The sequence below is a fragment of the Xiphophorus maculatus genome, chromosome 11 (assembly GCF_002775205.1).
Source record: "Xiphophorus maculatus strain JP 163 A chromosome 11, X_maculatus-5.0-male, whole genome shotgun sequence".
NCBI lineage: Eukaryota > Metazoa > Chordata > Actinopteri > Cyprinodontiformes > Poeciliidae > Xiphophorus > Xiphophorus maculatus.
Window position 1 is genome coordinate 8698976 of NC_036453.1, and position 288358 is coordinate 8987333.

The 288358-nt window shown below is 39.6% G+C and overlaps 3 protein-coding genes across 7 annotated transcripts; 2 read left to right on the forward strand and 1 right to left on the reverse strand.

Moving 5' to 3' along the window:
• The first annotated feature begins 6230 nt into the window (after positions 1–6230).
• On the forward strand, positions 6231–31226 carry LOC102232655 (magnesium transporter NIPA2-like). Its single transcript, XM_023342655.1, has 11 exons — positions 6231–6335; positions 6427–6526; positions 16297–16398; positions 25537–25674; positions 27098–27154; positions 28236–28326; positions 28411–28571; positions 29003–29170; positions 29315–29394; positions 30439–30651; positions 30779–31226. The coding sequence occupies exons 2-11, from the start codon at positions 6490–6492 to the stop codon at positions 30968–30970; spliced, it is 1239 nt and encodes a 412-aa protein (XP_023198423.1). The 5' UTR covers positions 6231–6335; positions 6427–6489; the 3' UTR covers positions 30971–31226.
• Positions 31227–52757: 21531 nt separating this feature from the next.
• On the reverse strand, positions 52758–211259 carry LOC102232915 (glutamate receptor 1-like). Of its 5 annotated transcripts, none has more exons than XM_023342027.1 (19): positions 210934–211257; positions 196596–196730; positions 155283–155522; positions 116438–116622; positions 108769–108822; positions 107073–107231; positions 103071–103238; positions 98170–98274; positions 96670–96780; positions 93413–93619; positions 91494–91709; positions 90287–90410; positions 90026–90167; positions 88010–88208; positions 86186–86433; positions 64838–64952; positions 64719–64739; positions 58733–58867; positions 52758–53862 (listed from the first exon to the last, which is right to left on the reverse strand). In XM_023342027.1, exons 1-19 carry the CDS (start codon positions 211025–211027, stop codon positions 53650–53652), a joined length of 2871 nt encoding a protein of 956 aa, XP_023197795.1. In that variant the 5' UTR covers positions 211028–211257; the 3' UTR covers positions 52758–53649. The 5 variants fall into 5 exon arrangements, with proteins under 5 accessions (XP_023197795.1, XP_023197794.1, XP_023197798.1 ...); XM_023342026.1 differs by lacking the exons at positions 64719–64739; positions 64838–64952 and adding exons at positions 67344–67458; positions 84754–84798; XM_023342031.1 differs by lacking the exons at positions 52758–53862; positions 64719–64739; positions 64838–64952 and adding exons at positions 57245–58379; positions 67344–67458; positions 84754–84798 and having other exon boundaries at positions 210934–211259.
• On the forward strand, positions 152092–153875 carry LOC111610029. Its single transcript, XM_023342032.1, has 2 exons — positions 152092–152230; positions 153117–153875. The coding sequence occupies exons 1-2, from the start codon at positions 152099–152101 to the stop codon at positions 153735–153737; spliced, it is 753 nt and encodes a 250-aa protein (XP_023197800.1). The 5' UTR covers positions 152092–152098; the 3' UTR covers positions 153738–153875.
• Positions 211260–288358: the final 77099 nt, after the last annotated feature.

Genomic DNA, 288358 nt, shown 5'->3' on the forward strand with positions numbered 1-288358 from the left:
TCTAATAAGTGCAAAGAAACACTTCTCACCAAGCAGAGCAGGGCAACCAATGAATTTTTACTTCCTCTTTGCCCTAGACACCACATAAAACAAGAGAAATGCATTAATTAAAGCAATCATCACACAACATATCCATAAATTGTTTCTAAAATACTTAAGTGTGGAAGCGGTTTTTACATGTTATTGAAGGATGATAAGTGGTCATGGGTTTTCTTTAGAAAGACGAAATAACTCCCAAATCAGCATTTCTTTTATGATAAAAGGCCTAATTTAGTTATTTGGAGTTCTATCTCGATGCTTCTATGTTTCTGTGCAAATACTGACTTTTTTGTGTGAATTTGTTTCGCTCTGCAATACCAGAGATGTTGTGACTTATGTGGTATAAGTACTACTGATTCCTATTGTAATGCCCTTCTTTGTCCTTAGAAAACAATAGACAAATAGAAAGAAAGAAAAGGAGTCTGGAATGTCAGTAAATGTAATGTTTATAAGTAAACAACTGTGCTCATTTTTGCATACCACAGTCCCACTTATCACCCCTCCCCCCATCTATTCATCTCCACACAGGCAATGTCTCTCAGTGCATCTTGGCATGTTTGACTGGGGTGGAGATAAACTTTGAGAGGGTACATTAGTAACACTTCAAGTCTTACCGCATTAGTCCTATGCCCAGTAATTGAGTCAAACAGGAACACCTTTTGTCTGCTACATTTCCGGCAACCTTAATGAGAAGAAAAGAAAAAATAAAAATAAAAACAAAATAAGAATTAAAGTCAGAGTGTACACTGAAAAATGAAAACTAGTATGGTGACTCATATTTTATAAACCTTCTAAACTTTACTCTTCTTTACATGGATTTACACATTTTCTCAAATTAGGTCAGAGGTTGATATTATATTATTAGTAGTTAAATATTTTTAATATTTAACTACTTTAGAGTGGCCACAGAAATGGAAAAACTAATACTTAAAGTGTAACTAAACCCAAAAGAAGTTTTTGTTGCTTATAAACTGTCTATCAAGGTTTTCTGTGTCTGTGAGAATTTTGTTTTAGTGCTTGACTCCTTAAGCCGGTAGTTGGGTTTTCCTAATAGTTACACTGAAAGTCATTAGCACAAAAATATGAAATAATACTATAACCATGTCACTCAGGACTCATTCTGGTATATGACAGTCTCACTCAGCCCCACTGCCCCACACGGTGGTTGTGGTTGAGTTGTGAGTGAGTATGGAGTATTGAGCGTTGTGGTGAGTATTGATGATAGCATCATTCTGCTTTACAAATGTGTGATTTATTTGTAATATTGACTAAATTGGAATGGGTCTGCTCTGCTAAGATTACTGCCACAGGTATTCTGCAGGACAGACAACTGTTATACTGCAAGTCTTTCTAGAAGCGAGGGGGAATCAAAGCAATCTATGCTGCTTGCTCAGGCCAGACAGGCTACAGCAAGGCCGCAGAGCAATGTTGACTTAAGAGTCTCAAACACACAAAAAAGAGTGGCTACACATATCACTAGCTGTTTTGACAAAATGTCTGTAGAGGAGTATGAAAAAAATGTACGAAGATAGCAACAAAGTGGATAAGCTTTGCCTCTATCTTTGTTAATCTCCATCTCCAGTCGTGTCTTTTCCCTCTGCTCACTTGTGTCAAATTTCAAAAGGCTTGGGTTATGCTTTCAGGGCAGTTAGTTAAACTTAAAACAAATACTGTGTACTTGTCCAAAGGTTCACAAACAAGGCCAAGACAAGCATTATTGTTGTTTCAGAATTTGAGGTTAGTATAACAAAAATGTACGTTAAATGCACAGTGGCACAGTTGGTAGAGCTATTGCCTTGCAGCAAGAAGGTTCTGGGTTCAATTCCTGGCCCGGGGTCTTTCTGCACGGAGTTTGCATGTTCTTCCTGTGCAAGGTGGGTTCTCTCTGGGTTCTCCGGCTTCCTCCCACAGTCCAAAAACATGACTGTCAGGTTTTTTGGTCTTTCTAAATTCTCTCTAGGTGTGAGTGTCTGTGTGTATGGCTGTGTGTCCTGTCTGTCTCTGTGTTGCCCTGTGACAGACTGGCAACCTGTCCAGGGTGACCCCCGCCTCTTGCTGGAAATAGGCACCAGCAGCCCTACCGACCCCTGGTGTAAGAAAATGGATGGATATAAAAGAAATAGTCACAGGACTAAGGAAAACAAAACTTACCCTTTCTCTTCTTATTTTCAAATAGGCCACCCTGACTTAACGAGATGGCATGGGCAGCAGGCGATTCATATGAATGTTGGTTTGGTTGGTCTATGGGAGAGACAGATGGCAGAGTAGGAGGAGAGGCAGGTGGAGAGGTGCTTCTGGCTCTTTTCTTCTTCTGGAAAGCCGGAGAAGAAGGAACAATAGGAGGAGAAACAGGAACCAGATCAAGCACAATCACAGGCTCTTCCTCAGCTATGGTCTCTGTTGGTTCATAGACCAGGTTCTCAGCTTTTTCATCAGCCCACTGCTCTTTGGGTGAAAAAACCTGCTGTTCCGTGGAGGTGTCGGGCTGCACTGGTACAGACGTGGCTAGGAAAGACGTAATTTTACAGAAAACAGAAATAAATATCTATAGACACATATCTTGCTCGCTTTCTGTGGACTTGATATAATGCTCTACAGAAGTACACACACTCTCACACACGTACATGCATTACCTTCAGGGAGGAGAAATTCATAAGCACTTTGCATCTTCTCAAGAAAATTATTTGTAGTAGCAGTGGGCTCCAAAAGAGTAATTGCATCTGCTACCCACTTGCTTGAAGACTTATCTTCCTTAGCAAAAAATAAAATAGGCTTATAGCCTACAGCATGAAGTTTGCGAACCTGCAATTGATAAGAACATGTTACAAGTTACTAAAACGCACCATCCTATTAGAGCAGATGTTTTTCATCGTTTTGCTCATTAACAGAACTTTTTCAGTCTAATATTTTCTACTTACTGCAATTTCCGCAGAATCCATTATGCGGGAAACATTTCTGTTTTTTAAAACTGTTTCCCTCCACTGATCATTGAATGTCTGAAACTTTTCTTTTATTTTTTATTTTTTGGTGTAAAGACTCTGGTGGTAGGCGACACAACTTTTTGCCTGATTGGGCGTTTGACACTGTGCGCATGGTCTGAATTTGGGGCGTGTCATACTTAAAAAACACTGACAAAGAGCAAAATAGAATGCAAAGACTTATGATGGACAAACAAACAAACAAACAAACAGAACTGTTGACAAATTACGTGAAGAACAATAGACAAATTAAGAACACAAAGATGACGAAGAGATATGACAAAAAAGATGACGCAGAGATTTGACAAACGTGGCTCTTAAAAGTGCCTTTTGTGGGTGCTATGAATGAGCAGAAATGTATGTCAGATGAATATCTCAAAGAAGAACCTGTTGACATAAAAACAAAATAAATGTTCAGATTTCGGAAGTTATTTATTTCAACGTAGACAGGTGGAGAGAACTTTGGCTGTAATGACCCAAGTTCGTTTTTAATTCAAATGCATGACCTAGTTGCAATCAGTGTATTCAGAAAACCTTTAGGATCATCACAGCCTAGGGTTGTTATAGCAACCCTCAAATTATACAACAAACAATTCTGTGACTCTATCATGGCTAATTAAATGTATTAAGTGCAGGTTCAGCTGAACTCTCTGGGCTCCAAGAGGCTAATGTAGCTTGCTGATGTAGCTAGCTAATGTAGCTAGCGGCAACAAAAATTAAAAAAATACATGTTACAAACGTGTCCAAATGTCTTCAACCATTCGCGGCACAGTCCTACTACCATTAAGTCCTACAACTGCAATCACATTCTGTAGTATTTTCTTTTGTTTTATAATACAAAAACATTTCTGACAGATTCAGGTTTGTACTCACCGGGGTCCAATGTCGCATGCGATGACGTCAGCTTCTTCTTCTTCTTCTTCTTAGATTTATGGACGGGTGGGATCTGTCCTTATTTTTATTTTAATCAAACGTTTACAGAACCGTCTGGCATGTAATCACAAAAGGAAATGCACCCTCACTCTTCTTAAACATTTTTATTAAAATTCTTTTTTTTTATTATTAACACTAGGATGATACAGTTTTCGAGTCCTTCCCATATCGGCTCAACAGGGCCAAAAGGCCGGAGTCCACCCTGACGACTCTGATGGCTCAAATTAGCATCCCTTCTTCAATTGTAAATGTGGTCGTTGACCGTCAGGCCAGAAGGTAGGAATGTGAATAGTCCATGTTGGGGGTGGGTATCTATGATACCAGCAGGAGATCAGGTCTCCTGTAGGTAGTGCTCTTCAGTTTAGTTTTGAAGCATACATGAAGTGTTTTTGGAGAGATGTGACCTTTTGCAGCTGATCCATGATGTTGTGCTGCATTATCCAGGTCATTTTGCCAAATGTACATAGAGTTTGCAAAACATAGAATCTGTTTCAAAAAATATGCAAAGATTTTTCTAAAAGAAATTAGTAATGTTTCTCTTTGAAATAAAGCTAAGAGGGTATAACATGACAGTTTAGAAATAAACTAACCAAATTAATTGTGTTGATCCACCTCAAAAAAATCATGCAAAAAGTGTAAGCAAAAGAAATCTGGGAGACTTAGCACATGCAAATTTGCATGCAGCCTTTTGTGCTGTGGAGGATAAATAGGTGACTGCTTCACCTATTTAGTTCACAAGAACTAATGGCATTTATTTCAGTCATAATCTTGCGGGGGGTGACCAAGGTTCCATCACTATGTGACAGCTGGTCAGCAAACCTGGCAAACATGATTGACATGGCAGCACTGAATGCACATGTGCTTTATCAGGCATGCATTGGGGTGCAGGAGAGACGGGTGGACTTCCTGGTTGAGCTTGCAAAAGAGTTCGGTAACTCTCATGTGAGTGAGAAGAAGGCACACAAGGAGAAACTGCTTCGGCAACAACCTTCCACACCCAGCTCAGGCAAAAGGGCGAAGTGTCAGGTCAACCATCGATGCAGGATGTGTGTCCTGAGGCCGAAACATCATCAGTGACCCCTCACACCCCCAATATATATATATATATATATATATATATATATATATATATATATATATATATATATTTAAACAGCACTTACTTTAAGCGCAAACACACCACATGAAACCATATCTTGCTGGATGGCATGGGTGACAGTTTCACATTTCCACCTTGAGACTTTCATCCCTCATAAATGCCCTGAGAGGATAAAATGTTAAATTAACATTCTAGAAATCCAATTATGACATTTTTTTATTATAATAAACAATAATTGTTCTTGTTTTTCTCACCTTGTTGCTTCCAAGCACCTCTTCACATCTTTTTGGGACTCTCCAAGTGAGTTAAGGAAACCTATTGTTATGAATATTCTTTTGTTGAAATTACTAAAAAAGTGATTTAATTTTTATGTTAAACCAAAATAAAAATTGTTTGTGCATGCTTTACATTTAGCAAAGATGCATTGTCAGATTTATTTCCTTCAGTATCCTTGCAATAGCGATAATAAAGAAATGACATCTTCTACATAATCACACTTGTTCTATGAACTGCTGGGATGAGTTTTATATCAATAGGATGATATTTGAGGAAAATAGAGAGGGCATGCAGATATCAGCAGGCTAATAATAGGCTTTGCCAAAAAATGCATCCCCTGCTAAAATGGAGAAATAAAGAGTTAAGAGGGATTTGACCTTTTCTACATAATGACACTTGTTCTCTGAGCTACTTCTGTAAGTTTCATATTAACAGGACAATAGACAGGGGATACAAATATTGGCAGGCTCAGAAATTAAAATGCATCCCCCCTACATTAATAGACTAGACAGTAAAGGATGATATAAAATGTTCTACATAACGGGCTTCTGCTTTGTAATGCTTTAAGCCATTGTGTTAAAAGAAAAATCGGGGAATTTCAAACCATCTGCGGAGAACATTTTCATCAGACCCTGACTGAAAAACGTTCGACTCATATGTTTCAATAAAGCTATAAAAACCGTATTTATTTCAATTAATCTGCGAAATAAAACCCACCGTTTTATGGCTTACATGGTTAAGAAACGTGATAATGTTACGAATATCTTCAAAAATTTCCTCTTCGGTCATATTTCAGTCCGTTTTCTCATCAATATGCGAGAGTTTAGAGCGATGCGCGCTCCCGCGACAGGGCATGCAATTCTCGGCAGGCATGCATTTCTCGGCATAACACCTGCCCTGGCACAGGATCTCACCGCTCGGGGCGTGGTCAGCTGAATTCCCTTTGGGCCGCGGCTGATTCCGGAGAAAACAGCAGGGGACTTTCGGCCCTGAAGTGGCGTTTGTTCCATGTACTGAAGTGCTGACCGCTTCCTAAATATATTTTTATATGGATTTTATATAGACTATTTTAAAAAGGTGATTTAATTCTGTTGGACAAAGGTGAAGACGGACTTCCCGTTCTGCTCTGTTTCTTCTGATCATTTTCACCTGGACAACAGCACGATGCGAGAGTTTCACCTGAACGATACGTGCACAAATGGTAAAGAGAAGTTTATTTTAAAGCCATTGTAAAGGATTTCACACACTTGTCTGCACTCGTCAGGTGGATCCTCTTTGAGGAGCTAAGTGACCCATTGAGGAGATGAAACGTTCGCGTGCAGCATCTGAAGGTTCAAAGAGCCAAGCTTTATTTTCTGTGTTCAGGTGGATGTATTGTCCTCCTTGTTTCGTAATTCAGAGCTGAAACGGTGTCTTTATTCTGTAAATTGTACATGAAACGTGACAGACCTATAAGTCATTTTACGTTCGTTCTTTAAATGTCAAATTATGTAACGTGGCATGCATCACTAGTTTTCATACAAGCGATACGTGGGACAAAGAGCATGTTTTTCTGAGATGATGTACATGCATGCTTGAAAGTAGTCCGAAATGTACATACCTGTAGCCATGTTATAAATTAAGCGTTTAATGACACATAAAGCGAAATATGTTGGCTTGAAATACATTCTCAACTAAACAGTGCATTTTAAAAAAATCCTCAACTTTCGATAACCAAGGAGAGATGTTTGATCATTGCTTAAAATGCATAATGCATCGCATAAAATGCATAGTTTAAAATGGAGAATACTTTTCATTTTTGTCTTATTTCAATTCTTACCTTTGCTTCACACTTTAAATGAAACTGTTAGTAAAGTCCAAATATGTGAACATGTTTTTATTATTATGTTTATGTCCTCAAATGATCTGAAAGAAACTGTTTGTTGAACTTCAACATAATAATTAAAAAGAGGATGTTTAGTTTTCAAACCAATCTAACGTGTTTTCAGTTTCTCCTTTCTTGACCTACTGACTTTACCAAGTAAAACAAAAATGACAAAACAACTAAAATATTAAATTGGAATTTGTTTCTTAAATCCTGCTAAATACAAGTAATCTATAACCTTTACCTCTGTTTTTTGCTCTGAGTCATTTTGATTTGTAAGGTATTTTAATTGCTTCCCCACACCTGAAATCCAAACATGTTTCTCCACCACTTCTTTTTGAGCATTCTCTATCTGGGTGGTGCCGGGTGCTGAGTTGTTTACAGTGTAAATATTAGCCAAGCTCCTCTTGTTGCCCTTATGCAGAGTGGTCAGACCAGTATGGCACAACTCTGCACACGCAAACCAAATATTGCATTTTGGTCAGACAGACCAAAGACTGCCTGCAACATTGTAGGAAGCTACGGTGATACAATCATGAATTTCTCAAAAATGCAATTTGAAGACAATGTCTCCTGCGTTAATTTAGCTTTGTTTACATGCACAGTTCTCTGGGGAAAAGTCTCTTTGCATCTCCCTGCCAACTACAAGACCAGTATTTGTGCAAACGGTACATGCAGAACAGGATATGTGTTCATAACTCAGTTTTACGGAAGCATGGTAAAATCTTAGGTAGTATTTATGATTTCAGCATTTTTTTTCTTCCTTTCCTCTCCTTTTGTGTTTTTACCCTCTGTGACCTTCAGTATCTTAGGCAACGTAATTTGTTTCCAGTGTGAGCACTTACTGCATTGAGACTCTGTTCAACTGGATAAATATTACATTAACACAGAGGGGTCACCAACGCGGTGCCCGTGGGCACCCTGTCGCCCGAAGGGACATTGTCAGTCGCCCGCGGAGCAAGTTCTAAAAATAGCCATTGTCATTAGGGAGCACTGCCAAAGAAATGATTTAATTTTATGTTTTTACATTGAGTTAATAACATTTCTTTATATTTACATTTTTTAAGTAAATTATATAAAATGTTTAAAATAAATTGCTTTATGCATAAAACTCTTTTCTATGGTTAAAGTTCAGAACTATGCACGGACGCCTGCAGGATATTATCGGAGGGCAGCAGCGCCTGCAGTTGTACGGCTGCACCCACTCTGCCTACCTTAAGATTTTCCTTGAAGTCAAAAAAAGAAAAGAATAATTTCTGAAAGTTTTATTATCCAACCCTCTTTACAATTAACAAAATTGTGGAGAAAAAAAAAGATCTTATGTGTCAAAACATCCCCCCACGTCTGAGTCTGTGGGGGGAGAGGAAGGGCACGCAAAAGCTTAAATCTTATTGGTCAGTTTACTTTTGTTTAGTTGGCCGCTTGGCGCCTTTTCTGTAAGCTAAAAATGAATGACAGGAGTTTGAACCTTCCGTAGTTCTAAGAGTGGTTTGGATGCCGGTTGAGCTTTACCGTGTGCAGTTCTGGCAGGTCGCCTGTTTATGTTTCCCGAACTGGAGAGCTGATGGGTCTCCCATTAGCTGACATCTGCCGCTCTTCCTGAGCGTCGCGCTAAGACTGTGGTTTAAACAATTTAATCTAGTCGAAAAGTTCCCCAAAATAGTAAAAATTAAACAAACATTGTTGCTTCACCTTCTCCTCCTTTGGACGTCTGACACCACCTGAACCTGGGAATCAACATACTCCTCTTTCCGTGGATCTCACGGGTAGGCTTCGCTTCCATGTCTTTATTATTTAGCATCGTTTGTGTAAAAAACAAACAAACGAAAAAACAGGGTGCACTCCTTTAGTGGTTTAGGTTTGTGCTGCTTTTGTGCGACGCGCACATTGTTGTGTCTTTACTCCAACATAGTATATTTAAATAAAGGATTCAACTCGGTGGTAAGAAAATTAACGTGACTTTACTGTTGTCTCACAAGTTACATATCAATGCGCTGGCGGATAACCTCTAGGTAACTCAGTAGCTAGGGGAGTGGTTCCGCTGAAGTAAATAGATCCACTTTATATACTACACTCCTCCCCTTTTAGATTAATGCTACATAACTAAAGTAACACATAACATTGCCAATGCATTAAACACAATTTGTTATCCAGTTGACAAATATTAGAACTCTTTTTTTTTTTCTTAGTCCATAAGTGAAACTCATGAATCCAATCTTTTCGGGGGTGCCCTGAGTCGTTCAGGGTTACGCCTGGGAACCTGTGGGGTGCTCTCGGTAGGGGGCACTTCCTCTACAACTGTGGGTGTCACTGTACTGGGTTCAGAGTTGGTTTCAGGATCAGGTGGACGTGCTGGTTGACGGTGTCTTTGGTTGAGCATTCAACAGTTGATCCACATGACGTCTCCAGGTATGCTCTCCAGTGTACACCTCGTACATCAGAGGGCCGCTCCTAGTGATGATCTTTCCAGGCGTCCACTTTTCCCCTTGGCAGTCACGTGCCAGGACCTGCTGTCCCACATCGAAGCTCCTTGGCGGTTCACTCGAAAAGCTGCTGACCTGTTTGTTCTGCACTTCTTTTCTCAGGTTTGGCTTTAGAAGGTCAATGCGAGATCTGAGCGGTGTGTTCATAAACAGCATTGCAGGTGTCTGATTAGTTGTTGCATGGACAGAATTGCGGTACACCAGGAGGAAATTGTCAATTTTGTGTTGAAGAGATATGTCTTCTTTTGTCATTGCTTTTATGGACTTTTTGAATGTTTGTACGAACCGTTCTGCTAACCCGTTTGTTGCTGGATGGTGAGGTGCTGACTTGAAATGTTTGATACCATTCTTTTTCGTGAAGTCTTGGAATTCTTCAGAAGTATACTGTGGGCCATTGTCACTCACAATTTGCTCAGGTAGGCCATTCCTGGCGAAGATGGTTCTCAGAACAGAGATAGTCTTTTCTGATGTTGTTGATTTCATTGGGACTACTTCTGGCCATTTTGAGTGAGCGTCCACAGCTATGAGAAACATAGAGTTCATGAACGGACCAGCAAAATCAATGTGCACTCTCTGCCAGGGTACAGACGGCCATTCCCACGGATGTAGGGGAGCCTGTGGTGGTGCGTTTTGAACGCTCAGGCATCCTGGGCAGGTTTTGGTGATGTCCTCAATCTGTTTATCTATCCCTGGCCACCATACGTAGCCAAACTTTTCATCTTCACCGTACCTACGTGAGCCTCATGCAGACTGTCCAACACTCCGGTGCGAAGCTTGGAGGGCACTACCACACGTGATCCACACATCAAGGTTCCCTGGCAGACTGACAGTTGATCACGTCTTGCTGAAAACTCAGGAAAGTATGGATTCCCCTGGGCAGGCCAGCCTTGTACTGTGATGTCATACACCTTGGAAAGTGTTGGGTCATTCCGCGTTTCTTTTCGTATCAGGGCATTTGTAACTGGCAGCTGATCTACCAGTGTTGTGTGGAACATTTCTGCCGGGTCACCCTTTGATGGTAGTTCCTCCACAGATGTTGACAGTGGGAGGCGTGACAAATCATCAGCATTGCAGTGTTGTTTAGTCCCCTTGAACTCGATGTCATACAAGTGTGCTCCTAAGAACAGGGCCCATTGCTGTAGTCGCGCAGCTGACATCACTGGGACTCCTTTTCGTGGATTGAATATTGACACTAAGGGCTAATGATCAGTCACTAAGGTAAACATTCGGCCATAGAGGTAATGGTAGAACTTTTTGATACCCCTTACTGTCAATCTGTGCATAATTGCGTTCGGCACTTCACAGGGACCTTGAAGCGAATGCAATTGGGCGTTCAAGTCCATTATCCATCGTGTGCGACAGGACTGCACCAATGCCGTATGGGGACGCGTCACATGCTAGACGGATGGGTCTGGATGGATTATAGTGGGTAAGTAGCTCGTCAGATGTTATTAGTCTTTTTGTTTCTGTGAATGCCTTTTCACATTTTTCTGACCAATGCCATTCCACTCCTGTTTGTAGCAGCGCATTTAGTGGATACAGCACTGAGGCAAGGTTTGGTAGAAACTTGTGGTAATAGTTGACGAGACCCAGGTATGATCTGAGTTGTGACACATTTTCAGGTTTAGGTGCTTTCAGCACTGCCTCAATTTTCTCTTGTGACTTGTGCAAGCCGTGCTTGTCAATGACATGTCCGCAGTATGAGATTTCACTTTTGAAAAATTCACATTTCTCTCTCTTTGCCTGTAGCCCATACTCACTCAGCCTGGTGAGTACTTTGCTCAGGTTTTGGAAGTGATCATCATCATCTTTTCCTGTTATGATAATATCATCCAGGTAGCATTGTGTTCCAGGTATATCCTGGAGCACCTGATCCATGGCTCTTTGCCAGATGGCTGGGGCTGAAGAAACACCAAACACAAGACGATTGTATTGGTAAAGTCCCTTATGAGTGTTGATGGTTAGAAACGTTTTGCTTGACTCCTCCACTTCCATCTGGAGATAGGCCTGTGACAAGTCTATCTTTGAAAACTTCTCCCCACCAGCCAATGATGAGAAGATGTCCTCTATTCGTGGAAGAGGGTACTGCACCGTGCGCAACACCGGGTTGATGCTCACTTTGAAGTCCCCACATATACGCACTTCACTTTTTCCTTTCTTCATCACAGGAACAATGGGCGTAGCTCAGTCACTCCAATCAACTTTTGAGAGAATGCCGGATGCCTCCAAGCTTTGCAGTTCAGCGTCTATCTTGGGACATAGGGCATACGGCACCGGGCGCGCCTTGTGGAATCTTGGGTTGGCATCTTTGTCAAGTTAAATTTTTGCTTTTAGTTTTAGTTTGCCAATGCCTTTCTCGAACACGTGTGCATTAGCCTCCAATAACTGTGGCAATCTCTGCTCAAGCCTATGGGTGGAGCTCTTGAGACCTGCCGAGATATTCAGGGCTTTTATTGCATGCCAGTCAAGCTGAATTCTTCTCAGCCATTCACGCCCCAGTAGCGCTGGGCCTGTGGTTTTCAGGACATAGAGCTCTAGCTTGTGTGTTTGGTCACCATAGACCACATCCACTTTAAGTTTCCCTTTTGGTGACACTTTTTCACCTGTGTAGGTTTTTAACATCACTGATGTCTTTTTCAGTGGTACGTGGGAGAGCAGCCTGTCATAATCGGTTTCGGAGATCACTGACAAAGCTGAACCTGTGTCCAGTTCCATCTTTAGTTTCACTCCAGACACTGTAGTCGTGACCCATATTATTTTCTTCAGTTATGCTATGCAACTCTAAGCATGACAGGTCATCATCCTCACTGCTGTTTTTGTGTTGTCAGAATGTTCTGTAACTTTGTGCATTTCATTTGCTTTGGCCTTTGATTTAGGTTTAAAACCTTTGTTCTTTCTAGATTTTTCTTTTTGGATATTTGTTTGGTATGATTTGCCTGCTCTTTCTATGTGGCCTTGTTTGTGGCATTTCCTACATGTCTTTTCTTTGAATCAGCAGTCATTTGCTTTGTCTGAGGATTTACCACACCTGTAGCATTTTTGCTTTTTCCCATTTAAGGACATTTGATGCACTTCGTTTTCTAAGCTTTTCTTCTGTAGCTCTGATGCAGCCTTAGCTGCTGTTTCCATTGAGATAGCTAGTTCGAGTGCTTTCTTCAAATCTATCTCTTTTTCGGACAGTAGCCTTTTTTGTGTGCTCGTACAGTGCATGCCACATACCAATCGATCTCTCAAGGCATCGTCAAGTCCCGTTTTAAAGTCACAATGCTGCGAGAGTTTGTGCAGTTCGGCCATATACTCAGATATGCTTTCATCTTTCGTTTGATTCCTCATATGAAATCTGAATCTTTCCGCTATTACTAGTGGTGCGGGATTCAAGTGCTTCTGTAACGTATCAACAATGTCTTTATATGACTTTCTCGACGGTTTAGCAGGGCTCAGGAGATTACAGAGTAGACTGTAAGTTTTAGCTCCCATTAGACTGAGGAGGACGGAACTTTTTTTTCTTCCTCGATATCATTAGCGTCGCAGTACAACTCCACTCGCTCTATGTATGATTCCCAGTCTTCACTTGAACTATCAAACTCCTCTACTTTTCCAACATGAGCCATTTTGGACATGGAATCCAGATATTATCCGTTTATCCTTTCACTGTGTGCTATGCACTGTTACTCACGTATCCTTTGCTAGGTTTCGTTTTGTCTCCTGCTTTATTTCGTCCTTTTCCGTTCCCTCCGGTTTAAATTTTCATTTCGTGCAGTTGTTTAGGGTCCAGATTCCTCGTCGCCAATTTGTTGTGTCTTTACTCCAACATACTATATTTAAATAAAGGATTCAACTCGGTGGTAAGAAAATTAACGTGACTTTACTGTTGTCTCACAAGTTACATATCAATGCGCTGGCGGATAACCTCTAGGAACCACTCCCCTAGTAGGTAGGGGAGTGGTTCCGCTGAAGTAAATAGATCCACTTTATATACTACACACATGATGCGCTTTGGAGAGGTGGTTGTGCTCTTACAGGTCAGGTGCAGTGATAGTTTTGTACGTACCTTCCGATCTGTCGGACTTTTTTTTTTTCGACATCTGCTGGTGTCAGTGATCCGTCAGCTTTTAAGTTTGCGAAACCACAAAAAAGCTAATTAAACGGCAGAACCGCCTGCCAGAAAAGCTCAGGCGGGATGTTAGAACTATGGGAGATTCAAACTTCACTTATCATTTTTAGCTCACGGAAAAAGCAAACTGACCAATAAGATTTAGGCTTTGGCGTGCCCACCCCCACAGACTCACACTGATGTGCACTACATACAAGATGTTTTGGCACAAAATAACTTTTTCTTCTCTCTACAATTTTGTTAATAGTAAAGAGGGTACGATAATAAAAGATACAATAACTTTTCTTTTTTTATTTTAAGGAAAATCTCAGTGCGTAGCTACAGCTGTACAGCTGCAGCTGCAACAATTCATGCTCTCAGTCACCTGTGGGCAATTTAGAATCACACAGAAAAGCTCCAAAAGGGAATCAAACTTAAAACTCTGAACTAAGAACTTCTGATCACATAATAGCAATTAACCATAGCTGCCATGGTAAATTATTACTGATAACTATTGTCAGAGGTGTGACCAAGTCACTGTGTTGCAAGTCTCAAGTAAGTCTCAAGTCTTTGTCCTCAAGTCCGAGTCAAGTCTCAAGTAAAGACAGGCAAAAGTCGAGTCAAGTCTCAAGTCAGGAACCTTTAATTTCAAGTCATTTCGAGTCGTTTTTATTTTATTTATGTTTTTATTTGCAATTATACATAAAATCCAAATAATAGACCATTTGTTTGTTTTAAAATATGTATTTATCTCAAATGATAGAACATGTGTAGCTGAACACAAAGTATAAAAAACATTTTTAAATTGGACCACTTTATTGCCCAGTTCTGTTAAACTTGATATTCAATAAAAAAAGACGAAAATGCTGACATTTCCACAGCACAATACAAAGAACCATAACAGCAGTTTTTTCCTCTTTTCTCTGACCTGTCAAAACAATATATTGTCAATATAATTTCCCAACGTAGATGTCTTCAAATACACCAACCATCCTTAGATGATACTAGACCCGGCTCATCATCATGATGGGACAGAGAGACTCTGTTCCCTGTGTTCAGGTCCAGAATCTGCTTTCTGTTCCGGAGCCCCGCTCACTATCCACCGGCTTCCTGAGCTAACACGGTGCACATTATTTGTGGAGGCATTTGAAGGACCGGATTTATGGTAAATAATCACCAATTTAACCCGGAGTACACATGCTAACACGAAGTTAGCTAAAGTCAACTATCTTACAGCAAAAGAAAAGTGCCACCTACCGATCTTTGTGAAGCTTCAAATGCCGGACAAAGTTGGACGTCGTGGCATCTCCATCCGATATTCTCTTCTTGCATGTTTTACAAGTTGCAGTTCGTTTTTTAGTTGAAAGTTCATAACCTACGTAGCCAAAAGAAATTACTCGCGGAAGCATATTCGAGCGGTTATTTCGTATTTCGTTCCCTGAGCTCTGTAGCTTTGCCGCGTTTTTTTAAACGTCCAAATCCTGTTAATTTGATTGGTTGTGCTGCAGCTACGTACACATACATACATAAGGAGAGAGGAAAACCATAGTGACGGTCTGCGCATATTGATACGGAATGAGTGAAATTAATTAATGACGCCACTTTATAAATAATGTGTTTTAAATTTTAAGACTTTGAGTATAAAATATCAAGTCTTTTCAAGTAAACAGCTTCAAGTAGAGTCAAGTCCCAAGTCAATGGCATGAAAGTCAAAGTCAAGTCCGAGTCTTTGAGCATTTTTTCAAGTCAAGTCTCAAGTCGTGATTTTAACGACTCGAGTCTGACTCGAGTCCAAGTCATGTGACTCGACTCCCCACCTCTGACTATTGTCAGTAGTCCCTAACATTAATATGATCAGGCAGCATGTAATCATATATATAGGTACATATACTATTGTTATAAAGGCTGAGCCAAGAAAATTTATGTCTGTATCAAACAAGTAGCCCTTCGTGTTACCCGTGAAGTAGCTCCCAGTCTCAAAAAGCTAGGTGACCCCTGCATTAACATGTAAAATTCAAGTTTATAACAACTGGAAACAATTACATTTCACGGTTAAAGGCCAGTTCCAGTGTTGGATTGACTGAGGTCTGTCTTCAATATTATGAGTTCTGATCTGGTTTGACATGGAGGATACAGACAAAACCCTAAAGGTTATTTTCTTACTAATCCATCTATGTTCTAATCCTTTTATATAGTCATGGGATATGGATGATAAAGAACAAAATCCTGGATATAAATAATAAATTGGAGTCAGATGTCTGAGGAAGGACAGTTAAGTTAAAAGAGATGCTTTTCATTAATTTTTGCCAAAGCTTTGGTCTATAGTCAGTGATAGTTTTTTTTCCTCTCTGCTGGACAATTGATTTACAGGAAATTTGTGCATTGGTTTTCTGGTCATGGCCGCTATGATGGTTTAACTGCAGTAATAAAGATATGTTGCATTCATAACAAAAGATCACCTTGAATTCTAGTAAAATCAGAAATTTCCTACAGAGCTTCAGATTCTCAGTGAATGCTTCATGTCTTTGCAGGGTCTGTGCTGACACTGTGGTGTGGATCCCAGACAGCTGTGTGTTTGGTCACCACAGATCAAACTCTGATCCTCACACACCTGAACAACAGTCGACAACCAGGTAGTCCTTGACCGGCATGCTTCTACCAGCTGAGACATCACAGCTTCTCTTCTTGTGTAAACGTGCCTTATTTTTGCTCTGCTGTCATGTATGTCTCTGTTCCCTCCTCAGTTTTGTCCTGGAAATGTGATGCATCCTTGTGTCACCTGAGTACTGCGTTATTAGGACTGCACTGTTAAACCTGAGCTTTGTTTGTAGTGCAGCTCAACTGCACGTCAAATGAAAGCACTGCATTGTCAGAAATATCTTTCAACTAAATTAGTAGGATTTTCAGAGTTTTGTGAAGCAGGCCCAATATACCCAGGATTTCCTAAGGTGATCCAGTGGAATTAACCTGAAGACAGGAGCTAATAGGAGTCGAAGGGTTTTCGACCTTTCCCCAGACTTACTGAAACAGAGCCAAAAGACCCTGAGTCCAAACTGACGACTCTGATGGCTCAAATTAGCATCCCTTCTTCAATTGTAAATGTGGCCGTTGACCGTCAGGCCAGACGGTAGGAGTGTGAATAGTCCATGTTGGGGGTGGGTATCTATGATACCAACAGGAGATCAGATCTCCTGTCTAGTTTTGAAGCATACATGAAGTGTTTTTGGAGAGATGTGACCTTTTGCAGCTGATCCATGATGTTGTGCTGCATTATCCAGGTCATTTTGCCAAATGTACATAGAGTTTGCAAAACATACAATCTGTTTCAAGAAATATGCAAAGGTTTTTCTAAAATAAATTAGTAATGTTTTTCTTTTAAATAAAGCTAAGTGGGTTTAAAATGACAGTTTAGAAATAAACTAACCAAATTAATTGTGTTGATCCACCTCAAAAAAATCATGCAAAAAGTGTAAGCAAAAGAAATCTGGGAGACTTTGCACATGCAAATTTGCATGCAGCCTTTTGTGCTGTGGAGGATAAATAGGTGACTGCTTCACCTATTTAGTTCACAAGAACTAATGGCATTTATTTCAGTCATAATCTTGCGGGGGGTGACCAAAGTTCCATCACTATGTGACAGCTGGTCAGCAAACCTGGCAAACATGATTGACAAGGCAGCACTGAATGCACATGTGCTTTATCAGGCTTGCATTGGGCTGCAGTAGAGACGGGTGGACTTCCTGGTTGAGCTTGCAAAAGAGTTCAGTAACTCTCATGTGAGTGAGAAGAAGGCACACAAGGAGAAACTGCTTCGGCAACAACCTTCCACACCCAGCTCAGGCAAAAGGGCGAAGTGTCAGGTCAACCATCGATGCAGGATGCGTGTCCTGAGGCCGAAACATCATCAGTGACCCCTCACACCCCCACCATGGACTGTTCTCCCTGCTGCCCTCTGGAAAGAGGTTCCGCAGCATCCGGTGCAGGTCCACCTGGTTCCGAAACAGCTTTTTCCCACTTGCCATCAGACTGCTGAACTCTTAACTGGACTGCACTCAAAAACTGGTCTCCACTTTATACCTGGCACATGTACAGAGCTAAATAACTTCTATTTTACTGTCAGTCCTGCACTTTATATTTTATATTTAGATTTATATTCATATTTTATACTGTATTTTATTTTACTCACAACATTGGAACCTCAAACATTGTCCTGAGCCGTATGCAACAAAATTTCGTTCTGTATACACCCTGTGCATGCAAAGTGACAACAAAGTCAGTCGAAGTCGAAGTCTAAGGAACAATTGTGCAATTGTGAGATGCGTTGAGGCCATTACCAGGGTACTTATAAGGTAATGGCCTTATTTACAGAACAAAAGCACCTGCTAGATAAAATCCTTCAGGCCAGTTGGCCCATCTCTGGACTCCAAAGGTAGAAATGCCAAATGGCCTTTCTCTAGTACACTGTTGGCCTTTGCTGTATTTTTTACAGTTAAATACCACAAAATGCCCAGTAAAACTACCATAAATAGGGTGACCATATTTTCAGTTGGGAAAACCAGGACACGTTGTAGCGGGGGGGGGGGGGGGGGGGGGGGGGTCTGAAAGCGGGGAAACTCTTTTGTAAATAGTAGGTAAACATACATTTGCGCTTTCATATGTTGTTGGCGTACTGATAGCCACGCTATCTATCTTCTGATTAAGAACAGGGCTGCCCGCACTGACTCGGCTCAGGGATTACGTCACACGCAGCGCCGTGCGCAGTGCCCTAGTGCCTGTAAATTTAATGGTCCAATGAAGGTAATTTAAAAAACAGGACATTTCCTCACTTTCTAAAAAAAACCCGGGATGCCCGGGACAGGACGTGAAATACGGACATGTCCCGGGAAATACGGACGTTTGGTCACCCTACCATAAGACATCTTTATAAGTAGTTACTGTAGTTTGCATTGCATTATGGGTATAGTACATAGTATTACAGTAACTTACTGTATATTTCGAATTTGCAGTAATTTACTGTTTACACATTACAGTAGTGGTACTGTACTTATAATATACAGTAAGAATTATATTTGATTTCCAACGGTCATCATAGCTGCTTCATCGTGGTTCCCTGTTTCTGTATTTTTACTCCTTTAGTGGTTAACATATTTTTAAGGCATAAAGAGAGCATGTACTTTTGATTTTTTCACATCCTAGCTAACATTAACATGCAGTTTATCTAGCTACGTCATCAAGCGTGGCTTCGCTTCCAACTGTTTTCTGATGACGTTTGTTTTAAACTCCGAAGCTTTTTCCCTCCAAGTGCAGCTCTGTCTCCGTGCTGTGGGCTCACACTGCTTCAGTTCTTCAAGACAGGTAAAAAAACACTTCTTAGAAAACAGTTTGAAGCCAAAACCTAGTCTGGAAATGTACATTTTAGATGGAGTTAACGTAACTTATAGCATCATGCTATATTGCTATAACTTAGCATTATAGCATGAGCTCGTTTGTGCTGGTTAGCCTGGTAAAATAACGTTACCTTTACGTTACTAACTCTGGTGTTTTATATAACTGGCATATTGCAACCTTATAAGTTACGTGTCTGTAAATGAGGTGAAAGAAAGGAAAATATGATGGTGTTATTTTTTGAGCTGGTTCGGAATTAACGTTAGCTAAGGTGCTAATTTTACCGTTGAAGGTTTTAGCTTGACTTTTGCCGCTTAATCTTCCTCGGGCGGCTTTGTAGTGATGTGTCGGTCGCGAACGATCCGGCTCTAAGAGCCGGCTCTTTGAAGTGAACGATTGGAACCGGCTCCACAATGGGAGCCGTTTTAGGATCCTATTTGGGAGCCGGGTTTTTTTCTACAGTATATCGCTGTCTCTCCGCCTCCCTGTCATTGTGCTTGTGGTCTGCAAGTGCCAGAGCCGATAGTTTTTCCCCACATCGTTTTTTTTTTTGTCCTGCGATGCCTGGTGTCTCTCCCCCCCTTCTCCCTCTCCTTGCGCGTTTTGCTCTTCTGCCAGTGCTAGAGCGGTCGGTCCACTGCCCTCATGTCAAGCGTGTGCTCCACATATCTGACCAATCACACATAGTTTCAATTAACCCTCTATGGCATGGCGTTGCCCTCAGGCAACAAACCACATAGCTGTACCTCACATTGCTCCTTTATTTTATTTTTTGGGGGGCATGATTTTTGACATATTTTTGTCCAAAAAATAGTTCTTTTATGAATATAGTTTTTGTTTGATTTGTATTTCATTTCTCATAATCAGTGTAGACAATCTTGGTGTTCTAGACCAATGTTACCCTGAGGCAACAAACCCAAATCTGGTTCCAGGAGGTGTCAGAGTCCGATTTTATGATTGACATGTAATTAGGGACCACCAAGCTCCCAAAGAATGCAGGAAAATATTTCTTCCCCACAAAAATAAAAAGTCATGCCATAGAGGGTTAATAATGTGGCGGGAAAACACTGAAAAAAAGTTTATCTCCACTTTTTTTGTGGAAACGGCAGGCAATTGGCCAAGCTGTATAGCGTTCGTCGGCAGGTGTTTATGTACAGACACTCACTCAGCGGTCAAGAAGCACAGAAAGAAGGGGAGTCAGTGTGAGAACTGAATAGGTGAAAATAAATGAGTGACAGAAAACGGAGCAAGATTTGGACTCATTTTAATGCTACATCAAGCTCCAGGGCAGAGTGCAGACTGTGCAAAGTCAGCATTTCCTATCGTGCAGGCTCGACAAACAACCTGCACAGCCACATGTGGACATCACACGCATCTGTATTGCTATAGCATTGTTATGCGGCATTTTTACTCATCATAAGTGCTTAACAATGTCAATAATGAAACAAAATATTATAAAATTAGGTTTAAGCTATTAATTAATTAATCATGTCAAAAATATATATGGGGAGCCGAAAGACCCGGCTCTCCACAGTAAGAAGAGCCATTAGAGCCGCATCTCGAAAAGGAGCCGAAAATCCCATCACTACGGCTTTGGGTTGAGATGAGCTCAGTGCGTGAGTGTCTGTTAGCATTGTTGTTACATCTAGGCCTGTCACGATAGCAAATTTTGCTGAGCGATTAATTGTCTCAAAAATTATTGCGATAAACGATAATATTGTTTGAAGACCTTTTTACACTGATTTAATGGAAATGACATAGTAATCCATGCGATTTCTTGACAAAGATAGATACACTTTATTTTCAAAAGAACACTAAACACTGGAACTGATAAACAAAATAAACAAAACAACCAAAAACGAAATAAAATGGATTCTCAGTCTCCATTAACAAAAAACTTACTTGAAAAAAAAAACTAAACAACATAAAGTACAAGTGGAAATAAATACTGCATTCAATCAAAAGAGTGCAGATTATGAAGTCTGTATATTATGTTGCCCTTCAGTAATAATTAGATTTAAATAGAGAAGATGGGAACATCGACTACCTGATGCAATAGTTCACAAGACATGATTTTTTGCTCCCATTTTTCCCTTTACAACAATCTTAAAACGTTGGTCTTTCTAAGATTGTGTGGTGTGTTACGGTAGATCGTCCTCCGATCTAAATCAGGGGTTTTCCCCACTGGGAGCTTTAACGCAGCCTGTTGAATGTCACAGGCAACCAATCAGAAAGCGCAGATTCCCTCAGTGCTTTCTGAGGGGAAATTACTGAGGGAATCCCAAACAGCTGACACGGTGCAACCCGAAGTCCAGCGGACATTGGAGATGATACGTGGAAACAACATTAATGTTTATTCAACATGCAAAGAATAAAGAAAGACAAGAGGAGGAGTTGGAGCGAAATTGCTACCAGTTGATAAACCCGGTAACTTTTCAGCTGTTCTTCGTTAACGTGACCTAAACAGGTTATAATGATTTTCATTCAGTCAGGACTTTACACTTTACGCTGACACTAGCCACATGCATTGCAGGTAGATTGTAGTAAAGCATTGATTAATGCCTGGTTTTAAAAAATTAGTTAACTGAACTTGTAGCCATTATTTTGTGCCCATTGTTGGACACCACATGATCTAACCGTTATACCTAGGATTTCTGTCGGCTAAGTTTTGAAAACGGCCGACAATCGGCTGACAGCTCTAAGATCCTGTCGTGCGCTGGGCTTTACACTGAGGAAATGAGGAAGGGGGGGTCAGTGTAGAGCACCGGAGTTGAGCCTTTTTTTCATTCAGTGTCATTAATAGAAAGAGAAAAAGGCCGGAAGAGACGATAATGCCGATAATTAAAATGACGTCGATAGTTTTAATTTATCGTACGATTAATCGATTTATCGTTTATCGCGACAGGCCTAGTTACATCCTTTGTCGAACAATATAACCAATTGACCCCCCCCCCTTCTCATTTTTTTTACATCTAATGACTGTTCATTTGTTTAAACCATGATCTTGCAAATGTTAAAAGTGCAGATTAGCTTCGTAGGTCAGCAAGGATGAATTTCTAACATTGTTCTTTTTTTTCCTTTTCTTCAGATTACCTCTTTTTTTAACTCCCAAGCTTTTTCCCTCCAAGTGGCTGTGCAGTTCTGTCCTGCTGACTGCTAACATAGCTTCATCTCTTCAAAAGACAAGACAACAGGTAAAAAGACAGCTCTTCAAACATATTTGAAGCCACAAAATAGTCTGGAAATGTAGAGGAGCAGCTAACCTAATCTATAACTTTGAGCTTGCTACAGCTGGTTAGTCCTGGAGTCACCGCCATTGCAGAAGTCAGACTGAACACTTGTGGAACTGTACTTGTGGAATGTAAATGCTTTAAAAAATGCATTTAGCCCCACAAACTGTCATTCACATCCGCTGTTTCAGAGTGGTAGCAGGATGTAGGGGTAAAGTCTAGTCTAGTCTCCGGGATGAGGTTCTCAAAAACCTGTTGTAATCTGGGTGAACTGGCCCTTTAAATATAAATTACTACCAGTAATTCATATTTAAGAGAGTTTTCCTTTTATGTTTTAAAGGTATCTTCCACCAAGATGTCTGTTGAAATGGAAATGACCTTACCCACTACACCAAGGGTAATCATGCTTGGTAAGAGGAATATTTTCTATCACTATAATTTTTTCGTAGCAATGTATGTAATTGTTATGGTAGTCTGTACTTTTACTCACTAGCGTTAGCCTGACAAGGGTTTGTCTATTTTAGGAAATAGCTTGATGTCTGCAACCCGGTGGATGGTCAGTATGGAGGAGAAGGTATTTTTCGAGCCTGAGCAACTGCATGACTTTGCCAGCATCCTTGCTGTCTTTTTTGGGTCATATTATGTCTTCAATCTGGAGTATCAGGAGTCAGCATCCACCACGCTGGAGATGATACAATGGCAAGTACTCTACACCAAGCCATTTATGAATTAAATTTAATGACAGTTTGACTGTTGGTGAAGAATCATAGCTGATTGCTGTATTGTATGTCTTCATTAAAAATACAATTAATATATTTTATTTCTGTTAAAAGATTCTTTGTGAGGCTCAATCCAGATGTTGGTACCAAATGCACAGCCAAAGTCGGTACAAGCCGCAAGACGGGAAGTCTTGTCAAGAGGAAAGTAGTCAGTATCAACTCCCAGATCACCACCTTCTTCCAACGACTTGCTGAATTTGAATGGAGGACTTCCAACTAGGTAAGTATTTTACCAAATGTAAATGTTTATTATTTTGTTGTCTTTTCCTCCTATCTTGCATGCTCTGACTTTACTTTAGCCTTTTTAATATGAATATCTCTTAATAAATCACAGAAATGTATAAGTGTGTAGTCGTTTAAGTGTGGTGTATTTTTATACTATGCAGTTTTCAGTTTATTAGGCACACTTTTGCAGTAATCCGTCAGCACCAACAAAATGACTAAAAAGATTGTTGTACTTCATCGTCCCCTTGGGGACATTTGTAGTACGCAATCTTTTGAATTACTGAAGACTGACTGACTGCTTTTGCCATAAACAATCCAAAAACCTGAAGTGAAGCCAGTCCTGCTCATTCTTTATGCAGCTTCTATTATCACTTCAGTCCAATTGATTTCTTTTTAAAACAAATTATCAACTTAATGCTGCTTTATGACAAAGATTTTATGCATGTGAACATTGTCACTTCAGCTTAATTTGTCAACTTCCTGTCGATTTGAAAATGTAGATAACTTCCTGACCATCTCATGACCTCCCACATTGTCTGTCTTATTCTTTACAGTTCAGCTTCCACAAGATGGATCCCACTGATTTTGTTTGACGAATGGAATAAAAGTTCTTCTGATGTAGGAAATGTGTTCTATGGTTTTGTTGTTTTACAGCACATTATATTGTATTGTGACATTGTTTTTTATGACATTGCGAATATGTAAATGGATTTTATTTCTACAAATCTGCTGAAAATAAATACCTGTTATTCACAGTACTTGGACTAAAATTTCTTTTATGAAATTTTCCGGTTTATGGTAAAATATTCTTATCTTAAAGAAATGTAAACTTTAATTTACAGACATTATGTTGTGAAACAAGTTTACAGTAGACCAGCTTTCCTATAAAATACAATTACAGTAAAGCAGTTATAACTGTAAAGCACACTCACAGTAAAAATTAACTGTGAAATATCATAACACTAAAGGTACTGTAGAATGGTAATTACAGTAACTTGCTGGCAACAGTGTTGCCAGTAAGTTACTGTAAAATTACAATAAAAGGTCTAACAGTGTAAGAATGGATGTTATGGTCCACAGACTCACGGTGAAGACTATTGACTTGACAGTTGTCAAGTAGATATTTGTTGAGTACGGTACACATGGAAAAATAACTACAGTAAATTGCATGTTTGCTAAAAAAAAGCTGCTTGTTCAGAGTACTATGTCTAGGCATTAACATGGAAAAATTGTGGTAAGAACAGATGATTATTTCTTTACAATCAATGTTCTCAGCTTCTGCTTTTAGTGATGGATTTGTGCATTGATTCTACAGTCATTGAATTTATAGCTTTACAAAAAGAAAATTAGGTTTGCCACATTTCAGTAACTAATCACAATGGAAACCACAGTGTGAAACTAGATTTCTCTGACACAACAAGACTTAATGTATTCAATTTAAATTCAGAAATGGAAACATTTTTCTGAGCTCCCTCAAAACTTTTCCTGAAAGCCACTGAAGCAAAACAGGTCATTTAGATAAGCTTTTTAAAAATCATGTCTGGTGGCAGAAAGGAACTAGAAGTTCAGATTAATTTAAATAAAGGAGTCACTGTTAATCCTGGAAAGTACTTCAGAATCACAGTTGCAGACTAACACAAAACATCCCAAAAGCCTTTGTTGAAAACCAGGTTCATACCAAGAAACTGACCAATAAAAAAGGTTTTATTAATTCTGTCATGAAGAGTAGATTAATACCCGCCCGTAGCTTTTCTAATTATATTAAAAGCATGATAATGGCCTCAAGAAGTGTGTGATCAATGGGTGATTAGGAATGTATTTCAGCATGTTGGTTCTGGTTTTTTATGTTTAGACCTGAAAAAATGCACAATAAATCAAACTTGTACATGGATTTCTTGTTCTTGGAATCATTGTATTTTGAAATAAAAACAGCAAATCATTAAAAGACCATAATTACAGTAAGATTCCTTCCACAAACTTGTGATCACAACAAAACAATTACACAAAACTGAGCTATTTCTGGCTAAATTCCTCTGAACTTACTGCTCTTATCATGGACACTCCTTCTGAAAACCTTTTTTCTGCAGGTGTTTTTATTTTCATAAAAGAATACACACCCTGTTAAATACACAGTCGTAACTGTTGTCTCCAGGTATGCAAACTTACAGTTCCTACAACATGTGGCTGGGATTAGCTGTTGCACTGCTTTCGTCCTTCCTGATTGGTGGAAGTGTCATCCTCAAGAAGAAAGCTCTCATCCGATTGGCCAGCAATGGACACACTAGAGCAGGTGAGCAGAGGCACATATTGACATTTGATCCACGTTTACTCGGTGCCCTAGGTGATCTTGCACCATTGAAGCAACAAATGTGGTTCCAAACAGATGAGCTATATTACTTTAATCTGAAGAGACAATGAGGTGAGAAGTTCAGAATAGAAAGAATAAAAAATGACTAAGAAAAGGTGATTTATTTAGAAACAGGTTAAAATAAGTGACAAAAGTGACTGCTTATACAGACCTGAAATTTCAGCCCAAATTGTTTTCCAACATGGAAGTAAGAGCGATTTGGAAGACCTGTTTTGTTCTGCTCAATCACTTCTCCCATCAGTTGTTACCAAGAAGGTTTTTTTTTCTTTTTGTGTCACCATTCATTGGATAATTCAATGATCCTTAAAATAAATTTGCAATTATTTCTATTCATGATAGTAACTTAATTTGTGCCCAGTACCACCTTTAATTGTAACAAGTACATCCTTAACTTCAACTTCAAGTTGTATTACATTCACGTCTTAGCTGTAGCATTAGCCACTAACCCTATGACATTGTTTCACTTTTTGCTGTATGATCCAGTTTGATCCTAATACAACATTTTGTCCATTAAACTCTCACACATGCATAAATGGAACTGTTGCATTCGTCTTCAGTTAAACTGGCAGATTTGTTATGGGATGGTTATTAGTAGTAAGATGTATCAAAGATTTAAAATGGAATTTTCAGAACTGGCCATTTTTTTTTCTCCATTCTGTTGTTCGGACATTTTAGTTAGGTAACATGTAGACCTAAACTTTCATCTTAGGTCTACAGAAAGCATTGGAATGGCTGATGTTTTCTCTGTATGTATGGAGCAATGCAGTACTGTCTCCTGTTACTGCATACTTCGTCAGTTGGCTGGCATAATGCTTCTAATGACTATTAATATAAATATTTACTGCTGCAAATAGACATGATGTGTAATCTCAATAGTAATAATCATTCTTATTAATGTATTGTAGTTTTAAAACAATACATTAAATTCATTAAACTATAAACTCTGTCTGATGCTGTAGGTTGGCTGCTGGAGCAGATACTCTGACTAATTAACCATGTGATATGTTTCTCTATGGTAAAAATGTAGAATATTCTGCACAAAAAGCCAGTGAAAGCTTTTACATGTTACTCATGACTGTACAGTCTATAAAATATGTTGAAAGTAAAGTGCACACTTTTAGTTTTTCTTTATTTGAAAAAAGTAAGTTTAATTTTTGTCCCACTTCTCTTATAGACCATGTTTGGACTGTCACATTAAATCCCATTAAGTAAAATTGAAATTTGTGGCTATAATGTGACAAAATCTGAAAATAGCCAGGAATAAAATACTACTTCGATGCAGTGTATGCTATGAATCAGGATGGCATTACCAACACAAAATGTGCCTCTGTTTGCGTTTCTGCAGGTGATGGAGGATATGGCTACCTTAAAGACTGGCTGTGGTGGGGAGGCCTGTTGACCAGTAAGAACTTCACTGTAGAACCTTTTACAGTCGTAACCTCTGTGTGATTGAAACAAAGTCCCCAAGAATGGTTGTTTACTATGCATCTTAGCCAAGTGGAGAGGGGGTCACAAGATAATTTACCCTTTAATAGTTCAGTTTGGAAACTGGCTTAAATTATATCAGTAGAACTTTAGAAATTGAATCATGCATGAGATTAAACTAAACCAAAATGCAAAAAGGTTCTAATAGATGCAATAGAGAATTTCTGCATTTCCAAAATCAAAATAAAACATTTACACTACCATAATTTCCGGAATATTGAGCCCACCTGAATATAAGCCACATCCACTAACAAAGGAAAAAAAGTACATATGTAGGCCCCACTTTTCCATCAGAATTAGAAAATTACGTGATATTTACGCAAATATGTGTTTTAACATTTAATGAAATGCGTATATTTTTCCTGCTGCCTACCAGGAAAAGGCATTGATCGTTATCTTCATCTTTCTCTTGCACTAACACCACAAAACTTGTTGTCTTGAGAGTCGGAATTGAACAATCTCTCAAAATTTTCTTATCACAAATTTTGTTGTCGCTCTCAGTGTCTCTTCGTCTTTAGGTAAATTTGCTCTTGAGCTTCTGCTGCCCTTCATCATGCAGCAGTCCAACCTTTCAAAATCCGTTGGTGAAACCTGTATATTTAACCACACTGCAGTGTTTAAAGTGTGTCTAAAAAGAAAAAAAAGCAGTAGATGTAATCCAGAAATTACAATACTTAGTGTTCTTCAGGGTTTTAAAACTCAAGTGCAATAATCTCAACATAAAGCCACCAAAACATGGTAAATATGCACAGATTTTCTGTAGCAGGTTGCCTTTAGTTGGGTCTTAAATTTGTATACCTATTTATTACATTTTCATTATTATTCATTATTGCTAGTAAATGATATGTCAAAAATTCAAATTCTAGCTGTCCTTATCAATATCTTTAATTTAATTTCAATTACATTTCTGATTAACAATTACATTGTTCCTGTAATCTAAAAGTTGACTGGTGATCATCTGTCCTGTGAGCGTGTTTGTGTGTGTGATGTCTCTGTAGTGGGAGCCGGAGAGGTGTGTAATTTTGCTGCCTACATGTTCGCTCCAGCCACACTGGTGACTCCCCTGGGAGCGCTCAGTGTCCTCATCAGGTAGCTGGATATTTCCACACCGTCGCCGTCTTCTGAGAACATGTCGATGTGTTTTGTGATGTCATACTGGTCTGTGTTTTTAAGTGCGGTTCTCTCCTCCCACCTGTTGGGGGAGCAGTTGAATGTGGTGGGAAAGTTTGGCTGTCTGCTGTGTGTACTTGGGAGCATTCTGTTGGTCATTCATGCCCCACAAGAAAGAGAAGTGACATCAATACAGGATATGACCAATAAGCTGCTGGAGCCAGGTGAGAGGAGAGTCCAACAATTCATCCAGACATGCTATGATATGCTACATGATATCCAAAATATAACATTGCATTCTTAAATATAATTTTATCAATCAAATCTGTTTTTATTCATATACAGCCAATTAGCATAAATGTTAAAAATGATTACATTTTATGAATTACTCTTTGAAAACAGAGAAAGATATACTATTTTAAGTTTAATAGGTCGATTTATCAAAAACAGTCTACCACAACTGACTCTGTGATTATGTTCATGATGTTACCCAAAACAAAATGAGTTTGACACCATGTTTCTATATTATTATTATTATTATTATTATTTTGTAACTAACTCAAAGTTGGTTTATATGCAAGCTTCAATTGAACAAAACAAGAAATTTTTTGAGTTTTTGTTTATCTGTGTTTGCCACTCTGCTTGCCTGTACCAGGTTTCCTGGTCTATGTTGTGGCATTATTGGTTCTGTGTGCGGTTCTGGTTTTGTATTTCTGTCCACGTTCCGGTCGTTCCAACATCCTGATCTACATCGGCATCTGCTCGTTGCTGGGAGCCTTCACAATATCGTCGGTGAAGGGCCTCGCCATAGCCATCAACACCGGTGAGATGTCGCAGATGGCAGCATGCTTCTTCTTACTCAACATTCTGAAGGTTAAAAACATTTTCAGTTCAGCTAAAGTTTTCCTTTAGCTGAATTACACAGAACCACTGCTGTGAACCCTTTTTTTTTTCCCCCTCTGCTCAGTGGTTTATGACACCTCTGTGCTCAGCCACCCTCTTACGTGGATCCTGCTCCTCACCCTCATTGTTTCAATAGTAACACAGGTAAGCTGGGCTCATAAAAATTGGCACTGCAAGTTACAGGATGGAAAGGATTTGGTATCTTGGTACCATATACATTGGTAATGCATAATGCTATATCTGATTGCTGTAAACCATATATCTGGTTATTAAATTGAATAATCATGAACATGTTAAAATCATTTGTTTTTTATTTTGGTTCTGATATTAATGATCAATCAAAATAACTTTGGGCAATGTCCTCCTGGTACATGTAATTTACTGGCTCACAAAAGTATCTTTTCTCAGAATAGATTAAGAGTGTTTTCACAGCTGGTAGTCCGATAGACTTGGTTCAGTTGGTGACCATCCATTGTGTCAAATGATCTAGACTGTTCCTTCAATTTCTTCTTCACAAAGTGTAGATAAAAATAGTGAATTCCGATTTCAGCAGTTGGAGGATTTCTCTTTCGTCTGTCACATTGTGCCAAACAAACACCCTTCAACAAAGGGCCTTAGCTTTTGCTAAAAATGTATGCAAGAAATAGACACTTGCACTTGCTTTAGTTGTATTCATCCAGAATGCCGTGGCTGCTGTCTGCTTCTTGCTTTTGGAGTGGTCTCCGGTTTGCTTGACATTCACATATGCATCCAAGTCCAACCAAATCTAGACCCAAGTTTTTAGGTGGCACAGAGTTTGCTTTTCTGGTCCACATCAGAGTTTGATTGTACATTCTCCACCTCCCCAAACAAACTTCACTTTCTAGACAAACTAACTAGAGTTGGATTGAAGCAGACTAAACAGGGCTGGTCTTAATGCACCTTAAGTATACTATAGACAATTGTTATAAATTATTAATTATGAGTGGCCAGTATGAAATTTCCTCTGACAGACCTCTTCATTTCATACCCTAAAAAGTCTTGCTAAAAATGACTAACCTTAAAAAAGTCTAAAACAGCTTTGGGACAGAAAGCCCCCCTCATACATGGAGAGAACACAAGACCCCACACACAAACCCAAAAGTTTGTGTTTGTCATGTGGCTGGGAGACCCATTGATGAGTCTGAAGCCACCTTTGTGTCTGTGCAGGTGAACTACCTTAACAAGTCTCTGGACACCTTCAACACCCTGCTGGTATATCCTATCTACTACGTCCTCTTCACCTCTGTGGTCCTTTCCACCTCCATCATCCTCTTCCAGGAGTGGAGCAGCATGTCTGCCGTGGATGTGGTCACAACGCTGGGCTCGTTCCTGGTCATCGTGGTGGGTGTGGCCTTGCTGCACCTGTTCAGGGAGCTGCAGGTGGGCATTCTTTCCCCCCTAATGTCCCTCCTCAGATGAACGAAAGCTTTCCTTCTTATTTTTGCTAATAAAGATACGACGATTCAACCTCATGCAGGAATCTGACGTTTGATTTCTCTTAATGCAGATTACAATGAAGCAACTGACCAATCAGCTTTCTCAGCCAGTGGAGAGGGAGGGACTTACAGAAGAGGTCACAACCAATGGAAGAGGAGGAAGGAATAAAAAGGAGGATAAATATGGACTGATGGACAATGTAATGATAGAAAGTCTGCCTCCTATGAGAGAGGAAGGACCCAGAGTCTTCATAATCAGCTGAAAAAGAGAATTCCAGAGGTTTCTGCACTGTTACTTGATATTTCCTGCACTTTTTCAAACTTTTGCCGCCATCTTAGTTTATGCTATAGGTCCCTCCAATCTCGCATGACGGTATTTAACGGTACAGTACTAGTCGACCTTTTTAATTTGTAAATATTTAAGAAATCTTGCCTGTAAATACCAATTTAGTAGAAGGTTCAAATTATTTATTGGAAATAAGTACTTTAGAGCCCACACAAAATATGCCGTCAAAGAAATAATAAATAATAATAAATAAGACAAGTCGACAGAATACAAGAAAATCCCAAAAATTGATCAAAGTTTACCATCAAACTGGTTAGTTAAATAATATCAAACTGCTCCTCATAGCTGTCATTAACCTGGAGCATTTGAAAGATTTTATTCTTTTTGATCATACGAGTCGACAACATTAAATTATCAGATGAGTTAGTGTCTTCTCTTATGGACTCCAAATTGGCTCTGCCTCTTTTTCACAGGCAGTTTAGCTGGAAAGAGTTTTTCCATGATGTCTCAGGCTGTTCATAAATCACCAGTTGGACCCAAGAAGAGTCCCAAGAAGATGTTAATTGAAAAGACCATCATGGCACCAAAGAAGGTTTTTTGCAGTTGACTTTTTACCCCTAATACGTTTTTCAAAGTTTTTGTGCTACTAGTGGCCTTTATTAAACAGTAGAAAGGAAGAAAGGCAGAGAGACTAAATAAATTAAAAAGTCAAATATAATTAAATATTGCTTTAAAATGGTGATTATCTACATTTCCAACATGTACACTTGCTGTGACAACTTGTCATAGGAGGAGGCTCACATTTTCATTTTGGCTGTTTTAAACAGACATAGTGTCCTAATTTATTCATCATAAGAAAGATGGTATTAGTTTAATAGGAAGCATTTTTAATCACTTAATCACCATTTTTCAAGGGTGTCATTTATTTGGGTGTTGTGTCACGCTCTGTGTGGCCTCATTGTTGGAAACAAGGAAAACAAAATAAGATTTTGGCTGTTATGCAGGGCACTGTGCTGCTTTCAAAATGAACAGCTTAACTTTTGTTTTGGAACTGGACTGGTTAGAAGACTCTTCGCTTTTGGTGTGATTACCTACCATTGCAAATATTAGCTCTGAGGCACTACCTTGCTTAGCAACTCTGAGGTCTATTAAGTGTGGGTCTGCTTTCTCTGCTGGGCTGCTGTTTTTTGAAATCCCTTCAAAAAAACTGATGGAAGACATCTCAGCTTCTGCTTGAAGTGTTTGGTGACTGAAACTAGTTTCTTTCAGCTAAAGTTGTAGATAGGCCTGTCACGATAGCAAATTTTGCTGAGCGATTAATTGTCTCAAAAATTATTGCGATAAACGATAATATTGTTTGAAGACCTTTTTACACTGATTTAATGGAAATGACATAATAATCCATGCGATTTCTTGCCAAAGATAGATACACTTTATTTTCAAAAGAAAACTTAACACTGGAGCTGATAAACAAAATAAACAAAACAACCAAAAACGAAGTAAAATGGATTCTCAGTCTCCATTAACAAAAAACTTACTTGAAAAAAAAAACTAAACAACATAAAGTACAAGTGGAAATAAATACTGCATTCAACCAAAAGAGTGCAGATTATGAAGTCTGTATATTATGTTGCCCTTCAGTAATAATTAGATTTAAATAGAGAAGATGGGCACATCGACTACCTGATGCAATAGTTCACACTACATGATTTTTTGCTCCCATTTTTACGCTGACACTAGCCACATGCATTGCAGGTAGATTGTAGTAAAGCATTGATTAATGCCTGGTTTTAAAATTAGTTAACTGAACTTGTAGCCATTATTTTGTGCCCTTTGTTGGACACCACATGATCTAACCGTTATACCTAGGATTTCTGTCGGCTAAGTTTTGAAAACGGCCGACAATCGGCTGACAGCTCTAAGATCCTGTCGTGTGCGCTGGGCTTTACACTGAGGAAATGAGGAAGGGGGGGTCAGTGTAGAGCACCGGAGTTGAGCCTTTTTTTCATTCAGTGTCATTAATAGAAAGAGAAAAAGGCCGGAAGAGACGATAATGCCGATAATTAAAATGACGTCGATAGTTTTAATTTATCGTACGATTAATCGATATATCGTTTATCGCGACAGGCCTAGTTGTAGACATTCATTAATGTTTTATTTTATGTGTTAAAATTACAATTGAGGTACTAATTAAAACAGATATCTCACAAATGAGGTTAGAAATGGGTCAAGCGACATTTTCTTCTAAGTTATTGTTCCAGTTGTCTGAGATTCAGTATCGTTAAGAGCCCTTCATGACAACTGCTTCTTAGTAGAGGAACATAGACATTAGGCCTGCAACTAAGAATTAAATTGATTCATCTTATCAAATTTTTTCTAACAATTGATTACTCAGCAAAAACATTTATTTCCACTTCTGAACTGCTAAACAGGAGCAAAAGTTGAGAGTTTGAACAAGTTTAACCATTTTCTTCCAAAAGTAATCCTCCATTTCACTTTGTTTTCAGAAATGGGTGAAACCACACCCCCACTGATTTGTGTAAATGGAGGATAGTTTCTATGTGCTGAATTATCTTTTGCTTTGAAAAGGTGGGTGAATTTAATTAGACAATATGTGATCAATCTGAATATTATATGAAAATGCAATATTTACATTTTGAAAAATATATTTAGTATACCGAACTATCAAATAATCGTGACAGTTAAGGAAGCTTTTTGGTTTTCAAAATGAGACTTGACACCTCACCTTTGTGTAGATTCTCTTACTGAAACAACTCAGAAGAATTTATATCAAGACCATCAGCAGTTGATTTGAATGAAGCTTATTTCATGAAAACTTATATAATTTTTTATATATTTTTGTGGTTTAGCTTTATCTAAAGTTCTAAATCCATAGCATCAGAGCAGGGAGAAATGCCTACTTATTTTGACCTTTGACTTTCAGTTGACAGAATTATTCTTTACATGAAAGACTACAGTATATCTTAAAAAGGATACAATACATTTCAAAAGAATTCATAAACAACTGAAGTTTTAAACACAATCCAATTTAACACCTCTGACATTTTTCCTTTTTTAAAATTGTCATTAAGAGTTTGTTTTAATTTGAATTAATTTAGTCTATTTACTGATTTAAAAGTGTGCTGTTGTCACATCTGGGCCTCATCAGGTTGATCAATTGTGATCCCCCTTTGTGTTGCTGTCATCAGACTGTGCCATGGAGAAACACATTACTGATAATGAAATGTTTTTTGTCCTGATGTCTCACTCTCCTCTGAGCTGAAGACTGGAGTAATGAAGCAGACAAAACTCAGGGTGAGTTTGACCTTGTAAATGTAGGTAGGTCAAAAACAGTAGATCAAGATGTTGAAAGTGAGCATTTGCTGCTGAACACATTTAAGTTTGTGAAGCTTAGAGGAACCAAAGAACAAATAAAATTTTTGTTTCAGAATTCACCTGATTTTTTTTTCTTTTTCTCTCTTCCTGATCATTTCAGCAAAAACAAAGTGCTTTGTTTGAGAATTATGTTGAATGGTTAGTTTTCACTAAATGAAAACTTTAGAAAAGTAATTTATCTAAATATATTTTGGTTTCAGTAGGAGTTTTCTATAGTTTCCACCCCATATTATATTGTACAATATAATGTGACCATAAAATGTGACTTTTAAAATCTCATTAGATTAATGATAGAACCTGTTCTTTTTCTGACAAAAGTCAGTGCATTTGTTGCCATATATGATTCTGAACAGTTGTTACAATGCAAAGTAATTCAAAGAGGAATAGGTGGGAGGGTGCCAAAAAGGGTGATTGTTTTATAATGTGCCAGTGCCATTATAAAACACAGTGCCAGTCAATTAATGACACACTAGAAACAATGTTTGAATATGTGAATTGTGAAAATGATTCACATAAAAAAACTTTAAATTCATTAAATGCAGAGCACAATAACTATCACAGCAGTTGCTGGTCAATATGAGCATCAGGTAATATTAATTGGATAGTCCGAGAACCTGTAACATTCAAATTGCTTATCTAGTCAAATTCTTGATTAAAAAATGATAAAGAAAAAATTACAAAACACTTGAGTATTCTCTCAATTTAACAAGTAATGTAATTACAGAAGCAACCTCAGTTTGCTGGTTCATCTCTTACAGGAATCCTCTAAGATTTGAACCTGAGTGTTCAAAAAATTAATTCATAAATCTGCTCTGCTCAAAGCAAAATACAAAGATGTTACTTCTCTATAGTTAGCAAGGTACAACCATAACCGATATCTTCATCACAATAGTCAAAAATTTTACAACTGTATTGCTTCCTAAAATTGAGAATATGTTTTCCCATTTTAAGACTCCCTGAGGATTAAATTATGTTTTAGTTTAGCAATAGGTAAAACCTTTAAGCCTGAAACTGTCCTTTCATTTCTAAAACAAGATTTTTCCATTGTGATGGAAGGTTGAAGAAATAAAACATTGTGTCATGAGGAGTTTGAACATCATTATTTTTAGCTTCAATAAGGCAGACTGACTTAAACTTGTCTGATTTGTATCTGACATCACAAACCTCACTTATCTCTCTGAGCAGCACAGATCACTTCAAGTCCTGCTGTGGGAAAACCCTCTGCTGCTGTTGGTGTTCAGACAGAAACCTCTGAGGACTAATTATCTTGCAGCATGGATCATCCAGAGGCAGACTGTCAGACAGGAAACCACCTGCAGGCTCTGTCTAGATGATCCTCTGTCACTTTAGCACCTTCACTCTCAAGTTAAACCCTGAGAAGGGATTTAAAGTGACAGCCAGTTCCAGTTCACATGCAGTTCTCAACCTGAAAATCAGTCATTTATTCCTAACCAGTTGAAACTTAAAGAAATAATTCAAGGCTTATCCAAAGTATGCTGAGAGCTGCTGATGAACTATTGTGATTGTGAAGTGGAGAGGAAACAAAAGAGTGACATCTTTCCAGCCCACTTTGATTTCCTAAATAAAATACAGTGCAGCTAATTGCCTTTACAAGTCAGTTAATTCTCAGTATATTAACAGATTTTCTGTAAAGGCTTCCAGACTTGCTTCAGGTTGTAAAACAATGTTCAACTAGTCAATAAGTTGTGTATTCTACAAATGATGCCTTTATGAAAAAGATACAAAGAAAGTAGAGTTTAAGTCATGAGAGGGACACAGTCAACATGAGAAAAATGTGTTTTGATCAGATGAGAACAAGTCTCCAGTCAGAACTATGATGGAATAGTTTAAAGAATATTATATCAAGCATTGGTTGTGATATTTTATTCATGAAGGAGCATTTAAAATGTATGGAAATGCTCAAACGTCACCTAGTGTAACATAGTTAATGTATAGAATTCCACTTGTCACTACTTCCAAGTTTGGGTTCATGTGTAATGGGTGAAACAGCACCCCCTCCTGGTGGTTGGCAGTGTTAAATATACTGAACACAGATATCTCGTTGCCAGTTCATGAGAGATGAGCGCGAGGTAGGTTCACTGAGTTTAACACTGGTAAAATGTTATGTTAGCTTGATGCTAACATGAAATGCTATTCCTCGTAAGGTGCTGTACCCGCTGGGATGAACCTGATTTCTGATCAGTCGTTATTCTGTTCCATACAGGTACATATTGTTTTATTGCTTTGTATTTCTGTCTAATATTAATGTATTAAATACGGCCGTTGGCCAGTTCATGAGAGATGAGCGCGAGGTGCTGTACCCGCTGTGATGAACCTGATTCCTGATCAGTTGTTATCCTGTTCCATACAGATAAAAATCATTTCATCTCATCCTGTCTCCTGGCCCTTATTCACACAACGCAGAATTGAGTTGAACTGAGCTATCACGATTATTCGAGGTTACACTAGGTAATTTGTGAAAGTTTATTGCTTCTATCAGTTCCTTAAATGTCCACACTGTGTCGCTGTTACACCAAGAATCCAATATTTTGCCAGAGGGGCTGTGTGTGAGCATTAAAATTATGAAGAATCACAGTGCATGTATAAAACATCACACATATACACATACAGATGTCTGAGCTGCTGAAGCATTATACACACTGCAGATAAGTGAGAGCTGCAAATCTCCAACTTGCCTGCTTTAACCTGCCTTTATCTCCCCTGTGCTCATTAGTATTCAGAAATTCAATAAAGAGGAAACGTGTTTTAGCTGAATTCACCTCACTGAATGGTGACCTGAATATTCAGCAGGACTCCCTTGGAAGCTCTGTGTCGGCACCTGGTCGACTGCAAATGTTGGAAATGTTTTTCCAGCTCTTAGCCTCAGCCAGAAGTTATCACATTTGCATGAAGGCATGTGGTGAGCTGTAAAGCTCTGATGATGATGGTCGTTTCATATAATGTCACAAACTGTTTATCAGAAACCGATAAAAACACATCAATGAGACAAACTGCTGCCTTGCTTTTTCACTATGTACCTTTTTCTCCACACACGCGCGCACACACACCCATATATATTAGCTCCATATATATACATATGGAGCTAAAATAAACCTAAACTTCTTTGATAAACTGCAGGCAAACTATTGATGAAAACCACTGATAAATAAGGCAATACTTAATGGTATGCTATATTGTTGTGTTTTTGGCCTACAGTATCATAGTAATAATTGTCTTATTTTAAAGCTCAAGCAATCTGGTATCAGAGGAAACGTCAACGATGAGTTTGATCTTGATCCTCTTCCATCACACATTAATAATGTCTGGAGCTAAATGATGATAACAATATTAATCACATTTCTATCTGCTTCTGTTGGCGATAAGAACTTAGTAATAAGTCAGTGCTAACCCGTAGCTGTAATTACTTCCTGCACATTTTGATTGGTTTTTGTTAATATCCTGACAGTCAATTAGCTTGCCTTGTATGTGTTATGTTCACGGTCATTTTTAAACCTCCATAATCTTATTTGAGAGGTTAAGCAGGCTGCCATGGCAACACAAACAAAGAAAGCCTAAATTTTGTACTAAATCTGACAACCTTACTGTCTGTTTTATGACAACTTTTGACTTTTAATTCTCTGTACTTCATTCATTAAGTCCATCTGCTCATGTCTTCATGTGACATTTATGATTGTCTAATCCCTGAAAACGAAGAGCTTCATCATGATGTCAGTTCTGATCAGACTATGTGGAAAAGTTACATGTGAACAGATGAGAAAAAAGCTTATGATAGTGTTCAGCATCATAATGCCAGAGAAAGCAATTCTGCTTTCTCTGGCCTTTCTAAGCTGCAAATATCACACAAAATAAAGAATAATTTAGAATTTGTTCATGAAAAAAAAAATCTAAGAGGAATGCAGTCGTGAAAGACATTAAAGTTCAAAGGTCTTCATTTTCTTTGTCGTAATACGACAAAGAAATGATAAAATGATAGTGCTAGCATATCGATCATAAGCAGGCATTTTCTCTATATTTCAGATGAGATCGCTCATTTTAGACAACTGAAACCTTTTTACAGCACTCTTTTCTAAATATTACAGTGCACATTAGTTCTTTGATCCCGGTCTATCTAATAAGATGTCTGCATGGTGTATTAATGTCCTGCTAAATTAGGCAGGTTTAGTAAAAATTTACAATTATTCAATCTGGAGAGACTCAGACGGATAAAACATTGATAAAAAAGGTTTATTGACATGCATGAATTTAAAGTTCTTTGGCGCTTGGGCCCTGGCTGAGGACATCAAGCTGTGAATTGCAATAAGCTCGGATGAGCATTCCCAATGTAGGTTAGGAATGTCATCCCCCGGGACCCGACACTGGTGGTGAAAGATGCGAGCCTGAAGAGCCGGGAGAGTGGAGGTGGAGAAGGGGTGGAGGAGGGTTGAGCACAGCTGGAAAGCGGAAGATGCCATGGATGGAGGTCCTTATCAACTAGGCCTTGGTCGGTGATTGGACGTGACGTGGCTTGGTCCAGCGTTGTTAGGTCGGCGGCGATGAGCGGGACGCGCCGATTGGATGATGCAGGTGGGGCTAAAGAGTCTTCCAATTTGAATTTGTGCATTTGTTACCTTATAAGGTAACAAATGCGCGTCATTTGTTACCTTATAAGTATAAAAGTTGACACAGTTGTAAAAGCAGATACTTTTCCGTAGTGTATATGCAGCCTGATTGCCCTGGTTAATATAGCCATTTGTTTAAAGCAGTGGTTCTTAACCTTTTATGAGGAACCGGACCCATCAGTTTCATATGCGCATTCACCGGACCCTTTTTTAGTGATAAATAAAATTTTTTTTTTTCGAAATTCAAGACATAGGTATATGTTTTTTTGCTGGTGCACAAAATGAGCAATGCATGAACGTCACCTTGCTCAAAGAACAAAACCATGAACTCACAGCAAGTTACAGTATTACTTTATTCTGGCCCCCAAAAAATATTTCGGCTCCATAAAAGAATTTCAGCCCCCCAAAATATTTTTTTTACTATTTTACTAATTAAAAATAAATTTGGATTTTTTTCACAGAATTAAAAAAAATTTCTTAATTTTTTTTCATTTTAAATTTAATTTGTTTTTTGTCATTTTGAATCCACAAAATACTTTTTTGGGGCCAGAATAAAGTATTGCACAAATGACATACCTGCAAATCAGTGTGACTTCTGCTGTTGTCTTTGGGAGACCAGTTCAGAGAGGTGAACTGGTTCTTCACCTTGGCAATTGCATCTTCAGAGCAAAGTCTGTTCATTTTCTTCTTTTTTTGCTCGACATATTTAGTATGGATTAAAATATTAAGAAAGAAACCACGCGACGTACAACTACAACAGCCACTGCGTGCACTAAATTCCCCGCAGGACTGATTGGCCGAGCAATGTAACATGATCCTCTGCAGCAAGTGATGGCCAAGCGGGGCGTGTCATCACAACTTTACACAAGTGTGTCTTAACCTCCGCGGCAGAGGCTCCGCCGAACCCCTGAGACCGACTCACCGAACCCCTGGGGTTCGATCGAACCCAGGTTAAGAACCACTGGTTTAAAGCAATTAATGTATAAAAATACATTATGTATGTATGTATGATGTATTTAAAGCAGTACATCTGTTCTTTATTAATGTTCAAAACAAACATGTAGGAAAACCTCAAATTAAAAATCCTGAAAGGTCTGGGAATCCTTTAAAATGGACCTGGTCCATGGAGGACAAAGTCTTGGTGGATCAGGTTCTTTCACAAGATGTAGGAGTCCTTCTCACATTCTAAAGGATTTCATGCCTCCGTGATTCCTAAGGGAGCCAAAGAAATAAACATTTCCTTTTAATCACTGTTGATTTTTTAAAATATATTTTTGAAGTGCACACACCCCTAAACTACCAATCAAAACTTTTTATTTTATATTTCCAGGGGAAGAGAAGGAGGGAAAGAGCACCATGTGTAACACGTTATGGCAGATAGCATCATCAGCCTTGTAGGATAAATAAAATAAAAACATCACTTTGTGTTTCTGAAAAGCTTGTCTTAAGTGAATTATTACACTGCTATGATAATTTATCATTTAAGGATCAGGGCTTTATAACAATGCATAATATAGAAAGGCTATTATTATCTTTACTAAATTGAACTATATGGAAAGATGCTATTAACAGGCAGAATCGCTAGTACCTCAGTTCACTCACTTAGATCTCTAGCTTATGTTGATAGTTGCACAATTAAATCTTATTCTCTGAGTTTGTGAATCTTGTGCATTTGTGAATCTTGATTTGTGCATTATGAATTAGCTCCATATAACAAGCAGCAGACCTCATGTTAATGATAGAAATAATGGAACTTCTTCATCTACATGACATAATCTAATCATAATAATGGGTGCACAAACCACCACTAACTATTTTGTTTGCTATTGTTTAAACTTTATTTGACATTGAAAGCCTACTCAGAATTGCCGTCTATTGGCTATATTTCCCCACAATCAATGCACTGAAATCATGAGTCAAGATTCATGTCAGGTTGATGTATGGACATAAAGGTTGCACTAATGGGCTTTTAAATGTCTGCTGACATCCACAGACTGCATTATTAAAATTTCCCCCTAACCACTTTCTCCAAACTTTCCTTTCTGCTTGATTACCCAGGATAATTTTCTACTTACTCCTTCAACTTGTTTTTTCACTGTATCTGTTATAACACTGATTACAACTGATTTTATATCAGTATATTTCCCTTCCATCCACAAAAATCTTGGAATAAAATAAAATGCAATAAATTTCTAATTTGTAAGATTGAGTACAATTTTTAGGTTTTTGTTTCAGGGTAACTTTTAATGGAATTGCCTTTTTTGTTTCTGTTCCAACCCAAATGGAGTTAACATTAATCTCTCTTCACATTGCAGGAGCATTTTTATGCTGCAATGTCTGGTGCGACTCCACAAAAGCAGTTAATGAAAGGTAGGAGGCCCATTCGCCTCCATTTATAGAGGAAAATCCTCCTATTTAAAAGCCGCGGGGGGGGGGGGCAGGATTTGCTTTGATTGGAGTGTTACCATTATTTCCCGGCAGGCAGACTGTGAGGGGAGCTACTGGAAGCTGACATAGATTTCAGATTGAGAGGGTGTAATGTTTCCATAAGCCCTCTTAAATGCCTGGCCCTTAAGCAGAGACATTTGCTCACACAGGCAGATAGGAGAGGAAAAGGAGGAGTAGTAATTTTCTTCAGGGCGTGTTGTTATTTTTAATTGAAAAGCCACCTTTCATTAATCTCCTCCCCAACTGATGGTTGGTGATTCTGACTGAAAATGGGGACATGGAAAAAAAACAAGTAATTTTACAACTGATTTCATATCAGTATAAAATCAGTTTACACTGATAATAATCAGTCACTAGTTTTTACTTGATTTTACATTTATCAGTTCTATCAAGCAGTAACATTTGCCTGTGTAATTAGCAATAACATAGTCATGTTTTTGTTAATTACAAGACTGGACAGACCTGCTTTGAGGATCTCTCTGCTGCCAACATCTTGAAGACGAACCACAAAAAACTATTAACACAAGCTTGTCCAGATTTGTCATAACAGTTGACTCTGACTTAGTCGGAGGTTAAGTCATATTTAGTGAGTTACAGTGCAGGGTTTATAGAATAAAATAAAACTTCTATTATATCAGGTCTAGTTATGAGCTGTTGGTTGTGGTCCAGATTTGTTCAATTTTTAATATCATTGGACATTAATATACTGAATGGAAAAAAAATCTAACACAGAGATGTAACCAGAACTGGTTCTGGTTCTGCATCCCCAGAACCAGATCCAAAGATGAAGAAGCAGAATTTAGCTTCTATGCTCCTCTAATCTGGAACAAACTTCCATAAAAAAATCAAAACAGCTAAAACACTGGGTTCCTTTAAATCAAGACTAAAACCCCACTAGTTTAGATTTATTAAGTATTAAGTGGAACCTTGATCAACATATTTTAATGTGCATTTGCTTGATAATTTTGATGATGACATTTGTCAAAATGTAATGTTTATTGCTTGTTTCATAATTGTGACTGATGTTTTTATGATGTAAAGCACTTTGAACTGCCTTATTGGTGAAATGTGCTGTACAAGTAAATTTGGCTTCACTTAAATGTGAAGTACTTGAAGGCTCCACTTTGCACTGAGAATCCAGACAGAGCTCTTGATTTCTCCATTCACCTTTTAAACTGAAAGTTGATCTTCATAGTTCATCTTGTAGCTAAACAAACAAAAATAATTAATAATAGTCCACTATTAAAATTGATTTAAAATTTTAATTGTTATGCCTTTAAATAGCAATTTTAAGGCATAAAAAAGGCATAATCTGTGATCAGGTAGTTTACAGTAATTACATTACTGGGGATTATTTGTTCAGTTAAAAAATGTGTGACTCTGCTGACTTTGCTTCAGACTAAAATAATGTCAGTAATGAACAAATAAAAATAATTTCTTTTGAAATTTTTACGTGGTTTGATTTAGACGATGTAATTACAGTCTAACAAGAACTTTGGCTTCTCTGGAGCATATTCACTGAATTCATCTGACTTCAAACTTTTGTCTGAACTGAGAGATGCCCAGAAGGGATGCAGCCTAGCTCCTGTAATATGTTTTACCGGAAGTTTTGAAGAGGAGAGTGGAGGAAGGCAATGGGCCACAAACTCTTAATCAGGGCCCTTCTGGGGAATAATTGTCTGCTCCATCTGTCTCGGGTCCCCCTTGCAGCTGAGAAAGTAATGAAGTGCTACAAGATGCCATGTCCCCCTAAGGACCACAAACCATTGAACAAAAGATCCTAAGAGTTTGAAGAAGAGCAAAAAGAGAGAAACAAAGACAAAATGATAAAAATCATTAGAGGAAGGCCAGAGGAGAGGGAAGACAGTGCTTGTTCAGGAAACTGAAAATTAAGAGGATGGACTGAGAGATGATAGGACAAAGAAATAAATAAAAAGAAGAAAAGGTGAAAGTCAATGGGCAGGGACACTGCTGGAGAAGTACAAATCTGCTGACAAAACATCTTCAATTTAAAACTTTCTAGTAGAAGTGGATTGATTGAAAAAGCCTCTGGTTTCTCTGTAAGTTTACCAACAATGGCTTCGATTTCACAACTGAAGTTGATCCAACATTCCTTAAAATAACTCAAGACAAATAGCTTCTTTATTTTTTGCTGCCAAATAGATTTAGTATGTGCAGTGAAATCCAGACATAAGTCTGCATTTAAAGTGAACATGTTTTTAAATATAACAAAACCCTACTGCCTATTTACTAACATCTCACAGTTAAGGGTTTGCAGGTAAAATGACTCACAAAAATTCTAACATGCTTTTATTCTTTGCAGGTTAAATTCCTGTAAAAATCTGAGTCCAACTCCTTCATTGTCTTTCATTAGTCTACAATCCTATGCTCAAAGTCATCTTAGAGTTAATTATCAGATGTGAGCCATCTAGGTCCTTTGGGTCATGAGAGGCAGGTTTACCGTACTTAAAAGTCCTCAAGCCAGAACTGAACAAGAAGACGCCATGTTTAGCTTCTACATGAAGTAAAACGTTGGAAACTTGAGTCGTGGAAGCATACAGCTATAAACATCAATTATGAACAACACTTCATATAAGAAAAATTAAAAACACAAAAAAGTCAGAACAACAGTTTTATTAAATTGGCAAAATGAAAATATGTTAACTGATAAATAAGAAGATTATGCAGAAAAGCCCAGTTTATCTATCGTTCAAGGATAATAAATGTAATTCTTTTATTTCTGACCTTCCAATCTAAAAGTGAAGTAAAATACTAATTCAATCTGGAGAGACTCAGACGGAGATGAGAAGACAATTAGAAGAGTTTATTGACAAACAGAATTTAAAGTCTTTGACGCTCGGGCCCCGGCTGGGGATAACAGTTATCGCAGCGTTAGCGATAGGCTTCAGATGAGCATCCCCGATGCTGTTAGGAACGTCATCCCCCAGGGCCTGGCACTGGTGGTGGAGGTTGAAGAAGGGTGCGGGCCTCAGGACCGGGCGAATGGAGGAGAAGGGGTGGTGGTGGGTTGAGCTCGGCTGGAGAGCGAAGGACGTCATGAATGAAGGTCCTTATCAGCTGGGACTTGGTCGATGATTGGACGTGACGTGGCTTGGTCCGGCGTTGATAGGTCGACGATTGTGGGCAGGTCGCTTCAATTAACGGGTCCCGGTGGGGATAAAAGAGTCTTCCAGTTTGAATTTGCGCCTAGGCTTCATTACTGCTGCAATGATTAGTTTGTGGGTAAATTCTGGAGAACTTCCCACAAAGGCCGAAACAGCCAGGCCTTTTCTGAAAACATTATGTTGTAATAAGTTAAAGGTCAGTCATATGAATTCTGATAACACATGAATTATTTTAATTTTACTGTTAAGTGCCCCAGAGAAAAATTCATTCACATCCAATCAATCCTGTAATAACATTTGTCTTAAAATTTATTCTAATTGATTGTAAACCTCACAACATAACCAGCTTCAAGAAAGTAATGATCCAATTTTAATGTGATTTAATATTCAGTAAGATCAGGAATAAATAATTAGATTTTCTTGCTTTTCTGTTTGTTTAAAAATGTCTCACTTGTGATCTGTTCATCATTTTGATGACTAAAATCCAGCACTAAAACTGAAGAGATTCATTTTTACTGGTGCCTGTCTCAATGCTCTGAATTCTATGCTTGAGTGAATTGCATATACATGTAATTGGTTAATTGTCTTATCTCCTAAAACATAAAACAATACTGAAATGTTCAGCTTAGCTCCCGTTTGTACGGAGCCCTCTAGGGGACATGGGGATTTTTTTTTCTTTTGCGTTCCCTCGCAAAACTTTTGCGTTACCTCGCAATACTTTTGCGTTACCTCGCAAACCTCTTGCGTTACCTCGCAATACTTTTGCGTTACCTCGCAAAACTTTTGCGTTACCTCGCAATACTTTTGCGTTACCTCGCAAAAGTTTTGCGTTACCTCGCAATACTGTACTGGTCAGTTATGCAGCATAATTGAATACTGTAAGCCTTTCCTACGGTGGGCGCCGTACTTTATGCTTTAATATAAGGTTATGTGAGGTATTTCCATGAATTTTAGTATCTTTTTGTGAAATATCTGAAGTTTTATATCTTTCCTTAGGATAGAAAGGCACCACAAACCTACGATATAAACAGAAACTTTCCGTAAGTAGGAAAGAAATAAAAACACATTATAATTTGGACTATTTCTGAGTTATTATCGCGGTTAATAAATCATCTGACAGTTTTGATTGTGTTTCTGTTGTGTTAGAACACAACAGTCTGAATGGTTTAAAGAGCTGCTTTCAGTGCCGCTCCATCTTAGCCTTAACAGACATAAACATGCAGTAATAAATCGATTTTCAATCAGTGTTTTGCACCAAGCAGTTTTTACTGTTAACAAGTTTTTATTATTAAAAACACGACAAACTAATGATGGTAAAGGGCCGCACTGGGTTAACTCGGGGAATCTCATCTGTCTGTGTATCAATCAGCTCCAAATCTTTTCTTTGTTCTGTCACAATTATCGATTTATTCCATTTTGATGATTATGCTCCAAACTTTGCAAGGACTGACCACCCCGCTCACCGCTTCCTAATACACACAAAGCCAGTATCCTTCCCATTCATACCTGGTGACGTCACTCCCACGTCGACACACCCAAGTGTCAAAGCCGCTGCTCCTGTCATATCAATAATTACTTATTTCATTCATATGGCTCTTACAGAGCCTCAGTGAAAACTTGTTTATTATTATTAACTGCTTGGTGCAAAATACTGATTGAAAATCGATTCATTTATTACTGCATGTTTATGTCTGTTAAGGCTAAGATGGAGCGGCACTGAAAGCAGCTCTTTAAACCATTCAGACTACGAACACAACAGAGACACAATCAAAACTGTAAGATGATTTATTACCCGCGATAATAACTCAGAAATAGTCCAAATTATAATGTATTTTTATTTCTTTCCTACTTACGGAAGGTTTCTGTTTAGGTTTGTGGTGCCTTTCTAAAGAAAGATATAAAACTTCAGATATTTCACAAAAAGATATAAAAATTAATGGAAATACCTCACATAACCTTATATTAAAGCATAAAGTACGGCGCCCACCGTAGGAAAGGCTTACAGTATTCAATTATGCTGCATAACTGACCAGTACAGTATTGCGAGGTAACGCAAAACTTTTGCGAGGGAACGCAAAAGTTTTGCGAGGTAACGCAAAAGGTTTTGCGAGGGAACGCAAAAGTTTTGCGAGGGAACGCAAAAGTATTGCGAGGTAACGCAAAAGTTTTCCGAGGGAACGCAAAAGAAAAAAAATTCCCCATGTCCCCTAGAGGGCTCCGTACGTTTGACAGCAGCCTGACAAAAAAAAAAAAAAAAAGAACACAGTATTCAGTAGTGCAAAATTAGAATCCTTTAACTGCAACAATGTAAAGGTAAGACACTGTCTTATCAGTCAAAAAAAATTATAGAAATATTGGCAAGCCTTCATTCAACCTGAAGGTTTCATGTATGAGAAATGAATTTTTCTCCTTATTATAAAATAAGGTAAGTCTTACCAAAAACAGGAAATCTGATTTTTCTTCATCACAATATTTAGCATTTTTAGCCAAATTGCTGATGAAGTTCGTCCCTCACTATTGCATCAGTTTAGCAGCCAAATGTGGATTAAATTCACAGAAAATCCTCTGTTAAGTTGGAAAGACATCAGCAAACACCATAAAGATGTAACTGGTGGTTATCGATTGGAGAAGGATTATAAGACTATTCCCAAAGTCCTATAGTGAGAAGATTAGAGTGTGTAACACTTAGAAAAATATTAAAACCAAAGAGCACTACGTCTACCTGCCTGAGTCAACTAGTTAAAATTTTTAGCATGATAGTTTTCTTTATAAGCGCAATTTTGATTTGCAAGATTATAGGCTATTCACGTAGCAGGTGAATGCAAACCAAATCCAATTGTTTTAACAATGTTACCTTCAGTAATTATAAAAATGCTGTTTATTTTAAATATCAAGAAATTTCACTTTGTGATTTAACACATTGAAATAGGGCCTCTGTCTCTTTAAGACATTAATTCTCTTTCCAACTCCACCTTCAGGAAGTTATCACATTATTTCTCTATTAAGCCTTTAACATTCTTCATTGGAGCGTTTCACTGAGAAGCAGTTGGTACAATGAACTCAGCAGATGTGTAGTTCCACCAGGTGTTTGCTAATTGCTGCTTGCTAATCTGAGTGGGAAAGTCGCTGGGGAAGGCTGCTCTGAGAGGCGGAAGCTTGTAAGCTTGGAAACTGCATCTGTAAGGCGGGGCTCGCTCCCACCCAGACGCTTTTCACAGCTGAATGGTTGCCATTAGCCATTACCTTCCTGTGCAATTCCACTCAAAAAAGTTTGTGCTTCCAGTAGGCTCGCTCCCTTTGACTCGGATTTTCTCCGGTCGATTTTTGACCGTGCCAATCAGTGAACAGAAAGAGAAGCAGTAAATGATGACGTCAATTTCTGCGCTGTTTGTAATTTGTGTTGAGGAAAAATGATTATTTTTAGTGTTTAATACAGTTAATCTTACGGCATGTGTAAAAGGTATATTGAACACTCTTATTTTGAACAAATTTCTTAATTTTGAACAGGTTTGTGTTAAGGATTTAAAATTAAACCAGATGGGCAAGCATTCAGACCACAGGAGGCCGTAAAATTAGCATCTTCTCCAGGGCACTATTACTTGAGCCTGGGGGAGATAACGGGAAAGACTTCGGATTTCACAGGCATCTGTGAAATCTTATCTCATGTTTCTCTGTACCCAAAATGACCGTAGAACCCAGGAGGCCAGGACGCAGCTGTTGGCTCTTTTGTTTTACCAAGAGAGCAAATGGCCTTTGATCTTTGGCGTAAATTAGGGGGAGTTTCTAAGTTTCTCTGAGTGTCCAAAGTAGCTTCCAGTTGGTCAACTAGAGGTACGCCTTAATTGAATATATTAAAAAGGGAAGACACACCTTCAGTATAAGACTTCGTGTACAGGAGTAAAAATTCAGAGAGCTGCCACTATTTTGCTTTTTTGCATCGGCTCTCTCCAAAGACGCGTCTTTGTTTTGTTTTTTTGTTTGTCTTTGTCTGTCTTTGTCTGTCTCAGGTAAAGAATGTATATCTCTGTTCCTCTGCAGCTTTGTTGTTGATTCATACGTTGCTTTGTATGGGATTAAACTCTGTGATTCTGTGACGTCAACGCGCATTGTTGTTTTCCCTGTGGCTGCACGTCGCCTGCTGAGAGGACCCGGGAGTTTAAGGGAGAGAGAGCCAAACTTTTTTCCAAAGTTAATTTATAATTATTCTTCCTTAACATTTGCCTGAAGTTTTAGCGATGGTAGCAGAGGAAGTGCAGGAAGCCGTTCAGTCCGTCTTGGAATTCCACATATTGAATTAACATTAACAGCCGTCTCATTCAGTTCGGAACTGCTCTCTATGCAATGGACCTTACCAAGCTCCGCCCACAACCGACCCACGTGACCGCAAGTCTCACAAACAAAGCCTCGCATCTCGTTGTTCTATGTAAACATGACTGGATTAGTGCATCCTTTCTACCGGATTTTCACAATATATCAGCTACTACAATGGACAGAGGAACTAACAAGTTCATGTCATCATCTGGGAGGAGGTTACTGGTTTCTCAGTCACAAGCTGGTTGCAAACCTGAGACCAGCAGATGTCAGTCAGTTATGGTAGATGTGAAATTTGGTTTGATGACCTCAATTTGAGAAGCTACAGTCTGACAGGAGGAACCAAAGAGCTCTGTAAAGGTAAAGGCAAATCTTCTATAATTGGGATATAATTCATTTAATTTCACATAATTATCGAGGTAGAAGCCATTTGCTTGTTAAAATTTTATGAAATATATTTGTTCTATTTGATGTTTGTTGTGAATGACGTATACTCACAAACGAACGAGGTAATTAGTCCAACGTTTAGAAACTACAGCAGCTGTAATGCAAAAGTAAACAAAGGTAAAATAACCCGCTTCAAAGCCAAAGTTCAAAGCCACTGTACCTTTGAACTCTCTCTCTCTCTTTGTAGTTTAAGCACAGCTGTTACCGTGGCAATCGCCTGTGCCCCACAAGACGAGCAAAGAATATGTTAAAAACATAACATTCAGTCCGTTACGATATCAAGTTTCCAGGCTTGATATTTATTTGTCGATTATTAATCAGCGCTTCCCTGAACACATCGATGGTTGATTGACTAGCTGTACTTGGTGCTAGAGTGGCTAACACGAGTAACAGTTTAGTCCAAAGCCTTTTCTGCTAAAATAAAATCTTTAGTGTATGTCAGATACAGTACACATTTCATATTGATCTGTTTAGCTAACGTAAGACTGGGTAGCAGTCTTACTACACAGCAGAAGTTGTATCCTGCCATTACGCTGTACTTAGCTAACGGGAAGCATGTGTTTGTGAGACGGCCACGCAGGTGACCACGTAGAATGGGCATCAGCCAATGAAACGCAGCCACTCTGGTAAGGTCCATGGAGGACGGTTGTTTGCAGCTCAGGTAACTTCCGGTTAATCTTAGCTTCACACTGGGGCATTACATACGTCACGGGCAAACGTTAGCAATTGGGTACATTTTAAAACCTCAACACTGTACAAGCTTTCAGGAAGGAATCATTTATCAACAGCCGAAAGACCAGACCCTCTTTGTACTACACAAAGCAAGGGGCTGATTTACCAGGCTAGGTTGCCATGGGAGATTGGTTTTCTTAAAACAGCATGAAAGAAATAAAGCGACACTCCATATATGTTTTTGTTTAGGGAACAACACTATAACATGATGTCAAACTCTTGAAACTCGTTTTTACAGATTACCACCCCTTTAAATGTACCCATAGCCAGAAGGATATGTAGATTCTGTAGTGTGTTGATGCTGTGTGACTTCTTCTTTTGCATATGTGGGTTGCTTTGAAACTGCTCACATATAAGTCTGATTGTGGTTGCATCATTCAGTAGTATGAATGATCTTGCAAAAGAAACCCCATTGGGCTCCTGCAAAAAAAAAAAAAAATCAAAATGGGGCATCAGCACTTGCTGTGTAAATGTAACCTCAATAAACCACAAAACTTCCACAACAACGTTCTTTGGACAAATGAGTAAAAATCAGGCACGTGCAGAGGGGGGGACAGGGGGCTTGAGCCCCTGCCCTTTTTATCCTTGATGCCCCTAGTGCCCTTTTTGAGGTTTTTTTTTTTCAAAAAATTGTTTTTATTTTATTTTTAATCTGTATGTCAGAAGGCCTGTTTGTGCCTCTCAGCAATAATATGTAGCTAAATATAATAATTTAGTAAAAATAAACTAGTCTCGCTGCCCTCAGTCTAATAATGATTCTCAGAGCCTCCATGTTGTTCAGACTCCGAGTCCATGGTGAGTAGGAGGAGGATCTGTTCCTCTAGCTATCAAATTATGGGCAAGAATATTTTTTCATACACTGGTTTGTGAATAAAAACGTAGGTCTGATGTTGACGTTAGAAAAACTGTTTCTATTTATATTTTTATAATCGTCCTTGCAATAGCGGGACAAAACCCGCCTCGCCACTAAACACAGAAATGCTTCGGCTGCAGAGAAACTTCTGACTTTTAACTTGATCATTCTGCTAAAAGCCCGGTTCGCTACAGGCAGCTTGAGTCAGTCCACCGACAGATATAAAGAATATCTGTCTTTATATCAGACATCCTAATATAAAACACGGTACCGACTGTCACCGCAAGTCGCAACGCAGCTCAAAGCCGGTACCACCTGGTACCACCTGCTCTCTGTTCGCTCTGCTTCTCCTTAATGTTTCTACCAGGCAGGTTAAAGCCTCTGCTGACGGGATCTGGGCTTGAGGTTCTGGGCTGTAAATAGAAGTTATTGCAGAACCTCAAGTGTTAAAGGAAGATTCGACCCAATTAGAGTCACAAAATAAACATCAGAGAAAATATTGTAGCAATAATTAGAACTGCAGCAAAAAGCCAAACATGCCACAATGAAATGAACCAAAATGTCTCCAAAGCATCGGGGGACTGGCAGGGGCCACCGGGGGATTCCAGGTAGATTCCAGGTATGAGATGCGCATTGCAGCAGCTGTTCCTCCAGGGCCGGCCCAAGGTAATATAGGGCCCTAGACAGAACCCCTCTCCCTCCGGAACCCGTCCTACTAAGAACCTCAGCATGACTAACGTTTAAATGTCGATCAGGTGAATCTGTGAGAGGGAGACCAGGTTTATTGGCCGAGTTTAAAATCAGTCACTGATTATTGGTTATTTGCTGTGATGTATTTGTGAACAAACCCAATTCAAACAAAAAGATTATACCATATTGTAGCCATGGTAACACAACAATCAAACTATCAAGATGATTCTTTAAACTTTTACAAAGTAAAAGTCCTAATTAAATCCTCAAAGTACTATTTATTTTTCTCAACTGAATTCATTAAATAAAATGTAATAACATTGTCATTCTCTATAAATGATGCTACAGGTTTAGATCTACGGTCTGTGTTACAATTAAACCATTTCTAGGGGCCCCTGAGTGTCTGGAGGCCCCTGAATGGCAGCTACCAGCAGGTACTGAGTTTTCTTTGCCTTGATATTCCAGTTTTAAAATTCTAGGTCTAGAGGTTTAACATCAAACTATTATATAGAGTTAACCCCTTTGAGCTTTTTGATCTATAAATCAGTCTGCAGCCAGGTTGTTCTAGAGGTTAATTATTAGGGCTTAATTAGTAACATGGCAGCAAATTAGCTTATTTCATAACTTTATAACCTTTGACCTTCTCTCCTCTGGTCTGTTTAACAGCTACAGTCTCAGATCAGCTCAGCCCTCCAGGACTGTCAGCAGCAGAAACAGAAACTTTTTACCTGTTGGGGAAAATAGAGACTAGATTTGCTTTGCATTTCCCCGTATGATGGCAATGATATAGTAGGATCCAATTAGATTCTTTATTAATATGGGTTGTTGCTGTGTTGTTGTATGGAGTTTTTGTTCAATGTGCCCCTTTTATAAATGTGAGCCCCGCCCCTCCATAGGTACGGCCCTGGAAAAATCATAGATTTGGCTATAATCCACAGCATCATGTTTGGTGAAAACCAAACACAGGATATTTCAATTCATATTATTACAACTGTAAGCATTATGGTTGAACTGTGATGACATGGACTTTTTCCAGCCACAGGAGACTCATCGACAGGTCTTCTTGTCGATGAGTCGACCGTGAATCCCTCTGTACACTGCTTCTTTTTGTTTAGTTCTATTAAAGGAAATACAAATGCAGTGTAATATGTCATGTGTTGTTGTTTATATTGTGGCTTTTTGCTGATTTTTTGATCTGATCAGGATGAGATTACTACATATTAGTATAATTTTCAACACAAAAGTTCCATTTTACAGTGGCCAACAATGTCTTGTTATGAATACAATCAGACTTTAGAAATTTCTGTATCTGGCTTACCTGAAGGTAAGCCTTTACTTGGATGAATCCAAGTAAACAAAACAGTACAAATATCTAACAAGTGTGTTGCAGCTTAACAATATTATCATCAATACAGCCATCTGTTTAGATCAACATTTTCTTCAGGTTTTACATCACAGTCTGTATTTCAGAGTAAACAAGCATTTCAAATGGTCACATGCTCAAACATCTCACCCCCAAAAGAGTGGTGTTAATGTGAATGTGAGACAGCTATGTTTTTGAATCTGAACAAGAAGGAAAGAAAAGAGAATCAAAGGGCAAGAAAAAACAGTGCATAAATTCAGCCATTATGAAGCTTAAAAAAATCTGATCCTGTTATTGCAGAAGACAAGGAGTTCAGTATAAGACAATGTTTGTAGAAAAAATAGTTCCAGTTGATGTTGAGCCCAACTGGCTTCAGGAGCTTAGTGCTGCTCAGGTGGACTATTTAGGTGCTCTCTGTACATTAGAGTTCGGCTGCATTTGGGCCATTTAAGTGTAACATGAACATCCTTTAGTCTGCCTGCTTTGTAACACACTCTCCATGTTTACATCTGAACTCCCATTTGATATTTCTCATTGTATTAAATAATTCTTTCTCAGTTTACCTATTTGATTAATTTCTCTCATCTTGTCTGCTAACCTAGACCTATTTCTCTCAGTCATCCCTTTTCAAAAGACATGAGAATGGCATCCAATCAGCTGGCTGGGTTTGTGTCACATGCCCGTGGAGGACAGTGCCCGCCCTGCTGCTTTGCTCATGCAGGGTAAACCCTGAGCTCCAGCTTTCGGGAAGTCGTGCGCCACCACGCGGCCGTTCTCTCCCCCGCGCCCTGTTGCTCCACCACTCATACTTGCCGCAGCACCACCCCCAACTCCACCTGCCATCCCTCTGAGGCTGGTACTCATCATGGCCGCATCAATTAATTCCTGTAAGGCAGAGTTGCGAGAAAAATCAAAAACAAAATTTAGAAATATGAATTCCAGCTAAGATCATGCTAGAGGAGAATGGGATAAGATGAGCCATTTTTCATTTACACTCATACAGTTGCTGTGTGAATGCATTGTTTATATGTGTTGCATTATATTTTCCAATATACTGCAATATATTTTTGCTTTGTAAGGGATGGCTCAACTTACCCTGTGTGTCGGCTAGGTTGAGCCATATACCTGAAAACACACATATAAACCACCATGGGCGTAGGTTTGGGTATGGACGGTCGTGACATGTCACGACCAATATTCAAGGGATATAAAATAGTCCCGACCAATTTGGTCCCGACCAAATTACTGACCAATGGTCAGTAATTTGTAAGGTCCCACCAAAACTTAGACCAAACCTACGCCCTTGTAAACCACACACACTCCATCCTGCCACCCAACTCGACCCCTACCCTCACTCAACTCCTACCACCAAAATAAAGTCACGTTTTACCATAAAAACGTATCCTATTTGTTACACACAATTCCCTTGATACATTAAGCCAGTGGTCGCCAACCACCGGGCCAGTCCGCGGACCAATTGGTACCGTGCCGCACAAGAAATAATGAACTACTTCCGGATCTTTTATTATGAAAATCCTAAATCGGATTTTACCGGTTACGTCTTGCGCGTCAAAATTGAGCCAACTTGCAGCAGAATGAGTAACAAAACAACATCGGAGTACAGTGAACCCTCGCTATTTCGCGGTTCACCTTTCGCGGTCTAGCTGCTTCACGGATTTGCATCGTGCATTGTGTTCTGCATTCTGATTGGCTAAACAGTCTCTCCGCTTCTTCTCTACTTGTGTGTCAACAACGTTGCGGTATAATATGTACACGTACGTAAAACAGCTTGCCATAATTAACATAATCGATGGTGGCATGTCGGTTTATAAGAATCTTTTTGCCCAGAAGAAAAAAGAGCGACAACAACTACCGATAACTATGTTCTTCTCTCGAAAAAAACACACCTGCACCGCGGGCTTTAGAAAAAAAAAAACAAACAAAAAAACACTACAGAGCGGAGTCATGATACAGCGGCTCAGTCAGAAGAGCAGTGAAATACTTGTGAGTCACTATTTGTGCTACTGTACTTTGTTTTTTTGTTTTTTCATAATAATTTTTTATTTTCTCCCTTTTTAATCCAATGCTGCAGGTCGCGGTGGGGCGGCGCTGATCTCCGCAATTCGGGCACGGGAATCCGCTTTCAGTTCATATTAAAATTATTATTTTACAGTACAGTAGTTATTTGTAAAAAAAAAAAAGAAAAAAGAAAAAAAGTTTATACAGTACTTTTTATTTGTTAAACAAATGTTTGGGCCTGTAAAGAGGTTTTGTTCTTTGGTTTCAATGTATTATGGAATATTTAATTGTATAATAATTGTAAAAAAATAAAGGTTGGGGACCACTGCATTAAGCATCTTTGTTGTTGGGAATTACTGCTAAAAATACTCAATGTTTGGTCTTGGGAAGTGAATATTAACATTTGGAAAAAAATTGAAAGAGCTGAGACTCCATGACACTGTCTTAACTTGCTTCCCAAAGCAAGCATTTCGACTTTATTTGTGCTAACATGCATCTCCAATGAATTACTAGATTGCATCGCAAAGGGGTTTTCAATAACACTTGTAACCTTTTATTCTGTAAAAAAAAGAAAAAAAGAAAAGTTGATCCCCAGTTGTAACAGTACAATTCACACTCTGGCTTGGTGATTTATTTTCCCCATATGAAAATCTGATTATTTCTAAACTAAAGGCATTTTCTTCGGTGTTTAGGTTTTTCTGAGCATTTTTGCCTGTGTGAAGCTCTCTGTCTCTCTGTGCGTCACCTCTCAATAAAACTAATGATGTGGATCCAGAGTTAATATCCTGACTGGAGCCTCTGAGGCATTCGCACGCCCTCGCTTTTTGCTACCAAGCTTCCACAGTCATCTCACAGATTGGAGCAAATAAATCCCAGGTTTATTCATTTACAGAAGCTAAACCTCACAGTGAGCATTCCCACATCTGCCTCCAGCTTTTACCTCAGCAGCAGGAATTTAACTGTTCACATTCCACATGGAAATCCTGCAGCTTGTGCTTAGTTCTTCTTTCAGTTAGTTAACATAACTTTCTGTTTTTCTAGAGGGTTTTATTTTATTGACACACCCAGGGTATATGTGCTCCAGGTACCACAGGACATCTGTCTCTTATTCAAATGATCCCTGCTGATTTTGATGGAAACTGACAGTCTGAACAGAAACAAGTCTTTCTTTTCAGTAAGGCGTTTGCTTTACTGAAATCAATCAATGATGGTGGTGTTTATAGACTGTGGGAGGAAGTCAGAGTACCCAGAGAGAACCCAGCATGCACAGGGTTCTCATGCAACATGCAAACTCAATGCAGAAAGAAACTGAGCCTGGATTTGAACTGAAGACCTTCTGTCTGCAAGGCAACAGTGCTACCAACTGTGTCACTGTGTAGCACGAATCTGAAAATCGTGCATATAAAGCATTAAAAGCACTTTCACTATAGTGAGGTATAAGACAGGATCACAGTTTTCACATTTTTTTGAGTTATTATTTCTTTATCGGATTTGGAAATTTGCTCCAAAATTAAGATGAATGCAGAAACCTGGTTTAAATTTATTTCATGAAGATTTTATTTATGTGAGAAAATTGTCACCCTAAACGATGGAGTAGTGTACATTTGCATCAGCCACCGAATTTGTTCCTTTCTAGAATTAAAGCTGTAGTATGTAGCCTTTATAAAAAAATATGTTTTTAACATATTAAAATTATAATTATCCTATGACAATATATGACAGAATGTCTGCAAAAACATCTAGCTCCTTTGTCTTGTCCCAGGGTTTTATTGCTGTCAATCACTCCTGTACTCACATCACCTCTCTCAACCCCACTTTGCTCTCTGCTACTCTGGTTCACATGAGGCTGGTTAGCATGATCACTGACGACAGTGGATAAACAGTTTTCCTGGAAAGGTAAGTTGTTTCTGGGAAAACTGGAAACAACTTACCTATTATTAGCTATTATTAAATGTGCTAATAGCTAAATCCGCTATTAGCACATTTAGCAGTGTACAGTACACAGGAGGTGATTGACAATGCTAAGATGCTACCCTCGGCTCTGATTGGTTGTTTTTACTGGTGAACGTCTTCAGATGGCAATATTAGCACTTGGAGAATGTGAAGGAGTTTGACATTTTCAGAGATGATCTGTCTCATATTACAGTCACAACATTGTGACAACTTTAACAAATATGGAAAAATCATATTTTTGTTGCAGGTACATACTGCAGCTTTAAATTTGGAGGGCTGCACAAAATAATTCAGAGGGCCGTAAATGATCCCATCCCACACTTTAGATAACACTGAATTAGAGCCTCAATCAACAGATTTCTTACAATTTCAGGTATCGACAGCCAAATCAGAAGGCAAGTTTGGGTTGAGTACCCAAATTTGCCTTCTGCAAATTGGGGTACATGCATGTATTGACATGCACCAGTAAGAAGTTGAAATTGTTTCCAAAACCTTTGGATTTCAATGACTCTCACTGTCGGACAAACAACAACAACAAATGTCTTGGTTTTATTAAGCACCCCTCACAGTCTCAGGAGTTGACTCCCCTCGGTGCGCCCCGAGGGGTTGGACCAGCTCGGCATGACAAAATGTGATCATTTTGCAAGATGCATGTATCCTCTGTATTGATAACAGGTGCAGCACTCCTTGCTTATGCATAAAACTGTTGTCTAAATCTGGTCTACAAGCCCCTCCATCTGCTCTTACTGATGAAATCTTCCACATGTTGCGTCATCGCTGCCTTCAGAGAGCACTTCAAGTCGTTTTGTGCACAGACGCACATGAGAAGGGAATAACAAAAGTCCAACGTAAAAGAGAGCACTCTTAGCTCACACTAGCTTCTAATGACTTGTTTGTTTCTTCTGAGCCACTCTTCAAAGCCATGGCATAAAATAACGCAGTCTGTGACGAGTCCTCCGCAATTTCATCACATTCAGACGGCAGCAGTGATGAGGAGTCAGAGGCTGGAGTGGCAGCTGAGCAGAGTTCAGTTGATTCACTTTGAAATGGAAGTCATGTTTGGTGCTGCTGCCCTGTGGCAACATACTGAAAAACAGCAGCAGCTGATGCTCACAACTAAAAATAAAGCTCTATCTGTGAAAACATACAATGTGAAATCTCTTAGTGAATGAACAGTCAGATTAAGAATTGAAAGGCATAGAGAGCAGGAAGATACTGTAGAGTCTTATTCTGAAGACATAAAGTTCCGTTTTAGTTTAGATATATTTTCAGAAAGCCTTGCCCAAGATGCTGATGTTAACTATTTTAGGATCTAGACCATCAAGCAAGTTGAGTTGCTCTTTCACTCTGGGCCAAAAGTATTTTTAAGCTTGTCAAAGTCCAAACAGCTTGGTCCACCTTTGGGAATTCGTCCAGGCAAACATGAAACACTTTAAAAAGAAAAAAATAAGTCACATAAATAAGGTGAGGAACACTTAAGCTGCAGTTTTCAGACAGAAAACAATTAAAAGTCCCCCTAGACAATAACAAGAAAAGCTGTAGCTAGTTAATGAATTGATATAAAGATTATGATCAATCTGAAAACTGAGATTCATGTAACAGAGGTTTTCTTATAATTTATATTTTGATCCTGTATGCTCAGCTTTTATTGTCTCTGCCTGTTTTTTTACAGAGAGTTGTAGAGAGTTGAACTGCAGAGTTGTCCTGATTGGAAAATGATCGACTTTTATTATTAATGTAATGCAGGAGTCAGCAGACAACATGCAGTAGTTTAAAGACTCACCTTCATCCTCCTGGACTCGATCTGAGACTTGTAGCAGAACTCAGCCAATGCCACCAGCATGGCCAGCCCAAGTCCACCAATCAGAATGTAGAATACTCCAGCTACATTACTCAAACTGAGCGCGCTTGTCTTGTCCTGTCATTACAGAGTGGTGGAGTTAGGGAAACAGACATGATGCTGCTGGGCATGAGATCGCAATAAATTTTACTGAATAACCAAACAGTTAACTTTCTGGCTTGTCCGAAAAGAAAGACACATTCTTCATTCAGAGGCTGTGAAATGAGGTAACACTCCAATAAATTAGAATTGAAACAGCTCCTACTGAAGTCCAAATGGTATTAAAAATTATGAATGAAACATAACTTTTGTTTGTTGTGGTAGAAATCATGCAGGTCACCAACAGCAATATATACATTATTTGATCTAATCTGACCATATCCATACTTTTCTGTGATTCTATAACAACTGTATAAAGCAACAAGGAATATATTATTGTATTTTCCATCGTTTGCCACAATTATTACCATTTTTTTGGGGGGGAAACTATAGTATTCGGTCATTTGAAAATAAACTGATTTTTAAATTAGAATTAGAGATTAACTCCTGAAATGAAAAGGTTTATAAAATAAACACTTTAACTTGCACCGACTGATTGAGTGGGTGGCATAAGTGGACTAATAGTGTTATCAGTCAATAAGATTACAAAACTGGGAATGAAGGTGACCAGGTGACCACTAAAAGAGCCTTATAACTACACAGCAGTACTATGAGAAAAAATGTCATCCATATATTAGGAGAACACAATTTAAAAGAAAAATTTCTTATTTCCACCCTGAGGTTTTGAACTACTCCCCCACAAATCTGCACTCTTATTGTTTTGCAACAAACATGCTCAAATTTATGTTCTCCAGCAAGAGGCAGGGTACAACCTACACAGGTTGCCAGTCCAAAACAGGACAACACAAAGACACAAAGGACATGTGAGGGATTCAAACTTCTGAATTCACTAATTGGCAGCAATGTCTGAGTGCCACTTATGCCTTTATCCTACTAGATTTAAGATTTTATGCTTCATGTGTAAATATTCTGTTTGAATCTTGCCTGTCCTGCTCCAGGTTTAAGGGTGGAGCTTACTGGGGCCAAACTGTTTGATCACATTATGCAAAAAACACAGCATTTGTTTGAGGACACAACATGGATGACATCACCAAACCCACAATATCTCCGCTAACAACATTTTCTGTTGGACTTTTGATAAGACCACAAGTCCACTTCTAAAACCACCCCACATGTGCTCTGATGTTTTTTCTTCCTTTTTTGTGGCAGCTGCTTGTGAATGAAATCAGTTTTATTTCCATCTCAGGTCTGGTTGTCAACCAAATCTTTATCCTTCTTAGTGCCCAACTTTCAATTTCAATGTTGGAGCATTTCTTTCTTGTCTCAAGGGTACAAATACATAATTTTAGCAAATAGTTTTCTTTTCCTCACATTCAGATTGTTTCCATTGTTTTCCTCACAGTGCCTGGTCATCATCATCGTCGTCGTCATCATCATCATCATCATCATGATCATCACTGAAGAATATTGGGTCTGGATTTTGATTTAGTTTCAGAACTTCATTTGGTATGTTCTTCCCTTGGTCTGTTTCCTGTTTTAAAGTGCTCATTTTACTTTGAATTGTGCCTAAAAATATGCACTATAATGTCACCACAAAAAGAGAATCTAACAAGAACCACTTGTAATTTACACAAAATAGCTAAATATGTAATATCTCTGTTGATGAATTGTTGGTGAGCTCATATTTAATGAGAGTGGATTTGCTCTTAGTTACCTCAGATCACCGCCTCTGATGATACACTGTCTTCTGTTTGTCGCATGCAAACTCATGCAGGAAGAAAAATCTAATAGAATAAAACAAAAACGAGCAAAAGAAACATTCTCTAAAATAATAGAAAACACTTTATTGACTTTTATACTATCATTAGAGGATGAGTCCAACTATTTTATTAATAAACATTATTTGTTAGTCTTTATTCTGTAAAAAAGTGGAACATATATTCTTTGCAAGATCTCATTTTTGTGTCATTACTTTCATCACATGCATCTTAGTTTCACTGACTCTCTACCATGCAGCCTTTCATAACATAGACAAAGAACACTAAACTCCTAATTTTTATTCATAGAAAATGTTGTGAACCCATCATAGAATGTGTTCTGCAGTCAAGAGCTGAGGAGTCTGAAGAGACAGCTTAAGGTCAGACTAATACCAGGCTGAAGAAGATGGGCTCATTCACACAGGAATGTCTTGGATTATGTGAGAAATTTTGAAACTGATGATTTTACGATATGAACAATCTGAAAAAGTTTGAGTTCCCTTTGTCCTTAAATTCAGATCTGTTCTTTGTTAGTTTGTAAGGATTTTGTGGCACTAGTGGCATTTTCCAATAGTAGGACAGGAAGAATCGAAAGGCATGAAGCACATGGAAGGATTGAACTAGGACAACTGAGTTAACTGTGGCCACTGCATGTGATATGACTTGGCCATGGAGTATTCCCAAGTGGATTTGTTTTTAATCGGGTAACAAATTTAGCTTAAGCTGCATTTGTATTTATATTCACCTGCAAGACATTGTATTTAAAAGTAACAGGCCCCTGTAATGTCAGAAAATTTTGGAACGTACTTGTACTATTTCATTAAAAAAGTGTCTCTTTGTGTTGACTTGCTGTGTGTAAAATTCAGGCCTTTTCTCTGGCTTTAAACCTAAGGAGAAAGCCTGTGTCTTTTGCCATTGGCAAAATACAGTAGCTTTGTGTCTTCAGGCTTAGTTTGGGACAGAAGCATTTTAAAGTAATTGCACAAATGTACACTTGAAATGAGACAGAACTAACTTACAAAGAACTTCAGCAAGATATAGCAGCTTGTTTAAGGTTAAATATTTCTTAATATTGATGAAAAGGTACAAGTGCTATGGATTATTTCACTTATATTCTAACAAGGGAAAAATGTGTTATTATAAGTGACCAAATCAGCCAGCGGAATTAGTACCTTTTTTTTTTAATCAATATTAAGGAATTAAAACAAGCTCTTATATCTTGCTGTAAATTTCTTGTAAAATACTTTTGTCTAATTTCAAGTGTACTAAGATATTTGCACCAAAAGCTAGACTATAAGTACTTGTTAAGATGTTTTTGTTTCTGCAGTGTTGAACTTTTAACTTTAAAACTAACCAAAATGAAAAACTTGTGATAGTGTGATCATAGATGATGCTATATAATACTTGATATAATTTAAACTTGTTTTCTAAATTTAAGTGCCATAAAATTACATTTGTTCTATGCTGGTGTTACATAAAAAATAGACTTCAACTGAATTGATACATTTCTACCAGATAAAAATAAAGTTTTGGACATTTTTTACTGCCTCCATGTGGCATTTCTTGTAAGAAGCCAAATGGCAGTGAGTGTCTTGTTGCTGCAGCTTCAGTATGACAGTAAGCTGTCTCCTTGACAGACTGATGAACATCTCCAGGTTAGTCACGCTCCGTTACTCAGAGAGTTCAGAGCAAAACAGGAGGTTCATGACAGATTGGAGACAAAAACATCAAGGAGTGTGTCTGGGAAGGAAAAGGAGAAGAGGGAAAGCTGTGGTCATTGGATTTGATAACTACTGGAGAGCAGCCATAAGCTGAGACACCAGTGAGGAAAATAGAAAAAAAATATTTCGGATTGGAAACTGTGACTTTTTACATCTGATGTATTCAGAAAGAGTAAAAATGGAAATCTTGCTTTGATCTGAAAATTTCCTTCAAGGCCAGATTTTATTTGTCAAAGCTTAAATGACTAAACATCGCCCAAGGCAAGAAACAAAAAGTATTTTCCACATCCTCAAGCCTCAAGAAAGCTTTTTTTTTTTTGCCACCAGCAGAAGCTTAAAATATTCTTCAAATGTGCCTACAAAGGCAGGCAGGATTTGGGTTAAAATGTGATGTAAAAAGCCACATTTCTCTGCAGAGCAGCTCGCCCTTGTGTCTGCGACTGCTTCCACTGAACTGTGCTGACCACTGAATATTCTGAAGAACAGAAAGAGGGCTGAGTGGAAAAAAATCTGATCTGGAGACATGAAAAGACCTTATCTGTAGAACAAAAGGTGACAAAACAGGTTTAATCTTGGCAAATCTTCTCATCAATTCACATAAATGTGACATTACAAACATACAAAACAAACTTTCTGTCATCAGAATCCTCATTTGTACTGGTCTATAATTATTTCCCTCTTTTGTTCTCCAGAACAATCAGCAGCAGTGCTAAATTCTGATTCCATAAATAAAATTATTCAGTAAGCCTAAACTCTGTGTGCTACAGTTAAACAAGACTTTTGTCATTCTGGTGCTTGTTTGGCTAAAGTTGAGAGGTTTAATATCAGTAGAGTAGACATGAAGCTGGTTAGCTCAGTTTAAAGCTTGATACAAAGAACAAGCAAAATGTTACTCAATTCAGACAAGAAACAACCTGAAAACCTCAGAATTCCCTTCTTCGTTTGGCAGAAATATATCAGTTAGAAACATAAGACTTTTCTGTATTTGTAGACAGGACAACAAAAATATATTTCATGTTTTTTAATTCATTTGTCAGTTTGCATGCATTGCTGCAAATCAAAAAGCCAGGTTTATCCAGTCTAGATGTTGTGGCTTTCTTGTATCACTTCATTTGAATTATTTAGCACTAATGTCAAATGAGCATTAATGGCACATTTTTCTACCTGTCTTTGATGGAATCAAGGTTTTAAAAATGCCAAAATATGTTTTAAAAAATATTCTGATCAGTTTACATTTAACAATGGTCAATTGGTTTAAATGTTTTGGATATTTATAAAGAAAAAAGCAATCCAGATTATTTAATGAAGGTGCAAATGGGAATGTTGTCATTGGCGACACATGGTGTGCCACTAAATTTGGTTCTTGTGATTCAAAATGCTTTCTGTACTTTTAATAACCATGTCACCATTGTTCGTTCAATTTAGTTTTCAAAATTCTGCCAGAGAAATGACTCGAAAGTGCTGAAGATTCTTAAGTGCAAATTGTAACAGCAAAGTTTAGCAGACTACAAATTTAAAGCATTCTACTGAAGAACCTTGGTGTGAAGAGAAAAATCACATGTTGATGTTGCAGTATCCAACACCACAAGAGTGTGAAAACATTAACCATGCAGCAAAGCTTTTAATATGACACTCATATGTAACTAAAACATTACAGTTACACAGTTATGGTAAAGCAAGCCAGTTTGGTTTTCTTTTGAATTATATGAAATTATTTTTTATCTTTAGTTCAGAGCTAGGTCAACTGCTGCCTCATTACTTTAACCTAAGCTAACCAGCTTCTTGCCTTCTCTTTAATGATCACCAATATTTTTACCCTAAAATTCCAAACTTTTATTCTGTATTACAATTTAAAGTAGATGCCAAATATTTTAAGAAAACACATCACAGCTCTGATTAGATGAAATCTCTCTCTTTTCAGGTTTAAAAGGTGAATTCATTCTACTAGAGACACCCCAACTCCTACATTTAAGCTTTTGATCTTCTCATCCAAGTCATCCATACATGAACTTTTATTTTTTTTCTTTGAACCATTCTTGTTTCAGCGTAGAATGAATCCAGAATATGCAACTGCATTGACACTTTTTTAAGATCTGGGTGCATTTATAGACATTTTTTATTGATTTCTGCTAAATGAACAAATACCTGATAAATCTGGTTTTCATCTTTATAGATCATTGTAGTTGTACAGTGCATAATCATGCTACCCAGGAAAATGATTAAAATAAATAATTAAAATGTGCAAAATGTAGGAGTTGGGATGAGAAGGAAGTTGTATTATAATGGGAATCACCTGTCTATTAACTATAATCTACAGTTAATGTTAGTCATCCCACAGGGAAAAATCTAGCTTCAAAGGTAAAAAAAAAAAAAAGAGCTGAATTGAACTACCTCAGTGTTCTTGCTGTGGATCTGGGGTATTTTGAAAAGGGGCAGGAGAAAGTGGGGAGGATGTTGGGGCAAACCAATGCATAACCATGGTACCAGGCTAAGTCACCTCAAGAACTGACCTTTCTGCCGGAGTCCTTGTGTCCACATTCTCCCTTGTCATACCACCACTTGTTTTTCAACTTGTCTAAGACGGCTTGTTCATTGAGCTTCAGTACTGCTAGATTTACTGGGATTCTTCAGAGAATCAAGGGAAGGGGAGTGGGTGGGATTGGAAATAACATAAATAACATTATGCACATCCATGTTATGTTATGTTATTGTTCAACTGCGTTGGCCGCAGCTGCAGCAGCAGCGGTGGTTGTAGAACAATTTCAGCAAAAAGTTCCATTAGCAGTACAGATGCTGTAATACACTACAAGTAACAGCTCAACAACAGAAAGAAAACAAAACAAACAGAAAACAGAAACAACAACACAAAAAATATTGGAAACTGTATCAAAGTGATATGCATTAATACTCCATCTAGCTTAGTTTGGCCTGACTCCCTACATGCGAGATGTGTATTACTATATCACTTTGGGTAACCGACAGCAGCTGAAAACACTCTGGGAAACTTTCTTTCACTGAGCAAAGTGAATATAATCAGTAAATACTGTTTTCTGTCATGGTGAAGGCCAAAGAGACTGCAGGAGGTGAAGCTTTTTGGATTGCTGGGTAGAAACTGTCCAAGAACAAGAAACCAACTGATCAAAGGGGTATTTAAAACAATAAATTTGCCTGATCAACTGGTTAGGTGGTTTTCATGCAGAAATATACTTTTTAAGTTACTGGTTTGAACTTCTATAAAAAGTCAATTGAAGCTTCTGTTCCATGGAAACATCCAGAAACTTTGAAAAACTCAAAATTCTTTAGTTATTAAAATCATTAAAAATTAATGATATTTAAATAATTAAAATAACAACAAATTGGGATATCCTGTGAGATGTTTGGTTAGCTGGATGTCTTCAAACTGAAAACCTATTATGGGATCTGACAGCTTGATAGACCTGAGGGTTTTCTTCACTTCTTCAATTAAACAAATTGGTTTCAAACATTTGTGCCGCTATCATTTTAAAGATGTTACTAAACATCTTTAGAGGTCAACAAAGGTCAACCATCCAGTCCAGTAATTTACAAAATCAGACAGAAAATGTTGTCAATCAACTGTGCTGAGTCAGTGCAGCACAAATGTATGTTTGTGCCATTATAATTTTTGAAATAAAAAATAAAATGTTTCCAGAGTTCACTAGAGATCAACCTGCCCTTCCCTCCCTGGTACATTAACAAAATCAAACAAGATTGATAAAAATTTATTGTTTGTTTTTGTTCAGCTAAATATTAGCACAGTTGATTGATACCAAATTTGCTTGATTTTGTAAACATGAACTGTCTGGTTTGACAATTTGTTATGACTCTGGAAAATATTTATTAATATCTTTAAGGAGGCGAAAACAAAATTTTTTGCTGCACAAATCACCACGAATATTTGACACCAATTCTGTTTTATGAAGAAAATTTAAAGAAGGTGTGTGGGGGGAGGTATGGGGTGGCAACTACTACATATGGGTCCCTGTGTGGGGTAAACCTTGTATCTCCTTGGACTTCTGCATGCATTCCCATCTTTTATACATTGTCAGTGCTTGTTTTCAAACATAACTGTTTGGGAGATTCAGTTATCCCTATTTTGATTATTTGCCACTCAGAAACTAAAAAAACTGCACAGATGTTCATGCCATAATTTACTATTTTTCTGTCCTTCATCTCTTCAAGTCAACAATGTACAAAACACAGCATCATAGCCCTCTACAATGTTGTAGTGATAACTGCACTTCTTACTGAAAAGCCAAGGTTAAACTGAAGGAGAAACTTTGTGAATGTGAGGATATACAGGTCAATGATGTCCAAGGAGTTTGTGTTTAAGGATGAATGGCTAGGCCTCAAATGATCCTTAAAACATCATCATCATCATCATCATCATCATCATATCTGTTATTCCAGACATATAAGAATGTCCATAACAAAAAGATAAAACAAGCATAATAAGAAATAGAAAAAAATACAAGATAAAAAATAAACAAGATGCATAATATTATTTACTGAGTCACAAATAAATGATGACAGTGCTTCCACAATTTTGAGGAAAATCTCATTGTACTCATTGGAGAGTTTATTAAAATTGCAATTATATTTTTGCATGACACATATAATCTACGAGTGCGTTTGTACATAAGACTCCTGAGCACAGCTGCACATGTGGTTACAGCATTATGTACAAATATATGACTAGCACTGCTCCATCTAGGCATCATTGTATGCCACATAAAGTTGGGAAGTGTATAGTGGAGTATAAAAACCTACTATCCTGAAGAAAACAACATATAAAGCATAAATATTTTGGTCATTATCTGCTGACTTTTGAAATAGTTATGAAAATACCCCAACAATCAGAGAATGAGAGAGTAGAATTCATGTTTTTCTGATTTGTTCCCAGAGGGTTTCATGCTCGCTACTGAAGCTGTGCCTTTCTGCCGGTTACCCCTATGTACCATTGCCTGTCGTTATCCGTCAGGGTTACGGTGATCTGACCTTGGAGTCCCCTCCCCCGATGCCGCACTCTCCCTTGTCATACCACCATCTGTTTTTCAATTTGTCCAACAGGCCCTGCTCGTTCAGTTTTAACACTGCCAAGTTAACAGGGTTTCTACAGGGGACGATAGTAACAATAAGGGATAAGAAGGGAACTTGGTGTTAATGAAGACTGCCATATTAAGGAACGCAACATCAGTACAGCTGCATGAGTCTAATGAATGGTGCATGTAAGGACAAGTTCACTGTTTTCAGCCCAGACCATCCTCTCATCACATCCAAGTGGCTTCAGGTTTATAACAGAGATTTGACATTTTTCTGGTTTCTGAAAGCAAACATTCATGTCAAGGTTTCTTGTTTCAGTTGTAGTATGCCAACAACATGCTAGCTAATGTTAAAACAGCAAGATAAATGCTGGTAACCATGGCAACTAGTGAGAGTTTAAAGGGCTCCCTGCTCTTGCTGCAGTCAAATTGTGCATGCATATGCTCTGTTTGCAAACAAATAATTTCTCTATTTTGTGCTGAAAAAATTAGAAAGGGAAGGACAAACTATGAGGTCAAAAACCTATTTATATACTGTATATCCACCATATGAAAGGCAAACCTTCAACATATATTAACCTAAAACAGATATGACACAGAAATAGAAATATGCATCACCATCAGTTGAGTCTCTGCTTTTCATCCAATAGCACTCTCAGAATGACTACTGGATTTAAAATATTTTTTTCTTTGTCAAAATATTGTTTATTGATACAATTACAGAAAGGGGAACAAATTATGTCCAAGAAGAATGTCTAAAGACAAATACTTTACCAAGACGTCCCTTATACATCATAGATTTATCCACTGAGTTTAGTAATTCATATCTTATTGACTCAGAATTGGGTAAATTAAGAAACAAGCCAAAATCATTGAAAGTGTCAGAGGGACAGAGACAAAGAAAACAAGCAAAAAAGTTCAACTACTTTCAGAAATTTTTCAGATAACACCATCTTAAAAGATTACAAGGAGGCCTGGACCGATGAAACAAAACTATAATGATATTAGGAAAATAACTGCTGGGATTAAAATACTCCTAATCCAACCTGTGCTTGCATGAATGCTGGAAACCTCAGGTGCCTTTTGGGCTTCATCTTTGAACATCAATAAGCAGTTGTATGCTTCATCAGAACTTCTCACTCTTTATCAAATGCTAAACTGATTTATCAGTTTCTTAAATGTATTGGTTAAACCCATCACTTTAGCAGAAAGAAAACTATATTGTTAAAGACAGAGCAGCCTGTGATGTTCAGACAATGAAGTAATCTGGGATGAAAAACAATCAGTGAATTTGTAACTGATTTCCGTGAACTTTCATCAACCTTCATTCATTACCTGATAAATAAAAGAGGAAAAACATTCAAAGATTTACTTAGATGAGGTCAGAACTAGTGATTCAAAGTGAGTCATAAATGAAACACACCTGACTGTTGTTCCTCTTCACATGCAGATGATCAAAGTTACAGTGCAGCGCTAGCACTGATGACATGATAATATGAACAATGATGCTTACTATATTAGAGAATAAGAGTTTTGTTCTAGAGCACCAACTGCAGATCACAACAGCGCTCAAATTTAAATGAGTGAATTTGTTTCTTCAGGGTGGCTTCCTGTTAGATAAAGATAATATAAATCTGTCACTATATGCACAATCTTAGCAGGATATTCAAGGGCATATTAATATCACGGTGGGCTCCTCATTATGTGCATTACATTATACATTACATGTATTAGATAATAGAAGTTTCCATTTCTTCTCAGCAAACTAACTCAGCCACATTGGATAGAGAGAATTCTTGAACAGCTGATTTTAAGTAAAAAATCTGGGATTGCAATTACAATTAAGTGTAAAATTATTCAAAGAACTGGTAGATGTAGATTAAATGCATCATCACGTAATCACGTTTTTCTGATCGGAAAGAAGAAGTTATTTCTCAAAAGATAAAGCAGTATCAATTTTGAATTCTTGAGTATCAATTTTGAATTTTTGTAATTGCTAACTTTATTTTTGAATATTTCCACTGATATTTTAAAATTTTAAGACAAGCTTTTGAGGCTGGAAGGTTTCTGTGCAATCATTCTAAGGTTCCTCTGTAGATTTTAAAAAATCAGATTCAAGTTGGGACTGCAGTTGCGTGGGTCCATAAATATCAAAAATAGTATCTATTGTAACATAATATCAAATCTTTTAATAAATCCAATTGTATTTTCTCTTTTTGCCCATTTCTCCAGTTTATAAATAATCCCAATGATAAATATGTGAGGGCCTTGTAGAGGGCTATCAGTATGAGGTATGATGTACTGCATACTGTTCAGTTACCACTAGCTGGAATCAAATATTAAAGTGAGCAGGTTGATGAGTCAAAAGTATAATTGGGGGAGTGATGAATCGGTTGAGTTCATCAAACTCCACCCCAAATTCTGTGTGGGGAACATGCAACTCTCAGATGCTTTGATGTTTACATTTATGAACAAAACTCTTGCAAATGCTTAACTTTAACCAGACATAAACAACAAACATGAGACGAAGACAAAATCAAAGCACATCCTCTTTCAGAATATGAAATATTCTTTTTTTTTAATGAGTTGAATTCAACCTCAGACGAACAAGAAACTTAAGGCAGAGTGATAATTTATTTAACCAGATATTAAGTCAATATTCAAAAGCAGGATGTTAAAAATAAGGCCCTGTAAATATTATGCTTTGATGCAAACATAGGTAGATTCTCTGTTGCATTTTGCACAACTCGTCCAAATGCACAATGGAATTTTTATGGATTTTTTTCCCATAGTTTTAAGAATGCTTTTTGAAGTGGGGATGTTTAAAAACTCAATTTCTGTTATATAAAGACATCTAAGTGAACATTCCTACAATTACTTCAGTGATAGAAACCACAGCAACAACAGAGAAGCTTTCAGTGTGTTTCTACACTCTGTCACTTCATCTAGACTCTGTTTTCAATTAATCTTAAACGCGAGCTAACGAGGTCAGTGACTGTCAAAAGAAACATGAGCTACAGTTGTTTTGAAAGAAGCTTTAGCCTAGTCTTTCCCTACCCTTCCTCTTTGTTTTCCTATCTTTTTAAGGAATATTGACATAATTCTTAATAATATTATGGCCAGCTGCTGGTGTACAATAGGAATTATAGCATTTTCTAAAGGAGGAGAGAAAATTGGCCATCAGCATCTGGAGACAGAAACAACGAAGTGTTCTCTCCTTTCAGCTGGTCCTTTACATCTTCATCTCCTGTTTATGTTTTAAAGGCCAAAAGCATCCCACATACTTGGGCATTCTAGTGATAATAATCTATTTATTAATGAAGCCCTTTACATCTCCAATGGAAATCTCAAAGGGCTCATTCACACTGTTGACAGCAAACTGCTGGAATATAGCGACAGCTGCCCTGGGAAAGAAGAAAGACTACAAATTGTGCACCATCAACCCCTCTGACCAACACCAGCAGGCACTGTGGGTGAAGCCTCTTGCTCAGGGACACAGACAACAAAGGCAGGTGGACTGGGAATCAAACCAGTAATCCACCAATTGCAGGGTGAACTCCTACTGCCATTGCCACTATCGCCCACAATACTATGTGTATTCTGTGAGCCGCACGCATTGTCCACTGTTGAGATTTCATAGTCGAGTGTACCAACTGCCTACATTTCTCAAGACAAATTCCTTAATTTTCCACAATCCAAATGGATAATAGCAAGTTCGGCACCTAGTCTTATGTTTCCTCTTCAGGACAGCCACCGCACGCCTGTTAATGCAGCACAAAGTGGCAGTCTGGTTGAGCAGTGTCCTTCTGAATAGTTGCAACCTGATGAGCTCGGTATTGCATACAAAACGGTTCAATGTGAACATTGTACTGTGATGTAAAAATTGACCTGTGAGCAGACGTGTCTGGCAAAAGTCCACTATGAGTCCACTCAAAATACGCTCAATTATGTGAGTGCCTTGACTTCTCCAGCAGGAAGAATAGAGGAGTAGAGTCTGTTTATTTTTACAAGTTCAATATCAGAGGGTAATCAGAATCATAGTCAGAATAATCACAGACATAATGTTTTGCAAAATGTTACATAAACTTAAAAAATGAAGAAAAGCTACTTTTATGAGAAAATAATGTAGTAAGATTTGCACATTAGCATATATACGGAAGAGGATTAGGGCCACTGAAAAAAAAAAATTATGGCCCAGAAAAAAAAAAAATCTCTGAATTCTCATGTAAAAAAAAAATAAAAAATTTCAGTGTCCCGAAAAAAAAAATAAAAAAATTTCAGTGTCCCAAAAAAAAAAATAAAAAAATTTCAGTGTCCCAAAAAAAAAAAAAAAAAATTTCAGTGTCCCAGAAAAAAAAAAGAAAAAAAATTCAGTGCCCCCCCCCCAAAAAAAAAAAAATTCAGTGTCCCGGAAAAAAAAAAAAAAAAAAATTTCAGTGTCCCAGAAAAAAAAAAAAATATATATATATATATTTCAGAAACCACAATTCTGACCGATGGGCGCCAGCAAGCAACCAGCTTCAGAACCACAGACAGACGCGAGTTGCGGCGGACAGCTGACGTTTTGGAGAAAGATGTCTGATTTAAGTAACTTTTTACGTGCCAGAGGAGTCCCCGAAGCTTCTATTGCACTAATGGAAGAACAAAAGGTGAGTAAATCAAATGAGATAGTTTGGTGTCTAAAGCCCAACGGTTATGGCTAGTAGTTAGCATGTTTGTTAGCTCACGCGGTTATAGCAATAAGCTGATTTACAATGTTAAATCACACAGATGAATAAAGGATGTAACAGCTGGTGATTGCTGGAATTGTCCCGTAAATGTTTGGTGCCTTTATTTTATTGTTCTGTTTGAATGTTTTACAATGAAACTAAGGTTAGTTGAATGTCAACCACCTTCTAAATAAGATGCCCGCTGTGTTAAATTGTGTAACTTTTAGTTCAGTGGAGGACAGAAACTATAGTATATATATGCAAATATTTAAAAGGAAAATGTATGACTTGCACCGATCTGCGGCTGGCTGTAGATCTGATCGTAGGTTCTCTTCACCAACACCAACTAATGTGCATATCTGTGATATTTTATCTTATGTATCAGCGCATTTATCGCACAGGTGTGGAAATGGTAGGCTTCGTTTAACTAAATCAAAGTTAATGTGATGTTTAATTTTTGTAATAAAAATGGAACTGTAACAATATTTCCTTGTGTGTTTTGATGCATGATACCTTTGACCTTAAACAGACTGAATATTTATAAATCTGTGTTTTTATACTTACATGCTAACCAATCCAGTCCTTCCTTTTTCAAAAGTTTCCTTTACGGAAGAAGTACATCCAACCAGCGCATAGAAGGCTGGTGGTCGACCCTCCACAAACAGAGTGCACAGTTTTGGATGAACTTATTTCAAATCTTTCTGGATGATGGTCACTTTACAGGAGACTTTTTGGATAAAAGCCTCATCCAATTCTGCTTTCTTAATCTTATTCAGGTAGAAGTGTTCACTGGTTCACTGTAATGTTTTTGTTTTAAAAAGTATTAAAAGCAAATCTGCTGGTATGTTTACTAGAAATAATAAAAGCTCTTCTTTTATATATTATTTTATCAGTATACAAACCAGCACCTTCTCAGCACATAAGTGTCAAGCACATAAGCTTTTATGTAAAATGGTTGAAATTACTTGGGAATCTGTTCCCCTACACTTCCTTGGGTATAGTTTCAGAATTAGTTTTATCCATTAATTAATAATTTTACAATATATTGGGGAATCATTTCACATGCAGAATAAAATGTTTTGGAATTGCTATTTTGTTCTTGTTGCTTGGTTTTAATTAGAGGTCACTTCCTATATCTGCTGATTAATATATGCCTTAACTTTAGCAAAAGCAACTATTAGATATTTAGTTTCATACATTTATACTGTGTTGTTTTTATGCAGGATGACCTTGATGATGTTGTGAACACATGGAACTCACACAAAATCCGGGCAAGTTGAGGTGCAGTATCGGGTCGACCAGTGGTGATGTACTCATTTCCAGAGCTGCACAGGGCTGAGGATAGACTCAAACCTGTTTCTATGGATGAGGTCACTGTGTGTATGGAAGAGTGTACACCAAAAGGCCAATATCCCTGTGATGAAACAGTCTTTGAACTTTGTTGTCTGCTTATGGTAGAAAACAACTGGGAGGCCCCAAGAGATCCACTTATTGCCGCTGATTTGTATATAAGGTTAAGAAAAGAAATACTTCAAAGTATTTAGCCACTTTCAGTGCGCATAAAGATAATTTAAAAAGTGTTGCTGTTTATCTCGATCATGCCATTTGATCGTTTTTGCAATGTCTGATAGGTGCCCTCTAAACAGGACTTCCTGCACTGCATTTAATTAGACATATTGTGTGCAAGCAAACATAACATTTTCGACATCATTCTGCCAGAACATGAAGGTGTATTGCTGTCATAATTTTATTGTAGAGTTCTGATTTGACCTGACATTAGTCTTCAAGCTGTTACTGTGCTGATAAAAGTAAAACATACAGTTTTGTTGACATGTTTTCATTTCCCAATCCATAGTTTGTTTTGCTTTCACATTGTCATTTGAAGGAACAACACTGATGCAAAGTTAATTATTGTTCTATGATAATCAGTTATGTACCAAATGTCAATCTTTTTAAATGGGTATGCATTATGATTAATGAAAAATATAATTTTTTTTCAAACACAATGCTGTTCTGTTAAACTAAAGATATTGACAATGTATGGTTGAGATGTGAACAAAATGGCAGTACAGCAAGAATTACATCATAAATTGAACACATGAAAACCAGTTCTTTGTGAAATACAAATGAACTTCATTGTTTTGTTTACCAAGAGTTTGCATAGTAGAGTTGATACCAGATATTTATGAGCAGTTGATTAATGTAAAAAAATATATATAATAAAAAATAAATAAATAAAAAAAGTCATGTGCAATTTTTTTCTCACTGTCTGACGTTATAAGACAAAACTTTTCCTACTTTTTAAGGTTTTTTTTGCTCTTCCTTTGAGAGTGATCAGACAGGAAAGCCAGTAATGAAGCTACACAGCACAGGTCATCAGTCCAGGGCTTGAACCTGTGATGTCCACATTCAGGACTGAGGCCTCCATACATGGGTTGTGCTTTTCCACCTCACCACCCCAACGTTTCTTGTTTTAAGTTAGTTAGAATTAGCAAAATTGTATTTTCTAAATTCCAAAAAACATGAGAACATTTTTAGAGCGTTTTTGTGACTTCCTTCAAATGCAACAGTTTATATATTTTTAGTAATTATCAGGGATAACTGTCTTTTAATGCATTTAGACTATAGCTTTTAGACCTGCTCAAATGGAAAATGAGCTTAATCAACATATTGAAAACCATACCAGGAAAGTATTGGGTAAAGTAACATTTTATTAGCAAAAAGGTTTTTTGCTAATCCCAATAATATGGCCAACTTTTAAAACAAACTTTCAGACTGAATATAACCTTCTGTTATACATCAGTAACTAAGTACAAAAGATCATGAACACTGTTGCTCTTGTGGTATCAAAAATAACATGCAGAGATAGAACAAATGCTAATTGTTGATAAAATACACATACAAAAAATCCATAACTTGTCGACAACAAGGAGATTTGTACATGTGTTGGGTCAATACCTCATTTTAGAACATGACAATTTTGCTTGAGGATGATCAAATAACCTCACCTTTTGCACTGCATTGTATAGTTTCTAGTTATAACACCAGGAACAAGTAGATTTCTTCAAAAACATACTGAAATAATTACATAGCTTGATTGATAGATGAACAGCACATATGCTTAGAATCAGTGACATTTATAAAATAAAGGAAAATGGTAAAAATGTTTTTTTATAACTTTCAATTGTACATTTATATTCAACAGCAAATACAAAAGACTAACACCTTAACCGATGTATGGTGTGAAGAGGAAAAACATTTTCAGTTTTCAGACATGAAAAATTCTTAATGAACTGATCCATCTTCGCCATTTGCAAGTGTTGAAACACTATAAAATTTTCAATATAGATTTGTTTCTTGTTTTATTCCACATGTATTCAAGACACAATTACTAAATAACAAATTAATTTATAAGTCTTACTCTTTACCAAAAGAGTATGTGATTTAACTAAACTGTCACTTAATATGTGTTCCATTAAAGAAAGCTTAAAAGCCAATTTTGTTATAACTTCATATGTCTCTAGCAATATTTTTCTTGTTACTACAGAAGGTTTCTATCCAGCAGTTGGAGATGTTAGATTTGGTCAAGATGCCCTTGGATGTAGTAATAAACAGGTTTTTTTTTTCATTTGTTTTGTGGCAACTTCATAATGTGAAACTAGGGAGAATACAATAAACTTGAACATTTTCAGCTAAAACTGAGCTACCAACAGAAACGGCTAACTTCCATCAATTGTTTTTAAACAACTATAATTTCTCTCAGTTCAAAATACATATTCTTTATGTCTTTTTGCAGTTCTGCTTTACTCTGAACATTTCAAAAGTAGTGCATTGCACTATGACTCAAACAATGTCCATTACCCAGACATTGCTTTCAAGAACTGCATTGAATTCAGAGCGAAAATCTGGGAAGTTTTCATAGCTGTCTGCTATTTGCAGAGTACTTCCACATGTGTGTCCCACTGGTCTTCTTGTGAACTCTGTCATATCTTGAAATTCCACAAATATACAGTTTGTTACAATGAGATCAGATCCAGTGCAAAATCTCATAAATTTCTGAAGCTTAATGTCATCCAGTTCTCTTATGAATCTTTTGAGATGATTCTCTACTTCCTTTTGCTTTGGAGTTAAATCCACAGCAAATTTCAGCAGCTGACAGACTTTTTTGGAAGTTGGTTGCAGGTCTAAAAACAGCTTGGTCAGTGCCTCTGGGCTGAGGGACAGATGTGGGTAGATGATCTCCCTCCAGCAGTCAACGACGAACATTGGTTTTTGGACGAGCTCTTTGTGAGCTATTTCATCAAGGATTGTAGGAAGACTTTCAGGAGTGATTCTTTTTCTACAGCCATAATTGTCAAGAACTTCCACAAGATCATCAAGGTCAACAGCAGAAAAATCCTTAACTGCCTCCCTCAAAACTTCACATTCTTGGCTGCTCACAAACTGTAGAAAATGTGCTTTAAGATCACTGTAAACATTATTGAAAAGCACTTGTTCAAGAAAAGGGATTGCAATTTTATTTGGAAAATACTGACAGTCTTGGTAACCTTTCAAAAGGATTCGTCCAACTGCCTTCCATTTCTCAGCTGGAAAGTCATGGCGGATGAATGGCACTTCCACTGTTGTACCAAGGGTGCATCGCTCGTAGAATTCATTCCAGAAGCAAGTGAGTACATCTCTCAGTATTCCTGAGCCAGTGGCAGATTCTTCTGTGTTGTCTGGAAGTATGCGCTTTACATTCAGTGTTTTTCTCATAATCTCTTCATCAGAGAAAGCAGTAATAAGGTCATGTAAAGTGTCAGCATAGCGTACAGTGATCATTATTGCATCTTCTGGATTTGCTGGACTGGGGGGAACAACAAAACCCTCATAGATTAATGTGTCATCTGTATCTTCCTCAGTATCGAGAATGGGACCAAAAGTAATTTCTGAATCATCAAAAAGTTCTGAACTATGTTGGACTTCAACAGAATTACTCCTCACTTCCACCACCTGCAATGGATTATTTTCACTGCTACTGCTTTCCAAGACATATACGACTTCAGATGTGTCACTGTTATCTTCTTCTGGATCTTTTGGTTTTGTTGCAATGTAGAAGCGTAACATTGACAGTCTCGCTGCTTCATACATTTTGCCAATAGTTAGGCCGGTGTCTTCAGGAATGTGGCTCTGTTTAAAGTCCCAAACCTCAAACTCAAATTCTGTTTCAGGTCCCTTAGGAGATGTGCCATCAGGAAAAAAAAGGGTCTTTCCTTCTTGAAGAATGTCTTCTAATCCAGAATCAGAGGCCATTTGAATTTTTCTAGTGCCGCCTCCCTGCTTTGCTCTTACCTGTTTGGTAGTTTTTCCATCATTATGTATCCATCCAATCTCAACATTTTGTGTTCCTTTAGGCTTCTTTTTCTGTCTTGTACTTTCATGTGTCGTGGTCTCCTGTGGACTTTCCTTTCTGTTTTTCATTTTGTCACGAAGCTTTTGAAAAAGTCCTTGTTTTCTTTTGGACAATGGCTGTTTGCTTTTGCAGTAATTGAAAACAGCAATTCTGTCTCCATACGAAGGTAAGTAGTTTTCAAGTGTTGCATCGTCCATGAGACCTATGACATCACAGTCAATCTGCACACAAACAGATGAGAAAGGACAATTATTTACTCTGCACATCAACGTTAAAGTTACCTTTTAGATTGAACCCTTAGGTCCCTGCTTAAAACGATTTACTGTTTTGGGGAGAATTACAATAACAGCAGCAGTAAATGTTCAATCCTCTATTTTACTGAAAAAGGAAGGACTGGATTGGTTAGCATGCAAGTATAAAAACACAGATTTATAAATATACAGTCTGTTTAAGGTAGAAGGTATCATGCATCAAAACACACAAGGAAATATTGTTACAGTTCCATTTTTATTACAAAAATTAAACATCACATTAACTTTGATTTAAACGAAGCCTACCATTTCCACACCTGTGCGATAAATGCGCTGATACATAAGATAAAATATCACAGATATGCACATTAGTTGGTGTTGGTGAAGAGATCCTACGATCAGATCTACAGCCAGCCGCAGATCGGTGCAAGTCATACATTTTCCTTTTAAATATTTGCATATATATACTATAGTTTCTGTCCTCCACTGAACTAAAAGTTACACAATTTAACACAGCGGGCATCTTATTTAGAAGGTGGTTGACATTCAACTAACCTTAGTTTCATTGTAAAACATTCAAACAGAACAATAAAATAAAGGCACCAAACATTTACGGGACAATTCCAGCAATCACCAGCTGTTACATCCTTTATTCATCTGTGTGATTTAACATTGTAAATCAGCTTATTGCTATAACCGCGTGAGCTAACAAACATGCTAACTACTGGCCATAACCTTTGGGCTTTAGACACCAAACTATCTCATTTGATTTACTCACCTTTTGTTCTTCCATTAGTGCAATAGAAGCTCCGGGGACTCCTCTGGCACGTAAAAAGTTACTTAAATCAGACATCTTTCTCCAAAACGTCAGCTGTCCGCCACAACTCGCGCCTGTCTGTGGTTCTGAAGCTGGTTGCTTGCTGGCGCCCATCGGTCAGAATTGTGGTTTCTGATTTTTTTTTTTTTTTTTTTCGGGACACTGAATTTTTTTTTTTTTTTTTTTTTTTTTTGGGGCACTGAATTTTTTTTTTTTTTTTTTACATGAGAATTCAGAGATTTTTTTTTTTTTCTGGGCCATAATTTTTTTTTTTTTTTCAGTGGCCCTAATCCTCTTCCGTAGCATATAGACTGTTTCTCTGCTATCATTTCTTGAAAAGAGGCAGCTTTTAATTGCAGCAATGTTTCCCATTTCAAATGAAAACTTTGTGTTTTCATTGCCTGCACAGCAGCATAAAAGACATCACCATTCATATTAATGCCAGATTTGTCTTAAAGCTTAAATTTCCTCCCGTAATTTAGCTACAACCTAGTAGCAATTGCAATGGCAATTCGAATGGAATTTCATGTTAATGTTGTATTGCTCTTCTGAGATTATATTTCTTTAGCTTTAAAAATCTGCTAAATACCAGATGATTTTATTTATTATGTCCTAATATGCAAAAATGAAAGAGGATGTGTTTATTTGTCACCATGACAGCAGTTAATAGCCAGAGACAGCACCGACTCTTCACACAGAGCTAATGCTTTTCATGAGTGAAGTTGATTAAAATAAATGTTCTGCATTCAAGTGCTTTAGCACAACTATGTTGCTTAGCAACTGAACACAGAATCTGCCTTTTATATGACTTTCCCCCCCCTCAAAGCAGTGAATTGGTTTGTGATTTTCTTTTGCAGCTCAAAAGCATAGAAACATGGAGACAGAAAAGGTGGATCACAAAGACTGAGTTCTCCACACAAACAATTCCCTGATTGAGTATTTTCCTACATAAAGGAACAAATGATTACATTCAGAAAGCACCAGTTTCTTCTGTGAAGTCTTTTTGTTTCTGGCTTGAATATAAAAATGCTGACATGAGGTAGAAATAATAAGAGCAATATAGAACATCTGATAAATTTTTCATTTTATGTCAAACACAAAGGAAAGGAAAATAAATTTTTCAAATTCTGCTGTCAAGTAAAAATCTAAGCTTTTAAAAATATTTAGCCAACTTTTAGTTTAGTTCAACTGTATTCAATTAAATCAAGTTTTTAAAAAATCTGCATTCATTTGCTGAATGAACATGGATTGACCAATATGGGGAAACATGTTCAGTTTTGGGTTTATTAGGATTCCAACAACATATTTTTGTTGTCTTTTTTATGAAGATTTGAATTCTATGATCAATGTAAACATCTGACATAATGATCAATGATTTCAAAGTAAAACTTTTTAAAAGATGCTTGCGTTGTGCTACACTGCCATTGCCTTTTATTTATTTTCATCTGAATAAACCTGAGAAAAAGAAGCAGTGAATGTCCACTCTTACTAAAAAATAAATGTTTATAGCTCCCATGTAGTTCTTATCAAGGTATTCAGAAAAATATTGTCCTGTCACAATAAAAAACCCTGTTATATGGTGACAACAGCGTTTTCTCTAATAAGGCTGCCACAACTAGTTTTAGAAATGTTGGGCATAATAATCCCTGGACATCAATATTGTTAAATGAAACATTTTTAGAAATCTACCCAATCTATTTCTTAAACTTTACAACAAAATATCTTAAGCAAATTCTCTTTTTCGTTGTCACTATGGTAGCACACAGGGGTTCACTAATCTATAAATTCTTTTTGAAGGGAGTGATAGTTATATTTTCAGGTGAAAAAAACAGTGTACCTCAAGGTTCTGTTTTAGAGCCAGTTTTAATTACAATTTACACTATTGTGCTTTGTGAACATTTGTCAAATGTAATTTATTATTAACATTCAACTGCTCTGCCATCTACATTTTTCTTCAGGCTGCTTTTGTCATCAAAAGCAGTGCAGGAAGGTAGAATAAAAGGTGCCTAAACATGACACAATCCCATCACAGTTGAATAATAGTTATTAACTAGAAAATTCCTGAAGAAATTTAACCGGGGCCTGAAAAAGTGTGCCCGTCGGTTTGGACCCAGCGTTCTGATGCTAAGCATGAGCATCAATGGTAAGCTTAGCTCAAAAATTCCAAAGTAGCATGTGGAGAATCACAAGAATGTTGACTTACATGGACTTGCACCATTCAGTATGATAAACTAAGTGTATCAGCTAAAATTAGCCAAAATGCTAATGTTAGCATGAATGCTGTCAGTAGCATGTGGGGCATCACTAGGATGTTTTCTATAATTGACTTAATCTATTCAGTATACTAGACATGGCTAATAAGTCAGAAAACTAGCTAATACCTTATTTAAGCTAAAAGGCTGGTGCTAACCTGAGAGAAAAATATAATGCAAGCTAATATTATTGCACCGCCTGTGGCGGTGCACTCAATTGAGGGGGGTATTGAGGCTTTTATTTTGACATTTTTAGTAAGCGTCATATTAAATGGCCATACTAATCCAATGTGTAAGAGTGCTTTGGACAAACCAGTCACATAAATCCCCAAAGAGCAATTCCAGCAGGTATAAATTATCAAGGCTTTTATTTTGAAATTTTCAGTAAGCCTCATTTTAAAAGGCCAAACTAATCCCATGTGTAACAGTCATTGGGTTAAATCAGTTATATAATGTTCAAAACACAAGTAGTTCTATAGGCCAGCTCAGTCCTCTGTTTCAACCGAGTATTCCACTATAGTTAGAACTACAGTGATGCATATTTGTAGTCCTAAGCAGCTCCCCTGCTCTGTGTTCCATTGCTATGGTAAATAATCCTCTCTGCCAACTGTCAGCTTAGAGCAGGGGTGTCCAAAGTCGGTCCTGGAGGGCCGGCAGCCTGCATGTTTTAGTTCTCTCCCTGGTTTAACGCACCTGCCTCAAATGATGGCTCGTTAGAAGACCTAAAGGTTGTTGGTACCACCAGGGAGAGAACATAAACGTGCAGGATGCCGGCCCTCCAGGACCGACTTTGGACACCACTGGCTTAGAGTGAGACATGCAGGGGGAGACAATTCTCTGTTTGAGCCAGCCAGTTTGACTCCAAAAAAGCAGTTCGAACAACTCCTTCCCGTTCGGGAACCATGACACGTATTCAAAAACCGTTTGAAGCATCTGAGAGGGCTATTTGTCGTCTCCGATAGTACTGCGATTCATATCTCTACCTCACTCACAGTAATAACAGTGATGAGAGAAAGATGGTGTGCGCTGAGCTCAGAAATCTGTTCAGAAATACATGGAAGTCAATCTATGACTATCCTCAGAGGGATATTGAGGTTTTTATCTTGAAATTTTCAGTAAGCTTCATATAGAATTGTTGTTTGGGTTAAATTAGTTATTTACTGGCAAAACAGCCAGTAGTTCTAAATGGCAGCTCGGTCCTCTGTTTTAACTGAGTGTTAGTTAGACCTACAGATATGGCGTATTTGTAGTCCTATCCATTAGCATTAGGTCAAAGGCTAATGCTAATGCACTGGCTTTCGCAAGCCAGTGCCCTAACCTGAAAGAACAAGATAATGCAGGCTAATATTAACCTGACAGGAATATTGAGGCTTGCAGCGAATTGTGAAAACAGCCTCCAAGATCATTGGTGCCCCACTCCCCGCCCTGCAAGACCTGTACACCACCCGACTCACCCAGAAAGTGTTCACGATTGTGGGAGATGTAAATCATCCTGCCCACAAACTGTTCAGTGTCCTGCCCTCCGGGAAAAGATATAGAAGCCTCTGCTCCCGCACCACCAGACTCTCCAACAGTTTCATCCATCAGGCTGTGAGGATGCTGAATTCCCTCCCCTCAGCATCAAAGCGGCCAAGAAGATGAAGAAGAAACCCAGAACCTTGCACAACTGCCCTTCCTCCTAACATAGAGGGCAAATTCGGCATTTAAACTCTGCACTTCTGCCACTTTTTTTTATCTGTATATCTCCATATACTTATATATATACATATACATTCTCAGTTGTAAAACTTTTTACGCTATATGTCTAGTTATTGTACATCTATTTATTAATTGTTTAGGATAATTTTAGTTAGACTGTGTCTTTTATTGTTACTCAATGTTAGTAACGCCCTGTCTTGTATCACTGTGGGATAGTGAGAAACGTCATTTCGATTCCCTTGTATGTCTGGACATGTAAGAGGAATTGACAATAAAGCTGATTGATTGATTGATTGAGGCTTTTATTTTGAAATTTTCAGTAAGCTTCATTTTAAATGGCCACTCTAATCCCATGTGTAACAATGGTGGGGTAACATCAGTTATAAAAAGTCCAAAACACAAGTTGTTCTAAAGGCCAACTCATTCCTCCTCAGTAGTAACTGACAGTTCTGCCATGTTGTAGTTCTTTCATTCAGCTCAGACCTCTTTTGTAGGCACTGAGTGTCCGCCATATTGTAGTCCTAACCTTCAGCCATTGTAGTTCTAAAGAGCAGCTCAGCTGTCATGTGTGTGTGAGACAGAAAGGTGGAGAAAGAATTCTCGTTGTGACACCCAGTTAGTTTATATGAAAAAAGCAGTCCGAACAACTCCTTCCCGTTCGGGAACCATGATACGTATTCGAAAACCGTTGGAAGCGTATGAGAGGGCTATTTGTCGTCTCCAATAGTCCCGCGATTCATATCTCTACCTCACTCACAGTAATAACAGTGATGAGACAAAGATGGTGTGCGCCAAGCTCTGAAATTTTTTAGAAATACATGGAAGTAAATCTGGGACAGCGTCAGTTACCCTGGCGCATGATTTCGCTCTGAAGCACCTTGACAGAAAACCGTAAGCCCTAGCAAAATTTTTAATACATTTTACCGGAGCAGGCATGCGTATCAATGTCATGACCGAGTTTGATACCTATAGGGCGATATTTGTGGGCGTGATGGCGATTTCAGAATTGTTTTGGGGTCAAAAATACACTTTAATTCTCACTCTAACAAAGCGGCAGTTGGTGTCAGTTACACTCTGCGTTTCGGCAGTTGGAAATTTTGCTCGTTTTTCGCTTTTTACGTCGCCATCATAACTCCGATTCCCAACAAAAGTAATAGTTCCCTTCCCGGCATCAAGCCACACGTTTTGATACCACTTTTGTGGGTGGGCACACAGTGGTACAAGCCGCATTAACGGTGACGGAAGAATAATAAAGAGACATTCTATTGGCAGTGACTAACTTGGTTCGCAAGTCAGTCACTGCTCTCCCTATGCATTGCTATGGGCAGGCCCCAATAAATATGTGACCTAGCTAGCTTGTATTACTGCCATGAATTCTCTGAATAACTGAAGAAACTTTTAGACTAGAATCTGGTTACATTTTGGTGATTAATGTTGTGTTTGCATGTTATTTTGCAAAAATTATTCAGCCAACTTCATCCAATGTATTTTGTCCATAAGCGCAAAGGCAGGAAAAGACTAAATCATTATGCCATTTATGAACTTTCTTAAGTTGGTTTAAAACTTTTTAACTTTCTGATAAACTGTGCAATTTAACTTTTGTTTCTAATTTCAATTCTCTGTGTATCATCTGTGTTCATTAATCGCCTTTCCCCCTTCCTGCTCTCCTTTGCAGGAGCTGTTCAGCTTTCCTCTCTGATTGTGCTCACCTGGTCCTCCACACCAGCATTTCCTTTCATTAGTATTTCAGCTCATTGATTTTCATTTTACTGTGCTGGTTCCTTCTGGTGCATCCTGCCTGGTTCCTCGTCCTGGTTCTCTCATGGCCTGTCTCTATCATTCTTAAAATTTTATCATTATCACTAAGGCTTCTAAGCTGCTGTCTGCATTTGAGCCTACTACAAACTCAAATATGCAAAACCTAATTGAACATTGTAGAAATAGTTTGCTGAATTTTATTTTACATCTTAACTTTCAAGAAAACCTGTTTATCATAGGTATCAGAAATTGCAATGCAGTCTTGGTCATTTATTTTGAACATTGAAGTAAGTCTAAATAAACATAGCTGGGCTTGTTTCTCTTAAATAATCAGACCACATTCAGGTAAGTAGTAACTGGTCAAAATTTTTCATTTAAATAAAATGTACTAAAGCTGAGGTTCAGTGTTACCTGACAGCAGAAGAAAGACAGAGACAGACACTGATTATGACTGTAATTGTTAGTGCTCTGGTGCACGTAAACGCATACAGGCAGGTAGCAGTAAGACAGGCATAACAGATAACAAGAGACAGTCTGACAGACATGTGGACAAAGACAAAAGAGAGAGACAAGACAGACAGAGAGACATATTAAGAGACAGACAGACGAACACAAAGACAATAAAACTGTGATCCACCCCTCAAGACTAACAGACTCGATTACCTTATTAAGCACCAATCATCCAGTTTCTGACAAAATCCAACCAGTTGCGTATTTAAATCAGCACTCTGTGTGTGCAGAAATCAGTTACTGTTTAGATCATTTTTACTAACAGCATTCTGATGTTAGCTCTAATGTTTAACTAACTTAACTTTCTCTGTTTGAACCTTAATTTGACAAACAAAATTAAATGATTTACAATCTCTGACAATTACATATTTTGGAATTTAAATAAAATGGGAGAAAAACTAGAAATGAGAAACAGGAAATGAGAGACATAATATGTATACATGTAAACAGATTTTACATTGAACTGATTAATTTCCTTTGTCATTTCCTGTCCCACCAACAGAATCCCAAACTGGTTAAAATTTTACGAGAACTGAGAAATGAGCATTCCTAGCTTTTACTTGGATGTCTTCTTTAATAGCTACAAAGGGTTACAGTTGACACATTTTTTTCTGAATTAAAATTGCTGTTTAATAAAATATTGAAATAAAACCTGTCTTGTGATGGTTCATGTTTCTTCTTTCTGGTGTTTCAAACAACTGTCTTCTCTGTAACTCCATAGTTAGGATTGTAACTAGGATTGGATATGATACATCAGAACATTTCATACTCCAGAATTTCAATTGCAGTGTCATAATAAAATTTTGCGATGATTAAAATCATTTTTACTTTCTGAGTTTACAACAGTGTAGCAAGATTAAAAAAAAAAGTATTCCTTCCAAACTTTTAGCGGAAATCTTTGATGCACACTCTAACTCTAATATCGCTGTTTATCAAAAGCACCCTATCTAATTACTATTCATACGTTTAAGGTTTGTATAATTTTATAATTAAGTTAACTTAAGTTTTGGAGCTGTACGATTTAACTGACTATTTTTACATAAAATTGACTGGGAGATATGCTAAAGGGAAAGAAAATCTGGAGAAATGACACATTCAATTCTGTTAACATCTATAATTTCATTCATTTTTATTTCACCGGATGTGTCGTTTATATTTTGAGGAGTTAGAAACTTTTATTACAGCTACTATTACTCAGAATGCTTAGACTTCAGCATTTACACACTCGGAGCTGTTTAACATAGCAGATTTAGTGTTTTAAGCAGAGATTTAATTGTCAGAAACAGGTGTGGATTCATGTTTGAGGTACAAATATTTGATATTGCACTTAAGAAGTTACAACAAATAACAGACAAAATGAGACAACACTAACCCTATGCTGGCGTCCGCTAACCGGACACTCAGAGTGTACCTGAGGGGCGATGCTTTGGGAGTGGCCACTCCGTAACCCTTAGAGTCAAGGTTTCCTCCTACTTTCATGGTGTCGCAGGGTTTCCTCTGCTCGATGTATTCGTTCATGGAGGACTCAAGTAGGTAGGCATACTTCCCCTTTGACTTTCTGACTCGTATTACCCCCTCATTGGTGCTCTTTACAAATACAGACGGGTCTGCACTGCGCATGTATGACCACATCTTTTCGAACACAGCAATCTTTGACCTCTAAAAGGGGAGTAAAGAGTAAAAATGATAAAACTCTAAATTAATACTGTTTAAGACAAGTCGCACAATTTGTGAAGATGATTTTGAACTTTAATCACAGTACTGAATCTAGCTAAATCCCCCTTTTTTTGCACATCTTACAAACTAGGATGTACAGTTCCCTAGAAGAAATTGGAAACAAGTTTGCTCAACATTATTTAGGTCTTAATTTTCTGCCAGAAAGTAATTTAAAACAAGTGTTATTTAAAAAAAGTTTTTATATAGTGATGTACCATAAAGGTTTTATAGTGGTTGACACACTAGCCTTCACATACATACCATTTAAAGCATACAAACATATTAGACTAAATAAGAGGTCAGAAATGTATGTGTGAGTCAACTAATACTAGACTGAATGAATGAATGAATGAATGAATGAATGAATGAATGAGATACTTATATCTCGTACTTGTCTGTGTGAGAAGTGTTACGGAAGATACGGGCATAATTTGGAGATCACATCGCGCATGCGTGAATCCCAAACTGAGCAACATAGGTAATATTTGTAATTTGACAAAGGACAGCATAAGACAAACTGCTCCAACTCCTAATGGTACTTTATTGTTACCGACTATAAAAAGCAGTGTGTCCTGTGCCTTAAACAAAATAGCTCCGATGAGTGCCGATGTATTGACTATCTGTGCTTCACATCAGATTTTCCTACCATAGAGTATCTAGAAAGCTATGTCTATCTGTCAGTGCTACCTTTCTAAAATGGCTGATGAGCTGGTACAGATAGTCACAACACCTGCGTTCACAGGAGTTTTTCTGCTTATGGCACAGCTTGTTAGATCCGCTGATGAGAAAATACAATTAAAAATTGCGGCTGCTTGTCCTATACTGCTCTTTGTCAAATTACAGCTAGCCATGTTTTGCCTTCTTTTCTTTAAAGTTCATTGTCATTGGTTGATTCTTCCCTCCAATGCTATTGGACATGCCAATGTTGCTCAGTTTGGAATCTACCCATACTCGATGCGATCTCCAAATTATGACCCGCCTCTTCCGTGACACCTCTCACACATACATGTATTGTCATTCAAGCAGTCTAGTATTACACACATACATTTCTGATCTCTCATTCAGACTAGTAGCTATGTGTGCTTTAAAAGGTATGTATGTATGTGTGTGATATTTTAATACCATGTAAGTGCAATTTTAGCCATGTGTGAGTCTGTAGTGGTGTGTGAGAGAAAATTGTATGCATTTGTGATAATTTAATAGTGTTTATGTGTAATTTTAGTTTGCATGCAGGCGTGTGTGGTGGTGGGCATGTCCATAGTAGTGTGTGTGAATATAAAAACTTTGAAATAAAAGATTCAATCAAATTTTGACTTACACTTAGTAACCTCTGGTATTTGAAAAAGTATCATTAGATAAGTTGAAATAAGTTGCATTAACTTAATCTATACTTTTTTGATTTGGTCTAATTTTAACATAAAAATTCTTGTTGCCAGAAGGAATTTTTCATTTATAGCACAAAAGAAATCCAGCTAATTCTTTATTTGTTGTGATATCAAGAGTGAACATGCACACTAACCTTGAAGAAGTCTTTGGTAGAGCCCCCTTCAAGTGTACCATAGGCGATCTCGGTCTGCTTGGCTAGGTCTTCTGCGCTCTCTATAGGGGATACCATTCTCTCCACAGTGAGAAAAGCTGCCAGGTTGGCTGTGTAGGAAGAGATTATGATGAGGGTGAAAAACCACCACACCCCTCCAACAATTCGACCTGAGAGGGATCTGTGGGGAAGAACAGAAAATAAACAACAGATTTTAATAAATTCTGGAACTGCTGTCTGCATTCTGGACTTGACCTATTTTGTTCAGCTTTCCCTTGCATCCTGTGGTAAGTCTGATTGGAAAACAGAATATACAGTTTCACTCATATGTTGATGATATTACTTACTGTGCAAAACTAGTGCTTGAATCCAATCTTACTGTAGCAGTATCACCACCTTTTGGCCTAGCAGTTATTTCATTGTTTGAAATAATGTCTTTCAGAAGGAGTGTTTTAAATATTTTGGAAATGATGATCAGCTTTTTTGCCTCACCAGAGTTAAATAATTGGGAAATAAGGGTAATCAGTAACAGTAAACATTAATCTGCACAATAACAACACCTCCAGCTTCTTCCACTCAGAGCCTTTTCTTTCTAGAAACTGACCTCAGCAGACTTCAGTTGCCAATGTGTTTGGTTGAGCTGCTCACATCAAATCACATTATTTAATATTATTTTGTTTGACTTAAAGCTGTACAGTAGGTGCAAAAACTGCAGCTGAGCGTTTCTGCCTGCAGGATATTCATGCTTCACATTAACATTGAAAGCATAGAATACATTCAGTCAAATCCCATCAAAACACACACACATGCAAACTGATCCTGTTTAGCCCTGCGGCCCCATCCCACTAAAGGTGACCCTGTATGATGTTCACATTGATGCAGCTTCAGTGTAATGTGGTTTACAACAAGCTAATGAAAAGCACCAGATGAGGTGGATTTTGCAAACAAACCAAAACTTCCCCTGGTCGAGGCAGCTCATCATCAAAGAACTAGTTCCCTCTGGGGTTGAGACCAAAGTGCCAGCCAGACAAAGTAAAAAGTTGTGACTTCCATATTTTAAAGAATCTTAAACCATCTTAGCATCTACTGTGCAATTTTTAAACGAACAAGCTATTTCACATTGATGCTAAGTCTTAGAAGAGGAATATGGATATATAAAGAAACCAGTGGCTTACTCCAACTTTTTGGCCACGTTTGTTCTGCTTTGCACTGTTTGAGAGCACGAATGTTGAAAATGAATAAAGGTTTCTGCCCTATTATATACCTTATTTTTGTCTGGAGATGGTCTACTCTTCATAAAATTATAACCAAACTAACTACCAGACTCTCCATTGCGACACAAACATGTCAAGCCACTCCTAAACCAGAGACAATATCAAAGGCATCTTATCTGGGCTAAGGAAAAAGGAACTGAAATTTTGTGCAGTTGATTTTAGCTGCTTAGCTGGCTGTGGTCCCTAACCCCTATTGTGGATTGTGAATACATATTCACTACAGCACAGCATAGCACAGCACAGCAATTACACTAACAGAAACTATTCTACTCACAATTTTCCTTTAAGGTAATCATCACCAATGAACAACACACTTTAACCTCGTCATAATGTACTATGACATATGGGATGGAATATGCCTAAATAAGGTCATTGTCAGAAGAAAAATGCACAAAGGAAAGGTCATAAACATGCATGTGGCATGATGAACCTGACACACATGGAGAATAGAAACAGCCTCAAGCCCGACCACAGCTGAAAATACTAAAAATCAGGCACCATGTCACATGCAATCAAATGTTTCATGAATGCAAGTGTGTGTGTCTACATCAGAAACTGATGTGTAAAGAGGTGGTGGTTTAATCACAGTTCAGCTATGACAAAAAGTCTCCCAGACATTTTGCTTTAGACAGGCAGCTTTGTGAATAAAAATACTGGCTATGCGATCTTTTGTCTTCTTATGTATCAATTATCGCACAATTCATTTTATACCATTCGGTCTTACCTAGGGGAGATGTCACAGCCCTGCTGCATGAAGGCCCCAAGTGAGAACCAGAGAGAATTAAAGATTCCAAAGTCGTTTGTGTGTTCAGGAGTTTCTTTATCTTTCTGCTGGTTCTGGTTCTGATTCTGAGCTTGAGAGTAACCTGAAAGGAGAAAATGATAACAAAAACTGACTAATTAAACTTTGATTATTGAAGTGAGGAGAATCACAACATGGGAGCGGGTTTATGAGGTGGTGATGACGTTGAAAATGGTGGGATACCTGGAGAGTGAGGGTCTTCTGAGTATGAAGTGGGAGGAGCTCGTCGACATGCTGAAGCTGGAACAGTTTCATCTTCTTCATCTGACTCTTCACCTTGCCACTCGTAGGGACTGAAACGACTCACCTGCAAAAAGTCATGAGGATTATCAGACAAACTGATTCAAGATTGACAGGACAATTTTAAAAAAAGCAGATAACTTAGTCTGCTACAGTTAAGACCTAAATTATTCATACCCTTGGTATATTTATATTTAAAATTGTTTACATTTAACTAATTACTTTGTTTCTGATAGGAAATGAGACTGACGCCTGTCAAAGAAAACAATGTCAAAGGAGAATCCAGTTTTAAATTAATAACTAAAACATAAATACAACTTTTTCAATATTAAAACAAATGTATATTTCCTGGTGAAGCAATCAAACCCTTATTAAAAGCACAGACCATTTTTTCCTTCCACAAAATCTCTGTATAATTTAATTTGGTTATGTAAATCTAAACCTTCCAGAAATATATTCCGCTTAACCAAATATAAAAAAAGGGGGGGGAGACTGTTTTAAGCAAAAATCATAAATGTGCACACTTTCTTTTACAGACATTTTTTAAGACATGCAGAAACTAGAAATTGATTTCTGTAAGTAAAGAAATGATGGATAAGGATCAGAGTAATATTTCTACATGTGGTTGAACTGGAAAAAATAAGTGTGTCACTGACATAAAATAGTGCAGTTGGATGCTTCTTGCTGTTCACCACCACACAGCATAATATTCAGTGACCCATATTGGCTCTTTGCTACATGTCAATGACAACAAATGCATGAAGAAGGGGGGAAAAAAACCCTGAACAATGGATGAAATTTATTGTATTGTCTCAGCATACATTTGCACAATATGTCCAGTGTGTGTTGGGGGCGTGTGTGTTTATGCTGAGAATAGCTCCATGTCAATTTGGCATTATGTCATTTGTCTCCAACTTAAGACAACATATATAAACTATTCCTTTTGTAATTTTAAGTTACATTCAATTCTTGACAATTCTAATTTTTCTAAATAATTACTCAATAATTAGTTGCTTCCAAATGTAGGGTGAATGTACCTATAGGTTTTAGCTCATTCTAGTTTTTACAAATATTGAATACTTTGTGTTTTTACATATTTGATTAGAAACAAGTCTACATTAACAAACATTTCTGAACCCTGTCATCATACCAGAAAGAGCACCACACTGACTCCAATGTAGGCGAAAACAATGCACATCCAGATCTCATAGGCCAGCGGGTCAAGGAAGGAGAAAACGCCTGGCTTGGACTTGGTTGGTTTCTTGATCATGATGGAGATTCCCAGAGACATGAAGGGTTTGGTGAAGTCAATGTCTTGCTCTCGGACGAGAGTGATTGTCAGTGGGGCGACGGCCATGTCTGCCTTCTGCAGGAGGACACAGACAAGAGATGTCACCCAATGGAGGAGGTCTTTGTTTGGTAAAAACAGTGAACATGTCTGTTGTTGAAGCTAACAGACATGTTCACTGACTCATAATGAAAACATCTGTAGAGCTGTCACTGTTGATGTGAGCATGAAGCTCGAAACAGGTGCTTTTAAAAACACTTGACCTAACTTACAAAAGCAATTTCTTTGCTCAAGTGAAAACATGTCAAAGCAACACCTTCCTTGTACATATGTCATAGCCCACATGCTTGCCTTATTTTGAATGTTTTCTTTGATACTGTCCACATGTTCTGTCATGAATAATAGCATTTGCATAAAATTAAAAATCTGCAACAAAACTGCATAAGTAGAATGTTATTTATTTTTTTTACTTATACACTTGCATTGTGAGACCCAATACCAGTGTGGGCATTAGGTCCCATAATACTGTGTCAGGATCTGTGTTTTTGTCTGTGTTTATTTTGAGTTTCTGTGTCTGAGTCTCGGTGTTGTCCTGTCTCCCCTTGATTGTTCCCAGGTGTGTCTTGTTTCTGTGATTACCCTCAGTGTATTTAACCCCACCTGTGTTCTTTGTTCGTCGTCAGGTCCTTGTCAAGTCAGTCGCAACAGTTGTCTGTCTACGTGCTCGTCTGTTGTATTCCTGTCCGTTCGTGTAGCCAGTTGCTACCTGTGTTGAGCCCTGGTTTTCCGCTCAGCAGTGCTGCCTGGTTTTTGGACTTTGTGCTGGATTACTCATCATTAAACATCATCTTTTCTCACTACAACCTGGTTCCACCGCGTCTGCCTCACCACTAACACCACCACTTCATGACATACTGAGAGGGACCCCATGCCTTAATTCACTCAGTTTACCGTCATTATATAACCCAGTGTAAAAAAAAATCCAGATCTAAAGCTATAACCAATACGTCTGACAGCAAATACATTTATTTATAATGCAAAGCCACTACTAACTCCACTAAAAGGAGTCGATGTACCTCTAAGATTTGAAGCAAATTTTGCTGATGATGGACACATTTTTTTAAACCAGAACAGAGGAGGAAAAGCTCCAGTTTGGATCACAACCCAATGTTCTGAAGCTTGTTACTATTCCACGGTATTTACACTTTAAAAGAGTATTAAAATAACTCTTAAGTCAGAGAAAGTTATATTTAGATATTTAAAAAAATAGAAGCTGTATTGTGCCTAGTTAATACAATGCTGAGAGGCTGGGATTATTTTAATTTGTATGTAAATGCTCTAGAGATGTGTAGCATATCTGTTATGTTCCTATTTATTCCTTCATCCTCCACAAACTGAAGGGAAATTCAGTTTCTTCTTGAAATTTCTGTTATCAATATTTCCATAAAAGATAGCTGATTTCACTAATGCATTAAAATGTTCTACAAAACAGTGAGTTCAATATGCAATATGAGTGCCTTGGTTTGAATGTTGTTTTTATGTTGAAATTTTGCCCTTACCGTACAGGATTTTTATTTTGTTTATTTTGTACTAATATTGTGTTAGTATATTTGCTTTGATTACCTGTCACTTTGCAGGTGTTGCACAGAAATTTCCCCATTGTGGGACAGTAAAAAAATTCTGCTTTCTTCCATTCTTCTATGTTGACAAGTTGTCACCAGATTAGCTGAATCAGCTTGCTTGTGTTGGATTCAGTAACTGCCTGTTACATCCAAACTCACCCCGTAGACCAGTTCTCCCACCATGCCATTCCACTGCTTTGTCTCCGGGTCTCTGGAGCCATACTTTCCGTCTCCCACCAGTTCTAGCCGGTAGGTGAAGCCAACATGTTTGGCAATCTCAGATGCTAGTTCAGCACAGTAACCTTCATACTTGTCATTTCCTTCAAACTGCTCGTGGTTCTTCTTCAGCATCATGTAGGGAGCTTCCTGTGGCCACAGAGAGAAACATAATGTTAAGTCATCACTGCTGCTTTTATTTTATCAAGACTTAGAACCATGGTATCTTGATTAATTTAACAAAACAAACCCTCTATTTTTTCACTTCCGTTTGTGGGAGCTGTGTCATAATAGAATAAAAAATAAAAATTTTTATTAAGTGCAAACAAAAAAGTAGATATAGGATGATTAATATTCTTGACAATTGTGTCAAATTCAAATCCCGTCCTTTATGTGGTCCTCTAGACCAATGGTCCCCAACCACCGGTCCGCGGACCGGTACCAATTGGTACCGGCCGTGCAAGAAATAATGAACTACTTCCGGATCTTTTATTTTGAAAATCCTAAACCGGATTTTACCGGTTACGTCTTGCGCGTCAAAATTGAGCCAACTTGCAGCAGAATGAGTAATAAAACAACATCGGAGTACTGCGGAGTTCCCCCACACCCTCTCTAGAATGCTGATGTGAAGCTACATCAATCAGTCACTCCAGTTTTCTGTGATTCCACTATTGTGGAAATTCGCACAAAATCCACAGATCCCCAGATTTTTTTCCACCATAACTCTGAGTTTATTGAAAGCTATTAATATCTTAACAGTTACTTAATGTATTTTATCAATACATTCACGTACAACCCACCCTTGATAACATTCATGATCTTGCAATGGCTAACATGAAAATGAATTTGATGCCCTGAAGTATAATGTTCTGAAGTATAATCCAGAGTTTTCTCTAAACTGCTTTCTATTTTCTGCATTGATTTTAACTGCATTCATGGGGTGAATTTATGTGTTTATATTAAAAAATAGAAGTTCAAAGGAGCTATTGAGTTTTCTGGATAACTCAACATCTGGTTATTTCCAGAGGTCTAAGCATTGCTAATGCTGTGATTAATGTTGCTCTTGCTAATCATTTCTGTTTCTTGTTGAAATGATGCAGAGGGCAGGTGATCACTAAATGCCACATTAATGATATCATTCTCTACAGCAGGGGTCTCAAACACGCGGCCCGCGGGCCAACTGCGGCCCTTGGGACGATAGTTTGTGGCCCCTGCCTTAATATGAAAGTTTAATGTTAGTGCGGCCCGCGAGTTTGATATAATTGGCACTTTTCAGTGTTGTGTGCGGAGCTGAACGAACTTACCAATCACGGTGGAGTATATTGCTCTCGGGGGCGGGACATCGGCCGGGCCTATTTGCATTTCCTATTTGTCATTATTTGCATGCTGTACATGCGCAATTTCCGCGGCCGCTCCCGCTTCACGTGCTTCAGCATCCAGTCTAGACCCGGAAGTTGCTGATCAGTGTAACGTAATTAAGGTTAGGCGCTGTAACGCTTGGGTTGTGTTTAAGGGAGGAGAGGAGGCGGCAGATTCGTCAGGACGGTCAAAAACTCACAACCACACTGGTACTGGGAATTCCACAGTGTTGTCCTTTAATAAATACGCTCTTCACCAACCTTACAAAGCCCGGTTGAACGGCTGCTATATTATCAGACATGAAAATTAAGCAGCGTCCAAACAACCCGTAACATTACTAAAAAGTTAGGGAGCTAACATGTCCGTCTAGCACGTTTCTCCCACGCTCTCTACAGAGAAGCCGTGGCGCATACTTCTGACATCATTAGCAATACTAGAGTATCTTAAAGAGACACTACACAATTACGGCTGTTACAGCGCCTGACTACAGCCAAATATGGTAATAGGCAATCAGAAAGGTTCGGCTGAGGAGACCGTGTGTGTGAATGCGGCCCAGCCTCACCCAGACTCTACCTCCAGCGGCCCCCGAGTAAATTGAGTTTGAGACCCCTGCTCTACAGTATTCATCCAGATCTTAGCACCATCACATAAACCTGTCACTGTTGGTGACGTCAATAACTTTAATCTAACTATTGTAATACTAATGGGTGAAATTGTACTGATAAAGACAAAAATTTTAACCAGAAAGAAAAATCACTGGAGGAATGTCCAGTAATTAGAGCCCACATAACAAAATGTAGAAAAAAAGTTTCATTCTTATGAAGACAACTACAGTTTCAGGTTCTAAAATCAGAATCTTCAAGGGAGGAGAGGATCATTTATCTTCTTATTTTATAAATAAAAACAATAACAAGCCCAGAGTTCATTACTGTTGACAGACTGACTAACCATCACTCCATATCCCTCTTGGACTTTAATCTAACAAGTCTTACAATAATTTTGCAGAATATTTAAAGATAAAATTCAGACAATAATATCAGCAACATGTGACTCCACCACTGAAAACCTGTAATCTCTTCTATGCCTCAGGACTCGTTGCATCATAAAGTCAGTTTAACGAACTGAAGTATCCATCAGATTGCCTGTCAACTGCATTAGTTTACAAACTGAAATTCACTGTTTCTGATCTTGTATTTGTACCACTTAAAATCTGGCAGCTGCTTTTTGGACAATCTGAACTTGATCTAAATTTTAATATATGGAAAGATGCAATTATACTAATTCAATCAAGTTGAAACAAGAATCAACACTAGCAAGACAAGAAACATTTATAATCTGGTAAAAGCAATTTTGGGGAAAAAATTGTTTGAAATGATTTTCAAGTTATGCTGAAAATTACTCCATGTTTGTTCAGGCAAGTCTGTTGTGATAGTCCTAGGACTGGTACAAGCATCAGGTTACAGAAACGTTCTCTTAACAAAAAGTATGTTTAATACCTGCTTAAAGATTATGATCAAACATATCTGAACACATATTTCAATTTACTGAGATGCAGCTCAAACTAGTCAGATTTCTCATTGTCATAAACTGGGTTCTTTGAAAAGGAACAGAAAAAAAACAATTGATAAAAGTAGAAAACAATTAGGACATTTCTGATTTCTCCTTTATAGGAATCAGATTGAATTTCACATTTGTTTCTATACTTCTCATTTGAGGCTAAAAACAGCTCTGCTGAAACAGAAAATGGCCATTCAGTAAGACCAATACCAATAGAGTGATTGGTATGTTTGTAAAGTTAAAGTGAAGATAAACTGTGCAGCATGTCATTTTCCCAGTCTCACCAATATGGTGGTGACAATGTAGGTTTTGTTCAGAAGATTAACCAGCTCTTCTGTTGGCAGCCTGGAGATGGGTGTATGCACATAGCCTCTCTTCTCATTCCAGAAGCCTATCTGGATGAAAAGCAACAAAAAGCTCATTAAAATCACAGCAAGGGACACTCATCGCAGACCAGAAATAGGTTAAAAGATTTATTGATGCTTTATAATAGAAACCAAGATATGTTACAGATAAAGCCTCTTATTTCATTTGGCTCCTGAAATGGAATGAAAAGAGAAACAAAACAAAGAAAAAAGTTAAAAAGAGAAAAAAAGGAAAAGCAAAAATGAAGAAGAGGGTAAAAAAGGGACCAAATAAAACTTAACAAACTTATTGCCTAAACAACTATTTAGATGCACAGGTTAAGGCCTTACACAGCATATTTCCTTAGTCACATTTGACTCCAGGAAATATGGTTGACTCACTTGTTGCAAGGAGCCCAGATCTTTGACAGGAAAATTCCCAAATCAGCCTGCCACTGTGCTTGACTGTTTGGAATATGGTGTTTGTGCCTAAAATGATGTTTGGTTTTCAAGAAAACATAGAGCTGTAGATTATGTGATCACTTTTCCAGTAGTCACTAGAAACTTTTTAGTTTATTCAGGTCAAATGACAACATTGTAGGACTTTCAATTGAAATTAAATCTTATGAGTTATAATAACTAAACCATACACACTCAGGAGTTTTACCTTAAATGTGAATTTTACTGCAGTTATTGATATGCAGTATAGCTGTTTCTAATGACATTCTCAGTCACCTTCCTCTTATCATCCAGTTGCTCATATCCTGCCTTACCCAAAAATGCCTTAATATTAATTCATGTTTAAGTCATGATTTTGTACATACTGGTCTGTGAGGAAAAACAACATTAATATAAAACTATCAAACCTGCTGAAGCATGTGAGGAGTGGGTGGATGTTCATCTCCAGCTTTCAGATCATTTGATGTCTCACTTCATTTTATTGTAAATTTTTATTTTGTGGCTGGCATCTGAATTTTGCCTCCTTCTCCTTTATCTTTGGCATCTGTTTGCATTTTAAACTGGTCTTTTCAAGATTTTGAGTTGCCTTAAATCTCTGGTAAGTCTGAGCACCGTTTTGGATCATTATGGGTCTGTTTTTTTTCAATACTAGGTATGACAGTAAATCCAAACAAATACCAATTTTACCTTTTTCTGGCCTGGTTTGGTTCTATTAAAGCTGTGATTTGCTGCATGATAAATCAAGCATAACTGTTTCTAATAACAATGGAGGGATATTAGGGTTTGAAAGCATTCAATAGAAAGTTGAGTTTGCAGGTTTCTACCCAAAGCATGTGCTGATTGTTCTAATTATCACAGGTGTAATCAGAGTAGAGGGAACTAATTACTGAAGGAGCTGATGTAGCTAAAACCTGCTGACTTGCTTCCCTAGAGTTTGGCTAGGAATCTGATACTCTAATGAGTAGGAATGAGTGGCTGCACCTTCCGGGGCCCCATGTGGCTGAGCTCCATCACAGTCAATGTGTAGTTGGTGCGGTGTCCTTGCTCATTAAACTCAACGTGACCAGTCAGTCCTTCAAGACGAACCTGCAAAAACTAAACGTTACTTTCAGCATATTAGAACAAACAGAAGAAAATGCAGACGTTTGTGTCTATCTATGCCTATTTATATACGTACATAGGCGTATATATATACACTGCTCAAAAAAATAAAGGGAACACTCAAATAACACATCCTAGATCTGAATGAAAGAAATATTCTCATTGAATACTTTGTTCTGTACAAAGTTGAATGTGCTGACAACAAAATCACACAAAAATCATCAATGGAAATCAAATTTATTAACCAATGGAGGCCTGGATTTGGAGCCACACACAAAATTAAAGTGAAATAACACTACACGCTGATCCAACTTTAATGTAATGTCCTTAAAACAAGTCAAAATGAGGCTCAGTATTGTGTGTATGGCCTCCACGTGCCTGTATGACCTCCCTACAACGCCTGGGCATGCTCCTGATGAGGTGGCGGATGGTCTCCTGAGGGATCTCCTCCCAGACCTGGACAAAGCATCCGCCAACTCCTGGACAGTCTGTGGTGCAATGTGACGTTGGATGGAGTGAGACATGATGTCCCAGATGTGCTCAATCGGATTCAGGTCTGGGGAACGGGCTGGCCAGTCCATAGCTTCAATGCCTTCATCTTGCAGGAACTGCTGACACACTCCAGCCACATGAGGTCTAGCATTGTCCTGCATTAGGAGGAACCCAGGGCCAACCGCACCAGCATATGGTCTCACAAGGGGTCTGAGGATCTCATCTCGGTACCTAATGGCAGTCAGGCTACCTCTGGTGAGCACATGGAGGGCTGTGCGGCCCTCCAAAGAAATGCCACCCCACACCATTACTGACCCACTGCCAAACCGGTCATGCTGAAAGATGTTGCAGGCAGCAGACCGCTCTCCACGGCGTCTCCAGACTCTGTCATGTCTGTCACATGTGCTCAGTGTGAACCTGCTTTCATCTGTGAAGAGCACAAGGCGCCAGTGGCGAATTTGCCAATCCTGGTGTTCTCTGGCAAATGCCAAGCGTCCTGCACGGTGTTGGGCTGTGAGCACAACCCCCATCTGTGGACGTCGGGCCCGCATACCATCCTCATGGAGTCGGTTTCTAACCGTTTGTGCAGACACATGCACATTTGTGGCCTGCTGGAGGTCATTTTGCAGGGCTCTGGCAGTGCTCCTCCTGTTCCTTCTTGCACAAAGGCGGAGGTAGCGGTCCTGCTGCTGGGTTGTTGCCCTCCTACGGCCTCCTCCACGTCTCCTGGTGTACTGGCCTGTCTCCTGGTAGCGCCTCCAGCCTCTGGACACTACGCTGACAGACACAGCAAACCTTCTTGCCACAGCTTGCATTGATGTGTCATCCTGGATGAGCTGCACTACCTGAGCCACTTGTGTGGGTTGTGGAGTCCGTCTCATGCTACCACGAGTGTGAAAGCACCACCAACATTCAAAACATCAGCCAGACAGCATAGGTACTGAGAAGTGGTCCGTGGTCCCAACTGCAGAACCACTCCTTTATTGAGTGTGTCTTGCTAATTGCCAATAATTTCCACCTGTTGTCTATTTCATTTGCACAACAGCAGGTGAAATTGATTGTCAATCAGTGTTGCTTCCTAAGTGGACAGTTTGATTTCACAGAAGTTTGATTTACTTGGAGTTATATTGTGTTGTTTAGTACTTCCAGTGTTAAGTGTTCCCTTTATTTTTTTGAGCAGTGTATATATATATACATATATATATAAGTTGATCCAAACGTGATCAACTTCCAGCCTGAGTGGTTCTGGTTCCATCTGGGTCGTCAACAGAACCGGGATCCAAACAGCAGTTGATCTACAGCAGAACGGCTGTGACGTTTCACTGGACTCTCCACATGTTTACTTCGGTTGCGACAGTTATATATATATATATATATATATATACACTGCTCAAAAAAATAAAGGGAAAACTTAAACAGGTGTTTAACACTTAAAGTGTTCCCTTTATTTTTTATACCTGTATGTGTGCGTGTGTACAGTTCAGACCAAAAGTTTGGACACACCTTTTAATTCAATGAGTTTCCTTTATTTTCATGACTATTGACATTGTAGATTCACACTGAAGGCATCAAAACTATGAATAACACATGTGGAAATATGCACTAAACAAAAAAAGTGTAAAACAACTGAAAATACCCTTTATATTCTAGTTTCTTCAAAGTAACAACCTTTTGCTGTGATTACTGCTTTGCACACACTCTGCATTTTCTTGATGAACTTCAAGAGGTTGTCACCTGAAATGGTTTTCACTTCATAGGTGTGCCCTGTCAGGTAAATAAGTGGGATTTCTTGCGAAATAGTCATGAAAATAAAGAAAACCCATTGAATTAGAAGGTGTGTCAAAACCTTTGGTCTGTACTGTATGTGTATATATATATATATATATATATATATATATATATATATATATATATTTAAATATGTCGTAGTGGATAAACAACAGAGGAAAGCCGTTGTGGTAGATGTAGCAATACCAAGCGACTGCAACATCAGGAAAAAGGAGCACGAGAAACTAGAGAAATACCAGGGCCTCAGGGAGGAACTGGAGAGGGCCTGGAAGGTGAAGACCACAGTGGTGCCTGTGCTCATCGGGGCCCTCGGGGCAGTCACCCCCAAACTGGACCAATGGCTACAACAGATCCCAGGAACAACATCAGACATCTCAGTCCAGAAATGTGCAGTCCTTGGCACAGCCAAGATACTGCGCAGAACCCTCAAGCTCCCAGGCCTCTGGTAGAGGACCCGAGCTCAGAGGATAAGAACCACCCGCGGTGGGTGAGAAGGGAATTTTATATATATATTTATATATATAGCTTGGCTTGGTCCCTTAGTTCCATTGAAAGGAACTCTGAATGCTTCAGCAGACCAAAACATTTTGACAATTCCATGGTCCTAACTTTGTGGGAACTGTTTGGAGCACAACGCAAGGTTCATAAACACATGGATGGCAGAGTCTGGTGTATATTAAATGGACTGGCCCGCACAGAGTCTTGACCTCAACCCAATAGAACACCGTTGCAATGAATTAGAGCGGAGACAGAGAGCTAGGCCTCCAACAGTGTGAGAACTCACAAAGGCGCTTCTGGAAGATTGGTCAAAAATCCCCATAAATACTTTTAAACCTTGTGGACAGCCTTCCCAGAAGAGCTGAAGCTATTCTGGCTGCAAAGGATGGACCAACATTATGTTGAACCCTATGAATTATGAGATGTCAGTTAAGCTCCTGTAACATAACAATAACCCGAAAGACACCAGAAATCAGCCAAGAATTGTCTGAATTGGAAAGGTCTCACTGCGATGCTGTGGGATGACTTGAAATGAATTGTACATACAAGAAATCATTATGGACAAGAAATCGGGTCAAATTTCTCTAAGGTCGGTGTCAGAAACTGGCAAAGGCTACAAGAAATGTGTCGTGGAGCAGGGTTTTTTGGGTTCTCTTTGTGGGTTTTTGGTTCCTTTTGTTACTCACCTTTTAGCCACCAGATAGCGTCAGACTCACCTTCTCTCCGGATATCGGTGCAATTATCCTGTACACCGGTTTTTCATCACCTCATCAGGCCGAGAGTACATGAGGAGCGGGCTGCCAGTACTTCGACGCCAGACTGTTAACCAGCAATGGTATTCTGAGCCCCCCGGAGCTAGTCTCTGCATTCTCTCTGAGAGTTCTTTCCTTCTAGTGATTTCTCCCGTGTTTACTCCGTCTTTAGGTGTTTCCGTCAAGACGCCACAGATCTTCCCAGTGACGATCAAATCTGGACACCTCCCTTGTGATGCCGTGGACTGTACCCACTGGTTGCCCGGGTTCCGTTCCTCTCCTTCTCCGTTGAAGTACAAGCTCCTCTTGGATTCTCCGGCTGGTAGCCGAACCGCACCTCTGACTCCGGCCTGCCTGAACTTACCTGTCCGCCCTCCGACGCACCTCCACGCCCCACCCCTTTCCGGATCTCTTCCACACCAAGGACCTGGACCTCCCAGACCCACAAAGAGACCGTGAACCCGAAGCCACCAGCAAATCCTCCCAGACTGACTTTCTTCATCCACACAAGTAAGATCAGTCCATTGTTTCCGTCAGTACTCCCATTTCCTACTACCTGTGAACTCACCAGCTTCCCCGCTGTCTTTCATAGTGTGCTAACTGCTCCGTGAGTCCCGTTTCCTGGACCGATCTCCTGCCTACATGTCTGTTTATATTTAAATAAACCTTCTTTACTGATTCCGGTTCTGCATGTGGGCTAGACATATAGACCGAAACATGACAAAATGTCTTATTGGGAAGCAATGTTAGTCTCCAAACTTTTTCCTTAGAGAAATTCTTGTCTGTTTAATGAATAAAACAACGATAGCCGTTGTAGTTTAAGTGTAATTAATAATTTGCCTTCCTAGAAATAAATGAAAAACTATAAGATTTGACACCAATGTGTGAGCATTTCTTTATGCAAGTGTCGTCTATATTACACTCGTAAAATAGCGTAAACATCACCTAAGCTAAGGGATACGTTTGTATTTAGTAAAAATGTTCAGTTTACTAAATGAACTTTGATAAAATTTAGATGTGTTTGAGACATACCCATGAACAAAATAGTTTTTGGGGAAAAAAAGCAAAAAATAAAAACATGAGGTTAAGAATTTTAAGTCAACAAATTGCCATGTTGTGCATTTAGAATGCTATGGTTTCTTGGCATTTTGTTGTATTTTATCTGAGTTGTAGCTCTGCAATTGTTATGTTTTAAAATATTTATGTCAGAATGCAACAAGAAGCTGCAACGTAAGCAGCTTTCATGCTTACCAGCTGCAGAGCTCTCTGGATGTCGATGCCTTGTCCCCATGGTGCTGGTGGGTTGGCCAGACACTCCCCTGCGTTACCACGGCGAGAGATGTCAATGCGCTGCCGCCGCAGGTTTTGGAAAGCTTTCACCATGACATTGACGCCGTCGTAGGTCAGAGCTCCTGTGTACTGAGAAAACACATTTCAGGAATAAAACCTGTTTAAATCCTGCAATAATTTGCTCTCAGAACAGAAAAGAAATGCAAAAGTAAATAAAAAAATATATATATACCACCTTTTAAGACGTAAATCAACAAAGTGCTTCACAGAGAAGAACCCCTGCCACCACACACTCAAAATCATCTAATTTACTTAGGAATTATCTAAAAAAAAACAACAATTTCCATTTCTCCATTTTTTTTCCTGCAGAAATGATTTTATCTGTTCTTCCTGGAGTTAAAAAAAATGTCATCCAGCTTTTTACCTTGTGCAAACACTTTTGTAAGACTTGCATCTTAGAAACCTTATTTGTGTCAGAAGACATGTGTAACTGAATATGGTTTTTATAGTAGTGATCAAACAAGTCTTCTAAAATGTTCAATATTTTGCAACAACCCTATTGTAGTCTTCATCTCGCAGTCTGTCATCTTCAGGTGAGGTGCTAAATTTGCATAAAGTGATTAAAATCTCCCTGAGAATGATGAGAGGAGCACATGAATGTTGATCGGTATGTTTACACTGAGGGTTTGATAAAACTCATAATTCCTCGTGTGAAGAAAAAGGTCATCAAAGTTTTGTGGTTTATCTAAGCAAGTCACTCCATTTTATTACCAAAAACCCTTACTTTGGTACACCATTTGGCGAAGTGGTTTAGTAAAATGTAACTTTGGAAATATGAGTCACATTGCCATATTCTTATCGGAGATAAAGATAGCCATATTGGTTAGGACTTTTTCTTTCTTTGTTCTAATTAATTTTAACACTTAAAAACAATTGGTAAATGCAATATTGTCACAAAGTTTTTGTCAAACTCGCGTTTAGTAACAGGAGAGTCAATTATTAACGATTTAACTAATCCTTTTTAGTCATTAAAATAATTTGTAGTCAATCCTGGTACAGTGTTCTTTAAGTTTTGATTTGCCTCCTAAAAACTAAAATTCTTCAAAAGTTCTTTTTATTGGATTTCCATTGGCTCTCTGATCTGATCCCTTATATTTTTACTCATCAGCCAGAATTTTGCTCTTCCAGCAGCTTTAAGTCTGTTTCTGCTGTGCAAGACTGATATATTTTTGCAGAACTAAGAAATAGTGTAAATTTCAAGAAGGTGAGAATTTTTGAGGTGAAGGGTTTAATTATTTTTATTTAAGAATCTTGTGAGGAATCAGCTCAAGTATTCTCAGATGTCAGATTTTTTTCTTCTTGTTGGCTCCTTTTCAATCAAGTTTATTAGTGTAGTACATTTCAGCAACAATGCAGTTTCAGAGTACTTTACATAATAAAAAACACACAAATATAAAGTCACACAATATATCATTATCATCAATTGAGAAAACCGGTAACAAACATTACATTTTGATGAGTGCCATCATCAAAATCATTAATACACATGAACTATCAAAGGTTCCTTTTTATTTCGGCCACTGCTGAAGGCAAATACTCCTCTGATGCGATCAAATACAATAACCCATGAAACAGCGGCTCATCACGCTTTTATTTTGAAAACCGACACGCAAAACGAAGCAGTTACGTGACCCATGCAATGCGAGGCCTTGTTTGTTGCCAGTCACGTGGTTTTCAACAAGACGACACAAGCATCGAAGCGGGGCTTCATCGGACACACCCCCTTATTACTTGGTACAAGCCTCGAAGCCTGGATTCAGATAGCCCATCACTAGCATCAAGTGTATAACTAAAGTTTTGTTTCTATTCACAATGGAAGCTGGTAGGGGTTCTCTGCCATTTTGTTTAACTGTTTTCTCCTGTTTTTGGATAGTCAGGGAGTTCAGGTATTGTACTTTCTTTTCAGTTCTCTTCTAGAAAGTGTTTTTATTTTATAATTAAAAGGGGGATGTTTTGTTTGTTGTTTTGGCCTTGGATACCCTGAAGCTTAAAGCTTCCCTGTGTTTGTTGTCTCATGTGATTGAGATTTTACTTGAATTGTAAATTAAACTCTATTTTACTACTGACACCAGCTGTTTAGGGTACTTTTTTTGTGTTACAGCCAGTGCCAGAATTTACCCTTAGTGGTCTGGGGGGAGGGGGGGGAGGTTGTAATGTAACATAAGTGGGGGCTCGTCCGGGATTATTTTTGAACATGGCACAGTTTAATTTGGAGAAGTTTTTAGGTAATCCTACTGTACAACAGTTTGATGTCTGTAGAAAAGATGATTTATATGAAATTGCTTCATATTTTGGTATCCATGTGTCAAAGTCTTTGCTCAAAAGTGAACTAAAATCTCTTATCTTCAGTAGCTTGGTTGAAAAAGGAGTACTCTCAGTGGAAATGGATAAAGAGGATGCCTCCTTCTCTGAATCTGCTGATCAGCCTGAGGTCTGTGCTGAGGAGGGAGTGAAGACAGCACCTGTTGCTGCCAAGCCAGAGGGGGAAAAACCACCAACCTCTCTCTCACGGTTTGAGCCCTTCTCTATTGAGACCCCAAATCCCAGTGTTGAGGCCCGTTTGAAGGTACATCTAGTTCGTCTAGAACTTGAAGCTAAAGAACGGGAACGGAAGGATGAATTTGAGTTCCAGCTTAAATGCCGAAGAATTGAAGCTGAAACTGCCATCAAAATGCGTCAGCTGGAGCTACAGTCTCATAAACTGACCACTGTTCTCACTACAGATTCTGGTGGAGATGAAGACGATGTCAGTATTTCCCCAGATAAATCTTCCTCTTCTGCAGCACCTTCCACGTTTGACATCAGCAAAAATATTGCCCTGGTCCCACCATTCCGAGAGACGGAGGTCGAGGCATATTTTAATGCATTTGAACGCATTGCTGTTGCCCTTCACTGGCCCACAGAAGTCTGGTCCCTTTTGTTGCAGTGCAAACTGATTGGTAAGGCACAGGAAGTATGTGCAGCACTCACAATTGAAGACAGTCTTGTGTATGACAAAGTTAAAGCTGCCATACTCAGGGCATATGAGCTAGTGCCTGAAGCATACAGGCAGTGGTTCAGAGCCTTAAGAAAATCCACTGCACAAACATTTGTTGAATTTGCAAGGGAAAAATGAATGTTATTTGATAGATGGTGCCAGGCAACTAAAACTACTGATTTTACTTCACTATGTGAGTTGATATTGTTGGAGGAGTACAAAAACTACCTTCCAGATCGTACAGTTTTGTACTTGAATGAGCAAGCTTCCACTTTACAAGAGGCAGCTGTACTGGCTGAAGAATTTGCCCTTACTCACAAAAATGTTTTTGTGTGTAAATCTGACCAACCCTCTCGTGACAAGACATGGGAAGATGTTCCCCAAACTCAGGTTAAGAACACTCTACCTACAGTCACCTACTTAAAATAATGGCCAAAGTCATTTTTTGCCAAAAGTGATTTTTACAAAAAATATCTCTTCTTTTTTTTAATTGCCAAAAGATGAACTGTTGGTGGAAAAAAGATGAAAAAAATCCCTTTTGGTAAATAAAATAAAATAAAGGCTTAGGCCATTATCTTAAAAACTTCATTTATTGTCAATTTTCTGAGAATTTGACCTTTGGGATAAATTTGCTGGGATGTCCAGATTGGAAGCTGTCTAAAATATTTTCCACTTGTGAATAATTCTTCTGTCTGTAGAATGGCAGACATGTTGAAATGATGAAAAAAACTTAAACTTTAGTGATGTATATGTTTGTGTTTTCTGCTTTAGCTTGTTTTCTTTTATAGTCTCTTCTGAAGACTAGTGGGCCTTGTAGGAACCAAATCCTAGTTCCATTTTTAGAGGTAAGGTGTTACTTAAATTAGTTAAACAGTACAAAGTTCCAAAATAGCTCGAACTATAAACCAGTCAGTGTGCATGTTCACCTTGAGCCTCTTTCGTGTCAGTTTGAGGTCTTTGCTGTCAAAGCCCATCCAGTCTTCATTGATTTTCTCCACAGCTGGACAGGTTCGGTTCACCAGCTGGAAGCCTGTCACATTTGGTGCCAACTTCTGAAACTCTGTGACGTTCAAGTCCAGAAAGCCCTGAGCAAAATACAGAGAAAGAATAAAAGGAACTCGATATCTTCAAGTTTCAGTGCCTCGCCTTTGCATTTAACAGACCCTGCACTCACTGAATGGAAATCAACTTATTATTCCTGAATAGAAAACAAGGAGCATGTTTCCTGTAAAGCAGTGGTCCCCAATTGGTACCGGGCCGTGCAAGAAACAATGAACTACTTCCGGATCTTTTAATATGAAAATCCTAAACTGGATTTTACCGGTTACGTCTTGCGCGTCAAAATTGAGCCAACTTGCAGCAGAATGAGTAATAAAACAACATCGGAGTACAGTGAACCCTCGCTATTTCACGGTTCACCTTTCACGGTCTAGCTGCTTCACGGATTTGCATCGTGCATTGTGTTCTGCATTCTGATTGGCTAAACAGTCTCTCCGCTTCTTCTCTACCTGTGTGTCAACAACGTTGCGGTTTAATATGTACACGTACGTAAAACAGCTTGCCATAATTAACATAATCGATGGTGGCATGTCGGTTTATAAGAATCTTTTTGCCCAGAAGAAAAAAGAGCGACAACAGCTACCGATAACTATGTTCTTCTCTCGAAAAAAACACACCTGCACCGCGGGCTTTAGAAGAAAAAAAAAAAACACTACAGAGCGGAGTCAGGATGCAGCGGCTCAGTCAGAAGAGCAGTGAAATACTTGTGAGTTACTATTTGTGCTACTGTACTTTTTTGTTGTTGTTGTTTTTTCATAATAATTTTTTATTTTCTTCCTTTCTAATCCAATGACTCAGGTCGCGGTGGGGCAGGGCTGATCTCCGCAATTCGGGCACGGGAATCCGCTTTCAGTTCATATTAAAATTATTATTTTACAGTACAGTAGTTATTTGTAAAAAAAAAAAAGTTTATACAGTACTTTTTATTTGTTAAACAAATGTTTGGGCCTGTAAAGAGGTTTTGTTCTTTGGTTTCAATGTATTATGGAATATTTAATTGTATAATAATTGTAAAAAAATAAAGGTTCCTACTTCGCGGATTTCGCCTATCACGGGTTGTTTTTGGAACGTAACCGCCGCGAAAAACGAGGGGCCACCAAACCCCTGTGCTGTGGTGGCACAGGGGTTAAGCACAACCCACATATATAAGCCTTAGTACTCAATGCGGCTGTCGCAAGTTTGATTCCCATTGCCCACTTTCCTGTCAAAAAAAGGCCTCTAGAGCCAATAAAACTTAAAAAAAAGTAATTTATGTCTTAAATATGTATATATATATCGCATAAAACTCTCTGGATATTGGTCTTGATCTATTGACACTTCATCTCTTAACAGTTGGGAAAAAAAGCACATCTGTTCACATTCTCATCTGAATAAATAAAATCAGAATATTTAGTACATTTTATTAATCTTAATAGTAGAAATGCCCTAAAAATGTATTTTTATCTGTCACTTTAAACTGGGAACAATTTCCCCCTCACTGGAAACCAATTTTCTTCACTCTTACACTAACCGTCTGCTGGTTTATACGTATTCATCAATGGCTTTTTAGAAAATCTGACTCACCAAGTTGGCCAGGATGTAATGGTAGTTCTTCAAGTTTCTCTTTTGAGCTGCAATCTGAAAAGACAGAATTCCATCGTATTTGATCTGTTAATTATTTTCCTGATATGTTTAATCATGATAAATAGCATCCGTCACACATTAATCACAATCATCAGTCCTTCAACATCATCAAAAAGAGATGGCAAGAAAGCAGGAGGGTACCCTTAGATTTCTGAGGTAAGGTGTTACTAACAGATGATGCTAGAGGACGTTTGAAGATGCAGAAAAAATGTTTTTTAAGGAGAAGGAAGAGCAGGAGGCATCAGAAAGAGGACGAGAGGAGGAGAAAGAAGCAGGTGTTAGTCATTTCTTTCCTCTGTGGTCCAACTTTTAATGAGCATCAGTCAGTAAACGTTCAGGAGCACAGCTGCTCAATTTTGAAGGAGGAAGCTGTTGGAACCACCCTCCGCTTTCTCCTCCATCTTCCACTTCCTTCATTCCCTCTGCTGTAATTTGAGTTTTATCCTGAAAAAGGATAAAAGCAATCAAATCACATCAGAGCTGTGCTCCCTATGGGAAGCCTATGAAGGCTTCCCAACCATTTCAGCTTCTGTTTCTTCACCCTTTATGGAATGGCATCGATTTGTTTGTCCCAATATTTCAAACAGCAAATTAGTGATGTCACCATATTTCAGGCCTAAACCTCGGAGACGAGAACAGTTTAGAGTCAACTTTAAATCTCTGTTCTGAAATGCTTTTCCTAAGTCTTTTTGGGATGCAGTTACTGCAAGATCAGACTTTGCTTTTCTTTAACCAACTATTTCCAAGTTACCTTTAGGATTAATGTTTCCAGATTGTTGCAAAATAAAGTTTAAGAAAAGAAAAGAAAGGCTCAGTTTCAGAGAGAACTCTGAAACTAAGTGAAGGCTTTTGGAGGTTACTTCTGGAGAAGCCAAGATCAAAGCAGAAATAACCCAAATGACTCACAATTAGAATAAAACTTTATTTGATAAGTGATTTTTTTAATTAAAGTGTTTATTTTTGTTGCAAAGTATTTTAATAAAACAATTCATAATGTTGCCCCGTAGTTGAAGAACTAGATTCCTATTTGTTTTGATCAAGCTTCAAAAACAAAGTAAGGAAGATATTTTCTGTCATCTATGGAGATTAAGGAATGTATATCAATAAATCCCAATAATTAGTCAGATTTCCTCTGGACTGACAAGCCTCTGCCCAAAATTTGGCACTGAGTTTGATATTTTACTGTGTTATCCTTAGCAGCAGATGGTCGGACATTTGACTGATATGTTTAAAACTTCCAGAGAATGACCTGTCTCGGAAAGATTTTTGTTTAATATGTCTTACGGACTTTAAATTTTTTCAACATTTTATTGTTTGAGATTTTTATTCATCAATACATAACATTGTTTTGATATACCAACAGTAAACCATCAGCATAAGCCACTTGAGACTTAACTCACAACTAAACTGAATGAATCAAGCTGACGTCAAGTGGAACAGCATCTGATAATTCGAACAAAGCTAAACTAAATCACTGAAGCCAGAAGAAGCAGTTGAAGGATCAGAACAGCACCTGGCTCTCAGGTTAGTCTCAGGTCAATGGAAACAAACTAACAACTGGTTTTAGGTTAGAGTTTGTGCTGAAAAGGTTTTATTTTCCTAAAAAATATACAAATAAAATATTTTTTTGTCTTGTTTCTCCTGCTCTCTCTTCTTATCTGTCTTCTGTGCTTATTCTTGAATTTGAAAAAAACAAAATCATCTTTGCACTTGCTCTTTCTTTCTTCCCTTCCCTCTTTCTTCCTTTCTCGCTGTTGCCAGTCAATTATTGCTGAACCCGACATCAAAGAGCTCTGTTAAAAGCAAAACAGCTGCAGAGCACAAATGTTCAGCGTCTCTGATCAGTGAGCAGATAGTGGATCCAACAACCGGGACAATCATCATCTACCTAAATGTCTGTGTGCACTGGGATGTTGGTCAGTGATATAAATTTCACACAAGCCCGCACTTGTGTGAGATAAAAAGACACTCTCCACAAACATGGAGTAAAACTGCCTATGGGGACATATCTGAATGTGAATGAGCACAATCTGCTGGAAAGGGACATCAGTGTCAAACCCAATGAATTCCATTTGTAAAGAATACTATGAATACTATGATGGAGAGACGTAGTTCACACTCAATGAACGTCTCATTCAGTGTGGAGCTACTTCCTTCTTGAATGTCTGATATCCTTATGATGTTCACACCTTGCTGTTACCAAATCCTGCTCTCCCAGAAAAGGAGACAATGGTCCACTGCTCTCTCCAGATCCAGCTCTACTTAATTTCCAAGGTAACTCGACAACCACTCAACCATATTCATGTTCCTAGGGTTTCCCAAGTAACTATTTCAGACCTTCTGCTTCCTAAAAAAACACTAATTGACCAATTTCTGTCTGCAACAGTACAGCCACCTCACATCACCTTGGCAGATGCCAGATGTACATGGGAGACCGGACAGTGTCTTTACACCAGGAGTACTAGGTTTTCGATTTCTCCCCAGACTTACTGAAACAGTGCCAAAAGAACCTGAGTCCAAACTGACGACTCTGATGGCTCAAATTAGCATCCATTCTTCAATTGTAAATGTGGTCGTTGACCGTCAGGCCAGAAGGTAGAAGTGTGAATAGTCCATGTTGGGGGTGGGTATCTATGATACCAACAGGAGATCAGATCTCCTGTAGGTAATGCTCTTCAGTCTAGTTTTGAAGCATACATGAAGTGTTTTTGGAGAGATGTGACCTTTTGCAGCTGATCCATGATGTTGTGCTGCATTATCCAGTCTAAGTCGAAGTCTAAGTCTAAGGAACAATTGTGCAACTGTGAGATGCGTTGAGGCCATTACCAGGGTACTTATAAGGTAATGGCCTTATTTACAGAACAAAAGCAATCCTTCAGGTCATTTCGCCTATCTCTAGACTGCATAGGTAAATGTCAAAATGAACTAACTCCAGCGCTTCTAGTGTATTTAGCCAACACATTCTCACTCCCGACTCGTCATATATTGACGCTTGGGCAGGTTCCCTCAGCGTCACATATTGACGCGTCGGGTACTCCGTTCGCGTCAATAATTGACGAGAAGGGTTCTCCCATTGAATGCTGTACGGCGCCCTAAGCGTCCAAAACCGACGATCTAGGAACAAATAAGATGACGAGTCTGTTCTATTTTTGTAAAAGGCACACAATTCGTGCATAGCAGATGTATTTGTAGGTTTTTAACAATTTAGTTAATTTTACTTCAGTTTTAAAAGATCCTCCGGTTCTCTGAAGCCGCGATTATATCTACATGTCTGTTTATTTCTTAACAGCAGACATGAATTACACCAGTTTCACTGATTTCATCGTAACTTCATGATTGTAAAGGACATAACATTCTAATTTTTACACAATAATAAAGAAAGACAGGAATACGTATGTTATTTGGAGTTCATGAGGTTACAGATAATAGCGGCATGCACCTCCGAAGTCGTTTGCAGTCCATTAATAATAAAAAAAGGAATTTTAATAAAAATGTTCAAGAAGAGTGAGAGTGCATTTCCTTTTGTGATTACATGCCAGACGGTTGTGTAAACGTTTGATTAAAATAAAAATAAGGACAGATCCCACCCGTCCATTAATCTAAGAAGAAGAAGAAGAAGCTGACGTCATCGCATGCGACATTGGACCCCGGTGAGTACAAACCTGAATCTGGTTCTGTATTATAAAACAAAAGAAAATACTACAGAATGTTACGTTATAAAGTTGCTGATTGCAGTTGTAGGACTTAATGGTAGGAGAGCCCAGAGAGTTCAGCTGAACCTGCACTTAATACATTTAATTAGCCATGATAGAGTCACAGAATTGTTTGTTGTATAATTTGAGGGTTGCTATAACATCCCTAGGCTGTGATGGCTCCAAGAGGCTAATGTAGCTAGCTAGCTAATGTAGCTAGCTAGCTAATGTAGCTAGCGGCAACAATAATTAAAGAAATACATGTTACAAATGTGTCCAAATGTCTTCAACCATTCGCGGCACAGTCCTACTACCATTAAGTCCTACAACTGCAATCAGCAACTTTATAACGTAACATTCTGTAGTATTTTCTTTTGTTTTATAATACAGAACCATTTCTGACAGATTCAGGTTTGTACTCACCGGGGTCCAATGTCGCATGCGATGACGTCAGCTTCTTCTTCTTCTTCTTAGATTAATGGACGGGTGGGATCTGTCCTTATTTTTATTTTAATCAAACGTTTACACAACCGTCTGGCATGTAATCACAAAAGGAAATGCACCCTCACTCTTCTTGAACATTTTTATTAAAATTCCTTTTGTTATTATTAATGGACTGCAAACGACTTCGGAGGTGCATGCCGCTATTATCTGTAACCTCATAAACTCCAAATAACATACGTATTCCTGTCTTTCTTTGTTATTGTGTAAAAATTAGAATGTTATGTCCTTTACAATCATGAAGTTACGATGAAATCAGTGAAACTGGTGTAATTCGTGTCTGCTGTTAAGAAATAAACAGACATGTAGATATAATCGCGGCTTCAGAGAACCGGAGGATCTTTTAAAACTGAAGAAAAATTAACTAAATTGTTAAAAACCTACAAATACATCTGCTATGCACGAATTGTGTGCCATTTACAAAAATAGAACAGACTCGTCATCTTATTTGTTCCTAGATCGTCGGTTTTGGACGCTTAGGGAGCCGTACAGCATTCAATGAGAGAACCCTTCTCGTCAATTATTGACGCGAACGGGGTACCCGACGCGTCAATATGTGACGCTGAGGGAACCTGCCCAAGCGTCAATATATGACGAGTCGGGAGTGAGAATGTGTTGATTTAGCAAGTTAGCCAAGAGGCTCACATTTGAAGGAGAAGAATTGTCCACATTCCCTCTTAAAGAAGCACAAAGACGACCAGCTGTGAACATCAGAATCAAGTGTATTTGTTTGTCTTGCAGCTCTCTCCCTCTGAGATCTTTCTGGGTTTAGTTTCTAGTTCAGCTCATAGCTGCAGAGATGTCCTCACTCATTTCTTAAGCAACTATCTACAGCACTGAATCATTTCAAAGTAAACATCAGCTCCACTTGCCTAATCTGAAAGGAAATATTGTTCCTTTCCTAGTCAGCCTTATTTACTGTGTTGTGATGTAGTTTCAGAGAGTGCTTGCTTGTTTGGACAGTACTGTCAAACTGACACCAGCATTAATGGGCTCTTAGCAGCTGGCAGACAGCATCTGCTCTCCAAAGGAAGAAACGATGATAAATAGTCTCCAGTACAGCTGCTTTGAGGCTAAAATAAAAAAATAAGTGGTCAGTTTTTACCACATAGTGACAATACAGCAGGAAAGCCTGCTATTGTTTTTCAGGCCTGTTCTGGCTTAACAGTCTTTTTAAAAAATCATTTAATTTGATGCCTAATTAATCTTTGTCTGCCATCTTGTTATTACAGCCTGGACTGCTGCATATTAACGCCTCCTCTCATTCTGGTTTTGCATCTGGGTCAGCAGATTATTGCTGCATCGATTTGTTTGCATATACTTACATTTATCTTTTCACTTCGGAGATTCCAAAAGAGTGAGCCAAATACAAACTATCCATCCAGCCATAGTCTTTACCCGCCTGGCCTTGCAGGTTCTTCCCTATCTCAAGCAGTCATTGGTTGAGAGGTAAGGTAAACTATGCACTGCTTTGTCATGACAAATGTGTCCAAATCTTTGTCACTGTTCTGCTAATGTAAAACAACAACAACACAATTTTCAATTGCAGTGTGTTCAATAAATAAAATATGTAATTAAAATCACGTGTGAATAACCTTGTTCACCTGATAAGTCATTAAAAATCATGGCACAGAAGGATGTAAACAATTACGTGAGATTTAGTCATGATTTAGCCAGTCATAATTCACTGATAAATGAGGCACTCCCTCGTCTATCAGTCATCAGAACAACATCTTATTCAGGGCCTGGAGTGACAGTCCTCTTACATCTGGGAGCAACTATCTATACAGTGTTTTGAGGAAAATTGTAGTAGGCGATTTGACAGAAGAACTATGGATTCAACACTTTCTAATGACAGACAATTTTTTATAAATTGTGTGATGCTCTGAGATCTCTGGTGGAGCCAGTTGTTCATTATCCAAAATACCCAAAAACAAACCATCATCCTCCTACTACTTACTGCTGTGTTTCTTCATGGTTTATGACAGTAGTTAACATCTGGCTGTTGATCACGTGACTCATGGGATTCGAAAAAAGTGTTTCCAAAAAAACCCACCTCAGGTCAAAACAAATACTTTTTTTTAATCAAAAAACTATTTTTCTCTAAATTGGCGTGTTTTCTTTCAGTGAATTTATTTTCGTAATTTAAATTTCATGGTTAGTAAAAACCCAGTTACTTTCGACCCAGCATCAAGCAAGCGTTAGCCCTTGGACAGACTATCTTATTGTATAATAGTTTGGCATATAAAAAGGAAGAAATCCCAAATCATCAGCAAGGGCCGGCCCAAAGCAATAGCAAACTAAGCAACCGTTTAGGGCCCCATGGAGGCTTGGGCCGGCCCTGTCATCAGCCCTCCACCACTGACAGTTTGTATGAGCTCTTTCTACTCACATGGTGTTTTGGGTTTTCTCCAAATATGGTGCAGTACATCATGACCAAAAACCCTAAACCCTAACCTAACATATAATATGCAAACTTAATATGCAAAGTCCAGCAGAGAATGAGCTGTTGGAGGTTTTGCTATTAATCTGACATTTGCATGTTCTGAATTCACAGTGACTTTGCTGGGAGCACTGGGAACATTGGCAATTGAAACCTTTTTGTTTGGAATATTTTCCAGATTAATGTTTACACATTAACTGCTTTTCCAAGGTCTTTGTTCATGTCCTCAGAATGTGAAAGTACATTTAATTAGAAGAACCTGGTGGCTACTTTCATTGTTAATCATTGTTGAAGCACCAAGAGATGAACTTAAATAATGACAGAATGAACTGTGTTGCAAGTTTTTCTAAAATGGAAGTTAGAGTAAATTCATTTCAAAACTTATAGATCGCAACAGTTTTATTATGCCTTTTAGTCATTTTTTATTATGACTGTATATCTGATTAGTATCATACAAATAATGTCATTAATATTTTATCCCTAATGTGTTGATTATCATAATTAAAATACAATTTAATGGAGTGTCTCTATTTTTAGTTATGTTCTCAACTGAGTCACTCTGTTTTCAATGTAATTCAACATATACTTTTTCGGTTTTTAGCCAATGAGACCATTGCTTTTCCATGAATTCATGTACTTCACCACATACTCTAGACAAAGTGCTTTTTGGAAGAACTTGTTTTAAAAAATTATGCATTTTAATTCTGCGTGATGGCAGAGATTCTTGTTCTACTAGCTCTTTGCATTCTGTTTACTGATCTAGGAGCTGTCCTCTCCCTTTCATATCATTCATGGATGCTAAGGTCTGAATATAATCTGTAGCTAACTTCTGATAAATGAACAAGTACCTTTACATGACATTACAAAGGTTTATTCCAAAGTTTCTCAGTTAACAGCAATCAGATAAAGGGTTCAAACTTGAAATTACATCGACCCACAAGTAAACCAATGTGTTAATCAGTGAGTCTTTTACCAAGTTGAGGATGTTGTTCAATCGTTCCAGTTCACAGTCAATGATGATATGAAAGTCCTCCTTGTAGTCAAGATCGGCCAGGAGTTTGATGAAGGTCTTTTCCGTCATTGTGTCCAAGTTAGCGGAGGTAACCTGCCAACTGCGCTCTGCTGCTGTATCAAGGATCCTCTGCAGCACTGTCAGACCTGAAAACGACTAAATTAATCAATTGACCCGCAAAAATGAAAAAGGGTTCAAAGAACTGTTACATGCAGAATAGATTTCTTGATTGAAACTTGATAGATTATAATGTATGCTACAAAAACCAAACATTTTAAATTATTCCCCTCTTTATATCATCAGTATCTGAAATTATTTGTAGTGTATCCCACAGATCAGCCTATGGTCTTCTGATCCTCTGGTATCTGCAAATTCCCTATTGGTCTGTTTGTTTCAGAATCACACATAATTTCTTTGCAGATGATATTCAACCGTCTCTAGAAGAAGCATCAGTAGGTTCTCTAGAAAGCCTACTGATGCAAGAATCTTCTCTTGCTGTCCAATTGTGTGTAACATCCATCCATCCATCCATCCATCCATCCATCCATCCATCCATCCATTTTCTTACACCCTTATCCCATTGGGGTGAGGAGGGGTGCTGGTGCCTATCTCCAGCTGTCAACGGGCGAAAGGCGGGGTCACCCTGGACAGGTCGCGAGTCCATCGCAGTGTGTGTAACCTTAATTTAATTTAAATTTTCAAATTTAGGGCGTGCTGTGGTGGCGCAGGGGGTTAGCACGCCCCACGTTTGGAGGCCTCAGTCCTCGACGCGGACGTCGCAGGTTCGAGTCCCGGTCCCGACGACCTTTACCGCATGTCTTACCCCCTCTCCTCACCCTCCTTCCTGTCTGCCTACTGTACAAAAAATATGAGCCATTAGTGCCCCAAAAACTCTTTGGAAAAAAAAAATGGAAAAAAAAAAAAAATTTCAAATTTAGTTTGAACCTGCAAATTTTAGCTCAGTCTCATAAGCTCCAGTCTTAGTGCTATTAATTATCTCATATGCAAGAGCCATTATTGAAATGGTAAATCACAGTTATTGCTCAGTCACGTTCATTTTATTATGCTCATTGAGAAAAGTCCTTCTAACCAAGAAGGACTCTAACCATAACTTCTGTTTATTTTTTCATTTACATTCCATGCATCCTTGTTTAGTTTAGTATTGCTTCTTTGTTTTGTCATTGTTAGCTTGCTTGGGTTCTGTTTTTGCTATTTATGTAAAGCATTATCATTCACTACGTGAGTGTTTTACATAAAGGTTTATTTGTTATTTGGTTGATTTTCTTTTTGAATATTCCCAAACTGGGATTCTTAATACGCAGCGCAAAACAACCCAGGTCACTCAGAGTAAAATCATTCATCATGAAATGGATTAAATTAATTACGAACATCTGACTTCACAGATTTACTGACTTTTGACTTTGCAGATTTCAGTTTTTGATATTGTTATTTAATCACATTCCTTTTGCTTTGATGTGGATCTGAAGAGTTTAAGTAAAAACAGTTCTGATGACATCCCTCTATCCATCTATTTTCTTCTGCTTATCCCAGAAGGGATCACAAGGCTTGAAGTTCCAGGAAGAAAAACCTGACATTTTCTTTTTAGCGACATTCTCCAACTCATTTGGCAGATCCCAAGGTATTGCACAACAGAGTCCCTCCATTGTGTTTTGGGTTTATCTCCTGGTCTCCCAGTGGAACATGCCTGGATAAACGCCAAGGAAGGAATCCAGAACAAACATCTTTTTGAATTACATGCCAGCAGAGTAGAAGGTGGGGACATGTTTAATTTCTTTATCAGAATCTATCTTTAGTTTAATCAATTTGTAAAACCTGAATAATAAAGAATTGATTCATGATGTTGAATGAAAAGTTTCATCAGTTTCATGAAATGAAAAGTTTCACCATAATTTTTCACCAGAAAAATCACCAGTCGTTTTTATGGTGCTGTTTTTATAACTTGTACAGTACAGGTTTTATATTTTGGTGGTCTTCATTTTTAACCATGTTGGCAGCTTTCACCCTTATATATCTATTTGCATATCACAGAGTTTTTAATGTGAAGCTGAGTAGGGACTGGCTCATCAAACCGAATGCTGAGCAATTACTCCTCCATTTTTAAAAAGGGAGACCGACTTGTGATATTTCCTGTGTGCCTCAGGCTGGAGCTGACCCTGAATGAAATTCTAGAAGGCAGTTTCTTCACACCAAAGGGCAGCAGACATGCTTTGTTTTCTTTCGGGAAGTCAGCTCTTACTGAGAAATATAAATAAACTGCTAAACTGATAAACTAAGTTCTATCAGTCCAAGTTTTTCAACTTTTCTGCCTCCTTATCTGAGCTGAGATCAATAAAGGAAAAGAAAAAAACATTCACTTGAACACATTTAGAACATCAGAAGTAACGGAGGCTTCTCTCAAATCAATTTAAGGGCATGTAGGGTATATTCAAATCTTTAGATCTTAAATCTTTAAAAAAAAATAAGAGACGCAAGTAAACAGGTGGACTAGCACATCAACAACGTGCACAATGAGTAAAGTTGAACATTAAATCAATGTGTTAAGTAACTACCTAAGTAACTATACATAAATTTATACCAAAAACACATCAAGTACCCATCAGCTGCTTCAGGAGTCCCACAGGCCAAAAAGGCCCGATAGGACTCCTTCTTCAGCCTGACGGCATCCCTCACCGAAGGTGTCCACCAACGAGTTCGAGGGTTGGCGCCGCAACAGGCACTGACAACCTTGCGGCCACAGCTCTGATCAGCTGCCTCGACAATGGAGGCACGGAACATGGTCCACTCAGACTCCATGTCCCCCACCTCCCCCGGGACGTGTCCGAAGTTTTGCCGGAGATGGGAGTTAAAGTTCCGTCTCACAGGGGATTCCGCCAGACGTTCCCAGCAGACCCTCACAACACATTTGGGCTTGCCAGGTCTGACCAGCTTCCTCCCCCACCACCGGAGCCAACTCACCACCAGGTAGTGGTCAGTGGACAGCTCCGCACCTCTCTCACCCGAGTGTCCAAGACATACAGCCGCAGATCCGATGAAACGATGACAAAGTCGATCATCGAACTGCAGCCTAAGGTGTCCTGGTGCCAAGTGCACATAAGGACACCCTTATGCTTGAACATGGTGTTCGTTATGGACAATTCATGGCGAGCACAGAAGTCCAACAACAGAACACCACTCGAGTTAAGATCGGCGGGGGGGGCGTTCCTCCCAACCACGCCCCTCCAGGTCTCACTGTCATTGCCCACGTGAGCGTTGAAGTCCCCCAGCAGAACAAGGGAGTCCCCAGGAGGAGCACTCTCCAGTACCCCCTCTAAGGACTCCAAAAAGGGTGGGTAAGCTGAACTGTCGTTCGGCACATAAGCACAAACGACAGTCAGGACCCGTCCCATAGGCGGAGGGAGGCTACCCTCTCGTTCACCGGGGTAAACCCCAAAGTACAGGCGCCGAGATGGGGAGCAACAAGTATGCCCACTCCTGCCCGACACCTCTCACCTTGGGCAACTCCAGAGTGGAAGTATGTCCAGCCCCTCTCAAGGAGACTGGTTCCAGAACCAGAGCCATGCGTCGAGCTGAGACCGACTATTTCTAGCAGGAACCTCTTGACCTCACACATTAGCTCCGGCTCCTTCCCCACCAGAGAGGTGACATTCCACGTCCCAAGAGCCAGCTTCTGCAACTGAGGATCGGACCGCCACCCATCACACAATGCACCCAACGCCTTTGGCCCCTTTCATGGGTGGTGGGCCCATGGGAGGGGGGCCCGTTTCCTCTTCGTGCTAAGCCAGGCCGAGCTCCATGGGAAAAAGCCCGGCCACCAGACGCCCGCCGTCATGCCCCCCCTCCAGGCCTGGCTCCAGAGTGGGGCCCTGGTGACCCGCGTCCGGGCAAGGGAACACGAAGTCCAATGGTGCCGTTCATCATTGGGGTCTGATGGGTACCGGCGGGCGAAGCGGCATGCGGCTCGGGTGGTTGCTGAGACAAAAACTCGGGCATGGGAGGAGTTTGGAGAGGCCATGGAGAAAGACTTCCGTACGGCTTCGAGTCGATTCTGGTCCACCATCCGGTGTCTCAGGGGGGCGAAGCAGTACGGCACCAACACTGTTTATAGTGGGGATGGTATGCTGCTGACCTCTACTCGGGACGCTGTGGGCCGGTGGGCAGAGTACTTCAAAGACCTCCTCAATCCCACGTACATGCCTTCCATTGAGGAAGCTGAGCCTGGGGACTCTGGGTTGGGCTATGCAATCTCTGGGGACGAGGTCGCTGAGGTGGTTAAAAAGCTCCTCGGTGGCAAGGCTCCGGGGGTGGATGAGATCCGCCCAGAGTTCCTTAAGGCTCTGGATGTTGTAGGGTTGTGTTTGCTGACGCGACTCTGCAATATTGCATGGACATCGGGGGCAGTTCCCCTGGATTGGCAGACCGGGGTGGTGGTCTCCCTGTTCAAAAAGGGGGACTGGAGGGTGTGCTCCAATTACAGAGGGGTCACACTCTTAAGCCTCCCTGGCAAGGTCTATTCAGGGGTCCTGGAGAGGAGGGTCCGTCGGATAGTCAAACCTCGGATTCAGGAAGAGCAGTGTGGTTTTTGTCCTGGTCGTGGAACACTGGACCAGCTCTACACCCTTGGCAGTAGTGATGGGGAAATGAGGCGTCATGTATTGTTTCGACCCATAGCAAAACTGTATTGATACTGCGTCAATACTGTGTCACTGAATACTGACACCTGCTGGACAATAAAAATCCCTACAGGCAACGCAGTTCACAGACTGATTTGATGACTTAGTCTACACAATAAGATTTAAAGTCATTTTATTTTATTGTATATTATATATTGTATTATGTCATATCTTCAGTTAAAATCAAAATATATTTGATATTCTTCGATACAATAAATAATGTGAACATGTACCAAGTGATGAAAATGAAAGTGAACGTGTTTGGAATGAGGACGCTTGTGGACTGTTTTTTTCCCCCCACAAATTTTCATAAAAAGAAAAAAGTTTTTCTAATATTTTGAAATTTAGTCTGGTCCATTTTTTTGACACAACTTCTCTTGCTGTTGAACAAAAATTAAGTAAACAATACATTTATATAAAATAATTCATAAAAAGCAACTGAGTAATTTGTAGAATGGCTGTATACCTGAGTTTATCCAGGTGTATCTGCGACTTCATTCTGATGCCCTATGCCTCAGCATTGAGGTGAATTTATTTAAATAAAACAGATTTTAGTGACACTGTATATTGTTCACATAACTTACATTTTTTCTTTTATATTTTGTACGCTGATCTTTATGGATGTGTTTTGCTGGAAATGTCTCTTTTATATTTATTTATAGTGGGATTGTCTTTATTTTCCTTTTTTCTGCCTGAAGATTTTTATTTTTGGAGGGTAATTTAAGAATAAAATTATGAAATGTATAATTTCAAAGGAGAAACTATGGAAGCCCATTTCCACCACTCTGTTAAAAAAAATTATCTCATTATAATGAGATACTATTTCATTATTTTGATACTATCTCATTATAACGAGATAATTTTTTTTAACAGAGTGGCAGAAACGGGCTTCCATAGTAACGGGCTTCCATAAGAAACATATGCAAAATTTAACCTGCAGAACATAATATGAAAGTAAACTAAGAGTCAATTTCAGCTGAATTTGGATTCAGATAGATCGAGTAGAAACTGAAAAGAACCGGATGAAACAACTACTAAGTGGCAACCAATACCTTATTTTCTGACGTAAGATTAGCGGGTTTTGGTCTATGAGCTTGACACATGCGCCGACGCATCGGTGTTGCCGGACCCATCACTACTCGGCAGGGTCCTGGAGGGTGCATGGGAGTTTGCCCAACCGGTCTACATGTGTTTTGTGGACTTGGAGAAGGCGTTTGACTGTGTCCCTCGGGGAGCCCTGTGGGGGGTTCTCCAGGAGTATGGGGTACCGGGCCCTTTGATACGGGCTGTCAGTTCCCTGTATCACCAGTGTTAGAGTCTGGTCCGCATTGCCGGCAGTAAGTCGGGCTTGTTTCCGGTGAGAGTTGGACTCCGCCAGGGCTGCCCTTTGTCACCGATTCTGTTCATTACTTTTATGGACAGAATTTGTAGGTGCAGCCAAGGTTTTGAGGGGATCCGTTTTGGTGGCCTTAGGATCTCATCTCTGCTTTTTGCGGACGATGTGGTACTTTTGGCTTCATCAGGTCGTGATCTGCAGCTCTCGCTGGAGCGGTTCGCAGCCGAGTGTGAAGCGGCCTGGATGAGAATCAGTGCCTCCAAATCCGAGGCCATGGTCTTGAGCCGAAAAAGGGTAGAGTGCCTTCTTCGGGTCAGGGGGGTGTCCTTCCCCAAGTGGAGGAGTTAAAGTACCTCGGGATCGTGTTCACGAATGGGGGAAGAAGGGAGCGGGAGATCGACAGGCGGATTGGCGCAGCATCTGCTGTCAAGCGCACGCTGTACTGGTCCGTCGTGGTGAAGAGAGAGCTGAGCCAAAAAGCGAAGCACTCAGTTTACCGGTCGATCTACGTTCCCACCCTCATCCATGGTCATGAGCTTTGGGTCATGACCGACAGAACGAGATCGTGGATACAAGCGGCCGAAATGGGTTTTTTCCGTAGAGTGTCTGGGCTCTCCCTTAGAGATAGGGTGAGAAGCTCAGTCATCCGGGAGGGACTCAGAGTAGAGCCGCTGCTCCTTCACATCGAGAGGAGCCAGTTGAGGTGGCTCGGACATCTGGTCAGGATGCCTCCTGGACGCCTCCCTGGTGAGGTGTTCCGGGCACGTCCGACCGGGAGGAGGCCCCGGGGAAGACCCAGGACACACTGGAGGGACTATGTCTCTCGGCTGGCCTGGGAATGCCTTGGGATTCCCCTGGAAGAGCTGGAAGAAGTGGCCGGAGAGAGGGAAGTCTGGGCCTCCCTTCTGAAGCTGCTAGCCCCGCGACCCGACCCCGGATAAGCGGAAGAAGATGGATGGATGGATGGATGGATGGAAACACATCAAGTAAAAGAGGAAAATAAATTCAAACAACAAAGCTAGACACATCAGACTTCACTCATGTTAAGGTATCATTATTTGAAAACTACAGATATCCATAGCTCCATCCAGTATCAGCTCATTAGTTGTTTTACACTTGGATAACAAAACAGTTTAATATTCAGCATAGTAAGTAGAAAACTGATAAATTCAGTATAGACGCAGACTGTGGAGAGAAAAATTAGTGAAGTCAGACAAGGATGATTTTGCCAAGAAAGACGTCTGAGTGTCTTATTAGGCTACAGCAGGTTACAGAATCCACAGAGGTCTAGCATTTCTGGACGCTGCAACAATAAAACCATTCCTTAGACATTTATGGAAACAAAATCAGTTCCTGCTCATACTATTCAACCCAATCCATCACAACATCTCTCTTTTCTATTCTGTATACAAACACGGCTACAACCAGAATGTCACAGAACAGATGACAGATCAAAATCTGACATAAATCTGATATTAAACTCATGAAATGTCAAACCATTGCAGTAAAGAATCAGATACTGGATCCCAGGGTGTACAACATAGATTGTGTTGTGATTTAAACTCGACGGACCCAAAACGTGTGAGCACACGAACAGGAAATCAGCCAACACAGAACAATCAGAGTTTACTTATTCTATTCTTTTTAGCGCTAAAAAGAAAGAGACGCTTACCCTTACAGGCTTATGTGGATGTCAAGTGTAAAGGCCCGAATCTCTACAGCATCTGCTCAAACACGGAAGACACCTTGCTTATATCCTAAAGTCCGCCTCCTGGTCTGCTGATGTGTTACGTCACTACCTAGTGGTCAGACGATGAGCTAAAGTTAAGTTTCGTTTCTACAGAAAGTGTCCGTATGAAACAAAAGGCTTTTGTGCAGAATCTTTGTGTCCGTTGTTGAGTGAGCGTACATGTATGGTGTGTGTCTGGAGTAAACGTCTCAACAATTGTTAGATACATTCTGCTGAAGTCCATGTAAAACAAGTAAATAAATAGATAGTATTGGTGTTATAACGCTGCTCTAAGTCTGGGGTTCGGAATGAAAATTGTGATCGGAGAATGTGCACCGATTAGATGCCCAGATGACCCCGAGCCAATAACGAAGCCAGGTGATGGTTTGACTCTGTAATCAGTCGGTGACAACTGGTTTACAGGCAGGATGTGCGTGGATTGAAGTTTGTAGGCATGTGTGTGGTTCTACAAAGAAATTAATAAATACAAATTACAATCCACTATGTACACAGATACTCGTTTACAAACATATTTTTGGTCATATTATTTGTCTGTTTCATTAATATTAAAATTAAATAAAGCAAAAGAAAGCAATATAGTTTACCATTTTAGCACAGAAATTAGCTTAGCCTAGCCTTGGCTTATTCTAAAAGAAAATCTAACAACAGGAAATGTTCTAAGTACTAAAATGCACATATAATGCCACTCAAACATAAGTACACTGCAACCTACCATTCATATGGAAGCACACTCGATCGAAATCACAAAACCACCTTCAAACACCACATCCGCTGACCTGCACGGCTTCTCAAACAATGTTTTGGTATGAAAAAGAAATACTACTCACAAACGGCCGCGCCACCTGGTGACGAAGCTAGGAACTACAACATGGCCTTCAGAACAATTGGTATAACTGTAACAATCAACACAGCAATTTGTATTATTGTTAACGTCTTTCTTAGCAGTGTATTTATCATTTACTTTTTTTTTTTAAATATTGAATATATAAGTCAGAATTTCCTTTTATATTTTCCCTACTATAAGAATCTCTCATGGCTGCTAAGCTTAATATGAAGCAGTGGAAGATGAAGATAATTCAGCTGTTCATTATTATGAGTTGTTGCTCCCAATCAAACATGAGTGCTTATTTTTGGCATTGCTCACTTTAGGTTTGTCATAAAATAAACCTTGTTATTGTAAGTTCATGAAAATATCTAACACCAACTGTTCTATTGTGAAGCTGTCATGATGTTCTGAACTTTCCGAATCCACATGCAAAACAATCTCAGGTGATGTGATTAAAGATTTATTTACAGAAAGACAAAAGGCATGTTCAACAAAGGGGTCCTCAGGAGTATCTGGTCTGGAATCTAGTGGAAACGGGGCCGGGTCAGTCAGCGATCTGGAGGCAGATTAGACCGGTGAGAATAAGGGGGAGAGATAATGGCTCTTTAATAGATAGGTCTTACTTGTAGGGGCAGGGCGGTCTGCCTGGGAGGGATGGTTGGACGGGCTTGAGCGAGCGGCGATAAGTTCAGGGCCAGACTGTAATCCCTGGACAAGGTGGCGACTTGACAGCTGGTTAACTCATGTCTCTCACCAGGAGGGCATAGGAGAATGGAACAGATTTGCAAACAAACCCTCAGATGGTACTTGCAGAACCCGGACTTCAGGTCGAGTGTAAGCGGCTGAGATCTGATCACCATAAAAGAAAGACACAGGACAGGTAAGAATACAAAACAGGCAAGATTGCTTCAAGGAATATCTGGGCTAGATGTTACCACAAAGGTGAAAACACTCTGACGACGAAGTGCCGGGGACCCGCTCCTCTTATGCTCCTGCTGATGATCCGCTGGTATGCCAAAACACACCTGTGGAGAAGACTACACCAGCCAAGCTCATGAACGCTACCTAGAAAGGAACCAGAGGGGCTGCCAAAGCCGCAGCTCCTGACATCACCCCCCCTTCAACGACCACCTCCTGGCGGTCCTGAAGAAGTCGAAGGGAGAGAGGAGCGATAATCAGAAATGAGAGAAGCATCACATATGAAAGAACTGGGAATCCACTGGCGGTGTTCCGGACCGTAGCCCAAGTACTGCCAACCTAAGCCCCTGCGGCGAGAGTCAGTAATCCTGCTGACCTTGTACAAGGGGTGTCCCTGTTGGTCTCGGGTGGGAGGAGGGTGCTCGGTAGGAGGGCACATAGTGCTGGCTAGGACGGGTTTTAACTGAGAGACATGGAACGTGGGATGGACCCTGAGATTAGGATGGATCCTCAGACGGACTGTTAATGGACTGATGGCATATTCTATGACGAATGGACCAATGAAGCACGAGGCCAGTTTTCTGGGGTTGGACCTGAATGGAATGTTCCGAGAAGAGAACCAAACCCTTTGTCCGGGTGAGTACTGTGTTCCAAGTCTACGTCTACGATCAGCAAAACGGCGGTTTTGGCACTCGGAGCGCTGTAGGGCTGAAATCGTAGTGGACCAGATACGTTGGCAGCACTGAATGTGATGTTTGACTGATGTAACGGAGATGTCTTTTTTTATCAGCTGGGAAGAGGGGCGGCTGGTAACCTAGGGAGACTTCAAAAGGGGAGCGTCCTGTAGCAGCTGAGGTGTGAAAATTGTGCACGTATTCAACCCATGGAAGAAACTTGCTCCAATCAGACGGGTTAGATGAGGAAATTAACCGGAGAGTAGACTCGAGCTCTTGGTTCATCCTGTTAAGGAAAAATTATTATTTTCAGTGCTTAATACAGTTAATCTTACGGCATGTGTAAAAGGTATATTCAACAGTCTTATTTTGAACCAGACAAACAGGGGCCAAAATGCAGATCACTCAATGGGGCCTCCTCGCTGTGAGGCCAGGCCACGAAGCCATAAAATTAGCATTCCCGGCAGGGCAGAAGCACTGGATAGATTTCACAGGTATCTGTGAGATTTTATCTCAGGTCGTTCTGTATCCAGAATGACCGTGGGAGCCACAGGAAGTCAGGGCGCAGCGATGCGCTCTTTGTTTGGCCAGAGACCAGATGGCCCTTTGATCTTTGTCGTAAATTAGGGGGAGTTCCAAGTTTCTCTGAGTGCTTAAGGGAGTTTCCAGTTGGTCAACAAGAGGAACGCCTTGAGGGCATAAATTAAATAGAAAAACACCTCCTTACTATAAGATTGCGTGTCAGGAGAAAAAATACAGAGAGCAGCCAACATTTTGCCTTTTTTACATCGGCTCTCTCCAAAGACGCGTCTTTGCCTTTTTTGTTCATCTTTGTTTTGTTTGTCTGTCTTTCCCTTGTCTGTCTTTGTTTGTATAAGGTAAACAATGCATATCTCTGTTACTTTGCAGCTTTGTTGATTGATTCATGCGTTGCTTTGTATGGAATTAAACTCTGTGATCTGTGACGTCAACGCGCTTCATTGTTGTTTTCACTTTAGCAGCACGCCACCGCTCGCTGAGGATCCGGGAGATTTAAGGAGGAAAGAGCCAAACGTTTTGTCCAAAGTTAACATTAAATTATTCCTCCTTAATAATCCACTCCACTTGACCGTTGGATTGGGGGTGATAATCTGATGTGAGTGAAACTTTGGCATTAAACGTGAGGCAGAACTGCTTCCATACACAAACTGAGGTCCCCGATCAGATAGGATTGTCACCAGAATGCTGTGAAGGCAAAAGACGTACTTGATGAGGAGTTGTGCCATTTGGAAAGCCGACAGAAGCTTCCTGAAGGGAACGAGATGACACACCTTAGAAAATTGATCAATTACTGTGAGGATTGTGGTCATACCTTGTAATGAGGGGAGTTCAGTGACAAAGTCTAAAGCTATATATGTGCCCATGGACTTCTCGGAATCTCCAGCAGTTGAACCAGGCCGGCAGGGGGAAGGTGAGAAGGTTTGTTCCGAGCACAGGTCTGGCAGGCTAATACATATTCCTTGACATCCTTATGTAAAGAAGGCCACCAGAAGCGGCACGAGATGAGAGAAATAGTCCTATTATGCCAGGGTGAGCGGAGAACGTGGAAGAATGAAACCAATGAATAAGGCGAGAATGAACAGAGGAAGGTACATACGTTCTGTTTGCGGGGCAGTTTCCGGGACCTGGCTCATCTTGCAGCGCTTCGTTAACCACGTCCGGAATCTTCCAGGTAAGCACACCTGCTAAAGTCCAGGAAGGAGGGAGCAACCTAAATCCACACTGTGAAGGACTACCTGTCTGTAATACCCATCTAGACCACAACTCTAAATCTGAAACAACAGAGTGAGTAGCAAAAATTCACTCTACCAAGTATCCAGTTCAACACCCTCTGACACCGCAGACAGCCACATTTAATTTCCTGGATCACTGAAATACCTTCATTACAATTGGTGTTAAGTGCTAACACCCTCTGACACCCAAAGAGGAAAGGACGCAATGAAGGGAATACAGAAGAGACGGAATATAACAACAAACATTGGTTGCTTTTGTACATCAAAAGGCTCCCCAACCAAAGAACTATTGCTGGTCCACTGGCGAGTGGTCGAAGTGAGGAGTGAAGAATAAATATATATATTAAAAAGTTCCAGAAAGCAAAAGAAGAAAGAACAAGGATGTTCATTATGACAGACATCACGTCTTCATCTTGTTTCAATTACAGACATTTGTGTTGATTATTTCTACTTTTGTTGTACTTTTATTCCAGCTGATGATGAAGATGGTGGTGCTATCCTATCTTAGCTTTCTATACTGCTTTGCAATTCACAAAAATGTCTATGTTTCACAAAAACAAATGCCTATCCTTTCTGCATGTTCTAAATATGCATTTATGATTTGATTTAACATTTTGTTCCATCTGGAAATATGTTACTTTTTTTCTCTTATTTTCATGATTATGGATTGTTGTGATGTGGTTTAGATTGAGTTATGCGATTAAATATAAGTTTTCTATTAAGCTTGGGTTTTTTTGACTCTGATTTTTTGTTTGTTTTTCTTTTTAAATGTTTTTTTTATTGTTAATTTTTTTCTCCTTAAATTAGCTTTTGTATTACATTTTTATTTTCTTTTTTTTTGTTTCTTGTTTTTTTTATGTCTTCAATCATTGGTATGATACCTCCTCACTTTTCCTGGACAGAACATATAGAGGACTGCCTCCCTGGCAAGGAGGGGTTGCAAAATAACTTTTCCTACCAAACACAGTAATATTATTGCAGGGTAGACAAGGGAAATGCCGGTAGGTTTTTCGTATTGTTAAGGAAAAATGATTATTTTAGTACTTAATACAGTTAATCTTACGCATGTGTAAAAAGGGTAGGTTTGATACTCTTGTTTTGAACCGGACAGACAGGGGTTAGAATGCAGATCACTAAATGGGGCCTTTTGCGGCCCGGCTAGAACACAGAGCCATAAATTAACATTCCTGCAGGCAGTTGGGGGGAGACCTGCCGGAGGCCAGCATCTGCGATGGTGTAAAACTAATGCAAAATAGAAGATTGAAACCCCGTAACATTTAATTTCTAAGTATTAATACCATGTTTACTGAAGATTGTATTATCTCATTTTAAAACTACTAAAGGATGAATGTATTTGAAAACTGTATTATCTGTGACGATATTAGAAGCAAATGGAAATTGTTTGAATGAAAATGTTTTCTTTACTATTAGAAAATGGCTCAGGAATTATACTTTATTTTGTCCTGTGGATTTTATGTATTATTTTGGCAGAACTCAATCTTCTGACTGTGCAAAAGCAAAAACTGGGGTTTGCAAAGATAACATTTCTTGAAAAATTACCAGATGCAAGTCTCTTCGAGAACGTTAGGAGAGATAATGGAAGAGACGTCAGATTCCGAGGGTGTCTGCGAAATCTTATCTTAAGACTCTTGGCCCCGGGGACATTCGTAGCTGGTATCCTCCAAGATTAACTGGTCTGCCCTCGTCTCTCGACAGAAACCAGACGCCTTTGGAACTTTGCTGTAAATTAGGAGACTTCTCAAGTTTCCCTTAGTCCCTACAGGAGTTTCTAATTGGTTAAAGAGCGGAACGCCTTAATTGAATATATTAAATTGAAGAAACACCCACTCAGTATAAAATTTCATGCAAGCGTTAAAAATTCAGAATGCTACCACTGTTTTGCTTTTTGGCATAAAGCTTTCTCCAAAGACGCGTCTTTGCCCCCCCCGCCCCCCCCTTGTTTTCTTTGTGTTTCTTTTTCTATTTTTCCTGTTACAGGTAATGAATATATATCTCTGTACCTCTGCAGCCTTGTTAATTGATTCATGCATTGTTTTGTGTGGGATTAAACTCTGTGATCTGTGACGTCAACGCGCAGTGTCGTGGTTTCACTCTCTCCAACCGCAGCCCGCCTGCCAGAGATCCCGGGACTCTAAGGAAGAAGGAGCCAAACTTTTTGTCCAAAGTTAATGTTAATTACTCTTCCTTAATAGTATCTTGCGTATATGTTTTTTTGTTACGTCTTCCAGGATAGTGTTATGATATGTCTTATGACTGAGGACGGAAATGTGTGTTGATTAATATTAAATATTATCATATTTATTTATAATCAAAAGGGGGGAAATGTGATGAAAAAATTACATTTAAGGTCACATCTGCTAGTCATGTTATATGAATGATTGTGAACTCTCACCAAAAGAACTTTTTGGGTTACATGTTGAAGGTTGGAAGTTGTTTTCTACAGCTGCATCAGAACCAGACTGTCTCGCCCCTTTGTTGTTAATTCTTTATCTTTGGTATAAAACTCATGTGTTGTCTCTGCCTGAGGGAGCTTTTCACCCAGACCTGCTTCATTACTGATTGTCCTACAAGCTCTCTGTATTGTGCACAATATATGAATAAACCTGATTGAGTGATTTCACCTGAACAGTGCTTGGAAATAGTATTTTTTCCACGACAGCTCCTACAGTGCAGCTGGACCGTAGGATGGAGACGGGAGTCCTCTCCGAGTTGTCTGGGGAGTGCTGGCGGGACAGGGAATCAGGTTTGATGTTCTTCGAACCAGGACAGTAGGATATGATAAGATTACAGCAGGAGAAAAACAACGACCATCTGGACTGACGAGTATTTAGACGTTTAGCGGTTTGTAAATAGAGAGGTTTCTGTGATCTGTCCAAACTAGCACAGGATGTTCTGAGCCTTCTAGCCAATGCCTCGAGTGCTAGTTTAATGGCCAAGAGTTCCCGGTTCCCCACCTCATAGTTCCTCTCAGCCGGGGAAAGCCTGCGGGAAAAAAAGGAACAAGGATGCAGTTTTCCTCTGGGACTGAGCGCTGTGAGAGAACAGCTCCCACCCCTGTATCAGAAGCATCCACCTCGAGGACAGATTGCTTTTGAGGATCCGGTTGAACAAGAGTAGGGGCATGGGAGAACCTTCCCTTAAGCTCCGTAAATGCCTGGTCTGCCTCTCTGGTCCAGGTGAAGGTAATGTTGGTCGAGGTGAGGGCTGTTAACGGAGCTGCGACCTGACTGTAATTTCTAATGAAATGCCTGTAGAAATTAGTGAATCCTAGGAATCTTTGTAGTTGCTTACATGAGCTCAGGGTAGGCCAGTCCCTGACAGCTTTGATTCTCTCCGCCTTAACAAAAAGACGGTTTTCAAGGAGGCGCTGGAGGACCAAGCAAACGTGTCTGTGGTGAGTCTCGATGTCTCTGGAGAAGATTAGAATATCATCAAGGTAGATGAAAACAAAGACATTCAAAAAATTGTGAAGGACGTCATTTATTAGGGCCTGAAATACGGCAGCTGAATTGGACAGGCCGAACAGCATCACTAATTACCCAAAGTGACCCATCAAGGTTTTGAATGCGACGAATCTATTCGTCGCTATGACGTATACGGACAAGGTGGTAAGCATTATGGAGATCGAGTTTGGAAAAAATGGTCGCTTATTGTACTAGTTCAAATGCAGAAGCAATAAGGGGAAGTGGGTACTTGTTTTTGACAGTGATGTGATTTAGCCCCCTATAATCTATGTGTGATGGCTGCAGTTACAGCCACACAAATGTGGTAATATTCACTCTCACCACACGCAATAAGTTCATTTCACTTATATTTGGATTTCTTTAAGTTTAGGATTTAATTTACAGAATAACTGGTTTTGTTTAGAAAGCAACACATCACAGTGTATTCTAGAATAAGTGCGCACATTTTAGTTTATATTGTTGTGTTTTGCTTGATTTAATCTTTGTTTTGTTTCTGAGTTTAAGTGCTGGCTGCCCAATCCTTAGGAGAGCAGAGAGGTGGAGAAGGGGTGGAGCAAGCCAGCTGAGACTGCAAATTGGTTCACACCATTACTCATCATCCAGAGGGGGGGAATGGGATTTGCTATGTTAGTTTCAGTTAGGTTTCTGTGTATTTTCCCCTTTGTGTTTTGTATGTGGCCTGATCAGCCAGTATTTAAGTCCCCTTTTGTCTCTGTTTGGGAGGTCTGTTTTTTGAGTTAGTCTGAGTTGATGTCTGTTACTTTGACCTCTTTTATGGGCCCAAATTTTGTCATTTTTTCTATTATTTACCCAAGTTTTGTTTTGGGTTAAATAAAAAATAATTATTTTTGACTTTGAACCGGTGCCTGGCTGTTCCTTAACTGCTCGGTCCATCACACTATGCATGGACAGAGGGACCATTCTTCTTACTGACGAAAAAGAAACCCGAAATTGTGATGAGGAATGTCTGATGAGACCTGCAGCTAGAGATTCGCTTATATATTTTTCCATAGCCTGGCGTTCTGGACGGGAGATACTATAGAGGCGACTGGAAGAGAGCAAAGCCCCCGGAAGGAGTTCAGTGGTGCAGTCGTAAGGTCAGTGTGGAGGTAGTGAGAGTGCCTTGTTCTTCCGGAATATTTGCTTGAGATCATGATATTCCTCTGGAATGTGGGTGAGATCTACGGGGTCCGCTCCTTCTCGTTCCACCGGGGACGGGTTTGGAGGCACGGCTGACTGCAAACAGGAAGTGAGACAGTTAGTAGACCACGTTTCCACACGATTATGTGACCAGTTAATATGAGGGTTGTGTAGTTGCAGCCAGTTGAAACCTAAAACTACAGGTGACTGAGCAGAGGGAGAAACAAAAAAGGAGATGATCTTGTGATGGTTCCCTGACACAATTAGCTGGAGCGGCCTTGTCTTGTGGGTGATGTTAGATAATACTTTCCAGTTTAATGCAGAGACACTGAACGGGACAGAGAGTCTTATGGTTTCAATCCGGACTTGTTGAACTAGAGACTGATCTATGACATTTTGCTCACACCCCGAGTCAATGAGGGCTGAAACGGGTAAGGAATCATTATTGAAGAGCAGTACGGCCGGCAGCAACAAACGGGGAGATGATGTGATGCCTTTTCGGTCCGTTAGTTTCCCCACTCTGACTGACGGACCTGCTGCTTTGGGCGAACCGGACAGGAAGCGATGTAATGGTCTGTTCTTCCACAATAGATGTACTAGTTGAGTCCTCTACGTCACCGTCACTCATCTGGTGTCAACCGGGCCCAACCAATCTGCATGGGTTCAGGCTCTGGAGGTGAGACCCTGGGTGAAGGTGACAGGAGCAATTTCTGGGAGGAGAAAAAAGGACCTCTGGCGGACTGCTTCTCACTTCTTTGGCTCCTCCTCTTCCTAAGACAATTGTCAAGACAGGTGGCAAGGGTTATAAGTTCGTTCAAACAATGCGGCTCATCTAAAGGTGCCAACTTGTCTTTTATCGATTCATTTAATGCGTGAAAAAATGCGCTTTTAAGAGCCCAACTGTTCCAATCGGAAGCTATTGCAAGAGTACGGAACTCAATAGAAAATTCCGCAACTGATCTTTGCCCCTGCTTTAATGCCCACAGGTTGCGAGAAATGCTCATCTGGTCAGCTGCGTGGACAAATACTAATTTAAATTCATCAATGAATTCAGAAAAGGAACACCCAAAATCAGTTGGATCATCGAATCATGCCTCCACCCATCTTAATGCCTTGCCTGTGAGCAGCCCAAGAATGAAAGAGATTTTGGCATCGTCATGGGGGTAGAACTGAGGAGAACGGTTGAAAGCTAGGGAACACTGGAGTAGAAATCCTCCGCAACTACCTGCCTCACCGGAGAATTTATCAGGAGTGGGGGCCCTGACGTCCTGAGCTGGATTTATCTGCAGCAAGACAGGTGGAACCTCTGCTTCCTTAGTTGGCTGTGGTGACTGTGCGGGTTGTAGGTTTTGGAGCAACCGGGCTAGATGATCCAGGCGTTGGTTAGTTGCGTCTTGCCATTCGCTCAGAGCAGATCAGCATCATGAGACTGTATTAGGGAATGCTGCTCAGCAATGGTCTGCCTGAGAGCGTCTTCTGGGTTCAAGTGGCCAGAGTGTTCTGTCATGATGTTCTGAACTTTCTGAACCCACATGCAAAACACTCTCAGGCAATGTGATTAAAGATTTATTTACAGAAAGACAAAAGGCATGTTCAACAAAGGGGTCCTCAGGAGTATCTGGTCTGGAATCTAGTGGAAGCGGGGCCGGGTCAGTCAGCAATCTGGAGGCAGATTAGGGGCAGGGCGGTCTGCCTGGGAGGGATGGTTGGATGGGCTTGAGTGAGCGGCGATAAGCTCAGGGCCAGACTGTAATCCCTGGACAAGGTGGCGACTTGACAGCTGGTTAACTCATGTCTCTCACCAGGAGGGCATAGGAGAATGGAACGGATTTGCAAACAAACCCTCAGATGGTACTTGCAGAACCCGGACTTCAGGTCAAGTGTAAGCGGCTGGGATCTGATCACCATAAAAGATCTGATCTTTTATGACAGGTTAGAATACAAAACAGGCAAGATTGCTTCAAGGAAAATCTGGGCTAGATGTTACCACAAAGGTAAAAACACTCTGGCGACAAAGTGCTGGGGACCCGCTCCTTTATGCTTCCGCTGATGATCCGCTGGTATGTCAAAACACACCTGTGGAGAAGACTACACCAGCCAAGCTCATGAACGCCACCTAGAAAGGAACCAGAGGAGCTACCTGACAAAAACAATAAAAATAACAGCAAAAACTATTGAAGAAATGATTAAGAATCATTTTTTTATATTTCAGTGTCTATGTCTTTCAACAACTTCATTCAAAACTTGGCTCAAATTGCTCCCACTTCCCCCTTTCCTCTGGACAGATTACTGTCTAAATCTAATAATCATATCGGCTCACACTCAAAATAGAAGTTATTACCACTTTCTTCTTGGGTGGTAATATAACTGCCCAATTATGTGATTTTTCACGGGGGTTACATCCCAAAAAGAACCCGTGATAGGCGAAATCTGCGAAGTGGTAACCTTTATTTTTTTACAATTATTATACAATGAAATACTCCATAATACATTGAAACCAGAGAACAAAACCTTTTTACAGACCCAAACATTTGTTTAGTAAATAAAAAGTACTGTGAAATAATAATTTTAATACAAACTGAAGGCGGATTCCTGTGCCCGAATTGTGGAGATCAGCGCCGCCCCACCGCGACCTGAGTCATTGAGGACCTGAGGATTAGAATGGGAGAAAATAAAAAATGATTATGAAAAAAAACAAAAACAAAGTACAGTAGGACAAATAGTGACTCACGTGTATTTCACTGCTCTTCTGACTGAGCCGCTGCATCCTCACTCCGCTCTGTAGAATTTTTTTTCTTCTAAAGCCCGCGGTGCAGGTGTGTTTTTTCGAGAGAAGAATATATTTACCGGTAGTTGTTGTCGCTCTTTTTTCTTCTGGGCAAAAAGATTCTTCTAAACCGACATGCCACCATCGATTATGTTAAATTTGGCAAGCTGTTTTACGTACGTGTACATATTAAACCGCAACGTTATTGACACACAGGTAGAGAAGAAGCAGAGAGACTGTTTAGCCAATCAGAATGCAGAACACAATGCACGATGCAAATCCGTGAAGCAGCGAGACCGTGAAAGGTGAACCGCGATATAGCGAGGGTTCACTGTACTGATATTCTTTGGAAACTTACACAAGATTGCTTTGGTAAAATTGTTGCACAATAGATTGAAAAACTAGACCACACAATGGCTCAAGTAAAATTAAAGATAGTTTTTGTCATGATTCATGTTCTGTCCTGTCCATGCTGTGTTAACACTCATTCAGCTCACCTGCCATGCCTGATTTGCTTACCCGTTCCACCTGGTCCCCGCCCTACTTAAACACCTTTCAGCCTCTGCCTCCTTGCCAGATTATCAACAGCCACGAGCCAGTAGAGATCCAGCGTTTCTTTCCAAGCCTTCAGTGTTTCTTTGACCCTTTTGCTGCCCACGGATTGACCCCCCTTGCCAAGCTCTTCACGGATCCCAACTGTTCTGGATTTCTGGACCCTGACCCAAGCTTTGCCTCATGACCACCGAGTATTGCCTGCCCCTCAAGCTAAGTTTGCTCTCTCTGCCCTCCTGTGTATGACCTCTGCCTGATTACTGTCTTAGTCCCTGGGTGTTGCCTCTTGAATCTCCTTGTGGAGAGTTTCATCCACAGCAGCCTGTTCTACCTGGTTTCTCTTCTCCACCAGTCCACTGCACTACAGGCCAGTCAAGCTGAACATTTCTAAGTTACCCCTCCTTTATCAGTGCATCACCAGCCTTCTCCCCTCTTTTCTCAGTGCTGTGTTTGACAACCACATCCTGAGCAGCAACCTGAATCTGAAAATTAAATTAAACTTTTTTTCCTTTGCCCACCGAGTGTCCTTACAAGTTTTGATGAAATTTGCTGAAAAATTGAATTCTTCTTAAAATCAAATGTTTTTAACTAGTAATAAAACCTTTTGCAGTTATCTGTCAGCAGCACATAGCTTTGCATTAAGACACATTTGGTAAAATCAAGATATGTTAAATGATACGTTCTGACACCAAGGATTTACAAACTGAATGGAATGATTAGAGTTTCAAAGGGGAAAGAAACTGTCCTTTTTTCCCACAAGGTATCTACTCATTACTGACTACTGAGGCTTCTTTCTGCCTGCCAAGTGTTAATGATAATGCACAACATTCAATTAGAGACAGCAGAGCAAGAAAACAACTGACAGTGCATCAGCCACCCGGACCAAGACGAGGGCATAAAAATAAATACAGAACTCGGAATGACAGTTTAAAAAAGAGCTACATCTAGACACTTCATCTGTATCTAGATCCTAAATTGCTTCATTTTTGTTCTATTGTTTCAATAAATATAATGCATAAGGAGAAAGGAAAAGTGAGGAAGATGTAAGAAAAAAAATAGCAAAGAACAGGTGTCCTGCAACTCTTCGGTGTCTGCCTGGTCCAACACACTTGAATCCAATAGCTGAATCACCTCCTAAGTGCAGTCAAGTTCTCTACAGTCCTGCTAATTACCTCATTATTTGACTCAGGTGTGTTGAAGTAGAGCTACATTTAAAAGTTGCAGGAGACTGGCCCTCGAGGCCTGGAGTTGCCCATCCCTGGTCTACACTATAGCATACACTTCTTGTTCTACCTATTCCCTTGCTATTCAATGCTGTCTTCACATATAAAGATTTGCTGACATTGGCATGCCAGATGCTTGAAAGTGAGTCTTGACATACTTTCTGGCTGGACCAACTCAGAGCACTGAAACTCCATTCCTAGATCATTTGCAAATGTGAAAGTGATGTCACAACAAAAGTAAAGTTGTTACTTTATTCTGACAATGCACATTAAAGTGTGAACTCAATATCACTAAACACAAGAACTATTCTGAAGGGTGACATCAAAAGCAACAAAAACACTTCAAAAACAGAACTGGACTTTATGTTAAATAAAGTTCCCTCAATTTTCTAATTCTCAGACCCACATACAGTAACTTGCATTTTTCAGTACACAACCATACACAGCAAAGAAACCATGTGACAGCAGAAGAATGAAGAGTCTGTCATCACATTTTGGATAAAAAAGTACAATTTAGGGACCATAAACTGTACTTTTGACCATAAAGGAAGCTATAGCTAGTTGGCAACAACAAACATCAAAAAGACTAAGAAAGAGGCACAAGCAGTTCATTAAAATACTTTTTAAAAAATTCAATCCTGACTGACTTCCACCTTTTATTTACATTTCAGTCAATCCATTTCAGCTCCTGCAGACATCCAGGTTGATAACGAAACACAAAATCTTTAATAAATGTCTTTGTAAACTGTTTGGTTAAAAATGAAGGCAAAATTACATTTTTTAAACCTGCACACAACCAGAAGAAGAAAAAGTGCAGTACTTTGACTGTGTTTGCTGGTGCGTAATGTGTGTGTAGGCGTGTGGGTGTGTGTATGAAGGTTTGTTAGACTAGCAATGCAGCAGCAGTTACATCAACCACACAGAGGGGGAAGAAAAAACGATTTATGTTCAATTACCCGCGGTTTGTTCATTCGGGTCGATGCTTCCTGCTCTCCACTTTATTTCTCAGCTGCTGTCTCTTCCCGTTTTTTTTCCTCAAAATATTATTTTTCTGGTTGTTGGTTTTCTAGGAGTCTCTGCTGTCTTGTTAAACCTGCACAAGGGACTAAATGCTCAAAGGCATTGTAACCCAACCAGCTACATAAAAATTAAGGAAATGACTTCTAGATAGAGAGGAACATGCAAACGCTCTTTCAGTTCTCTGGACAGTTAAAAAAAGGTGAAAAGAGGTCGATACACCAAAAGGAAAGAAAGAGAAAGAGGACATAATGTCACCTGTAAGATTCAACTTGTTTTGGCTGTGAAAAATGACGCCATTTAGACAGTAAGGAAAATTATGCAAAGAAGATTCCCAATGCAGATTAATATACAAATAAAATAGAGTATTAAAAGACAAGAAACTTTTGTTATCAGGTCTTAACAAGTGACAGCATTAATTACATTTTTGAAATGGTGACAAATCCCACAGACATCTCCAGTTTCAAGCAAAAGCAGGAATTAAAGATACAGTATTTTCAAAGTATCAAATTCCAAAGAGGAAAACAAGAGAACAGAGGGCAAAAACATCAAAAAAGAACACTTGAATCAGCAAGAAAAATTGTCAAATTATTTCCCTCCTGTCCAATCAAAGAAGGCTTCCTCTTTTTATCAGTGTGTTCAGGAAAGGCTTTGTGAAATGCAATGAATGCACACCGCAATCTCCCCTCACTTTCTGATCTTAAATCCTTTGTGACTTCTAAGTTTGAAAAAAAACCCTAATTATACAAAAGTCTATGTTTTATTATTCTTAAATTAAACAAATATCAATAACTTTGGTGGCCATGGCTGACCTTAAACTGGGACATTTTTGATTGATTTAAAGCCAGCCAGAAAAAAAACTAAGTGTGGGTATGACACAGTGAGTGTTGACGTCTTGTTTCAAATCTGTCAAAACTATGACAAAAACTGAGCCGACATCAAGGTTTCGGAATATGTATCTTTAGTATGTTTAATTCTGACGATTTCCCACTGCTGTAAAACTGTGAACATAAATAAATGTCTCCTTAAGATGGGCAAACTGCAAGAAAGGCAATGAAATGGAAGAAGAAAGAGAAAAAAAGATGTACAAATTGTGCAGAGCTGGGAAGGAAACAGGCTTTTACAGTGTAAGGATGTAACCATGGCAACAGGATTATGGGATGAGTCAGAGTTGACAATTTTTACATCTGATTGTGAGCTGATTAAAGGTCAGAATAGGAGTTTGGGTTCATTTATATATTAATGTGATAAAGGACGAGACTGCAGATGTGTATTTGCACTGCCTGCACTAACGCACACACGCCCACACGCATGTAAACACACACAAATACAATGCAGCAAATCATTCAAAAGGACAAAACATGCCTTCAACTCTGTTTGCTGTTAACACTGAACTGATGGATTAAAAGAAAAAAAAAGTCAGAGGAGACAAACATAGATGGTTTTATTTTAACATCTGATGTATATTCACTTTAGATGTTACATTTTCCTTTGTAGCTGATTTTGTATTTACTTCAATACCACAAGAAAAATGGTGAATCAGAACCACTTACACCCTCAGACCCTTTTTTCAAATTAAGCAGTCCATTGGCTCTTGACTTCAAATAATCATAGTCAAATTGTAATGACAACACTTTCGGTAACACCTCTATAACATACAATGGACTATTTACCTGTAGGGCTATCATAGATCAAATATTTAATGTTGAAAAGTTGTAAATTTGCAAAAATAAAGGGTCTAGTTTTTTATGAAAACTAACATAAGTACTAGGCAGTTATCCAGTATGTAATCACTGGGTTGTAGATGATGTAGCAGCAAAGTCACGCATCAAAATGAAAAGTCTGTGTCATGTACAGTTGTTCCAGCCGTTCTAATAGAGAGAAAGATAAATATTATTTTTGTGTTTCGTAGAAAGTTCATTTTAAAAAAACGTACCGAGAAAAGTGGATCAACAATCTACGGCTAAAAACATGAGGGGCGGAAGCTAACACTGCCAGAGTTTGCAGCACCCACTTTCTAACAGGTAACGATCGCATCGTTTAAAGTGTATTTTCAGATATTTTATTGGACAGCTACTTAGAAAAATGAGCATTCACATATAAGATTAGATATATTATTTCAGCACCCTAGCTGCAAATGGTTGACCAACATTGTAGTAATGAAGTACAGTATGTCTCAACATTAACATACAACTGTGGCATGAAATTGGATTTTCTGGCTCGCTGTGAGGTGAGGTCTGCTGCACCAGATTAGCTATGTTGATCACCTCGAAGCCGGGTAAATCCTCAAGATTATATGACAAGTCTTTTTTACCGAGACAATATAGATCATATCCTACATTTACACAGATTATTTTGAGCTACCTCATTTGTGCCAGCCCATTTTGGGCATTAGCAGGGATGTACTCCCTGTGATCCATTTTGCTCTGTTTCCTGACCCCCATCGAAATTACGCCTGTCATCCGGGTCACGTGTCTAAAACCCAGCAATAAGCCGAGCACAAGATGATGTTCTTCTGTGTCACATGAAAATTTAATGACAACACAGCAACAACACAGTGGTTATACTTTTGGAAATAAACTGTAATATTTATTTTTGCTGTGCAATTTCTTCTGTTAAAACTGAAAATCTTATTAAATCATAAAAATATATTTTTAAAGAATATCCTCAACTTAAAATAATTTCAGTTTTTAGTCTGATTTTTATTTCATTAAGCAATTATTAATCAGCAGTATAACGTAATTTTGTGTACTGATGCTATAGCTAGTTAGATAACATAATAGAATATTTTGAAAGTCTGTTTGGGTCTGTTATTGTAAAATTAATCTGTAGTATCCAATAATGATGCTGGCCTCTTTAAAAAATGAGATTCACTGAATTTCAGAAAATGCCTTCATTTGTAGATTTTAACTTCCTGTGGGGAATATTTCAGAGAAAAGATTTGTATTCATGAAATGATCTGAATAAATTGCTTGCTATTTGCATCAGGACTCTTCTCAATCTCTCAAGATTGAGAGACATCCTGTCAGATATCTCTGATAAGACAGAATTTGACTCTGAAGTGGAATCACAAGTTTACAGATGTCACTGGGGGTCATTTTATTAATACAGTGTCGTAAATAAAAAAGGAACATTTCTTAGAAAACAGATGAACCCTGAAATTGTAAAATGTTTAGTAAGAGCTGAAATTTTGTAATTTGACTAAAATTCAAAGTTTTAACTCTTGTGTGGTAATTGTTTGACATGTAAGAATATTTCAACCTTACTTTTGTGATGCTGGTCACGTTGCCCCTTTGTTGTATTTCTAAGAGACTTTAATAATTTTTCCACAGACTTTTGGTACCTGAAGAAACTGTAAAATTGTTTCACATTGACACTGCATCAATTCGGAGATGTTCGTCACCCACTTTGACAACCAGTAATTTAAAATAATTTTGTAAATGTATTATCCATTCATATTTTACTGTAGAGAATTGTGATTCCAAAAAATATATATTCAAGATAGAGATTAACCCTCCTGTTATGTTCATTTCTGAGGTACAGCAATAATGTTTGTGGGTCAATTTGCCCGGAGAGTGTTTGATCATGCAATAGTGTCAGAAACTAAAAAATTCCTCCAAAACATTTTTGTATCTGATTATTAACTCCAATACTAACCATTTCAATCAATATTTGTGCAATGATGTTTTTTTATTTCTCGGAAATTAAGGATCAATGACGACAACCTACTCATTTGCTCATTTGGACATAAAAAATGGAATTTACATTTTTTATGTCCACTGAAAAAAACTAGACTCAAAAACAATAATTTTCTTGTAATTGAGCTTTGGTAAATTTTTTTATATTACACTTTTTTTTTTTTTTCAATGGGTGATCTTTATAATTTACGGAGCCCCTAAGGGGACATGGAGAGAAAAAAAAAGGAAAGAAATCCCGACTTATTATCTCGAGATCCCGACTTATTATCTCGAGATCCCGACTTATTATCTCGAGATCCCGAGATCCCGACTTATTATCTCGAGATCCCGACTTATTATCTCGAGATCCCGACTTATTATCTCGAGATCCCGACTTATTATCCCGACTTATTATCTCGAGATCCCGACTTATTATCTCGAGATCCCGACATTTCTGAAAAATCGCGAGTTACTTTTTTTTGGGGGGAAAGGCATGTTTTTATGCGGTAAACGTGGGGGAGTGTGTCTACATTGATTATGGAGGACGACTTCTATCATTTTCTGCGGTCCAGAGATGTCCCAGAGGAGGATATCATGCACATGCAATTTAGCGTACATCCATCGGTAACCGTGAAGCTGTCCAGAGGACTGTAGCTGGTTATTAATGAATTCTACCAAAACTGCCAAGTCGGAAAAGGACTTGCGCCGAATGAGTCCCCGCGCTCTGAAAACTCTCTTCAGATGTCTCTCACTAATACTAAATCCATGTCTGCTGTCAAGCGCTGATTTAATGTGTTTATACTCAAGCCCAAGCTCGAAATAAAAATCTATATATCTACCCCCACAGATCTACATAACGACTGTGATTAGGTCGTTATGTACTGATGTCGGGATCTCGAGATAATAAGTCGGGATCTCGAGATAATAAGTCGGGATCTCGAGATAATAAGTCGGGATTTCTTTCCTTTTTTTTTCTCTCCATGTCCCCTTAGGGGCTCCGTAATAATTGAACTTGAGACACACAAAAATTGACCCGCTGATTAAAATCAAGAAAAATTAGTCATGCAGAGAGTATTTATGTTTTCCTCCACTTCTGCTGAGTGTCACTCAGTGTGGGTGGAGATTGTCCACGGGAGCAGAAAAGGTTCCTGTCTATAGTTCTATGAACACCTGCTTTCTCGCAGTTTCCTAGTCAAGTAAAGAGAATAGTGGGAAAGTGGGCTTGTGTGTGTCGGGGTGTGCATGTGCGTGTGTGGTGGGGTGTGTAGTGAAATATGGTTCATAGCTGCAAGGAAACATAGACTTATTTTATAACTTTATTTTTATTGAAAGTTTTAGAATACATTCAAAAATGAAAAACAATACTAAGAAATTACAAGAGACAAAAAATACAGAACAAACAAAACAAGTATAACATACTAGGGGGAGACTCTTATTCCAGTATCGCAAAATACAAGGGTAGCTACCGTTCATACCCGAAATTAGAACTGTAGCGTTGATGTGATGTTTATCCATTTTTCCCCATTTGTCCTCACATTGCTCTTCTTGTGTCCTCAGTCTCAGCCTCGGTGTTAGAATTTCCATCTCATATAATGAGTTCACAGTCTGTATCCATTCCTTTGTGGTGGGAGGATCAGATTGGCACCACTTCCTAGTTATTACCTTTTTGGCAGCCACCAACAGAATTTTAAACAAATAACAGTCATTATTAAGAACAACATTCTCCAAAAGGCCAAGATATAAAACCAGACCGGTCTTAGGTATTGTGTAACCTAATATTTTTACAATCTTTTTGTGTATTTCGTTCCAGGACTGTGTAATTCTAGGACAAAGCCAGAAAATATGTGCATGGTTAACATTAATTGCTCCACAATCTCTCCAACACGGTTGAACAGTAGATTTTAATTTACTGGTAGTTTTGGGTGTTATAAAAAATCTGCTTATATTTTTCCAACAATGTTCTCTCCAAATTCTGGAAGAGGATGTCATAGTTTGGGTCTTCCAGATATTCAACCAGTTGTCTTCTGTTAACAGAATTTCCAATTCCCTTTCCCATTTTGTTTTAATATCCAAAGTATTAGTGCCTCTATTTTCCAACAGGTATTTATAGATTAAGGACACTGTTCTGTGTTTTTTACCCTTATAGGTCTCGATCAACATTTTGACAATCCCATTTTCATTTTGGTCTACTCTGTGTTTTATCTCTTTGTTATAAAAATCCCTTAATTGTAAATATCTAAAATGATCTTGAGTTCCTAGGGCAAATTCTTGCTGTAGTTCCTGGAAACTTTTGAAGTGCCCATCTTTAAGGACTACGCATAACGCTGTTAAACCTCTTTCTAGCCATTGTTTAAATCCTAGATCTTGAGTAAAATATTTGTTATAGGCTGGCCACTGGATCAAACATAATTGTTCCCCTAGTTTGCATTTCCGGATTATATATAACCATTTACCCAGTGAGAAAGTAGCAATAGCATTAACTTTCTCAGGTGTATTCTTGGTGGTCTCTATATCTCCAATAATACTCCGCAGTTCTCTTCCATGGACTTTTTGTTCAATATTTTTCCATTTCGCTTCATAATTTTTGTCACTTATATTTATTATGGGAGTTTTTTGGGCAGCATGATAATATTCTCTAAAGTCTGGTAATGCCATACCTCCCTTCTCTTTTGGTAATTGTAAAGTTACTAATTTTATTCTGGGTTTTTTAGCATTCCATATGAATACAGATATAATCCAGTTCCATGTTTTAAGCTGTCTGTCCGGGTTTTCTATAGGTAATGCCAGGAAAAGGTAATACGTTCATTTTTATGGCTTCAATTCTAGAGCTGAAATCTAGTGTTAGGGCATTCCACCTTGTAATGTCCCTCTTAATTTCTTGGTCCACTGTAATAAAGTTAGCTTTATATAGGTCATCTATGTTTTTTGTTAATTGTATTCCTAGGTAAGTCATCATAGTAGAGTTCCAGTTTAAATTATATTGTCCACGAATTGTTTCTGATGGTGTATAACAGAATGTCACAACCTGCGTCTTTTTCAAATTTAACTTATATCCTGTATAGAAGCCAAATATCTCTAACTGTTTGATCAGACAAGGCAGAGAATTTTCCGGGTTTGATAAATAACAAATTACATCATCTGCGAACAAACCTATTATATGAAATTCATTATGTATATTAATACCCTCGAGATCCTTATGTGCCAGTGGTTCAATATAAATTGGAAATAATGTTGGTGATAAACAGCAACCCTGACGTGTAGAACGCTCTAGTTTTATATTATCAGTTAGATTTCCGTTAATCTTGATTCTGGCCACTGGTGATTGGTATAAAGTCCTATAGCTTTTATTTTTTTATTTTGAATATGATCTATAATGTGAAGTGCCCTCCTGATGTTATCTCGCGTTTGGCGACCTCTAATAAATCCTGTTTGGTACTCATCTATGATGTCTCCAATGAATTGTTCAAATCGTTTTGCTAATATCGAGGTATAAATTTTATAGTCCATGTTTAGAATAGATATAGGTCTATAATCTGAGCATGTCTCACTCATCCTCTTTTTTGGAATAACTGTTATAATCACTTCTTTTCAAGACGGAGGGACCACTGCATGTTCCAAAGTATAATTAAATGATTTTTCTAGTAATAGTAGGAGATCTTCATTAAAGGATTTGTACCACTCAGATGGCAATCCATCACTACCTGGTGTTTTACCGTTTTTTAACCTATTAATTGCTTTTTGTATTTCTATTCTTGTTATGTGAGAAGTGAGAAGTTTGTTTTGGGTTTCTCCAATTGAGGGCAAGTCCAGTAAGTCCAAGAAGGTTTTTATCTGACCATCTTCAGCGGAAGGAGGTTGACTGTATAATCTCTGATAGTATGTCCTAAACATGTCCTCAATAGTTACAGGGTCGTGTATCATTTGATTTGTTTCACCATCCTTTAATTTATAGATATTTCTATCTGACTGTTGATTTTCAGTTTCTTTGCCAGCAGTTTTTTTTCCTTTGGATCCGACTTCATGATATGATTGTCTAATAAATTTCGATTTCTTTTCAATTTCATATGTAAGTATTTTATCAATGTTGTTTCTTAGTTCTTTTATTTTTATAAACAGGTTTTTGGCATTTCGGGTTAATTTATGTTGTTTTTCTAGTTCTGTTAATTTAGCTCTTTCTTTTTCATAGGCTTCCCTTCTGGATTTTTTTAAAGGCCACAGTTTTTAATATCAATTTTCCTCTTAATACTGCCTGAAGTGCGTCCCATAGTATTATCGGATTAACCTGTCCATTGTCATTCTCTTCTATATAAGTTTTTATATCATGGGAAATTTCAGCTTCGATTGTTTTGTAGTTCAACAAGCCTACATTTAATCGCCATGCTGTTTTGCGTTTTCTGGAAGGTAAATTTAGTTTTAATATTGGGGAAGAGTGGTCAGATATACTTGTTTCTTCTATTTTACATTCTTTTACTTTATATACAGTACAGACCAAAAGTTTGGACACACCTTTTAATTCAATGAGTTTCCTTTATTTTCATGACTATTGACACTGTAGATTCACACTGAAGGCATCAAAACTATGAATAAAACATGTGGAAATATGCACTAAACAAAAAAGTGTAAAACAACTGAAAATACCCCTTATATTCTAGTTTCTTCAATGTAGCAACCTTTTGCTGTGATTACTGATTTGCACACACTCTGCATTTACTTGATGAGCTTCAAGAGGTCGTCACCTGAAATGGTTTGAAGTGAAAACCATTTCACTTAATGGTGTGCCCTGTCAGGTTAATAAGTGGGATTTCTTGCCTTATAAATAGTCATGAAAATAAAGAAAACCCATTGAATTAGAAGGTTTGTCCAAACTTTTGGTCTGTACTGTATGTCACATTTATTCATGAAAAGGTAATCAATTCTGGAATAACTTTTATTGGGTGCAGAGTAGTGGGTATAATCCTTTTATATTAGGGTTTAATTCCCTCCAGACATCAACAAATCCAAATTCTTCAAGTGCCAATTTAAATTTTTTTGTAGTTAAATTTTGTTGTTTTTTATTGTTTGTTGTATCAAGCTTCGTGTTCAATACCATATTGAAATCCCCTCCCCAGATCAGCATTCCCTCTGCTTCCATAATTATTTTATTGAGGAGGCTATTAAGAAATTGTATGTTAATGTTTGGGGGGTTATACACACTGACCAGTGTTGCCTTTACATTTTCAAGAGTCTCCTTCACTATCACATATTTCCCTTCTTTATCTGACAGATCATGGCTGCAGTCAAATTTTACTGAGTCATGAATTAGAATTGAAACTCCTTTTTTGTTTCCATGTCTGAATGAGCTATAAAAAGTATTTGAGTAGCCAAAGCCTCTAAGCTTTTCATGTTCCGATTTAGACAGGTGCGTTTCCTGTAAATAAATTATCTGTGCTTTCTCTTTTCGCATTTTAGTTTTTTTTTTTTTTTTGCGTTTTATAGGATTGTTCATACCGTTCACATTCAACAAAACAATCTTGATATTATCAATCATTATTTAGATTAGTAAGGTCACCATGTGATATCAGAAAAAGAACCCCCAACAAATAACTGAACGAACTATTAAAACATAGATGAACAAATAGAACAGAAACTTCCAAAGTATGATGACATCTCTCAGGGTCCCTGCTGGTGGGGAGAAGGCAAAACACCACACTAAGGTGGGGGCCCTCTCTAGTAGTAGCCTGAGGTCTACTTGTACTAGGTAAGTCCAACATTTGATAAATGCTACAACATTTGTTGCACTCGGTATTTGGTTAAATATCTATCGAAAGACCTATAACAAGTAACTTTGGTAACAGAAGAGAGATTGATATCCAATACCGGGTTAAATCAGGCTGGAAAAGTCAATCAGCTCTTATAATAATATGAACCACCTCGTGTGATTTGATGTTCAGAGTCACTGGTCCTCACGTCTGAACTCAGTAAGTTTCTCCCTCGCGCGTTGACCTGCATCAGTGTTGTTAATCCACTTCCATGGCAACAGCGAGTCCAGCCTCTCCTTGGCCAATCTCAACTTGTTTTCTTTTGGAACCCAGGTCAAGCAGAAGCCTCTCTTGATCATATCCTATGCTGTTTTGTCCGCATTCTCATAGGTCCATACTCCAGAGTCCCAGAAGATTCTCATCTCTGTGTACGGCATCTGGAATCTGATACCTTTCTGTTTCAAGGCTGTCTTCAATGGGCCGTATGCTTTGTGTCTTTCTATGACATCCAAAGCATAATCGTTATCAAAATAAAGGCGTTTGCCTTCCATTTCCACTTTCTGTTCCCAGGCTTTCTTTAGAACCATTTCTTTTGTGTTGAATTGCAAAAAGTTCACAATTATAGATCTTGGGGATGTGTTGGGAGGTGGCTTGGGTACCAATGCTCGGTGTGCCCGCTGTATACGGAGTTCGCTTCCATCTGGTAGCTTCAGCTGTTTATTTAGCAAATCGGTGACAAACTCGGAGACCGATCTACCTTCTTTTCCTTCCGGAACTCCATAGATACAAAGATTATTTCTCCGGCTTCGACTCTCCAAATCCACAAGTTTGTCATTCATAGCTCTATTCCTTTCTAATGTCTCAAGCAGCTCATCTTTCATTTCCAAGCACGCAGCTTCCAGGTCAGCTATTCAGGTCTGTACCTCGGTGATACTGCCCTTCTGATTCTGCAGCTCGCGCATCATTTCCTCCCTGAATCTGCTGAGATCTTCCTTCATTGTAGCCTTTGTCTTCTTTGAGTTCTTCTATGTTGTGCTTCATTTCGTTTTTAAACTCTTTTAAGTCTTTTGAAAGCGCCTTGATACTCTCCAGCAATGCGAGTTGTTGTCAGTGCCAGCTTTCCTGGTGGTAGCATTAGCGTCATCTTCACTAACATCTCCCGACTGCTTGCAATTATCTTGTGTTTTAGATGTTTTCTTTTCGGTCTTGTTAGTTTTCGGCATCTTCCCCCTTTAAGTGGTTTAGCCTGGAGTTTTGATAATTATCTGAGTTAAGCAAGGGGGGAATTTTAATTACCGACACAGAGGAGCCTGTTTTTATGTGGCCATCTTGTTGCAGCGCTGACCCGGAAGTCCGAATTGGACATTTTTTTTATCTTTTTTTGCACTTCAACTTGACTGCCGGGTCAAATTGACCCGAACAGTATCTATGTAAAAAGTAAACGCAGGGGGGTTTACAAATATGTAAAATGAATACATTTTCAATTTATATGTAGAGTGCACATATTAAGACAAATAGAAAAAGTTTCATGCAAAAAAAATACTTCCAACTATTTAAAAAAAATTTACACTTTAAAACAGGAAATTTGACCAGCAACATAATAGGAGGGTTAAATGCCATTGATATACACTGCTCAAAAAAATAAAGGGAACACTCAAATAACACATCCTAGATCTGAATGAAAGAAATATTCTCATTGAATACTTTGTTCTGTACAAAGTTGAATGTGCTGAATCACACAAAAATCATCAATGGAAATCAAATTTATTAACCAATGGAGGCCTGGATTTGGAGCCACACACAAAATTAAAGTGAAATAACACTACACGCTTATCCAACTTTAATGTAATGTCCTTAAAACATGTCAAAATGAGGCTCAGTATTGTGTGTGGCCTCCACGTGCCTGTATGACCTCCCTACAACGCCTGGGCATGCTCCTGATGAGGTGGCGGATGGTCTCCTGAGGGATCTCCTCCCAGACCTGGACAAAGCATCCGCCAACTCCTGGACAGTCTGTGGTGCAATGTGACGTTGGATGGAGTGAGACATGATGTCCCAGATGTGCTCAATCGGATTCAGGTCTGGGGAACGGGCTGGCCAGTCCATAGCTTCAATGCCTTCATCTTGCAGGAACTGCTGACACACTCCAGCCACATGAGGTCTAGCATTGTCCTGCATTAGGAGGAACCCAGGGCCAACCGCACCAGCATATGGTCTCACAAGGGGTCTGAGGATCTCATCTCGGCCAAACCGGTCATGCTGAAGGGTGTTGCAGGCAGCAGACCGCTCTCCATGGCGTCTCCAGACTCTGTCACGTCTGTCACATGTGCTCAGTGTGAACCTGCTTTCATCTGTGAAGAGCACAAGGCGCCAGTGGCGAATTTGCCAATCCTGGTGTTCTCTGGCAAATGCCAAGCGTCCTGCACGGTGTTGGGCTGTGAGCACAAGCCCCATCTGTGGACGTCGGGCCCTCATACCATCCTCATGGAGTCGGTTTCTAACCGTTTGTGCAGACACATGCACATTTGTGGCCTGCTGGAGGTCATTTTGCAGGGCTCTGGCAGTGCTCCTCCTGTTCCTTCTTGCACAAAGGCGGAGGTAGCGGTCCTGCTGCTGGGTTGTTGCCCTCCTACGGCCTCCTCCACGTCTCCTGGTGTACTGGCCTGTCTCCTGGTAGCGCCTCCAGCCTCTGGACACTACGCTGACACAGCAAACCTTCTTGCCACAGCTCGCATTGATGTGCCATCCTGGATGAGCTGCACTACCTGAGCCACTTGTGTGGGTTGTGGAGTCCGTCTCATGCTACCACGAGTGTGAAAGCACCACCAACATTCAAAACTGACCAAAACATCAGCCAGACAGCATAGGTACTGAGAAGTGGTCCGTGGTCCCAACTGCAGAACCACTTCCTTATTGATCGCTTCTCGGCCTTTTGGCTAAGACAGCGGTCCCCTCCTTTGGGTGGTGATAGCGGTAGTCTTTGTGACTTGGCTGTTGCCACTGATTTAGAGGTTCAGTAAATTTAGTCCCCGGTTGAGATATTGACCACTAAGTGGTGGAAAATATCTTTTACCTTTTATTTGTATTTATTGGTGTTTTTTAACTATTTATTGGTTTTAGTAAAGGTTTTAAACCTTTAACTGGTGGTGCCTCCACCATGGCGGCTAGCCATGCCGGCATTTGGAGGCACCACAGTGTTCGATTTTTATTTAAGGAAAGAGAAGAAGAAAATAGAATCACGAGATTGGACTTTTCCAGAAAACTGATCCAACAGGTGCTGAAGTTTCGGCCAGATGACCTGAATTGTATCCTTACCCTGCCTTTCAATAAGGGATATGACGTAAGTTTTTGCTCTGCCGCACTTCTTAAGGATTTTTGGACACGGTTTGAAAATGCTAAGACCCAGTTTTCAGCTTTTGACGTCGAGAAACTGACTGACAACTCCCTGAAAACGGTGATTGTCAGGATGTTCAATGAGACTGTCAGTGCTGAAGACATCTGTATGTGGCTGGGTAGATACTGCACTGTGAGAGGCCAGGCTATGAAGGTGCGGGATGTGGACGGCATCTGGAACTGTGCTTGGCGGGTCCCCATTAAACAATGGGAAGACCCCCAAGGCTTCCAGGGCCTGAAGCATCTCCCCTCAATGATAGTCCTGGGGGAGAACAGAGGCTACATTCACTATCAAGGCCAACCCAAACTGTGTCGGAAGTGCGGCGAGCATGGTCATCTGGCCAAAACTTGTGAGAAAGTTTTCTGTGGTAAATGTCGAGAAGTGGGACACACTTTTGATGAATGTACGAACGGGCGGAAATGTAATTTGTGTGGTGGACAGGATCATTTGTTCAGAGACTGTCCAAAGTCGTTTGCAAATAAACTGAAAAAAGGAAAAGAGACGCTAACGGAAACGGCTAATGAGCAAGTGGAAGCAGCTGGGTCGGAAAATTCAAATCTCCCGCCAGGTCCTCTGATTGGAGGAGAGGAGGAGAGGGCGGGAAGCGGGGAGGGGAAGGAAGCCCCCCCCCCCAGACCGAAACCTCCAGTGAGGGGGGGGAGATGCTAACCGAAGGCGGAGCTAGCTCGGACTCTGAGGAAGAACAGACGGACAGCAGCGATGATGCCCCCCTTCCCGACGCCCAGCTGGCTAAGAGGCCGGCATCTGAGTCACCTCCCGACCTTACCCCCAAGGTAGGGAAGAGAGGAAGGCTGGAGGAACTCTTCGGTTCTTTCGGAGAGGAATCCAGAGCCTTCCTCGCTGGCTCATCCAATGAGGTCTCGTTCCTAGACTTTGCTCACCAATCAGCCCCGGAGGACCCAAACAAGGTAACGGCTTTAGAAAGACGGCCGACACCGAGAGTCCGAAGGGGGAATGGAGCTCCAACCCGACCTGCACTACCATGTGGGAAGGAAGAGCTCTATTCACAGGACAGTCTCTGAACCCGCCTTGTTTTAATGACCGCCCGTTTTTTAACATGGTTTGAACTTAGTCTTGTTTTAATCCTTTAAAATGTCGTACTTGATTTTAGCCATCATACTCATGACTCTCACCTTCTCAACCATCAATGTTAGAAGTGTGAAGTCGCGAGTTAGAGCCCAGAGTGTTTTATCCTTTTTAAGCTCCATACAGTCAGATGTGTTTTTACTACAAGAATGTTCACTCCCGTTTTTAAAGACTTACACCCGGTGGCAGGACTTGTGGCCACGGCCGTCTATATGGAGTGGCTCCAATGAAAATAAAAATGACGGCGTGGCCATTTTAATAAACAACCCGCACATCTTGGTGAAGGGGAGCACCATGGTGAGAGAGGGACGAGCACTTTTAGCAAATCTGACTTTTAACGGACAGGATTTTAACCTCTTAAATATTTATGGCTTGAATGACAAACACGATAGGTATGACTTTTTAGACAGAAAAAGAAACAGAAAATTAAAAATAAGAGATTTTAGAACCCCAGTAGGTTTTAACCTTTCTCTTATATATGCTTTTATTCGGAAATTTTTAGAACATTTTGGACTGGAAGGAGAGGAGAACAAGATTTTAACTAATCATCGTTTTATTGTCCCTGTTGTGCAGGACCGGGAACCAGTGACTCCAGTGCGCGGCCTCCTGTATGGAGACGCCTCCACCGTTTGGCGCAACGTGAGCCATCCCGTCCTTCCAAACAGACTCCAGGACCTGTCATGGATGGTGGCTCATGGGATCCTGCCGGTCAGAGCCGTTATGCACTCCCGCGGCATGTCTGCAACGTCCATCTGCCCCCGACCCGGTTGTGGCGCGCCGGAGTCGGTGAGGCCCCTGCTGTGGGAGTGCAGCGCTGCTGTGGACCTGTGGGCGAAGGCCGGCTCCTTGCAATTCCCACACTTGCCAGCAAGGGAGGTCCTCCATGGACAGCTAGTGCTGTACGGGGTGAGCCAGCAGAAAATGACTAAAAAAGACTTCGCTGAGAGGTGGCTCACCCCAGCCACCATCAAAGACGCCACTTGGACCTCCAGAAACTTGCTGGTGAGCAGGCGCAGGCAGATGCCCCCCGTGGCTGTGATCCGGATGGCAGCAGCAAAAAGAGGAACACCAAGGGCTGCAGGTGGCGCGCCAAGGACACAGCCACCAAGAAGAATCGCCTGCGCCTCCGTGGACGAAGGAGCCGGTGCTCCACGAGCAGAGGTCCAAGCAGCGGCGGCCTGGCTCTCCGGGTGAGGCAGGAGGGAAGGAGCTTTAGGGCGGGATCCCCTCTGAGCACCAAGCGCTGTCTGGAAGGACGGGACGGCTCCGGACTTGGGAGGGAGTCACCCCGGTCCTGCTCAACTTTTAACACACAGAGATTTTGTATTTTATATTCTTAGCTTCTTTTAGCCTAAATTGATGAATTTGTAAGTTTTTAGAAATTTCTGAATAATTGCAACAATGTAATGTTTTTAAATGTTTACAGTAACAATAAAATTTTTCGAAAGAAAAAAAACTTCCTTATTGAGTGTGTCTTGCTAATTGCCAATAATTTCCACCTGTTGTCTATTCCATTTGCACAACAGCAGGTGAAATTGATTGTCAATCAGTGTTGCTTCCTAAGTGGACAGTTTGATTTCACAGAAGTTTGATTTACTTGGAGTTATATTGTGTTGTTTAATTGTTCCTTTTATTTTTTTGAGCAGTGTATTATATAAGGGTGGTAAAAACAATTAATAAAAATAAGGTGTAGTAAAAAACAAAAACAAACTATAGATATAGATTAAATCATATTTTAGAATTTCATCCCTTAATGCAGAACTCATCACATGTTAAATCCCTGATTCAAATTTTTTGGATTGATGTTAAATATTTGTTACAAATGTTTAAAAGATAAAGATAAAATAAGCGCATGAACTGTATGATAATTCACTTTGTTTAAATGACCGATAAGATGTTCACCATTACACATATATCTGTTTTGCACTATTAACCTTTCAGTCAAACATATTTTATGTTGCTGCTCCTTTATTGTGAAGTTAATGTGAAAAATATTTTAAAAAATGTAGAACTAGGAAGGTTCTATTTTTTCATTATTTGTGTATTTAGTTCTCTGAATTTTATGGTACCTTATATTCTATCTTGTTGCCACTATAAACCCAATTTTTCTTATATGAAAAACCTAATCAATACTATTACTAAACTTGGTATATACACAATGTCACATGTGAACAAAATAGTTTTTTAACAAGTGAAAATGAAGGTAAGATGAAATTGCTATGCATGTGTATGGAATGGGGACAGATTGGTGAAAGGACCTATGAGCACATTACCCAATGTACAATCAATTTGATACAATAAAACTTTCAGAAATGTGACATTTTACAGCTAAACCCATTAAATATGTTGATATTTAATGGATGAGGTGGTGTGATGGCATTACAGTTACAGTATTAACTGTTAAGTCAGATAATCAAGGACTTTTCCCTTTTTTAGTTTCCTTGTTTGTGACAGTTGGCTAGAGATGTATATTACATAAATTGGGATGTGTAAAAAGAAGAAGTGCATTATGACAGAATTGTGTATGACTAAATCTTCTATATGTACAGAGTTAGCATGGATACCATGAAGTTAGCAGAGTTGCCTCTCTGCAAATCCAGAAAAACGTTTTATCATTTGGACATAAAGCAGCTTGAAGAATGTCTGCACAGTAATCTCTGACATGGAGTGCATAAAGCATGCATGTGCAATTAGCATATGAAAGCAATTTGTCCTGCATGCTGTGTCTTGTGCTCTCACCTGAATCAGAGCTGTACATGTAGACAAACCTTTTCCATTTGAAGTGCTCCAAAAGGGCCATGAGGGGCTCCTGCAGCTGGGGCCGCAACTGCAGTACAAACTGGTTGTTGGTCTTAACTGGGAAAGACGGCGTGATGAAGCACACGTGTAGAGAGCCACAGAAAGACATCAGCATGTTGACTGTCTTTCGGTCATACAGGCCCATGATGGTGTACACACCCTTAGAAAACTGGGAGCAGACTGGGAGAGATGAGGGAGTGGGAGAAGACAGGCCAATAAAGGAAATGTTAGTGAACTTCTTGATAATATATTCAGAGTTTAACATATTATATTATAGTCTTCTTTTTGAATTGACTTGCATAATGTTGCAGGCCACAACTGAGAGCAGGCTGCAGCTACTCTTAAGGCAGGCATTGTAATGGTTGAATAATTTGATAAATGACTTAGTGAAAATAGAAACAGCTAGTGAAAATAACTGGATATTATGTAGTAAAACTCTCTATAAGTAAAATTAAATATGTAGCTGCAAACTAGACATTTAGTTAGCAAACTAAATATTTACACTGTGTTATGCACAGTTACTAACTATGTTCCCATCCAATTGTGTAGATTTTGAGTGAATTTGAAAAACGTCACAAAAAACAAAATGCAAATAAAGCAGGTTTCCAGTGAATCAACCAGGCTATGCAAAACATAATCCATCAGATGTTGATGTTATGCGTGGCTGTAATGAACAAGACATAGAACCTGCATGCCAGCAATTGATGCAAACATCTCAGAAAAATGGACAGAGTTCTCCCTTCCAGTTTGGATTTTTTCCGAGATTCTTGTAGGAAACATACAGGAAAAGCCAAAAACCATCTCAAACGAGTTTGATGACAATATTGGAAATTTTGTGGCTTCCATTCTCCAGGACTAACAAATGTTTAGATGAAGATCCTTGGTGATAACCTCCCATAGGTATAGTGAACATTTAGAGACTGCTGTAGTAAAACAGCTCCTGAATTCATATTTTTTGTGTTTCTTTCAAGAATAGGGCTAAAAAAAATATAATCTGTCTCCATTTCTCTGTCAGTGTGAATCTCTCCATCCTTCGGGCTGCTGTTCACCTTCTGTCCTCTTCCATCACACTGTTCTCTTTCCAACAACATTTTGTCTTAGTGTGTAACTTGTTTTTGAGAAGAGGCTGTCACCCAGACATTCAGGTCAGTGAAACTGAGCTCATATTTCAGCCACGCCACAAAACGTGACTTCTTTTTTTCTGGTCTGGCTCCAATTTCTAAACATACAAAATCCTGCAGGCTCCACATTTGGGTCTTTTTTACTCAATCTCCCTTTTTATTGCAAATGCAACACTGAACAGTAAATCTCCATTTGATGGTACACTTGGAGAGGATAAAGAGGCCTTATCTTCATGGTAGACGGATGTAAATTTCCATTGCTGTGGAGCTGATGAAGCACACTCCCTCTTCTCACACAAAAGGCTTCCTGATAGCAAATCTTCACCCCCACAATGGAAATAATCAAATTACTTCATGCAGAGGTCCTTTACAGACTGGGATTAAGACAAAACAATACTTGCTGTTGAAGCAGCACAAGTCATTGTGTAAACCAAAGTCTTATGTTTTGCTTCTCAAGAATTCAGGCTGAATTAAAGTGTGCAGGGTTATATGTTGTCACCCAGAAAATTTGCTCTAAAGGAGAGAAGCCTCCGTACTGCTGAAAGCAACAAGATGTCCAGGACTGCTGACCGTGACAGGCTGAGGCAGCTGTCAATAAAAAAGAACTTGCTATAAATCTTAATGTTCTAAGGACAACCCGCCATCCCAAAGACCATCTTAATCTCATGATGCTCATCAGATAAAGAAAGTGCATATAAAAAAAGTGATTTAATAAGGTCATTTATTCAGTTATTCACATATCTTGTTTGAAAAGTTAACATTTTAGCCCAAACTCAATGAGACAGAAAATGTCCTTTTGTTTAAAAGCGCTGTTGCCTTTTATAAGCAGTCACAGTAGAGATGGAAACAGGAGAGAGAGTGAAGTCTGAGCTTACAGGATGTAGCTTAACAGACTTTATTTTAAAATAATGCAACACAAAGTGAGATAATCCATTCAGAACTAAAGGCATTTTGTATAGGATAAGGTTTAGTCATCCGATAATGAGTCACAGTCTGTGTTCATACAGAATCAAGAAAAATGATGAAGATTTTCTGTGTTGATTTTGTGACACTGAATCAGAAGTTAAATTTACAAAGCAAAAGATCATTACAGTAGTATGAGAAAAATATCCTAAAAAATCACAATTGTAAAGTAAGCATTTATCTATGAGATTATGAGCAGTAAATATCTCCTCTGCAACAGGAAGCTCTGTTGAAACAGATTATATTCAGTCCTAGGTTTGCCAAGACTAAAATGATTTTGTGCCATTTGAAAACAACTAAAGGCACCAAATATGTTATAAATGTTCATAGACTTGATTTTTGCTACAGCTTGAAATCGTTTTTGCTTGCATTAGACAGCTATTGACTTAAAAGTCTAATCATTTGAAAAGAAAGGCAAAATCAAATATATCCCACTGAGCAATCGATCTGATTTTCAGTATCAAGGCTACACTCACACCTCATCTACATAATAGTCAACATTATGCTGATGCATTTGTAAGATGTTTAGACCAGGTTTTCCAACCATGGTCCTCAAGGCATAATGCCCTATAGATATTTCTCTGTTTCAGCATGACTGATTTCAATTGATGCCAGATTAAGAGGCAGAAGATTAAGTGTCCTATAGAAGAGAAACTAAATATTAAAAAATGCAATGTGGTGTGCCTTGAGGACCAGGGCTAGGAAACAGGTTTAGACCAAGAAAACCTGCCTGGTTTAAAAATGTTATAAGCTTAGACTTTATAAATCATACAAAAATGTTCAAAATCATAAATTATAACTAAAAAGCAGTTTCATGTGGCTCACTATGAATGAATTTAATCAATTTTCTAGTTGGGGTATTGTGGTACAGACACACAGATTATGTTTTTGTATTTTGGAGCTACAACAATATAAAAATAAAATAAATAATATAGTGATAAATGGAAACAACATACAACTTGATCCAAAAATCTTTCTAAGTTCTCATAACAGATCCAGGAGGAAGATCTTAGCACGATCAATTACGCATGTGTACACAGTGCTCAATCCCCACAATTGACCTTTTGCTCTCTGCTATGCTACAGCTTACTGCGGTTTTAACCGAAACGGACACCAAATAACTGGGTTGAGTAGTTTGGGCTATTAATGGTTTTTACGTTGACGTTTCAGTACCAGCATTCACCAAGATTGGTGCTTCAAGGTAATGTCAACGTATGAAACAATCTTTAAAGCTCAACCTTATGCAGCAAGACTGCACTCCAAATTTACTGGCAAATACCTCTTACTACACTAGTCACAATGCTCCCACCACTGAACTCTTCATCCATAAGGACCAAAGTGACAGGCGTCCTTTCTCCCTCCTCTGAGCCCTATGGCCCAAGCTAACATCCTCTCAACAACTTTGGCCCTTGTGAGTGGTGTCACACTGAGAATAACCGTTTGCTCCAAGGCCCTGCTATCACGCTAACAATAGATGCTCGCCCTTTGGCAGTGGCTATAATGCTAACGAGGTATCTGTCTGTCAGCATTAACTCTACTGGCCTGCTGGGATGACAGGCTAGTCCGTCATCAGAGGGAATCAGGCAGCAGAGGGGTTGACAGATGCTGTCAGCCTCAGGAAGTGTTTGTAGTTATTTGTGTTTAGGGTCAAAAACATCCCCATGATGGAGTCCAGATGTAAAACATGGAGGGAACTGATGAAGTGATTCCTTGCTTATGTCAAAACGACACTTTTTGTCAAACGACTGTGTGAAATCAATAAGCTCTACTTGTGTTTGGTTTCCCCATTCTAGTTTCTGGCAACCACATCTTTCTTTTGAGTATTGTAGTGAAAAGTTAGGTGCTGTTTTATCAACAAAAAAACATGAATGAAAAAAACAAAAACTAACAGAAGGCGAAGCAAAAAGCATTTTCAAAAAGTGTTGGTTTAAAGTACTTTATGCCATTCCTGCAGTTCAAAATCGGGTTTATGAAACACCAAAGAGAGAGTTGGAAAGAATGTTCTCTGGCAGGTTGGAGCATAGAGTAACACAGGAATGCCCCTCTCTTATCTATTGTGGCTCAGTTCTGGTCAGCTGGCTGCAGAGTAAGCTTGGATGAAAAATTCTAGCCTTTTCTTGTTTCTTACTAAAATGCTAAACAAAACTAATTGAATTAATTCTCTAAAAAAGAAAAGAGACATAGACCTTTTTGAATTCTACCTATAACAATAAACATGTATTTCTTTTAGTATTTCAGACCCATCTGTCCTGACTGCTTATATGTTAGGACTGGACAATGAATTAGTAATAATGTATATCACGATAGACACGTGATCAAAATCAGCAGATAATATGTCTGACAGAATATTAAATATTCAATATATACAATTTTCTCTGAACTCCAAACCAGAACTGCACAGCATTCTTCTGGATGTAAGCAGAGGAAAGACTTTAGCAGCTCAACCTCTCATAGCCAGCAAAGCAAGGTGGGTTATGTTCCGGGGTTCTCTGGTTCTCTTGGTGGGGTTTTTTCCTGTGCGCCTTTTCCACCTCTTACCACCAGATGGCGACAGGTTCCGGTTGGAGTGCGGTGGTGTCATCATCATCCTCAGCTGTCATCGATTACCCTCATCAGCAGAGCATACTTTAGGAGTTGACCGCCAGTCCAGCATCGCCTGAGTGTTTTGCCAGTCACGGTGATCCTTTTGACACTCTGGACCCGCTGACTAGATCCTGGCAGTTTTCCTGGTTTCAGAACCTCCCTCGTGACGCCGTGGAAAGTACCCACTGGTTGCCCGAGTTCCCAGACTCACCTCTCCGTTGTTTGCAAGTATCTCCTGGATCCCACGGCTGGCGGTCGAACCACTCCTCTGTGCCTCCGTTGCACCCGAGCCTACCTGTCCGTTCTCCGCCGCACTCCTCCGTTGTTCCTGGACCCACTAAGAGATCGAGACCCTGGACATACTCAGTTACCTTCCAAGATTCAGATCCAACCACCACAAGTAAGAACAACCTGTGTTTTATCTGAGATTTCCATGTTCCCACGACCCCTGAACTCACCAGTCTGCTCTTTCCCCTCGCAGTGAACCACTGCTGCCCGTTACCGTTGATTCCCTGGACCAGACCACTTTGCCACATTCTGATAATTGTGTAATCTTAATAAATCACTTAAACTAATTCCAACTCTCCTGTCTTGTGTTCTGCATGTGGGCTAGAAACCTTAAACCCATCATGACATGGCATCAACTAACTCATTCTCTTTAGTAACCCAACAACTCACTCACTCTTTGGTTGCCCAGCAACTTGTTTAGTAACCAGCACAGCAGCAGTTTAAGGATTTGCCACCATGCCTCATAAATGCTTAAAAATAAACAAACAATGGCTTGGAGTGAAAACTGTAGCTAAAACAGGAAACGTCAAGCCACCGGTTTTCAGTGTTTCAGACATACAAAACAAAAAAAGAATCAATAAATATCAATATGGACTGATCTGAAACCCCTTATTTCAACTATATCATCCGGCCCTAACTGATGTCCTCTAATATCAACAAACTCTCAACAAGGGCACTTATCATTGCACCCTGACAACCAAGCTGACCTCGCTTCACACCAAATGAAGCTCCTTCAATCAGACATCCTGCTTACCATCACCTGAGGCTTTTAGAAAAAGCTTTATTTGAAGACAGCCCAAAGACGACAATGAGGATGAGCGCTGTGGGGCGCACAGCTGCGACCATGTCTACTTGCAGAATTGTTCATTGTTGTGACAGATCCATCCATTCATCGATTTGACTAGTATGCAACAAGTAAGTTGAATATTTAAAAAAAAATTCTATTAACTCTTTTCATCATCTTTATCATCCTCCAGAGCTTCCATTCATGCTGACCTACAGCTTGAGTATTTTACGTTCATCTGCCAAACAGACAGGATGGCCCAGGGAAAACCAAACCAACGACCAGGTCAATGTTTCAGCATGTCGTTCCACATTTCCATCACTCAGCCGACACGTGTTTGATTGTTGCTTGTCTGGAATGACAACCAGTCAAATCAGAAACAGAATGAGCTCCAATTCAGTGTGCAAACACTTCATACTGACATTTGTATTCACTGTTTGTCTTATGTGAAGTGATGCTCAGTGAGAGCGACTGAGCTCAAAGTCTGGGAAAATTAGAAAAATCCTACACTGGAAAAGGAAAATAGACAGCATCACAAATAAATGGAAATTTCTATGAGCTAAAGCGTTTTTATTTTTTATTCATGATTAAATTAAATTCAGAGAAAATTTCAAGCAATTATGTCAGACTTGGTATCTGCCAATAAATAAAGGAATCTTCCAAAGTTATTCAAAATATAAATGCTTAGTATTTTTATTTCCTCAATCCAATAACAAAACAATGAATACTGAATGTGTAAATTGACTTAAACTAGTTCCTGTACAGTAGGTCATGAATTTAAGTGTCCAAAATTACTTATAAAAATGGCTGCACATTACAACTCTATTCAACAGTTGACACACTACCTACGTTGCCTTAATAAAATCTATGAGCCATTGTTAATGTAGAAAGTAGAACAAAGATCAAACCCCATGGCAAGCCTCTAATCCTATAAATAATAATAATCCACTGGATAACAAAAAGCAATGTAGAACACAAACACATAATTAGGAGCTAAACTTAATACTTTAACACAATTCACTGAAGTGTGAGCATTGTGAACAAGCAAGGACTCCAAAATACATATTTTGGTAGACAAGGAAGGAGAATTAATCAAAATTGGAGAATGGGAAGAAAAACAACAGCTTAAGAACTGCTGAGGACAATGAGCTGAGTTAAAACAGGTGAGTTAATTAGAAACAGCAGATAGCAGATATGTCAAACATTGTGGAGTTTTTTTTTTTATCTGCAGAGGGCTTATGCTGTGTTTCAGTTACCTGGGAAGTGGGAACTCAGATTGGGGTTTGACATTAGATTCAATAAACTAGCGTTCTAGTTAAGAAGTCAGAATTTCAACATTTCAACATCCATGAACATTGTTTGCGATAGCTCTTAAAAACATTGTTTTAAGCTTCACTTTCCATTTTTAATTTGTTCAGTTTAGCATTACCAATCACATACCATTGATTTTTTAACGCACTTTTATGTGTGTGTCTTGTAAAAGAAATGTTTCCATCACAACTTACTATTGCTTAAGAGAGGAGCGGTCATATTGAAACGTAAAGTCTACCTTACTATTTCTAACAGGGAGTAGTTGGAGTTGCTCCCAATGAACTGAGGGAAACCACATCTGAACACATAACTAATGAATTTACTACATATACATTTTATGTAGTGTAAAATTGACTTTTTAGCTTTACATCGTGTTATGTTATTTCCCCATAAAAAAACATAAATAAAGTGTTTCCTAGATTCTTTCATGCATGTTTGAGAAGTCCTTTAATTTCCCGTGGCAACCATTTTGCTGTTGGACTGAGAATATGGGGGAATATTTCTGCTCTAATTCGAGAGCACACATTTTCTGTTTAAAGCAGAATTTCATGCCATTCTTCTCAAAACTTGTAACACTTGTACTAAAAACTACTGCTCTCTTTCCAATATTCCATCCATCCATCCATTTTCTAGCACCCTTGTCCCTAGTGAGATCGGGAGGGGTGCTGGTACCTATCTCCAGCTAACGCTCCGGGCGAGAGGCGGGGTCACCCTGGACAGGTTGAGTTAGATCCTGTTTGAGGATCGAAAGGAGAGTGACTTGTTGGGAAACCTCTGGGTCTAACAGAATGTAGCTGTGGAAGTGCTCATTGATGGGCCAAAAGAGGACAATAACGAGGCGTCAGCCGCATATGCTTACACAGCATGATTTTCCATGTCAATTTCTGACACTGCATGATATTTGCTGAAGGTTGTTTTTTGCCACTGGGGAGATAAATAGACAACTGTTGTATGACCAAATAGGGATGTCTGCGGTTTCTTCCTTATGTTGTTACCTCAGCAGCCCCATTGGCAGGAGGTAATGGGTAAACTTGATTGCTCTGGTAGATTTTAAACTCTCAAAGATTACATTATGTTAATATATAAGAACAAACCCAGAGGTGGATGTTTTTCACACAATATTGAAGCTATAAGGTTTCTAAAATTTCCCTTTTCCCATTTTATCAAACAATGACGTTCCTGCCATGTTAAGATGTTGAATCCCATTAGAGAGTGATTGGGTTATTCAAAATTGCATGTTAAAGCCCTGTCTGGTTATTATGTCACTGGATTGCTAGCTGGACTCCCACTGAACTTCGCTGCGCCATTCACTCGTCTCAACCTCAAGTCCTAATTAATGGGTTTAGCAGCAATGTTCAATAATAGATTAACTTGCTGCCTCAGGGTGATAAGTCCTTCATACAAACAAAAAGAAAACAATGTTGCACACACACCAACACAATGACTTATACACAAACACACAACTAGTCTGAAATAATTTAGGCAAAGGCGGCCCCGCAGGCATTGGCGCAATAATCTCCTGCTGAGTATGCTGCTCGGACACACATGAGACTGTCAAGGCTCTGCCAGCAGTTGCCAGTTTAACTCTTAACTGTCCTCTATGACTCTGAACCTCATGTCTCACTTATCCTAATAGATGAAACCAGGACGAACCTCTTAGGTGGCAGTTTGACAAGTTAAATTAGTTGAGGATTAAATGAGAGTGACTCAGGTGCAAGCACTGTTAACTTCTCCTTCTGCTGTACTTATTAATTCAGAAATTAACACACACTCAGTGATCGGTGTTCAGTGTTGGCGCATTAACAGCGAAAACAGTGTCAGAGATGTTCTGACTTTCATCAAAAACCAGAGTCTGTCCATATGGGCCATAATGAACAGATTATTACTTACTACCATGTTTTCCTGACATTTTTTTTTTTATTTGCTTAAGCATTTTTGAAGTTCAAGGAATAAAAAAGAAATTCAGGGTGAAAATTTAAAACATGAAAAACTATGAAGTCATTCATTTTGGATTATTCAATAGGAGAAAAATAGACATAGTAGAGATATACTAGATTATATGATGAAAACATCTTTTGTATGTATGTAATTTTTATTAAATATTTTTAACATATTTGATAAAAATTATCATTATGTTGTAACTGCATAATATAAGATAAAATGTGAAAATCTGTCATACCATACTGTCACAACTTAGTGATAATTCCAACAAATATGTAAAAAAAAAATATTTTTTTTTGTAATACACCAGCTTTAAACATATGCTTCAGTGCTTTGTCTGCTTATCAACAGGAGTTCTTTGACATGAGATGTTAATAGCAGTAGATAGTTTGGGAGTAACTTCATTGAACTCAACTACAGGTGAAAACAGTCTTTTGAAAGCAGAGGGGAGTTTGACATCTCAGTCTATAAGGTATTGAGATCTATACTTTAAAGAAAAAAATATCTCTTCATCTGAAGCCTAGCTTGACACAACACAAGAATGGTCAACTGACCGGACAAGATGCCTGAATTTACACCATTAACATATACAGTGTCCTAAAATCCTCCTGCATGCATATGTTTTGATAAGGTTATTTAAATTATTTAGATCTAACCTTAAGTTTCTAAAAACACAAATGAGATTTCCACAATGGCATTACTTGAGTTTTAAGATTTAAAGTAAATCATATACTATTTTACTTTTTTTTTAAATATTTAAAACCTTAGAGTTTCACTCTGAAAGAATTATGGGATAAAACTACTACCTTACTTTTTTTTAAAAGATACCATCAAAAAGAATGACTTGCCAAGTTAAACTTGACATTTAAAGAAGGCCCCTTCTTTAACCTTTTTGGTGAGTCTGAAAAGCTCTTATCTTATTTGTTGCTTGTAAACCTTCAGGTTATTTCTCTCAGTTGGGAGCCTTTCTATGTATGTGTGAGAAAAAAATCTTTTTAGCCGAAGCCTGATTAATGTTTTTGAACCACACAGCCTACAGCCGTACAGAATTTATCCTCTGTTTTTCACTGTTGCTGTTATTTTTGTCTCATAATGAACTTGAATTAGCCAGTGAGTCTGGAATCTAATACTGTTTGTTTGTCTGACAAGAAGTAAGCCTTAAGATTATTAATTAAAGATAATCCCTTTAATTTTTGCCACCAGGACTTGTGTCTCAACACTGCCTTTTTCAGAACTGGGCTATTGAAGATAAACATTTTCCCAACAACTACATCTTGTCCTTTTTTTAAATACGGCACTTTATCCTTTTTTCCCATCTTAGCCATCCAATTGAGCATGTAACTACGAGCAAATCCTGAAGGGCGAAATGTCACAGGCAGCCCGAATCAGAAGTGTCTTTTTTTTAACTGGGCTTCCTGCCTCAATGTATCCTACACAATGATTTCTTTATCTTTTATTTTCTGCACCAATAAGCAACAAATAAGACAAACTGAGGGCAGTGGGGCAGTCATGTTCTTTCCTCTTGTCTCAATCTGTAGGCTGCTGATAAGCAGGCAGAGGTAGAGGAGTAACATCGTTTAATTTACCCTCCGTCTGCATTCCTCCCTCCTTTTCCCTTCTGCTCTCCAACCTCAGGGAGAATGGTGAGAAAAAATGTGTCTCTGATGATCACTTGTTAGTTTATATTTGATTTGCAAAGTTTGGCAGGATTCAGAAGAGGAAAACTAATGGCATTCTAACAAGGATATGTAAGATTTCAGTGGACAATATATACAAATTTAAATTTAAATACTATTTTAAATTAACATATACATTTGTATTCACTGTGAGTTTGAAGCCAATCTAGCCTCTAAATATAACATATTTCATAAGTTCAGGATTGTACAATTGTGACGTTGCATTGTAAATTGATCAAATTCCATTTGTATTGATTGTTCATGCAAGAAAACTGAAGGGACTCATTTGCTTGGGAGATTTTTCTGCATTAATGAACCTAAAATTCATAACAATCAAATTAATTAGCTATATTTCCCCTGTTACAACATTAGTTTTGTCAGTTTGCTGCTTTGGAGCAAAACAGTGTGTGTTAACACAATACAAAGGTGGAAATACATCAACAATGTCCTTAGAGAAGCAACTGTTGCAGCCTATAGTTCTGGGAAGGGCTATAAAGGTGTTTCTATACAATCTAAACTCCATTCTTCAGTAACAAGTTATTCACAGACAGGAAACATTTAATTCTAATCTTCCCAGGAGTGGATGTACTAGAAAATTCACCTCAAGGTCAAAGTGTGTAGTGCTAAGACAAAATGTGTAAAGAGCTCCTTCTTTAGCAAGTAAATTGCAATTTTCATGAAAGGACAATCAGAAAAAAGGCTGAACAATCAGACTTGATTGGCAGGACTCAATGAGAAATCCTTCTCTTTATAAAGGAACATGGCAGTTAGATTGAGGTTTGCATATTTTCATTTGCATGAACCCTTAAACTTGTGAAACACTGTCCTTTGAAATGTTAAAACAATCTTAAGAATTGTTAGGTCAAAATGCACTGCACCATGTTTTGAGAAAACTAAACATGTCAGCTCTGTCACAGAGTGGCACAGTAAGTGAAGAGTCACTTGTCACTCATTAAATGCTGTTAATCAAACTGAATGAAGTAAATCAAGAGGTGCTCTAGTAAAGTGTTGGTTTATAGATTTGTGTGGATCTAGAGCCTTTACATTTATTCATTATTTTTGACTAAAGCAGACTTTGTTGTTGAATTATGCAGACAAAAGGTTATGCTGCTGTTTGAAAATATTTTGAAATAATTAAACGAGCAGGATTATGTGATTTCCACTTTACAGCAAAACTAAAGTTTGGTTCAGTTGTTATAAAAATGCTGCATATATTAAATACGACAAAATAAATTTGACATTAAAATGTGACACCTTAAAATTAGGCCTACATCTCTTTAAGACCGCAGTTCCTAGGAGTTAAAAGAAATCTGACCCTTGAAACAATGTTTTTACCAGCATTGCACTGAGAAGCAGTTCATAATAAGCTGATGCACAGTTTCACCAGATGTTTGCTAGTTGCTGCTGGCTAGTCTGAAGGAGTTGAGTTGGGAAGTCGTAAGGGGGGGGGCGCTTCTGTGAGGTGGGATCTCAGAAGCTTGGAAACAGCAACTCTGAGGAGGAACTTCGTCTCGAAGGCGGGGCTAGGCTCTCCCAGGCGTTTTGCACAGCTGCATGGTTGCCACTGGAAATTTAAGAATTTTCAAACATACATTAAAGAATCACAGCAACATTCCAAGTATGTTTATGAGGGAATAACATTTGAGCTTTTTTTAGCTCAAAAAAGTAAATTTTACATAATACAGCCCCTTTAAAAATGCTCTAAACTGTTTTACCTCACAATATTGTTACATTTTAAGAAATTGTGTGGACATTCTTTATATCCACTGAAGTCCTGACTGCTTCTGGTAATGACAGACATGGAACGTGAAGTAATCTTAATCATTGACTACACACATTTATCCTGTATATTTTTTTGTTTTTTAAAAAAAGATGAGTATAGATTATTTCACACACTGTCTTAAACTGCCACTAAAATTAACACCTACGCAAGATCAGTAAGCTTCTTTTAAATAAACATGTCCTTTATAAAGAGGCATGCACTCTGTACGCCAGCATAAATCCAACTGATGTTCCTTGTTTGCATGTGTGAAACTCAGTGTGACATTACTCCAGGTGAACGTATCAGAACAACTCAACTTCCTGAGAAATTACTTTAGTAAAAGCGATAAAGAACTCGGTAATCAAAGGACATGCCATTTATTTTCCTCTCAGCTGGCTGATGAATTTCCAACCACTCAGCCAAAATCAATCAAACCAAAACTGAAAAATAAGGCAGCTCCTTATTTTTTAACAAAATGTTTCATGGTGGGTTTCTAATTTGCAGCAGAAAAGAGGTTTATACAGCAGCATCAGAAAAGTGAGTCTGTGCACAAGGTCACACTTGGATTAAAGCTCTTTTGAAAACTGGGTGACAGGCTCTGCTAACGTGTCACTTTCCCTCTCCATCTCTGCCTGCCTTTGCTGATTCCATTCATTTCCCTCCTATTCAGTCCAGCTCCATTCAGTTCTGCCTGATTTACAAGCATGAATGCCATGTTGTGTTACTCTGCCAAAGAGGTTGACTTCATCTAGCTGCTTTGCCAGTATGCTGTTTATTAGTGCAGCAACAGATTCATTAAGGCTTAAGTTTTTCTCTGCCTGCTTTTTTATGCTGTTCTACCTTCAGTGCAAACCTCATGGTCTTCATCCTATTCAGTTAACAACAGCACTAACAAAAAATTCAAGTTAGCTATACTTTCTACTAGCCTAATATTTTTATGAGGAAAACACTGTTTATCATGATTTATCTGTTGTAATTCTCCATAATCTGAGCTAGAGGGAGCAGGCGTGAAGCTTCAGGTATTTGTATTGCACAAATTGTTGCAATCTACCCAAATAGAAAAACACAAACAGGTGAGCGCATTAACCAAATATTTTCTGTTTTGGTTTATTAAATGGTCAAAATATGACACCCATTTGTCACTTTAACAGATTACACACTTGACCACTTGGTGCTGCAGACAGTTTCAATTTTCTGCAGAGAGAACATTTTGAAGGTCACTAAATCAATAAATATCAGGAAATTTCCATCACAGTGTCATCTCTGACATGGACACTATCTGAGGGCTAATAGAGGCGGTTTGAAGAATTAAGGACAAGAGGCTTTGGAGCACGTCTAGCGCAGCTGCTGTGGGATTATTCTCCCACTGAGGGAAGTGTTTGCGCATCAGGTAATGTTGCTGACTTCATTAACTTCAGTTGGCAAAATGTTGCCTCTTATCAAAGCTTCATCACTGCAAAAGAAGAGAAAATATAAATATATTCAGCTTGGTGAATGAATGCAGAATATAAATATTTTACCACTAAATTGCTTGAGTAGAGACACAAGCAATTTTTCACTGTTGTGGATGCATTGAATGCATCCTTTCACTGGGCAAACCACAACAAGTTTAAATCTGTCAAGTCTCAAAGCAGCTGAGTCCCAGAGATGTCAACTGTCTTTCTCCTCTTCACAATTTAAATTAAAGGTGACCTATTAGGCTTCTTTGAACAACGCCCCCCAACTCAACGTTCACACTTTTCTGCTGCAAATACATGCACAATTGTACAATTGTACATCTTTGAAAAGCAGAATTGGAGCCTCCTGCACAACCAACAAGGATGCAGCAAATGGTTTCAGGATGGTAAGTCAAAAACTAGACACTTGTCTTTTCCAGCAGCCATAAGAGCGGTAAAACAAGTTGAACATGCATGAGCTAAGCTTGGGCTGCTAGGTGACTAGCTGGGTTTTGCTGGGTTTCCTACTTAACGGGCCGAGCTCAGCTGGGATTGTTAGGTGAGGAGAAGTGCCTGCTGATTTATGGCATTACATTCTGGAGGATTTTAAAACAGCTCATTTTAAAGACACCAAAAAACATTAGTATTTTTTTAAGTGTTTGGCCTGTTTTTAGAAGCAGTAGAGACTCAAAAGGAAATACAAAGCTGTGCAAAATTATTTGCAGAATACAAAACAAGTTTCTTTCAAAGCTGGAGACTTTCCTACTTTCTTTATTGGTGGCCATTGTGTTCTGCATTAGAGACTACATTAGTGATTACTATCATGATGGCCTCATTCTTATGTGACTTATCAGCATACCCTAATACTTTTCTTAAATTAAATGCAAAATATAAGGTATTAGTTAAGTGTTACCTGGCAATGCTTATTAAACAAGACCTGTTCAATTAAGTCTTTATATTGCTCACCGGAAAAACATTCTTAAATCTTTAATTTGTTAAGTTGAAAATAATCAGACATTAAACGAAGCATGGTGGAGTGTAATTAGCTCATTTCTTTATGAGTCTAACAGAACATTTTAACTGCTGATTGGAATGAGCTGTTAACGGAAATACAGAAGGAATAAAAGATTATTTGATGTCTTAGTCTAGTGGAGATAAAAATCAGGAGGGTTTCATGATTTTCTATGGACCCCTCCTATAGCCTACAAGCACCTCTCAAAAGACTGCTTGTTAAAAGCCTCATCCAGCTCCAAACAAAGCAACATTAGATAGGATGGGTTTAACAGATTTTCCTCCAGTCTGTCACTTGTTTTTTCATTTGTATCCACTGCTTTCCTCTAACATGAAAATTGGGAAAATCAAAGTAATCTTGTATATTTTTTCTCAAACTTTGTGGCTATTACGACAATTATCTTGAGTAAATTTACAGAGAAAACAATAGAGGAGACGGTTCCATACAACTTTCCTGTCCTGATATTTATACAGAACTATAGATTCATTTTGTTTAATCTAAGTCAACTCAAGTCACAAACTCTCAGCTCCTAAACAATCTTGTCACAAAGGGCCAGGCACTCAAAAGGGATGAAGGCATAAACAAGGAAGGAGTGAGTGTATACCGTTTTCTTATCTGTGCAGATAAGAAAACAGAAAAACAATGTAAAGAAGCCCTCTGAGAGGTCAGTCCTCCAATAAAAGCAGTTCAACAGATGCGACACAAGGCAGAAACTCATCACAGGTTAGTCAACAACTGAGAGTTCATGTGCCTGAGAGAAACAGCTGACGAATCATTATTTCTGTGTCTGTCTTTTTGATGGACATGCTTGACAGAAAAGGCCTGAAGAGGAGTAGAAAATGAGGTGCTTTTGTCACGTTTCCTGATTGGTTTATTGTATAAAATTGATATACAAATAGTGCATTTTATAAATGTTTCCACTGTGCCAGCATGGATCAGGGGTTTTCCTAATGACCTGAGAAAAACTCTGGAGGAAATACAAGGAAAAACTGTCAGTATTCCACAAAAGTTGAACAAACACATTTTTGCAATTGATGTGCTTCCATTAAGAAACGCAATTAAAATCACATCTGAACAAGTTTGTTTACATGATGTCATTTAAAAAATTATGTAATAAATCATCCCTCTAACTAGGTCCTGTCATCTTCTTCATCTTTTCCATCAGTAGTAGCATCCAGAGTTGACCACGACTCGTGTGATGCAAAAAATGTGCTTCCATTGCGGTTTTACAAAATACTTTAATTTCTATACTGCTAAAAAAGACCTCATCCTAGTGCTTTTTTTTTTTTTTTCGAAATTGCCACATTTCCATTACAAGATTTCTTTTCGTGATTCCAATATGCGCAATTACATGGTTAATGGAAATGCAGATAGTTAAGCATTCTCACGTCATCCATATGTGACTTTGCTTCTAGCCAAGAGAACGGGATTCCTTCCACTTCAGCTCACAATCTCAGTGACAAACAGTCACCAATGCACCAAAACATACCCAAACAGAAACTTATTCCAGCAGCTCATGAAGAGCTTGCAATGGTAAACTGTTAATTTTCAAGTATGGTGCCACAAGGCAAAAGTTACAACCGTGTAGGTCAGAGACCAGAACACGGATCTTCTCAGGCTGTTTTTAGGAAACTCTGCAGAGATCCTACCCCCATAAGACCTTGATGTGGTCAGTGCTCTGATCGGCTAGAAAGGATTAGCATAAATCAAAAGCAGCAGCATAAGCTGATATCAAACAAATCAGCAAGAATTACAAATGTGTAGTAAAAGGATTAATTCGTCAGAGATTCTGCATAATTTAAAAGACTTCATTATAAAATTCTAATATTTCATGTTTAGCATGATCTGTGAGTCATCCTAAACAACCCCCCCAAAGAAAAAAACAAAAAACAAAAAAAACCTGACAAGCTCTTTTGGTATTACACAGATCACATTGTACTCTAAATATCTCTAAAATGTTTGCCTTGGTTTGCCTGTTACAGAAACGGCAGGTGTGTGCCTTTGTGTTGTTGTTGAGTGTTGTAACTGATGCAGGTTTGTCCATAAAGCTTTTATCAGTCGTGTTCTTTGCATGAGCGTAAATCTCTTGTGGTCATCAGCCGCTCCCCACCATCTTCCTGCAGAGATACACACCACTGTCTGCACTGAATATCCCATCAGTTCCCTAAACAAATTGGTGCATTAAATTCTTCTGCTGTGTTGCCTCTTGGTTGGAATCTTTTAACCTCAGTTCTTTGTGTGAGGTCAGAACATTTTGCTGGCATATTCAGCTTCTTTTGTGGAATGCAAGATCATTTATTGATTCATCTTTGTCCCCATCTTTCCTTCCTGTCTCATTTTGCAGCATGTTTCTTCATTAAATACACAATTGGCTTCCAGTCTGTTTGCAGCTTCTCTAACCACTCATTTGGTAATTGAATATAACTGAATAAATTAATGCATCATAGTGTAAAAATCTGTAGATGGATAAACTCATTAAAATTACAACTGTTGGTTGTGCCACTGATTCAACAAGCAGCTGAATCAGTGGTACATTTAGTGTACCGATGTGTCTCCCAAACAGCTGGTACTTGGCTACACAAAAGAGAGAAATCCCTCTGGAGTATTTTTTTTGTTTACTGTTCTGATCAGAAGTCCCTATCCATATTTTTGTGGATCTTCACTTTTCCACGCTGAATAAAATACACATGCTACTTTGAATATACACATAAGCCCTTGATAATATTGGGGTAAGTATTCTTTTTGCAAGTTGCACATTGACCATATGCATTTGAAGATCAACAATCTATCACAGTTGGATATTTGGCCACTCATTTTGGCACAATTGTTAGAGTTGATTTCAGAGCTTCATATGGAAAGAATTAAGTGCTGGCACTCCTTTTTAATGTCATGCAATGTGAGACCGAAACATGGAAGATAGTTTTCTATAGATCTGTCTATTGAGCTATAGATCAGTTATACAGAAATGACAAAGATCAAATCCAATTTGAAATACAATCCACATGAGCCAAATTCAGAACCTTTGAGCCTCAAGACAGAGCACGAAGCAAATGTTGCATTCATGTAGATGATAAGTGGTAGGACATTTCCCGCAGTCACTGTATGCGACAGACTTCTCAGGAGATTTGTGTTGATGCAAAAAATATGTATCTGTTACAGTGAAAACACCCAAAATGCAGAAAAGACTGACCGCATCAACACTTCCTTTGAAGGCAGCTGGGCAGAAAGGACAACTCCTTTCATAGAGCTACTGGAAAAAATAAGAAACAGTTTGTCTGCAAACATTTTGTTGTGGCTCAATATTGGTCCATACATAGTGCGGAAAATACGGTATTTATATATTATTTATTTTTTGATATATGAGCAGTAATAGAACACAAAATATAAATGTCACCCAAAACTCAATTCAATTACATGAATTGAGCATCACTCTAATTATTGAGAGTGAATTATAGTGAGTTATAGTTATAGAATTATAGTGAGTGAATTATTTAGTGACACTGCATGTCACTAAATAATTTGTTTCTTTGAACTAAAACTTTGCAACAAATAGCAAAGAAAAAAAACAGGAGCTAAACATTTTCTGTTTCTGATTCAGAAGAAGATAGATGTCGAGACTGGATTTATTCTTCTCTGAGCTTAGTGTGAACTATTTACTGAGTGAGGAAATTTAATTTACCATATTTTCCGCACTATAAGGCACACCACATTATAAGGCGCACCTTCAATGAATAGCCTATTTTAAAACTTTTTTCATATATAAGGCGCACCGCATTATAAGGCGCATAGAATAGACGCTACAGCAGAGGCTGGGGTTACGTTATGCATCCATTAGCTTGAACTGCGCTAAAGGGAATGTCAACAAAATAGTCAGATAGGTCAGTCAAACTTTATTAATAGATTACAAACCAGCGTTCTGAAAACTCTGTTCATTCCCAAAATGAATAAACAGCTGTTTGATTATTTTCCCCAAGATAAAGTAAGTGACGTGGTATTTTCGTGACACAGTTTATCTTTTAACAACAGCAAGGCATAACATATAGTGGAGGGGAACTTTTCCTTGATTCAATAAACACGTAAAAAACAGTGATACTGTTACAGTAAATCAAACATTAGTGCAATCACAATATATATCCACTTCCACAGTATTGATTCGTTCATGTTAAATTCTGTCGCTGCTGCTCTATTCCCGTGTTCTACTGCGTGACTGATTGCCTTGAGCTTAAACTCTGCGTCATAAGCTTGTCTCTTAATAGGAGCCATTTTGGGGTCTTTACACAAAACCCAGCATGCACCGCGCGCTTCTTCTTCTACGGGGGAAAATGAAGTCGGCTGCTGTTTACTGTAGTTGCGAGACCTGTTGTGGCTCAATATTGGTCCATATATAAGGCGCCCTGCGCCTTATAGTGCGGAAAATACAGTATTTATATATTATTTATTTTTTGAAAAATGAGCAGTAATAGAACACAAAATATAAATGTCACCCAAAACTCAAACAACCATGGATCGTAAGTATAAAGGGCGAGTTATTTTTTAAATGATACTATAATAATAATACTATATCCCTCAGATATTTTTTGGAAGATTTTGAAGAGAACAAGTTTCTTTCTACTTCCTTGACCTTACATGAAATTTTTTTTATTTGAGGAAATAACTGCTGTACATTGATATATTGACTTTTGACACTTAATGTGGAAAACAGTTGCCATTATCTCCTCCAGAGGACTGAATTTCGAAAAACTGAAACCCTAAAGTTTCAACCTCACATGAGCTTCTGCATGCATCCCATAGGAGCGCAGCAGAAAGAATCAGGTGAAGTGCAGCTCCCTGTGAAAAACTTGGATTGATCCAGACATTCTGATTGATCACTGGACTTACAAATACACCTAGAATCACAAACCCTTTAGCTCCAATATAATTGAGCATTCATCCTGTTGGGCTTAGCCTATTTAAATCCATGTGAGACATTTAAAAATTTGGATGGTTAATGTCAAAAATGAATTGCAGACTTATGAACATGAGCTAATTCTCTAAATTCTGTGCAGTTAAAATTTTTAATTGTGAACATACACTGTAGTGAAACCTGTTTAATTTACACTAGGAGTGCTAGGTTTTCGATTTCTGGGGAGTTCTCCCCAGACTTGCTGAAACAGTGCCAAAAGACCTTGAGTCCAAACTGATGACTCTGATGGCTCAAATTAGCCTCCATTCATCCATTCTTCTATTCTTCTATTGTACATGTGGTCATTGACCGTCAGGCCAGAAGGTAGGAGTGTGAATAGTCCATGTTGGGGATGGGTATCTATGTTCTTCAGGTCAGGTCAGACGACCCATCTCTGGGCTCCAAAAGGTAGAAATGTAAAACGACCCTTATCTGGTCATTACCGAGGTTTTTGACCTCCCCCATGAAGTCCTGATAGAGGGTCAAAAGACCCTGAATACAAAAACTGAGATTAGCATCCCTTCTTCAATTGTGAATGTGGCCATTGACCGTCAGGCCAGAAGGTAGGAGTGTGAATAGTCCATGTTGGGGGTGGGTATCTATGATACCTACAACTAGTCAGTTTAGTTTTGAAGCATACATGAAGTGTTTTTGGAGAGATGTGACCTTTTGCAGCTGATCCATGATGTTGTGCTGCATTATCCAGGTCATTTTGCCAAATGTACATAGAGTTTGCAAAACATACAATCTGTTTCAAAAAATATGCAAAGGTTTTTCTAAAAGAAATTAGTAATGTTTTTCTTTGAAATAAAGCTAAGAGGGTATAAAATGACCGTTTAGAAATAAACTAACCAAATTAATTGTGTTGATCCACCTCAAAAAAATCATGCAAAAAGTGTAAGCAAAAGAAATCTGGGAGACTTTGCACATGCAATTTGCATGCAGCCTTTTGTGCTGTGGAGGATAAATAGGTGACTGCTTCACCTATTTAGTTCACAAGAACTAATGGCATTTATTTCAGTCATAATCTTGCGGGGGGTGACCAAGATTCCATCACTATGTGACAGCTGGTCAGCAAACCTGGCAAACATGATTGACATGGCAGCACTGAATGCACATGTGCTTTATCAGGCATGCATTGGGGTGCAGGAGAGACGGGTGGACTTCCTGGTTGACCTTGCAAAAGAGTTCGGTAACTCTCATGTGAGTGAGAAGAAGGCACACAAGGAGAAACTGCTTCGGCAACAACCTTCCACACCCAGCTCAGGCAAAAGGGCGAAGTGTCAGGTCAACCATCGATGCAGGATGCGTGTCCTGAGGCCGAAACATCATCAGTGACCCCTCACACCCCCACCATGGACTGTTCTCCCTGCTGCCCTCTGGAAAGAGGTTCCGCAGCATCCGGTGCAGGTCCACCTGGTTCCGAAACAGCTTTTTCCCACTTGCCATCAGACTGCTGAACTCTTAACTGGACTGCACTCAAAAACTGGTCTCCACTTTATACCTTGCACATGTAGAGAGCTAAATAACTTCTATTTTACTGTCAGTCCTGCACTTTATATTTTATATTTAGATTTATATTCATATTTTATACTGTATTTTATTTTACTCACAACATTGGAACCTCAAACATTATCCTGAGCCATATGCAATGAAATTTCGTTCTGTATACACCCTGTGCATTGAAAATGACAACAAAGTCAGTCTAAGTCGAAGTCGAAGTCTAAGGAACAATTGTGCAACTGTGAGATGCGTTGAGGCCATTAACAGGTACTTATAAGGTAATGGCCCTATTTACTGAACAAAAGCACCTGCTAGATAAAATCCTTCAGGCCAGTTGGACTATCTCTAGACTGAATAGGTATATGTTACAATGGACTAACTCCAGCACTTTTAATGTTATTCAATGTTAAGTTCATCTGCTGAGGCCACCTAGTGGCAAATGTTATAATTTTGTCTATTGCTGGTTCACTGACGCCATCTTGTGGTCACTTTTATTACTACAACTTGTTTACCAGAAAGGAAGAAGGCCTGCTGATCCATGTGCTCTGAAAGAAGCCCTTTTTGTTGTGTTTTCTTTAATCTAAGTGCGAAAAGGGGAAAACAGCATCATCTGTAAGTACTGTTCTAATTTGCTTGTCATATAAATCATAATTTGTAACCCGTTGACATGTTTATGTGAAGATGGACATTTTTACTTGTGTCAGCCCAATGTGTTAGCTTAGCTGGCATTCATTTTCTGTACCTTTGTGTGTTACAGTTTTACACGATTCTCATTAAACCCTGCTAAAGAACCAAATGGAGTGCTTCTTGGTGGACGGATGGGAAAGTATTTATCTACCTGTATAGCTGAGTTACTGCTAAAAGTCACAGTGCTTAGCGAGGCCAGGACAGTAAAAAGACATAGTAAAAAGACATCCCATGCAGAAAAGACAAAGGAAAAAGACAACTTCTGAGCCATGGACAACAAAGATAATGAACAGAAGGCAAGTGATGAGCAATCAAATAAGGACATGGTTCAAAATACAGTGTACCATGCCCGTTCCGTAGCCTCACGGTCATCTACGTGCTCCTCAGTCAGTTTGGCCGCAGCTAAAGCAAGAGCTAAGGCTGAAGCAGCTAAAGTTTGTTAAGGAAAAATGATTATTTTTAGTGCTTAATACAGTTAATCTACGACATGTGTAAAAGGTATATTCAATACTCTTATTTGGAACAGGTTTTGTCTGAGATGCGGGAAGGGGCCGAATAGCAGGCATTCAGACAAGCAGGGGCCCCCCGCTGTCACACAGAGCCATAAAATTAGCATTCCGATGGGGCAGAGGTACAGGAGTTTGGGGGAAGAGACTTCAGAGGTATCTGCGAAATCTCATATCAGGACCTTTCGGCGCCAGGGATCTGCCCGTACCAGACAGGGATTAGCACTAAGTGGTCCGCCCTTTTACTGAGACGAAAACCAGACGGCCTCCAATCTTTGCCGTAAATGAGGGGAGTTCCAAGTTTCTCTGAGTGCCTAAGGGAGTTTCCAGTTGGTCAACAGGAGGAACGCCTTGACTGCATAAATTAAATAGGGAAACACCTCTTTAGTATAAGATTACGTGTAAGGAGAAAAAATACAGGGAGCGGCCACTATTTTTTGCCTTTTTGTTTGTCTTGTGTTTGTCTGTCTTCCCCTTGTCTGTCTTTATTTTTATGAGAAAAATGCATATCTCTGTACCTCTGCAGCTTTGTTAATTGATTCATGCGTTGCTTTGTATGGGATTAAACTCTGTGATCTGTGACGTCAACGCGCTCTGTTGTTTCATTTCCAGCTGCAGCACCGCCCGCTAAGGATCCCAGGACTTTAAGGAAGAAAGAGCCAAACGTTTTGTCCAAAGTTAATGTTAAATTATTCTTCCTTAATAAGTTCAATTGGAGTTTCATGAAAAAGAGACACATATTCAGATTGAGAAGGTAAAACTTGAAGCATCACTGCGTGCACTCCCTCTTCAAAAGGCAGTTACAGCTGCTAATGCTGAAGCAAAAGTATTTGAGGCAGTAGCAGCAGACATAGAAGAAGGAAAATACAGTGAGACATCCGAGCGCAGCTCTGTAGCCATACAAACACTGAAAAGGACAGAAGACTATGTAAAAGAGCTGACTTCAGTCAGTACAACTACAAGGATGAATGGACTCACTCACACCCACCTAACACTATGCCCAATGCTGTTAACATGCAACAATATACAGTACCTATGCCTGCTGCTGTAACCACGCAACAATACGCAGCATCAGATGAATTCAAGTCTCTTCCCATTCATCAGCCAGATGTGACAGGAGGGCACATTGAACAATCCGCAACTTTAACTCTTACCATGGAGGTGACACAATGCACAACGTTAATGTGAAAACTGCCGTCCCTACCTCTAACGTAAACTCAGGAAATCCCACATTTGACCTGGCAAGGTTTTTAGCACGCAACCAAGTCATAACATCTGGTCTAGTCAAATTTGATGACACTGCATAACATTATGAAGCATGGCGAGCTTCATTCATCAGTGCTATAGAACCACTAGGGCTGACACCTAGTGAAGAAGTTGATCTGATGGTGAAATGGCTTGGCAAGGAGTCAAGTGAGCATGCGGCCAGAATAAGAGCAGTTAATGTTAACTGGCCTATGGATGGACTAAAAGCAATATGGGCAAGACTGGACAAAATATATGGCTCACCAGAGGCAATTGAAAATGCTTTTTTCTCAAGACTTGAAGCTTTTCCCAAAATCCAATCCAGAGATAACCACAAACTTCAAGAGCTAGCAGATCTTCTAGAAGAGCTCCAGATTGCAAAGCAAAGTGACAGGTTTTGTGGTTTAGCCTATTTGGACACGGCTAGAGGTGTCCGGGCTATTGTAGAGAAGCTCCCCTACCCTCTACAGGAACGCTGGATGTCACAAGGTTCTAGATTTAAAAGAGATTATAACGTGTCTTTCCCACCATTTTCCTTCTTCAAAGAATTTGTGTGCTCAGAAGCTGAAGTAAGGAATGATCCAAGTTTTAAGACTCTCTCACTCACGTGTGCTCCTCAGAGAAAGGAAAAATGTGCACCAGTCAGACACCCAGTTGCTGTCAATAAAACAAATGTCACACAAGATCAAATAAGCACTCCTGTCAAGTCAACAGAGAAAATCCCTGTTAACCCAGAAAAACAATGCCCTATCCATAACAAACGCACCCGTTGAGTAAGTGCAGAGGATTTGTTAAAATGACTCTTGATGAACGCAAAAAACTTCTCAAGGAACACATGATCTGCTATCGCTGCTGTGCTTCTACAAGTCATATGGCCAAAAACTGTCAAGCTCCAATCAAATGCTTGGAATGTGCAAGTGACAAACATGTTAGTGCCATGCATTTCAGTGGAACAAGCGTGGTTCAATCCTCAAGTCAGCCCCCACCGTGTGCAGAGGACGGCGGGGAGGAAGAGACGAAACAGGAAAGAAGCTCAAACTGCACTAAAGTCTGTGGCATAGGACAAAGTGGTAAATCGTGTTCCAAGATTATTCTGGTTAACGTGTATCCCTCAGGTCAACAGCAGAGGAGTATAAGGATGTATGCAGTTCTGGATGACCAGAGCAATCTCTCCCTGGCAAGAAGTGAGTTTTTTGATAAGTTTGACATACATGGCACTGAGGCTCCTTACACCATTACAACGTGTATGGGCGCAACACAAGCATATGGAAGGGGAGCCCATGGTTATGTGATAGAGTCTCTAGACAAAGAAACATGTCTGCAGCTTCCCACATTGATTGAATGTGACAATCTCCCTAACAACAGGAAAGAAATCCCGACACCGGAAGTGGCCTATCACCACAACCACCTGAACAAAATAGCTTCAGAAATCCCTCCTCTCAACCCCAATGCTGAAATTCTCCTGCTGATAGGAAGAGACCTGTTGAGAGTGCACAAAGTACGGAAACAGATAAACGGACTGAATAATGAACCATTTGCACAAAAATTGGATCTCGGCTGGGTGATAGACGGTGATGTCTGTGTCAATGGAATGCATGGGCCTCCAACAGTGAGCAGCATGAAGACATACATAACTGACAGTGGCAGACCTACATTTTTAGGGTGTGAGAACAAAATAAAAGTAAGAGACTTGTACACAGAAACATCAGACACACTTTCGGTGTTTTCAAGAACAATTCATGACCACCAGTTAGCTCCCTCTATTGAAGACAAACGCTTCTTGGAAATAATGGAAAAAGGCTTTCTCCAAGATGATTCAAATAGCTGGGTCGCCCCTCTCCCATTCCGGCATCCTCGTCGCAAGCTACCTAATAACAGAGAATATGCAGAGAAACGTTTTGCCTCTCTGGAATGCAATCTTCAGAAGAAACTTGAAATGAAAAGGCACTTTTTTGCGTTTATGCAAAGGCTGTTTAATAATCATCACGCTGAGCTTGCTCCACCACTCAAAGAAGAAAAGGAAAGGTGGTACTTACCCACTTTTGGAGTTTATCATCCGCAAAAGCCCAGCCAAATACGTGTCGTGTTTGATTCATCTGCACAGTTTGACGGCGTCTCACTGAATGACGTTTTGCTGCAGGGTCCAGACCTAAATAACAGTCTTCTTGGAGTTCTGATGAGATTCAGAATAGGCCCAATCGGAGTTTTAGCAGATATAGAGCAGATGTTCCACTGCTTTGTGGTTCAAGAAGAGTGCAGAGACATGCTCAGGTTTTTGTGGTACCGCGACAATCAGCCAGGGAATGAAGTGGTTGAATACCGCATGAGGGTTCACATATTTGGGAACAGTCCATCACCTGCAATCGCCATTTATGGCCTACGGAGGGCAGCAAAGGAAATGGAGCAAGTCTATGGCAGCAAAACAACAGTCAGTGGAGAAACATTTTTACATGGACGACGCAGTGCTGTCTTTCACATCAGAAGCCGAGGCCACTGTCAATAACAGAGTGCAGCGCATCAGACAAGTGTCTCAGCCTAATCAGTGGAGATTTGTGCCCACCAAACTCAATCCAGCAGATTGTGGCTCGAGATCAGTTGCAGCAGAAGAGCTTGTCAACACCCTCTGGTTAACTGGACCAAGATTCCTCACAGACACGGACTCGACAAAGATTGGTTCAGATGAACAATACTTGCTCATCAATCCAGATGATGACACAAAGGTCAGGGTGAACGCCACCAATGTGGTAACAGAGTCATCAACTCACAAACTATTTTCAAGTCGCTTGGACATTTTTCCAACTGGAAATCTCTCCTGAAAGCGGTTGCCAGACTCATTCACATCGCTCAAAGCTTCTCAAACAAAAACAGCAACAGCTGTCGAAGTTGGTGTTACTGCAACAACATCTCATCTTCAGAAATGGATAAAGCGGAGTGACTGATCATTCACACAGTGCAACAACAGTGCTTCTCACAGGAAATCTCTGCAGTCAGGAAAGACCAAAGTCTATCAAAGAACAGCCCTATTCTCAGACTCAATCCATTCATCGACAATGAGGGGCTCCTAAGAGTTGGAGGACGTTTGCAGCATTCTATGTTACAAAGAAACAAGTCAAATCCGATCATAATACCCAACAAACACCACATTGCAACTCTGCTAGTGCGTCATCATCACGAGAGAGTGAAACACCAGGGAAGGCATCTAACAGAAGGAGCTGTTTGCACCAGTGGACTGTGGTTGGTTGGAGGTAAGCGGCTTATAAGCACCATCATTCACAAGTGTGTGTTGCAGAAAGCTTCGTGGACTGTCAGAACAACAGCTTATGTCTGACCTACCTGAAGAAAGGCTCAAAGTGGACCCACCATTCTCATATGTGGGCCTGGATGTCTTTGGCCCGTGGGAGATTGTGACAAAACGTACAAGAGGAGGCCAAATAAACAACAAAAGGTGGGCAGTGTTGTTCACATGCCATCCACCAGGGCCATCCACATTGAGGTTGTGGAAACAATGACTGCCTCAAGCTTTATCAATGCTCTCCAGAGATTCTTTTCACTCCGCGGACCAGCCAAGCAACTCAGGTCTGACAGAGGGACCAACTTTATTGGCGCCTGTAATGAGCTGAAACTATCACCGCAAGATGCCAATAACATGATCAAAGACTATCTAACAGAACAGAGGTGCACATGGGAATTCAACCCGCCCCATGCGTCCCACATGGGTGGAATTTGGGAAAGAATGATTGGGGTTTCTCGCCGCATTCTAGATGCTCTACTCCTAGATGTGAAGCAACCTCAGGTCACCCACAAAGTTTTGGTGACCTTCATGGCAGAGGTCACAGCTATCGTTAATGCAAAACCCCTTGTGTCAATTTCCACAGACCCTGAAGCTCCACTGGTGTCAAGAAAATCCGAGCTCATCCCACTTCCCCATGCTGGAGATTTTAGTTTAACAGTAATAATAAATAAAGTTATCTTTAAAATGAATCACTCAAGTGACATCAGGGCCCAGCAGTAGACTTAAGTGTCAATAAAGTTAGTTTAACAGTAATAATAAATAAAGTTATCTTTAAAATGAATCACTCAAGTGATATCTAGGCCCAACAGTAGACTTAAGTGTCAATAAAATAAATCTGGTTGTGTGTGTTGTTTTTGTCTCATGCAAACTTTGCTTTAATTTTACTTTTTTCTATCTAATCATAAGAAATCATAGTCAGTCAGAAAGAGTCATTAAACAGGAAAAGCAGGTTTCCTGGAAAAAGAGGAAGTAAGTTCCAGCCTGCAGATTTATAAAAAATAGCTGAGACTATTCCTTATTTTAAATCATGAAAGTTTAAAGAATGAAATCTAAACATTTTGGTAATTTGATAAGATTCAAAGTAAAATACTTATATTAATATTGGTTTACTTGTAATAATATTTACACGAACATTTGTGGGAACAGTTACAAGAAAAACAAGTAACTGTAACTTTGGCATCAAATAATTAGAATCATGTATTATTCTTGGTTTCTTTTCAGAAAAACATCTGTAATAACTCACATTAAGATTATAATAAGTATAATTAATAAGTTATGGTTATAAAATCATAAATGAATGATAAATCAGAGAAGCTGAAGAAAATAAATGTGATATAAGTTATGGTTATAAAATTATAAATGAATGCTAAATCAAAGAAGCTAAAGAAAATAAATGTGATATAAATGTGATTTTGACATTGAACTTGAAATGGTGTAAAAGGTGTAACTGCAATTAAACATCACTGATATGTTGGAGGTAGAGAGTAGGTGAAAGGTGAAAAGCAAGGAACTAACAGGAGAGCAGAGATGATCAACGCCTTATTTAGAGAGTAGGTGAAAGGTTGTGCAGACAACGGAGACAGGAGGTTGAGCAACTCTGAGACATCAGCACAGACATCAGGACATAATGTCTGAAGGACAGTGATGGATGTGAGGTCATCTGTCTAAGCAGACAGCCAATGAAAACGCACCAAAAGGGTGGATAAACCCTATATAAGGTGGGTGCAAAAGAGGAACCTTTCGTTGGATCCTCCGGGCAGCTTCGAGCCAAGAGATGGACAAAGAACTCTGCAGCTGAAGAAGAGCCGGGGCCACGGAGCCGAAGACTGTCCGGCCATGGGGACCAACCCGTCAGCCCCACAACCTGTGGCTTCAAATCGCACTTCTCTCATCGGCTGGGTTCAGACCCCAAAGACAAAGATGAAGACAAAGGCAAAGACAAAGAAGAAGAACTGGTGCCTTCCTTCCTGCCAGCACCAAGTCCTGTGTGACCTCACCATCCATGCGGAGAGGAGGCTCATCAGACCTACAGAGATTCCTGCCTTCGCTGATCAACATCTTCCTCCTGCTGCAACACCTTCTTCATCATCAGACCTGCGGAGATCCTGGCCTTCATCGATCGGCGTCTTCCTCCTGCTGCAACACCTTCTTCATCATCAGACCTGCGGAGATCCTGGCCTTCATCGATCGGCGTCTTCCTCCTGCTGCAACACCTTCTTCATCATCAGACCTGCGGAGATCCTGGCCTTCATCGATCGGCGTCTTCCTCCTGCTGCAGCACCTTCTTCGTCGTCGTGCCAGGTCTGGGGTTCGAGGCGCCAGGCTCCGTCCGTCTCTCTCAAAGGTTCCTTTTTTAGTTTTCAGTGTCAGCAGTAGGGAAAGATAGACTAGATGATTGATTTTACTTATTTGATTATTTCTGCTACTGAATTAAGCTGTACTGACCCTTGCAAAAATGCCTTACTAATAAAATATTTAGCATAAAGAAAATCTAAAAGATGTTGTGGACATTCAGTTAATGAGTCACCTTAAAGTTCTTTGATGGTTGTAAAATAGCTGTGATGTTTGATTCTGGAGAGGAAAAAGTTTAAAATGTTTTTAAGTTGCTGGTAGCCCAAATTTAAAACGTCATCCTTGGGACTCGCCCGAGTCACTAAAACCTACCTGGTTCAATAACAAATGCAAGTTGTAAAATAAGAGAACGAGCGACCGTTAACAGGTGTGCTCTGTGAAACTAGTTGGCTGTAGGCTGCTCAGTCTGGCTAATTCACAGAGGGAAGAAGGGTGAGACACCTGGATGTAGGCCGTTAAAAATCAGGTGAATCGTTTCTCGAAACCAGCTTAAACAGAGTTTACTTCAGTTCTGGACAGGGTAAATCCCGGCAGATTTAGGAAACTCAATTAACCCGTTAGATGGAGAGCTGGTAGCACATCTCCCCTCTCAGAAGAGGAAGCAGAGAGTGAGACAGTAGAGACAGAAAGGAGGGGGGGGGTGTTGCGCAACAACAAGTGGCGCCCGAACAGGGACTCGACTAACGGAGTAGGAGGGCCCTATGCCAAGTCAGTAAAAACAGATGTGAGGATCTGAATAGCTCACTTGGTTTGTTAACTCTTAAGGAATAGAGTTAATGGTGACTGATATGGCCGTCAGTCACAACCCTTGCAGTAACTGTATGGCATACAGGTGAGGGAAAGCTTCTACTGAGGATAGATGACCGGATCCAGACAGTGAAGCTAGTAGCCAACATAGTCTAGACCCATCCCTGCTCGAGAGCGCAAAGAGAGGCTTTGGGGGATAGACAACTCGAACCGACAGAGAGACGGAGTGATGGATGATCACTTCGAGGAGGAAAATCTGGGGAAGAAACCGGAGGAAGCCGGCCGCCCAGATCGTTTGGAGAAAGAGGAGACCTCAACAGAACTGCATCAGTTTCTGCACAGCTACTGTGACTCAGACCTGAAGCAAGTGGGGAAGTTGGTTCCAAGAATGAGGAACTGAAACATCAACCCCTGACAAAGAAAAGTTGGCTCACTCTTGCTGGAGTGGATCGTGATGTCATGTTGACAAGAAAAGAAAAGACCAGCCTGCAAGCATGCACAAGAAACAGAGAAAAGTATCATCAGCTGACGATGGATGAGGAAGCACACCGCGTCCTCCACTGCAGCCATCGAGAAGACATCCGGCAACAGAGGAACAAACACCAGCAGCTGACATCATCACACAGACGCAGACATGGTTAAAGACATCCTGCTGGACCCGGAGCTTGAAATTGAGCCAGCACAACCCACCAGTAAGAAACGACCGCAAGCGACATCTGAGAAGCCAGGACAACTGGAAGGGGCAATCTACACCGATGGATCCAGAAAGGGGTCCGACCAGTCGGCATACTGGGGATTTATTCTGAAGCAAGACGGCAAAGAGAGATGCCGTCAGAAAGGAAAAGCTCCCGGTAGTGCTCAAGCCGGAGAAGTAACGGCAGTACTGGAAGGATTGCTGGAGCTGGTGAAAAGGAAAATCAAGAGTGCCAGGTTAGTAACTGACAGTTACTACTGTGCTCAGGCCCTTAGAGAGGACTTGGCCATTTGGGAAGAAAATGGTTTCGAGACTGCAAAGGGCAAGCCCGTGGCACACAAAGATTTGTGGAAGAAGAAAGCAGAACTGAGGCTCCGCCCGAAACTTGAGGTGCAGCGACAAGGCGCACACCTGAGAAGAAGCCCTATGGAGGGGCAAAGATGACGACCTTTCGTGCCACTAAGAAAGGTTGTCTCTGCCGGTGTCGAGGTGGGACAGAACACCTAAGGACAGGTGGTCCTAGAGTAGCACGGGGACCAGGTAGTACGGTGCGTGCATAAGGCCCTCGAATATGCAGGCGTGCTACACCCCCGTGAAGAACTGAGCAAGCAGGACTGCTGGATGTCCCTTCAGCCCATCCGATGCAGCTGTGTGACTTTGAGGTATGTGGTCGATACGCAGGGCACCCAGGGCAGCGGATGGAAGGTTTGTTCATCAAGAGCACAGTCCCATGGGGTTCAGTCTGCATGGATGTAGCAGAGCCAATGGGGACAACAGGAAAGAGAGGTGAGAAGTACCTCTTGGTGCTGATGGACACAGTGACAACTGCTAGAAGAGCAGGTCTTCCCCTGCAGAGGAACTCCGTTCACGTCACAGAAAGCAGGGAGGCGAAGACACTTCTCCTTTTTGCTCAGAGGAGGAAAAGGGAAGTTGCAGCTCAAAGTGTCACTGAAAACAGGGCAGAGAGTTTGGATTAAAGCTCAAGATCGGCCTGCAGCTACGGGGATCAAGCTGAGATTCAACGCCCAAGATTTTGTAAAGTAAGTACTGAACTTCAACACAGTACTACTGATGAAGAAAGGGGTCCATGAGGAAGCAGTGCTCAAGCCAGTTCTTAGCTACAGCAAACCAGAACATTACGAGAAGATGGCCAGAGAATCAAGCACCATGCCATCCTACAGTAGACTGGCCACTATTACAGGAAGGTTGCCGTTCAAAGAACAACTTCAAGGCTTTGGACTGGGAGGGCCGTGAAGAAATTGGATTATGCTAAAGAAGAACTCCTGTCACAACCTGATGGATTAAAATGGAAAAGGATCATGATTACGGATAAAGCGTCATGATGCTTATGCTTTTTGCTTTGCTCTGCTGAACAGCCAGAATTTTTTTTTTTTTGTTTGAGGCCTTCTGTCTCAGCCCATCTTCCCTAAAGAACCATCCCACATCCTGAAGAACTGACAGTTCATCCAGCGAAGGTTCTTGTAGAAGAATCAGAGCGATCCAAGTTTTCTTCGACATTCATCACCTCATGGGGGAAATCAAAACTCCAAGGAGGGGGTGTCAAGAGAAGTGGAGTTTTGATGACTACACTGAGCCCTCTGTGACAACTGAGGATGAAGAATCTGCATCTTCACATCCCAGACGAACCTCTTCTCTTTCCAGGGGATGAGGACGGCGAACTGCAGGAGGGTGATGGACTCCCAGCATGTGAAAGGTCTGACCTCGTGGAGGGGGTGTCAAGAAAATCCGAGCTCATCCCACTTCCCCATGCTGGAGATTTTAGTTTAACAGTAATAATAAATAAAGTTATCTTTAAAATGAATCACTCAAGTGACATCAGGGCCCAGCAGTAGACTTAAGTGTCAATAAAGTTAGTTTAACAGTAATAATAAATAAAGTTATCTTTAAAATGAATCACTCAAGTGATATCTAGGCCCAACAGTAGACTTAAGTGTCAATAAAATAAATCTGGTTGTGTGTGTTGTTTTTGTCTCATGCAAACTTTGCTTTAATTTTACTTTTTTCTATCTAATCATAAGAAATCATAGTCAGTCAGAAAGAGTCATTAAACAGGAAAAGCAGGTTTCCTGGAAAAAGAGGAAGTAAGTTCCAGCCTGCAGATTTATAAAAAATAGCTGAGACTATTCCTTATTTTAAATCATGAAAGTTTAAAGAATGAAATCTAAACATTTTGGTAATTTGATAAGATTCAAAGTAAAATACTTATATTAATATTGGTTTACTTGTAATAATATTTACACGAACATTTGTGGGAACAGTTACAAGAAAAACAAGTAACTGTAACTTTGGCATCAAATAATTAGAATCATGTATTATTCTTGGTTTCTTTTCAGAAAAACATCTGTAATAACTCACATTAAGATTATAATAAGTATAATTAATAAGTTATGGTTATAAAATCATAAATGAATGATAAATCAGAGAAGCTGAAGAAAATAAATGTGATATAAGTTATGGTTATAAAATTATAAATGCATGCTAAATCAAAGAAGCTAAAGAAAATAAATGTGATATAAATGTGATTTTGACATTGAACTTGAAATGGTGTAAAAGGTGTAACTGCAATTAAACATCACTGATATGTTGGAGGTAGAGAGTAGGTGAAAGGTGAAAAGCAAGGAACTAACAGGAGAGCAGAGATGATCAACGCCTTATTTAGAGAGTAGGTGAAAGGTTGTGCAGACAACGGAGACAGGAGGTTGAGCAACTCTGAGACATCAGCACAGACATCAGGACATAATGTCTGAAGGACAGTGATGGATGTGAGGTCATCTGTCTAAGCAGACAGCCAATGAAAACGCACCAAAAGGGTGGATAAACCCTATATAAGGTGGGTGCAAAAGAGGAACCTTTCGTTGGATCCTCCGGGCAGCTTCGAGCCAAGAGATGGACAAAGAACTCTGCAGCTGAAGAAGAGCCGGGGCCACGGAGCCGAAGACTGTCCGGCCATGGGGACCAACCCGTCAGCCCCACAACCTGTGGCTTCAAATCGCACTTCTCTCATCGGCTGGGTTCAGACCCCAAAGACAAAGATGAAGACAAAGGCAAAGACAAAGAAGAAGAACTGGTGCCTTCCTTCCTGCCAGCACCAAGTCCTGTGTGACCTCACCATCCATGCGGAGAGGAGGCTCATCAGACCTACAGAGATTCCTGCCTTCGCTGATCAACATCTTCCTCCTGCTGCAACACCTTCTTCATCATCAGACCTGCGGAGATCCTGGCCTTCATCGATCGGCGTCTTCCTCCTGCTGCAACACCTTCTTCATCATCAGACCTGCGGAGATCCTGGCCTTCATCGATCGGCGTCTTCCTCCTGCTGCAACACCTTCTTCATCATCAGACCTGCGGAGATCCTGGCCTTCATCGATCGGCGTCTTCCTCCTGCTGCAGCACCTTCTTCGTCGTCGTGCCAGGTCTGGGGTTCGAGGCGCCAGGCTCCGTCCGTCTCTCTCAAAGGTTCCTTTTTTAGTTTTCAGTGTCAGCAGTAGGGAAAGATAGACTAGATGATTGATTTTACTTATTTGATTATTTCTGCTACTGAATTAAGCTGTACTGACCCTTGCAAAAATGCCTTACTAATAAAATATTTAGCATAAAGAAAATCTAAAAGATGTTGTGGACATTCAGTTAATGAGTCACCTTAAAGTTCTTTGATGGTTGTAAAATAGCTGTGATGTTTGATTCTGGAGAGGAAAAAGTTTAAAATGTTTTTAAGTTGCTGGTAGCCCAAATTTAAAACGTCATCCTTGGGACTCGCCCGAGTCACTAAAACCTACCTGGTTCAATAACAAATGCAAGTTGTAAAATAAGAGAACGAGCGACCGTTAACAGGTGTGCTCTGTGAAACTAGTTGGCTGTAGGCTGCTCAGTCTGGCTAATTCACAGAGGGAAGAAGGGTGAGACACCTGGATGTAGGCCGTTAAAAATCAGGTGAATCGTTTCTCGAAACCAGCTTAAACAGAGTTTACTTCAGTTCTGGACAGGGTAAATCCCGGCAGATTTAGGAAACTCAATTAACCCGTTAGATGGAGAGCTGGTAGCACATCTCCCCTCTCAGAAGAGGAAGCAGAGAGTGAGACAGTAGAGACAGAAAGGAGGGGGGGGGTGTTGCGCAACAACACTGGTCTTAACTCCAGCTATGCTTCTTACTCAGAAAACAGGAGCTCCTCCACCAGTTCCAGACAACCTGACAGAGAAGGACGTTTTCAAGAGTCAACGGAAGAAAGTTCAGATACTAGCCAACAACTTTTGGACAAGATGGCGGAAAGAATATCTCTGCACCATTCAAGGTCGTCAAAAGTGGCTCGTAAAGAAAACAAATCTCAAGGAAGGAGATGTTGTCCTCCTGAAGGATTCCACTGCTAAGCGCAACGAGTGGCCCATGGGACTTGTTAAGACATACCCCAGCAAGGACGGGCTTGTGAGAAAAGTGGATGTTAAAGTTGCAAAACATCAGGGTGTAAAGACATTCAGCCGACCAATCTCAGAATTGATTCTTCTATTGACACCTAGTAATGTGGACATTTGATTTAGTGGCATCTCTTAAAGACGCCAGGCGGGGAGTGTAGTGAAACCTGTTTAATTTAATGTTATTCAATGTTAAGTTCATCTGCTGAGGCCACCTAGTGGCAAATGTTATAATTTTGTCTATTGCTGGTTCACTGACGCCATCTTGTGGTCACTTTTATTACTACAACTTGTTTACCAGAAAGGAAGAAGGCCTGCTGATCCATGTGCTCTGAAAGAAGCCCTTTTTGTTGTGTTTTCTTTAATCTAAGTGTGAAAAGGGGAAAACAGCATCGTCTGTAAGTACTGTTCTAATTTGCTTGTCATATAAATCATAATTTGTAACCCGTTGACATGTTTATGTGAAGATGGACATTTTTACTTGTGTCAGAAAATGAATGCCAGCAAGTGTTAGCCTAGCTGGCATTCATTTTCTGTACCTTTGTGTGTTACCGTTTTACACGATTCTCATTAAACCCTGCTAAAGAACCAAATGGAGTGCTTCTTGGTGGACGGATGGGAAAGTGTTTATCTACCCGTATAGCTGAGTTACTGCTAAAAGTCACAGTGCTTAGCGAGGCCAGGACATACACAGAGGCAGAATAAGATCCAAAGTCACTTTTTACACTCCTTCCGCTTCTTTAAGCTGCAGGAAAAAAAATATTCCCATTTGACAGATTGAACTGTTTCAAAATCTTTTCTGTTTTCCTGTTCTTTGATTTATTGATTTTTGATTGTTCTTTGATTTATTTTCTCTCTCTCAGACATTACTTCCTTTCTGTCTCTGTGTTTCCTCTGCAGTCCACCGTTGTGTGAAATGTAAAACAGACTGGGCTCTGCCTCCTGTGAGACAGACTCTACAGTTGGCCGCGTCCTTTCAGTGATTTTTGAGGGGGGAGGGGGCAAGAACATTTCTCTGCGAGCTGCTGCAGCATGCTCAGATTATGTTAGCAGGAATTATCCTCAGCCCTGATGGGGTGAAATGGTTGACAGCTGGTGTCACTCAGCGCTGGAGCACCGCTCAACCTGAATACAGCAAAATAGATAACACCTGCTTTGCATTAAGCTGGATTTGGTGGTCAACTAAAGCTTAAAATATAAAACCAACACAATGTTCTCCAACTCTCAGTAGAAAGGTATAAAATTCCCCTGAGGGCACATGAACAGCTTCAAAAATAATCAGATCCTCATCAACTTTTCTTCAGATCCTCATCACTGTTTTTTTCTGAAATAGCCTTTATTTTTCTTTTTTCCTTTCACCAAACTCAGAAGAGAAAGTTCAAATAAAGGAGGATAGGATTTTTAGTCCATGCACACAAACACAAGGCTCTGTGGAGCTTCCAGTGGCATCCAGGCATATAAAACAGGTCACAGTTTACTGATAAAGATGCCAACAAAATCCTACACTGCAAAAACATAAAATCTTACTAAATATTGGTCTAATTTCTAGAATAAATATCACAGTACATGTGACATGAGACAAAACCAACTCACAAGTAACTTTTGTTGTGTAAAGAAGCACTGAGTTTTTCTCAATTTATTTTTTAGTTCTAGAGCAGGGGTCTCAAACTCCAGTCCTTGAGGGCCACTGTTCTGCAACTTTTAGATGTGCCTCTGCTGCACCACACCTGAATAGAATAATTAGGTCATTAGTAAGGCTCATGGAGAACTGATCTACACAAGGAGGAGGTAATTAAGCCATTTCATTCCAGCGTTTTGTACCTGTAGCACATCTAAAAACTGTAGGACAGTGGCCCTCGAGGACTGGCGTTTGAGAACCCTGTTCTAGAGTGTGTACATGTGAACATTCTCTTTTAAGGTGGAGATGTTACCTTGTGCTTGTGTCTTTTGTGGCAGCCATCTTAGGTTACTGCTAAAGGAGAGGCCCGCCTCAGACCCAGCTCTTTTATAGGAAGTAAGATGATAAAAGCCGGAGTTTGATTGGTTGAAACATAAAGTAATAAAAAGAACAAAATGACTTCTAAATATTGCATTTGCATACATAAGATGTTTGTCTGATATTTTATCATTGATAAATAATCGTTAATGTTTACTTTATGTATGTGAAAGTCAACTTTGTTTTGTGTGACGTGTATAGGTGGACTTCTGGATGTGGCAGTTAGATGAGAACCAATAAACCAGCTTCGTTTGCTGTACAGTAGTGATGGTGAGATGAAGCTTCATGAAACACCGAGGCATTCCATCCAATCGTTCGATTCAGGAGCCGATGAACCGTGGTGCTTCATTTGCTCTGCTGTGATATCAAGTGGACAAAAATAGGCAATGTGAAAACAACATGAAGCCTTACAATGAATAAACAAGTAAATTATGTTTGTGATTCTGATACATAAAATCTGATTATAGTCTTTATCTATATGAAACAATGGCTGGATCAAAAAGAAAACTGGAACCAAATGGGGGAGAGAGTTGTGATTGGCTTGTTACTCTAACCAAGCTATGGATAAAATGACATTATTCATTTATTACTTACAAATAACAACTTTAACTGAGTTCGGGGTTTGGTGGCTTCTCTGTTTTGAGATGATTCTGTCTGCTGCAGAAAATACCCGCGCTCACACAGCGCAGATGAAGCGCTTTGTCTGCGCTCTGAAGCAAGAAACGCATCAGTAGGTTTATAAATGTTATGATAAAACATTTGGTCACTTTCCCAATATTCCAGGTCAATCTATGCTGTCTCATCTTTGCATCCTAAAATGATTTGGCTGAGCTTGGCCGACCAGGTTAATATCCTTGTTTTTCTGCAGAGCTCAATAATGACTCAGCACAGCTCACGTTTTTTATATTCATCATTAAAGTTCATTTGGACATGATACCTGTCCTTTTAAAATATTAGAAATTAAGAAATTAGAACACAGGATTTACTGTGTTGATTTTTTGGCATTTTAGTTAATAGTTTATTATTACTGTGTGAAACTATTTGGGGAGATCAAAATCTTGAAAAAAAATCTTCTCAAAGAAAAGTTGGGTCCATAACCTCCAAACACACACACAATAAAATCATAAAACATGAAAATATGATGGGTTAGTGATGGCAGTGTGTTACTGCCATGTATTTCGATCTGCAAGCAAACTGATAAACCAGTTCCTGAGTCAGCCACATAGTACGGCCCGTTTGCGAGGCTTCAAACTTCACAGCCTGCTTCATCAACACAAGCCTCGATACGCTCTTCATAAAAATCCTCCTGGATTACTGAACACACACTCCGAGGCCTCAACACAGAAGACACATCACTAACTGAACTGATGACTGATGACTTCTCCTTCCACACCACACCTCTCACAATAACAATATAAGAGCTTGTTTGAAGTAAATAAATCCTTAATATTAATGATAGAGTCCTTGTTCCACTGGCAAATTATTTTACTTATAACAAGCACTAGTGCAAGTTTTAAGAACTAGTACTATTTATCAATATTAAGGAATAAGACTTAAAATAACCTCCTATATTTTACTCAAACATTACTTGAAAGTTAGATTTGTCTTATTTCAATTGTACTAAGATATTTGTACTAGAAACTAGACAAAAATACTTGGAAAGATTTGTGCTTTTGCAGAGTGTACCCATCTCACCGCTGAAGGATTTGTAATTTTCTATTGTTTATAAATGTAACTTAGTGATGAAATAAGCTATTTATTGCTGAATTTTCACAAAAATGTGAGCATAACAGATGTAAAATTCAATTAAATTGACAAAAATATAGTTCTTGATGTACTTTTTCCAACATAATTATTTCTAATATGAGTTGAAAGTCTCTGAATGGACTCACACTTCAGGTGCGAGAAGGATGGTTTCTAAATTCTTTGTTTGGCCACAGAACAAAAAAACACTTCCACTACTCTCTAAATCTCCTCCAGCGATCAGTCCCCAGAGCCTGAGTCCATTTATCGCTCAGCTCCCTCTAGTCCACATTTACTGCCGTCGGCTGCACTCTTTAAGACTGCCTCTATTTACCCTAATCTTCCCCAAATCCCAAGCCTGCTTAACAAAGTCTGGAGAAAGGTCTGAAGAGCTGATCCATGATATGGAAGTGCAAACGACAGCTGAATGCATCGACCTCTAACAGGTCACTCAGTGTGTCTGATGCCACAGCAGATGCAACAAAATATTCCAGTAAAATAAACTTAAAATGAACAGAATCCAAGTGATTCAACATCAAAACTACAGACTGATGTAATAATGATTAATAATCAAAATAATCTGTTCATTTTAGATCCGGGGTGTCAAAGTCATTTTCATTTTGGGCCATATCAAGATCATGAATATTGCAGAATGTTTTAATAAAATCTGTTCGTAAACTGTCAAAAATATTAATAAATGGCTGCCTCTGAATCAATGGGAACTTCTCAAAATTAAATATGATTGAACATCTTTTCATATTTATGTAATTTGGTAGTATACAGGTAAAAACTCTTTTGATTTAACTGATAAAATAATATATAAGTACACCACTGTTGTGTTTTGACAATCTTGAAAGTTCTATTCATATGTCTCTCCAAAACCCAGAGGCACACATAGCAAGCTATGGATTGGCCTCAGGCCTTGAGTTTGACATGTGTTGTCTTTAAGGAACCTGTGTGAGCTTTTTTGCACAAGGTGTTTTAATTTATGTTGGTATGAAATCTACAAATTGTGTTTAAATGCACACAATTTTTACATATCTTTACCAGGTTTACACAGTGAATAGAGACCACTATTATACGGAAACATAAAGCTGCTGTTAAAGGGCTCAACATCAAATGCAGCAGATTAACTGATACATCAAGTGCTGTCATTCATTGATGTATGCTGCTTTTATTATGTTTGAATGTGAATATGACAAGTAAAATGGGATCAAAGTTGTGGAATTCAGTGTTCCAACCCTTTTGGTATGGTTTAAGTTACATTTGATGTGACATCATGCTTGCTTTCTTTTGTTTGTTTGTTTTATTTTTCAAAATATTTTTTCGAAAACTTTATGACTTCCTCCAAGCAGCCAGATTAACAAGTACAGTCATCCCATTGGTTTTACATGCATGGCGCTGCATGAGATTAACAAAATTTAATTTTGGGTCATTGCCACAGCTACACTATCTATTCTCTGCAACACATATAGTCATGCTATATTTTTTCATCTAAAAGGTCCATGGCAAGCTGGTGATCAAATTGCCTTTTTGAATGGTGCCACATGGTTTAGCAGTAAAGCAGCAGCATAATGTACAGAGGCTAAAGACCTTCATACAACTGCTCTCGGTCCTCGGTCTAATTCAGGACATTTGCTGCACTTCCTCCACCTTTCTCTCTACCTTTCTTCCTATCAGATAATAAAAAATAAAGGTCACTAGTCCCAAATCTACTTTAGATTTCAGAATGAGCAAAATCGTGTTTCAAACAAGCATGTTTTAAAAGTTTAATTTAAGAATTTTTAAATCAAGCTGAGGTTTGTAGAGTCACTTGTTCATTCTTATTTATTTTAAAGTTGCTTACTTTCTGTGGGTCTGTTTATTAGTGTTAAATATTTTATATTCTTCAGATGCTGAAGCCTTTTTCGACTTTCAGTGCTTCTTTTAGGACTATTATTTGTCTGTGTTTTCAGAAAAGGTGTTTCTCACACAGTTGAGTTTGTTTAATGTGGATGTCTTTTCATGAGCTTTGGGACATAATTACAAAATAAACAGACCGCAATAAACCTTTGCACCAAAATGCAATAAACAACACCAAATACACAATGTTCAGTGAAATAGGCTCCTGAAGAATCAAAGTCAATGTGTCTTCCCAGAGTCTTCCCCCCAAAAAATACTGGCTGAAGTATTTTTGTTCACAAAGACAATCTGAAATCTTTCCCCTATCACACACCCACAGCTTTTAGTGTTTTCACTTACAAGCATAGGTCATGGCAAAACTGCTCCCAATGTCCACCATGTCCACCTGTGGCACCAGTTTGGGGACGTCCTGATGTTGTGCCAGGGCGAAACGAAACACCTCGTATTCATGGGACCCAGTGGGGAAAAGGCCTCCTAGTCAATAAAAAAACACATAGTAAGTAGAAGATTTGGAAAAAATAGAAAATTTCCCCTATTTTCAATTTTTAGGACACCACTTAGTTATGTTTTACACATTTCAGGGATAAAGAGCACTAGTAAGACTGGTACAATTCAATAATTACATAAAGACAAAAATATGCATAAAAGGTGTACTTTGTAGTCTGGCAGCAGCATTTTAAAGGCAGAAGATGTGAGATCCTGCCTTTTAAATGAATAAAAATGGGTCAAAGCTGAGGACTCTACAGGAGCATAAAAAATGCACGATCTATTGCAGGACTTGTTGTTCCTTAAAAGTCTTCCAGTAAAAAGATATTCCCTACTTCAGTCCCTCTCGAAACAAATTTTAAAGATAATTACAGTGGCAGACTGACAGAAAGTACAGCATATTTGTGAAAGTAAAAAGAAATAAAATTTGGCTTTCCAAATTTTTGGAAGATAAAATTCTGAAAATTCTGTGTCTCCTATTACTATTAATTATATAGCATTTTGCCACTCAAATTTTCACTTTGGGCCACGGCTCCAAAATGTTCAACTTTAAATAGGCTGTATCATAGCTGAACTAGTTTCTTATAGTCCTATAAGTCCTTTCAACAAAAATGTCATGGTAACACACGTCATGCACCATAGTGCTTGTTACGCTAGTCTTTTGTAATTATGTCAAAATCTAACCAATTCTTGAGATTTCAAGACTACTTCCGACCTCTGAGTTGCCATTCTGAGGCCTACAGTTGAGTCCTAAAATCCTGAGTCCTAAATTCTGAAACTGTACAAAACAAATTTTGACATTATAAATTAAGGGGACCTCTTACTTCATGATTCATCCCTCAGTCAGGCTTCATCATTGTGGCTAAAAATGATCAGTGTTTGGCAGTAATTGCTGTTAAAAGCCTCTTGGCATGGCTCTTATTTCAACCATTTGCCTGCCACTCACACCCACTTCTCATAATAGTTTTCAGGGTCTCATGGAAATAATGTGAATACTTAAACTCCGACAGGTCAGCAACTTATTGGTCCTCTGGAACAAAAAGAGAGCTGTTTACATTCTATTTTTATTCTGAGCAACAACACTGCAAATTTTTGTTTTTCAGATGATACCACTGAAATTTCTTATATTTAAACCAAACAATAAAATTAGCCACCAGTAGAAACATAAAAAGTGAATAACAAGTGTATTACCCAGGAAGGAAATTCTCAAGCTCCAAAACAAAAAAACAAGTTAAGCTAAGGATTGCCTTGGGGGACGCCATAGTTAAGGCTCTATTTTAGGTCCTCTACTTTTTAATTTGTACATGTTGCCGCTTGGTGGAGTCATCAGGAACCAATGGAATCAGTTTCCACAGTTATGCTGATGACACTCAGTTATACATCTCATTGTCTCGGGACGACCCCCGGCCAATCACTGCACTTTTTAATTGCATTTCAGACATAAAGACCTGGATGGCACATAACTTTCTCCAGCTAAACCAGGACAAAACATAAGTTTTAATCATTGGACCAGAGGATTAGAACAAAATTATAATTCAGAACAAATGGTTAATCGGGAGCTGCGCTTTTTGGCTCAGCTCTTTCTTCACCATGACAGACCGGTACAGCACCCACTTCATTACAGAAACTGTGCTAATAGACCTGTTGATCTCCCACTCCATTTTTCCCTAACTTGTGAACAAGATTATATCATCAAGGGAAAAGGATAGTTGAGGTATATATTAGACCAACACAAGCCAGTACAAAACTGTTGAGCTTAAGGAATTTGTGGTCTCCACCTCTTTTACAACTTTAAATCTGCGTTGGAAAGTGCTGGATGCGTTTTTTACTTTAAGTCAGAGAGAGTGTGTTTAGTACCATATGCGGTGTTACACATTGGTGCTTTTCCTGACCTCCAGAAAGTTCATACTTGGTGTTGTATTACCATCCATGGCTTATAACAAACTTAATAGATTTCTTTTTTTCATCCATGTCATAAAGTCAGATTTGTGTTTGGAAGAAGTGGTCACATTGACAGAACCTACCTCTGATGTGGATCTCTACAGCTCCTCCTGATTCAACACTGACTGTGAACTTTTTCTATGTCACATAAAATGTCAATAAATCACAGCAGGATTTGTTTCAGGTGACAAAATGTAAAAAGTTTAAGTTGTTTTAAAACGCAGTATACTTTTTAATTTTGCAAAGAGAGAAATAAACATCCAATCCATTTTATCCAGAATAAAACTTCTGAATGTCCTGGGATTACTAAATCATGAATGAATAAAACATCAGAACACTTTCTTTTAAAATGTGCAACAAACTTTGGACATGCTGACAGACCATATAAATAGTATGTAATGAATGAACCTAAGTTCTAAAAGGCTGGAAGTGGTCCATCTGCTGTGACAGAAGGCCTAACTAATTCAGGAAAAAATATGCAGAAAAAACCAACGTTCCAGAGCCAAAACTGCTGAAAGCTGTTTGGTATACAGGCTCAAACTGCAGGAGGGGGTTCACTCCAGAAAAAAAATTCAACATGATGCCTCATCAGCATCAAACCTGGGAGCAAACTACAGCGGGAGTCCGAACCGGTTGGCTTGATGAGTCATGATAATAATCCACTCCGCAGACCACAGCTGCGGGAGCCACACCAACGAATCTGACTGGAACGGAAAAGAAATCTGAGGAAATACCCCTGAAACTAGATTCAACAGGTCTACATATACTGTACGAGTGAAAGTTTTGTCAATAGTAAAAATGACTAAAAACTAAATTATTCAAATTATCTGTGATGATACTGATGAGTTTCTAATATAATTCTATTTTTGCTATCAGTTTTATATTAAAGACAATTTACAAAAGATGAGAAACTATTCTATTTACTTAAGAATGCAATCTGTGATAATCATATTGAATTTCTTTAATTACCTTTTTTATTCTCATTTGAAATTGGAACACTGACCAGTGTCTTTGATGGAACCATTTTATCTGAAAACATTATAAGCTGAATAACAATTCTTTACTGATTAAATAACTTAATTAGATCAGCTCCTAAAAAATACATTATGACACAAAGTATATTACTTTTTGTTATTTCAAAAGTAATATTACTATGGTTTCTAACAATATATTAATAATGCAGGCAAAGATTTGTCTTCAGGAAAATGACTGAAAGGTAATAGAAAAGCTAAGTTACAGATAAATATCCTAACTGACCAGATTTAAAAAATAACTTTATAAAGAATGCCAAGCATGCAACCTCAGACTTTCAAAAACTCTGGTATGCATCTTCAGAATACAAAGATAATGCATATTTGGTTTTTTATCATTATTATTTTAAATATGGGTGGCTTTTGATGATTTTTAGAGGATGGTGGATGACTTGTTGAGCTGCAAACAGATAGTTAGGCAGAACTTGGAGCTGATCTGACTGAAACAACTACACCACCACCTTCCACTCATGTTCCAACCCTGGTCAACTTCAGTTGCAGCTACAACACAGAACCTGTAATGAAGATACTGTACTTTTGCTTTTGACCATCTCCACAGTAATCTCCATAGATGTTGGCAACTAACATTCTTCCATCTAGATGACTAAATAATGGGCTTGCTTGCTCCTGATACTATGGTGCATGTAATCAAAGTAATAGATACTACCGTAACTAATATCCTGCAGAAGTGTCTGCAGGATATTGTCAGAGGATATGCACAATACAATCACAGCACCTAACCCACAAGAGCACAATCACATAACCAACCCACATCATGTCGCACAAAGTTTCGAGTAGATTAACTGTTTAACCCTCCCGCTGTCTCAGGAAGAGTGTGTCAGATGTCTTGGTATGCCAACCTGGTGACCCGTCAGCTCTTCATTTTGCGAACCACAAAAAAGCTGTTAAACCGGCGACCCCACTAGAACCGCACACATGGTGAAAAGCTGGTGGTGGGGTTCACCCAACCCTAAAACTATGGAAGGTTTAAAACTCTGCTTTTTCATTTTTACCTAGCTTCACTGCATAATCACATTTACTTACAGAAAAAACGCCAACCCACCAAAGAAACAACAGTGAACTGAAGCATTTATGTTCAGGATGTACAGGTGTCCACTCCCATAGACTCACACAGACATGGGCTGTGTACAAAATGTTGTAAAAGATGCTTTTTTCCTCATAATTTTGGTAATATTAAAAAGGGGAAGATAATAAAAAAGCTAATAAAGTTTTTTTTTCTTTTTTTTTACTTAAAGGAAAATCTCAAGGTATGCACGTTGCGTACAACTGTACAGCTGCACCCACTGGCCTGTATAATGGCTGATTACTATGGAAACTCCACACAAACTGGTGGACAGACATTATTGCTGACCAAAGACTGACATTTAATTCAAAGACACCACATCTTGCTGCTTGGATACCAAGAGAAGTGACACATCCTGTTTGATCTCCAACATCTGAAGATAGACTCTACACTATTTAGTGTTTTATTTTTTGATACAAAATAAAAAAAGATAATTTTTTGTTGTTGTTTGGTAACAGTCTATTTTTATTTGATGTTATATTGTCATTTTGCAAGCCATTTTATAACTTAAAAGGTAACCATTAAAGTATGCTTTATTTAAACAACAAGGGTTTCTTCCAGCTGAATGAAGACAAATTTGTAATCAACAAATGGCAAAGGTGCATCATCCCAGTGCATTTAGAACATGTACAACCCTTAAGTTATACGTGTTCTAAATGCACTGGGATGATGTTCAGTTAATGCTGACTAATGTATTTACACTGTAAAACATTTGAAGATGGTTTAATTTGAAAATGAAAGTCCACCTGTTGCTTTGAAAATGTAATTTAAGTCCACCAGAAAATTCTTTTTGTTTTAACTGAGAAATTAAAGTCTATTAGGTTGATTTACAACAAGAGACAAGTTGTCTAAACATTGTTTTTTAAGTGATTTAATCTTGAATTATGAGTTTTAACTTAACGCTTCAATATATACCTAATAATTATTTCACAATATGCAAGAAAAAAACAAACTGCCCTCACCTACTTAAAGAGCACACATTTCTCTATTATTTTTACTCACAACCTGAAGTTAAAGAAAAACTCCTTATTTTACTTTTGAATCATTTAAATTCCTGTTTCAAATTGCATGAACAAAATTTCTGATCTGATAATGAATTTTATTAAACATAGCAATAAATTATGCTCACAAACAGTATGAACAGGACATTATCCTCAAGCTTTGCAAACTGTCAGTTGCATTAAAACAAACATTTGCCTTAATAACACACAAGAATCAGATCAATGTAACACACTTCCATCTCACTCCACACAGGATATAACATGCTGCTGTAAAGGAAGAAATATTTATTATTAACTTTGAACAAAACGTTTGGCTCATATCTTCCTTAAAAGCCGGGTCCTCTCGGCGAGCAGCGGGGCAGCTGTAAAACAACCCACAACAAGGCGTGTTGACGTCACAGATCACAGAGTTTAATTCATACTAAGCAACGCATGAATCAGTTAACAAAGCTGCAGAGGTACAGAGATATACATTTTATCACAAAATAACAACAGACAAGGGGAAACAGACACACACGAAACACAGAGACAGACAAAGGCGCCCACGTGGAGAAAAGATGGAAAAAACTCTCCCTCTCGGCGTGCTGACCTGGAATTTTAAACTAAAGAGGTGTTTCCCTATTTAATATATGCAAAGAAGGCGTTCTGTTGTTCAACCAATCAGAGACCTGTTTCGGCCCCCCAAAGAAACTTGGAAACTCCCCTCATTACAGCTCAGATGTCTGGTTTTTATCTAAGTAAAAGGGCGGACCACTTCGTGCTCATCTCTGTCCGACACGGGCGATCTCGGGCGGAGAAGTCCCTGTTTTGAGATTTCACAGATAACTCTAACATCTATCCCACACATTCCAGCGCCGTTTCCATGGAGATGCTAATTTTATGGCTTTTGTGTGCTCTTAGACAGTGGAAGGCGTCTGCTTGTCTCCTTCGGGCCTCTCTCGAAGGGTCACACAAAGCCTGTTTTTCAAATAAGAGTGCTTAATATACCTTTACACATGTTGTAAGATTAAGTGTATTTTTAGCACTAAAATAATCATTTTCCTTAACACTGCTAAGTGCACTGGGAATGAGTTCCCAGTCCTGTCTTTTTCTTCTATCAGTTTTTTTTAAGTGCTAACCTAAAAACTCTAATTTATTCAACTCTTGGAAGTTTGACTAAATTGATGAAAAGTCAAAACAACTTATTACTGTAAGTGTATGTTTCACAAACTCACACATTTAGGTTCCGAATCAAAAACTCGTTATAATTTACTGACTTAATGTCGTGTTCTGTGTTTTCTGTGTGTTATTTTCGAGTTTTCGGTGTCTCTGTGTCTCCGTGTTGTCCTGTTCTCCCCTTGATTAGTTCCCAGGTGTTTCTTGTTCCCTGATTACCCCCAGTGTATTTAGTGTCACCTGTGTGTCTGTTCTTTGTCGGGTCCTCGTCACTTGTTGTGTGATTTCTGTCTGCCTGTTCATTTGCCACGCTATCATTCTGTTGCTACCGGTGTGAGCCCTGGTTTCTGCTCAGCCGTGCCGCCAGAATCTTTGTGAACTGTTTTTGAACATTATTCAGTATTAAAATTACCATCTTTATCTCATCCTGGGTCTGCTGCGTCTGCCTCACCACATCCACCGCACCGATTCATGACACTTAAAGAATAGAAGGTAGTAGACACAACTAATTGCGGGTCAAATTTTTGCAGTGTAGTCAATGCATTTTCAAGGATTACAAAGGGCTTGAACATGCCAGATGAGGCAAATATTTTGTGCTCATAGTAACTTGCAGAATAAGATATTAGGTGTATTACATGACTTGTGCAAGTGACCAGATTAGTGTTGTAAATGAGAACTAGTCATCATGTGCATCAACTTGCTAAATAAAGGATATGTAAATTTAAAAAAATGTGTTGTTGTAGGCAGAGATGCCATTCTAAATGTTGATGGAAATCGAATGCTGTTCAGGTTCAGATCATCAGCTTGCAACCTTGAATAAAAACATATAACAGTAGAAACCATTGTGGCTTGACCAGAAAGGGATAACAACTAGATGCCAGCCACAGGAGAGACAACCCTGCATGTTACTTCAAGAAAAATTCAGACCCCATTTAATATTTGTTTGATTAATCTAAGCTACACTTTTTAGACTGTCTGTCAGATGCTCTGGTAACTGCCTGACATCACTGGGGTTTCACACATGTCACTACTCTGTTGGATTATTCTTCAGCTCTGTCAACCATTCACATGTCCATCTCCAATTTCTATGCGGACAAAATCACAACGAAATTTCTCAGTATTCCACTGTCTGCTTATGTTTTCATTTCAGTGAAGTTGTATTGTACAACTTTACATCAAATGTAATCTAAGGCAGATTAATGGAATATTTAATAATTTCTATTTATATATGACTTCATTACAGTTGAGTCAAATAAAAATGTGTTTATTATAAAAGGATTTCTAGAAATGGGCTGCACAGTGGCGCAATTGGTAGCACTGTTGCCTTGCAGCAAGAAGGTCCTGGGTTCGATTCCCAGCCCAGGGTCTTTCTGCATGGAGTTTGCATGTTCTCCTTGTGCAATCATGGGTTCTCTCTGGTTAAGCCGGCTTCCTCCCACAGTCCAAAAACATGACTGTCTCTCTAAATTCTCCTTAGGTGTGTGTGTATGTGTGTGTGCATGGTTGTTTGTCCTGTCTGTCTCTGTGTTGCCCTGTGATGGATTGGCGACCTGTCCGGGGTGTACCCAGCCTCTCACCCGGAACGTTAGCTGGAGAGGCACCAGCACCCCTCCTCTACCCACTAGGGATAACGATGTTAAAAAATGGATGGATCTCTAGAAACTGTTAGGTTGGGGTTCCTTTTCCTGTTTTATTTTGTTTTCTTTTCCTCTTCTGTCCTGGGTTTTTTTTTTGTTTCTGGGAAGCTGCGTTTCCTTTTACAGCCATCAGATGTCACCAGTGAGCGGAGCCCCTGGAGAAGTGTGGCGGCCAACCTGTAGACGCACCTGTGTCTAATTTTCGAGAGCTGCGGAGGTGCTTCATAAGGACAGCCTAGCTGACACTCCAGTGCCTGAGTGTTTGCCTTCACTGATTTCCCTGCTCTCCAGCTGCAAGGCTTACCTGCTCGCTCTCCGACGGTAACTCACTTCTCCAGCCGCCACCATCGACAATACTAACCTCCGCATTCAAGTAAGCGTCCTACGAAAGATTCTCAGAATTATTCCATTTGAACCATCCCGTGTCTCACTCCGCTTTTTCTCATATACAGTCTGACGACCAGTTTCCTCCAGTCCCAGGTTCCAGAACTATTTCCCCTGACCCCTCTTCCTTTCACCAAAATAAATATTATTGTTGTTTCATATCGCTCCTCTTGGTGTGTTCTTGCATGTGGGTAACCCGGCTATCACCCACCATGACAGAACACTCAGGCCAACAACCTACCCCAGCAGACGCTATAAGAAGGGCTTTATCGGAACAACACGCTCTCATACAGTCACATGATTCAGCTTTAAGAGAGTTGAGTAACAGACAGGCCGAAACAAACCGTCGGTTAACCGAGTTGTCTAACTTTTTGCAAGGCTCCGTTCAGCAGGCGCAGCCTCCAGCCCCAGCCTCACCTGCAGTTCCAGACCCGCCAATCCGTCCCACGTTTTCGGAGATTCGGCTGCCAGTTCCCGAGAGGTTCACAGGTGATGTGCTCAAATGTGGAGGATTTATCTTACAATGTTCCATCATTTTCAATTCCTGTCCTCAGAGTTTTCCACACGACAACGCTAAAATAGCATATGTGCTGTCCATGCTGTCCGGTCGAGCTCTGGCTTGGGCCGAAGCTAAGTTTTCCTCCCCCACTGATTTTGGTTGTTCCTATCCCGATTTCATTAAAGAATTAAAACAGGTGTTTAGTCAAGAAACAGACCAGACTTCAGCTTCCCGAGAACTCTGGAGCCTAAGACAGGGGCAAAGAACTGTGTCTGATTTTGCCATTGACTTTAGGATAAAGGCAGCAGCCTCAAATTGGGATGCCACGGCACTTAAAAGTGCTTACTTTCATGCATTGAGTGAACAGATTAAAGATGAGTTAGCTACTCTGGATGAACCTGCGACTCTAGAGGAGTTTATAAGTCTGACCATAAGACTGGATAATAGAATTCGGTCTCGAGCCAAGGAGAGAAATCGCCGAAATCCCTCAGTCAGAGCCCCCCTACAAGCTACCCGTCCTAGTCTTCAGGAAGCACCCAACCCCTCGGAGACCGCAGAACCTGAACCCATGCAGCTGGGTAACACCCGCCTGACACCTGAGGAGAGGCAAAAAAGACTAGTCTCTCGATTATGCTTGTATTGTGGGGGTCCCAACCATTTCATTGCTAACTGTCCCGTACGTTTAAACTTGCAGGCCCGGCGGTAACGACGAGGAGGCTGCCGGTGCAACCCACTAATAGAAGATCTCGTCTCCTTATTTCCGCTACACTGTTCCATCGTCAGCAATCTCTTCCTCTGGCAGTTTTCATTGACTCAGGTTGTGAACAAAATCTAATTGACTCTACCCTTGTTGAACAACTAGGAATCGCTACAGAACCACTTCCGGTCCCACTTCGTGTTTCAGCCCTCAATGGTGAGGTCCTGCCCAGAATAACCCAGAAGACTACACCCGTCCGTCTTGTGATTTCTGGTAACCATTCAGAGCAGATTTCTTTTTTTGTTTTCCCCGCAGTCAGTTCCTCTGTTATCCTGGGGTTCGAGTGGCTACTCGCACATAACCCACAAATAAATTGGAGAAAGGCTACTATTGAGTCATGGTCCAGTGATTGCCATGCAACTTGTCTCCACTCTGCCGTTCCCCCGACTTCTATAACAGCAGAGCAGCATGAGACCAATTCCCCTGACCTTTCATTGGTTCCCCTCGAATATAAGGATCTGGCTGCAGTTTTCAGTAAGAGCAAAGCACTCACTCTACCCCCCCACCGTCCCTACGATTGTGCCATAGATCTGTTACCTGGAGCTCCACTACCCACCAGCCGACTTTATAATATCTCCCGTCCAGAGCGTCAGACCATGGAGAAATACATTAATGACTCGTTAGTAGCAGGCATCATACGCACTTCTTCGTCACCCCTTGGGGCAGGGTTCTTCTTCGTGGGGAAGAAGGATGGGTCCTTGAGGCCCTGCATTGACTACAGGGGGTTGAACCAGATCACCATTAAAAATAAATATCCTCTACCTTTGCTTTCCTCAGCCTTTGAACCCGTCCAAGAAGCCACAATTTTCTCAAAACTCGATCTCCGTAATGCCTACCACCTCCTTCGCATTCGCGAGGGAGATGAGTGGAAGACGGCATTCAAGACACCCATGGGACACTATGAGTATTTAGTTATGCCGTTTGGGTTATCTAATGCGCCTGCCTTTTTTCAAGCCCTCGTAAACGATGTCCTCAGAGATTTTATTAATGTGTTTGTCTTCGTTTATCTAGACGACATACTGATTTATTCCAAGTCCCTGGAGGAACACAAGCTGCATGTCCGGAAGGTTCTCCAACGCCTTATGGAGAACAAACTGTACGTTAAGGCAGAAAAGTGTGAGTTCCACCGATCATCGGTTACCTTCCTGGGCTACGTCCTTGAGAGCGGGCAGGTAAGACCCTCAGAGGACAAGATCGGAGCTGTGTTGGACTGGCCTAGACCCGAGACCCGTAAACAGCTGCAGCGGTTCTTGGGCTTTGCCAACTTTTACCGCCGGTTCATACGAAATTATAGCCAGACCGCTTTACCTTTAACTGCACTCACATCCACCAAGTCTAGTTTTACCTGGACCCCACAAGCAGAGGAAGCTTTCAACCGACTCAAGAACCTGTTTGCTAACACCCCAGTACTAGTCCAGCCTGATATAGCAAGACAGTTCATCCTCGAGGTCGATGCTTCTGACTCTGGAGTGGGGGCCGTGCTGTCTCAAGTCTCAGAAAAAGATAATAAGACTCACCCCTGTGCATTTTTCTCCCGCAAACTTTCGCCAGCAGAACGCAATTATGACGTGGGGGACAGAGAGTTACTGGCAATCAAGCTCGCCCTAGAGGAATGGCGACACTGGCTAGAGGGAGCTGAGCATCCCATTGTAGTTTGGACTGACCATAAGAACCTGTCTCGCATTCAGTCAGCCAAACGTTCCAACCCTCGACAGTCTCGCTGGTCGTTATTTTTTTCTCGATTCAACCTGTCTATCTCTTACCGTCCAGGTTCAAAGAATATCAAGCCGGACGCCCTCTCTAGACTGCATGCACCCGGTGACTCGGAGAAGGAACTTGCTCCCCTGCTGCCCTCCAGCTGCACGGTGGGAGTAGTTACCTGGGAGGTTGAAGACCTCATCCGTCAAGCCCAGTTAACCGAGCCAGTCCCTGAGTCATGTCCACAGGGAAAGACGTACGTCCCCGCTTCCGCTCGATCCCGCTTTCTGCAGTGGATACATTCCTCCAAGTTTTCCGGACATCCAGGTATCAGTCGAACTATTGGGTTGGTCAACCGAAGGTTCTGGTGGCCATCAGTTCATAAGGATGTCAAAGAGTTTGTATTAGCATGTCCAGTCTGTTCCAGGAACAAGTCCTCCCATCAGCCACCCACAGGATTACTCCAGCCATTACCCATCCCCAAGAGACCTTGGTCCCACATCGCTGTTGACTTTGTCACGGGATTACCTCCATCTAAGGGTATGACCACCATTTTCACTATTGTTGACCGCTTCTCCAAATCCTGTCATTTCATTCCCCTTCGCAAACTCCCCACTGCCGCTCAAACTGCCATGCTCCTCATAAAACACGTTTTTAAGTTACATGGCATTCCCCAGGAGATCCTTTCCGATCGGGGTCCTCAGTTTATCTCCCAAGTTTGGCGACAATTTTGTTCCGCCCTAGGGGCGAAGGTGTCATTAACCTCTGGTTACCATCCCCAGACTAACGGCCAGACGGAGAGGTTGAATCAGGAGCTGGAGGCCATGCTGCGTTGCCTGACTACATCAAACCCTGGAGACTGGGCTCAATATCTACCTTGGGTAGAATATGCACACAACAGTCACATTTCAGCAGCCACAGGGTTTTCCCCGTTCGAGGTGTCACTTGGCTACCAGCCCCCTCTTATGCCATATGACGAGAAGGACATATCTGTCACGTCAGTACAACATCACATTCGCCGGTGTAAAAAGATCTGGTCTGAAACCCTCTCAGCACTTAATAACACTGCCGCGCAGAACAAGAAACAGGCTGACCGGAGAAGAACCTCTGCGCCCACTTACTTGGTCGGTCAGAAGGTCTGGTTGTCTACCCGGGACATACCCCTCAAGTCCATGTCCAAGAAATTGTCTCCCAGGTTCATTGGCCCATTTGAAATAGTGTCAGTCATCAATCCGGCAGCTGTACGCCTCCGCCTTCCTTCCTCCCTACGTGTTCATCCTACTTTTCATGTCTCCCAGCTTAAACCGGTCCTTTCCAGTGATCTTTGCCCTCCGGCCGAACCCCCTCCTCCCGCCCGTCTTATTGATGGTCACCCGGCATACTCCGTCCGCCGGATTGTGGCTTCCCGTCGGCGTGGCCGGGGTCGCCAGTACCTCGTTGACTGGGAGGGCTACGGTCCGGAGGAACGCTCTTGGGTTCCTGGCTCCTTTATCCTGGACCCCTCCCTTATTAGGGATTTCACCGCCTCTCAGCCCTCCTCCTCTTCTCGTCCGCCAGGTGGCGTCCGTTGAGGGGGGGGTACTGTTAGGTTGCGGTTCCTTTTCCTGTTTTATTTTGTTTTCTTTTCCTCTTCTGTCCTGGGGTTTTTTTTTGTTTCTGGGAAGCTGCGTTTCCTTTTACAGCCATCAGATGTCACCAGTGAGCGGAGCCCCTGGAGAAGTGTGGCGGCCAACCTGTAGACGCACCTGTGTCTAATTTTCGAGAGCTGCGGAGGTGCTTCATAAGGACAGCCTAGCTGACACTCCAGTGCCTGAGTGTTTGCCTTCACTGATTTCCCTGCTCTCCAGCTGCAAGGCTTACCTGCTCGCTCTCCGACGGTAACTCACTTCTCCAGCCGCCACCATCGACAATACTAACCTCCGCATTCAAGTAAGCGTCCTACGAAAGATTCTCAGAATTATTCCATTTGAACCATCCCGTGTCTCACTCCGCTTTTTCTCATATACAGTCTGACGACCAGTTTCCTCCAGTCCCAGGTTCCAGAACTATTTCCCCCGACCCCTTTTCCTTTCACCAAAATAAATATTATTGTTGTTTCATATCGCTCCTCTTGGTGTGTTCTTGCATGTGGGTAACCCGGCTATCACCCACCATGACAGAAACGATGCCATTAAACACAAAATACTACAAAGAAATAATAATAATTATAAAATTGATACCAATTACAGTTTCCCTTATTTAACATATATTTTCACACATTGACATACATTTATGTATGATTAATCTTAGTTTATGGTAGTGTATCACAGTTTGCTGCTGATTATATTTTGAAGAAACAACTTCAGCAATAATGTTCGTCAACAGTAGATTGTAACGGAATGCAGTAAAAATAACTTTGCTTGTAATAAGGTAAATGGTATTCTACTGCTAATTTGCGGTTCTATTCTTTACTACTGCAAAACTAAAGTAATCCCGCCTGATTCCGTCTGTCTGTCCACAACTGTGACTCTGTCCATGATGCTGAGTCTTAGCTCAGTACCACTAAGAATAGGCTACTCTTAGTTCCTGAAAGGTAAAGAGACCCTGATTATTAGTCATAACTAAACATAATCTTTGATCAATGTCAGTAGTTGTGACGCTGGCTCCTAACTGTGAAAAACAGAAAAAATATTATTTTAAATTTAAAAACATCTGAGACGATGCTTTAAATTTTGGAAATGTTACCCTGCTTGTTGCAAGTAAATGAGCGTAAAATTCTTCAAACCACAAACTAAATAATGAATAATTCTCTGAAAGTCACGAGAGCAACACTGAGCGCTAAAGCTGTCTGAACTAATTTTGCTTTATAATGTAAGATAATAAGGTTGCATAAGTTGCAATGCATCTAATAATGACAACGGGGATATTTTTGTGTCAAACGAGAGGCAGGAGAAAATTTAAATTCTCTTTTAAAATGAAGAGTAGTATAAGAGACCTGAGATAGATAGAATTAGCTGCGACTCACCTATGTTTATGTTACTTGGGAAACTTGTGCCGCTGCAAATCCCAGTTAGCAGCAGCAGCAGCAGCGGGGGGACCGGAAAGCTCTGCAGACGCATGTTTCCTGCAGCAGCAGCAGCAGCAGCACCGACAGGGGACCCGGAGCAACCTGCGTAATCCCATTCACGCCGTGGCCGGCAGGGATCCACCGCAGCCTGGCCACATGCGCTCTCCGCTCCAACCGCTTTTATTTCTCTGGCTTATTAACATCCATACAGTTTGAGCGCAGTTCTCTGCTGCCGAGTCGGCTCTGAGTCTCTTACTGCTTGATGTGTATCCTCACCTCCTCTCTTTCTCTACCATCTCTCCTCCCCTTCCCCGTCTCTCTCTCTCTCTCTCTCTGAGAACATCATGAATTTTCTGCCTTCTTTGATCCAGATATTTCACCTCAAGTCAAACACGCTCCTGAACAAACCAACCCAGCAACATTTTTCACAGAATCCGCATAGACACCCCGACAATACCCTTTGTTCTAAATAGATTATTTTGAAATTTGTTGCAGAAATTGTTTACTAAGCAGCGTCTGAAGGGCAGATGTGTCCAATTTTCCTGACATCTATCTATCTATCTATCTATCTATCTATCTATTTATCTATCTATCTATCTATCTATCTATCTATCTATCTATCTATCTATCTATCTATCTATCTATCTATCTATCTATCTATCTATCTATCTATCTATCTATCTATCTATCTATCTATAAAGCTTTTATATCTTGTCATTTTGATAATTATGGATTCCAGATAAAAAACCCAAAATTCAGTATGTCAAAAATTTTAAGATAAAAAAGTTACATTTTGGAAACTTTGGTGTCACATTCCATTCATGTACTTAACTCAAAACAACATTCACAAATGTTTACAGATCTATGTGGTCTTTAAAAATGACTGCAAAAGCTCATTGCTAAAGAAGGTGGTTGTTCACAGATTTCTGTATCTAAGCATATAAATAGAAAGTTGGGTGGAAGCAAAACGTTTGACAGGGGAAAGTGCCTTGAGAGGAATCAAAATCAAAGAATCAAAGTCTCCTTTTCAGATAATGTAAAGTTTTCATCTCATTTGGAAATTAAGAGTGTAGAAGCTCAATTTGACTCTCATCCACACACAATGACACCTGGACTTGTTATTCTGACATGCTCATTGACATAGAAATGTACTTTGGCTACAAATTCCAGTTAATGTTCTGCAAATGTTCAGGATAATTTAAGTAGTGCACCAAAGCAAGAGAGAAAAGCTGTAAGAAATCACCTTTCATGTAATGAAGTACATTCATCGGCCACTTTATTAGGTACACCTGTCCAACTGCTCTTTAACGCTAATGTTGAATCAGCCAATTAAATGGCAGCAACTCAATGCATTTAGGCATGTAGACATGGCCAAGACGATCTGCTTCAGTTCAAACTGAGCATCATGTCAACGCCACAGCCTACCTGAGTATTGTTGCTGACCATGTCCATCCCTTTATGACCACAGTGTACCTATCTTCTTATGGCTACTTCCAGCAGGATAACGCACCACATCATAAAGCGTGAATCATCTCAGATCTGTTGAACACGACAATGAGTTCACTGAACTCGAATGGCCTCCACAGTCACCAGATCTCAATCCAATAGAGAACCTTTGGGATGTGGTGGAACGGGAGATTCACATCAAGGATGTGCAGCCGACAAATCTGCACAACTGCGTGAGGCTATCATGTCGACAAGGACCAGACTCACTGAGGAATGTTTCCAGTACCTTACTGAAACTATGCCACAAAGTACTAGCAAGGTGTACCTAATAATGTGGCTAATGAGTGTATATTGCAAACTTTTATCAAATTTAAAACAAACAACAAAAACAAGAAATACCAAAGGAATTATACTAAATAATAATTCTGTATTTTATTTTTTTTTGTAACATTCAGTAGTGGATTTTTTTTAACCTTCACAATTTTACTTTAACAATTATTTGAAAATTATAGTGCTACACTTTTAACTATTGAGGTGATCATACTTTTCATCTGCTAGATCAGGGTCTGCAGCCTATATCTGTGGAGACGCTTTGCCTTACTTATATATCAAATGATGAAATATTGTCCTGTTTTTTTGTTTCATTCTTTTTTAAGTATCTCCATGAAAAAATACCGACTATCCCGGCCCCCATTGTAAATTTGGTCTACAACCAGCCTCCAAACCTAACTCCTTATTTCTATAAATATTTTGGAAATACTCTTTAAAATACCAGAATTTGCACATAAGTTTATATTTTTTGTTGTGTGAAAACAAACTTTGAATATTAAATCGGGTGTGTTTGTATTTTTTACACTTGCTTAATAAAAGTAATTTATTGGACTGTTCTTTTCTACTTTTACTCAATTAAAAATATGTTGACCATTGGAGTAACATTTTGAGGTACCTTAACCCTCTATGTATTAACGATTGCTCGATGAACTTTTTTCACTTTTTTTTAAACAAGAAACTGCCATAAAACAATGTCCATGACTGCAGCGGCCAGCCCACCCCATGAGAGTAGGATGACACGGGCCTTATTTTTATTTCTGAAAGGTGGCAACCCTACCCATGTCACCAGATGGGCAGTGTACTAACTAAAGCACTCCAAAAACTAATTTTTACCAAAAGGTGATTAAATGAACATGAATAATAAAACTACATCCTGTAGAACAATACATGCTCTTTTGGTTTCCTTTTTTTGTTTTAAGTTTTATGAACAAATGCAAAGCCATTACCACAACGCACCTTTAAGATTCTTCCAAGTCAGTTAATCTCAATATTGACTCAAAATCCCATCTTCTAGCACACTACCAATTACTGTGTCAGTATCCTAGTGCAGCTGTCAAATTTGTTCTTAGAAAACAAATTTTGTGTGCTCCTTGTCTGAAAGGCAGAGATACGATTAATAGGTTTACTGTTATATAAGACAAACAGATTTTAAACTCTAGTCCAGCGGTCCCCAACCTTTTTAGTCGCGCGGACCAGTCAGCCCTTCGCAATTTTGCTGCGGACCGCGGGGGTGTGTGGGTGGGTTGCGCATGGTAACTATGAGACCGATGTGCGGGTGGGGGGGGGGGGCGCAGTACTCCGATGTTGTTTTGTTACTCATTCTGCTGCAAGTTGCCTCAATTTTGCCGCGCAAGACGTAACCGATCAAATCCGGTTTAGGATTTTCAAAATAAAACATCCGGAAGTAGTTCATTATTTCTTGCGCGGCCCGGTACCAATTGGTCCGCGGCCCGGTGGTTGGGGACCAGTCTAGTCCATGCATTCTCAGTACTTCTCTTTATAAAGATATTTTTCTCTGGCTCACCCATCTCTTTTTCTCAGTAGCAGATAGTTGCACTATCGGTACCGGTCCGTGGACCAATTGGTACCGGGCCGCGCAAGAAATAATTAAATATTTACGTTTTATGTATTATTTGAGTCTGGAGGATCTTTTACTTTGAAAATCCTTTAACCGGATTCTCTCGGTTACGTCGTGCGTACCAACATTGAGCCACAAGCAGCAAAATGAGTCAGAAACATATCAGATTCTTTGGAAAGTTTCTTTGCGAAGGGGAAAAGGCCCAGAGAAGAGACAGGAGAATGGATTTATCCCGGTAGGTGATTCCCACAGTCCAAGCTCTGCATGATATGGTGACCGGCTCGTTAATGAGGCAATGAAGCTTCAAACTGCTTGTAGAGACCCAGCACCCCGTGCAACACTTGGGGTGTCATTGTCTCTCTTCACTCCCAGATGGACCGTCTGGTTGCAGAGAAACAAGCTCAGGGCTCCCATGAGTCGTTATCGTGAGTTAAAATTTTCACGAAAGTAAAATGTTCGTTTTTGTGGCGCATTTGTATCTTATTTTGAAGGTATATGTAAACGTTACCATAGCGACCAGAGTCAGAGAGCGTTAGGGCAGTGTTCGCGACGAGAGGAGAGGAGTAGCTTGTGAGTTTTAGGTCTGGTTTACACGGCACGATTTAAGGATTGTCGGCCGATTTTCCAAACTTCTGTGACCACAGAGTTGAATAAAAGTCCAACAGGTTCGGTCGGTTCGTGTGTCCAGCCACACGGCAGGAGCAACACACCACACGAACCGATTCCACTCACGAACATCCCGATTCCAGAAGAAAATCCAGTAAAACCCCCAACATACCATAAATGAATTTAGAATAATCAAACAGTAGTGATAGTTTGTGGACTCATTTTAAGCGATTAAAGACGAAACTAAAAGAAAAGGCGTTTGATAAAAGACGGCGGGAGCAGCCGCTCTATTTGCTGCACTATGATTTGGAGGCGTGTTATGTTTTTTCGTAGTTAATAATTTAACTGAATAAACATAACCACATATAATAAACATGTATAAAAATGACCTTTACATTTAGTAATACACATTTCCACATATCACCTCCGATGTCCACCGGACTCTCAGTTGCGCTAACCGCACTTTCTGATTGGCTACCTGTCACGTTCAACAGGCTGCGTCCTCGCTCCCAGTCAGGGAAAACCCCACAGGCTGAGATAGTCGGGCCAACACACCACACACTGCAGGACGTTGTAAGATTGTCGTAAAGGGAAAATTGGGGCTAAAAAAAAATAAGGCTTTAGCTAGAACTCCAACATGCAGAAGCATTATCTTACGGTCGCCCCCCCACCGGGCCTCAGGAAAATTGCCAAGTCTTGACCTAACAGGTGTTATGCCGAGAAATGCATGCCCTGTCGCGGGAGCGCGCATCGCTCTAAACTCTCGCATATTGATGAGAAAACGGACTGAAATATGACCGAAGAGGAAATTTTTGAAGATATTCGTAACATTATCACGTTTCTTAACCATGTAAGCCATAAAACGGTGGGTTTTATTTCGCAGATTAATTGAAATAAATACGGTTTTTATAGCTTTATTGAAACATATGAGTCGAACGTTTTTCAGTCAGTGTCTGATGAAAATGTTCTCCGCAGATGGTTTGAAATTCCCCGATTTTTCTTTTAACACAATGGCTTAAAGCATTACAAAACAGAAGCCCGTTATGTAGAACATTTTATATCATCCTTTACTGTCTACACTGTAAAAAAATGTCATTTTTACGGTAAAATACTGGCAGCTGTGGTTGCCAGAATTTAACCGTTAAAATTACAGTCAGACAATTTTTACAATTGCTGATTCTACAGTAATAAATGGTGTTTTATTCAACCTTTTACTGTAAAAATGACAGTTCTTACCATTGAAATTGATCAAGTTTTATCCTAAAATTACCATTAAAACAATATTACAAATACAGTTAGAGCCATTAAATATGAAAGTATTTTGTTGTAAAATTAACAGTCTAAATTATAAAATATGTCACTGAATTCCTGCACAATTACAGGGTTTTGTCTGTATTTTAAACAGTAATTAACCGGCAGCTGTGGTTGCCAGAATTTCACTGTCAAAATTACAGTAAGACATTTTTTACAATTACGATAGATGAGTATTGGTGTTGCTGATTCTACAGTAATAAAAATTTTTTTTAACCTTTTACTGTAAAAATTACTATTATTACCATTATAAAAATGATATTTTGTCCTAAAATTGATATATAAGATACGGTTCATGCCATGAAATTTGAAAACATTTTACTGTAAATTTAACAGTTTTACCATGCTAACATTTCCCTGAATTACTGTATGTTTTGTCTTTATTTTTCAAAGGGAAAAAACTGTAAAAATGTAGGATATTTATCCTTTTCTTTAATGGTAGAAGAGCACCAGTATTGCTGATTTTATGGTTAATTACTGACTTTGAAGCCATAATGTTATATAAAACTAAGAAAAATAAACTTTTTGGCAAAAAATTAACATTGAAACATTAAAGAAATGTTTAGTTAGTGCAAATTGTGAAATTAAAAAGTGCACATTTACTTGGTAAAATTATCAAATCGATTAGAGCAGCTAAATAATGTGTTACCAGTTTTGTCTAATGGTAAAAACATGGAAAAGTATAAGTAAATTTTACATAAAGTATCCAAAAACCAAACTTTATTGTATTTTTTCCATTTAATGAAAACTTTTTGGGCTGTACAAACTTCTCACAACCCTGTGAACACTGATTACAAAGAACTTGTAACACATCTTCCAAAAAGCAGCAAGCACTTATATTAGTGCAAAAGTTTGAACAGATATGACACAACATTATCACTTCAACCCCGGTGCAGTGTGTTTCAAATGAATAATCCATATCATATGGAATTGGCACATACATAGAAATAAGAACTTTCTAACAAATGTGCTGGTCACCACTGTAACCTTTCTGAAATAGATAACTAAAACTGTTCACGTTTGTCAGGTTTTTTGACTTGAAACTTGTAAATCACCACATATTCATTAAGCCTTGACAGTGGTGCAGCATAAAATCTGTGTTATTGTCATCTGCTATATACATATATATATAAAAAAATGTCTAACATAAATTTGCAAGATTTAACATGAAGATGAAAAATGTGAAATCTTACAGTGTAAACCTTAAATACCAATAAAATGCAGTTTTCAACATACCGCAACATAACAACATTACACATCATATCACATGACTCACAAAGTATGGTCTAAGTCCACTCATGGTCTGCAAGGTCAGCGATGAGCGTGAGGACTCTTGGGTTGACCGCAAAAATCTTCCTCCTCTTGCTATGCTCAACTTTTGTTCCTCTCTCCGGATTAATTGAAAAGAAACACCTTGAAGAAAAGAAATTTTATTGCATTTAATGTTATGTTTATAAATGACTTAACAGAAAGATTTCACAAGATCCAGCTTTGTGGTGGCGGGATTCAGTGGCAGAGCCAGAGGAATATTTAGTGACAGGCTTTTGTGCCTATCCTGCTTCACAAACAGACTGAAGAACTCTTCTGTCTCCATGGCCATAAAAAATATACAATTTAAACACTGCTCAGCAACAGCAAAGAAATGATAAAACATTTTCACAGTTTCTACTGGCATTATTTCTATCATGAATATTTAGATTTAGCAGTTTTTTCCCCTCCATTTCAATTGTCTTTTGTATTTATTATATTTCGGTTACTAGTAACATTCTGATCTATGTTGTGAAAACTTTATCTTGCTGGTAAATATAGACTGTGTGTAAGTATAAGAATTACCTCTGGAGGAACTCCAGTGTTGACCGCAGTCCCACTGGGTAGTGTATATTAAAACAGTAGTAACTGCCAAACATCAGGCAGATGGCACAGGAGAAGGCAGTGATGTGGTCATTGATAATCTTCTGATCAATACTCAACATGAAGCAGTCTGCAGTGAAGCAAGAGGACCCTTTGAATAAAAAACATGAACAAATATATATCACAAAAAGCCCGTGTGAACCATTCAACTACTTTGTCAACTTGGTTCAGACATACCACACACAATAAGGCAGGGTGTTGCTGGCACATCCTCCATCTCAACCTCTTCAGCAAGGCTCGTCTTCTCAACATAGTGGAACATATGCTCTTCCTTCTCACCAAAAAAAGCAAATAGAAGAAGAATCATCTCTGTACAACCACTGGACTGACCTTTTTCACTTGCTAACTTGAGGAGAGACTCCAGAACTTGTTTTTCTTTCTGAGCAAAAACAGTTTTAAGGAAGTTGACGACGCGCTCCCCCTTTTTGTCCAGATTGGTGAAGAAGGCTTCCATCAGACTGATGCCAGTAAGTTGCTGGAAGTGTTCTGCCATGCCAGTTTCATGGAACAAAAAAGGCCATTCTTGGCATAGCTTCAGGATGCTTGTACCTTTATTGATGTCCTTTCGTTGCGTGTAATAGGTGGACTTGATAAGTTCTTTCACATCTTCTGCAGCATATTTTTTGTCTTTGAACATCTTTTTCATGTCTTCTTCTTTCTTAAGCTGACTCTCTACAGTCTCAGAAAGGGGCAAAAACTTTGGCGCCCAGTTGACACAGCCATACGTGTCTTGAAGACTGGCTTTCTGCTCAGCAGGTATCTCATCAGTGTCATTATCTGATTCTGCCTTGCGTTTAGTTATATTTGGTGTGTCTTGTCGTTTGACATTTTCAATTCTTGCCTGGAGTTGTTTTACCAAGGAATGATAACCAAGTCCAATAACGTCACCATCAATGACATCCTTAAGTGACTTTGGATACCTGCTCACCATCCTTTCTGCTATTTCAGTAGTGTTGCGTTTGGTTGGATTCTTGCAAATCAGCATCATTTCAGAGACAATGATCCTCACCATTTGTCTTCGAAGTCGTGCACTTGGCCTTTTCTGTCGTTCCAAAGTCTGTATCAGCTCTTCTGGAAGCTTCTGCCACGGTATCTGAAAACTGTCAACCCAGGTTGGCAAAACTGGGGAGCAGCTCAGGGAAGGCGATGAAGTAGCAGCAGACGATGGTTGTGAAAGTGAGGCTGCAGATTGAGAGGACTGAACAGACAGTGGAGAGGAGGATGCCCCGCCTGAAGTTGAAGCCATTGAGTCTGGAAAGGTACAACACATGAAATTGAAAAACATTAAGTATAAAAGTTTTTGGTAAAGAAAAAAAAAATGTTTATCAAAACAAGATATACACAATATGCTTAAATCTCACAACTGCAATTATTTTGAAATATCTTATCGACTGGTCATATCAAATTAAGTTATACATAAATATATACAAGTACATGTACTTTTTACTGTTACAATTTTTCATCATTTAAATTGTGTTAGTGATATCAAAATTACTTGTGTAAAGTAATGTCAGGGAACTGTTAATGTAGAGTGTTTCCTTTTCTAACAGACTGTTGTGTGTCCCCTGCACAGGAACTACCAGGTGTAAATGAGAAGCTGTACATTGTTGTCCTTGTCAAATAAACAAACATATGAAATATGATTGAAATGTGTCTTTGTTGACCTTTCATTTTCACTTTTGATCTGTAGTTAGGTGTAAAGCACATGTTTTTATGCAAAAGTTACACAAGACTATATCTCAAAATACTTACTATTTTGGGCCCATGCAGCAACCAGTCTTCTGGCCTGTATGGGCTTCAGCACAGGCAATAAGTCTCCTTCGGTGATATACTGGAAATCATCTGTGGTTGTAGTGCCGAGTTTCTCCAACACATCCTCTAAAGCAGCCAAAACTTCCTGTGAAAGACCAGGAAGCACTGCTCGAATGGCATCGCGGTTGTCCTTTTGTGTATCCATCATATCTGTTGAAATACAGAAAACTAAAAAAAGGTTGATCTCTGAACCATTAATATCAAGCCTTTACACTGCCAAAACACTATGCTTTAATGGTACAAACCAATTCCCATCTTTTATGTAAGATGATAATGGCCACATGTCAATCAGTTTACTAATGTGTCTGCATTCTAATCTTCTTGTTTCATCCTTTACAAAGTACATGTGGTAGTGTGGAAGAAATTCTCCACGATACACTCTCATCAGAAAATGAAGTGCAGATTCATCCTTCACCAATGTAAGGATGAGTTCACCAAACTCCAGTGACTCATCATTCCTACTGACTACAAATTGGCCCTTCTTGTACGTTATTCCATTATACTGCACATCTGTGGGAGTCATTGTATTGTTTTCAGTGAACCCAAAATGAAGAACTACACCTTTAACTTCCTCACTGTAAAGTTCTAAATAAAATGGTGAGCCATCTTTTATTTGCAAGGTTGGGAGAGTCACTGTTCCAGCAGAAAGAAAGGCCTGTAACATTTGATGTCTCTCTGAAAGAGTCAAACACAGATTTTTGAAGTTCTTCAGTTGTCTGGCACATCTTTTGAAGTAACTATGTTTGCTCTCGAACCGCATGGTCCAGAGCCTGATGAGTGGACCAAATTTCAGAATCAGCCCTGGATAGTGCTGTAAATAATGATGTTTAGGTCTCAGTGCGTTATCTGGAAACAATACCTTCCTGGTTTCCAAATATTCCTGGATGAGAACATTCAAATATGCAACCTGAGGTTTGGAAATTTGCTGAGCACAAATCAGGTCAACAATATCCTTAAGCTGCAATGTTAACTGCCATATATCATCTTGTGAATCCTGCACCTTATCACCAATTAACAGAGGCAACAGTCTCAAGAAATTCCAGTTTTGTACTGCTTGTCCACTGAGTTTCAGTGCTTTTGGAGTGACAGCACAAGGTTTGGAACAAGCATCTGTTGCTTTGTATTTGAATTGTCTGATGCGCCTGTTCAAAATTGTGTATGTCAGCCATTTCTTTTTGACAATCATGTATTTGAGATAAAGGGCAACATCATATGAGAGGACACCCTCGAAGATGTCATGGCCAAGACAAGGGGGCATGCCTGGTGAACAAACATTAAAGTTCTCTAAAGTATTAAACACTGACCTGAACTTAATCCCCTGTACTTCTGTCACATCCTCTCTTTCCAGCTGTTCAGTGGCAGATTGATACGTTTCTGGAGTCCGCTCTGGTCCAATGATAGCTGGATTTTCACTCTGAAATTCAGACCGAGTAATCAGACAATATCTGCAGAAGTACTGAGATGTACTGAAATTTTCCGTAAAACCCCCGATGCAGTGAGAGCCCAAGTTGTCTCCAGCAATGCAATACAGTGCTCCTTTCACAACTGATTCATCTGCCATAGTTATCCCATTCTCCTCTAGTATTTTCAAGTCAGTCAACAGTTCTGAAAAAACTCTGGAATGGCCAAATTCCTTGAAATCCTTCTCTCTACACAACAAGACCAACTGCATATGATCAGTATTTGATCGGACATGGGGTGGCATATTGAGTAGAGAAAAGTAAACAGCCAAGATCTTGTGCTTTTTTTTTGCAGATCCCAATGGGTTCACAACTTCAAATGCATCTTGATAGAGAACCAGCTTGAGACAATTTTGGTTTTCTTGAAAAAATACGTTGGACATAAACACCTTACCATCGTCACAGTCAGAGAGAACATCAGCTTTTGAAACGCCATGAGCCATCATTAGGCCCTGCCAATATTTGGAATCTAACATACCTTTTAACGTATTTAGCACAGGAACATAGTATGCAAATCTATCTTTTCTGTCCTCATCTTTGCCCAACAACACTTTTTTGGGTTCCCCATATTTGAACATGTCTTTAAAACACTGGGCTCTAGAATAAGCAGTTCTCATCGGCCCTGTGTGGCAAGCTGAGAACAGGTCCGACTGTTTTACTGTGTCACAGATTTTTGCAATGTCTTCATCTGCAAATGACATTTCTTTAAGAAGCAAGTTCAATCTATTTAAAGAGTATGTCTGTCCCAATTCATGTATATTCTGCATCTCTTCTACAATGTTTTGAATGGTAGATGATGGAAGAAGATGCTGTCCCTGTAGTTTTATGTAAAACATACATACATTTCTAAGATACAAGTCACTGAAATTTGGTCCATCCATGACTGTGTCTTCTGCATCTGGCACACTGGAATCTTTTGTGGTAGCACTTGCAGCACTCTGAGTATCTTCATTACTTGTTTCACAAATCACATTTTCCAAATAATTTTTATGTTTCCTGGAGATGTGAGAGGTAAAGGAAGAATTTACACGAAACACAGAGGTGCAACCTTTCACAGGGCAAGTTACTTGGCGCCCCTCTACTATATGCTCCTTCAAGTGAACAACCAAAGCTTTTATCCCTTCACACTGCCATTTACAAAGTGGAACTGTGCATTTTAATTTTGTTAAACTTGTGTCCAGAGCAACTGTTGGCATGCTATTATGATGACGATAGAAGTGTGCTTTTAATGCTGCATAACCAGTACACACCTGCTTGCAACCGGCTGCAACACACTTGAACATACGCCTCGGTTCGTTGCGATGCAGTTTGCAATGGAGAACAAAGGCTTTAACAGATTTAACTGTTTCTGCACACAGGTTGCATGAATACATCTTAAATATATTACTTCGATGGATAGCTTACAGCAATGGCGATACAAAACAGATGTAAGCAATAGCTTTGTGGAGAGGCTAACTTTCCACAACTTTTTTTTCTCCTCGTTTCCCCTGAAATTTCTTTTCAACCAACCGAATGCAATTCAAACTATTTGTTTTCTGAAATTTTCCGCAATATTTCCTTACCTGAGAAAGAGAGACGATCAGACGGAGAAGGTTGGATGATGAAGTCTCTGCACAAATCTGAGCGGAATAGCTGGACAAAAACGCGAACCACCGAGTGCGACGGGTCCTCAAATGCAGCGCGCTGATTGGTCCGTTCAAATCCACAGCTTCCAAAGTACCGCCAGAACTCCACTTCGCCTGTCCGCGCGGACCAGGTGCAGGTTCCCAAGACTGACTACAGGCTGCCTGCCAGGTCTACAGGCAGGAAACTTGACTTACATGACTTTTGTTAAACCGAATAAATTATATTACAATATAGACTACAAATATCTCTAAAACATTTTCTGTGACTAAGTACAGATTATTTTAATTTATTTGTTAATGAAAAAAAATCCAATATTGGCAACAAGATAATTTACAGTACAGAACATTTCATGGAAATTTCCATAATTCCATTCAAAAAGTCAAACTTTAATAGATTCCAGATTCAGGACCCACAACTTAAGACGATTGCAAGTATTTGTTTATTTTTACATAATTTGGGCTATCAGAATTAAATGCAAATTTTTTTTCATTTCCACAACAGTATGCATATTGACAGTTTTGAACTGTATACTTCAGATTAATTAAATGTAAAAAATTACGATATACACTGCTAGAAAAATTATAGTGTATTTTTGTAATTGCCACAGCAGTATGCATATTGAACAGTTTCGAACTGTATACTTTATAATTATTGAATGCAAAAACTACGGTATACATTGCTAGGAAAATTACAGTATGTTTCTGTAATTGTCACAACAGTATGCATTTTTAACAGCTACTAACTGTATTTCAATCTGGAGAGACTCACACAGAGAAGAAAATAGCAGTTAAAAAGATTTAATGGTACAATTTCTTTGGCGCTCGGACCCGGCAGAAGACCGTGAGCCGAGGATCGCCGTGAGCAGGCGGTCTGCTCGGCGAGCTCGGGATAGTCTTCCCCCCGGGACCGAAACTGGTGGTGGAGCGGAGCTTGGAGAGGAAGAGCACAAGGGATCCTGGAGGACGACCCTCATGGTGAAGGTGGAGAAGGGGAGGAGGTGGGTCGAAGCACGGCTGACGAGCAGGAAGACCCCAGGGTAGCTTGGACTTTTGAATGTGTCTTTGGACGACGATTGGCTGGAGCGGCGTGAAGCTCCGGTCCGGATTGGCTGCGGTCGGGCGTAGTGATTAGATGATGTGGTGAAGCTGGTCGAGTCTCCCAGTTTGAATTTTCGCCAAGGCTCCATTTCAATCTGGAGAGACTCACACAGAGAAGAAAATAGAAGTTAAAAAGATTTAATGGTACAATTTCTTTGGCGCTCGGACCCGGCAGAAGACCGTGAGCCGAGGATCGCCGTGAGCAGGCGGTCTGCTCGGCGAGCTCGGGATAGTCTTCCCCCCAAAAGAGGGAGCCTGGCCGAGGCCTGGCTGGCCTGCCGTCGGATAACTGATAGGCGCACCACGTTGGTTGGGGCCTGCAGTCTGACGAGACTGATGGGCGTCGGTTGGGCCTGCAGTCTGACGAGACTGATGGGCGTCGGTTGGGCCTGCAGTCTGACGAGACTGATAGGCGTCGGTTGGGCCTGCAGTCTGACGAGACTGATAGGCGACGGTTGGGCCTGCAGTCTGACGAGACTGATAGGCGTCGGTTGGGCCTGCAGTCTGACGAGACTGATAGGCGTTGGTTGGGGCCTGCAGTCGACGAGACTGATAGGCGACGGTAGGGCCTGCAGCTTGGCGAGACTGATAGGCGTCGGTCGGGCCTGCAATCTGACAGGACTGATAGGCGTCGGTAGGGCCTGCAGTCTGACAAGATTGATAGGCGTCGGTAGGGCCTGCAGTCTGCCGAAACTGATAGGCGTCAGTCGGGCCTGCAGCCTGACGAGACTGATAGGCGTGGGTCGGGGCCTGCAGTCTGCCGAACTGATAGGCGTCAGTCAGGGCCTGCAGTCTGACGAGACTGATAGGCGATAAGGCCCGCACGCTGGCGGGACTGATGGCGAAGCAGCGTGATGGACTGCGAGGCCAAGCCGGCAGGGCTGAGGGCCTGTTGGGCCCTGCTAGCTTCCTTAGGTGTGAAATAAATGTTAGAGGTGACTGTAGCGGCCTCTCGGAATGGACAGCCAGATGCAGGGAGTTCCGAACGGGTGCAGTCTTGACCTTTCTTGTCAGACACAGTGAAAACTGTAGCATAAATAAAGGATACATAATGTATAAATAAACATAAATGTTCACAAAACACAATTGCGCACATTCCTACCTCATTCTGCTTTCCAAGAGCGCTATTTTACAAATTTTCTTTTTCTTCAGGCTCTAACGCTGACTCTGCGTGGTTAGCGAAACAGGAAGTGCCTAACACAAAATACGCAAAGAAGAAATCTACCGCTCTTCAAAATAAAGCACAAATCAACCACTAAGTGTCACTGTGGGACCAATGAACAAAAAGAAGAATTTCACCATTTAGTAGCTATTTACGATGACTAGGGCTCCACCACCAGTTATTTGGAGAGATGCTCACCTGCAGACATTGCATGTGGAGCTTTGAGCACAGCTGAAAGATTTGGTAGGATATAGGATGAGAAGGCCGGGGATGACCAGCGGCCGAGCTGAAGGAGAGAAGCTGAAGGGACGCCTGACGATGGCGATGAGGCAACGCCTATTCTAAAAGAATGGCCCGAGAAGTGGCAAGGGGGAGGATCTCAGCTGAGATCAGTCTGAGGTGGCAGATGAAACGGGCAGTGGTTGTAGTGGTCAGGGAAGAATTTAGTATCGAGTTAGATAGTCTCTAACTGATTGAATACTTTAGATGCAGTGTGAACTCACTCCGTATCTGAAATCCATAGAAGGCTAGGAGGAAAGCGCATGAGTGGAGCTCTGATGTAGGGGACGAAGGCGCCGGATTGGTGTGCAGTGATGAGATTCCCAAGTGATGGGAATGAGATGGGTTTCCAGCTATCAGGATTAGAGGAGCTATGCTTAGAAATCCCTTGAGAAGAAATTCACAGGGATTTCTTCTCAAGGGAAATCCCTGTGAGAAGAAAGGGACTAGTCTAGACTAGTCGACTAGACTATTGACTAGACGACCAGACTAGACTAGATGATGTGGTAGGTTGCTAAAGCTTAGCGTGAAAGTTGCTTCCAGCGAGCAGACTGCGGATGTAGGAAAGAACTGAAGAAGGGAAGCTGTAGGAATGCTTTGCACGGAGGCAGATGTGGGAGTTATAACTGGACCTGGAGGGACAGACTGGCTGCCTGTGATCTGCTGTAATATGATTAAGTTGTATGGATATACGAATCCTGCTTAACTAATTAATTAATTAATGCAACTACGGATGAATGCATGGATGTAATTCTCAAAATCCTGGAGTGTTTTTATCTTATGCTGGGGGCAATGAGACGAAGTTGGATCGCTAAATAATAATAGGGGCCTGTAAATCCCCCAAAAGCTCTTTAGAGAACGCAAGGAAAAGGGTAGAACAAGTCAGGATTCCTACTGCGCGGTAGACTAGAGCACGTACACGAGACCGAGAGTCAACGTCGGGCCGGAGTTTAGTTTCCTGCCAATGAAGATCGCCATACGTCCTGCTCCAACGGCTGGTAGCGACCGACAGAAAGGGATTACCGAAACGCTTTTAGGTAATCGGCCACATAACAGGGAAGTTAGATCTTTGTGAGCCATATTGCCAGCGACGGTCCGGCTTGGTGGTAAGCAGTCGGATTATCGGGGAACGGGAGGCTTGTTTTATACGAGCGAGCTTTGTGGTCGGCTACGACTAGCTCCAGCGGTAATTACTGACCATTCATTTACCAGAAGAATGTTGGCTGGTTTTATCCCGTCGCGCGTATCGAACTGACGGCTGTACAGATGACGCTGACCACCTAGCGCGCATGGCTGCGTACCAACTGTGTGTATGCCTCCTTGATATGGGTCGGAACCAATGGATGACGAGGAAAGAAAGCTGTCAGAGCGAGCGGCGTTGTGAACTATGAATCACTTGAAAGAGGACTCGTGAAGTTTGTATCGCTGTGCAGGTGAAGCTAACTGTTCGAGGGTGGAGGTTAAGATTGACGACTGGAAAGTACGCAGATGAGATCCGGTCTGGCTGCGATGAAGCTGCAAAATTAGAGAGCCTACGAGCGGCTTCTGATGATCAGACTACTCGGGGTGCGACATAGGCCCGACTGAGGGGGAAGGAGAACCATCCTCCCCGCATTGTGCACCAGGAGCGGCCCCGTGATTGATGGTGCTGCTAAGGTGTGTGTGCGTGACTGTTTCTCCCCGTGTATGTCGGCTGCCTGGGTGGCTTGTGTTCCTGATTGCTCAACTGAGATTGTCAAGCCATCTACGGTCAATGGCTGGGATTGCGGTTGTTGTGGATGCTGTACCTACTAATGAAGCCATTCGTGTGTTCCTGCAGCATTGTTACGTTTCCACCTGGTTCACCAGATGATAAGCGCGGATCTACGGGGAGTCGACAGGAGCGCAGCCGGTCGGTGAGGGATACTCCCTGGATCTGGGCGGACGGAAGGCAGCTGAAACTTGTTGACTGAATGTCGGAGAGGTAGGAGAAGCGTTCACTCTGCTCTCGGGTAATCTACCTGCTGGGTCCATAGTTAAGGTATTTTCTCTTTCAGACACCTGATGACTGCACCATTTTGGAGCTGCAGCGCTCGGACGCTCTGCCATCTGTGTGGATGGGCTGCTTGCATGGATCTGGAGTAGAAGGGGCAGCATGGCTTTTTTTTTTTTTTTTTTTTTTTTTTACAGAAAGAGAAATTGTAAATAAAAGATTGCCCATAACTCCGTTTGTTTTCAGGTGCGTTTTATATGGAACTTTAGGCGGATCCCCTCTACTAGTCATGAAAAGCTTTAAGAAAATGGTGCTGCGATTAGGAGACCAGCGGCAGCTGGGGCGGAGGCCAGAATGAGCTGAAATGCAAACTGGAACTACTGACAGAATTTGGAGCGATCTTAGCAACAGAGGGAAGAGAGGGCTACGGCGGCCTGAGCGGGGAACTAACGGAACGAGCTAGTCGCGACCCTGGAAATGCCAAGACTGACCGGCGATAGGAGGCGTGGTAAACATGAGTTAAAGGCACTGGTGCGCTGACAGAGACGTAAAGCGAAGGGAGAATGAACGAGTCAGGAGCAGGTACGTCTTACCTAGACGACGCCCAATGGGCGCAGATGAAGCTGCGGGTTGATGAGGCTGACAAGCCAGCTGCGAGCCGAGATAGGTGGAGGTGGGCGTAGCGGTCTGATGCGACGTCCTCTCGGAGGTGAACAGGGGGAGACGATCGGGCAACGGATCGAGTCCATGGTGGGACGAGCAGGAAGAGCCGACGTGCGTCGGTGCAGCCACGGCGGATCGTGGAGACAACCAGCGCTTGCTGCGGGGGACAGCGCCAATGAGCCGCAGCAGCCTATGGTGAGCCGGAGCGGGGAACCGGGCAGATAGCGGAGTACTGCGACGTCAACGAGGGGAGGACGGAAAATTCCGCTCGTCGTCGCCGATGGAGGCCGAAGGAAGGCGTGATGAGGGCGGTTAGATTGGTGAGGAGTAGCGGGGAGTCGACAGGAGCGCAGCCGGTCGGTGAGGGATACTCCCTGGATCTGGGCGGACGGAAGGCAGCTGAAACTTGTTGACTGAATGTCGGAGAGGTAGGAGAAGCGTTCACGTAGGTTTGAAGCACGGCTGACGAGCAGGAAGACCCCAGGGTAGCTTGGACTTTTGAAGGTGTCTTTGGACGACGATTGGCTGGAGCGGCGTGAAGCTCCGGTCCGGATTGGCTGCGGTCGGCGTAGTGATTAGATGATGTGGTGAAGCTGGTCGAGTCTCCCAGTTTGAATTTTCGCCAAGGCTCCATTACTTAAGAAGGATGAGTGCAAAAACTACAGTATGTACTACTAGAAAAATTACAGCATATTACTGTTAAAAGTATTACAAGATTTTTTTAACAGCAGGGCAATGTAAATTTTCTGAAGAAAAACAGTAAAAATTAAATTTTTTCCTAATTATCTTATTTACGGTAATTACTTGTTAAAGAAACAGTCTAAAACTGATTTCCAATTTACGGTTTTAAATTTTCATGGTTTACTTTATTTAACTGTAAAATTTACGGATATTTTTTTACAGTGTAGTCTATTAATGTAGGGGGGATGCATTTTAATTTCTGTGCCTGCCAATATTTGTATCCCCTGTCTATTGTCCTGTTGATATGAAACTTACAGAAGTAGCTCAGAGAACAAGTGTCATTACGTAGAAAAGGTAAAATCCCTCTTAACTCTTCATTTCTCCATTTTAGCAGGGGATGCATTTTTTGGCAAAGCCTATTATTAGCCTGCCGATATCTCCATGCCCCCTCTATTTTTCCCAAATATGATCCTATTGATATAAAACTAATATCAGTAGTTAAGGGAACAAATGTGATTATGTAGAAAAAGTTATTCCACTCATAACTCTTTATTTCTCCATTTTAGCAGGGGATGCATTTTTTGGCAATATGGATTTTGTTCCTGCCGATATCTGCAAATAAACTTGATTGATTAAAAGTTTGGAGATACATATACTGTAATGCTAATTAAAGGACACTCCTTAGTTTAATGTTCCATGTCCCCATGGTCAAATTATTCTCAGTCTTTTCAATCATCATTTTGTCCAGGCCTGTTTCATTAGTTTATTTTTTAAAATGATTCTGTTGGACCAAAATTCAGAAATAATGTCTTATTTTCTGATTACAATGTGAACTTTTCGGTCAGAGGGGTATGTTTGTTATTATGCAATAGTCAGCCCCGCCCACTCCTCACAACTTCTCTGGGTTGACTACTGTCCAGTTCTCTAACAGGTCCAGAATATCTTTAAGACCTGGGTCTTACCCTAAAGGAGGTCTATGAGAGATAATCTTTCTAAACTGGTGGCGAGAGAGGCTCGTCTAGCTCTAACTACCTTCAATCCAGAAGTCTCTACAGTTAAGAAACAGTCAGCTGAGTAGCCCTCACAGCTGCATAGCTCCAATAACCACTTCTGTTAATGGTAACCCTCTCTCTAAAATAACCTGCTCTTGGAAATGGCTAGATTAGATTTAGTGACTTAGATTCAAGTCCCAGGATCGTTATTTTTATACTCACTACAGGAAAGTCTGAAGCCACCACGTTACTAGAACCATGTACACTAATTTTACTTTAACTGGAGAATCTAAAATAATTAATGACTCAATTAATTTCAATGTCCACCAACTTCTACAGAATTTTAAAATGTATATTTATTAAGCAAGCTTTAGCAGGGGTGAGTGACATACAGATTAATTACCAGTGATTACAATACTATAGTGGAATGATAGAAATCAACATAAATCAACCACACTATCCTAACTCCTCTCTCTGACCTATGTCACTAATTAACTGAGTGAGGCTTTTGGGGAGCAATTCAACTTATACCCTGATGGCAGTTGATCTCGGCAATAGAAATCTTCAATTCCTCGGTTAGAGTCTGTTAGAAAAATGATCTAAGATCATTTACTTGTGAGTTTATTTGAAAGGTTATGTTTTCATATTATTATTTTGTGTGTTGTTTACTTGACTTCTTTTCTTCTGTGATACACTATTAACTATTTTTAGGATGTTTGCCTGGAGGCTAGAGACGTTTGCACATTCCTGTGTTGTCAGCTTTCTGTGGGGCTGGTTGGTTGCGGTCAGCCTTGTGCCCTTGTAAGGGCATGTCCACAGAAGGTTCCAGAATATCCTGTAGTAAAGGTCATTGGTCAATTCTTTGTGTGACTGTGTGAAAAAGCCCAACCTCCTTCCTTATAATCATAATAAAAGGCATTGGGACAAAGAGCCAACGGAGTTGATCACAGACAGTGTTTGATGGCGGTTCTCCGCGTCTGGCTCTGCTCCCCTCTTCTGCAGAAAAGTAATTTGTGTCTCTGGTTGATTCCTTGCAGGTTAGGAACTAAAATAGACCTAACAGAGTCTTTGCTCCTTGTGTGGCAAAATCCTCTTTAGAATAGAAGCAAAGCAGAATGGGTCATTATCCTTTGAATGCCCAATTCTTTATCCCTCCGGGACCTTTGTCTTTTCTCAAATCTGTTGCAGTAAGTTTGAGATCGTTGGGTTGAGGCAGAGTCGGCGGTAGAATCAGGAGCCCGGGCTGGGGGCTGAAGGATCTTGTCCCTTTTTGGCGGCGCGAAGTCTCAACTTTCCCGTGGCTCCAGGGTGCGGTCCTATGCTTTTTCTCTGCGTCCTCTTGTTGACTCGTCTTCAGTGCCGCGGACTAAGAACAGTTTGTTCCTCTTTCTGCCGTCTTTTATACTATCTCGACCCATGGTTGTGTATGGGGAGACGGTGTACTTGACCTCTTGAACGTTCGATGAGACAATGGAAAGTCCCAACCTTCCCCAACCGTCAGCTCTTGCGTAACTTACAGCGTTAAACATCATATGACCTTCCTCTTTTCTGCTGGCCATCTGGGTATCTTTCTCGTTATCTTCTGTAGTCTTATTTGCTTGAACCTCCCCTGCTCCCCCGCTTTGCTCAGCTTGCCTATTGCGACACAGCCTGAGAACAGGACCTCACTCATTACTTCACCTCCATCCTTTTAAATCATCACATTTCTGTTAATTCATTATAAATCATTAACACAATCATCTTGTCATTTACATCCATCATAACTTTGAGTATGATTTTAAACCAACACAGTTCTATAATCCATTATTAATTATCAAGTATGATAGTAAATCAACACATTTCTGTTGTCCATTATTAATTATCTACCATAATCATCATGTTTTTGTAACCATTACAGATCAAGATACAAAAATACATTTCAGAAAATCATTCAGTATTTGAATATGCACATATATATATATATTTATCTTTAATTATACTTAAATCAAACCGCAAGATTACTTTATTTCTCTCAGGCCTTTATGCACTGTTTTCTGCGTGTACCTGGAAAGATCTCACAACTCTACGCCAGTTTTCACGACAGATATCAACAATTTTACCCATACACACAAAAAAGTGTCTATTTCAGTGGGTTCCTCATAATGTAATGATTTTATAAGTTAATTAAGTATGTGACAATATTATATATTTGTCTATATTCTGCGTTTACGGCATCCTTAACATAGTTTAATAATTTCTTATTACATAATAGCTTTCCTCATACGCATTCTCCCAAGAACTGTAGTGAAGCTGATTATCTCCTTCTTGTCACTTTCCAGCCAGAGAATTTATTGAGTAAAACAAAGAAAGAGAGGAGAATCAACACCCCCTTTTATCCACATCTCTGCCTAATTAATTTATCTGCTCCCGATGAGGAGGCTAAAAGCAGTGTAGGTGGATCTGGTGGAAATAGGACAAACAATTGACTTCACAAGGGATTCAAATGCTTCATCCTCACAGCGAGGTTTATTTGTGACTGCTCTAGATGATGGGGGTTTGCTGAGTCTTGCAAAATTTATTTTAGGAGAAAATAGTTACCTCAAAACCTATGAGGATAAGAAATGCATGCTCCAGGGTCATGAAGTTAATTTTCATGTTAAACTGATTTATTTATTTTGCAGTTCCATTGAAAAAGGGAAGCATCCTGGCTAGAGGGAGAGACAAAGAAATAATTTTCATTATGTTTTTTGCATAATCACACTACAATTAAAACAAATCTTGGATTTGATGACAGTAACAAACAGAATGCGTCAGGAAAGAGAAACGAGGGAAACATTTATGGTGCCTTGCAGCATTTACACCATCTTCAAGATTTTTACATAACCATTACAACAATCTTTCAATAAAGTAACAGCTGCAAGTTTCTAGGGTATATTTCTGCTGACATTGCACATCTTAAAATTTAAATCTTTGTAGATTGTTCTTTTTTTTTTCAAATTAGCTCAAGATGAAAGATTAAAGCCAGAGCGCCTGTGAACCTGAATTTTTCAGCCATGCCACAGATTTGTAATTGGATTGTTCGTTCTGTCCTTTTCTAAAGTGAAACTCTGCTATGGTTTCAGCTGTCTTGCGGTCTCTAACAGGTTTTTTCCAAGTGCTGCCCTGATAAAAGCTTATACAGAAGAGATTTTCCCCTAGCATGAGGCTGCCACCACAATGTTGTGGTGTGTTTTGCATGTAGACTAAAAAATGAAATCTTGGTCTCATCATATCATATCATCATATTCTGCCCTGCATGACTTGCAGCATACAGGTTTCTGCAACTTCTCCATTCAGACCAGAATGCACTGTGTTGCTATGCTATACAGTTAGGGCCAGAAATATTTGGACAGTAACACAATTTTCACGAGTTGGGCTCTGCATGCCACCGCATTGAATTTGAAATGAAACCTCTACAACAGAATTCAAGTGCAGATTGTAACGTTTAATTTAAAGCGTTGAACAAAAATATCTGATAGAAAATGTAGGAATTGTACACATTTCTTTACAAACACTCCACATTTTAGGAGCTCAAAAGTAATTGGACAAATAAACATAACCCAAACAAAATAGTTTTTTTTCAATATTTTGTTGCGAATCCTTTGGAGGCAATCACTGCCTTAAGTCTGGAACCCATGGACATCACCAAACGCTGGGTTTCCTCCTTCTTAATGCTTTGCCAGGCCTTTACAGCCGCAGCCTTCAGGTCTTGCTTGTTTGTGGGTCTTTCCGTCCGAAGTCTGGATTTGAGCAAGTGAAATGCATGCTCAATTGGGTTAAGATCTGGTGATTGACTTGGCCATTGCAGAATGTTCCACTTTTTTGCACTCATGAACTCCTGGGTAGCTTTGGCTGTATGCTTGGGGTCATTGTCCATCTGTACTGTGAAGCGCCGTCCGATCAACTTTGCAGCATTTGGCTGAATCTGGGCTGAAAGTATATCCCGGTACACTTCAGAATTCATCCGGCTACTCTTGTCTGCTGTTATGTCATCAATAAACACAAGTGACCCAGTGCCATTGAAAGCCATGCATGCCCATGCCATCACGTTGCCTCCACCATGTTTTACAGAGGATGTGGTGTGCTTTGGATCATGTGCCGTTCCCTTTCTTCTCCAAACTTTTTTCTTCCCATCATTCTGGTACAGGTTGATCTTTGTCTCATCTGTCCATAGAATACTTTTCCAGAACTGGGCTGGCTTCTTGAGGTGTTTTTCGGCAAATTTAACTCTGGCCTGTCTATTTTTGGAATTGATGAATGGTTTGCATCTAGATGTGAACCCTTTGTATTTACTTTCATGGAGTCTTCTCTTTACTGTTGACTTAAAGACAGATACACCTACTTCCCTGAGAGTGTTCTGGACTTCAGTTGATGTTGTGAACGGGTTCTTCTTCACCAAAGAAAGTATGCGGCGATCATCCACCACCGTTGTCTTCCGTGGACGCCCAGGCCTTTTTGAGTTCCCAAGCTCACCAGTGAATTCCTTTTTTCTCAGAATGTACCCGACTGTTGATTTTGCTACTCCAAGCATGTCTGCTATCTCTCTGATGGATTTTTTCTTTTTTTTCAGCCTCAGGATGTTCTGCTTCACCTCAATTGAGAGTTCCTTTCACCGCATGTTGTCTGGTCACAGCAACAGCTTGCAAATGCAAAACCACACACCTGGAATCAACCCCAGACCTTTTAACTACTTAATTGATTACAGGTTAACGAGGGAGACGCCTTCTGAGTTAATTGCAGCCCTTAGAGTCCATTGTCCAATTACTTTTGGTCCCTTGAAAAAGAGGAGGCTATGCATTACAGAGCTATGATTCCTAAACCCTTTCTCCGATTTGGATGTGGAAACTCTCATATTGCAGCTGGGAGTGTGCACTTTCAGCCCATATTATATATATAATTGTATTTCTGAACATGTTTTTGTAAACAGCTAAAATAACAAAACTTGTGTCACTGTCCAAATATTTCTGGCCCTAACTGTATATAAACATACAGTATGTGGACATAGGTATTCCAATTTCACCTTTAGTTCAATTTCCAGGGATGCATTCCGGAAAGGAAAATGTTTACAAGTGAGAATTAAAAAGCTTCATTTAATTTCAAGTTGTTTGTTTATTTTTCTTTTTTCCTGTCCCCATTATTATTTTTGAGCCAGGTCTTCTAAATGAATACACTCATCACTTGTTCTTATACTCTTTAATCCATGTTAAAATCAAAAGTTCATGCTATTTCATAATGTTTTTTGTGCTTGTGCTGGGAGCTGTTTTGTCTGACACAAACAAAAAGCACCAGCTGCTCTTTAAAAGGCTTGTTGTTGCCTTCAGCTCCAACACACAATATTTCTATACATTAAATTATAAGAAGCAGCCAAAGGGTCCATGAAAGAATGTGGCGTCTGTAGTTTTTCTATAAAAGAGGCTGGGAGAATGAATAAATGATGGATGTATTGTACACACACAACCATGTTTTAGCCATGGAGAAAAGATGTCCTGAAATTTGTGCTACGCTGGTTCATGATGCTCTGTTTCCTATTCTCTGAATGTAAAAGTCACAAAAGAGGAACGGGAGTATTTACAGAGATAATGCTGTGCCTTTGTTGTTGTCTGTGTCTAACCACTGACCACTTACTTGCAGATGGTGAACCAAAATATTTGTTGAACAAAGAGATCTTCTTCTGTTTAATGCTTTACTTTTGTGTAAAAGTGACTCTGAAAGCCTTAGGATCTTAAGCAAACTAAAAAAAAAAGCCCAATATTTCATTAGAGAAAGTTGTCAGTATATATGATGCACCAACATTTTTTTTATAGATAGTCCTGCACATATGCAGATCAGTCAGGCTGTAAAATGCTGACACCAGTCTACCACTGAAAGCACTTAAAATGCTACAAAACAATTAAAAATGGAGTGATAGCTTGATGAATCCCACTATGTAGACGGGGGAGTTTGCAGGGAACCTTGTTATTTTTGTTAAGAAATATTAATAGAGAATGTTATCTTCAGGTCAGCAAATCAAGGACCTTGAACCTGACTAACAACTGTTCTTTAAATCTAATTAGCATGAACTTAGAGAACAGTTTTATATCTTTCTGATTATACCAGATATGATATTAATATGAACAAGTTAATAAATATTTCCTCCAAACAGTTGTCTTTCTTCCAACTTCCTGCATAAGCAGCATTAAATATTAATTAGCCTTCAGTTTAAAGTATTGCCTTTCTTATTTTGCACTTTAGCACAAATGTTCACATCCATCCCTGCCAACATGCACCTTCATAATTAAATCTAGTTGTTCTTTTAGGTTGTGCTTGTTATTGATTGTAACCTCCACCTGCTGATCTTGGAAACTAAAGTGAAGTAAACTGAAGAGCAAATTGTTCTTCTCAGCTCTCCTCTTTCTCTTTACTGCTTCGAGGCACAAAAATGGACAGAAATGAAGAAAGCTTCCTGGGATCTCTGAGTTAAACTCAGAATTACCCATATGAAAAATGTGTTGATCTGTTTCAGAATAAAATCAGACTAAAGGAAATAATTGTAAGAGAAATAGTCCTGATTGCCAAGACTGAACAAATATCACAAGACATACTGGCTTGTCGATTTCTCCAGTTCACTGAAAAAAGTCTTAGTGTTACAAAATTGTTTTAACTGCATTTCTAAAATTCTGAATGTTCTAACAGTGGAATGAACATAATCTCACCATATGCCACAGTTTTGTGATAAAATGGGCCAAATCACACCTGCGTAATCTATATGACTAGTTTCTTCACAATTAAGACACTTTGAAGCTAACACTGCCAAAAGGGGTTCTGCATGTGTGAAACACCTCAGCTGTTGCCAACATCTACAATAAATTTCATATTATTAGAAATATAGGTATTGAGAAAAACCTTGCTTCTTGCTTCTTGTTCTTCTTCGTCTATGGCGCTTACTGGCAGCTTACAGACTTGGTGTATTACCACCATCAACTGGTGTAATCCATAAATTCAATTTATCCTATATTTTTACAAGCCTAAAAAGATCTATATTGCATACATACATATACACTCTCACACACACACATACATACTAAATCCTCTCATCAAATGTTGTGTTTTTTAAATGTTTCATAAGTAAAAACCTTGGCTATTTTACCCCTCTATGTACATACTGCTTGTACGTGAGAGGATTTGGTTTTGTGTGTTTATTGGTCCCGGTTTATTTGTCCCATCTACCCCGCGATTATGTTTTCCTAATTCTGAAGCCAAGGTGCTAAACCAGAAACTGGTTGATGTCTTGTCTGGGTTGAGAATTCATTCTCTGCCTCAAGCGGTGTAAGTTAAGATTCTTGGTGTTTAAAGGTGATGGTTGGATGGTGTGGGCCAGGCAGATGAATTCCAGTTCACAGGCTCCTCTCTGTCCAATCTTACTCTCTGGATGTGCAAAGCTGATAGACAATCCCAAATGTTGGTTTAGGGGTTTGATTACAATGTCATGCCAGAATTGTTTGTTTTTGTGAATTATTTTCTTATTATTTAACATTTATGTGCCTCTTTGTATTAGTCTGTAACAATAACTCCTAATGAAATACATTTCAATTTCTGTTTGTAATATGACATATATAAAAAAAAGGAATACTTTTGACAGGCACTGCAGGTCCCACATGATGGGTATTAGGCACGTTAGATTAAACTCAGGAACACCAGCCATTCTTTGCAGGTGGTGCCACTTTTCTCACATCTCAAAATCAATTGTTCTAAAAAAACTAGTCCCTGTCCTTTTCCCTCTTCCACCTACAGGAAACAAAGAATGGGAAAAGCTTCCCCCCACTCACTTGGCTGTCAGCAAGAGTTAAAGCCCTAGGAGATGAAGGGAGGGTAGAGGAGGACACATGGAAAAAGTCTGTTCATATTCCTGAGTATTTCTTCAAAGACAAAATAGTAACACAGCTGTCAAAACAAAGTGATCTTTGGGAATGAAAAATCATTTTTAAAAGCAAAAAGTGAGAAATAGTTTCATCAACAAAAATATTGAACTTCTTTTATTTTGTGAAACATCAGTCTAATCCAATTTCTTTTCTTGTTTAATTTGGTGTCTCCATAGTAACAGGATTCAGGAGTAGGACTTCATCCTATAAAGGAACAGATTACACAAGAGTCTCTACCATGGTAGACTCTGCAAGATGTGCATCAATGCTATTTGTAGGTCAGCACATTGATGTGCACAGAAGAAGTGGACCTTTGTTGTTAAATGTGATGGACCTCTGCTGCAGACAGATCCCTCCTGTCTGATCAGAGCTGAAATGCTGCTGGAAAATGTCACATTTAAAGCTAGGATTTGTGGAGTTTATACTCAGTACTGGTGTGGTGCAAAGTAGGTTAGCAGTCACCTACTGCTATTGTAGGGAGTCCATAAGATTCCGGGACCTTATTGGCTACTCCAAGTCAGCCAAATGGAGGGCTGTCACGGCGGTAAAAATGGTAACAGAGCGAGGAGAAAGCCCAGCTGTGTCCCATGAAGAAACATGCCACCTCATGTTTCTTTCCACAGCATGTTGTTAATTGGCCTGGAATTGGAGACTGCTGATGAATTCTACCAGGGAGCAGTGCCTTGCTCAAAGACGCATCAGTCACAAAACTTCAAATAGTAGAGTTAAGGCGTACAGTTTCTGTGATTATTCAGGAAGCTGGTCCTGCTCAGTTCTAAAAGGCTGAAACAGCAGCTAAACAATGCAACAAGTTTAGTGGTTTCTGAGACTGAAAAAAGGTGTGTCTGGTCATATTTCAGCTTTATTACATGTTGCACACATCTAGGTCACCACACACATTATGCATGCATATATTTCTCAGTTTCTGCCTTGTTTTCATGCTTTATTGGCATTTAATCATGTGTGAAGGAACATATTTTTTAGCACAGCAGACTTCTTGTCAACACAGCTGGTCAGGGAAAATGAATGGGCCTGAAAACAAGAGATTCCTAGAACAAAAGCTGTTAGAACAAGTCTTCAACCCTAGTTTTGAGATCTACTGTCCTGCAAATGTTTGATGCGCCAACACAGCTAAATCAAATGGCTCATTATGAGCCAAATTAGTTGGCATGCTAAAAGGTAATTAAGAGGTAATTAACTCATTTTATTCACGTGTTAGAGCAGGGACTCTTCTAAAACCTGCAAGACATATCTCAAGAACTAGTCTTAAACCCTTCCATCAGAGGCTCGTAAAGGTGGGAAACCAGGGTTGAGGTTCACCTTCCATCAGAATAACAACCCTAAACATACAGAGAATAATTTGCTCTCAAACTTTAACAAGTGTCAATACACATTTCAATTAAAGGTGTCTGTTTAAAGCTCAGTCATGACAGTGATATAATACTATCTAAATCTATTTGTGCATTTGAAATTAGTTTGAAAATCATTATGCTGAATAGATATGGCATTGAATAAGCTGATATTTTGTTGTGTATTTGTTAATTTTTTGTGTATTTGAAAAAAAAGCCAGAATTTTGAACTTAATGGCTAATTTTATATTTATATGAATAGGTGGTGCAAATGTTATGAATGTAGAATTCTTTCCGTTATTTCATTCATGATTTCTCTTAGTTGTTGCATGAACTATTCCTATTTTTTCAATTAAATAAAAGTAAATAAACTAAAGGTTTTCCAAATATCAACTTGATGACAGCTCTAAAGTGCAACAATGTACTTGCTTGATTGCTTGTGGAAAATGGCATAATTATCTAATCCATGTTTGCATATAAATTACAATTTTTAAGTTAAGAGTTGCATAAAATACCAAGTTTAAAATTTCAATTGGACACCTAAGACATTTCTCACTAAGACTTCAGAACTCATTATGACTGCTTAGCATTTAGTGTTACAATAGCTGCACTAAAAAATAACATAATTATATACAGTATATATATATATATATATATATATATATATATATATATATATATATATATATATATATATATACAGTGTACATATCAGCAATATGTACACTGTACATATTGATATATATATACCAATATACACTGATATATATATATATATATATATCAGTGTACATATCAGCTATATGCACACTGATTTATAATCAGTGTGCATATAGCTACTGTGTTTGAGAGTAAATACATTAGCTTTTCTTGCTAACAAAATAGTTGGCAGATCTTTCCAATTTTTTTTCAATGAAATCTAAGCTTTGGATTGAAGCTGATCCAAAGCTTGGAAGATCCAAAGCTACATGTACATCCCATGGTAAAACTTGATAATTTATGTTTCCATCTTTTCTTTTATCAAGTTCAACAGTGTGAACAATTTTGAAAGGATGAATGACCAAAAATGTCTCTTTCTAGATGTGCAAAAGCATTGTACTCACTTCGCTATTGATCATCTGTTAGCTATGAGTGATTTTATGATTATTTGAAAGAATTGTTATAAAATAATTAGACAACAATTTACAATAATTTTCAAATTTCTCCAGCAAATGCTTTTGAAGCAAGTCCACTGCTCCTAATTGACTTTTGACAATAAAAAACTGATTAAAAATGGACAGGTTCTAACAGACACTCAAAGAACACATCAACTAACTCATGATTTTTCTTTCCTTTGTAGATAGTATAGTAGATTTTCCACAATTTGTAAAAAAATTGTAATTCAAAATACATTAGTGAGTTGTCTGGTGGATACTATTCTTTTTGCCACTTGCCCACCAGAGGAAAGCAGCAAGATGAATTGCAAATAAATTGATGGAATATACCCAGCTCGGTAACACTTTATTTGATGGAGTGTGCACAAGACTGACATAACACCTGTCTTGAAGATGAAGGAGTCTTTATGAATGTTTACGACTGTAGTCATGAAGTGTCATTCAGTAAATAATGACACTTTAAATGCAAAGTTGACATTATTCAAAATGTCTTTCTTATGACAACTTTTCATTATCCTTGGCAAAAATGTCTTCATTATGACAACCTGACATTCACCAAGAATCATCTGTCAAAAATATTGTCATTTGTTGTTAGTCTTAACTGCATAATTGTGTGATATTTCCCCTTAAACATTGGACTAGTTACAGATGTTGTTAAGTGTTATTACACTGTCAAAAGCTTTAACAACAGAGTCATTAATATTTTCCCCACCTGAAATAATGTGGAACAAGTAGGACCAATAATAAAGATGTCATTAGGTTTTATTACACTGTCATTAATATTAACTCTTACCTCAAATAAAGTGAAACAAGTAGCAACAATTGTGAAGGTGTCATTGAGTGTCATTACAGTGTCATTAATATTAACTCTTGCCTCAAGTAAAACCTGGCCTTTATTAGGTACACCTGTCCAACTGCTCATTAACCCAAATATTGAATTAGCCAATCACAGGGCAGCAACTCAATGCATTTAGGCATGTAGACATGGCCAAGACGATCTGCTGCAGTTCAAACTGAGCATCAGAATGAGGAAGAAAGGTGATTTAAGTGACCTTTCACTTAAACATGGCATGGTTGCTAGTGATGTTACTGGGATTTTCATGCACAACCATCTCTAAAATTGGCAGAGAATGGTCAGAAAAAGAGAAAATATCCAGTCAGCGACAGTTCTGTGGGTGCAAATGCGTTGTTTGACCAGATTGGTTTGAGCTGACAAAATGGCAGCTTAAACCAACTCAAATAACCAGTTGTTACAACTGAGGTATGCAGAAGAGCATATTTGAAAGCTTCTTTTCAGAGAAAATGAAAAAGAAATCTGAGGATTAATCTGCACATCTACTCTAAAGCCAGCACCAATGCTGTGCCCAAACAAAACAAATACAGAAAAAATGACCCAATTTCAACTACTTAATTATAAAACCCTTGAAGAAATTATAAGTCAATTAAGCTCAAGTTCCTGCTGTCTGGATGTCCTACCCACACATTTCTTTAAGAAAGTCCTTGCCTGTCATTGCTAATGATCTGATCCAAATAGTAAACTCATTCCTCTTATTAGGTGATATCCCCCAGGCTTTGAAAACAGCAGTTTTTAAACCACTGATAAAAAAGAACAATCTGGACAAATCACTAATGCAGAATTACAGGCCGATCTCCAACCTCCCATTCATCAGCAAAGTTATTGAAAAAGCTGTTTAAACAATTAAGTAGCTTCCCAACGATAACCAACCGCTTTGACTCCTTCCAGTCTGGTTTTTGTGCTCACCACAGCACAGAGACTGCCCTTGTAAAAGTGTTCAATGATATCCATATAAATATGAACTCTGGGAGAACCACAGTGCTGGTTCTGTTGGACCTCAGTGCAGCTTTTGACACTGTTGATCATGACATTTTACTGAATCTACTGGAGAGTTGGGTCGGACTCTCCGGTCCAGTGCTCAACTGATTTGAATCTTACATAAAGAACAGGGATTTCTTTGTTTCAATTGGAAACTTCTCATCAAAGAGGTCAAAGGTCACATGTGGGGTACACCAAGGTTCAATGCTAGGACCCCTCTTATTCAATATTTATATGCTCCTACTACCTCAGGTTATAACAGGAATTAAGATTAGCTACCATAACTATGCGGATGATACACAGCTCTACATTACGATGTCACCAGGTGACTCTGAACCCATCCAAGCACTGAACAGATGCTTAGAACAAAGCGAAAGAGGAGTGATCTAGAGTCAATGCACAGCTTCAGTTAATACAACTAAAACCTAGCGGTCAGGCCCAAAACCTGGGAGTACTGATGGACTCTGACATGAACCTTCAGAGCCACATAAAGACAGTCACAAAATCAGCCTTCTATCACCTGAAGAACATTTCCAGGATTAGAGGACTTATGTCTCAGCAAGATCTAGAGAAATTTATCCATGTATTTATCTTTAGTCGCATTGATCACTGCAACAGCGTCTTCACAGGTCTGTCCAACAAATCAATCCTCCAGCTGCAGCTGATCCAGAACGCTGCTGCTCATGTTCTCACTAAAACCAGGAAGATAGAGCACATAACACCAGTTTTAAAGTCCCTAAACTGGCTCCCTGTAGCTCAAAGAATAGACTTTAAAATACTGTTGTTAGTTTATAAGTCACTGAACGGCTTAGCACCACAATACATTGAAGATCTGCTGTTGTTGTATCAACCTTCCAGACCTCTCAAGTCTTCTGGTTCTGGTCTGCTCTTCATCCCCATAACCAGAATCAGAACCAAATGAGGAGAAGCAGCATTCAGCTTCTATGCACCACAAATCTGGAACAAACTTTCAGAAAACTGTAAAACAGCTGAAACATCGACTTCCTTTAAACCTCGACTAAAAACCCACCTGTTTAGAGTTGCTTTTGAAACATAATCAATTACGAATTTAATGAGGGCACTTGACTTAATGTAATGTTTTGATTGTTGATTCTATGTTGCATGATTTTGTGTTTTTGTGTTTGTTATGATGTAAAGCACTTTGAAATGCCTTGCTGCTAAAGTGTGCTATACAAATAAAATTAGATTTGATTTGATTTGAAAGCATAACACGTTGAACCTTGAGGAGGGTTGGCTACAGCAGCAGAAGACCACACCAGGAGCCACTCCTGTCAGCTAAGAACAGAAATGTGAGGCTATGATTCATTCAGACTCACCAAAATTGGACAATAGCAGATTGGAAAAACATTGCCTAGTCTGATGAGTTTTGATTTCTTCTGCATCATTCGAATGGTAGGGTCAGAATTTGGCGTGAACAACATGAAAGCATGGATCCATCCTGCCTTGTATCAAGTGTTCAGGCTGGTGGTGCAATGGTGGGGGGATGATTTCCTGGCATACTTTGGACCCATTAATACAATTAATGCATTGACACAATTGAGTATTGTGTCAATGCCACAGCCTACCTGAGTATTGTTGCTGACCATGTCCATCCCTTTATGACCACATTGTACACATTTTCTGATGGCTACTTCCAGAAGGATAACATGCCATGTCATAAAGCGTGAACTATCTCAGACTGTCCTGTTCATTAAAGTGGACTCATTTTCATGTTCACTTGAATAGCCTCCACAGTCACCAGATCTCAATCCAATAGAGAACCTTTGGGATGTGGTGGAACAGGAGATTCACATCAAGGATGTGCAGCCGAAAAATCTGGACAGCTGCGTGATGCTATCATCTCGACAAGGACCAGATTCTCTGAGGAATGTTTCCAGTACCTTATTGAATGTATGCCACAAAGGATTAAGGCAAAAGGGAGTCTAACCTGGTACTAGCACGTTGTACGTAAGAAAGTGACCGATGAATGTATATAAACAATGAACTGGTCCAAGTTATACTTTATATACATACTGAAATATCCAAGACAGTTTAGGGTGGTATTTGTATACTTTTTACAATTGTCTGGCTTTTGCACATTTGAATTTATCTCAGATTTGAGGAAAAAAAGTTTCAGGCAGACAGCCATTGTTACAGAGTCAGATCTACAATGCATGTTTTAACTGCAGTTATCTGTTCCCTCTTAAACTATACACAGCCAATCAGTTTCCTAATTGTTTTTTACGCCCATTGTTATGGCAACTGTGACAAAGCCTTGGGTGGGTTTTTAGGGCTGTGTGTCTAACTGTATGTGTCATTGCTGATTTATCAGGGCACAGAATTTTATACAGAGAGGAGTGCAGCAACTCAGCCACACACACAATCTATGTTCACAATGCTGGCAGAGAGGCAAACTGCTGCAGGGCGGTGCATTTTCATCTTTGGATCAGCAGGAAAATTTGTTTTGTCTGACTGAGACGCAAGACTGGAGTATACAGACCCAAAACCACATGTATGATTACCAGTGGGAAAAACAATTATAAATCCTACATTTATTCCAGTTCATGTTTATTTAAATTTTAAAAAGCTGTCAGGATTTTTTACACCTAACAATGTAAAACATCAGGAGTTATTTCTTTTTGTAACCCTAATTTGTTGATAACCCTTTTGAAAGCTTAGAGGAAGGTCAACAATAAATTAACAGAAAGCCCAGGAACTATAGCAGTACTATAGTACTCATGGTTAGAAACTGACTGAGTTTCTAAGCAAAAATGAACTCAGTCAGAGCCTGTTACTCAGATCCATATGATTCAAAACATGACAATTCATCACAGCATGGCTGCACCTGGAAATTAGGCTCATACTAGGGGTGGTATGCTCCCCTTCAGAATTCAGTGGGGAAACATGGGAGGGGGTTGATCATTAGGACATCAAATTGGATTGCAGAAGTTGAAAAGCTGGAAAGAATCTGCAACGGTGGTTTGGAAAGCAGTTTGTACAAAAAGCTGTAGTTTGACAGAATGAATTATAGGCTGAAATGGGGGAGGATTAAAGTCATGCAAATCACAGGGTGAGACTGTAATGAGGGGGAGACAGTCAAGGAGAGGTAAATCTAGCAATGTGAAAAGCTTAAGAAGTTGAAATAGAAAGCTCACAAATGAAGAACAAAGCCAGGTAAAGACAACATGATGATATGTACGACAGGAACAGCTCAGGGACTTCCTTTGATCAGTGCACAGATTTTATTTAAAAGTTAAAAAGTGAATTTCACAATATTTATCTGTACATCAATGTGCAGATCACATACTGAAGGCCTGCCCAATTAATTTAAAAAAACAATCTAATTCAGAGGATATCTGTCTGAAAATCTGGGCTCAGTCCAAGGAATTAAATCACTTCAACCTGCACCTTTAAAACTCCCTCATCAGGAAGTGGATTTTAAGAGCTGCAAAACTGAGAATGAAACTATTCCTCTTGTTTCATTTTGGATGACATCTATTTATCTTTATTTTGCAACAATATCTTAGGCCAGGCTATATGATGGAGCAGTGTTGGCTGGTCCAAGAATCTTTCTAAATGGAGACTGTATGCTTTACCCATGAATGGATTTTCCAGTTTCTTCACTGACTCTGAAAATATAGCCTTTGTATTAATTGGCTGCTCTTAATTGCCCATGGGATATGAGTGTGTGTATGCATGTGCATGGCTGTTTTTCCCTGAATGTCAACAGGTTCAGGGTGAACCCAGATTCTCTCCCAATTATCCTGGAGATAGTCACCATCCTCCTATGATTCTGCATGCATAAGGTGATATAGACTATGGATGGATGGACTTCTGAGTACAGCATTCACCTTCTGCCTCTGCCAAAATGACACCCAGCCACTTATGCTGCCCTTGATTTGCCTCAGGACTGTTCAAATCTAGACTTGGTAAATCCATAGAAGTTAAGTCAGCATGAGTATCTCATTAGTGTAATAAATGTTGAAATCTTTAAAACACAAGAAAATAGTCAGCTTGCTAACAGTTAACAGTCGTTCCAGTCAGCCATTTGCATTTGCAAAATTCTTGATGTGCATACTGATATTGCAATGATGATGTGTTTTGGCTGAAAATCATATCACAATATAAGCTTTTCAAATCAGTCGATATCTGAAATACTACCAAACTATTGATGTGACCAGAAGTTATGAGGCATGATGGAAAAACTTTAAATTGCTGCTGCACAACTAACTCAACAGGGTGTTTATAGACAACCAAAGAGTAAGTGAGTTAGTTGATGCCACCAACCTTGCTTGACTGAGCGTGAGAGGTTGAGTGGTTAACCCTCCTGTTATGTTGCAGGTCAAGTTGACCCGTTTTAAAGTTAAAACATTTTTTAAAAATAGTTGGAAGTATTTTTTTGCATGAAACTTTTTCTATTTGTCTTAATAGGTGCACTCTACATATAAATTGAAAATTTATTGATTTTACACATGCATCGACTTTTTACATAGATACTGTTCGGGTCAATTTGACCCGGCAGTCAATTTGAAGTGCAAAAAAGATTTTAAAATGTCCAATTCTATATATTTCCTTGCAGCTATGAACCATATTTCATCCCACACACACAAACACAACACACCACACACATACATGCACACCCCGACACACACAAGCCCACTTTCCCACTATTCTCTTTACTTCACTAGGAAACTGCGAGAAAGCAGGTGTCCATCCAACTTCTGACAGGAACATTTTCTGTTCCCATGGGCAAACTCCACCCACACTGAGTGACACTCAGCAGAAGTGGAGGAAAACATAAATATTCTCTGCATGACTCATTTATCTTGATTTTAATCAGCGGGTCAGTTTGACCCTGAACAGTATGTGTGTCTCAAGTTCAATTATAAAGATCACCCATTGAAAAAAAGAATCAAAATGTAATATGAAAAAATTTACCAAAGATCAATTTCAAGGAAATTACTGTTTTTCATGTCTAGGTTTTTTTCCAAATGAGTAGGTTGTCGTCATTGATCCTTAATTTCTGAGAAATAAAAAAACATAATTGTTTTTCAAACATTTCAAATATTGATTGAAATGGTTAGTACTGGAGTTAATAATCAGATACAAAAATGTTTTGGATTTTTTTTTTGTTTCTGACACTATTGCATGATTAAACACTCCCAAGGTCAAATTGACCCACGAACATTATTGCTGTACCTCAGAAACTAACATAACAGGAGAGTTAAAGCTTTTCCTTTGCCAATATATTCCAGAATCATGTGCATTTCTGGATCAGACGTCAGTGTAACTATTGAAAATTCTATCAAACATATTACCTATTGATAAGGTGACTTTTGCATTGTATATTGTTATTGATTTATTGTCCAGCCCTACTTAGAGGTCCATCTATTCTTAATGCATTCTGAAACAATTTGCATTCCTCTCTTTTAAGTATGCCATATTATGAAAAAAACCCAGTGAGAATTCAATCGCATTTCAAAGCAGAAGCTTTCAGGAAGATCTTTAAGCTTTTGAGCTATTACAGAACTGCTTGAAAAACTGGTGATATTCTGACAAGCTGACACTATTAAAAGCTCAAATGAGTTTCAGATGTGTGTGTTGCATGTTATAGTTTAAGACACTGGATGATGGTATGTCCCCCTAATAAAGAAGATTAGGGCCACTGAAAAAAAGTCAGAATTCAAACTTTTTTAATGAGAATTTCAACCTTAATCTCAGAATTTCTTCTGAAGTCAAGTCAGAATTCTCAGATTGAAATCAAGAGTATGAGAAAAATTCAAAATTCCAACTGTTTTCTCAGAATTTTTACCTTAATCTCAAAATTCTGACTTTAATTTTAGAATTCAGACTTAAAAAATATGAATTCTGAAAAACAAGTCAGATGTCCTAATCCTCTCCTGTATTCTCCAGATGAGATGTCCAAAACAAAAAAGAAAATCCAGTACTTTTCTAAAGACTGCTTTCTGAATGTCACTTAAAAAGCAAGCATCAAAAAAGGGAATTAAGCAACAATCACTCTTTCTGTATCAAACAGCTCTCATAATCTGTGTGTGAAAAAGACTGACTGTCTGCCTGCTTTGATATGACAGTAGTCAACCTCTTACGATCCCTGAGTTGAGATGATGAGAGATTCACCTGATGAATCAATGACTCATGAGTTATTACTGGTCTCCATTGTGGTTTCCGTTCCCCTTAAGATCAAAAGTGAAGTTGTATGAAGTTTAATTTCTGCTGAACAATAAAAAGTAGAGCTGTACATAATCTAACAAGGTCTCTGGGTGTCCAGTGTTGTTTTAATACGAGGTGAGCAAAGCAGTGGGGGTGTACGCCTCATTTAACTCCTCAGATCCTAATAGATGGAGGAGCCCCGACAGCGCATCTCTGCGCACTCAGAAAGCTTAATCAGCCGTGCACCCATGTGTGCTTCAGCCCACGCAAAGTCCTCCACATGTAAGAGTACATTTCCGAAATGACGAAAAGCTCAAATCATCCAGAGTTTCACCAAGGACTTTCAACTTCTACATAGTTCAGAATGAAAGCATCATCTGAGGGTTATGAAAGGCCAACATTAAAGAATGCCATGTAGAGAGAAGTGATGCGAAAATGAAATAGAAGCAATACAATGCATACAAAACATCTACAAGGATTGAAGGTGTCCAAACATGGGAAGAACCTGATCTAGAATAATAGCAAGCAAATAAAAACAGCGCAACAGAGTCTTCTCTTAGTAATCACTAAGAGAAGAGAATTACTAGTCTTCTCTTAGTAATCACTAAGAGAAGACTAGATCACTAATGAAATCACTTTCACTATATTTTGACACATAGAGTGAAAGTGTGCCATTGCAGCTTAAAAGCAACTAGGAAGAAGATGCCAAAGTGGAACATCACTTCAACCTAGCAAGTTATTAATTATTCTAATTTTTTTAAGAAAATAAATAAACTCAAGAACCAGATATATAAAGGGTATTGTTCAAATGGGCAAGAGACATCAATTAACCAGAACAAGTACAAACCGAACAAATTTTTATCCAAAGGCAATAATTGCAAATGCAGCTGTCATGAAATGGTGGTGTTGAGGTGGTGAGGCAGATGGAACCAGGTAGATGAATAATAATGATTTAATGACGAAAAAGCCAACACAAAGTCCAAAACCAGGCAGTAGTGATGTGACGTGATGTGCCGAGGCTTCGAGGCGTGTGTCGAGTAATGGAGGGGGCGTTTCCGTAAAGCGCGTATCGAGGCTTGCTTCATTTAGGGGAGGAGCCGAAAACGATGACGTCCGAAGCCTCGCTGCCTGGCTGTATCACGTGACTGCTTCGGGAAGTGGCTCAGATGTTGGCGCGGGGTTTGACAGCTTTAGAAACCCCACAGGCTCCATTCAAAATGTGGGTTGTTGTAGGCGAGTTGCGGTCAGTTGAGAGAGTGAATAGAGTTTTGATAGTTTGGATAGCAGCGTTTGGATAATGGTTATTTAGTTTGAGACAGTTAGTTTGGTGTGTTTGGAGAGTTTAGGATAGATAGATAGATAGATAGATAGATAGATAGATAGATAGATAGATAGATAGATAGATAGATAGATAGATAGATAGATAGATAGATAGATAGATAGATAGATAGATAGATATAGGAGCACGAGGACAGGATAGGAGAAGGATGGAGCCGGCGAGAAAGAGGAGGATTTCCCCTCCTCTTTCGATTTCGAATTGATAAGCCCTAACAAGGTAAGGTGAACTGAACATTTGCAGATGCATTACGTTTGCTTATGAGGAACTGTATTTTTCACTGTTTCTTATTTTCTGTAAAGGTGAGGTGTTTATTGTGCTCCAAGGAGTTGGGGTACAATAATAACACCTCATCCATGTAGTGTCAAAAAAGAGAAATCGTTTGAAACCAAAAACTGTGGAGAAATTGTTGTTTCTTAATAAAAATGCATGAAATCATCCAAGTTACACAAGCATTAGCCTATTCACCACCCCCTCCCTAGTTCCACAAGCACTTTCACTGTCCTCTGCCTGATTAAGTCCAGGCCATTTTTCTAGAGTCACAGAAAAACTTTATTACACAACATGCCATATCACATGACACTACTATTTTGGGAATAATTACACACAGAGGATACATTCAAACAATATTTTATTATACACATATGTGTATACATAATTTATGTAGACAAATGATTTTGTCCTACACCTTTTGTGAAGTCATTCCCAAGAGCCATAATAGACAAAAATTCAATGCATCACACGTGTTAAGATACAGCTGGCTGTGATTATACACCTGGCCAGTAGGTGGTTTCGTGTGCACATGAAGCCTCAAGAAATGAACCCTTTCTCGAACCATTTGGCTCAAGTGGTTCAATGCCTCATGAGGCTTCATCTCACCATCACTACCAGGCAGCACTGCAGAGCGGAGACCAGGGCTCAACACAGGTAGCACTAGCTATACGGAGGCAGGAACCACGGAGAGACAGCACGCACAAATGAGACAAGACACTGAATTGACAAGGACCCGGCGAGGAACAAGGAGCACAGGTGGAGTTAAATACACAGCGGGTAATCACAGAACGAGACACACCTGGGAACCATCAAGGGGAGGACAGGACAACGAAGAGACTCAAGGACACAGAAAACAATAAATAAATACACAGAAAAACTCAGAACATGACAGCAGCACAATGAACTGTGGGTTCTGTTTTCAGATGTTTGACAGACAAGAACACTAGTATGTTTCGTAATTTTGCTTTTAGTCATATTACAAATAAATCCCTCTGTGTGTATGTTTGATTTGATTTTACTCTGTATTTTATTCTCTTCATTAATTTCATTCTGATTAAGACAATTAGTTTTGAAAAACTATCAACATGATTGTGACTGGTACAAAACAAACCTGCTCATGATTAAAGATTTAATGTTTTGGGACTGAAAAAAGTAGAACTCTTCACACCCTCATTGGTCTTCTGTATAAATAATAAAAACTGGAACATGCTGCATTGAAGGACAGTCCCATATCTTCTATTGCCTCGCCTCCCTGGAACATTAATAAATCATCAAATGAGGTGATGAATAATTTCTGACAGGTCACCTAATACTGCATCACCAAGTTTCTGTCATGCTGAACTTTCACATCTGGATTTCAAAGACCAATTTCTTTCTTGGCTTTTGGATGTTACTGAAGAGATTAGGAGGTGAAGTGTGGTGTCTATATTTCTGCTTTCCCAGGTAAATGTGCTTCAAAATGCCTAGACAGCAGGATCAACTCAAATGGGTTCAAGTTGAGACTCTAAATACATTTCCCAGAATGTTTTTTTTTTTATTAAGATTAACTCAAAGATTTTTAAACACACTGGACAAATATTTGCTTAGTGTTGGAATGACATCATGGTGAGTTGAACATTATTTGTACCTGTCAATTGGATAATTTAAATTATATGTACACTGGAAAACATTTGAAGGTGGTTTAACTTGAAAATGAAAGTCCTCCTGCTGCCTTGAAAATGCAATTTAAGTCAACAAGAATATTCTTTTGGTTTTTAACTCAGAAATTAAAGTTCATGAAACTGATTTAACAACAAGAGATGAGTTGTCTAAACATTGTTTTTAAAATTAATTAATCTTGAGTTGTGAGTGTAACCCATATGACTTTATGATTTGATATGAATTATAGTCTGTAATACACCATATTACCATTAGGTGGCAATAAATAAAGAGCGCAAGAACAAAGTAGTCTAAAGCTACAGTGGTGCGCTACAGCATATGGGCCAGAACAACCAAAGAAGAAGGGAAAAAAAAGCTTTGTTTGGTCACTTTATTGATAAAACTCAGTTTCCTTTTCAATATTTTTCAAGAAATAGTTTTCATCTGTCGCTGATTTTCGATGCCCATGTATCTGGACCCGGAAGAAATTTGTTTTTGAGATTGATTTGCTCTTTTTTTCTCTTGGTGTGAATCTCCGGTGAGTTCTGTGCTATAATTAGTTTGGTTGGCTATCGATTAGCCACAAGTTTATTTAGTTTTTTGTTAAGCATTAAAAGTTCGATTATAATTTTATTTTATACTTTCAATGTTAAAAGGGGGGAAACAATCGTAGTTACTTGTTCATGGGTGAGATTACAAGTTCTCTACACAATGTTTTGTATGTGAATTAGCATTGCTCACTATGGCTAAGTCACAAAGGCTATTCTTCTGATATTGCGCCTTTTCCTTCTGAAATACTGATACTGATAAAGTATATAATGACAGTGAGTCAGTGACATTTGGTCAGGAGATGCAGGTGAGGATTGCACAACCTCTTGCTATTTGATGAGAGCATGTTCCTCCTGTCTGTATGTCACCAATAAAATGGTTAAAAAACATTTAATATATGAATTGATTTTCCATAACTTAGCTTATGTATGCAGTGTTTGTTGTCACCAACTGTGTGTGTAATGTGTTTCGTGTGCTGAGGAGCGACCATAAATGGCACAAAACAGATTCGAGGTGAGGTGGGCGTTCATGATCCCAGACATTGGTCTAGTGACTCCATGTCTGCAGAATAAGAGACAGCAAGTTAGCCATGCAGTAAATAAGTTAAGTGCAGCAATATATTTATTGTTTTCTCCTCTCTCCTGACGTCAACATGGAAGACTGCATTTCTACACTTAAACTATTTTCTAAAGTTAATATTCAATCGAAGCAGGAAATAATCCTAAAGAACGACCAACACCAGAGCTCAAAGGTTTACTTCAAACTATGAGACGGAAGGGTACTGCTCGTTTCAAACAGAAAGAAAAGACAGGGTTTGTGGATGTTCTGACTAGAAACTGTGTTTTCTGCTTTTCTTCCTTCTTTTCTCAACTTATGGCACTGTGTGGACTCAGATGGGATTTTGTGACTTAAACCAAACGTGCGGTCGACCACTCATATTCAAAATCAGGTCGTACTGAAAATGTTTGGCATGTCGAGGATAGACTTGGCTTTGGATGAAAGTATATTTATGAGCAGAATGAGGAGCGCAAGGACTTCATTTATAAGTAAAGGTAAGACGGCAATAACATTTTTTGTTTAGTTTATTAATGAAATGTGGTTTTGTGAGCTACAGTTTGTATGTGTAAAGAATGCAGAAAAGAAACATAACCCACAAACTGCTGTGTTAGATTAACTAAGCTGTAGCTCTGCCACAACGATCACTTATTAATAATCGCAAAATAAATGTTAAGCCTAAAATCATATCAGTGCAACAGACTGAATTTTCGGTCCTTTGTGTGGGAAACATTTGAGTGCTTTTTTTGTTGAATTCTGAAACAAAGTGGCGCTGCTGTCAGTTGCTATGGCAACGAGTCTGCGTGTAGATTGGCCGCTACAGAGAGTGAGAAAGAAATGATTTTCCCTTTGCTGTGGAGCATAGCACTAAATTGACTAGAAAATTTCAGAAGAAATTTAAACGGGGCCTGCCAAAGTGTGCCTGTCGGTTGGAACCCAGCGTTCTGATGCTAAAAGTTAGCATTGATGCTAATGCTTACTTTAGCACCACATGCTCTCAATGTACTCGAGAGCATGTGGACAGTCACAAGCATGTTGACTAACATGGACTTAGTCAGTCACTGTCCTCCCTATGCATTGCTATGGCAGGTCCTAATAATACCTACATGTCCAAGTTTCATTGAGTTAACGGAATTATTCTACTGCGGCAGTGCAGCTATGGATGGCATGTTAAACAATCATCTTTTTGCCCTCCAGCATTGTCCACATGCGGGAAATTTCCATATGCAGACAACAACATGTACGGGGGCTATATTTGTAAATCTGATTTTGATTAAGTCAGTGCCTCACCAGCCGTGACAAGCCGCTTATGCAGCGTTTTGGGGAAATTGTAGTGGCGATTTTACAGAAGAGCTACGGACTCAATATTTTAGAGGGAATAATTTTAATCAATGCAGTTTCTAAATTTCAAATCTCAGAGAAAAACCTCCTTACACATATTTTTGTGTAGAAGTACTTTTTTTTGCCTTCTCGCAATTTTTTTACAGTCTGACCGGAGGCTTATTGTGTGTGTGAGTGCTGGCGTGGGTGTGTGGGTGTTATAACGCAGGTGGTTCTCTACCTGCAGTTCTCAGGTCAGTATGTAACTGTGTTAATTACTTTCCTCGCTCTGTAATTCTGTTTTATGTTGGCTCATTAACCTGCTTCAAGCTGACACCTTCTGCTGCTGCCTTCTTCCTCTCCGCTTACTCTTGCTTTGCTCTCTTCTCCAAACTTTTACAGCTTCAACTTCTTTTTGTTTCTGAAGTTTGTGTTTTGTATTTCACCTACCCATCTGTCTACCCTGCTCTCTTGCCATGGCGATTGAAGTGTCTCATTTGTTTTAAAGGCTATAATCTGCGGCTCTTGTTCCTACATCTCCCTCCCATCAATCTCTTTGAATTTTTTGACACAAGTTGATTTGCATATGACTCTTAATGTTCACTCTCAAGGTCTAACCTCCACCTTCTGTGAAATCCATCTATGTTTCTGGCCTACTGTTCTCTCAGGTTCTTATTCCTTATTTATCTTTGTGAAGCATGCACAATTTAAAATAACAGGATGGGGGCTGCAGTCTCCCAGCCATTAGTTGCAATTTTCTCTGCTTCAAATATTGACTTGGGTCTTTTAACTGGTTGGATTTACGGCTTGGCGATGTATTGAGCATACTTGATGTATCGCAATATTTTCAATTTGCGATAGTTAAAATGGCTATATTGCAACTATCGAGTATAAATTGTCGTTCAAATAATAAACTTTCGCTGTAAAATTCACTGCGAATTGGACGGCGATTCAATGGATTATTCAACACCCTATGAATACATCACTAGTCCCCTCCCACCTCCCAACCTTAAGATTTTCTACCAGATTTTCTACAGTAACTGAAGAGGAATCAGATTAACTAGTCTAGTTCCAAAGAGAAACCGCGCTGGATCAATAATTTGGCAGTGGTTTGGATTTTATATGGAGGATGTCAAACAAAATGAGGCAATTTGCAAAACAGAAAAAACACAAAAAATTGTACTGTGGAAGTCAGCAGAAAAAATAATTTGAGTCTTGTTTTATTCTCAATGTCTTCCAATCAAAACCAAAAATAGAATGTAGGACAACTGTTGGTGTCTTCTCACCTCACCTTCTCCCATTCACAATAAGAGTACACGTTCAGGTGTGAAATATATACATTGTATGCCCCACACAGCCCCCCCCCCCCCCCCCGGCCCCCCCAAATGTCACAAACAAAAAAACACATAACATGTGAAACAACATCACAAGTACATAAAAGAAAACACACACAAAGGAAAAACTAAACAGCAGCGACAAACAAAACAATTGAAATAACTAACGGTAACAACTAGGGAGTTTAATAAGTCGGCCACCACAGCTTCTTTTCACAGGAAGTGGTTGAAATTGAAAGAGACTCTCCTGATCAACTGCCACCAAACTGTCCACCTGATGGGGACAAACCAGCTGCACAGTGTTAAAATAGAGGATAATTTAATGCTAGCTTTGGACAAAACGTTTGGCTCTTTCCTCTTTAATTTTCCCGGGATCCTCGACGAGTGGCGGCGTGCTGCTAAAACGAAACAACAACAAAGCGTGTTGACGTCACAGATCACAGAGTTTAATCTCATACAAAGCAATTGACAACGAAGCTGCAGAGGAACAGAGATATGCATTTTTCTCATAAAAATAAAAACACACAAGGGGAAGACAGACAAAACACGAAACAAAGACAAAAAGGCAAAAAATAGTGGCCGCTCTCTGCATTTTCTCTCCTTACAGTCATCTTATACCAAATAGGTGTTTCCCTATTTAATTTATGCAGCCAAGGCGTTCCTCGTGCTGACCAACTGGAAACCCCCTCAGGCACCCAGAGAAACTTGGAACTCCCCTCATTTATGGCAAAGATGTCTGTTTTTTGTCTCAGTAAAAGGGCGGACCACTTAGTGCTCATCCCTGTCTGGTACGGATCCCTGGCGCCGAAATCCTGAGATGAGATTTCGCAGATACCTCTGAAGTCTCTTCCCCCATCGGAATGTTACTTTTATTGCTCTGTCTTCAGCGGGGGGGGGGGGGGGGGCTGCTTGTCTGAATGCCTGCTATTCAGCTCCTTACCGCATCTCAGACGAAACCTGTTCCAAATAAGAGTATTGAATATAACTGTTACACATGTCATAAGATTAACTGTATTAAGCACTAAAAATAATCATTTTTCCTTAACAACAGGAAGGACCCGGAAGAGTGGGTAAAGAAACTGGGGGACAACAACAGCGAGGTGGCAGAAGTAACTCAACTGGGTCCCCTGGTAACACATGAGCTGGCTTCAAATGGTCCACCGAAATACTCTCCTGATTACCCCCCAACTCCACCAAAGAATCCTTAGGTCCCCTCTCCAAAACACGGAATGGACCATCGTAAGGAGGCTGATGTGGTGAGCAGTGTGAGTCATGGTGGATAAATACATACTTGGCAGACATTAGGTCCTTTGGCACAAACACCTGTGGAAGGCAGTGATGTGCTAGATTCCCCATTTAGAACTGTTCTACTCCCCTGGGAATCAACCGATCCTGCTGGACTCAGAATTCTCCTGGTACCATAAAAGGCTGGCCCAGGACCAACTCAGGTGAAAAAAACGCAGGTCCTCTTTTGGAGCCGAACACAGGCCCAACAAAACCCAAGGCAGGCGATCTATCCAGCTATTATCCACCAATGAGGCCCACAATGAAGCCTTCATTGTGCAGTGCAATCCTCTCACAAAGACCATTGGCCTGCAGATGGTAGGCAGCAGTACGGTGGAGTTTAACCCCGAGGAGCTCTACCACTGCAGTTCACAACTCTGAAGTGAACTGGGGACCTCTGTCGGAGGTCAAATCCAATGGCACACCAAACCGGGACACCCAGGAGGAGATAAATGCCAGAGCCACATCAACCGAAGTGGTTGATGACAGCGGAACTGCCTCCGGCCACCGAGTAGTTCTGTCCACCATCGTCAGGAGATAGGTAAAACCTCTGGAAGGTGGAAGCGGCCCCACTAAGTCCACATGCACATGTTCAAACTTCCTTTGCGGAAAAGAAAAGTGCTTCAGTGGAGACTTAGTGTGCTGTTGCACCTTGGCACGCTGGCAAGCCAAACATGTCTGTACATCTTTACGGAGTCCCGGCCACACAAACTTTGCCCCTACCAGTTTAACAGAAGCTTTAATGCCCGGGTGTGAAAGGGAATAAACTGTATCAAAAACCCGCCAACGCCAACTAGTAGGGACCAAAGGCCGAGGTTTGCCAGTCGAGACATTGCGCCACTCTCATAAAAGGAGACTTCCTCTAAATGCAAACTGGATTCAGCCGCTTTAAAGGCCAGAATATCCCGGTTGGTCAGTTGGTCTGTGGCCATGGCGAGGTAGTCCACACCTAAATTCACAGAAGCAAACTTTGCTCTGGATTGACAGTCAGCCACCAGATTATTCTTGCCAGCCACATGCTGAATGTCAGTGGTGAACTCTGAAATGGCAGACAAATGCCGATGTTGCCGAGCCGACCATGGTTCAGAAAGTTTTGCCATAGCAAAAGTGAGAGGCTTGTGGTCAACAAAAGCAGTAAAGTCCCTGCCCTCAAGCATGAAGTGGAAATGCCATGTTGCCAGAAAAAATGCAAGCAGTTCCTTATCAAAGGTGCTAGATTTTTTTTCAGCATCCCAGAGTTTCCTGCTAAAAAAAAGCAAGGGGTTGCCAGGCACCATCAACCCATTGCTCACAAACTGCCCCAACTGCATAATCAGAGGCATCAGTTGTTAGAGCCACAGGAGCCACTGGAGATGGATGGGCCAAAAGCGCAGCATTAGCCAAAGCCTATTTGGCATCATCCCTCTCGGGGATCCACTCTATCTGCTGGTCCCATTTTTTCCCTCTAAGTGCTTCATACAAGGGGTGCATGAGGTGAGCTGCCTGTGGGATGTAATGGTTATAAAAGTTTACCATCCCCAAAAACTTCTGCAGGGGCTTCACTTAGGGAGGGTGGGGAAAAGTGGAAACTGCTTCAACCAGGTAGGGAAACCACCTGCTTCAACCAGGTAGGGGAACTGCCCCTTGAGAAGACACTTTGTGTCCCAGGAACTCAACAGCAAGCAGTCCAAACTGGCATTTAGCTGGGTTCACGATCAAGCCACGTTCACTGAGTCTCACAAATAGCTGACGAAGGAGCACCATGTGTTCTTCCGCAGAGGGACTAGCCACCAATATGTTGTCCAAATAGACGAACAAAAATGGCATACCCTGCAAGACTGAATCCATAAGCTGGTGGAAAGTCTGCGCTGCGCCTTTAAGACTGAAGGGCATGCATAAAAACTCATAAAGACCAAAAGCGTGATAACTGCGGTTTTGGGTACATCCAAGGGATGCACTGGAACCTGATGTAACCAAGTCCACTTTAGAGAAAATGGTTGCTCCAGCCAGGCGGGCAGAAAAGTCCTGAATGTGAGGAATTGGGTACCTGTCATTACTGGTTTTGTTGTTAAGGCGCCAAAAATCCCCACGGGGTCGCCAACCCCTGTCTGCTTTGGGAACCATGTGCAGATGCCCATGGACTTTTGGAGCACTGTACAATGCCAAGACACTCCTTTTTTGCTATTGCTAACTTAGCTGTGTCTAGACGGCGCGCTCGTGCTAAAAACGGTGGGCCGACCGTAGGTACACAATGTTCCACCCCATGCTTTGCCATGGTAGCAGAAAATGTGGGAACTGTTAAAGATGGGAACTCTGCTAACAGATGCTGATACTCATCACCTGTGGCAAGCATGTTGGTAAGGAGTCGATGGCCGGGACCACTAAGTTTACAGGGGTATGTATCAAAAGACACAGCATCTATTAAGCAGCTATTAGTAACATGTATTAATAACCTAAAAGTACACAAAAAATCTGCTCCCAAAATAGGTAGACACAGAAGCTATTACAAAGTCCCACTGAAACTGACGTCCGTTGAAACACACGGTCACCAATCTCAATCCAAAAGTGCGAATTGGGGTGCCGTTAGCCGCATCCAGCTGCAGTCCGTTACTTTCGCACAAAACGGGCACGACACTCCGCTGTGCACCCGAGTCCACTAGTGATGGGATTTTCGGCTCCTTTTCGAGATGCGGCTCTAATGGCTCTTCTTACTGTGGAGAGCCGGCTCTTTCGGCTCCCCATATATATTTTTGACATTATTAATTAATTAATAGCTTAAACCTAATTTTATAATATTTTGTTTCATTATTGACATTGTTAAGCACTTATGATGAGTAAAAATGCCGCATAACAATGCTATAGCAATACCGATGCATGTGATGTCCGCATGTGGCTGTGCAGGTTGTTTGTCGAGCCTGCACGATAGGAAATGCTGACTTTGCACAGTCTGCACTCTGCCCTGGAGCTTGATGTAGCATTAAAATGAGTCCAAATCTTGCTCCATTTTCTGTCACTCATTTATTTTCACCTATTCAGTTCTCACACTGACTCCCCTTCTGTCTGTGCTTCTTGACCGCTGAGTGAGTGTCTGTGCATAAACACCTGCCAACGAACACTATACAGCTTGGCCAATTGCCTGCCGTTTCCACAAAAAAAGTGGAGATAAACTTTTTTTTTCAGTGTTTTCCCGCCACATTATTAATTGAAACTATGTGTGATTGGTCAGATGTGTGGAGCACACGCTTGACATGAGGGCAGTGGACCGACCGAAGGAAAAAAACTCTCCGCTCTAGCACTGGCAGAAGAGCAAAACGCGCAAGGAGAGGGAGAAGGGGGGGAGAGACAGCGAGGCACCGCAGGACAAAAAAAAAACGATGTGGGGAAATACTATCGGCTCTGGCACTTGCAGAGCACAAGCACAGTGACAGGGAGGCGGAGAGACAGTGATATACTGTAGAAAAAAACCCGGCTCCCAAATAGGATCCTAAAACGGCTCCCATTGTGGAGCCGGTTCCAATCGTTCACTTCAAAGAGCCGGCTCTTAGAGCCGGATCGTTCGCGAGTGACACATCACTAGAGTCCACCAGGAAACGCAGTCCAGAGACCTCATCCATGATGAAAAGCAGCTTGTCCAAGTTGCCGGCATACACAGCTGCTAGCAAGCGCTGGCTCTGTCATTTCCCTGACGCACGAACAAACATGGAGGAATGCAGCGCTTTGTCTTCACTCCAAACCGGCGATGGTAGAAGCACTGAACGTTGTCCTTTCGTCGCTCCGTCACCTCAGCCACAGCATCAACAGGCTCCGACTCTCCTTGAGTCACTCCTGGTAGAAATTCTTTCATACTATAGTGCCTGGAAGCCAACAAAATCCGGTCCGCTTCTTCAGCTAGGGAGCGACAATCCTTTGTCCGGATCAGCAGAGAGCTGGCCAGAGCGGTGCGAACAGGTGGAGGAAGCTGGCCCAGAAACAAATGCATAAAAAGGAAACATCTCCCAAGCCAAGTAATGCCAGCATGTTCTCTATCTGCTTGGAGGGCTTGTGATCCCCCAAGCCATTCAGAGAGAGCAAGCGATCGGCCCACTCCGTGTCTGACAGTTGGTAGAGCCGAAGCAGATTCTCCTTGAACGCGCTGTATTTGTTAGCGCTTGGTGGGTTCCTCAGCAGACCCATCAGATGGCGGGTGGAAACGAAATCCAACACAGCAACTACATGGAAGTACTTGGTCTCTTCTGTGGTTATCCCACGGAGATGAAACTGGGCTTCCACATGCTGGAACCATGGTTCTGGATCGTGCTGCCAGAACTCCAGAAGCTTGATAATGGTAGTAAAAACAGAAGCAGTGGTTGGAGTAATGGCTGCCTGGCAAAAAACTGGGTCTGAAACCACAGCTGGCGGAGAACCAGCAGCAGCACCTGGTGAGTTCTCGTTAAAAAACATGCTCAGATGTTCGGGGTCACCAATGTGGAAGTCAGCAGAAAAAGGCGAAAAAATTATTTGAGTCTTGTTTTATTCTCAATGTCTTCCAATCAATACCAAAAATAGAAAATGTAGGACAACCGTTGGTGTCTTCTCACCTCACCTTCTCCCCTTCACAATAAGAGTGTACATTCGGGTGTGAAATATATACATTGTAACCGCCACAGTACCAATTTATTTCACCGCCTAATCAGACTGTTCTTTTACATGCCGTTCATAGCCGCGCTGCCGCGGTAGAACTAGTCCGTTATAGTGAAATCTGGAGACGTAGGTATGATTAATTTAGTGCTATGCAATGGGAAAAATAACTCAAAACTACTCATTCTTTTGTTTTCTCGCTCTCTATCGGCTTTATGCTACAGGTAGACTCGTTGCCATAGCAACTGACAACTGTTGTTGCGAAACACCCCCTACCCCTTCTTTCTCTACTCTCTCACTCTCTACTTCCTCTTCTGAGAGGGGAGATGTGCTACCAGCTCTCCATCTAACAGGTTAATTGAGTTTCCTAAATCTGTTGGGATTTACCCTGTCCAGAACTGAAGTAAACTCTGTTTAAGCTGGTTTTGAGAAGCGATTCGCCTGGTTTCTGACGACCTGCAGTACATCCAGGTGTCCCAACCTTCTTCCCCCTCTGAAATAGCCATACTGAGCAGCCTGCAGCCAACTAGTTTCACAGAGCACACCTGTTAACGGTGGCTTCTTCTCTATATTACAACTTGCATTTGTTATTGAACCAGGTTGGTTTTAGTGACTCGGGTGAGTCCCAAGGATGTTGTTTTGCATATGGGCTACCAGCAACCTAAAAACATTTTCCACTTTTTCCTCTCCAGAATCAAACATCACAGCTATTTTACAACCATCAAAGAACTTTAAGGTGACTCATTAATTGAATGTCCACAACATCTTTTAGATTTTTTTTATGCTAAATATTTTATTAGGAAGGCAGTTTTGCAAGGGTCAGTACAGCTTAATTCAGTAGCAGAAATAATCAAATAAGTAAAATCAATCATCTAGTCTATCTTTCCCTAATGCTGACACTGAGAACTTAAAAGGGAACCTTTGAGAGAGATGGACGGAGTTTGGCGTTTTGAACCCCAGACCTGGCCTGATGATGAAGAAGGTGCTGCAGCAGGAGGAGGAAGTTGATCGGCGGAGGCAGGGATCTCTGTAGGTCTGATGAACTTCTTCTCCGCATGGATGGTGAGGTCACACAGGACATGGGTGCTGGCAGGAAGGAAGGCACCAGTTCTTCTTCTTTGCCTTTGCTTTGGTCTTTGTCTTTATCTTCATCTTTGTCTTTGGGGTCTGAACCCAGCTGATGAGAGAAGTGTGATTTGAAGTCACAGGTTGTGGGCCCTATGCGCAGGACAGTCTTCGGCTCTGTGGCCCCGGCTCTTCTTCAGCTGCAGAGTTCTTTGTCCATCTCGATCTTGGCTCGAAGCTGCCTGGAGGATCCAACCAAAGATTCCTCTTTTGCACCCACCTTTTATAGGGTTTATCCACATTTTGGTGCGTTTGCATTGGCTAGCACTCTTGCTGTGCTTGTTTAATTGGCTGACTGCTTGGACAGATGATCTCATACCCATCACTGTCTTAAGAGACATTATGTCCTGATGTCTGTGCTAATGTCTCAGGGTTCCTCAACCTCCTATGTCCATTGCCTGCACAACCCCTTCTCTGAAACGTTTACGTTGTTCAACAATCTGTTTCTAAATAAGGCATTGATCATCTCTGCTCTCCTGTTAGTTCGATCAAATAACTTTATTTATTATTACTGTTAAACTTAAATCTCCAGCATGGGGAAGTGGGATGAGCTTGGGTTTTCTTGACACAACACAACTTTTTATATCAGGATTCAGCACCAAAAACACTCAACCATTACCCCCACATACAACAGAACATTCAGTTCCTTACAGTTTTGGGTTTTTAGGCTTGACGTGTATTTTGCGATTATTAATAAGTGATTGCTGTGGTAGATTAGCCGCTGCTGCTATTTGCCACGCTAACACAGCAATTGTTGATTAATTTAAACAATTTAATCACCTTGTTTATTTTTAAGCTGAACCAAAACACACCTTATTCCACAGCACATCTAATTAAGTCTGTTTGCTTGTCAAAGTCAAGCATAACTGACCTACTTCCCTGTCACTCGCAATTTTTTTTCTTAGTTAAAACTTATTTCTCTCCTTGTTATCTAGTCATAGTGTAGACAGTTCATAGCAAAATACTGCATTCCTTTTTATATGAGCTTACATTTAAGTCTAGCAGGGAAATGGGGACGGGAACTTGCATGGTGACATCATGCTGCAAAGACTCTAGTTTAAAATAACATTGGACCTCATGTAAGAATATCATGATATATATTGTGCATCGTCATATAGCAAAAATATATCAGGACATTAGACTTTCCTCATATCCCCAAGTCTTAGTTTGATTTCCTTGAAAAAAGAAGGAAAACAATCCTTCTTCACAGAAATGGAACCATTACAAAAACCTCAACCTTTGCACCAAAACCTTTTGATATTACATTTCAATAAAGATATGTATATTTTTTTGCGAAATAAAATAAGACTAACAGGATTTCACAATTGTAACAGACTTGAACTTTAGAAAAAATAATTTTTCGAACACAAAAGATTCAGAATGTGTACATCTAACATTTTGAAGAAAGATAGCATCATTAATTAGATCTTTTAAAACATAATAACCACATATAATAGACATGGATGGAAAACTATTAGAAGTTATTCATACACTTACTGTTAGAATAATTTTATTATCATTGTTACATTAGTAGTGTTGCTAGGGTCATCTATTGGTTAAAGTGAACATGTGTGTGAGACAGATCTAACCTTTCTTTAACCCTTAAAACATGTTCTTTGAAGATGGTCTTCTGAGAGATTCCTTAGTCGTAAACCTGTGTTTGTTTATACTCTGTGCCCCCCCTACGGAGAGATTCCTTAGTCATAAAACTGCTTTTGTTTGTGTTAGTTCCTGGGGGCTCCTAATCTTATCAGCACCAGCCCCCTTTCTTTTGTTTTGTGTTGATAAAAGGCAAGTTCTACTGCAGAGCTTCAGAACACATGGTGAGCTGTTCAGAGGAGCAATTCACTGCGTCTTCTCCTTTTGCAAAAGCTTGGTTGAAAACTCAAACATTGTCTGTGGTTCTTTCTTTGTATTTTAGGTGCACAAAAATACCTATCACTTACTATTATTATATTACTATATATTATTATATTACTTACTAATATTATGTTCACACTATTAATCTTTGATTAATACTTTAACTGGGATTTTTTGTAATCTCACAAATTTTCTTGTGGGAAAAAAAGTCTATTCATTTAAATCGTTTTTTAAAATTTATATTTACCTTTCTTCATCGAGGACTACGGTCTCTTTATGTGGGTTGTCCTCTACCTCTGTGCCACCACAGCACCCTGGTTGTTACAGGATCTGTCCCTGATGAAGCTTGCGTCATGATGTCAGACATAGGATACGTAAAGTTTAATGCAATTTTCACAGGTGGCGGAACATTATTGTCAACAGATGCAGAAAGTAACTAAAAAAGTTACTTTTAATGTAACTTAGTTACTTTCCAAATCAAGTAATCAGTAATCTAAGTAGTTACTTTTTCAAAGAGTAATCAGTAATCCGATTAAAGTTACTTTTTCAAAGTAACTATGCCATCACTGATCATAGGCTACCTAATAAATATAATCTTGCATGTAATCTTTTATGTAAGAGTACTGGGGCCACGATAAGAATGTAATTGAAAAAAATTGCAAGATGTTTACAAGTTTGGTCCTAATACTCTGTTGTATGAAAGAAACACAGGCATACATTTGTTTATTAGCAAGTAGCAAGCAGGCATCTGAGGTGGATTCCAATTTACTTTTCCAGATGGGAATTCGAAAATTTGAGAATTCCCAAGTTACACTGAGTTGTCTGCAATGACCCATGAATGTGATCATAAGATGTTTTTGACTTTTACATGACATAAAAGTTTATTTTTCTGTTCAAACAGATGGAACCCCCCACCCCTCTTCTATCTGCAGACTGCAAAACATCACACTGTGTTACACCTGAAACAGAATCTAGTTGGCTCTTCTACTTTTTCAGCTGTTAATCTTTATTTAGAAATCTAAAAACACTTAAAGAAAGTGAAGACACAAAGAAATGAGGCAGCTGCTTGACTGATTAAAGACTGTTTAAAATAGATAAAGACATTTTATTTTGGGAAGCAGCTGTCTAAACTCTTGAAGCAACACACAAGTTCAATGGACTTTTGTGTTGCTTGAGCCAAAGAAAACAATACTTTTTTTCAGGGAAGCCTGAGAAGGCTTGTATGGTTGGCTCAGAGTGGTTGAAAGTGAGGCTGTCAAGTAAGTGTTCTCACATGACCGTCCTCTGGTCATCATGAAAAACGAGGAGTCGGCAAAAAAAACATCTGATGTTTCATCCCCCATCTGGTCTGTATCAAACACATATCTACAGTCATTCATCTTCACACCAACACACGCAGACGCCCACACACACACACCCCCATACACATGCAAGCACTTGCTTATTTACAATGTTGGCAGTCAGACATGCCCACAGATGCTCCTTCCGATACCTGTAGGCAACTACTACTTGGTGAGTTGTGTCCCTGTTTTTATGTATCTGATCACACAGTAATTGTTCATAGTTATTTGAAGACTCTTAGTGGAAAAGAGTCTTTAAATAACTATTTAAAGTACAATGTACAAAGGACATTGTTCCTTTGTACATTTGTATTGGTAGATCTCCACTGCATTCTTTCAAAGAAAGACAGGAATACAACCATGACATTTATTTTAGGCAATTAACTATGCATTTGGACTCCTTTTATCTAGCATGGAACGATCATAGAACTTTAACCTTTAATTACCTTAAAAAAAGAGACACAATAAATTATTGCCAATTAAAGCTGTAAATACATTTTCAGAAACATGGACACACCCTGTCTAATAGTTAGTTAATGCTACAGTATGTGACTTTTATATATATATATATATATATATATAAAAAAAAAATAAATTCTACATATTTATTAAAACTGTCAATGGGCCATGAATGTATAGCATGAGAAAGATACCTGTAAAAAGTCAAGCTCCCCTGCACGCTCCCAGTGCTTACTTGAAACAACCAATCAGAGCCAAAAGGAGGGCCTTAGCACTGTCGGTCATTATCAATAAAATAAAACAAGTTTTTTTTTTAATTGCAGTGTTTCTATTAAGCAAATTTATTTTTGAAATGTCAAATTGTGCAGTTATATGGTGAATGGAAGCACAGCTCATGACAAAGAGCAGTGTGAAGATGGTGCTTGGCAAATTAGTTTGCATTTGAAATGCTAAAATGAGATAAAACAGCTTGCAGAAAGATCTTGATATAAGGCTTAGTTTCTTGATGAAATTCCCCACACATCTCAAAAACTGCACGGATAAATGCAGCACACATGGCTTGTGTTTTCAATGGATCAATCATGTGATGTAAATGGACAAAATGATCATAGCGGCATATTTATTAGAGAAGTAATTAAAGGGGCTGTTTGATTTTTTTTTATCATTTCTGTCAATGTGACTGAACAAATGAGTCCTAATCTCAGTGAACCATAAAACTTTTCGCCATATGGCATTTGGGTTGTCTGTAAAGGCAGCCACAGATTTACAGATTTAATGCTGAACGATAGTGTCTGTTAGTCCCGTGTCCCATGTTGCATTACCCAGAATGTGAAGTCAAATCAGAAAAAAAAAAAAAAGACATGCGCTCACTATGTTCCACACGGACCTAAAAGAGGGACGGACAATGAAAGAAAAAAAGCGGAAAAGAAAGCCAAACAGAGAGGACTGGAGTTTGGGGACGCTTCATCAGAAATCCCGGAATTTGTGCAGATCTGGACAAATCTGTAAACGAGCGGAGAGGCAGCCGGTAAGACAGATCGGACTGCAAAGTTACTGACATCCCGACAGCGGGCCGCGAGCTTTACCGGCCAAATTAACGCCTATAACCGCAGCGTCTGAACTGAAGCGGTGGATTGTGGTGAAGTCTGGAACTGATTGACTGATTTTAATGATTGAATTGATTGTTGTTGTTATTGGGTGCTAAGGTTAACTATTAATCAATTTAGCATTAGCTATTTATATTTATAAAGTAAATATTTATGATTAATATTGAGAGGTGAATATTTGTATATTTAAATAAATTAAAATATTATGTAATTGTAAATATTAATGTGGAATGTATTTAAAAGTTAGAGAACTTAAGTTTAGTTACTTGTTCATTTAACTTTAATTACTTTGTGGGTTTGATTCACAGTGGTTTGCTTAGTATTGTTTATATAGTTTGTCATTTGCTTTGTAGTTTGAGTGGAATTAATTTATGTAGAATTACATGCAGATTAGTAATTATTTTTCTTCTTTTGGGTTTGTTTAAAGGTTTTTACCTGCTTTGGACCATTCATGGAATATCATGACACACATTTAATAAATGGAGGATAAAAAATGAAGAAAACTGCTTGGTCCTTTGAGTAAAATCCCTGTTAATAAGAGTTTACATTGTTCTGTCCATCCCTTCTCAAGTGGGGAAGCAGCATAAATTAGAAAATAACTTGACACAGAATATTTGCACATTTACCTTTGGAACTGAAAGTGATACTCTGCATTTTGAGTTAGATGCTTCTTCATTGATTTCTCAAATATATATTTTAAAAAAGGTCGCACTTACGGAAAAAATGCATTTGTTTTGCAGATGTCAGCTGCTTGACTTCAGATCATGGCACTGAAGCAAAGCAGAATCCTCAAAGTTTGAATTAATAACAATATATATGTGTGTCATATCCGCAGAGTTTAATCTTTCTGTGGTTGTGGCATGATGGTTGTTTAGGAGGCTCCACTTCTGCTTCGGGGTCAAACATGTACGGTTGTACCACTGTGCATCTGTTTGTAGCCATTTTCACACGTCTGAGGTTTTAATATAAACACTGAGTTAGGAGGAGGGCTCGGCCAGCAGCAGCTTATTTTCATAATCGTGATGTAGTTCATTCGTAATTAGCTCAAAATAGGCAGAACTGATCAGGTGAAATTTCAATATCTGAGAATAATTTTTTAAATATTTTATGCTTTGTATAGCTCACAGACATATAACTTGTTCAAAGAAGTATAATAGTGGGCCTTTAAGCTAAAAACAAAGCAGTGAAAATGACTGACACAATAGATGATAAGTTTCTTTATTTCTACGTTTTGCTGCAGAAGCAATCCTTTGTGCCAAACCTCTGAGCAGTCTTTGGCTGTCTGTCAGAACGCCTTTCTGCAGAGGAAAGCAGCAACTTCAAGGTACCAACATGCTGATTAATGACAGACTGAGAGGAGGAAACTTGCAAAGCTGAACAAATGAGACATGAACCTGACATCTGCCCAGGCAGCATTATAAAGAATGTGAATGAAAATAGATGAGTGCTGCAAAAAAGAATAATCAAGTAACTAAATTTTCAACACGAAGGAGCTCTATTACACAGTGTAACTCAGATTAGATCTGAGAAAATTTCCCTTGAAAAAGTGACATCAAGAAAGATTTATCTGGAGGCGTGGCGGAGGGGTTAGCGCGACCCACATTCAGAGGCAACGTGGCCTCGACGCGGCTGTCACGGGTTCGACTCCCGGACCCGACGACGTTTACCGCATGTCTTCCCCCTCTTCTTCCCCCTTTCCTGTCAGCCTACTTTGAAAAAGGGACACTAGAGCCCACAAAAAAGACCCCTTGCAGGGCAATAAAAAAAAAAGAAAGATTTATCTGAACCTGGCTGTCAGTTTTTAGAGCGTGTCGTGGAAAAAATATTATTTACAACACTGTTCAGGTGAAATCACTCAATCAGGTTTATTCATATATTGTGCATAATACAGAGAGCTTGTAGGACAATCAGTAATGAAGCAGGTTTGGATGAAAAGCTCTGTCAGGCAGAGACAACACATGAGTTTTATACCAAGGATAAAGAATTAACAACAAAGGGCAAGACAGCCTGGTTCTGATGCAGCTGTAGAAAACAACTTCCAACCTTCTACATGTAACCCAAATAGTTCTTTTGGTGAGAGTTCATAAGCATTTCATAAAACATGACTAGCAGATGTGACCTTGTTGTAATTTTTCCATCACAAGCGGAAATACTATTTATGAAGTTGTTTTGATAAAGACTTATGGCATCCCCTTTCAGGTCAGCCTGACCTGATCCCCTCCCTTTCCTGGCGTAAGAATTCGAATTAGACCAAATATGATTTGGAAAGAATGCTGTTTGGACAGATAAGAACACCACCCTTGTTATTCGGCACATCTGAAATGGAGCAGATGTTGAGGTCAAGAGGTCTCAAATTATTCCAGGAAGTCCAACACACATCCAGTGTAAAACGGAGCCAGAATTCCTACGCAAATCAAGGGCAGTAACGAGATTTAAATCGAAGCTTCCCAATACACACCAGTAGAGCTGAGACTCTTTAAAAAACTAAAGTCAGAAGCAGAAGTCAAGAGATTTTGGATTTCTGTAACAATGTAAATGTGACGTTTTGGTTCCAAAGATGTGCATTAAATCTCTTCCCGTTTTGACTATGAGCAGAAGGAATTTGAGTCATGTGTATCATTTCTTTATTTATATATTCCATGAGTTTATGGACCTTTGAATTCCTCCATACAGTCAGGCAATGACAAAGTACAGTTTCAGCCTGAGAATGCTCAACCAAAATATGCCAAATTCAGTTCACTCAATAAGGTAATAGAGAGAGACTTAGAGATGTAAAAGTAGAATGTGTTTAGGAATCTGGTCAAGTCTAAAAAGTCTTGGCTCTCTGAAGAGAAGAGAAGATTCTCCACTAAAGTTTCAGAGCCAGGTAGAACAATCAACATGCATACTGCAAACAAAGTTAATCCTTTTCCTCTGTCATCACAGTAGATTAAGTCTCAAAGTTATTGTAGTCCCTTTCATTATGCCCTGTACATCAACATCAACTGTATCTTGCACCCACTGTCAAGATCAGGGGTCTCAAACTCCAGTCCTAGAGGGCCGCAGACCTTCAGTTTTTAGATGTGCCACAGGTACAAAACACTGGAATGAAATGGCTTAATTACCTCCTGCTTGTGTAGATCAGTTCTCCAGAGCCTTGCTAATGACCTAATTATTCTATTCAGGCGTGGTGCAGCAGAGGCACATCTAAAAGTTGCAGGACTGCGGCCCTCGAGGACTGGAGTTTGAGACTCCTGGTCAAGATACTGTCTACACCAGTGCTTCTCAATTCCAGTCCTCAGGCCCCCCTTCTCTGCATGTTTTAGATGTGCCTCTATTCCAGAACAGCTGATTCAAATGATTGCATGACCATCAAGTGCTGCAGAAACCTGTTGATCACCCATAGATTCAATCCAGGTGTGTAGCAGAAGGGAAACACCTAAAACATGCAGGGCAGGGGGGCCTGAGGACCGGAATTGAGAAACCCTGGTCTACACTAAGTCCTGTCCATGTCAGCATGAAGCAACTTATATAGTACACTCCTCAGTCACTCTACCTTTTGGTTCTTGAGGGTTCCACCAGTTTCAGTTCGTAAAATATCTGCATGAAAAACCTTCAGGTCAACTGCTTGTACTGATTTTCTCAGCCTTTCATAGATTTTGTATAATCCCTCCTCCCAAACATACTTCAGTCTTTACTTCAGTCAATTACTGCTAACAGCATAATTCTTGCTGTTATTACATTAAGTGATGCCAAAACCAAGGTTGACGTCACAGTTGTTTATATTTAGCTTATGAAATCAAGTTAGACATTAAGGTGTGATTTCACCTCCCTCATGCCAAAAGCAGAGTAATTTTTATTTGGATTGTTCATCTACTGAGGCAGAAATTCCACACCTGCTGATCTTTGAACATGTTCCCAATAAGCCCCCAGCCCTTGTCCCATTTCTGCTTTGTTAGGAATAAATTTAGATTAAAATAATTTCTCCTTCAGGATCTGAAATGTTTCTACGTTATTGTAACAGAACTGTGTTGGAATATTTCCACCACTTTTCTAGTCTAAATATTCCATGAAGTCACTTTGGGGTCTGTTCCCTTGGATGTTTTTCCCTGCATAATATTCCAACAGCAAACAGAGATGGGAGATTGTGTAATATGCATTCATTATTAACAAAACTGATTTATGTATGTTTGAGAATCTGATTTTCTGAATAGCATAAAATCCATCTTTGCTGGTGTATAAGAAACAAAGCATTTGTCAGAACTGCTGTTGCCAGAAAAGGCAACACTTATTACAAAGAGGGATTGTTGCAAAGAATTAGTTGACTAAGCACAAATTATCTCCTCAAAAAAAGAGGAATAAGATTTGTAGAGTTGGTAGCTGTTGTGGTCAACATCTCTCAGTGAACAAAGCTCAGTTCTGTAACATCATGAAACCTAAAAGAGGAACTTCAACAACCGATCAAGCTTAAACTTGATCGGTTGCTTCAAGTTCTGCTCCTTGGAGGTTACTACCACCTTTATATTACTGTCTGCCAGTGACACTGCCATTACAAAAGTTCTGGTCTGTGCCACACAATTAGAGCTGTTCAGACATTTAATCAAGCATATTGAATGAGACTGTTATGACATGATTCCAAGCAATTATTATCGGAATCTGATGTCTTTTTTGCTTTAAGAAAATTTAACAGCATGTATCTTTTCCCTTTAATGATGCCAGCCAGCAGCTTCACTCACCCTGCTTTCGCTTTAGTTGCATCTGGCAGCTGTTTTCAAAGGGAGGGCTCTAAAATGCCACTGTACATCCCAGAGGCATGTTAGAGATGAGCTGATGAACACAGTGGAACATTTTACCCAAAAAAATGAGCCACATATATCCCAGAGGATGTGGAGTAGCTGAAGATTCATCAGGTGGAGACATTTACGCCTACTAACAATCTTGTAGATATGCAGCTGATGAATGTGGAGTCATACACACCATGTTTGTGTCCATTACTTGTCTCTAAAACAGAATAGTAAACTTAATGGTGTCACTTCCACAACAGAAACTGCCTAATGTGGTTTAAAACTTTCTTTTTTTTTGCTTTTACGAAAGCGTCCTTGTGGCTTTACAACCACAAGTAAATTCAAATATGTTCTTGTGTGACTCAACAATGCGCAAATGGAACACTGTTAATATTCTGTGATATACAGTATGTTAATGTGTGGTTCGTTTAGCCCGACAAATCTAGTCTAATTATTTCTGCCATAAGGCGCAGATGTAATACTTTGTGCAATCTATCACCTGTTTCATTTCAGAATCAGTGCATATGTGGTACATTTACTCTTCAGCCTTCTGACAATCAACTAATTAAATGAAAAAAGAAGCAGTCTATCAGAATAAAACTGGTGCAGAGTTAGAAAACAGGCATACCTGTTGATAGTCATAAAATTGTAAGTAAGAAAAACAGTTTGTTTCTCCAAGATTCAAAGGAGAACATTTCAGCCTTAATCTGATTATCTGAGGTGTTTATATTTATTAAAGGAGCAACATGTGTTAGAAATTATTGATGATTTTTTTCATAGTCACATAGTACCAAAGCAGATGTTCACCTTTTTTAAGATATTTGGAAGCATGGTGTATTGCAGAAAACATAAAAACCCGATTTCATGTAAAATAAGTTCAGCTTTTGCTGATTGCAAGGAAGTTAATGCTATTGCAAATAAAACAACTGTTGACATATTATGGTAAATGGACTGAACTTATATAGCGCTTTTCCAGTCATTTTTTGACCACTCAAAGCACTTTACACTAGAGTCACATTCACCCAGTCGCGCTCACAAACACGCACACATTTATACACCGATACGCAGATCGGTAGGCAATTTTGGGGTTAAGTGCCTTGCCCAGAGGCACATCGACATGTGGCAGGAGGAAGCTGGAATCGAACCTACAACCTTCCGATCGCAAGACGACTACTCTACCAAAGAGCCACAGTCACCCCTGTTAAGTTACAAAAAATAGCTGTTAAGCTTTCATTCAAAGTAAAACTTTAAAATGTAGCAGCTTTTCTCCATGCTTTATATGATATTTTAAAATATTTCACTGAAAATGAAGTATTTTCAATAAAATATTTTACTGGAAAAAATGTAAATGTAATTTAGGAGGTTTGTTAATATTTGATCAAGCTAATGAGTAATGTAAAATATAGATGTGTTTCAGTTGTCAATGTGAAACTTTGGAATGAGTTGAATGAAGATCTCACATTGTATCCTGTTTTGGTGTACTTTAAATGAGGCTTAAAATGTAAAATTGCATATCTGATTACTGGTGTAGACGGCTGAGTGTATGACTAGTTTAGGCAAGTATAAGTCTTGACTTCACCTTATTTCTTTTTTTGTATATTGTTAGTTGTAAAATAGTATTTTATTATGTTTTCTTTTTTGTAATTTTGTAAATTAACCAAAGCGAAGCTAATCTAAATCTGGATATTAGAGCTTAGAGTTTTTAGAGTTCCAAATTAAATAAATTAAAGTTAGTGTCACTAAGCCTAAGAAATGTTTTGCTCACTTTTGTCTAAGAGAAATTTTGCTAAGTGGTGTCAGGCATTCTCATAAACAAATAGCAAAATAACTTTCCAACGTCACAGACACCTCATATTTTGAGATCCAGAGCTGTCACATTTTTGTACAAGAATGTATTTTGACTAAACCTATGAGGACATTTGAAGTGGCCTGCAAGAAGACAGTTCTGTAGGATATTTCATAGTATTTCAAATAAAAAAATTATAAAATTGCATAACACATAATATAGCATTATAACGTGACACTAATAAGTGTAGTGACAGAAACAGTACAAGAAATGTGCTTTTCCCCTAAAGAAATTTCAGTGACTTTGGGTGGCAAAAGATAACCAGCTGACACCTCAGAAGAAAACCTGGTGAAATTATAAAGCAGCTAAAGGGAAAATGGAGGCTTTAAAATCTAAATTAAATGGAAATAATACGATAGGGAGGCACAATAGTGAAGGGTTGTGCTCTGTTGATTCATGACAAGAAACCACTGGCTTCAAATCCCAGCAAGGTGTCGTGTTTGCATTCTCTCACTTTTCCTCCGGGATTTAAATTTTCTCTTCCAGTCCAAAACATGCAAGCTGGATAATTGGGGGCATCTATATTAGTTCCTCTCACTTCTTGCTTTTGCCAACTCTTACACACTTATTGCTATATTGTCTATTCTTACTTCTGCTTTGAAACAAACCATTGCATACCCACATAATCAACCACTTTTATTTCTCTGGTTTGTTACCTTAGTCTATTGTGGAAACAAGAAGGCTAAACTCATGAATGAATTGTTTTGCATCTCATGTACAATTGTTAAATATGCTCAATGTGTTTAATGTAAATTACACCCAATTTTTATTGTTTCAGTTGGGGAAGTTTAATATAAACTTTGTTTATCTAAATGAAACAATAATTCAGAGTCGCCTTCTGTTTGAAGATACTTATTTATATTAACACATTTTCATAAAATAGATTAGAGGTAAATTATAGATAATTACTTTAAATCCGCTGATGGTCAAAAGTGGTGCAAAATTTTCCCAAAGCAGGTATGAAGTCATGTCCCATGGCAGAGAACGTCTTGCCATACCAAAGCACTTTAGTGTGAAAGGAAATTTATTGCAAACTGAATAGGGGCTAACTGACCAGCACCCTCCTAAATGTGCATTGGGCACATAGTTGTCTGTTCTGTACATTTAGTTAAGAGACTGGCTATCTGGCAATAGCAGTTCTGACAAACATTTCTTTTATGAAGAAAATGTTGAATACGTTGCATGTGACATTAGCTGTGTTACTGTTGACCATATAATTGTGCAATTTGACATTTCAAAAATAAATTTGCTGTAACATAGTTTTGTTTGGAAACATGCCAATTTCGAGAAAACTTGTTTTACGATAAAAGGTTTTTGTGCTAGATGAGGTGTTTTTTTTTGACTGTGTCAAAATTGGTTTTCTTCTCAAAATTGCAATGAAAACACTTTTTTTTCATCACACGAGCCACATGATCAACAAACAGATGTTCCCACTGGTACAAATGTTGAGGAAGAATAAGAAAATAAGTAGTTGGAGGATCATGGCACGGCATGTTGTAAATAACTTACTGTATGAACAAACTAATTGATTTTAATTTTGTGTCTGATATAACACAGTCATTGCAAAATTGTGTTTTTTCCAACATTGTGGAATATTGACAAAGTTTGGTGCACATTTATAATAGAAACGGAGCAAATGAGAAATCATTAAATAACATCTGCCAATGCTATTCTATTTTGTCTGGTGGTATTTATTGGACTGAATGACAGGTTTGAAGAACCGATTTAACAAACACAAGTGTATTGTCATTTTTTTCTTGGTTTGTCCTCTTCATTTAAGAGAGATAGTTCCTAAAATCACATTTTTCTATTTTATTTGTTAATGTCTCTTAGAGTTATGGACTGAAAAACATCTCCTGCCCTTTAACATATCTGGTGTGTGCTACAATAGTGTCTAACCTTTGCCTTGGTGTATGATGTACAGTATAAGCATGTTTACTATACATGCTTATGTACAGTACATGCACTCTACTGGTGCAAGGCAGGTTTAATATCAGCCCCACAGATTGAACAGAAAGGGAACTGAAGAGGTTGAGGCCCTTTAGACACTGTTTAAGCTCTGTGACTCTGAGCGGTAAGAATGAGCCTGGTTTCTGTGTCTCAGACATCCAGCCTGGCACCTATGCTGCACTGTGACCAATGTTTCCTACAGTAGGAAAGATGCTGAAGGACAGAGTCAACCATCTCAATACCTAACCACACTGATCTGTTATTAAACTTATCCAGAAGGATCTTTTGTTGTCTTTTAACTACCAAAAAGATATCAAGATATGGGTAATGGCAGTAATCAATGTATTTTTCTGAAAATACAAGAGGGTTTTAAACTCGGTAAGAGTGAGTCACTAGAGCACAGGTGTCAAACTCCAGTCCTCAAGGGCTGGTGTCCTGCAGGTTTTAGATGTGCCACAGGTACAAACCACTGAAATGAAATGGCTTAATTACCTCCTCTTTGTGTAGATCAGTTCTCCAGAGCCTTGCTAATGACCTAATTATTCTATTCAGGTGTGGTGCAGCAGAGGCACATCTAAACGTTGCAGGACACTGGCCCTTGAGGACTGGAGTTTGACACCCCTGCACTAGAGCCTGCACCCCCGGCCGGGACATTATTTGCGTTACGCGTAGCTCTGACTTCTGCCTCTGAGTTGTTAACGAAAGCTAAGTGTTAGCGGCATTATGGCCAATTTTCAAGTTCGGCCCGTGGGGATTTTATTGATTAATGATAATGTCTGGGTTTTCATCGTTTTTGGGGGATCAATAAGCATCCTTAAAATGACTGCCGTGATGCCTGGAGTACAGCAGCCTTTCTCTTCTCGGAGCTGCTGGTTGAAAGCGAACGGCAGCAAGAGCGCTGCGGGAGTATTTATACAGGTGAGCAGATAGACTGAACAAGGCAGGCAGCTGAGTAGTTGATGCTTACAGTGTAAGTGTAACTTTACGGACGAACCGCACAATACATTTTATATCATCCCGGTCTCAACAAACGGGTGGCGGAGCGCATCATGGCGGTACATGGCTGGTAGATGAGTTTCTGAGTGTGACGAACAAAGGTGCCATAAATATCCCCGTTCTTACTTTCGTCCCCTGGTCTACCTGTCGTATCTTCTTAGTTTTATGATAAAATAATAAATTATGTTGCATTCTCTTACTGACTTTTGCTGCATATTTAAAAAAAATTTGCAACTCAAATTATGTTTACCATCAAATGCAGAGAGTTCCTCTTATCTGACCTCACCTTCAAACAAAATTATTTTTCTCTCCAACATTTCTGAACTAGCTGTGTTTGTGACTAAGAATTAGATTTAGCTTCTTCAGCATGGGCATCTTCTTAACTTGTTGAGTGTGTTTGAACCATCTTGCTCCCTGGTTCTGATTGTTTCAGCACCTTGCAAATTAAATTTACATCTTCCTTACTGGTCTGCATGTAGACCAAATAATGTCAAAGTCAAATCATTCCTTCTGGGAGTTACTCTCATTGCTTGTTCATGAGAGTGAGTGTAGATTTTCCTACAGAATTAAAAAGGTCCAGTAAGTAAAAAAGGCAACAGGCAATTGGTTGAGTATTTTTTTTTTCTCAATGTTTGGTCACAGATTAGAAAGCTAAAAGTACAGGCATCCTATATTAACTACTGCAAAATTCTGATTTGATAAATTTTATCATTCAAGATCTGCATTAATAGTTTTGTGCCAAGTCATTTTAATACCATATGGCCTGGTTGATTAATTCTGTGAATTAAGTCAAATGGAAACATTATTTAATTTGGAGCGACAGTGGAAGTAGTTCATGCTGTAACCAATGTGTTGGCTGTTTGACCCCCGTTCTATACCTAATGTTATGCCATGAATCCCGTGAGGAAGAGACAAGCAGAATGTGTCATTTATGAGACAGAGCCCACTAGAGTGACACACACACGGTTACTCCAAGAACTCTTTTTGTGAGGATTATCTCCAAGACCAACTTGCTTTGTTAACCTGTTTGCTAAAATACTGGAGGTGTTTCAGGAGAATAAATATATCTGAAACAAACCAAAGAAGAACATTTGGAAAGTATTTTGTCTCACAATGAATCAAGTCCAACCACTGAGTCTGCACTCTGTTCTTTACACTTTCGGTTTACTCACACTTCTGTTGAACACATGCTCAGCAGATCAGAGTCATCAGACAGTTAATGTGAGGAAATAAATTGTCACATCGGAAGTCAGATTCAGCTGTGCTCAGTCTCTGTTGTGCTCAGGCACTGACAATCCAGCTCTAAAAGCAATATTTTTTATCTGTACATGAGGACATCAACATCAGACAGGAACACTATGAGCTAAACTAAAATAGGGTTTGAATTAATATTTTTTATAAATCATAAACTTTATTATCTATTCTTAACCTTTGTTTTCTTGTTTCATTTTTCACAGCTTGAAATTTTGCTAAATAATCCACATACTTTAAGTCATACCTCTTACTGGTGCTAAACCATTCATTTCACGTTGCTTTGTTGATCTACCAAATTTTCATTTCTATAAAAATTGCATTTTTACACCTTTTTCAACATTTTTTTTCTTGAAAGAGAGACTGCACTGGCTGCTGAACCTATATGTGTGTCACATGTATCCTGTTCAGTTTAACATGCTCATACTCACATGTTTGAGAAGAAACAAGTTATTGAATGTTACAACTTTAAAACAGCATTCTGATTTATGAAGCACAAGTAGTAGTTTGGTAGGTTTTCTCCACACGAGTGGCTGGAAATAAACTGAAATATGGTGCAAGTCTGTGTGTCCAAAGTCTGTCCTCGAGAACTGGTATCCTAGATATTTTAGGTCTTTCCTTGGTTCATCACACCTGAATCAAATGAAAAATGCCTGTTTGTTCAGAGCTTTATGACATGCTGAGGAAGATTTTGGATCATTTAAATCTACTGTGATCTGCTGCCTCCAAAATTCATTTTTTCCTTAAAAACTCAACTGAAGACCAGAAAACAATATTTGGACACATGCTTATGTTATAAACATCAACAACTTCTGAAATAAAACATTCTCCTAAAGGTCGTTTAGTCAAAAGAACAAATTGAAGAGGCAACTGCAAAATGGAAGGCATAAACTGTGCATTTGTGTTTTCCCTGACCTTTTCCCAATCTTCCTCCCCCTCATTTTTCTCATTTCGTCATAAAATGTTAAAATTCACAATATGTTTTCTCCTGTTGTCAGATGCCCAGCCTTGGGGCATCACAGCTGGGGGACACTTCTGCATAGCCCTGGGCCTGTTCTGGAGCAAACCATCAGCAGCAAATAATAAATAACAACCCAAACCTTTGATGATTAATTTGTCGGTGCCACTGTCAAGAATAAATTCTGTATTGCATCACAAAGAAAACTAAGTCTCGTAATATTACTGTCAACTGTGAAACTCAGTTTCCAGCACAACACTCTTTAAATTCAGACCGAAGCTGATTTAATTATTCACACCACTCAAAGTCTTTTGGCCTCTTTATTTCTGTTATCTTCTTTTACAACAGAATGTAAAACTATTTGCAACATGAATATAAATCTTCCTCTGTTGTCTGTTCTGCAGTCATGTTCCTCATTGTCTCACAATTTAGTTGTATTTTCTTAAGTGCATGTTGATATTTCCAACTATGTTACTTAACCACTCTTATCACATACACTGAAAAAAGAAAGTAGTTGAACCAAATTAATTGAATTGCTTTAATTGGTAACAAGCAATTCAATTAAGTTCATCCAATTCAATATATTATGATCATCCAACTCAATGTAATTAAGTTTAAATTAATGAATTAAGTTTATCCAAAACCTACCAAATTTTATTTAACTGAATTCATTAAGTGTGTTTAACATAACAAATTTAAGTCACTCTTTCTCAAATTATTTATTTTCGTCTAATAAATAATTAAAATTTCTTTGACTTAGTGTTGTAGTACTCAAGACCGGTGAGACCATTTTTTGGTGGTTTTGGTCTTGTCTCGGGCGTTGAGGACTCTGGATTTTATTTCAAGACCGGTCGAGACCACAACTGTGGAAATATCACTAAATTTACAGCATACTGTCCAGTTTGTTTGTTAACATCTTTGATTTCACTGGATGCAAAACATATCGATTAAAATCCAAGCAATAACGGGACTCACTAAATACGTGACTCTTTTACCCCTGCTTTCACAGACGGTGGGACTACATCTAACTTTTTTTGTCACCTAGAAAAGAAGCTCAAAGAAAGGTAAGCTCTGTTAGCAATGCTAATTGTACAGAGACACGTGTTGCATTTGTGATGAACAAAGTTGTCACTCACTGCTGAATTATTGTGCGGAGGTGTTGACTAACATGTCGTCTAAAATGGACAATACTGTGACCAAAGTCTGCAATATAGTTGTCGTGGAAAAAAAACTATTTCCAAGCACTGTTCAGGTGAAATCACTCCGTCAGGTTTATTCATATATTGTGCACAATACAGAGAGCTTGTAGGACAATCAGTAATGAAGAAGGTCTGGATGAAAAGCTCTGCCAGGCAGAGACAACACATGAGTTTTATACAAAGGGATAAGGGAGCCTAAGCATGGGTAACATGCTTAGGCTGTTTCCCATGCCTAAGCATGTTTCCCATGCAGCTGGGGAAACAACATCCAACCTTGTACATGTAACCAAAATAGTTTAACTTGGTGGGAATATACAAGAACTTAGAATAAACATATAGCAATACAACTAGCAGGTGTGACCTTACTTTAATTTTTCCACTACAATAGTGATGTGACATTCATGAACGATCCTATGCTTGTGAACGGCTCTTTACTAAGTAGATATGTCTGGAGATTCACTGTGGTCCGTTCTTTGCTCTTGTAATGCTCTGCGAACATTGCAGTAGCTATTATTTTATTTAACTATATACATTGATATTTATTTAATTAGCAAATAAATAAAACACAGAACAAAATAAAACAAGAACAGACGTGCACACTGAGCATGTTCATTGCTCTTTGATTGTTTTTGTCACCTGTCATGGTGACAAAAATCATGACCGGTGACATCAAGGCAGTACAGTGCTGCCACCTGCACTGTACTGCCTTGCTTGACAGTGAGAATAGTCATGGTGAGCGCCGCCTTGTGCTTTTTTACTTCTTGATTGATGCTCATAGTGGAGCATTATTTACCGTTAGTGCATTCCCTTAATTGCTATGTTTAATGGTGAAACAGTGGTGGTTTCTGACATGAATGAATGAATGAGGTTATCAGATCATAACCTCATTCATCTACAGCCATTGTACAAACCAAAAGTTCAGAGGCTGCCATTTGTCACAAGTAAATTCAGGAAGTGGACATTAGGAGCAGATGAGGCTTTGAGAGACTGCTTTGAGTCCACTGATTGGAGTGTACTACAGAGTGGAGAAGATTTGGAGGAGGTCACACACTGGATGACGGACTACCTGAACTTCTGTATGGACGTTGTTGTTCCCACAAGAACTGTGCACTGCTTTCCAAACAAAAAGCCTTGGATAACCAGTAATGTCAAGACTCTGCTAAACAAGAAAAAGTTGGCGTTCAGAGAGGGGAACCAGGCAGAGCTGAGGCGCATCCAGGGGGAACTCAAAGTCAGGATGAAAGAGGCCAAAGAGGAATACAGGAGGAAGATGGAACAGAAGTTGCAGGAGAACAATGTGAAGGAGGTCTGGGATGGAATGAAGACCATCGCTGGCCTGTGGAAGAAAAGCAGCTCTGTGGAGGCAGATCTGGACAGGGCAAATCAGTTTAACCATTTCTACAACAGGTTTGATGGCCCTGTCAATGGACTTGGTCTGTCCATCATCCACGGACACCGCTTGCTCGAGGGCCCAATTCACACCCCAAGCACTAGCTTTGAGGGACGCGCTCTGTACAGAGCACGTCCCTGTACAGAGCACAGGGACGTGCTCTGTACAGGGCACGTCCCTGTACCTTACCTAATGTCATTAGGTAAGACATTAGGTGTCTTACCTAATGTGCCATTAGGTAAGACACTGCTTACCTAATGGCACAATCCACGCCTTCATTCTCAAAGCATCAAGTACCTCCACCAGATGTACCCCTCCCCCACAGGATCACTGGAAACCACACATGGACTCACACCCCTCTCCTCTCCCCCACAAGGTTACCAAGACCACGGTAACCCCCCCCCATCCCCCCTGCCTCTCTCGCCTCCATCACAGCAGATCAAGTGATAGAGGAGCTGCAGAAGCTATATCCCAGGAAGGCAGCCGGGCCTGACGGACTGTGTCCAAGACTGCTCAAGGTCTGTGCTGCCGAACTGGGAAAGCCACTGGAGTACATCTTCAATTGGAGTCTCAGGCTCGGGAGAGTTCCAACAATGTGGAAGACATCTTGTCTCATCCCTGTCCCTAAGAAATCACACCCAATTGAGCTTAATGACTTCAGGCCAGTCGCTCTCACATCACATTTGATGAAGACTATGGAGAGACTGGTTCTGGGGATACTGAAGCCACAGGTGCGCCATGCACTAGACCCATTACAGTTTGCATATCAGGAGAAGGTGGGCGTCGACGATGCCATCTCATTAGTGATGGGATTTTCGGCTCCTTTTCGAGATGCGGCTCTAATGGCTCTTCTTACTGTGGAGAGCCGGCTCTTTCGGCTCCCAAACGGCTCCCCATATATATTTTTGACATTATTAATTAATTAATAGCTTAAACCTAATTTTGTAATATTTTGTTTCATTATTGACATTGTTAAGCACTTATGATGAGTAAAAATGCCGCATAACAATGCTATAGCAATACCGATGCGTGTGATGTCCGCATGTGGCTGTGCAGGTTGTTTGTCGAGCCTGCACGATAGGAAATGCTGACTTTGCACAGTCTGCACTCTGCCCTGGAGCTTGATGTAGCATTAAAATGAGTCCAAATCTTGCTCCGTTTTCTGTCACTCATTTATTTTCACCTATTCAGTTCTCACACTGACTCCCCTTCTTTCTGTCGTGCTTCTTGACCTCTGAGTGAGTATCTGTACATAAACACCTGCCGACGAACGCCATACAGCTTGGCCAATTGCCTGCCGTTTCCACAAAAAAGTGGATAAACTTTTTTTTCAGTGTTTTCCCGCCACATTATTAATTGAACCTATGTGTGATTGGTCAGATGTGTGGAGCACACGCTTGACATGAGGGCAGTGGACCGACCGAGGGAAAAAAACTCTCCGCTCTAGCACTGGCAGAAGAGCAAAACGCGCAAGGAGAGGGAGAAGGAGGGGAGAGACAGCGAGGCACCGCAGGACAAAAAAAAAATGATGTGGGGAAAAACTATCGGCTCTGGCACTTGCAGAGCACAAGCACAATGACAGGGAGGCGGAGAGACAGCGATGTACTGTAGAAAAATAGGATCCTAAAACGGCTCCCATTGTGGAGCCGGTTCCAATCGTTCACTTCAAAGAGCCGGCTCTTAGAGCCGGATCGTTCGCGACCGACACATCACTACATCTCATACCTCTTGCACAGGACTCACTCTCATCTGGACAGGGGGGAAAGTGCTGTGAGAATCATGTTCTTTGATTTCTCCGGTGCTTTTAACACCATCCAACCATCCAGATTGAGTGACAAGCTCCTGCAGATGGGGGTAGATACTCACCTGGTATCCTGTATTGCAGACTATCTGACGGAGCGGCCACAGTTGTTAGATTGAAGGACTGCCTTTCTGACACTGTTATCAGCAGCACCGGAGTGCCACAGGGAACAGTCCTTTCCCCAGTCCTGTTCACCCTATACACGTCTGACTTCTGCTACAACACGGAGTCATGTCACATGCAGAAGTTTTCAGAAGACACTGCAATTGTGGGGTGTGTCAGGGATGGGAAGGAGGAGGAATACAGGAACCTGGTGGAGGACTTTGTGCAATGGCGCAGACTCAACCACCTTCAACTCAACACAACTAAGACCAAGGAGATGGTGGTGGACTTCAGGAGATCCAAGTCTGCCTTGCTGCCAGTCACCATTGAGGGGGTCAAGGTGGAGGTGGTGAACACATACAAGTACCTGGGAGTACATCTGGACAATAAACTGGACTGGTCAGCCAACATCGATGCACTCTATAAGAAGGGGCAGAGCAGGCTGTACTTCCTGAGGAGGCTGAGGTCCTTCAATGTCTGCAGCAAGCTCCTCTGGATGGTCTACCAGTCTGTTGTTGCCAGCGTCCTCTTCTATGCTGTGGCATGCTGGGGAGGATGCATTAAGAAGAGGGATGCTGGACGACTAGACAGGCTGGTTAGGAAAGCTGGCTCTGTTGTGGGGACTGAACTGGACTACATCACATCAGTATCAGATAAAAAGACCCTGAACAAGTTACTTATCATGGACAACGATTGTCATCCACTCCATAGTACCATCATGCAGCAGAAGAGTCTGATCAGCTGGAGACTACGCTCCCTGACATGCTCAACAGACAGACTCAGGAAGTCATTTGTACCAAGGACCATACTACTGTACAATGCCTCACTGAAGGGCAGGGGAGAAGTGGACTTCTCTGCTTAGGCCATCGACACAGCAGACTTCACCTCCACACTCTTTAGCACTTAGGATTTTAGTGTTTTTTTAGTATTTTTAGCTCTTAGTAATGTTGATCTGGTAATTGTGTTTACCTAGTAACCTAGTGTTTTTGTAATATATTGTGTGAACTGTAGTGTATGTTGTGTGTAATGTTTAAGCTGCTGGGACTTTGAATTTCCCCTTGGGGATTAATAAAGTATTCATCATCATCATCATGAGAGATATGGGCAAACACCCAGGGCGTTATCTTTTTAGGGATGGCATGAGACCTCTGCGGATTGTGGCAGAGATGGAAATAAAGCAGAACAAATAGTTTGAATTGATAATAATATTGGTTAAATTTATTTCAACTCTAAGCCCTTAATGTCTAAGTGTTTTTATGGGAATGTGAATCTTTCAGATCAATTTGAGAAGCAATTTTGATAATATTTCACACTTTAATGTGTCATGTAGCGCAGGGCGCTGGTCTTTGTCTCGACTTGGTCTCTGACCCTAAAAGTCTTGGTCTCGGGTTAGGTGGTCTTGACTACAACACTACTTTGACTAAATTCAACAGAAAGTTAACTCTACTGTTGCCAACTCACCTACTTTCTTGGTAGCTAAACTGATACAGGTACCGTGTTGCAACATTGGCACTCACTACAACTACCCCAATTTATCTGCTTAGTTCAGGATTTCAACACCTAAACCAGATTTGTTTTATTACAATTCTGCTGTTCATACTGGACTCATTTCTCTTCCATCTGTTGATTGCTCATTGGTACTCTTTCCCATATCCTCTTTCAGAAACCCTAGATGCTTACTGAGCACACTTAGGTGGAAGTACTTGCGATAAGATCATCTTAATATCCGAGTGAATCCTTAGACAAAATGTAAAAGCTAGCAATTATTTGCCTTGAACTTCACAATCAAGCACTGTTTTGTATAGTTTAAGTCATTGAATCCCATTAAAATACTCAGGAACTGAGGCTAGTAGCGAATTTGTTTCTTTCCTTGTCCCCCCTATCAGTTGCAAGCTTTGATCAAACCTGCCACAAGTGCAAGCAGTGTACAAAATGATCAAGTACATAGTGAAAATCAATGAAAGCAGAAAAATGTGATCAGCAAAATTCATCTCCATAATTCAAATTCAAGATAAAGATTAAACAATTGAGACTTTTTGTCATGAAGTGCGGGTGTGAGGTGGTGAGGCAGAGGCAGCGGACCCAGGTATGATGAAAAAATGATGATTTAATGAGAAAACTTAGTCCAAACAACGAGCAGCAGGCACATGGAAACACTGACGACACAGAAGCTAACATTGACGAAAAATTGACGAGGACCCGACGAGGAACAAGGAACACAGGTGGAGTTAAATACACGGGAGGGTAATCACAGAACGAGACACACCTGGGAACAATCAAGGGGAGGACAGGACAACGAAGAGACTCAAGGACACAAAACACTCTAAATCAGGGGTGGGCACTCCTGGTCCTCGAGGGCCGGTGTCCTGCAACTTTTAGATGCATCTCTACTTCAACACACCTGAGTCAAATAATGAGGTCGTTAACAGGACTCTGGAGAACTTGGCTGCACTTAGGAGGAGATTCAGCTGTTGGATTCAGGTGTGTTGGACCAGGGAGACATCTAAGAGTTGCAGGACACCGGCCCTCGAGGACCGGGAGTGCCCACCCCTGCTCTAAATGAACACAGAAAACACAGATCCTGACACTTTTAAATGGACTGGGATGGATTGCAGACTTTCTCCAGTGGTCTTGAGGTGAGAAGAGAGGATATGACTTGGCCTGAACAGGTGACTCATCCATCGTAGGGCAACCAAACAAATACAGCCATACATGGTCACTCATGCTAGGTCAGGGGTCTCAAACTCCAGTCCTCGAGGGCCACTGTCCTGCAGTTTTTAGATGTGCCACAGGTACAAAACGGCCCTTGAGGACTGGCGTTTGAGACCCCTGTGCTAGGTGGAGCCAGAGCTGCTGAAGAAAACCCAGACAATGAGAACATGCTTGAGGTTTATTGGTTAAATTGTCCATTAACCTGATGGAAAAAATATTATGTTTTCCTAATTAATAATCTTCCTGTTATTAAAAGTAACAACTCAAAGTAGTGTTTTAATTAAACTCACTTTTTTTATTCTGGAATTTCCTGGCTTTCTATGACATTGTCGTCCCTTATACTCTTCCTGCTTCCTACCCTTCCTCTTGCAGTGAAAAAGCGACAGTGAAAAAGTACCTATATTAAGCACTGTTCTGGAGCACTGACTTGGATTATTGTTTCCTGTATGATAACACCTGTCATCTGTAAGGACACAGCGGTGGAAAATCGTTCCACGCCTGTCGGCTTCACTGTTAACTTACAATGTGGGGGAAGAAAGGAAGCTGAAATGTAAAAAAAAGCTTAACACGAAGGAATCTGCACAATTAAACTCATAATTCCAAACAAAAAAAAAAATATTTGTTTAGCACAGTTTGACAGTAAATGTTTATTGATAAAGCTGTGTCTTGCTAAGTCAATAGACCTAATCAGATTACAAATAGGTTCATGTAAAATAAAATTATATTTTAATTTTAAAGATCGGCAAAAATTATTAACTAGGTTTCAGGTATAATAAATAAAATATATGATATATGACAATTTTTTATCTATATGACAGAATCCAGAAGACATGGATTCAAAGACAAATTTGTTTTGTCTTCCAATCAATAGTCAGATGATTAGATCATTCACACAATTGCTAAACTTATTGCATCTCTGACAGTGAAGTGCACTGTTGAGGAAGGGTATGATTATGTTTTTTAGGTTTATTTAAAATAATTTTAGAACCCAGTTAGGAACAGATCCTTGTATGATCACTATGTGTGTACTTTGTTTTTACAATGTCTGCAAATACAAACTGAAGTAATGAAACACAAGAAACGGGTGTGTGGAAGAAACAGAAATCAATCCATGCAGTCTTGCTGTGCATGGACTGCATGCACAGCAATGCAGTCCAGCAATGCTTTTCCTTTCCATCTGTATGGAAAGATTTTTAAAAAGACAGTAAGTCACAACCATGTACAATAAAACATAAAATCCCAAAACATAGTTCATCTGTGATAAACTTTTCACTATTTGCATCAGTTTTCATTTACACTTTTTACTTTTTGCAACTTTTAAGCTGTCTTTAGGTATTAGTAGAGCTGCTAAGACTCCTCAACCGACCAGCAAACTCAGCATGAAACCATTTCCTGAAGTATTCTCTGTTGTGTTCTGCAGTACTTTCCTCAGTAGCTGCCTATAAAAAGTATTCTAATTAGTACAAATCTATGTGGCTGTGGTTGACTTACTTATGGAGCCGAAGAATAAATCCAGTCTGCTGCAGAAAACAGGATTCTGACCTAGAATTTATTTTATTGCAGAAATTCCCAAAGGACAAAATTTATTCAAAAGAAGACTGATGAAATGAATTTCATTTAACACAATTTTATGGATTGAGCATCTGATGTAGAAGAAAATTAAATCTGCAGAGCTATAAGTAAACTTCCTGAATGTAGTAGAAATATTTAGGTCTGGGAGTTTGGACAAAGCCAATGTTTTCCACAGATATATGTCAGCTCCATCCAATCTGCCAGTGTTTTGTGAAACCTCCCAGACAGCTGTCAGTACATAGCAACTCATCTCAATATGAAGCCCACAATATTATGTGCACTTGGTGAACCATCTTACCATCCAAATCTTCAATATCTGCTGCTGCCCCTGTTCTGCAAACACATTCAGGTATTCATTTAGAAGCTTCTTGTTTATTATTTCTGCGTCAGACATATCACAAAAATAATCTGTGTGTGTGTGTGTGTGTGTGTGTGTGACAGTGTTCTGATTGGATGTTTAGAGTTTATGTAAATGAATCTCATTGAATCATTAAAACATATACTGAGTATTTTGTGTTACTACACTGTTATTATAAAGATCTTTGTTATTTCTATACTTTTGGCACTATTGTTTGAATATTTTATTGAATTATAGTTTCACAAAGAATCAAGCTGAAGCATTTATTAAAGGTGCAGTATGCAACTTTATGTTCATATTTGTTAAAAATTGCATTATGTACTAAACTTATGACGGAGCAGATAAAATGTCTGGGATAA

What these genes read in the sequence shown, in the direction of transcription:
- LOC102232655 (XM_023342655.1), top strand. Translation starts at nt 6,490, where the DNA reads ATGCGAGAGTTTCACCTGAACGATACGTGCACAAATG. An exon ending in CAATGGACACACTAGAGCAG is followed by an intron (nt 25,675 to 27,097) that starts GTGAGCAGAGGC and finishes GCGTTTCTGCAG; the next exon opens with GTGATGGAGGATATGGCTAC. An exon ending in TTGTTTCAATAGTAACACAG is followed by an intron (nt 29,395 to 30,438) that starts GTAAGCTGGGCT and finishes GTGTCTGTGCAG; the next exon opens with GTGAACTACCTTAACAAGTC.
- LOC111610029 (XM_023342032.1), top strand. Translation starts at nt 152,099, where the DNA reads ATGCTAACCGAAGGCGGAGCTAGCTCGGACTCTGAGGAAGAACAGACG. An exon ending in CTCCCGACCTTACCCCCAAG is followed by an intron (nt 152,231 to 153,116) that starts GTAGGGAAGAGA and finishes CCTGTTGTGCAG; the next exon opens with GACCGGGAACCAGTGACTCC.
- LOC102232915 (XM_023342026.1), bottom strand. Translation starts at nt 211,027, where the DNA reads ATGCGTCTGCAGAGCTTTCCGGTCCCCCCGCTGCTGCTGCTGCTGCTA. An exon ending in GGCTGTGACATCTCCCCTAG is followed by an intron (nt 88,209 to 90,025) that starts GTAAGACCGAAT and finishes TCTTCCCCACAG; the next exon opens with ATCCCTCTCAGGTCGAATTG. An exon ending in TCGAGTCCAGGAGGATGAAG is followed by an intron (nt 53,863 to 58,732) that starts GTGAGTCTTTAA and finishes TCTGCCTTACAG; the next exon opens with GAATTAATTGATGCGGCCAT.